This window comes from Labrus bergylta, chromosome 5 (genome assembly GCF_963930695.1).
Source record: "Labrus bergylta chromosome 5, fLabBer1.1, whole genome shotgun sequence".
Taxonomy (NCBI): Eukaryota; Metazoa; Chordata; class Actinopteri; order Labriformes; family Labridae; genus Labrus; species Labrus bergylta.
This window is the reverse complement of record NC_089199.1, coordinates 13605100-13865546: the sequence shown is the minus strand read 5'-3', so window position 1 is coordinate 13865546 and position 260447 is coordinate 13605100. Positions and strand designations below refer to the sequence as shown.

Here is a 260447-nt window from a genome sequence, read left to right as displayed (position 1 = left end):
AACAGATGACACATTAGACAACTAGCTTATATCCTTAGCGACTAATTATACCCAACTAAGTCTCATTATAATTGAAATGGGTGACACAAAGAAATCCTCTGTAAAGTTGTTGTAAATTAGGTTTGAAGACCCAAAAAAAGTTTATTTTCTGTATTTATCCTAAAAGTTACAATATACGATTTACAGCAGTATGTCCAGTAGATGTTGCACTTAGCACCAGTCCCTCAGACAAAACAACATTTAAAATTCCTCTGTCCCACCTACGCAGCTGTTAGTAGGACTGATCTACATTCTGATATGGAGCCCAAATATGATTTGGTTCTTATTTTGGACCAAGCAAAATCCTTTAATTGGTTATAAAAGTCTGTTGTTTCTCATTCAGTTGTACTTTTGCAATGACTCTCCATTGTGCCTCAACAAACAACATCCCTGAGTGGGCGGTGACATCTTTCTTCCTCCATGTGGTGGCAAGGCTAACGGTTGGAGAATGAGTGGTTCACAAGAGAGAAAAAAACATGTATGAAGCATGTTTGAGCCTCTGAGTGAAACAAGCTGAAGAGTGTGCCATCCCGTTAGTGTGGACACAGAGCGGGGAACAACAAACTCAGAGGGAATATGACTTGACTTTGAGGTATACTATACTGTATCAATGTTTAAAATGTTGCACATTATACCATATGCATGTTTAATTTAACTGTAGAGTTGGACATTTTGCTATGGGCCTCCAAGGGAATGTACCCCCTTTTGGAGTAGGTCCAAGAGGCCATTCGAGAAACTGCAGTTTTGGGCTTTTTCATTTTGGAACTTTTTTTTGAAAGATTACTTTTGGGCTTTCGCATTAAGTTGGATAGGAAAGTTATAAAGTGGCAGAAGATCTAAGGAACCACGAGTCAAACCTACAACAAGTTTGGCGCCTGCTCTACCAACTGAGCTAAACCTAAAGCTTCTGCACCATTTTTTAGCCCCAGAGGTTGCTGCTTGTTGATAACATGTCACAGTTTCGTTCAACAGTTTTGGGCAATAACTGTGCTAACGATTAGTAATTAGAAATTTGACTACATTTTATCTCCTATCTCTTACGTATTTGTGTCCTTACATGTATAAGTCAAATGTATCAATTTTTGAGAATTTTATCTTGAGTGTGCTTTTAAACACATCGTCCCCTATCCCTAGAAGTGGTTTCAGGCATGAAAAAAAATTATCTTTATGCTGATGGTCCTGTATGCCTTGTAATTTTATTGAAATAAAGCTTACTAAATCTATAACGTATATCACAAGGAAAATGTATAAGGTAAAAATGAAGAAATCAGAAGACAAAAATGAATTTGAGAAAGCAATTTTAAAAAGAAAAATACACAAATTGAAAATTCATAAATAAAAAAAAATAAAAGCAAATAAACAGATAATTACGACCCAAACAATAATGAAACACATTTGTCAATACAAAGGGAGGAAGAGTATACAAAAAAAAACAATGTTGAAGAAAAAGCAAGCCAATAAAAGTGAGTTTTAAGAAGTGATTTAAAAGAGGACTATGAGTTTTCCTGTCTGAGATCTGCAGGCATATTGTTCCACAGCTGTGGGGCGTGAACTGCAAAGGCTTGGTCACCTTTTGACCAGTCCAGTTTTGGGAACCGCCCGTAAGGCCCTCCTGGAAGATCTGAGGCTGCGGTCTGGCACACAGGGAGTTAGTAGATCACAGGAGGAAACTTTCCATTTCATTCTTTGAAAACAAGCAATAAGTTCTTAAAATCAATTCTTAAACTCACAGGTAGCCAGTGAAGGGCAACAAGGACAGGTGTAATGTGGTCACTTCTCTTGATACACGTTCAAATCCTGGCAGCAGCATTTTGAATCAATTCCAGACTTTGGAAGTTACTCTTGCTGATGCCAGAATAATGTACATTACAATAGTCGACTCTGGAAGAAATAAATGTATGGATGACTTTTTTTAAGTCAGCAGGAGAAAGGAATTACCTGGTTTTGTTTAATTGTCTCATTTGAGCAAAGCAGGTCTGCAAAACTTTCATAGTAGGCCTCTTTGCAAACACTTAGATGCAAATATACGTCTTTGCAATGTTTCTATATGTATTATTATATACCAAGACCCTTCTAGCACCTCCCCAAGGATTTTATAACACCTTGAAAATTCCCCCCCCCCCCACACACACACACACACACAGATAAACACACACACACAGATAAACACACACACACACGCACACACACACGTCATAAGAATGATTCTTGGAAAACAGTAAGAGCAGCAAAGGTGACAAGAAGCAGATTCACGGCGAGGCTAATTGGTGACAGAGAGCGTCCAGAGGACAAAGGTTTAGTGTTGGAGTTTGGGTTGCCATTATTTGGATGTCATATAAGATCCAGCCTGACCCAATTAATATGCCACCTGATAGGAGGGCCTCTCATCAACCTAATTTAGGGAATCAATAGGGAACAAATGAGAGTGAACACGAAGCTCTTTACGGACACAAACAGACAAAGACCACCCAGTACAAGCTCCAGGAGACTGATGCCAGGAATGACATAAACCTTTTGACAAATCCTCACTTGACATAAACAAACATTCACACAGTCCCCTGCCCCTAAAGTGCATCAATGTGCCGTACCCCTCGTCAGTCATCCCAGCCCTGCATAGACAAGGGAGGACATTGATGGATGTTTTTATTGTTTGCCCCATAAGGAGTAGTTGTACAAGTTTGGCATAAAGTGTTAAAGGCTGAATGCTGCACCCAAAGCCTTAAAACTACTAACATGATGAACTCTGACCCAGCTTCATTAAATAAAGACTTAACTACTCCACAGAGGCACTCGTGGAAGAGAAAAAAGTTACATTACAATGGGAATATTTAACATTTTAAAAAGGCCCCCAGAAGGGCCAATGGGGGCTGGGAGGTTTTGGGAGGAGCTTTATGGCAATTATGGCCATAAAGTTAAGAAAGAAGGGGAATTGGGGGCAGCTTTAATAGCTTCAATTGCTGGACGCAGTCTTCAGTAACACCTTTTTGTCTGGCTCACTGGCTGCCCAGTGTTTAGAGAGGATGAATTGTTGAGAGAAGATCACACATGCACTTGTATGGGATGAAAGAATCTCACATGACAATGAAATAAACTGTGGAGACACAAGATTTGAGTCCCAATAAGTACACCAGACAAAGCTGATGAAGTGTAAACACAGTGTAGAAATAAACCTAGGCATGTGTGGTTTTAAATTACTTTTACACACTGAATATGAGTTGGACTCTATAGTACCATGCAGATATATATTTTTTTATATTTTGGAGAGATAATCTAACCCCAACTCCAGATATCTAATCATTTGGAAAATAAAACACGTACTTAACATTTTGAAAATGATATCTCATTTGTTTGAGTGTGGACATTCTGTCACAGTTTTTTTTTTGGATAAGTTTTAAAGTCACTGAGCTCACAATATGTGATCAATGAACATGTTGTTTTTATTTCAAAATAATCCCTAACTCATATAACTAATAACTTACAAAACCTGTTTTTCTTTTGACGTAGTGTTTTGGATGTACACTTCTCTTTGATTTTGAAATCAGTACTTTTTAATGCTTTTTGCCTGTAACGATGTGGTAGCTCTACTATCTTAAACTCTAGAAGTAGGGTTTACTTTGTTATATTTGCAGAATGTGCTTTTAATTGATATTACTATTGATTTCAAATTAAGTAGCAGAAAATAGTTTAAAATATGCAACACTCTTGAAGAGACTTTTTTTGATTCTGTGAAACTTTTGGCCATAACATCAGTTTCAATCCCCTGTGCTGCAGAGTTTCCGAGTCTCAGAATGACACCAGACCCTGTTACGTGCTCCCAGCAAACCATTTGGTTTGAAGCTGAGGACTACCAGCTCTGACATAACGGTAGCTGGAGGTGAGGTGCAGGCCGGTGGGCCTGACTGAAACACTACATGGCTTGCTGAGGCATGTAACTTAACCGTCCCCAAGAGTCCTGGGGACAAGATCACCAGCCCTACCCTAGAGGATTTCCTCTCTAACAGTAGGCATAAAAGAGAAGACACAAAGGTCTAAAATATCCCAACATTTGTACATCCTTTTTTCAAATTCATAATTCCTTTATGCTGTGTGGCATTTGAATCTGAATAATGCCAAGTAATAAAGATGGAACAGTATTTTAACCTATGTCATGCTAGATGGACAATAATCTCAAGGGTCAGTGACATATCCTCTTCTAAGTTCTATTTTAATGTGAGATTTATGTCTAAAAACAGATAATAATGCAAATATGCATATCATGGCATACGCTTCTGTTTCATTGCCACATGGGAGAACGATTCATTTAAAAAGTCAGTCTTACTAAACATGTGTATACACAGTACATCCCAATAAAAACAGTTTTAAAAAACTCCTAAAAATAACAACTATGAGCAAAGCATAAAGAGTGTAAGAGAGTCAAAAACTGTTTAATGTTTTTTCTGATGCACACAGGTACACCTTCCCAATGAAAAACTTCTCCTCTGCTAATATACAGCAATCTAAATATTCCTCCACTTATTTTGAATGCTTCTCACAGCGGTGTGTGATTACTTGAAAGTCAGTCAGACATCTCTCTTTTGGCAACAACAGGAACCACTCCAGAGCTAAAAACAAAACGTTTTGTCCCATTCTGTCGTCCTGTACTCCTCGCTGCTAATTCTCCTACATCTGACTTGTGTTTTTGAAAACATTTTTAAACTGTATGTCAACTATAACGGTATAATAAAACGCAGAATGATCTCATGGGATGTTTCTATATAATTGATGCTGTATAGTAAACTATGGCATGAGGGAAAAACAAACAAATGCAAAGAAAGGTAACGGAAACAAGCACTAAAATGCATTTTATCTGTAACAAACAAAGCTGTTTGTCAAGTTCTTTAGTTGTTTCAGGTTAGATATAATAAAGAATGGGAAGGTTATATAAGGACACAGCTGCACTCTCTCTCTCTGATGTGGAAGAGCTGAAAAATTCCAGGTCACTGATCAAACCTCCAAAAACACAACCCTTGATCAAGTCTGTCTCAACCCTCTTTCAACATACGTCCCCATTTAAAGTGAACGGAAATAACCAAACAAACATGAAAAACTATGTTCTGTTTGTTATAATATTCATACACTCTCCCCCACACATATAATACGACGTGGTGATCTAATATCACACTGAAAATACATTCTGTAACTGTATTAGATTCATACAAGTTCTTATTGTTGTTCTTATCCTTTTTTTTTTTCAATACTCGAGACCCAAAAGCTTGTAATATTTACATTATCAGTCCATTCTGCAAAAGCCACTCACAAATGAAAATATTTTCATGTAAACACTAAATTTAATTTCACTTAAGTATATATTTTTCTTCCGTTTACCCAAAAAAGTCCTTTTGAAATTGCTAAATCATGGCATGAAGGCATATTTGCATTTATACAAGTGTCATGGGTCAGTAGTTATGAGGATGAAGAGGATATGAGTTTAAAGCAGAAAGGAAGTAATACTCACCGCACATTAATTAACTTTATATTTTGTTCACTAATCACTGTAGATTTAAATTTCATCATTGCATGTTTAGAAAATGAATGAAAAATTTCATTAAAAAAAAGCAAAAAGGAGATGCCAAAACATAGAGAAACTTAGGGCAGAGATGCAGTGGGTTACAGTGCTGGCCAATAAAAAGGGGGCTGTGGACTTCTTTGAGGCCTGTGCAGTCAGTGAAAGGCACTGTGGGGTCTCCATAGTTCACATGGCAAACTCTCAAACACCCACGGGGGGTTGCCCTCCCTCCCTCTCCTGTCATGCCTTAACTGTGGCTAGTGTTGACACAGTGCTGGCCAATCTAATTTTGATTGTCAGGAGCAAGGAATGGTGATCCTCCCCCCGCCCCCCTGAGATCATCAAGTTCATTTCTCCGGCTGCATAAGGATTTTTTTTCCTTTCGGCCCCCCCTCCACCTCCCCATCTCCCCACCACTAGAACAATATTCAGCCGTTCCTGGGCCTCTCAGAGTGAGCTCACTGGAGTTAATCTCTCAGGCCTCTCTCTTCTCAATTGCTGCCTCTCTCTCCCTTGCACTCCCTCGCTCTCTCTCTATTCAAAAAGCCATTGGAGAACAGCTTGAATTAGTGACAGTTATTATTCAGACTAATGAGTAAAATCTCAAAGGCAACAAAAGTGGACTGTGACATCAGCTATAACAGCATTCATAAATCATTCATTCTTGGCAAGAGGGATTTATTAATACGTGGGTAAAAAATTGTTTCTGCCACTTATTAAAAATTGTAATTATTGAAGACGACAGTGTTGACAAAAAAAAGCACCCCACGATTTAGAGAAAAATATGCTTAATATCACGAGGCTTTCATTGTATTCCCAGATCTGTACAATCAGAGAAGACAGATGGCCCTCTGCACCTTTGTTTGTGTGCGTGTGTGTGTGCATTTGTGTGTGTGCGTGTGTGTGTGTGTGTGTGTGTGTGTGTGTGTGTGTGTGTGTGTGTGTGTGTGTGTGTGTGTCTGTGTGTCTGTGTGTGTGTGCACACATGTGCCTACACTTCTCACAGGCCAGGGGAGTGCAGAAGGTCAGGTTTATTGACAGAATTATTAATATCCAAATTATTTTCTATTTTAATAACAACTTTGTGTTTAAATAATACAATCCTAAACCATTGCCACCCCCCCCCCACAAACACACACACACACACACACAACAAAGTTTGCTTATTGAATGATAACTGACCATATCTGTTAATTAAGAGACAATCATTATTCATGCATTTAATAACCCAGTAATTTAGTTCAATGCTTTTTTGACGTATGCATGAAGAGTTTTTGCAGTGGGGTGACTTATTGTCTTTTGTTTGGTGCAGAGGGGGGCGGGGGGGGGGGGGGGGGGGGGGGGGTTGCACAGTGACAAACTATGACATTTGGTGAACGCCTTGGTGAGACAGTGTTTTTTTTTAATTCAAGCAGATGCACACATTAAGACAGACATTCATTTTCTCAGCCAATAAGACACAGTGGCGGTCAGGCAGTAATTAAAACTAAGAATTAGGAATTAGCAAATCAGGGCACCAGTCAATTAAAGATTAAAGGAGAATATTAATTTAACGCTCTGTAACTATTGTCTATGTTGTCTTTATTTTAAAAGTGATGTGAAAATAATGTCCTCATTAGCTATTTAAAAAAAAACACTTCAAGATAACACTACATTGACGTTTGTCTTGTTTTACCACAACTGTATCCTGCATCCTGAAAAATGTTGCACATAGCAGAGATTAAACTTTGAATATTGCATGAACAAGTTAAACAGTTTGCCAGCAGGACATGCAGTGTAACAAGATGGCCAGATGGGGGCACTTTAACTAAAGGTCAAAGTTTGAAAGAGTCTCAAACATTCTTCAGTTTTCCATCCTGCCATAACTCTGCCTCTGATAGTTTAACTTAAACAAAAAACAAACAGACTTTATTGTTGATGCATGCTATACAGCTAGAAAACCTCTACAAACACCATGGAAGCCCAACTGTCTGATCATCTGTGCAATGTGTGCACTGTTTTTTCCTGCTTTGCTCTGCGTCATTGTTTCTTTTGCTGCCATTAACACTGATAATTGGCCCGCTGTGGGATCAATAAAGGTTTATCTTACCTTATGTCAAGTAAGAAATTCACACTTTAATGTCTGAATAGTTATTATTTTACAAATGTTTTTATACATTATGTATAGGTGTCACTATTCACAGTGACAAGAGTATAGTACAGTTTAAATAATGTTAACTTTATTCAAATCTATTGCCTTTCGATCTTAAAAATGAATTCCAATGAAACATATCACCTGAAATAATGTCAGTCTGTTCTTGAATGTTAAATGAAAACCATCTATAAAATTAATAAATGTTACTTATCTAACTGGAAATCATTTCTAAGAGAAAAAGTAATATTAATGAGTAATGACAGCTTGACACTGACTTAAAAAAAACTGTCATTTGTAATGTGTCGTTATTAATCAACATTTTTTTATCCAAAGTTCATCAGACAGAATACTCAGAAATAAACCATAATCTCATTCTAAACGTAATGAAAGGCAGTTTGCACTTGAGCTGAGGCACAACTGCAGCTTGTCAGATGTAATCTTGACATTACAGAAAACATTTTCAAATCGAAAGATCAAAGGTCAAAGGTCAAAATTATTCTGTCAGGGGTGTTGGGTTCACTGAGGGGGAGAACTGACCAAAGCAGAGACCCCACCTTTTAAAGAAAAACTAAATTAAGTAGCACATTTATATTTCCTGGAAACAGTTATACACAACTCTTTGTGGTTAAAGAAATGCATTTATACAAATACGATAGACATGGTGACACTTAAAATTAAAGGTGGGTAGGCTGGTGGGTCTTTGGCATAGGTGCATGATTTGCAAGCTGTCAGATGACTGCCTTGCCGATGAAGAGCAGTAGGGCCCCCATTCTCTGTCCGGTGCTCCCCACCCCCCTGACCCAAACGCCTCTCCATACCCCATGGGAGGAGGTCTGTTGCGCTGTGGCCACACTAAATCAACATCGTCCTAATGAGGTGTCACACTTGACCCCCAGCAGCCTAAGCCCCTCACATGGGTGTCAGAGCCACAATGAGCGGCTCTCCATCTCCAGCGCCTGCCTGACACATTTTGATTCATGAGAGAGCCTGGGCCCTGTCAGGTCAAAATTACCCCTATCAAAATGCCACCGTCAACACATTCATCAAGTATAACTCCAAATGTATCTTCTTCGAAATAATAATCCAAATATCAACTATATTTCCTCACTTGTTCTCCAAGTGTGCTCTCCCCATGACTTCATAAAAACAGTTCACATTTGCACACAATCACACCTCTGAACACCTTTCACAGAATTTCATGTTCTCACTGATTGTCTCTTATTGCAGTTGTCTGTCAGTGGTCAGGGTCCAGCCTCCTGCTCTTAATGGCTCTTTGAGCGATGAACTCAGTGTCCCCCAGGTGTGGGGGAGCCTGTCCTCTGACCTACTGACCCAAAACACTCCCAATGTGAACAGGTCCACAGCTAATTACAAACCTGGGAATGAAATCTGATTGACCAATTCAATCTGCTTGTCAGTGACAGGTTCAAACTTTAATATTGTGTGCAAAGTGACGTAAAAAAAAGAGAAAAACACATCCAGCCATTACACACATAAAACGATGAAGAGAAGGACTTTAGAGGGAGCCTGCTCTGTCCTTTTCCCCTGGAGATGATCTCCTTTATTTGGAACACTGCTGAGACTTTCCCCTTCTGGGACAAGATCCTTTTTACAAAAACTGAGACCTGATTTTAGTGAAAAACTAAACAATTCAGGTAATTCCTTCTTCCTGGCGACTCAGAAAAAGTCATCCAGCATTTGTTTTTCCCAGACTCAGTTTTAGTATTTCGCTTAATCCCATCATCAGCAAACACAAAATCCAAAGACTGGAATCAATTCAAAACACTGCTATCTGGCTTTTAACCCATAGCAAGAGAAGTGTCATATTACACCTGTCCTTGCTACCCTTCACTGGCTATTTGTGAGTTTTAGAATAGATTTTAAGATCTTATTTATGTTTTTTAAGGGCCCCACTATATATCTGTGATTTGCAAACGTCCTATGAGCCGTACCGCTGCCTGAGATCCTCCTGCTGGGCCAAGAGGTTCCTAAAACTCGACTGGTCACAAAATGTGACCGAGCCTTTGCAGTACAAGCCCCCCCAGCTGTGGAACTCCCTGCCTGCAGATCACAGGCGAACACAATATCCTCTTTTAAATCACTCCTTAAAACTGTTTTTAATTGTTGGCTTCATTCTGTACGTCTTTGCTGTTAATTCATTTATATTATTATTGGTTGATTTATGTATTTGTTTATACTCTCTAGCCTTTCAACTTTTTAAAGCACTTCGTAATGTGTTTTTGAAAAGTGCTATATAAAAAAAGTTATTGTTATACATATGATCTCCTTAATAACTCAGCCCAGCAGCAACAGCAGCAGAGGCATTGCTTAAATCATATGAGAAGATTCAATGTCATCAAACCATCTTCACCCACTTTTGTGGATCAATAATAAAAAGAACAGTCACATCCTCCGCTACAGTTTGATACAACCTTGTTCTCAGCTTTAGAAGGACATGCGATACAGACGTGGTGGCCTCTCGCTGAGATCATTTACTGTCAGCTGACACTAAACTCTGCCCACTGAGGCAGCCATCTGCTCCCAAAACTTTCCCCTGGGAGTCAAGGGCAGCCCAGTATGTCCAGTACAACCATCAACTGACTGGTCTAGCCTTCAGCCCTACAAATGTCTATGATTATCATCCAAGATGAGAAACTGTCACTATGTATTACCTAAACTATCATCTATACACATGCAGTCTTGCCATGATGTCCTCGTTAAATTTCTATGATTTGTATAGCCATAAGCCACATTTCAGTTCACATGATCTTTATGACTCATGAACGGAAACTGCTTCATCTCTACGATATAAAACAAAAAGATAAATGTATGTTGACCCCTTAAACAAAACACAACAACAGTAGTTTTTGGATGAAACATATGCAATGAAGCTTGTTGTGAATGGGTCATAAACTGGAATTCAGAGAAAATATGAATGAAAGTCATAAACTGTACACGAGAGAACACTAATCATTTTAACGTAGCAAAGCAAACATCTGCCTCAATTGTGTCCAGATTTAAGTATATAATTGTACTGACCTGACATTAAAGTATGTAGGCTATTACACTATTGAATGTAAAATAAATTTTAAAAAAATCACAAGTGTGTTTTTGTGTGTTTTATGTGAACATATGTTTGATACCTGTAGCTGACTATTCTCCAAGCAAAAATAATGGAAGAAAAACAGTTTCAAACAGTGTCCAGCACATTTCTAAGAAATGAATCCATTAATTTGATAAAGATAAAAGACTGTGATAATTGATCACTAATGTCTGCATTGAGGCCAAATAATCTCAGAAACTTTATCAAGAGGAAGTACGCACATTGACATCAACAAAGGCCTGCAAGACAGTTCTGTTCAAATGTATGAGGACTTATTTTGAAAGTCTCTAAGATTGCTATATAAACCATAAAAGCTGTAATAAAGTTGTAACTTTGAAAATGTAATATATCAACTCATAAGGTCAAGCTGTCTTTAATGTGTTTTATTCTTTCTTAGATCTTTGCTTTGCAGGATTCATACAATGTGTTTTCAACTTCTTCTCTGTAAAAAACTCTTTCATGAGTTTGTTTTTCCCACATGTGCCCTGCCCAGTAACAGCACCAGGGAATTGTGAGGGCATACAGCAGGTGCTTATGATGTATAACAACAATTAATATAAACTAAAGAAGAAAAAACATTCCTTTTTCACAGATATATACACTACTTCAAAATGATTGTGTGCAATTCTAGTGAACAAAAAAGAATATAGGCCTACATGATATAAATCAACAACCACATACATCAAAATCATGGTCGTTGAAAAAATGTGGCTATCTGTTTATGAAATCCATTGTGAGCAATAAAGACTTTAGAATGAAACACTTGAGAGTTAGTCAGATTTTTCTGTGATATAAAGAAACAGCGCTGCAAATGTCCAGATAGCTAGCAGCTACATATCAACTGTAGCTAACATTAGCCGGAAATGCAGCACACAACAGAAGTCGCTTAACTTCTTTAGATAGCTAACTGACGGTATTTACGCCGTTCTTCAGACATCACTCTTCACAAACGTCATCTTTAAGGTCCTCATCATTATTAGATGTCTGCAATCGATGTTTTCCACCTTCATTTGCAATAGCATCCTAATTTATCTAATTAGCAGCTTGTGGTTGTTGCCATCGAAATGATACACTGCCCCTCATTCCCAAGCGATAAGTAAAGAAGTATTGTCCATTATAGTTGATAAGACTTAACACAATTGAACACACACACTTATAATTTTAACTGAATAGATTCAACTCTCATAGGAACTCCAAGCGACTTCAACGCTATGAACAAACCAATCAAATAGCAGAACAAAGCAAAGCGTCTTCATCACTTGTGTTACTGAAGCATCAATACTGAAATGAAAAATAAAAGTTAATTGTTTTTTAATTTGAAGGCTAAAAATGAGCCAATCAGATCCCTCTTTATGCTCAAATTCTATATTCTAATAATTAGGCTATATAACCATTGTTACAATAATGACTGGGATAGGGCATTATTGGGTGGGCTCAACCTTTCTTATGGGTTTTTAAGAGCCTAGCTCCCCCACCCCACATTTGTTCTTCCTGCCACCAGCTGCCAGTCGCTTCAGCAATAATGAATTTCCTTTTAAATCAATTAATCATCAACTCCCACCACAAACACCTGCAGGGTAAGAATGAACTTGCTTCTTTGTATTTTCTCAGAGCTGCTCATGAAGTACTGATGTGGATTCAGCAGCAGATGAAACATAACTCCTCTCTAAGCAGTTAGGGCTTTTGTTTATTACATTTTACGAGCTGGGAAGATAACCCGCACTCGGAAAAGAAATAAATGGAACCCAGAATCAATAAGTCAGTAAAGCATTAGAAAGCAATAATGCTTTGCAATAAAAATGCATTATACTTTCCAAATTAAGCTCATGCTGGACTAGCAAAAGGACCTCAGATAAGCATGGCTGGTTTCAATGTTATCACTGTTCCATGAACATGACATAGAATAGGCTGTAGTCCTAGATTACTGTGCATTCTTCTTCTATAATAAGTTATAGTGATCAAGGTTTTGCATACATATATTGAGTTATTCAGGTAATATGTCAATGATGCAAAAATATGAACGTGCATTATAGTCATGAAGATTTTTTTTTCCTTAACAAAAGGATAAAGTTAAAAGCCCCTGACCACTTTAAATGACACAGACTGGAGGGCTGAGTCTGTGCAGTCCTTTGTGTTAAAGGAACTTCTGATTTAGTTAAACAGCTAACCTTCACACCCAAACAAAGGAGTCCTTTTCTGAAAGTTAGCACTTGACAAGTGAGGAGCAAATTGTACGTGTGTGTGTGTGTGTGTGTGTGTGTGTGTGTGTGTGTGTGTGTGTGTGTGTGTGTGTGTGTGTGTGTGTGTGTGTGTGTGTGTGTGTGTGTGCACGTGACCTATGTCTAACAATCACCCTGACGCGTACCACCCTTTCTCCCTTCAAATAAAAACGGAGTAAAAGGAAGAGAAATCATCCACTGTTGAAGTACTTTACGAGATCCTCCTCTTAACAGAAAACGACTGAGTATCCATGGGAATCTTAGCACGTTAGGGAGGCCTTTCTCTTTTCCTCTCATCCGCTCTCCCCCGCTGCACCCATGGACCAATGCAATTGTTTATTTTCTCCCATTGAGGCTGCTCCATTCAGTGGCTCTCACATTTACTCTGCTCAATTGGAGTGAGACAGCACTTATTTGAGGAGAGGAATGTAGCGTTCCACTGACAGGGCAGCAAGAATGCAGAAGAAATAATTAGAAATTTTTAAAGGAAAAGGTACAGCTGAGCATGAAGTAGAAACATCAAATCCAACAATGCATGCTGACAGGATTTTCTGCTGTGATGAGTACATCCACACATCACCTTGACACAAAGTAAAGGAGTGTTTAAAAAAAAGACCGATGCTAGAAAGTGGAGCAGGGATCCTAGAAGGAGGTCATTCATTCGCTGAGCTTTCTTAGCAAAACTCCATGCGGAACAATGAGGCGTCCTCCAACCTCTCTCCTTGAGGCCCCAGCACAATCGACCAATTTCACACAGCCACCATTTTCCTCTGACGTCACTATCTTGTTGGGAAGCTGAAATGCTGTGATAATGTCCAACTTTTGTGTTCCAGGTTATATATCGTATCAATTTAAGAAATCAGACAAATCATTGCAATTCTGCTGCTTCGCGATTGAGCTGAAGAGACAAAGGACAGTGATATAGCCATATTTCTTTTAAACTAACATATTTGATAACTCATCAGCAAGAAAACAGTTCATTGTTAGCATTGAACCATTTCTTGGCCGTGTCATATAACACTATAAAACTGTAACATTTATATTCAGCCACTCCTAGCTAAAGTAAATACCAGCTAGTGAGTGGCTTAGCGAATATATTAGCAGGTGTGTACTGGTAGCTTGTGGTTTATTTAATATGTTGTTTTGGGTTGAAATAAGGCTCCATGCTCTCCAGATTTTCCCTACCAATAGTTGCCATACCTTAAAAATTAGCTAGAACCACCAGGACAAAATTATTGCATTTGAGCTTTCCACCCTGAGTGTGATATCAGAGATATCAAAAAATATGGTCAGAAACTGCTAGCTGGAGCACAGAGATCTTTTCTTCGAAAGGCCTGCTGTAGTCATGATGACAGTTCCCTTCTCTGAATCAGTCAGTGCTGCAAAATCCTCTTCTGTCCTGTCTCTGGTAATTATGACAGGAAATCGTCTTGAGGCAATGTGTTGACATCTAAGGTGTTGGTGTAGAGCTGAGGAAATGAGTCAAATCAAACCCAGCAGACAGTTCAACTTCAAGCAGACAGTTTCACTTGATTTGTGGTAAAGATTAGCTGATGATGCACACTGTAGCAGTGTCAGACAGTTTCACGTTGCTTCGAGCCGTTTACACAATGCATTTAAGACACTTTATAAAGAAATTCAGCTTTATCGCGTCACATTTGCATTTATATGGTCTGCTTCCCTTACAAAGATATTTAATGTGGACTATTTCTACTTGGTAGAAAGTTATGTTTGTCTATTGTTCTTTTTAGTTTCAGCTCTCCCATTTTAGTAAAGCTTTAAGTAGTTTGTACTCAAGCTAGGTCAGCTTTTTTCTTGGATATTAAGTCACTAAATGACTAAAATGTACTTATGTTGCACTTTCACAGGCATTGTTCTACAAAACCTTTTTCAAGGTTAATTATGGAACTATTTTAAAAGCAAAAAGAAATGTTGACCACCCGAATGGTGCGTTTAAAAACATGTAAAAAAAAAGACATGTAAAAAAAAAAAAACAGAAAATATAATCAAACAATACAAGCATGTGATGCTGGTTGAGTGGTTAGTTCGCATTCCCAATGAGCAGCGGCTGAAGTCCTCCAGGCGGACAGCCAGAGTTAAAATCGAACCTGTGGCTACTTTTCCATCTGGCATTCCCCTCTCTTTCTCTCTTGCCCCATCTGTCTGCTGTCCTGTTGCTACAGTAAAGGCCCCAAAAGCCCCACAATAAATCTTTAAAAAATAAATAAACAATACGATAAGAAGAATAAGAAAAAGTACAAAACAAGAAAAAAATATTTTCACCTGACCTCTTTAACATTTTGATCAAGTCCACAAAGTAGGAGGCTATGGATCCATGAGTTAGGGCTGGGAGCGTTTCATTATTTTGGTGGAAAAGCTTTAAAACCAGAAATCACATACTGTTGCTTTAGAGCAGTGCTTCCCAACCTTTTTTTCCTGCACACTGCCCCCCCCCCCCCCACACACACACACACGCGCGCGCGCACACACACACACACACACACACACACACACACACACACACACACACACACACACACACACACACACACCACCGCCTCTTGATTGCTGAGCCCCTCCAGGATAGCTGTCAAAAACATATTTGTTGGTTTTTCATTGATATCCCAACAGAGTAGACACACCACACTCTTTAATTTACCCAAAGACATGAAAGAGAAATTAAGAAAGAAAAAGTTCACATTTGATGTTTGAAATCTTTTCTGCTTTGCTTTTAGGTTCTTCAGTGTTCTGTCACTGTGTGTTTGTTTGTATTGTGAGTTGCCATGGGGCAGCAGGTGAATATTTGTTGAATATTTGTACTACAACACATCAACCTGAATATATTTAAATAATATAATATTGACATTAAAGAAAAAGAAAACTCACTTTGTAATTTGCATTTCTATCGGTACATCCTTGAGATGAGAACGTTTCTTTAATGAGGATAAATATTATAAAATGAACCAACAAAATAATGAATTATTAAGGACAAAACTCACTTTTCCAGCAAATACTTCTGTATGGGAAAGTGCTAAAAGAGTTAGAGACTGCACCTTAAAATGTGTTTAGAATTTAGAGCTTTTTAAGAACTGTACAAACTTGATTTGACTAAAGAATGGGCAAACAGAAAAATAAGGGAAGATTTAATGGTTTTGATGAACAAAAATGTGATTGGATGAAACGGTGAAACTGACATGTTTCCACTTATGTTTGGGAAACCCACAGCAGTTATCTTAAACTTACATTTACTCTTCTATACATTTTAGTGTTTCTGAGTATACAGGTGAGATACTAGGTACTTTCATTGCATGAATTAAAGGAAAGCATTTCAACAATCACACACTATTGACCTGCTAAAAGTTCCTCTGACACTCCAACACTCTGTCTGGTGTCTCCTTTGTCATATCTGTCATTTTCATTTAGGTATGTTTACGCAGCCTAGAAAAAATACCATATGGGCCAAAGTGATTTATTTACTATCTGCTTTCTTTTGCAGATCGAGATAAGTGAGATTTGCTCCAGAGCCTCAGTTAGCATGATTTCAGGCAAGAAGTCGCTACATGTAAAACTCAAGTGAATCGTATCTGCCCCCTACTGGTCATACTGATACAATACACGTTTACACCCTATTCAAGGTAAGAATCTGTCTCCTTTTTTAACTGTTTATTGTGACAATTTCTGTGAGCAAATATGTATCTATCTTTCTCAAACCTGTCCTTTTAAAAGAATAGGTGACATAGTTTAGTCTTTAAATGTTCTTTCTTTTTTAGTTGTGTGTGTGTTTATTTGATAGGAAAGATATAGTCACAGTAAATGTGGTGAGGAAAGAGTGGGGTGACATACACCATAAACCTACAAGTGACATGCAGTAATATGATGTGAATGAGAGAGAGAGAAAGAGAGAGAGGGAGAGATAGGAGCTCAAGGTGCCAGTAGTCTAGGCCTATAGCAGCATAACTAGGAGCTGGTCTATACCTGCGCCAGCCTTAACGATAAGGTTTATAAAAACAGAATGTTTTAAATCTATTCTTAAAAGTACAGAGTGTGTCTGCCTCCTGGAACATGACAGGTAGATGATTCAAAAAGAGAGGGGCTTGATACCTGAAGGGTCTACCTCCCATAGTACGTTTAGAGACTGTACCACGAGCAGGCCTGCATTCTAGGAGCGTGATACTCACCAAGGGTAATACGGCACTATAAGCTCTTTAAGATAACATGGTGCCTGATCATTAAGAGCTTTGTAAGTGAGAAGAAGGATTTGAAATTCTATTCTAAATTTTAAAGGGAGCCAGTTCAGAGCAGTACAGGAATAATGTGATCCCTTTTCTTTGTCAGTACATGAGCTGCAGCATTTTGGACTAGTTGAAGAGTCTTTAGAGACTTACTTCACTTGATTATTTCCATTGATATAACTTTCTGCTTTAACCACAATTCAGAAGAGATATAACTTATAGATGAGTTACATTCTACTAAACATATAGTTAATACATGTATTAAGTACCTTTAATAATACATATTTAGATTAAATCAGATGAATAATACAAAAATGTAATGTAATCAACGAATCCATTATGAATCATTATCATTTCTTAGGATCAGACATTAATAACTGCTTTTGTTAGTATCACATGCCACCAAAGAGTACATTTCTTTAAAACAGTAACAATAAATTCTAGCTTTTATTGTGCCATATTAGAGTAGAGAACAAATGATTGCATTTAAACTTAGAATTCAATACAGCTTACTATATTTGCCATTCTACATAACAACATCTTCTTGTTTTTCTTACCATGTTCTTTTAATGATTTCGGATACCTGAGTGCCTCTTAACTGCTTATCTGTAAATGTTTTCAAACAGTGCAAAAGTTTGTCTTGACTCCATCTTATACAGCCTGCTGTGCCAATAATGTTTTCTATTGATAATTAACCTTTAAAATCATTAAATAATGTCAAACCGATGAAGAAATACATTTTGTGTCTCTGCCTGACTTAAATCAGACCTGAAAGGACAACAAGAGACCAAGAAAGACAGTGGTGCTGCAGAGTGAGAAACAGAGGGCAGAAGAAGGACCTATTTTTCTGTGGTTTCATGTGTAACATCAAGTTCTTAACCACCCTGCCTAACCACCAACAGCACTGCAGAGCCTTTCTGTGATCTATCAGCATGGATGCCTACACTGATTATACACAATATGACTACTTTTACAATGAGAACTTTACAGACAATGGATCATTTCCTTACAGTGTCACCTTGGACTGTCCAGGCTCTCCCCTCCATGGCGCCAACATCTTTCTGCCTGTGCTCTATTGCCTCATATTTTTCACAGGCTTTTTTGGCAACCTCTTTGTGATCTCCGTTGTGGGCAGAAAAAGTCAGAGAGGAGGGCGTCTGGTGGACACGTTTGTTGTCAACCTGGCCCTGGCTGATCTGGTCTTCGTCCTCACGCTGCCCCTATGGGCTGTCTCTGCCAGTCAGAATGGTTACTGGAATTTTGGAGCAATTGGGAAGCTGCTGTGCAAACTGAGCAGCTATATCATCGCCGTGAACCGCTTCTCTAACATCCTCTTTCTCACCTGCATGAGTTTTGACCGCTACCTGGCTGTGGTGAAACTGATAGATTCCAGGTCCCTGAGGAGCAGCAGTTGCATTCGGGCCACCTGTGCTACAGTCTGGGTGAGCTCACTGGTGCTTGGCATCCCATCATGGGTCTACAGAAGCGTGCAGGACCTCAGTGATGGTCCTTCATGTGTGGAAGACAACAGCTCATACTTTTTCCTGAGCATAAGTCTTATGATGGCTTTACTCACCTTTGTATTTCCCGTGTTGATCATTCTGATCTGCTACGGCACCATCATCATGCACCTCAACAAGCACTTTGCTACTGCCAATCATCGAGCCAAAGCCCGCCGCAGACACTCCCTAAAGATGGTCCTCGCCATCATCGTGGCCTTTATGGTGTCTTGGCTCCCTTTCAACTTCTTTAAAGTCATTATCATTATCTCACAGCTTTCAAATGCTGAACTCAGTTGTGATTCACAGACATGGCAAAGAAACGGACTCCAGGTCTCGTGCTGCATGGCCTTCCTCAACAGCTGCATCAATCCAGCCATCTATTTTTTCCTGGACCATCACTTCAGAAGACAGGCTGAGATCCTGTTCAACACCTGCAGAGGAAAGCCTCTGCAGAGCTTCAACTCCTCCGCTTCATTTGTCAATTCTGGCACTACTGAGAGCTTTGGAACAACTGGAGGGAGATCTCAGATTCAGATATCCGAGTGAGACTCAAATCTTATATTTAAATATGAAGTGGGTGAAGTTATTGTTCTGTTATTGTTCCCAACCGTGGGTTAACATCTCAAAGGGGGTTCTTCTGCTTGAAGATGTCATAATAAGATTTGTTTCCATGAAGTAAAATCATGATAAACCACTTACTTGATAGTTCTATCAATAGTATTTTGGTGAGAACAAGTGTGTATAGGCGTATTCTGTTGGGATTCTACCAATTAAAACAATGTGACAACATTTCCTGTTCACCTTAAAAGACTTCCTACACAATTCTCTATATGTTTAAAATTGAAGATTAGATTGTTGTAATGACAATGTAACTGAGAATGATCTAATGTTTTGTTTATAAGAAAAACCTTCACAGTTGTCCAGGATAAATCAAGTGACAGAGAATAATTTTACTGGTGTAAATACCATTTTACAAAATAATCGATACACCTGAAAAGTTGCATTTTTTTTCCCTTTCAAAATATTCTATTATGTTGTTTTTAGAAAATGTTTGTTACATTAATTATGTTTCAGAGAATGTGTGTATTGCTTTGATAAAATTGTATTTCAAGTATAAAAATGTTAAAAAAAAAAATAAAAAAAAAAAAAATGTTTAAGCATTTTTCTCATTTCAGTCAGGTTTTTAAAAATTTCAAATTTGAATTGTACAAATGTTAAACAGCAGCAATGTTGGACTTGTTTTACTGTGACTTCTTAACACTGACATTCCTGGGCTTAAAAAAACATGTTCATTTTTTACTGTCAGGTGTTGTTTTTGAAATGTCAAATATTACAGTAGATTGTCTTGCAAAAATTCATAAAGTTTCCTAATGTATAGCTGCTCAGTGTTGATCTGTAAGTATTGTGTTTAAAATGTAAATGTGAGTTTTAGAGCAATGATTTACAGAATAAGCAATAACAAGTGTTTGTGTGATAGTGTTACAATATATATTTTTAAATCTGCATTAGCTATCCAAAGTTAATTGGTTTACTTCAAAAATGTGATAATACAGAATTATACAGTTACATGACATCTGAGTATTTCTTAAGGAGTTAACTGGATATGTCTGCTCTCTTATGGTACACATACAGTACATCTAATAAGTGGACAGGATAAGGCTTTTTACCATTTATACAGTCAAATGTTTAGTTGCTGTTGTTTTTTAATCTGCACCAAACCAAGTTTGCCAGTTGATGTTTTTATACACAACGCCCATGTGACTTTTGACCCACACCTTTACCATCTTCTGTCAAGTCAAAGTCATTCTCACGTGTTATGTGAAAGTTCAAATGTTCATGTGTGCCCACTTGTTTTTCAGTTCTCTCATGTAGTCATGTAGTCCCATGTGAGAAACTTTCAGTTCACATGCTTCTTCATAGTAAAACATACTGATGTTAGGGGCAGTGTGATGCCTGCTGCAGGTTGAGCTTCAGTAAATTGCTCAAAGACACTGAGTCATGGTCAAGCCTGGGTTCAAACCACAGAAGCTGCCATTACAGCAATGGACAAAAGCTGCTCATTTTTGAGAATTGATCAAATGAAATAGTGTTTCCACAGAAATATGTACAGTATGACATTGACATTAGTGTTTGATTGCAAAATGTTCAGCTTATAGTTCAGAAGTTAACTCTTCAGTGTCCTCTGTCACTTATGTTCTTCAGTGTTGATGTGACTGTAATGTATAGGACAATAGGTGTTTGCAAATGTTGACAGTGCATGTTTTTCTAAGAAGAAATTCAAGTTTTTATGTTAAACTGTATCAGCCTTGTATTCTTGATGTATTAATAAAAGTGCTGTTGATCTAGGCTGACTGGTTGAATTGTTTTAAACTCTTAAGCAAATAAAGGGAATCTATACACATTTAAGCATATTTATGACATAAGCATGATTGTTGCTTCAGTCAAAATAGCTTGGATCACAACTACACTATCTTCAAAGACAAGGTAGAAGAGCAAATGTGGTGTAGTCAATGTCAACATCACTGTTTACCCTGTAAGATTCAAAACGTTAACACAGAAGTACTGCTCACGCTGCATCTCTCAAATCAGATGATAGGCTGTGGTTTCCTGAAGTCTACATAAGGTCCATTTGATTTTTTCAAAGGCAATAAAAAGCGTATGTTATTTCTTGTTGTCCTGTGAGCAAACATTTACATATACCTTCCATAACATGTCAAACAAATGACATTTATCCCCCCTAAAAGTTGCATTGTCTCATTTACCCTTGCGCAGGATTATAATACAATATGCATACCCCACACACAAACACACACACACACACACACACACACACACACACACACACACACACACACACACACACACACACACACACACATAACGTTGCACCCTACATTTAGAAAGTCATAAAAGATGTTAATTTTTGTGCCAGATTAGTTTACTGACTGCAAAAAGTAAACATTGAGACTGATGTGATGATCTTTTTCAAAAGGGGACTTTTCAATCAAAGAAAAAAGGAAGTTGGTTAAGTAATGAATACTAGGATATGTTTCACCTAAAGAAGTAGATGAGAACATTTTCCTGAGCATGAGTCTTATGATGGCTTTACTCACCTTTGTATTTCCCGTGTTGATCATTCTGATCTGCTACGGCACCATCACCATGTATTGTATTTTTTATTTTTGAATTGTACAAATGTTCAATAGCAGCAATATTGGGCTTGTTTTACTGTGACTTCTTAACACTGACATTCCTGGGCTTAAAAAACATGTTCATTTTTTACTGTCAGGTGTTGTTTTTGAAATGTCAAATATTACAGTAGAGGGTCTTGCAAAAATTCATAAAGTTTCCTAATGTATAGCTGCTCAGTGTTGATCTGTAAGTATTGTGTTTAAAATGTAAATGTGAGTTTTAGAGCAATGATTTACAGAATAAGCAATAACAAGTGTTTGTGTGATAGTGTTACAATATATATTTTTAAATCTGCATTAGCTATCCAAAGTTAATTGGTTTACTTCAAAAATGTGATAATACAGAATTATACAGTTACATGACATCTGAGTATTTCTTAAGGAGTTAACTGGATATGTCTGCTCTCTTATGGCACACATACAGTACATCTAATAAGTGGACAGGATAAGGCTTTTTACCATTTATACAGTCAAACGTTTAGTTGCTGTTGTTTTTTAATCTGCACCAAACCAGGTTTGCCAGTTGATGTTTTTATACACAACGCCCATGTGACTTTTGTCTGACCCACACCTTTACCATCTTCTGTCAAGTCAAAGTCATTCTCATGTGTTATGTGAAAGTTCAAATGTTCATGTGTGCCCACTTGTTTTTCAGTTCTCTCTGTGTTAAGAATTGGGTGGATTCAAAGTTGAAAAGTAGGTCAGAGTGCCAGTGTCAGGGGGTAAGGAGTTTCCAAACAGTCATTTCAGAGACACACTGCACAATCGTCACCAGTCCACATTTTTTACAAACAGTGAGTTGTTTTTTGGTTTCACGTGTAAAATAAACAGGTGTAAGTGAACAGCATTTCCACGTCTGTAAACATCTTGCATGCGCAATAAGCAGAGATAAGATGTTCTTCGTATTTTAACTTTATTCCAACTCATATAAGTTAACATTACAGGTAAAAAAGAAGGTGAAATCAATATATTCCAGATATGCATGAATGAGTTTCCTTTTTTACCTTAAGGTTTACAAATTAGATCACTTTAGAAAATTACATTTTTATTTGTTACATTTTCATATTCATGCAAAGTTTGCCATAATCTTGCCTTTTTTTGTGTTGTAGTTTACGCTGTCATGTAGTCCCATGTGAGAAACCTTCAGTTCACATGCTTCTTCATAGTAAAACATACTGATGTTAGGGGCAGTGTGATGCCTGCTGCAGGTTGAGCTTCAGTAAATTGCTCAAAGACACTGAGTCATGGTCAAGCCTGGGTTCAAACCACAGAAGCTGCCATTACAGCAACGGACAAAAGCTGCTCGTTTTAGAGAATAGATCAAATGAAATAGTGTTTCCACAGAAATATGTACAGTATGACATTGACATTAGTGTTTGATTGCAAAATGTTCAGCTTATAGTTCAGAAGTTAACTCTTCAGTGTCCTCTGTCACTTATGTTCTTCAGTGTTGATGTGACGGTAATGTATAGGACAATAGGTGTTTGCAAATGTTGACAGTGCATGTTTTTCTAAGAAGAAATTCAAGTCTTTATGTTAAACTGTATCAGCCTTGTATTCTTGATGTATTAATAAAAGTGCTGTTGATCTAGGCTGACTGGTTGAATTGTTTTAAACTCTTAAGCAAATAAAGGGAACCCATACACATTTAAGCATATTTATGACATAAGCATGATTGTTGCTTCAGTCAAAATAGCTTGGATCACAACTACACTATCTTCAAAGACAAGGTAGAAGAGCAAATGTGGTGTAGTCAATGTTAACATCACTGTTTACCAGATTCAACATCACAGATTCAAAACGTTAACACAGAAGTACTGCTCACGCTGCAACTCTCAAATCAGGTGATATGCTGTGGTTTCCTGAAGTATACATAAGGTTCATTTGATTTTTTCAAAGGCAATAAAAAGCTAATTGTTATTTCTTGTTGTCCTGTGAGCAAACATTTACATAGACCTTCCATAACATGTCAAACAAATGACATTTATCCCCCCTAAAAGTTGCATTGTCTCGTTTACCCTTGCGCAGGATTATAATACAATATGCATACCCCACACACAAACACCCACAAACACACACACACACACACACACACACACACACACACACACACACACACACACATAACGTTGCACCCTACATTTAGAAAGTCATAAAAGATGTTAATTTTTGTGCCAGATTAGTTTACTGACTGCAAAAAGTAAACATTGAGACTGATGTGATGATCTTTTTCAAAAGGGGACTTTTCAATCAAAGAAAAAAGGAAGTTGGTTAAGTAATGAATACTAGGATATGTTTCACCTAAAGAAGTAGATGAGAACATTTTCCTGAGCATGAGTCTTATGATGGCTTTACTCACCTTTGTATTTCCCGTGTTGATCATTCTGATCTGCTACGGCACCATCACCATGTATTGTATTTTTTATTTTTGAATTGTACAAATGTTCAATAGCAGCAATATTGGGCTTGTTTTACTGTGACTTCTTAACACTGACATTCCTGGGCTTAAAAAACATGTTCATTTTTTACTGTCAGGTGTTGTTTTTGAAATGTCAAATATTACAGTAGAGGGTCTTGCAAAAATTCATAAAGTTTCCTAATGTATAGCTGCTCAGTGTTGATCTGTAAGTATTGTGTTTAAAATGTAAATGTGAGTTTTAGAGCAATGATTTACAGAATAAGCAATAACAAGTGTTTGTGTGATAGTGTTACAATATATATTTTTAAATCTGCATTAGCTATCCAAAGTTAATTGGTTTACTTCAAAAATGTGATAATACAGAATTATACAGTTACATGACATCTGAGTATTTCTTAAGGAGTTAACTGGATATGTCTGCTCTCTTATGGTACACATACAGTACATCTAATAAGTGGACAGGATAAGGCTTTTTACCATTTATACAGTCAAACGTTTAGTTGCTGTTGTTTTTTAATCTGCACCAAACCAAGTTTGCCAGTTGATGTTTTTATACACAACGCCCATGTGACTTTTGACCCACACCTTTACCATCTTCTGTCAAGTCAAAGTCATTCTCACGTGTTATGTGAAACTTCAAATGTTCATGTGTGCCCACTTGTTTTTCAGTTCTCTCATGTAGTCATGTAGTCCCATGTGAGAAACCTTCAGTTCACATGCTTCTTCATAGTAAAACATACTGATGTTAGGGGCAGTGTGATGCCTGCTGCAGGTTGAGCTTCAGTAAATTGCTCAAAGACACTGAGTCATGGTCAAGCCTGGGTTCAAACCACAGAAGCTGCCATTACAGCAACGGACAAAAGCTGCTCATTTTTGAGAATTGATCAAATGAAATAGTGTTTCCACAGAAATATGTACAGTATGACATTGACATTAGTGTTTGATTGCAAAATGTTCGGCTTATAGTTCAGAAGTTAACTCTTCAGTGTCCTCTGTCACTTATGTTCTTCAGTGTTGATGTGACTGTAATGTATAGGACAATAGGTGTTTGCAAATGTTGACAATGCATGTTTTTCTAAGAAGAAATTCAAGTCTTTATGTTAAACTGTATCAGCCTTGTATTCTTGATGTATTAATAAAAGTGCTGTTGATCTAGGCTGACTGGTTGAATTGTTTAAAACTCTTAAGCAAATAAAGGGAACCCATACACATTTAAGCATATTTATGACATAAGCATGATTGTTGCTTCAGTCAAAATAGCTTGGATCACAACTACACTATCTTCAAAGACAAGGTAGAAGAGCAAATGTGGTGTAGTCAATGTTAACATCACTGTTTACCAGATTCAACATCACAGATTCAAAACGTTAACACAGAAGTACTGCTCACGCTGCAACTCTCAAATCAGGTGATATGCTGTGGTTTCCTTGTTCCTTAGAGACTGAAGTCTACATAAGGTTCATTTGATTTTTTCAAAGGCAATAAAAAGCGTATGTTATTTCTTGTTGTCCTGTGAGCAAACATTTACATATACCTTCCATAAGATGTCAAACAAATGACATTTATCCCCCCTAAAAGTTGCATTGTCTCATTTACCCTTGCGCAGGATTATAATACAATATGCATACCCCACACACAAACACCCACAAACACACACACACACACACACACAACATTGAGACTGATGTGGAGATCTTTTTTTCAAAAGGGGACTTTTCAATCAAAGAAAAAAGTAAGTTGGTTAAGTGATGAATACTAGGATATGTTTCACCTAAAGAAGTAGATGAGAAAATGTTAATTAGAGGAAAGTTTAAAATATGTATAAATATATATATAATATATATATAAAGTTCTAACAGCCACATTTTGAAATAAGGAGGCTAAACACCAATGTGTTTTTTGTATATTTCAGCTCATCATTGCAAATGTATTAAAAATTCTGATCTTCTGAGTTAATGCGTCGTACCTTTTCAAAAACAATCAATTTAATATCACCAGATACATATTCTAAAACAATACGGAGAGCATACCATTGAGCACAGAACATAACCTCATTTGGCCTATTAGGTTATTGTTGTTTTATTCTAATCAGGATGGATATCATTTAAATGATTAATAATTTCATTTATTTAACATTACGTTTATTTATCTGTTGCCAGGGCTACCCAATTAACCTGTCAGTCATTGAAAAACAAGTCTTTGGTCACCTCAAGAGAGAAATCGGCAAGTTTTAAAAGTTAGTGCGAATGGGAGAAGATCACGTCACGTGGTTTGAAGGATGTAAAGATCTCACGCAGCGCACTGCTGCCGCCTAGTGGGTGAAACAACCTGAACATAACCCAGACACCAGGGACGTTTCAAGAAATGTTGTCATGTCTGATTGTAAAAACACAAACAATTTTGGCGAGGGCAAGGAATAAAACAAAGTGGTTAAATATTGGACTGGGTTGGGTTAAATGACCGGAGATCAAGGCCCGTAAACCGCCCACCCAGCGTAGTCACCGTAAATCACAGTCTATGGTAGTCACACAGCAGCGGAAAGGTGGGTGATCTGTGCGGCGTTCACAAGCACCTCGTATTCGCTACTTCTGTACCTATTGCGATATACCTAAATATACCACGGAAATAATTTAGAGCCATTTTAAGTTTTACAAGATGAAAAATAATGGTAAGAAGCACGCCAGATGATTACGCTGCACACTGGTAGTTATTCCATTTTAGCAATCAAGTAAAACACATGCGGCAGCCGTGACAGGGTAGACATGCAAGACCGATCTTAGCCATCGATAATTCCTCGTTTATATCTCTAAATGAGATAAACTGAACAATAGTAGCTTGGTGTTATCGACTCTGACTACCTCACTTAACGTATACGCCACGTGTCGGAAACGCGGTTACCATGGTAAAGACTCGATGTTTGTTAGTTTCCTCATGTTATCGACCGCACGTGAACGCAACACTGAATTGCTTTACTTTTACTGGGCTGAAAATACACCCTCTGTAAAAAAATACAACATTTGGGGAGTTGTTCCTTATTTTGATGTGCTGTGATTTTACACTCCTCTGGACCACATAGACGTGACTTATGGACTTTGTTTTGTTTTCGTCAGCTCGTCAACTTAAGTAAGGACAAACTTTCAGCTCGGATCTGGGAGGCTGCGGTGAGCCACTGGAAAACAGATTGTATGGATGCAGATGAGGCACGATGCTAACTGGCTAACTAGCGAGTAAGGTTAGTTTTTAAGCATTTGTATACAAGTTTTGTTGGACTTACTGTGTGTGCATGTAAAGAATGGGTTTGTTTTAGTGCTACTAAAGTAGTTTTTCCTTTGGGTTTGGGAGCGCATCGTTTAAGGTTTGGGGAAAGCATTCAACTGGAAAGAGTTTTTTTTTTAGTTTGTGAAACTCTTCACTGCTGAGGCCCAACAGCAGCTCTGCAAAGCTGAGAGGGTTTCATGCAATGCATTCAAAAATACTAATAAAATATGTATTATTTAGTAGATATGCGTTTTCCAACAGTTAATTTTGACGTTATTTGACTTGAATCTTGAGCCACTTTTTGTAGATTCCTTGTGTAGTTCTCACTTTGATGCAGAGGTAAACTACTGACTACTTTTGTTTTAATTTGTTTTGCTACTAGGACGCTAAAGTCTGACTCATATCCCATCTTTTAAAGTTTTTCTGTGCTTCATGCAAAGTCCCTTGCTTTTTCATAGACAATGTTACTGGATTGCAAAAGAGAACCAACGTTGAAAGGTGTATCATAAACTACACATATATGTGAAGTTATGAGCTTGCAACATCCTATTTCATCTTATTCACAACACTTTTTTTCAACTGTATCTCTTACTGTTTTCTGCAGTGCAATAGTACCATCAGTTAGTTTGTGATTTCCGTGCATTGAAATATTTCTGCAGTCTACACATTCCTCACCATTGACCCAGAGGGCAAAAGGACAGAAGCAGCTTAACCCCTGAAACCCCCCCTGACATGCCAGCAGGACAGTAATTACAAAAAATGCCCTGCAGCCAAAATGTATTCAAACACACAAACTTTAATTTGACATTCTAGTAGAGACTTCCTGAAGGGAAAATAATTCAGCGTACATTTTGGAGTAATAGACAATCTTGAAAGGATGTATGTTACATCTGAAAAATGTGAATATGATTTCATTTACAACCTTAAAAAACATAAACTCAATGGCATCACAAGACAAGCTTTAAATGTGTCCCAGTGATATGACATGGGTGGGTGAAGGCTTGATTTGTATTGTGGTGCGCACACACTTCTAATTAGGTGATCCACATAAAATAAAACCAGTAGCCTATGTTTTTCTTTTATCATCCTCAGTTGACCTAATCGCAGCTTTAAGGCAAAACGATGCTTAAAACTGCTTGACTGCAGGCACATAGGAGGGAACTCAGCGCCCCAAGACTTGCTTTGTTTGCCTTTTAGTATTTGTAACACATTAGTGGAATTTTATTGCCCCTATTTATGACACCAGCTTGAGTTAAGCATCATTCAAGCTACATGATATGATTGGACCTGGTGGAAGAACTCAGCTGCCACAAATTTAGGGGGAAATGGGTGATCCCCTGGCAGCTGATGTCTCTTCACAAGGCGGCAGCAGTAGTCTAGCCGTACAGCATAAGAGACTCGAGAATATTTAAAGAATTTGTTTAACCAGCTGCTGTGTCGCCTACACAAAGCTGTCTCTCTGTCCCTTTGGGACCGCTGGTTTATAAAAACTATCCATGACATCCACCAACTGTCTTCTTAGATACTGGAAGAGTGTTTGTGTCTGTTGCAGATATGTTTTGTGGGCAGTTGTTTCCGTCCTCTTTACATCAAGCATTTATCTGCACTGTAGTTGAAGCTGCTAATATACTGTCGCTATCGGTGTTTGTTTAACCTCTTAACTGTTTCCCCAGAAGAGAGTGCAGTTCATCGGCATGACTGCACTTTCCTTCTATCTGATTTAAGTTATCAAAATGATTGGTATGCTTCTTTCTTTACTTTGCTTTGTTATTCTTTTAACATAGGGGAACTGGAAGTGACACACCTCTGGTCACCAACACTCAGTTTATCAGCTACAGGTAGCTAAACCTAATTTACCAGTCCTGCAATAAATCCTGTTTTCATGATGAACATCAGTGTGTTCAGTTGTTGTGAGCCATGTGACTGAGATGTGTTAATTCAGGTCTATAACAATTGTGTAGCTGTTTAGTTTAAAGTGCTGTTTAAATTCTGTTGCATTTTATTGAGAGCAGTTTCTATTATCTAGCGTATCCTGGTTTTTACGTCATGGTTTCAGTGAAAAATATCAGAAACACCAGTCAGAATTAAGAATTACTAAAGCACTACAAACTAAATCGCCCACAATCACTTTACAATTGACTCAATACCAAGCTGCTTGTTATATATTACACCACACTAGGTTTCCCTCCAAGAGTCAACAATTCCAAATAATCAGTCACTGAATTAGGCAGTTAAAGAAAAATAAATTGTTTCTCAAGCTCTTCAGAAAACACAGGACGTCAAGAGGGTCAGTGAACCGAGCTGCTGCTATCTTGTTCTTAGCATTCTTGGAGTATTCGTTGTTTATTAGGGATTGAAATATCCATGGAGGTCACATTCACTTCATGATGTTATACAATGAGATTTAAAAAAAAAAATCAGAATACACAATACAGCATCATTTTTACTTTGAAAACTACTTTCGATGTGACTTTGGGAGCTGCACCTCAAGGTACCTCTCGTTTAAACTGACTAGCCGGTTAAAGTCCATCCAGCTGAATGGTTCCGTTCAAAATGACAGGGATGTGACTAAAAAATCACAGATAGTTGTCAGCTGGAAGTAAGTAAAAGATGTCTCGAGTCTTTAAGTAAAACATGACACTTGTGTCGGCTGATATAGTCATTTGTTGTGGAATTGAACTGAAGTCTAAACTACGGCCCGGCCGATATGGGACTTTAGGGGCCGATACAGATATTGATATTATGGAGGGAAAAAAACTCTGATACCAATGTATCAACCGATATCGCTTTTAGATCTGTAGAGATAGATATAGATATACACATTTACCGATATACACTTGAAATGCTAATATCAATCGATATTATCGGCTGCCCGATTAATCGGTCGGGCTCTAATTTAAACTCCATATTATACAGCCAAAAAGTTCACTTGACAAATCAGAACCAGGACCGGCCCCAGGGCCAAATCAGTTAAAGCAAAAGTGGAATCTGTACTGAATATTTTTTATGCAGTTTGAGTGATTCTGTCTGTCATTTTAATGATTTTTTTCTATAAACACTTGTTTATGTTTTACTATAGCATAATGACACAATTTCAAAATGCATGATTTGGTTTTCTGTACATTTGGAGTCAGTTATTAGCTCAAATGTACGCTGAAACTGATCAGTGTATCAGTCGGCTGGTTCACTGGTCAAACTTTAATGTTGGCAGCAGCTGGTATTTTAAGGTGGGCTGCGAGTGCCTACAAATATGTTATTAACTTGTCTAATGTCAACTAAACAGCATATGAGACAATATATTTGACAGTATTTGAATGCCAAACCTAAAGGAATGAAACCTAAATGTGGAGGTTACTTCACCAAATATCTGCTGCCCTGTTTATCACTATAGCTGCTGCTGCTTTCTCGGTGCCATGTCATCTGAGATCTGATTCTTGAGTGTCTGGGAATTGCTGGACCGTTTTCTTTCTCAGAGTGCTGGAGCACCAACATTCCTGGAAAGCCAAAATGAATATTGGGATTCAGAGTGAATGTGAGTCATGCAGTCACAGAGCAGGTGTTGCTACCAAGTCTCTGTAAATCAAGTGGACGATCCCACCACTGAATGTTTGCCTTTTTTTTTCTTTTAATTTTTTCTTTACTGGTGGCATTAATGGAGTTCTGGCTTTGGTATTCTCTAAGAAGACAGAAACAAGATTAAGTTAAGAAAGGTATTAGGAAATCCAAGCTAATACTTTAGTGTGTGCATGATTGCTTGTTCAGTTTTACTTTTGACGAACGACCAGAAGATGGCAGCAGGAATGCAGTGGCCAGATATTTGATCTTTGCACTCTCGGAGCTGAAGTGTCTCACTCAGTTTACTGTTTTCATTGTAATCACAGGAGGCCATGGAGATCATGAGAAAGTCATCATCAGGCAGATATATAGTGTGATGAACGCATGGTGTTAAATTAAGCTTTGTATATTTATAAGTTAAAGCTTCTCTGAGGAGTTTTTTACTTTTTACTGAAACAAAGTAAAAAAATATATATAAATGTTTCTTATATGACCCACAAAAGCAAACAAGACCTTTCTATGAAGTTACCATGCTGAGTTAAACTGCTGCTGTGGGGTAGGGGTCAGATGAAGTGAAAGATTCAAGAATCTGTAAAGATTCACAGTGAGTGATACAGTTGACTGTGGAAATACAGTAGGGTGTCATCTTTTGTTAAAAAATAAACACCACTAACCCATATAAAAGACATCATCAGCAAGGCCTAAGACATGCTGCTTAATTCACAGGGGGCACAGAAAATGACACAAACCAGAAGTTACTCACTGGAGCTTTAACACACAAACCCAAGCCCAGAAATGATTGATAAAGCCAAACAATAAAATAGCCACTTTGACTGCTTGAATGACCAAATAACTTTGTGTGAATAAATGACTCCGGTAATATCTAATGTGTATTTTCTTTTTGATCCATCTGTCAAAAATCTTGGCAAACCAATTGTTTCGTCAATAAAATCCAGGCCCTTTTTTTACGAGGAAATGTCTAAAATAAAGTATCCACATTCGATGAGACTGTTAATTTGATCTGTTTTGTCCAAAAATATTTTCACTTTACTTTTTAAAAAAAATCATGAACTCTTCATATTAGAGAACCTTGGATCCATTCAAATGTCTTCTATGCCTAAAAATGCCCAAAATATGCTAAATGAATCCAAATTGCTGCCAGTAATTGTTCTGACAATCTACTCGTCAGAACTCGTCGTTTTAGTACTCAAATGATGATGATGGTGATTTAACCTGTTGCACACATCTCTTTGTCATACATCTCAGTCTAGTTTGGCAGCTCCTATCTATCACAACAGATAAAGGATGAAGTGAAGCCTCATTTTCAGTATCTTTTGTTGATGATGACAGTTTCACAGACAGACGGTGACACAGAGTTTTATGATCCTGACTCAAGTGTTCAGCTCTCTGTTTGTGGCCACTCCTCTTGAGCAGGCAGCACTTTGTCAGAGCGATTCTCTCATTCCTGTCCACACTCTTCACAGCCACGCTTTCTGACGGAGCTCAGTGGCTCATTGGATTTTGACACTTTGTAGAATTCTCTTGAAGTAAGTCATTTTATTTAGACTTCCATCCTGCAGTGTTTTATTGTTTTCATTAATCTGGTTTTCGTCTGGGTGTGTTTGGATTAATGTGGAATGATGGTTTTTGTGTTTTGCTTGTGATTTGAATGTCTTCGGTCAGTGTGTTTCAAAGGTCAGTATAGTTTCTCAGCACCTTCAAGGGAGGGCACAACTCCTCGCCCGGCTTTGTATGAATGTTTTGTATCTCTGAACCCAAACAAGTGCCCTTAACAATGTTTTTTTTGTTGTTGTAAGAAGCTCCCCAAACCTACAACGCTTTTAACCACATCACTAGTTTTGATTCCTTCACTTAAAAGCTCTGCCTTGATCAATATTTGTTGAGGGTGGTTGAAAGAATTCTCCTGCAGTGTTTTGAAGCACTGTTGTTGGGTTTTAGTCTTGAAAAAGGTTGGTTGTTTGATCAGTAAGGTAATCAACATGGCCGAAATGAACAGAATACTGAAACCAGCGACCACTTTTATATTTGTTCAGAAAAATATCAAGCAAAACTGGCAAACATATTTAGTTCCATCCTCTGAGATATTTACTTTTGCTGCCACTGTACTAGTTCGTATTGTTTCAACTGCAAACAGTTGTGGTTTTTGCCTGATGGTCTGTTAAAAAAAAAAAAAGCTCTTTTAGGTCGTCTCCCTATCACAACATGGGGATATTATTCAAATGGATTAGTGATGGGATTAATCAACACTTTATTTTATTTTGTAGACTTACTGAAAAAGGTTTCTCTTAGTTGGATATGTTAGCTTAGCCATCTGACCATCATGTATATCTGCCTAATTAATTAAGGTCATTTAATCGTTTTAGTATTAATGGCTGTAAAACTAGTTGTCTAACTTGTGTTTTAGTTTGTTTTTCAGCACTGCAGCTTGTTGTTTGACTGTGCTGCACAGAGGCTTTTTTCACCTTAATTTTGCAAACACAGCAGCCAATTATCAGTGAGTTAGGGGTGTGAATGCACCAGTCACTGTCATATGAGCTGTGTGGAGGATGTGTCATGTTAGGGATGGTGATGTGGTATTTGTTGTTGATCCCTGTACTCCTTCAAATTTGGCAACAACAACAAGCAACTCTTGCTAGTTGCTACGGATAACTGCAGCTCATTTAGTCGTGTTCCCAAACAACGGCTGCTGGGAAGCTTTCTACTAACAACTGAGAAAAACTTCCCTCAATGTCTTCGTGCAATCACTGCGACCTCCTAGTTAATAATCAAGCCAACAAGTTTCACAGTTTTTATTTGACACCAGCACATACACATGTACATATACCTATATGGCAGCTCATAAACATACTGACAATAAGGGCTCAGCTCCTGCAGCCTGAGCCTATTATCTGAAGGAACACGATAATGACGATCATGACATCAGAGGCAAACAAACAGGCAGGCACAGGAAACACTCCAGACATGGCAACGTGTGTGTACTCATTCTGTGAGAGGCTATGACTACACCTTACTGTAGGTCACACCTGAATCACTACAGCAACAAGATGTGGTAATTGGCCGGCTTTGGAAAGCTTTTGCTAATGCTGTTTCAACTAAGATTTAGTTTTGGAATTAGACTTATCATCAGCTGTAACATAAGTACTTGTTTGTAATCCAGAATTAACAGTTGTTTTTTAAGTTTCACAAACCCTGAGTTGACTCATGGAAGCTTCAGGCTTCACCCCAGTGTTTTGATTTTTTTTTACCGACAGATGGAGAATTATTACTGCCTTAGTGTGGTGTCAAAGGCTGCTCAGTTTGGAGCATGAGCTGGTGAAATGTATATTTTTAACTTGGGTGGGAATTGCGGGGTAACTCGAGATACTATACGGTACGCAATACATGGCCCAGGATACATCACAATATCTGATTAACTAAAGAATACAAAATGTCCGTAAAAAGGTCAAGTGCATGATTAATTAATTAATTAATAATTGTATCACGTTAATTAGGGCAACAACATATGACATTATCAATATTTTGTCAAGCTCCTAATGATCAATGTTTTGTATTCTTTAGAATTTTGCACTGTATTAATAATATGACCAAATTTGCAACATTCAGCCCTGGAACTTAAACCATTTGTTAGATGTCCCAAAACTATATTCTTATGTTGATTTCATAAATTTACAGCTGGTCGGCTAATAACTCAAACTTACAACAACTTATTGACAAGGCATCTCAGTTGAGTCCAGACTTAAACATTTATTGTATTCAAATATTTGTAAGCTTTTCACAAACAGGACAAAATGGAAAGTTTAACCTTTGTTTTATGAAATAAATGCCCTTGTTTGGGGTTTGTTTTACAAACAGGTGTTTAGATATGTATTCTGTTTTAAGAGTGCCACAGATGACAGATGCTTTTGCTAACACTTACATTATACTTTCCAGGAAATGGTGAGAGTCGACACTGCCCTCTAAAGAACAGAAACACAAAGTCGATTAATTTACATGGAGTTCAACGGAGAGATCAGTGACACTGACAGCGGCATTATCCTTCATTCAGGTAAGCATTTTTGTGTAGTACATTTTAGTATCTTGTAGAAGGAGAGCTGTCCCAGTCACAGTCGTCTTTGTGTTGAATCAGTGTTTCCCAAACTATTTTTGCCGGTCTCCCTTGACACCCTCAAATAAAATTACATTTTCCAAATGCCAAACCAAATACCAGCATTTGTCAAAACTTCTCCTCCATTCATTTAGTGTCAGGAATCACAGCTTGTAGGAGGGCACATGCATCAATGCTATCATTTATAATCCACACAGTTCATCAAAAGTTTGTTGTTCACAGTTTTTAAATCTTGATTCTTTGAAATCTACATCAGCCACGATGGCCAGCATCATGAGACTTGAAGTTACCAGAAAACAAGCTGGACTGCAGATGGTCTGGGTTGGTAACCCAAATGTTTCAAAAGCACAATGAGCAGTTTCAGTGAACTACTTTGATTATGAGAAACAAAGTACATTTACAGGAATGAAGTTATGAACAATTGATTAAAAAAATATTCTTTGATTTTTAAGAATCTGAATAGTTTAAAATTCAGATTCTTACATTCATTACATTTTTCCCTTGGTGAAAAATGTAATTTTGGTTTAAGGGCCAAGTATCAAGCTCAACATTGTTCAGTCAACCTTCCACTTCTCCACATGAACTAGTCCTGCCATGTTGTATGTGTTTGGGGAAGTAGTTGAAAACAAACACACATACAATGCATGTGCTTCATCGTGACTTGTTTGCCAGTCATTATGATGTCAACTGTTGGTTTTTGGCCTAGAGTTTTGTATCTTTGCCAAAATCCATCTTGGTTATTAGCAGTAGTAAGAAGTGACCATATGGATGAGAGATTCAAGCTGCTTCTTTATTCAGGTTGGGAGGGGTCTGTTGTAGCACTTTGTCTGTGACAGGAAGTTGTGCCATAAAGCCTTCTACTGTTTTTTCTCCTATATTACCCTAAACAGCACCTGCATTTATATAAAAAGAGAGTAGATAGAATGCATTTTAAAAGCCCTTCAGTATTGGCTTTGAAAAAAGAGGTTTTACACTTCTTTTTTACAGTCTGTGGATTTATCATCACTCTTTCTTGAGAGGATTTAAAAAAAAAAAATGAAGCTCTTGTGATGGTTTAACATATTTATTGAACAAAAGGGCTGATACATAATGTATTTAAAGTGATAAGTTTATAACTACATAAATATTAGCAATTATTTACATCATCTTAGGTTCTGAATTAAATATTTTATGGAAAGTGTTCTCTCTTTTCTGGCATGTTATCGATAAAATCATACATTTAATTGATATAATCATTAATGAATTAAGGATGTGAAACTTAAGTGAATTTTTTGCTTTTTGTATTTTAGATGTTAGTTCCGATTTTGTTAAAGTAAAGTCAATAAATGTTGGTCCTAAATATTGTTTCCTCCGTCCTACATGCTAATAGTAGTTGTTCTGATAGATGTGTTTTCTCTTCACTCAGCAGTGTCTACTGATTCGTTCTGCTCTTTCTGACATTCTTTGCGCCCTAATTGAGCCACGTGATGTCTTCTTCATACAATGAAAAGTTAAGGTCCTGAATGAATGGGGGGATTGTCACTCTTGGAAGGTGAATTCTTTATTCTATTATAGTGCTGTCACACTTCTTCCTGTCGCACCTCAGCTGTTTGTAAATACCTGCAGGAGTTCAGTTAATAATCTCTGAAGGTATGTGGCGGTCAATGCATGTCGCCTGAAGCCACTCCCACTGGCCTAATCTTAATGTCATTAGTCACCACGGCTACAGACTGCGCCAGTCCAACACTCACATAGTTATGAAGATCCTCACACTCATTTTTGAATGCCAGTAATGAAAACAAAGGTAGCAACAACAGGTAGGTTCTTTTAAATGCAGTCATTGTGTTTGCTATAGAGGCTATGAGAGTTAATCTGAAGTAATGTAGTGCAGATGTACTTTCTGAATAAAATAATGGATGTGCTCCAGTAGTGGAAAAATACTTCGGAAATGTATTTCACTGTCAAGTTGTATTAAGTACTTCACACTTTGTTCTCACATGTTTAGGACTGAATAAAAAAGTGTAACTGTAGAAGTCACATAATCGTAAAGGCCTGTGTTTTGTTCTGTTTTGTAGGCTCGGACAGCCCAACAACACACACAAAGGATGTGACCACGCACACGCGAGCCATGAAGCTCAAACATCGAGATCTCCAAGACAGCCTGGAGATCTGCATACTGGAGCTGAAGAAACTCTGCATCAGAGAAGCTGTGAGTAGAAGGAATCAACAAGCCAACAGTTAAAAAAAATCCACTGAGTGTGCATATTAAAATTAAATCACATCAAAAAGAAATGAGTCACATAATTGTTATAATCTAAGTTCATTAAAGGCTTATTTAGTACACTTGGACAAAATCTAACTTAAAAACAACTGTTACATAATCAGACAAGCTGCAACTAAATGCTCCCAATACTGCGTGTGATTCAGCAGCTTTTTTGTTAGATGAAGTAGGTGGGGTAGTTTAGGACAGGATGTTCGATGACGCATTTTCCGCAGGTTAATGCAGTACGCTAAACCAGGAGACTTTACTAAGTTGATGAGCTTAAAAGACGTAGGTATTTCACAAAATGTTTGCATTTTTAGTTTGTTTAAATTGGCTTCAAAATGGATTTATTGTTGCATTGTTTTTTCTCTGCCCACTAACTCCACTGAGAGGAAAGGATAGGTGTCTGTCCCTCTGTGTTGATAACCATGGGGCCAACATACAAATATTCTCCCTTTTCTATAAGACCCACATTGTTGTGAAATCAGATCAAGTAATGTTGCTGCAGTTGACTTTTATATGCATCATTGCTTTGGGAGAAGTTCAGTCAGTCAATGTGTTTTTTATGTTCCAGTAACAGCTTGGATTTGAATCCAGCATGAGACCTTCTATCAAATATCAACCCTTCATTTCTAATCTTTTCTGCTTCTTTTTGTGACGCGTATAATCAAAATGAAACCTAAAAATTCCCACAGTCATTTCAAAACTGGACACACTTCTGAGAATCTCATGCGTCAGTGCTCCTGGGTTAAAATCCCAGGACTGATCATTCTTTCCTGTTGACACTTGGGCAGGGCACTCCTGTTGGGACACGCTCAGGTGAACTGCTAGGAGGCATAATACCTCTCCCTGCTCTTAGTGTCAAAAGAACAAGTTATCTGATTGGTAATACTTACATTCACTCTGTCTGTAAAGGTGGCTGGACAGGAGTGACTCAAAGTAACAGTGTTCTTATGATGGTTTAGTGAAGCCAGTAACCGTGCACAGTCATGCTTTGGGTCTTTTTCTGACATGGATACTCGATACAGTGATAGTGATACCCAAAGAATGTGTTCAGAAAGGAAATATCTGCAAAAGCAAAATTATGCAACAAATTCCTTAGTCGTATTTGCCTCAACATGTAAGAAGTGCAGGAAAAGATATTGGTATACTGCCTCAGACAAAGCTGTTCATTTTAACATCAAAACTGTTTTTTTTGTGATATCTTTATTTAGTCTGTGTCACAAAACCCAGAATCTGACTTCAGCAATTAGACTTTTGAGAATGTTCACATGTTTCTTTGTGCATGGTTTGATTTGTGTGTTTTTTAATACATTTTGTAGGAGTTGACAGGCCGGCTGTCAGATGATTACCCTCTGCTGCCAGGAGAGAAGCCTCCGCAGATCCGCAGACGTATAGGAGCTGCGTTTAAACTGGATGAGCAAAGCATCCCTCAAGGAGCAGAGGTAAAAGCAGCATCTCCAGATTTAGACGCTCAATTGAAACATTGTTTCAGAAGTCACACTGTTGTCTGTTTCTTTTTTCAGGAGTCAGAGCTGAGTTTAGTGGATGCTGAATTGGCGCTTCAGATGAAGATATATGAAGCGGCACGAAAGATCTGTGATCAACATCACATAAGTAAAGCTGTCAGAAAAAGCCGCTTACAGCAATGCAAGAGAGAGGAGAAAAAACTCAAACGCCTACAAGAGATGGCTTTTCAGCTGCGAATGGAGCACGGACGATCATCACCACTTCCTGCTTTTAATATTGCACAACATGGTAAGAGGCGTCCAGACAGTAGAGGTGATAGCGTCATGTCAAATCCTTTACGATCTTCCTGCTTTTTTTGCTTCATAAATTAGTTGATCTTAACCAAAGAGTCCAAAGCTTTTTATAGATTCTTATAAATGTATTATTTAATAATCAAAGCGTTTGGTCTGTTTCCATTTCTCAGATCTGGGTACATCTGATGACAGCTCACTGTCTGATTCTGTAGTTCAAGATGAAGGTAAGAGTTACCTTGACATTATTACCACAAAGTTAAAATGTGTTGTCTTCTAGTAATTGATGAGTTCTACATTCAAAAGCAGTTTAAAAGCAGAAAAATGTTGTCATGCAACCTTTTGACTTTGAAACATGTGGAGATGTGAGCCAGTAAGAACAGAGTTCTCTATTGTCTCGAATAATGCAGTACTCTTGGTCTTCTTGATCAAATATTTCTTCTCAAATGATACCCGGAGAGTCTATAAACAATTTACCAACTTTTTCAAATGACTTATTTTTCTCTAGAAGTGACAAGCCAGTCATCACAGCAGTCCACAGGACCAGGAGACATGGAACCCCCCCAGCCTCTCCCTGTGTCCTCACACTCCTTTGTAGACAGCTCCTACATACCTCCATCTACACCTCCGCAGTCAGTGCCGCTGACCCCGAACCAGTCTCCCCATCCGAACGTTGAGTCTATGCAAAGTTTGAACTCAAGCCCTGCGTATGACCTTCCTCCCATCCAGCATAGTCCGTGGACGGAGTCGAGTCTTGACCAACCATACCAGAAGAGCAAGAAATCACGCTCATCCAGCAGGACAAGGTATCAGAGCATTTATCATGACTCCTTTCCTGCTCAGCCAGTTTTCAGTTTTGTTTTTAAGTGTAAGATCGTTAAGTTTGAGTCACTTTGTGAATGCTGAAAAACAAATCTAAACGGAATCATATCTGTGTGCACTCCTTCAAAGATTATTTTACCTGTCAAGATGTTGTAGAAACATGGGTTTTTTTGTACATTAGCTGCTTTTTTTTCATAGTTGTGTGATCATGGAGCAGGATGAAAACACATTTGCTTTGAAGTTATGTTGGGGAAAAAAGATCAGAAGAAGATCAGCTTAGAGAAAAGTCATTTCCAGTTAAAATCCTGTTTCTGCCCCGTGTTATAGTTAAGTTGATTTCAGAGATGTTCATGAATGTGCAACAGTGCCATCTGGATTTACAACTGTGTTCCCACAGTTAAAGAGCCAGCACAGAGCTGTTAATCATGCTCAAAGTCATATTATGACTTAAAGGTTAGACACAGGTATATTTATTGCTCAGTAGTCAGTAGCTGCAATAAAAACTGTAATAATTTGTTTCTTTTTGTCAGATGAGGTTGAGTTTACATAAATCCCTTGCACTAAGTATGTCAGTTATTCTAACTAGGCAAGCACAAACTGTAAACTAAATGTAATATGTATGTTTGTTTTCAGTACTCCAACCAAAACTGAGTTGCTGCCACCCTTGGAGGCCTGCTTAGCACAATCATCTCTGCCCATGCAACTCTCCCATCTAAAGCTGAACCGCACCCAGTCCAACAGCACACCCTCAACACCGGAGATGCGTGTGCACAGACAGCTCTCCCTCAGGTAGCCACACCTAAAAAAAAACACTCTTACTACTGTATGTGCAATTCCCAGTGATATCATTTACCTGCACATATTGGGTTTTTAAAAGAAGAGAGATATATATTTCAAAATGAAGATAGTCTGCTATGTAGCCATACTAATGTGTTTGGTATGTGACAGAATGTCTTGTGATTTGCACAGGTTATCCAACCCTCAATCTCCTCTAGAAAAAGACCGTGGTCGCATCAGAGGTCCAAGGCGGCGACTTACAGAATACACGATAACTTTACCAGAGACTATGCCCCCTGCAGTGAACTATGGGAACCTTGCCAGCTCTGAGGACAGCAATTCTGAACACTCATTTACGTCTTACACCAGCTCACCGTGTCAGGACTTTCCCTGCAATTCACCCCGTCAATATCAGCCTGCAGTCATGCACTCTAGCCCAGTTAGCAGCTATGGACCCCAAGTCTACCAACGCGCTGTCTTTTACAATAATCCCAGGCACCAATCCAGTCCCAGTTTTCCGAAAGCCTATTACAATGAAGAAATGGTCTACCCTCCTGATCTGGACTTGGCACAGAGTTATTACACCAAGCCAGCTCCCTCTCCTCCCAACAGATACGAGTATCGGTATAAAGACGCTGCCTTAGCCCAACAGAGAGCACAGAGGCCTACCGATATAAGACTGTCCCCCTCCCCGACACAATGGGACCATCCACAGTACCGTTCTGCCGGTCTCCCACAACAAGTAGTCAACGAGCAGCTCAAGTCCTGGCACCGCCGCAGTCGGCTGAAAGACCCCAGGTCCCGTTCTCTTGACAGACAGGGAGCAGTCAGAGTAAAAACCATGGCTACTCGGGAGTCAGCCGGCTACATAAATCAGAGGTACCATGAGCAGGTAAGCAGAGAAAAAAAAATTGTTGCTTGAATCTATTCAGACCCATCTCACTTCATAATTTGTCAATGCATTGAGTAAGTTAAATGTACGCAGCAGGACTGCTTTTGTCTTTTTTATATACAATCCGAGCAAACTGCTAAAGATAAATATGAATTCAAAGACTTTTGTATGTAAGTTGTTATTTACTTCGTTAATAATATAACAGGGTAAGGTATTTAACCCGCTCTTCTTGTATAGTGTCTTGAGATAACATTTGTTATGAATTGGTCACATACAAATGAAGACAGATTGATACTTACATCAAGAAAAGGTCTGGTAGATTTTAGCATTGGAGTCCTGACGTGTTTGTCTTGCAGCAGAATAGGACAAAGATATATGTATAAAAAGAGACATATACTAAGTCTTCCTGTAATTAAGAGAATAAGTAGCAGAGTCATTTACATCCAACCGAATAAAGTGCATGTGTGTCATCACACACCTTCACCTCTTATCATGATTCTAAAATGACAGTTGCTTTTTCTGTTTTTAACTTTAAGCTTATCCCGAGACGACCTCTCCAGAGATCTGCAGATGACTCTCAAGCACACTGGGTTGTAGATGACAGCTCTCACTACATGAGTCAACTGTGAACCAACGCCACATGGACTTTTTTCAACATGCCATCCTTAAAAAAAGAAGACATTCTAACAATATAGTGCAGTCTAGGAAAAACCAGTACACAAACTGCAGCCTCTGGGGTTACTGTAAAGCTCTATCTAACACCTCTGACTCTGTCACAGTAAAGTTGAGTGCAGAGTGGTTGTATTGGATTTTGGGGTACAACTGCTGTTTAGTTTGTTTTGTACTAAGAGTGGCAAATTAGGTGTCACAGGTAAAACTTGTTTAATGAATTAAGTGAATTTGAAGAGATAAAATACTTGCTATAACTTAGCACTGTTTGAGTTATGACTGTTTTTTGAGAACAAGATGTCTAAGTCTGACACGATATATCAGTTGTCAGCTCTGCACTGGTTGAAAAAGTCATTAATACAGAGAGTCTTCGTCATTAATAACATGTTCATTTTGATATGTAGACCTGTTAAACAAATATTAACATGAGCAGTGGTTGGAGACAGCTGCAGCTCTCGAGGCAGATGTGCACAATGTAGGAAGATGGAAAGAAATGTGAATGTTTATTAAATATGTTTTATTCTTTGAATTAACTTTTAGGTTATTGTTTATGAAATTCTAGACGTATAAGGATATCATTATTATCATTTCCAAAAGCTAACATCTAAGGCTGTTTGGTAAACTGCTTTCGGTACCTAACTTGACAACATGTTCTACATTAGACACTCTTTTATGTAGCCAGAAAATCACTGCCAAACTATTTGTTTGAGGATGGGCTTTAACTTTTTGTATTTTGTTTAGGGATGATCATAGTCTTCTTCTCTTTTCTCACCAAGCTGTTTGGAGAATAGAAAATCATTGTAATATGATGTAAACATGCAATGTGTCCTCTTTTTTTTAAAACCTACATTTTTGTTTATTATGTTGATTTTTGTTACCACTATTATGAAATTGAGCTGCTTAAATTTAAGATTTGTCAAACTTGTCTCGTTTCCATACATGTGTATGGCTGTGCCGATTAACTTGAATTAATAATCAACGTAATCAACTAGTTGAAACTAGATATGAACTAATCACCGGATGTAAAGTGTAGCAAATTAAAACAAAAGCAGAGTCTTGATGCTTGGCAGCTATTAAGGTGTTAAATTGAGATGAAAATGTATTGAGCTTTAACACAATCTTTAACACTGTCTGTGTGCACAGGTGTTTGATACAGCGGATCACCAAACATGAACCTTTTTATTAGAACCACTACAAGTCGTCATGACCCTGAGTTTATTTAAACCAGCATTGTGAAAGACTGCCTAGTCGAACAATCATGTATCCTTGCGTGCCTCTTTTTTACTGTCTTTTTAAAAATATTTATATTGTAGTTTAGGTGGACCTGATTATGTGTTCTGTTACTGAAAAAAATCTGTGAATACATTTTTCTTTGTGGAAGAAAATAAAGAGTAATTTTTGCATCGTGCTGAGTTTCCTTTACTTACAATGAAGGTTTTTTTTTAATCGGATATTCTGACATGATCTGTGAAAAATCAAGAAGGGTATATAATTAAATTAATGATAGCTAAATGTCATCAAGCACTTCAGGGTTCTGGTACACTTAAATTATTGATCTGTCTTTAATCTTATAAATAAAATGTGCTTTATCTTCAATGAAAATATACCTGCTGTGAAAAAGGCCTGTTTAAGCACTCTGTTTACATTTAAATCTACCTAGTGTTTCTGTGAACACACCTGACAGGTAACTATCTCATGAAGTGGATTATGAACTTTAGAAAGTGCTTGATGTTGATGTTAACATAACAGCTTGTTATATAACAAATACGCTTTTTAGCTGACCCGGTTAAAGTCCTAAGAAAGTGTTTGATGTGGATGTTTTTTATTTTATCAAAGCATTAATCAATAATTATTAGCTGTGAGAATGAAGACTTTTATCCACTCGCTCAGTCACAGTTCATCAATGTATCTCAAATTAAAACTTGGATTATTTAATAATCAATACCCTGGAAACAGGAGTTGTTAATTATATATTTTTTTAATGAAATCTGTGAATTTTAGAATCTTCACCAAAACGCAGTACGGCAATATAATTTATACAACTCTTCCTCGTGTTTGTTTTTGCGTATTTTCCAAATATAAATAAATTAATCAAAAGTATATTTATTTTTTTACTTTATTTTGAAAGAGGGTGTGGATCAGGTTTACAGTCTGGCAGAGATCTCAACTTCCGGACGGGATTGTGTTGGTTTTCGCATAACGATAAATAATTCACCTTCCTGGTTTCAAGTCTTCCTTGTAAGGTAACTTATTTCTGTTTGATAAGACTGTTTAAGTAAACGTCAGCTCAGTAAGTTAGCTACATAATGTTATATGTCGTGGAAAAGAGCTTTGTCTTGCTTTTGGTGGATTAATTCACAAACCAGTCTCCTGCTCTACTGGTTCTTGTTAGCGATAGCTCAGCTAGCTTAAAGGTAACATTAAAGCTAGCAAGCAGATGTGCGAGCGATCCGTGACCAGCTAACTAAAACATACATTTTCTAGTTGCATTTTAATTCATCTTTGGACTCTTAATGGTAATAAGCCGCACAGACACGATGAATCCACGTTATATCATCGGTATCTTGCGGTTGTTTACATGTTGTACTCCATGTTCCCTCTGGCGCTGTTCTAGTCAACATCCGTCTGCTTTGGCTTTGCTGAACAATAACTTGGTTAAACGTTTTGTTTGTGTTGTCAGTCATCCATGTAACGAATCTTTCTCTACTATGTCTTTATTATATTGACCCGGGATGATTGTCGTCTAATAATAATGGCTGGTGACATAAATCTCAACAAGTTCAGCCGCTTCTTTGTTCTCTTGTTGTGAATCGATGTAACAGATTTCATACGAGACACAACAAAACAAAGGCGATTTAGATTTGAGTGTTAGTAATCTGAAATAATAGTGCAACTATATACTCCCCTCCTGTGCGATATGAAACCTTATCATTGTTCAATTGCATGTTAATATCCTTTACATTTTATGTGCAATGTAATGATTGTACCGTATCTTCACCGCGACTAACACAATATGCCACAAAACATCCCTGTCACGATGCACTGCTGCATTGGTTATCATTGATGCATTAACATGAATTGTCCGGACTTAAATAAATATTGTGTGTATCATTTGTCTAAATTCCAAATTTTTGTACTTAAGAATCAGCTGACGTTTCATTATCGAGATATGTTTTATTGTATTTCTTTCATATCGTCTGTAAACTATCTAAGGATATACTATTAATTAAAATAATATCAAAACAGCAAAAAGCCAAATTGTAAAAATCAAATTAAAGAAGCTGTAATTGTTTGATAAAGTTCAAATGTATGACAAAACAGCATTGCACTGGAGGACTGTGGTCCAGATGTAAGAAGACACGCTTGTTTGGTAGTGAGCTCAACAAATGACACATTTTCATGATTTTTATGATTTTCCATGAAAAACTAAAATGTTTCAAGCATAGCTTGTCATTCGCACTAAGTGTGAGTTGTACTGTATTTGTATTATCTTTTCATATAATCCCAATATTATCATGGTCATTTTTATGATTATTTATCTTTGTTTGGTTGATGTCTTTGTTACGCTCTATGTGTATAATTGCGTCTTCATTTCAATTTGTTCTCAGCAGCGTAATGTTTATTGAGATTAACTGCAATCTGGTGTACATTATCTGAGGTTAACCATTAAAGTTGTTTGTGATATTTGTTGCTCAGGAGGAAATTGAAGTGTACCACCCAGAGCCGAATACAAGGACTGTGAGTGGGTCATCAGGCATACTCCCTATGTCAGGCAGAAACGGGTCTGCAAGTGATGCAGACTGCCGGATCTCTGAGGACTGCCGTGTCCCAGATGCTGAGCTGATGGAGCTGGGGCCGCTGCTGAAGGAGGGAGGGGGGCGACAGGCAGCGTCTAAAGGCTTGCATTCAGAGGTACAGCTGTTTCAGAAAATGTACGTACATAGCTCTTATGGCTCAGAAGCTTCAGTTTTTTTTTTCTTGTGATCTCTTTCAAGGGAGCGGCAGTGCTTGCTGATGAGGAAGAGGAGGATGAGGAGGTGGGAGAGGTGCTGACTTTACCACTTCAAGCTCACCATGCCATGGAGAAGATGGAGGAGTTTGTACACAAAGTAAATCTCTCATCCTAACTTAATTAAAAGACACAAAACTTGCATTTGTAACAATAGGGGATGTAATTATCCATATATATGGATTCATCCAATGACCATTAAATCACTAACATTGATTCAGATTACTTTTTTTTACGTTAAGATCTTTATTTGAGATTTCCCAGGCATATCTGTGTCATAGTTTCTATACAAATGCAACCTCACACACCAGGTAATTATTGGCAAACAGCGGAGAAAAAAAAGAGTCAAATGAACTGAACCAAATAGTATTTTGTTTAGTAGATTTAGCCTTTAGTGGTTTATTAAGTGGGCCCCTACATTGTCTCATATCCTGAATTTAATTAAATCAAAATCAAATCAAATTTAACTTGTTTGAGTTAAGTGTGAGAAGGTCAGTGCACAATATCCAATCTGACTTCTCTTTGCTGCTTTCAGATCCAGTGTGCAAGGATGAGCACGTTTCCATGGCAATAACACATAGTAGTAATGTCTGGTTCTCTCAACGACAAACTCAGTCATCCTCAGTCCCTCAAAGTAGATCTTGATTGTTGAAAATCAGTTGGGAAACATTCTGTTGGGGCGTGTCGTGGAAAATAAAAGGCCTTTACACAGCACATGCATAAATGTTGCATCAGCAGGTTAACTGAGCTGAAACTCAACACTCTGCTCATCTCAAAGGTGTTACCTGCTCCAGTAGAGCTCTGGTTAAATGACGTACAGCTGCAGTTTTGTGTGAACAACAACAACAAGGGGTCAACTTAGTATTGATGAGTAGTTTGACTGATTTATTCATGTTTCATTTTTCAGGCAGGCAACTGATGAATGTATGCTGTATTAAATAAGCAAAGCACAATGTGAGACAAATATCAGCTAACAGAGGAACCAGTTGTCAGTGAAGTAGCATCAGAACACATAGATACAGAGAAGAACCTTGAGCAGAAAATCCGGCTTAAAGACTTTATTTACTGTATACTTTATGTGGTTATTGAGATCTACCATAAGGACAATGTAAACAATAAATAAATGCAGACACAAACATTTCTGATGTCACATGTGCCCCCTTCCGATTTATTACAAAATCAAATTAGTAGTTCCTTCTTCGCTGCTGTGACATTCACAGAATTACTGTAAAGGTTCTTTAAAAAGTCTGACTGGCAGATTTGGTATTACCAGTGTTTAACCCTTCTACTTTCAAACTGCATGTAGAGTAGTTCTCTGTTGCAAATGTAAGTATTTTCATCAGCTGCATAGGTTACATGTTTGAGAGACAGCTACTGTACTTCATATGACTGTATGCATCTTGTAATTCAAGCTATTCTTGTGATTCAGGTTTGGGAGGGCCGCTGGAGGGTCATTCCTTTTCATGTCCTGCCAGAGTGGCTGAAGGATAACGATTACCTCCTGCATGGACATCGCCCTCCTATGCCCTCATTCAGGGCCTGTTTTGGAAGCATCTTTAGAATTCACACTGAGACAGGAAACATCTGGACTCACCTGTTAGGTAAGGATGATACCCTTACACATCATTTCAAACATTTCTTAGACTTCAGTTTCAGTCGCGTATTTTTCTCTTGTTTGTTGGATAGTGAAACTGGTCTCTCCCCCCCCCCCCCCCCCCCAGGGCTGATTCTATTCATCTGCCTGGGCACGTTAACCATGCTGCGGCCCAACATGTACTTTATGGCTCCTCTGCAAGAGAAAGTGGTGTTCGGGATGTTCTTCCTGGGAGCTGTACTCTGCCTCAGCTTCTCCTGGCTTTTTCATACCGTCTACTGCCACTCTGAGAAAGTGTCTCGCACCTTCTCCAAGTAAGCCCTCCTACTGACAAACACTGTTTCTCAACTACATGCAGCTCACACTGCACTCTAGAGTTCAGTGCAATTAAAGAGGGATACGCCCAGAATGATTATCCAAGGACAAAATGATCCATAGTGCAGCCAAAACGAACCTAAAATCAGCATGTCATTTTCCAATATGAGGTGCCGTCTCTCCTTTCTCTCTCAACATTTGACTCTTTCAGTGTATTCCATTTCATGATTGTTCATTAATAAAATGTCAGTTAAAGTTAAAAGTTCTACATTTTTAATATATAAATTGTTTGTGGCTTCAGGTAGTAGGGCACTGTGTTTCTTCAACCACAGGGTTTGGGGTTTGACCCCTTAATCTTTTGTGTCAAATGTCCTTGAGCTAGAAACTGACCCCTGGCCTTCTACTGTTGAGCCTGACAGGCCTTTGCAGAGTTAATTACTGGGAGTGAACTTTATGCTACTGTGTCCCCCTGTAATATATGTTGTGTTACTCAAATGCATCTTCATTGTATTAAAACCCATCATTGACAGTGAGTGTTAAATATGGAAAGTGTTTAGAATCATGAGAAGGCATACCTGTTTCAGCTTTTCATCCCCCTGTGGTCTCTCTGTCACTCCCTCTCTTCAGGCTTGACTACTCGGGCATTGCCCTCCTGATCATGGGCTCCTTCGTGCCCTGGCTGTACTACTCCTTCTACTGCTCCCCTCAGCCTCGACTTATCTACCTCACCATTGTATGTGTCCTCGGCATTGCTGCCATCATAGTGGCTCAATGGGACCGGTTCTCTACACCTCGTCACAGACCTACAAGAGCAGGTACATTTTGATACCATCTTTTCAGTGTTACTTTATGCAACTGTTTGCTTTGGTTTATAACTGTAGCGTAATCACAAAGCTGTTGTTTTTTTTCCAACCATTTTTTTTCTTGAAATGTGCAACTGAGGTCTCTGCTTTTCTTAGGTGTTTTCATGGGACTTGGTCTGAGCGGCATTGTTCCTACCATGCACTTCACCATTGAGGAAGGCTTTGTGAAGGCCACCACAGTCGGACAAATGGGTTGGTTCTACCTGATGGGGGCCATGTATATCACTGGTGCTGGTCTATATGCAGCCAGGATCCCTGAGCGGTATTTTCCTGGCAAGTGTGACATCTGGGTAAGTACTTGATGTATTTACATGACATAAAAGAACTTAAGAAAGTCAGGTGGTTTCTTTAGGACATCATTTATGTTTTCAAATCAGAGAAGCTTTATTTATAGAGCACTTTTTAAACACGGAAGCCGCTCAAAGTATTCTACATAGGCAACCAAAGGGATAAAACTGCCAATGGGATAGGCCTGCTATGTTTGGGCATATTTCCTGATTAAATGCTTCATAATTGCCTCTTAGACAACAAATGTGTATCTTACTGTTGTTTGAGATACTTCTACTCTGGTATATATAGTATTATCCAAGTATAATAAAAAACATAAACTTAATGAAAAAGGCCGAATTTCACAAATGTTACAAGCTGCCTAAATCTATGAAGAATCAGATTAGGTTCAAAAAATAAATTAATATCAATCCTTTATGAACCAAACATGATTCAGAATTAGGGAAAACATTGAGTGCTATCATTGCTAAGAAGAAAATCATGTTGAATGGGCTTTGTTTTGAATAGTTACACTTATAAAAATGATGAGGGTAATAAAATGATAATGATAATTCATAAGAGACTGACGTCTAAAGTTATAGCTCACTATAGACAACAGATGCTTTTTACCATGTAGGAAATAACAGAAAGGTAGAGACAGCAATAGAGAAAGAATTTATCATTACTTCACAGGCAAATTACTTTCTTGAATGGATTGATATATGAAATTTGACGATGGTAACTTTTTTCTCCCTCTAGTTCCATTCTCATCAGATTTTTCACGTGCTAGTCGTGGCAGCAGCGTTCATCCACTTCTACGGGGTTTCCAATCTGCAGGAGTTCCGCTATGGCCTCGAGGGAGGATGCACAGATGACACTCTACTCTGAGAGGCCTGACTGTGACTTACTCATACTTTTCTTTGTTACTCCCCCTTGTTACCTCCCCCACCCCCCACCCCCCACATACACACACCGAAACACACCAAACACACACTTAAAATGCTGCTAGAATTAAATATAGTCACTTATTGCTCCTTCTGTACTTCTGATTTGATAATTTGGTGTTATTTCTGTTTGGCTCTGTTTTGCTCCAATAGAGTAGCACTAACTAGCCATTGAACTATGGAGGGAAATCAACAACAATCACTACTTGTTCAATAATTATGAAACTTGAAGTCTGCATTTCCAAGTTTGATCAAAATTAGGTTTAAACCAATATCACAGATTCAGTCAACTGATGGTCACTTATGAGTAGCTAGCTCTTCTAGTTCCCCGACCTCTCCATTGTGTGTTTCCATTACATAAAGGATACAGAGAGTTTTATCTGTGCTGTAGCAGAGGGCCAATGCTGTAAACCATTCCTTTCTTCCCCGCAGTATCCATGCAGGTTAGAGGATGAATGTACTATTGTCCAGGAGTGAGATGTAGAGGGATCCAGGACTTTATAGGTAGCTTGAGGGCCTGCACACAAATTTGTACAAGAAAGACACATGTATACACATATAACCTGAATAAATGATTGTTTGATTGAAATCTTAAAAAAAACACAGGGCAACCAGGCCCATGACTGCTCTGCAATAAATATGAAATTGACTCTGAAGGCCAACCCTAAAAACCCAATGGCACATTATCATTAAAGAACACAGGATTTTAATACAAAAATATGATCTATAGATTTATCTAAGAAAACAATTTGTGTTGATCATCAAAAATCCCTCCCTAAACAAAGAGGTTGAATACCTCATGTAAATCCCTGTAAACTTTTATACTGTTTTTTTTGTTGTTCCTATTTTGTTAAATGATTTGTTAAACTGAAAAAACTCTCAAACCTTGTCGAAGTGGCAGAGAAAACTGAAACTATTTGGGTTAAACTAAGATGCTTAAAATGATGAATTAGAAAGAACTCTCTTTAGTGATTTTTTTCAGTTAAACAACACATTGATTATTCCTTTAGTAACAGTTCCTGGGCTATGCACAATGCACAGGTCTGGATAGGTCAAAATGTGCTTTCCTTTTGTGGAAAACTTTCTTTTGTGCTAGATTTCAGATGCAATGAGAAGTGTAAATTTCAGATGCACCTTAGTGTATACTATAAAATTCTAAACTTTAAATCACCATATAGGGTTTCAAAGGTGTTATGTATGATTGATATAAACTTTTAGTATTCCTGTGCCTTAGGCCAACGGAAGTGTTTTTAAATAAAACGGCCTATCTTCACAGTCAAGGGAGCTTCAAGGATTTCCAGATCTTGACTTTTCTTGTTTTCCTTGCCATATATACAATCAAATCATTATTGAACTTTCAACTCCATTGATAGGTTGTATCAACTGCTGTTTAAGACTCCTTTTTCTAGATCAACTTATTCAAGCTTTATTACAAAGACTAAAACAATGTGTATTCTTGACTTTGTGTAATGTCCTGTGTGGAAAGTGATAAATCATACATTTCACTGAAATGTAAACATAAATATTTATTAATGGTAATCTTGGAAAATTATTGTAATAAATTTTTTTCCACATGTCAAAACACAGTGTCTAGTTGTCTCTGATGTGTTTTCAAGATCCTGGCGAACCCGGGTAGACCTGCTTTCTACCGTTTAGTACCATGTCACCCATTCTAAACCCTCATCACTATAAACATCAGAGATGCACCATAGACTGTGTCAAATTTACAAGATTAGCACACCATGTCCAAGACCAAGAGAAACCAAAATGAAGGCAGAAGGACAATGAGGACTGTGGTTGGTTAGTTGATATCATACGCTCTTTGACAGAACATACATCAACGGTAAAACAGTCTCTCTAAGTGCAGGGAGGAATGGCTGTTTCAGACAGTAATTGCAGATGGTGATAACTCTGTGATAGGAGCCGTCCCATGCATTATCGAGGCTGACTTTGAAAAGCAAGAAGACATAACTGAAATTCTTAAACTGCATTGCAACAAATTATATACATTGAAACTAAATAAATAAATAAATTATCAAACTTAAAGTGAAACTTCACCCGTTGAAACATGAATCTGTGTTGACATTGGGTCATATATATAGTAGATATGTGAAATACATTTTGAAGTTGGTGCCTTCTTGTCCAAAAAAGGCAGAAAGTGTCCTTTTGGCTCACAGCACTGCAGGCTACTCCCACTAAGGTCAGGTTTACAAACATATTTAGCCTACTTCAACACATAAGGCCGTTTCCTCAACTGATTCTGAGATTTCTTCCAGAAGGAATTAGCATCTTGGAAATTCCTGGCAGAAAACAGACTCTATGTCTGTGTCCATAAGCAAACAGTGAGAGCACAGACACTACCAGCCCGCCCCAGATAGAGCCGACCCGGGCTCCTCGTCCTCACCGCCGCTGACAGGCAGGCCTTATGTCTCGGCCGCAGCAGCCAAAAGACAAGACCGACCTGTCGGCAGCAGCCATCTCGACGCTATATTTATATTGTTTCGCCATTATCAGCTTTGTCCATAGAGCATGTTAGCATAGCTACCAAGCAATATGGCGGACGTTAAGTTTCGATTCTGGGAGAGAGTTTCCACCTACTGATCTGTGGTAGATCTGTAGCTTCAGTGGTCGAAAATATGAGGAACTGGAGTTGTAGTTTCACCCGGCTAACCGCAACAGCTTCCAGTGATGCAAAATGATGATTTTTGCGTCACTGGAAGCTCCTTTAAAGACTTAGAAATACAAAGATTTCCCATCTCAGGGGAAAATGAGGGTGGGATGCACGACCATTCAAAAAATACTACCAGGTTTCTAATGATACAAAGCTTAATGCAAATAGGTGAAGTATCCCTTTAATTTTACATGAATGGTTTTGGGTGATTCTGCACACTTTAATCACAGACACTGACACTATATGTGCCACACTGTCTCCAAACACAGTAATGTTGTATTCAACATTTTGCTTGTATAGAAAAGCTGTTTTTCAGACATTTCATTACAGATTTAATGTCAGTATACGACTCATATTATACCTAGATAGACGAATGCCAAATCCAGTGGATTTATTTTTCGATAAGAATGCTGCATCACCCAGGAAAAAAGATGCTGGCTTGAAATAATACTATTAATGTGATAGACAGAAGAGCAGTAAGTACTTTTCTGCTGTCGTTTACAGTCTGAGGCTGTTACCAAGGTAACGGATTAAAGACGGACTTTTACTCGTGACATGTTTTTATATTAAGGTTATACGTCAAAAAAAAAAAAACATTAGGGGGGAAAAAAATCTGAATCTTTCGTCCAAATATTCTTTTTATACCTGAAAAATATTTTAGTGATAATGAGGAACAAAATATCAGCCATGTCGTGTTTCTCATCGAGAGCATTTGTAGGCTGGTAAACGTCAGGAGCAGCAAGTATGTTAGCATAGCTTACAGGGCCATCTTCCGAATTCTTGTCCTGTTCATCCTTGCTTTTTCTTCCACATTTCGGTACGTTGTATTTTACCTCATTTCAAAAGTGTGTTTCAAATTATTTCAATTTTCGGGATGTAGGTATTTGTCGTATCTTCTGTCAAGTTGAATCCGTGTTAGCATAGATGCTAGCATGTATGCATTGGACAGGGCTTGCGTTTTGATTGATTAACCATAGTTTTATTTTTAAATAGACGTTGTCATTAGTTTGGCTTAAACAATACACTCAAGTTATGGCCTGTTGTAGTGATTGACACAATTTATGGTTAATGAAAAATATAAACTTGAGTGATTTTCTTTGTCACTGACTTCCGGACTACAAATATTCGGAAGACTCGTAGTTCCGTTCCACTCTCTGTGCGCCACATCTTTCTTTTCGTTGTAATGTCGCTTCAATATTTAGCATATAGTGTTTGACACTATAATATAACGTAGTGGTGAATCGCTCTGTCCGGTTGGACTCGTGAAGGATATTGTGTCACACGTCTTCTCTGCATGTACTTCAGAGTAAATCTGTGGTTCGCCAGGAGTAGAAATGGACAACGATCAGCAGTCAAAAGACTTCATAGTTGAGCCCGGCCTGGTTTCTGAGGATGGTAAGAACATCAAGACTGTCGTGTGCCAACGCTGCGGATCCAAGGTGCTGTGCCCTGGGATGGCTGTGTTTGCAGAGAAGGAGGTATGATATTTAACAAGAATATCAAGGGAGTGATATGTCAGAGTCCTGCCTTCACATTGTAAATAGTGGTTGAGATACTTTAAGTGCATTTTGCTCATGCTGTCTTGCTTCAGTACAATGTTTATTCTTTGTGATCTCGTGCGTGATTTTACGTGCAGAAATGTCACTACTATTAAAGGATCTTAAATCTTACTTTTACACTAATTAATACAATTTATAGAAAGGATCATCACAGACATTACTAGTACACATTTCAACAAAGCTATGGTTAGTATAAGTTAGGTCTTTAAAGTTTTTGATTTATTTAATGAGCATTAAATATCGGCAGGAAAACTCACTTTTATTTGTGCATATGAGAGCTAAATGCAAATGTCAAGAAACTTTTGGAAAGTTGAAAGAATATTGCTCAATTATATAACCTTAAAAATATGCCACTTCATAAAATATGCAAATTATAAACAAAGGAAAGAAGCCATTTGGATATCTCTATCACGCGGGCAGGATTATGAAGTGCCTTCAGAAAGCAACAGGTAGCCAGGGGAGGTTTCTGTAAGTGTTGCATTCAGACTTTTTTTTATGTCTTTTCTAAGATGGTATTAATATATGTAGAGAAAGTACACAATATTAGAGTTGGGTAGATTGCAACCCCTCCATTCACATACTGAGTACAAATCTGATGAGTTCTTCTGTTTTTATGTCATCTGAGGCTTTGTTTTCTCCCACTAGCTGTTCCTACCATCCATGCGGAAAAAGAGTGGCCTCAGCAGCACGGCAGAAGGCTCAGTGGATGGGGACACTCTGACTGCTCACTGGTTCGTGGACGACATGTACACTTTTGAGAACGTGGGCTTCACAAAGGACGTTGGGAGAATCAAATATCTCATCTGTGCAGATTGTGAAATTGGACCAATCGGCTGGCACTGTTTGGATGACAAGAAAAGTTTCTACGTAGCAGTGGAAAGGGTAAAACATGATTAGCTTGAATGCAAAAGTTAGTCCCCAAGAACTTAAAAAATGTGTTGGCAGGATTTTCATCTTTTGTTCCCAGAGTTGACCCCAGCTTAAAGGGCAGCACATCCTGTCTGAAAGGCCCTTAATCCACCACACTCAATTTTACATTAACTGTTATGTGTACAATGTTTATGATAATTAGACTGCGTCTCTTTCATCCTGACAGCAGTGTGACCATCCTGTTCTAATAAAGATGTTTTTTGGAAGATGATTTTCAAATTCATCCTTCAGCTTTTTAATGGGTCATTTCGGTCATTTCCTATTAAGTTCCTTCATCCCAGTGTATCTTAACCTTCAAAAAATCTAGTCACATTAGTAATTTGAAAATGTCTGTTTTTAAACCATGAGTGGAAGAAATAATTACACAAGTACTATTTTTTTTATCTGAAATAGTTAAGTACTAAAATGATCAGACAATTTTAACAAGCTTTAAATAAGTGTTGTGTTGAGAAAATGAAAAACAAAGCTTTGTTTTTTTTTCAGCATCGCAAATATTTGCTGTTTTATTTTTCATCTCAAAAACCTGAAAAGTTTTGTACTTTGGTCAAACTGGTTGGAAGATCATTCAGTCAGGGTCTATGTACTTGTGATAGCATTTGTCACATTTCTTTAAACATTTGCACATTCAGCTCTAGTGTCTGCATGTATAGGCTGTACAACCTTATTCAAGACAGTTTTATTTTTCCTGGTAGGCTTCTCAAAACGATATAATCTATGGAGACACATTTTAAAGCTTGTTAAAAACAGGAATTAACTTTTTGTTGCAGCCCTCAAAAAACAATTCAATATTGAAAAGTGTTTGCCCTTCACATAGAAATGCACTTCCTTTATTTGTTGAAATGAGCAATATAGCCTGACATTCAGCCTGTTATGTTTATATAGGTCTAATGATGGAAAGTATTAATTGTATTTGTGTTTTTTTACATTTTCAGTTCTGAAATTGTCATGAAGTCACACACATGTTTACACAAGTCTAAAATAGGCCTAGAGTATGAAGAAAATCCAAATCATATGAAAACATAAATAACAGACAAATATACTTCAAATGTTCATGGGACTTATTTAATTAAATTAATGGTGCTTGGTTAGGTTAAAGATGGCAATTCACATTTGAATAGAAATTAGATTGCCTTTTTCCTTTTTATTTTTAAATATTCTTTGAGATAAATAAAATACAACAGCTTCTTTAAGATGGTGTTCCTTATACCCTATCTAACCTACAGACATCACAGGAACAGGTTACAGGATGATCTGTGAATTCTTCAGGAAAGAAAATGTCAGGGTTGTTTTCGAAGATGAGTGGACCAGTCCATAAACCCAAATAATTCATTATATCAGGGTGTAGTTCTACTGTCTGCCACTAGACGTCATGGTTTCAGTATTTTAACTTATTATTTGAGGCTTCCCTTAAATGTAATGTGCACCTGTCAGCTACAGACACTTCCCCCACACTTAAATAAACCCAATAAATAATTGCTTTTTGTTTGCCTTTCAGTGTTCTTAAATATAGAGAACATTATGGATGCAGAGTGATTTATTCATATTTTTAAAGGTCTTTTGAAAATAAATGTTTTACAGAAGTTATACATTTGGAGGCCAATGCTATATAAGCGTTTAGGCATTTAACTGATGTTATCTATTATTAAAATGCTAAGAATATAGCCCAGTGTTTCTCAAACTTTTTCTTCCCGGCCTCTGTTTGGCAGACAGACACACACACTAATACACTAATCACACGGCTAGTCCTTCAGTCCTTTGCTAACAAATAATATATATATATTTTTTAATGTTTTTTTATTTTACTCTAACAACTGTCTGCCAAAACTGAACAATAACAACTACAGTGGGACAGCAAACTAACAAGCGCTTATCATATTTCGTACTTTTTACCTTTTTATAGGGGTATATCTGTTGCCGAGTCGGAACTAAGGAACTGTGTAGGCCTAATTTTAAAACCAGATATGAATAGATAAAAATGAAATTGTGAACATATGACTTCAGTCTCTACCAATCAACGAGCTCCTCTCTTGACCATTTAAAAAAGAAGTCCCGGTCAGCGCGCATAGATCTAGTAGGTGTGTTCGATTACAAAGCCCAACGTTCCGTCTGATACGTCTATTATTTCGGTCGGGCCGGGCGGGGCGAATGAAGAGCCGTGTCCAACTAATCCCGTCATTTCAAAGCGAATTTCGCAAATACGCGTGTCAAGAAGGTGAGAAAATCGAACTCATCCAGTAAGGGGAGAGATCATCTGAGATAAAACCATACAGCCAATAATCGGTTTTATTTAACTAGTGAGCATTGTTCCAAAAAAGCCTTGACTGTTAGAGGGAAAATTGTATTGTGGGATAAAAGCACATGATTGTAAAGGCTGTTACTCAGCTACAATACACTTCTACATGCATATAACTCCTGGCAAGAGGCCTACAACGTGAAAGTATCTGTGTAGTAAATAGAAAAATAATAAACACGCCATAATTACTTGTAAAACGAGCATGTAACTGTGTTTTGTCGCATAATGACGCCACAAATAGGATGTAAAATGCCCCTTTCATGAAAACATAGCTAGTGTCTACTTTTTGAAGCGGAGGCACACGGTCTCTGACTGTCCTCCCCCCCCCCCCTCTCGTCTCCAACTAGATAATTCGTCTTTGAGTTCAATGAGTGAAGAGTGGACATGAACTGAACGGATACAAGTTGAAATAGCTTACTGAGCATATTCCGCTCGAGGAAGCCCCTCAGAAACATTTCCAGCTGCAGTCATACCGAAGATGAAACGATGACTCAACCACAACTGAATGAGTTCATTCCCCCACCGGAGTGCCCTGTTTTTGAGCCCAGCTGGGAGGAATTTGCCGACCCCTTTGCGTACATCAACAAAATAAGACCCATAGCAGAGAGAACTGGCATCTGCAAAGTCCGTCCGCCACCGGTAAGTGTTTCTTAAATCAACACCGTTGTTAAATGACACATAAATGCGGGGTTTGCTTCAGCCGCTGCTCGATATTTAGCTTGCAAAGTTGTGTTTGTAGACAGATTTCAACATGGCGGATTGCGGCTGCTGCTCGTAGTCAAGGCTCGGAGAGTGTTGTGTTTGCATCAACGTTAGTAAAGCTAAAGAGGAAATCTGTCAAGTTTAAGGACTACCATGTCTTTTATTACAGAAACTGTTTTAAAAGACCGACATTTATAGAAAATAACCCAAACGAAGAAGTTAGCCTCTACAGAAATAAAAAATAAAAAGAAATAAAAAAAAGAAATTGTTTACGTTTGCGCAGAATTAAATGCTTCCTGGACTTTGAGGACGGAAATAGCACACAGAGATTTAAACTAGTCATTAGACCACGACTTTTAAGACATTTTGTCAACAACATATAAGATTAACTTTCCGAGCAGGATTTGACGGATTTAGCTTTTGTGAGGTAGCCAAACTAATGTAAATTATGTGATGTAAATTAGGCCTCTTTTTTTATTTTTTGAATCTTTATGGCTGCAGAGTTCTGACATCTTTTTGAACGCTGGCTGTGGTTACGTACGTGCTCGGTGACCGACTGTTTATGGAGACATCGGACTCGGTTTCTGTTTTATATCTGCTTTTGTTATTTATTTCTGTTTTAATTAATTAATTCGACGATACTGAGTCCAACGTTTGTTAACTGTATAAATTAATTCGTTTAAAAATAAATAAATAAAAACTCATCCTTGTATTATGAGACACTCTCGGGACAGTGTCATGTCTTATATAATATATATATATTTTTTTAATGTATTTTTTAATTGGAGCATTTTTTGTCCCTAGAGAAACGTGCCTTTAAATATACAATATTTTAGAGCGAAAAGATAGGAAAAAGTTAGTGAATTTCTATCTAAAATGAATCTCACCTTTTTAATGATTCATTGTGAAGACAGAGGGCTGATAACCTTATTCAAGGGTGTGTCCAAGCATCCATACAAAGTCCATGAACCCCATTTTCTACTCAGTTAAACTATTTTAATGTTTTATTCCGTAAAGTAGCTAGTCAGTGCGTCAGTATATGTACAGTCTGTGGTATAAACACATTAAGCTACCGCATGGAAATTGTTTTCAGCAGACAACGAGGCAAACCTGAAGTAGCAATGAGGAAGCTGTAAAAGTCCATTTTGCTAGGTTAAACAGGGCGAGCAGGGTGGGTTGTAATATTACCAATTTGGCGTCTGGTTGGTGCTTGGTACTCCAAAAGGAAAACCTCATTTAAAGGCAAGACTAAAAAATGTGCAACCATTGTAAGCAAAAGAAAGTCATACATCTAAAATGTTTTTATCAATGATTTTTATTTTTTTATTTTTTTAAAGTTCTTCATGCCCCTAAACAGCTACGATATCTCATTACAAGGTTGTTCATGTTTAGCATGGCCATGACAAGTTTTAAGACAAACCAAACGCCATATACCAAGAAGTAGCATGTGAAAGTCTTCACAAGCAATTTTTGGGTCAAATTCCATCATTTGTTCTGAATTCTGTAAGCACCATTGTTTGGCGGCCTGTGATATTCACCAGCCGTTTCTGAAATTCAGACCAAAATTTTGCATTTGAGGTTCGTGTGTGGGCCAAACAAGCCACTAAAATAAAATCCTAAATCCTTCAGCAATGTTTATCTAAGCTCTTGTGGGTGTATTTATGGTGGTAACTGTGTGTAACTGTTGTGTTTGGTATTCTTTGTACTAATAGGACAGCATTGAGCCACACAGGCTTATATCTATCAGGCGACCTTTTTGATTTTGTTTGTTTTTCTCCTCTCTTCTTTTTTGTTAACAGAAAGGAAAAAGTCATTGCACCAAAACCTGTTTTTGTTCAGTGATTTCTAGGTGCACAGCTTGTGGTCAGAGTTTCCTCAGAGGTTTTGTGTAGGTCGTACTTTGACTGTGTTGGCAACAAATGCAAATAATTTTCAACGATATCTTGAGACTGTTTTTGGTTGACTCCTCTCTGTTAGTAATGTCATCTACAGTACTTGTTGTAAGGCTAGTAGTGTTCAGACCAAACTTTCTGTTTTAATCCCACTGCTGTGGTCACACTGGTCAGACTTGTTGTGGAAGGATGTTATATTTCCATATGTTTCAGAGTGATTTGTTTTAATTTGTGTGAAGACATGTGTGGTTGTTCTAGTCTGGCTTTGTGAACAGATGATACAGCTACTATTGTTATCCCTACTCTGACAGCATTTCCGTCATTCTAAAACAATAAAAGCACATCCAGCCTCAGCTTTAGCCTTATTTCCAGACCGCACTGAGGCAGTTCACATGATCAGTAACATATTTTGGCACATTCCCTTTTTATTGCAAAGTGCTATCAGTTAAAGTCTGGTGGATTTCAAACAAAACTTAGACCCTGTATAAATACATACAAACAATACACAAAATAATGTTTCTCCCTGAATCCCTCTATGCTATGAGTGAAAGTTGAAATAAGTAAAATTCATGAAATTTAAATATTTTAAAGCCTGAAGATCTGGGTTGTAGTTTTGGCCTTGGAGCAGTAATCCAGTTTGGTATAAAAACATGTTTATATACGTTTATGATTATGAATTTGTAAATAAGTAAAGGCATGTTCATGTTTTCTGAGAACATTTAATTGTGTGATGTTTGAAAAGCAAAGTTGTAACTCTCTCTCTCTCTCTCTCTGTTTGAAATGAATGTATGAATTCATAAACTTGGAAGAAATAGCTAGAATAGCTCAACTCCACTTGTTCAGAGTTGGCTCCATCACCAGCATGACAGTTTAACCAAGTGTTATCAGTTCATGAATATAAGGATTAGGCACACTAAAGGACACAAACATACACGTTCTTTGTCTCTCATTTGTAAACAGGCACACTCATGATGACAAACCAGTAGGAGTGTGGTTTTGCTTTGTTAATTATGTTAAACAGAGATCTTTTTACTGACTCTCACCACACTGATATAATATTCTTCAGTGTTGCAGGGAGTAGTGTAGTCTGTTGTGAATTTGTTTGTTTTAATGCACAGCCTGCACATTTGTATCAGACAGTTGGTGTGTTTGATCAATCTGTAACTCGGCTTGTTTGGTTACTCCCAGGACAGGCAGGACTCTGATGTTTTTGTGTTTGCTGAATGTTATTTGATCAAATGTAAGGTTATTTTGTTTACAGGCGATTGCAAACAAATGTTTTAGAACTGAACTAGTTTCACATTCTCATTTAGATTTATTTTATTTTTCTTAGGAATTGACACTCATAGTGTGGTTTGACATTCGTTCCATGATGCAGTTTATTTGAAGGCTAATCTCTGATGCTAAGCCTGTTCAGAAAATAACATACAGTAGTTTAAAAAGTAGTATATAGTCATTGCCTGTTTTTGTTTATCATCTAATTCTTCAGTAATAACCTTTGGAGCTTAATAAAACAACTTGTCTCATTTTTTGGCATTAATTGTGATTTGTCAACAAAAACAAACAAACCCTAACACCAGTCACGGAAGGGAGATAGTTGTTGTTGTTTGACTAAAGTTGTGCATCTTTCACAGGGGGCCTCATCTGCACCATGTACGCTTTGTTAAAGATTAACTAATGTGCAAAAACAATATTCTGTGTAAAAGATTTGGTTTCAGTGTGAGCATCAAAGATCTGCCGTCAATTTGTTGATACAAATGTTTTTGTTTTGTTTTTTCTCTCAGGACTGGCAGCCCCCGTTTGCCTGTGATGTTGACAGACTGAAGTTCACACCACGGATACAAAGACTTAATGAGCTAGAGGTACATTCTGTTATGTGTTTATTCCTTTTGATTTAAAACAGTGTCACTGATGTATTACTAAGAAAAAGATCCTGTCTCTTAAAGATTTAATGCTGGTATTACTTTTTTTATATATATTGCAATGGTCTTGTCTTTTTTTCACTTGGAAAATAAAAACATTGTATAGATTAAAAAATGTAAATCTGATTACTTTACTCAGTCATATTTATACATATATAAACACATTGCTAATAGTTTGGCCTGAGTAGTACAGTCTTTGTCATTAAAACTAACATTAGCCATGTTAGAAGATTGCAAGATCCATTTAAGTTTTTTTTCTTCTAAAATGGTCTTAGAGCAGTTTATGATAGGATAGTGGTTACTGATCCTTTTTAGTTTTCATACTTTTTGCCATTTCAAAACTATTATGTTGAATGTTCAAAATGAACTTTGTCCCTTTTTATGTTCAGGCTCAGACCAGAGTGAAGCTCAACTTTTTGGATCAAATTGCAAAATTCTGGGAGCTTCAAGGATGCACTCTGAAAATTCCTCACATGGAGAGAAAGATTTTGGACCTCTACCAGCTGAATAAGGTAAAAGATGCAAATCCTGGCAGTTTTCATATCAGGACCCAGATTTTATTTTTTAATAGTAAATCAACACATTCAAACCTAATGCATACTTCCTCTATTTGTCAGCTGGTGAATGAAGAGGGAGGTTTCGATGCAGTGTGCAGAGAGAGGCGCTGGACAAAGATATCAGTTAAGATGGGCTTTGCTCCTGGCAAAGCCATTGGCTCACATCTGAGGGCGCACTATGAAAGGATCCTCTACCCATACAACGTGTTCCAGACTGGAGACAATCTGCCAGTACATCCTGAAGCTCACTTTAAGTCTTCAACAGGAGAGGTGCACAAACTAGACTTTTTGTAAACAGAGGAGTTGATGTTTATCACAGACACAGTTATCAAAGAGCTTATTAGTTTCAGTTGTTATTGACACTTTCATCAGGGGGGGGTTCATTGCTGTCTGAAGAGAGAGGACAAACACTAACATGTTTGTTCCACCAAGGAACAACTAAGCATTTGATTATTCGTCAAATTCAAAGACTTTGGTATTTGTTTATATTTAACCACATAAATGTTTATAATATTCTTAGATGTCCTCTTACTGTGACATTTATGAGGCGAATAATAATAATCTTGTTTTTATATAACGATGGTTAGTGTTTCTGCCTCAAATTGATTAAAATGTGACCTTGCTGCCCCCACTGTCAGAAAATATGTAATTAACATCTATTGGCACCGTGTTGAAATGTAAGGAACAAATCTTTTTGTGAAATGGTCATGATGGTGGAAAGCTCTACACTCTCACTGATATCCCACATGGTGTCTTTTAAAAAAAAATGTGTGTCATAAAGCAGACAGTTGTTTGTTTTGCATTGTCTTACTCTATATACATTGGAGCATTGCATTGATTCTTTTACTTTTACGTTAATGCTGTAAATAAAATGGAAAATGTTTTGGATTTTTGTTGACCTTTCTATCACAGGTTATTCTGTGCCTTGTCATTTTTCATCACATTAACTTGCTTCTCTTTGCAGAGAGCCACCTTGACCAATGACACTAAAGATAGGGAGTACACCCCTCATGACCTGCCGCAGAGACAGTCTGTCCAACCTCAGGAGACCTGCAGTATCGCTCGCAGAGCAAAGCGGATGAGATCAGAAGTGAGAATTATCATTCCCTCTGTTTAATGCATTCTGGGTTTGATTTGCGAATGTATATTCTTATAGTTAGATGTGCGTATCAAAAAAAATGTTGTACTCATATGGTAGATAAGCTGAATCTTAATACATATTATGTAAAAATACAACTTGTGTTCCCTTTCTGACTTTCACTGTGCCTCTGACAGAGAGGGTGTGTTAAAACTGAGCCTGGGGAAGTCCGTGAGAATCGTCCCAATCTCAGGAGGAGGATGGGAACATATGCTGCCAAACATGAACCAGGTAAAACAAAGCAAGCTATTCTGTTTGTGAATGTTTTGGTTAAAATGACTTGTACTTGCAGAAAATCTTCACTTTGTCCTTACTTTTCAGTGAGGATGGCGATCACTGAGGTGAAAAAGGAGCCAATAGAGCAGGTGGATTGCACAGATCACGAAGAAACTGTGTTAAATAAAATAAACAAACCCACTAGTAAAGTAAGTATAATTTTTGGTACTGAAATTTTTGTTCATTTAGTTTCATTGTGCTAACAAAGATCGTTCAGCCATGTTATATACAGCACAGTACGACACTATAACACATATCACAGAAGGACAGCAGCATTTAAATCTGTTGTCTGCTCAGGTGGACCAGTATATGTGCCTTGTGTGCGGCTGTGGGACTGCAGAGGACCGCCTGCTGCTGTGTGATGGCTGTGACGACAGCTATCACATCTTCTGTTTGATCCCCCCCCTCCATGATGTTCCCAAAGGAGACTGGAGGTGTCCCAAGTGCCTGGCTCAGGTGAGCTGCACAGTCTCTGCTTGTAGTGATCTACATCCTGGCAGAATTATAGTGGGGGAGAACAATTATAATCACATAAGTTAGAAGTATTTTAAATTATATATTTCATGTTTGATTTGTTACAGGAATGTGGCAAACCTCCTGTCGCTTTTGGCTTCGAGCAGGCGAGCAGGAGCTATAACCTCCAATCTTTTGGCGACATGGCCGATTCCTTCAAGTCTGATTATTTCAACATGCCAGTTCATGTAAGTTTACATCACCTGTAATATGTGTGTTTCCACTTCAGTTAGTCACTACACTTTACCCGAGTCACTGGTTAAGGTCTGATGTGTTGACATCAGTTTAAACGGATGTTTTAAGGTCATTGCGTTGGAAATATATGGATATAAGTTTCTCTTTCTCTCATGTGAATTGATAAAAGAACAGTTATAACAGAAATAAATACAGAGATTTGTATAAAGATACATTTGGCACATCGTATGCAGAAGTTGTTTGTTGTTGTTGTTTCTGGTGTAATAAAGGGTTGTCGTTTCAAGCCCTGACCCCTAAAGCTTTTCAATGAATTAAATGATTCTTTTTGTTTTTGTTGTGTTTTGGAAAAATATGTTGAGAATAACAAAGCTGGTCTGTGTGTGCTATCAGTTTTTATGACTGGTCTCTAACAAAAAAAATGCTTTGATAAAACACTGGCAGAGAGGGTTCTGTTTGTCTTATCAAAACTGTTCACGCCCTCTTTAGCATAAATGCTGATTCCCAGAAAAACCACACAATGTGCTTGTTGTGTTGCAGTTATGCCAAAAATACTGAAGTTTATTTGTCTCAATTTGTAACAAAACTATCTTTGGTTCCTAGATGCATGTTAATGCAGCACAAAATCACAACATGCCTTTTCTTTCTTTTGTGCATTTTAGATGGTTCCTACTGAGCTGGTGGAGAAGGAGTTCTGGCGTCTAGTCAGCACCATCGAGGAAGACGTCACTGTGGAGTACGGAGCAGACATCGCCTCCAAGGAGTTTGGGAGTGGTTTCCCTGTAAAGAACAGTCATTTTGAAGTCGCTCCTGAGGACGAGGTACTATCTGTCAGATGTTAATTTGAGTTTTGAACTTCAATTACTGAACTTGAATGTTACTTGAAACTACATAAACCCTTATCTCTCACTAACACTGTATGTAAACACAAGTGGCTACAGGATTATAAAAGGGTGTTTTGTCGTATCACATATCTAAAAACATACCCAGTCTTAATATAAAAGTAAACAACTTTCAGTATTTCATAAACCATTATAGATGTGCTGGTACTTTGTAAAAATATTTCTAGATACTGCTCAGGTGTCCTCCTGGATAACTTAAGATATGCCAGAGCGACAGGGATGTATTTTAGTGAAAAGTTTGGTGGAGTTTTGAGACCTGTCTCTGACCTGCAGCATTACCTGAGCAGCGGCTGGAACCTGAACAACATGCCGGTGCTCGATTCTTCAGTGCTGACTCACATTACAGCTGACATCTGTGGGATGAAGTTACCCTGGCTCTATGTGGGCATGTGCTTTTCCTCCTTCTGCTGGCATATCGAGGACCACTGGAGCTACTCCATTAACTACCTTCACTGGTAGAGTGTACTCTCCAAATGCTCTTGTGTATCTGTCTATAATAGGACATTTAAATGTACACCTTTACACACTAGAATCAATCTGGTATATTTACAACAAATGCAGTGAAGTATTATGTTTTTTTTTTTTACTGAGAGTTTTGACCTCATGTGCAGGGGGGAGCCAAAGACGTGGTACGGTGTTCCTGGTTATGCTGCAGAGCATCTTGAGTCTGTCATGAAGAATCTGGCACCTGAGCTGTTTGAGTCCCAGCCAGACCTCCTTCACCAGCTGGTCACCATCATGAACCCCAACACACTGATGAACAATGGCGTCCCGGTAAGCTGCTGCTGCACTCATTCATAAATCATCACATTAAAATGTCTAAAACAAAGCGGGAGCTTTATCCACTTAGTGAATATGAAGTGCAATACGAAGATGTGGAGCATCCACTTACTGCAGAGAGCACACCAGTAAATTTAAATCAAATTCATTGCTCAGCTGGCCTAAACAAACTAGATTTCTATTTGAAATGTTGCATTTTTAAAAATGAAAATAAATATAAATCCAGACTACAGATGACTTTCTAACTAGCAAACAGTTATGGTAAAACTGAGGCATTTTAATACACGCAACTTGTAACTTTTCTGTCGTATTTCTGATTTATAACTAGATCTATCGGACCAACCAGTGTGCAGGCGAGTTTGTCATCACTTTCCCTAGAGCTTACCACAGTGGATTTAACCAGGGTTTCAACTTTGCTGAAGCAGTCAACTTTTGCACCATGGACTGGGTAAGAACATCTGTTTGCGTCTGTTTTCCTTGACATGTTTTTTTTTTTACTCAGAATGTTGTGCTTTCACACCAGCCCCTAAAATAATTTTTGTATAATCAGAAAAAAAAGAGTGAAATATTGTATGATTGCTTTTAATAGCTTTTAAAAGCTTATTTGTAAAGCAATAGCAACAGTCTGACATACAGCTAGTCTGCCTCGTAAGTTCATACCAAGCGACAACCTCCGTTTCATAACTCACCCAATTAAATTTGATAATGGATACAGCTTATGCATAATTAGGGATTTGACTGAAATGACTGCAAGCAGCCGCCTTGTAGCGCTTTGTCAGGAGACTTGAACACGCCTCAGCTCCAGCTCTTGGCCTGTTAGGTTGACTGAAAGTTCCCTCCAGAAACCAATGGCTGACTTCATTCAGGCTTTGTCCATGTTTATTGACAGTCTATGGTTCCTTCTGGCCCATCTCTTCTTAAAAGTCTAACTCCAAATATTTTCCGACAGATGCCCATTGGCCGAAACTGTATAAGCCATTATCGCCAGCTGAGCAGGTACTGTGTCTTCTCCCATGATGAGATGGTTTGTAACATGGCCTACAAAGCTGACACGATGGACGTGGAATTGGCGTCTGCAGTACAGAAGGAGATGATAGTCATGGTCCAAGAGGAGGAAGAACTAAGAGAGAAGATTAAGAAGATGGTGAGATGGTCTTATCTTAATGTTACATTGTGTCGTTTTGTAAAAGATTAGTGGATAAAGCTCAGAAACAGCAGGGTAAATGTTTAATTTTATTGGCACTCAAGATTTATTTGCCACAAAATATGCAGCTGGCTGAAAATCCGGTCACATGCCGATCTATCAGTGCACCTTTAATCATGATAGATGCTTTAGAGTAGTAGACTATTTGTGTCTGGTGCACATCTGTCTCATTAAGGTCCTCTGTGGCACCCGAGCTTCTAATAACTGTGAATGTTTATCCCAAGGGTGTGGTGCAATCTCGACAAGTTGATTATGAAGTGCTCCCAGACGAGGAGCGGCAGTGCTGCAAGTGTCGGACCACCTGCTACCTGTCTGGCATCACCTGTGCCTGCAGTCCTGGCAAGACAGTTTGTCTGTACCACACCCAGAACCTCTGTTCCTGTCCTTATAGCAACCTTACACTCCAGTGAGTCTTCAGTAACCACAACAACTAAACACAATCCCACCTTCACTGTTATTATGAATCACCTGCAAGTGTGGATAATGTTCCTTTTTTGGATGTGCAATGCTACCTACAGTATATCACGTTTTTTTCCCCCAAAGTAATTAAAATGAAAAATGTTCTTCTTTTTTTTTGAATAGCTAGAATCAAACATGCAGAATTGTCATTCTTCTTAAGTTTGGAAAATGCTCTAGGCCTTCCTTCCCATCCAGAGTATTTTGAAATGGAAATGTTTTTTTTTTAATTACCGGTTTATGACATTCGGAAGGAATAAAAATACTTTTCTCTGAGCCTTGTCAAATGCCTTGTTGTGTCTGTTCCTGCAGTTATAAGTTTACACTGGATGAGCTGTATCCCATGAGGGCAGCGGTGAAGCTGCGCGCAGAGTCCTATAAAGACTGGGTCTTTAATGTGAAGGAAATCCTGGAGAACAAAGGAAGCAAGAAAAGAGGTCAGGATATTAAAAGGAAAAATTCTGTACTGCAAAACTGAGTGATTCCAAAAATTCCCTTTACCTATGCTGTTTTATAATCTTATATCTAATGATTTGTACTGTAATTTGTCAGGTTTGGATGAGCTGCACAGTCTGGTGGAGCAGGGAGAAACAAAGGCCTTTCCACAGACCAGCCTCCTGGATCAGCTACGTGTAGTTACCTCTGAGGCTGATAAAGTTGCTGTGATGGCACAACAGCTTCTCAATGGAAAGAGGCAGACAAGGTACAGTACTACAAAAAGAGATTTCAAGTTCATCTCTTAGTGTGGTAATATTGTGCCACATGACTTCTTCATTTTATTATGAATAAAAAACACACCGTAGCACAGTCAATATCCATTTACATAAGTACATGTTTAGATGCGCAGATGGCCTAACGGTAAGGTTGCACCCCATGTATGGAAGCTATTGTTCTTCAATCAGAACAATCCGGTTCAAATCCGGCCTGTGGCTCCTTTCCTGCATGTCATTACCCACTCTCTCTCTCCCTGGTTTCCTGTTATATCCACTGTCCAATCAAATAAAGGCAAAAAGTCCCAAAATAAATAATTCAAAATACATTAATAATTACATGTCTGCTTACATTCAACATTATATAATTGTATAATGATGGATCAGTCAAGTTGTATTTGCTTTTTTTAGATCATTTGAGGAGTTTTTGTGTTTATTTTAGGTATCGTTCTGGTGGAGGAAAATCTCAAAACCAGAATGAGTTGACTGTGGAGGAGCTGAGGTCGTTTGTACGACAGTTTGACAGCCTGCCGTGTAACATAAGACAGGCTCCTTTACTAAAGGTTAGTTTTGATAAGATGCACCATCTTTGATTGTTCTACTTTTCTATATTCCTTAATCTTTAAATTCAAGTAATATAATTAATAAGTGTTATTCATTTGAGTGAACCTGACTTTGGTTTTGAATGAAATCCCTAAATTCTGGTTTGATTTGATCTCCAGGACCTGTTGACCCGTGTCGATGACTTCAAGCAGCGCAGCGAACGTCTCCTCTCTGACGAGTCTCCCAGCCCACAGGAGCTGCAGGAGCTGCTGGACGTGAGTCTTGGTCTGGACGTGGAGCTGCCCCAGCTGCCACTGCTTAGAGAGAGACTGGAGCAGGCTCGCTGGCTGGAGGCTGTGCAGCAGGCCAACAGCCGTCCAGAGAGCCTCTGTCTGGACACCATGAGGAGGCTGATAGACCAGGGCGTAGGCCTGGCCCCACATAGCTCTGTGGAAAGAGCCATGGCTCGCCTGCAGGAGCTGCTGACTGTATCAGAGCAGTGGGAGGAGCGGGTACTTGGCCTCATGGAATCCAGGTGAGGACGTAGACCACTGGTTTAACATTTCAAAATGTTTTTCACTACTTTGATGTCTTCATGTAACAACCTGACTAAGATGGAGAAAAAGAGTAGACAATCCCTCTGGGTTCCTGCAGATCCTTAACGTCTTTAATTAGGTTAAAAAATAAGACATTTAAGACCTTATATTTCAAAAACCTATGAGAGGTCTGAGACATTTCTGAATACATTATCAAATCTTCACTGTCTATATTACATGAATGGATTTTTCAATATCCCTTAATTACAGCCAGCTACATTCTATTGTGTTTTCTAATGAAATAGTTGTTACATACAAGTTGCTACTCGCTGCCCTTTGGAAGAACTTGCCTCTGCTTCAAACCAGTATGTGCGTGAGAATAAATATCTGTTTGACTGTGTCAACCATCACCTGCAGGCTGTGTGAGTGTGGAGAGGCGGGCGTGCTCACCTGAGAGAAGCCTTCAGTGTTTGATAGATATGAGCAACATAGTTAAAGACTAGAAGAAGTAGTCTCCTAGTAGACTAGAAGTGATTATTCAGCACCCTGATGCGTTAGGTAGGCCTATCAATAAATCAACGTACTCTCTTAAACAGATCAGCATTTTAGTCTGTGATACACAACCCCAACGTACTGTGAGGTAATCACCTTATTGTGGTGAAATCTGCAAACACATATTTCATGTTTGTTATTTAAAGAAAGTGAGTTCACTTTAATGCTCTCCAGTTTTAAACTGGGTTGTTTTATGTTAAAGACAAATCTCATTAAAGGATTGATTGAGTTTACTGCTTTAACATTAAACTACCCAGTTTTAGATAGTAAATATTGATGTGATTTCCTTTTTCATAATTGGTGAATACTTCTGCAACAATTTGTGATGAATATTCAGACTGCAAGTATAGAAGTGTAGTGAAATTTCTCTAGACCCGGCTGGCTAGTTTTTAACATTTTATCCCCTATTAGGTCATAATCATGCAACAGTGCTATTTTGTTAAGTAAATAAACCTTGTGGATTGCTCTATTGGTTGAAAAACTTTTTTATTAAAGTCAACGAGTAGCAAGTGGCGGTGGGCAGCGTTAGAAGACAAACCTTCATTTTTAATCATTTTATTGAGAAAAAAATGGCTTAGATTTTCTTGGTTTGGGTCCCTTCACAGGCCACATCACAGCATAGAGACACTAGAAGCTGCTCTACTGGAAGTAGAAAATATCCCTGCCTATCTGCCCAACTGTCTGCAGCTGAAGGACGTCGTCACCAAGGCCAGGGAGTGGCTGCATGAAGCCGAAGCACTCCAGGTGAAAAATTATTCAACTTAGGACACACTGAATGTTTTCAGCCTTTAACTCAGCCGCACCCTTCCACCACCTCAAACCAAGTGTTAAGTGTTATGTGTGTATGCTTGCAGCTCGGGGGGCGTATTCCTGTGCTGGACAGCCTCTCTGAGCTGGTTCTCGGAGCAGAAAGTATCCCAGTGAGACTCGACCCACTGAATAGACTGGAGGCACTCGTGAGTGATATCCAGACTTGGAAGGAGACCGCGGCAAAGACATTCCTACTGAAAAACTCTCCTTTCTCTCTCCTTGAGGTAAACAAATATTAGTAAGGTTGCTCATTTCAAAGCTGTGTTCCAAATATTTTAGGGCAAATAACTATAAATGTTTTCTTTTGGATTTACAGGTGCTGTGTCCGAGATGTGACGTAGGAGCTGGATATCAGAAGTCAAGATCTAAGAAATCAAAAGAAGCTGCACAAATCTGTAAAAAATCTTCAACAAAGCTTGATTCTCTGATTGACGTGGAGAGAGCTCTGTCTGAGAGCAAGGACTCTGCCTCTGCAGTGAGTGTTGCAGAACAATTTCACTTTTTACTACACAAACAAGGATAATTTGCTGCAGTATTCAGGGCAGTAAAATTGTCATTATTGTCATTTTCATAACTGAAAACTGTTCACCTTTTTTCAACGGGTAAAGCTTTTTTTTTTTGCACTCAGCCAGACTATCTTTAAATCTAGCTCTGAGTCAACGTTTAACACTATGGTTTAATTTCTGCCAAACAACAACTTCTAACTTCAATAAGTGTAGGCTACCTTGAGTCTGCTTTTTGAAATGCACTTTGCAGTGTATTAAGATCATAACACGTAATGCAGAGACTCAACATGTAAGAAAATGTCCCTAAATAATATAAATTCCCTCATTACATGACACCTTCACTACATGGCAGGTTTCTCCCACAGTGTTTATGGATACAACATTCCAGGTTATCCTTGGAACTCCTGTCTCTTTGTACTGTCACACAACCAACGGCAAATGTGATTTTTAACCATCATTAAAGGAGAAAACACAATTTAATCAACATTGACTTGTAAACATCTGACAGAAATATTTTAGAAATGCAAAGTCTAATTTTGAAATGAATAATGAAAAGATTGATCTTGTTTTTACTGCGCTGTGCTGTGCTGCTGTTCTGTCTGAGAGACGGATGTATTCTCACTTTAAATCATTTTATTTTTCTCCTTCACAGATGGCCACTCTCGCTGAGGTCCACCAGAGGGAGATGGAAATCTTGATGGCTCTTCGGGTTTCAAATGAGTCCAAGCTTCTTTCTGCTGAGAACTGTTGTGCACATAGTGTTTGTGTTTGCCAAAAGGCCCCTTTGGGTGCCATGGTCCAGTGTGAGCTCTGTCGAGAAGTTTTCCACAGCAGCTGCATTACGACAACCACAGAGCTTGAATACAGCCAAGCCTGGCTCTGCCCGCTTTGCCAGCGGTCGAGGAAACCTCCTCTAGACAAGGTTCTTCCCCTGTTGGCTTCGCTACAAAGGATTCGGGTTCGACTGCCAGAAGGAGATGCGCTGCGGTTCCTCATCGAGAGGACAGTGCAATGGCAGCACAGAGTTCAGCAGGCCTGCTCAGAGGGAGTGCTGGAGAAAGTTTCAAAGACGGTTAGTGGAAAACATGATGAATAAAATGACTCTCAAATTGTCTGATAGCTTTGTTTGTGACGGTATTTAAATGCTGTTTTAGAAATGCTGATCTTTAAAAGAATGCTGAAGCTGACTATTCTTTATTTCAGGGGAAAGTCCGGTCATCTTCTCATCTGCCTCAGGAAAGAAATGGTTCCATTTTTTACACGGAGCAGCAGTGTGTTCCTCTCCAGGGTCTGTTTGAAACCTTAAAACAATTCATATTTATGAATACCTTTTATTTTATTTTTTATTTATCCTCTGAACTTTTTATATATTTTTTTGTCTACCATATTTGTCATAGGCCTCGGTCCTGAGCTGGAGGAGCTGCTTGTGGAGGGTTTCCTCCTGCAGGTCACTTTGCCTGAAACCGAGCAGCTGTACAGATACCTGCTGTACAAACTGGCCCCCCTGCCATCACAAAGCCCCCCCTGTGAGAACGACACAGACGAAGAGCGACAGTCGAATAAAGGGAGCCCCAACCACAAAAAGGTTTCAACAACTCATGTCTTATTTTCTTTCTTGAGGATCATATGCTCAATAACACTTGATATATGGAATCACTGCTCTTCGGTATATTAACTGTTTCTTCCACACAGAATGGAGTCTCAAGTCTTAAAAAAGAGTTGGTGAACGGACAAAGCAAAAGAACCAAGCGGCGAAAGGACAGCTCAGACTCTCAGCACAGCGAGAAGGCCAAGAAGAGCCGCAAGAAGAAGTCAAAGAAAAGCAAAGAGAGGAGTGAAGAAACCAAGAGGACTTGTTCTCCCACACACACAGTGTCAGACCACACTCCTTCAGACTCAGAGGAGGACTTCTCACTGTGTGCTGCACCATGGTGCAGAGAGCCAGAGGGTGACGAGGTGGGTTTTTCTATCACTGCACTATAATCGGGGTTATAATGATTCATTGATGTCTATGTTTAGATTTACAATGTACAGATTATGATGCTGTGAGAGAAATGAAAAAGATTTTTTAGAAAAGTGTCTCCTCTTACTTCCTTTTAGGTAAACTGGGTCCAATGCGACGGCAGCTGCAATCAGTGGTTCCACCAGGTCTGTGTAGGACTATCTGCTGAGCGAGCAGAGAAGGAGGACTATATCTGTATAAGCTGCACACAGCCGGACTATGACCGAGGAGAATGAAGACCAAAAAAGGGACTTTGAAGGACCAGCAGTTTTTGCTGCAGGCCACAGCACTTAAGCCCACACCTGAACTCTGTGGCTCCTCCCCTTTACCTTCTGGCTTGCCCCTAGTGAACATGGTGCTATTTACTGTTATTTCCAGTCTTACAGAAGACTTCTGTCACTGTTTTTCCTAATGGCTGGTTTTCTCAGCCAATCAACTAATCCTGAAACTTTCCAAGACTTGCTGCAGGTGTAAAATATGGCAAACTGTTTAAAGAACAGTGCAGGGATTTTTCAACCAAAAAAAAAAAAAAAAAAGTCAATTTGACATCACATTTTAGAACTGCTTTTTTTACATGCATCTGAACAATGTGAAACTTATCTTTCTCTTGTAGAGTAAAATGTATTTATCGAAGCAATAACTGAACTGATTAATTGAGGTTCAGTTTTCACCTGAGCTATATTTGTGTTTAGAAATTCTTTGATAGAAGCAAAAAACTCAGAATTAACTTTATGAATCCTTTGGCATTACACAGTTCAATTAAATATTTGTGAACAGAAATAACTTAATATCGAGAAAGCAACAACTGAACTCTGAATTTAGCTTGACATAACTCATATCCTTTAACACATCACTGACTTTGAAATCAATCATCTGCACTTTCTGCAAACGGTCCTGAAACCGTTATTACTGGCATTGGGTGTGGATAAGGTTTTGTTCACAAACTAAGTTTGAACTGTCTGACATCAAAGGAATGTACATTTTGAGTGGATTTTCCCTTTATGGTTTAGGATGAGAATATCGTGTTGGACTTAGATTTAACACATGCCGTGTGAATTTTGCCTCTGGTATATATGACTTTTTCTGCTCCTTTGGGTAAATAATATAATTCATATGTTGCGGTTTGCATTATAAAATAAAAAAAGTCTCTTCCCATTTGTGTTTGGGATTTGTTTTTGAATTACTTTTCAAATAATTTAACATTTCATCCCCAACATAGAGGGCTGCACGGTTGAAGCTGTCACTGTGGACCGTCACTAACCATGAGCATTTTTTCTTTAATTCTTTTGCTAAAAATCAAAGCATCTCGGACCTGAAGTTTACTCAATAGTTTTCTTCTAACTGGCTGATTTTTTTATATATATATATATATATATATATATATATATAGCAAGTTGACCGCTCCAAAGATACCGTTGTTTACTGAAGATATGGCAGCAATGTACATCCCTGAATGTAACTGCCTCACATTGTTACTTCGTACAACCCTTAATTATTTAAATGTTGGCTTCTATAATGGTGTTTAGAAACAAATATTCCAAAGCTAGGTTACATTTGCTGTTCAGTTTGTGTTGGCAGGATCATTGCAGAAGTCACTCAGCTGTGCATAAGTGAAAGAGTCTCACTTGTGCACACAATGAGTCAGGTTGTGATTTTATTGGTGAAAGGGGAACTGTGAAATTCAAATTGACTTAAGATTAAAAGAAAACCGTGGCAGTTAAAAGTCCTAAGACTGTGTTGGTTAACAATTTAGTATGTATCAGTAAGTACAATTGTTAACATACATTTAAACTAAGAAATACTTTCAGATATATTTCTTTCTTCAAGGGGAGAATAAAGGTTACGAGTATATAATTGACTATATTACAAAATGTAAGGTCCCTGAGGTTTTCAACAAACAAATGATGTGTTTTGTGTTACAACCAACCAAAGTGCAGCGTTTGTAAGAAAGTGTTGATGCAAAATGATTCAGAAACTCATTTGGAGTTTCTGAATCATTTTGCATAATGAGTTTTGCATTAGATGTATTAATCAGCCATAAAAATTGTCATGTCTTCAACACGCCGCTACACGAGTCTAGATATCGTTAAAAATGCCTTTAGAAATATTGACGGTGCATCTCTTTTACCCACATGGATTTTAACCGTGATTGGTTAATAACTTAGCTTAAATTATCCTGCTGGAACAGATTTGAATGCAAAATGTCTTAGTTGTCCCAAAATAGACTCACTTTCTTTTAACATGAGTAGCTTTAAATGTAGACCTACTCATAGAAGCAAATAGAAATGAAGCAATTTCACACCCTGAACAGCCTCACCATTCACCAGCTGCAGCTTCTGTCAAGTTGTAACTTAGATTCAACAAGTTGTCTACTCTACATTATCTGTTATCTTTTATGAATACATGATAGTGAGAACATATGAAATACATTTTTGGTCAACACTGCCAAATCTTTATTAGTTTTGTATTTGTTAGTTTAATTGATTGTGTGTAAATAATGTATTGAGAAAGTAAAGCTCTAAATGGATTTATTCTTGATTTTGATGAGACTCCATGTGAGTACGACGCACTACAAATTCAACCTAAACTTATTAAACTGTGTTCAGGCTGGTGTGCCTTACAGACTGAACACTGGGGGGGGGAACACTACGTCATGTATTGGGGGCGTGGTCTGTTGTTGGGGGGGCGTGGTCTGCTGTTCACAGTCTCGCCATTTTCCGCCACTTGACGGTAGCTTGCTAGCTAAACAAGCTAGCTGCATCCCAACTCAGCATCACTAGCGTTAAAATAAGTCATATTTAGAATTAAAACTCACATTTAGGACATTGCAGATAATTTAATGTCAATTCCCTCCCGTCATCATGGACGAGGAATATTACAGCACCGCGGGAGACTGGGAAGGCACGGACGGTAACTTGGTGAGACCTCGACTTGTTGCTGTTTGTCTTCTGCACACACAGAGTTAGCTGTGCTGCTTTACCTCAGCTACATGAGCTGCTCCTTTTCATCTGACAACACACTTTGAACGCGTAGCTAAGACGGGTGTGAAGTGCAGAGATAGATGTGTCTGCAAAGCTGTAATTAGAGAGATGTGTGTTGCTTTGTAGCCATTAGCCAGCTACATGCTAATAGGTAGACGTCCAGGTAAAAGCGGCACAATGACAGTAACTTGGCTCACCTTAATTTACTAATGAAGGTTTTATTCTCAGTCATCACCTTTTATTTTGGTTTTATTTATTACATTGAATGCTTAAAAAAGTGCAGTAGACTGTTCACATTCAAAACATATATCCAAATGTAATGTTGTTTTTATTTTTATTTTATATTTCTGCAATATTTTACATTTCATACTGTGCAATATTTATTTTATATTTCTACAATATTTTACATTTCATACTGTGCAATATTTATTTTATATTTCTACAATATTTTACATTTCATACTGTGCAATATTTATTTTATATTTCTACAATATTTTACATTTCATACTGTGCAATATTTATTTTATATTTCTGCAATATTTTACATTTCATACTGTGCAATATTTATTTTATATCATTTTGTTGTACAATGACAATAAAGACATGCTCACACTGTTTTAATTTTTAACAACAAAAAGGCAGAAAAGTATTTTTAATTGTCTACTTATGTAATGTCTCTACAGACGTTTGGTTAATTAAAACTCAGGCAAAAATCTTTCATCTACATTTAATATACTTAAATTTACTGATGAAGACTGTTGAAGATTTAATGACATACTTTAACCTAAACATGCAGGTTTCAGGTTTAAAGAGCTCATTAACATAAAGAATGACTACTTTACTGTGGCAGTAGTTACTATTCCTAATGCAAACATAAATCAAAGGCATTATAAATATTTGTCTCTCAGGAGGATTATGTGGAAGGGGAAAATGACGGAAAAACACAGGAAGATTGTCTGCAGAAATTCTCCAGCCGGGATTACATCATGGAGCCAGCCATCTTTAACACCCTCAAAACGTAAGCAGCTGTTGTTTCAATCAAAATTAATATTAAAATTAATACACACAAGTGAGAACAATATTTTCCCGCAGGTATTTCCAGGCAGGTGGCTCTCCAGAACACGTCATCCAGCTTCTCTCAGAAAACTATTCTGCTGTGGCTCAGACTGTCAATCTGCTGGCAGAGTGGCTGATCCAGATGGGTATGTAAAATAATGTATATTATAACAGCTGTCTTTTGTGGGATCCATTCTAACTACTCATTCAAAAAAAACATCTTGATTGCAGGTGTAGAGCCTGCTCAGGTCCAAGAAAGAGTAGAGAATCATCTCAAGAGTCTCCTCATAAAGCATTTTGACCCTCAGAAAGCAGACTCCATCTTTACAGTTGAGGGAGAGGTGAGAGCTCTGAACACTGAGTTGTAATTTTACCTTTTTTTTTTTTTTTTTTTACGGAATCACAGTGATCCAGTCTCTTCTGTGTGTTTTCAGACTCCTGCCTGGCTGGAGCAGATGATAGCACACACTACGTGGAGAGATCTTTTCTATAAGCTGGCAGAGGCTCACCCAGACTGCCTGATGCTCAACTTCACTGTAAAGGTACACAGCAGCACTAGTAATTGTACTAGCACTTGTAATTCAGTTCCTAACCCAGGATTAAGACATGTTATTATGATTGAGCCTGGAGAGAGTCAATTTGAAGTATTTGAAGTCATCAGAACATGATTTCTTGTTTGTATTGATGTTAAAGTCAACAGCAATACAATATGAATCATTATCCATCAATCCTGTTCTGGCCCTGGGTCACAGTGAATAATAATTATTAACATAATGACTATAATTGTGATTGTTTTTATTGGGAATTTCTTATAGTTTGTGTAAAGGGAGTTTTTGATTTTATTTACCTTCCTAACCACATACATGAAACAAACTTCAGGGCTGAAACAACAAACAGCAAATTTATTATAATCTTTTATTTTTTTATTTTTTTATGATACAAATTCATGACATGGTTTTGGTTATTCATTTTAACATCTTCTTGACAAGAAATGATTAATTAATTAATTAAAATCAAATGTAATTCAATTCAATAACAGACTGATATGAAGACCTTTCAATGTCCCTTTTTGTGTTTTGTGAAGTTGAGCATGTCTTTGTGTTATTTTTCACATTATAGTGCCTGAAAGACAGAAAGTTATTATTTATGTCTTTACGTTATTTATGGGCCCATCTATATACTCTGTGTGTGTTGTTTTTAGCTCATTTCAGATGCAGGTTATCAGGGTGAGATCACCAGTGTGTCTACAGCGTGTCAGCAGCTGGAGGTTTTCTCTCGGGTGCTGAGGACGTCTTTGGCCACGCTGCTGGATGGAGGAGAAGAGAACCTGGAGAAGAATCTGCCAGAATTTGCTGTGAGCTTTTCTTTTCCATAAACCATAGTCCTTTGATAGTCCTGCTTTAATCACATTCTGCCAGGACCAGTACTTCGTTGTTTTTTTTTAGCAGGTTTGATGATGTACCTTTGTACTCTGATGCTCCTTTAATACATGGTTGACAATTTCAAAACATTACAGTAGTGCTGACGAATCAATTGAAGGGTAAGTCTCTTGGAAAAGAAATCTATTTTGGTAATAAATTCATCTTATTGTAATTGATTTTGAAGCAACACTTGCAGTCAGTGATTGATCCTGACATTTGGTGAATTGCATATTGTCCTTGTTTTCAATAGCAAGCTGTGTTATATTTCTGTCCCTCTGTTTGCTGATTGTTGAGTTCTTTAGCTGAGTGGTTTTCTTCTGTCTCCTGCAGAAGATGGTGTGTCACGGTGAGCATACATACCTCTTTGCCCAGGCAATGATGTCCATCCTCGCTCAGGAGGAACAGGGCGGATCAGCAGTTCGGAGGATCGGCCAGGAGGTGCAGAAGTCAGCGCATCAGAGGTAACTTTTGTCTCTATGTAATACAATTCAACCACAACACCCCCCTAGCCTTTTAGGGGCAAGGTTAAAAGAGTGGTTAGACTTTTAACAGGCCGCAGGACTTAAAGTTAGCTTTTCTGTATGAAAAACAAACTACTGATTTTTTTCCTCTGTGGTTGGGATTCATAACACAGAGGCCATGATGCCAGTCAGATAACATTAGCCCTCGGCACTGCAGCCGCCTACCCTCGAGCCTGCCAGGCACTGGGTGCCATGTTGTCCAAAGGAGCCCTGAACCCTGCAGATATCACCGTTCTGTTCAAGATGTTCAGCAGCATGGACCCGCCTCCTGTAGAGCTGGTGAGGAAATAATATCATCAACCCTGTTAAGTTTCTACACATGCAAGTTAAGATGCAGTCAACTGAAATATTTTCTTCTTTTTTTTTTGTCTTAAGATCCGAGTGCCAGCATTTCTGGATCTGTTCATGCAGTCACTGTTTAAACCGGGATCAAAGATCAACCAAGACCATAAACACAAATACATCCACATCCTGGCCTATGCAGCGAGTGTGGTTGAGACCTGGAAAAAGGTACACAGGAGAAAGGGAAACACTTTACTGATGATGTAATAACATCTGGAAAACTGATTAAATTGTGACATAAGCTAGAGTATATTAATAACATCGCATCATTTATGTTTGATTTGTGTTAATTGCTGCTTCCTAAACTCTTTTAACACGTTATTTTTCTTACTGTTTCCAGAATAAGCGAGTAAACATCAATAAAGATGAGCTGAAGTCGACCTCCAAAGCCATAGAGACAGTTCACAATCTGTGCTGCAACGAGAACAAAGGAGCCACAGAGCTGGTGGCCGAACTCGGCACTCTGTACCAGTGCATCAGGTGAATGATTAAGTTTTTTCATTGTTGTCAAATGGAAAACATTTAATCATGTAATTAAATGTCACTTAAAGATCGTCCAAGCCCTGTGCATACTATTTCAAATTTTCTGATACCCAGACTGATATGATAGAGCTTAGATTCCAATACTGAAACTTTCCTTTTACAATTCTTTACTCTAAGTATTTACATGTTTGCTTTAATTCATTTTCCAGACATAATACTTAATCAATGAGAAAAATGTAAACATACAGTATCTAGAAATCAATCCGCTGTACAGACCTAAATAAAAGTCTGAAGTTGATTCATGAGAGGGACAGAAACATGGTTCAAATCAGGATACACATTCTCTTTTTAAAGATTGAAAACTAAACTTCATGTGAGGAGTTGTTCTACCTGGTGTTGACACTTTTTTTTCGGTTGTTCTCAAAAAGAACTGAGGCGTCCAGCCACTTGAAATGATCCCTCCTTGCTGCCTTCTTGTTTGTGTTCAGGTTCCCGGTCGTTGCGATGGGCGTTTTGAAATGGGTGGACTGGACAGTGTCTGAACCGCGGTATTTCCAGCTGCAGACTGACCACACTCCTGTACATTTAGCTCTACTGGATGAGGTATGGCATGATTATCTGGGGCGGGGGGGGGAATATTTTATTGTTTTATGAACCAGCAGCTAAAATCAAAAATAATTTCTGCACACAGATCTGTACGTGTCACCAGCTGCTGCACCCGCAGGTCCTCCAGCTGCTCATCAAGCTGTTTGAGACGGAGCACTCTCAGCTGGACGTTATGGAACAGGTCTGTGTGTTTGTGTGTTTGTGTGTGTCCTTCTAAGTTGTGTTTGTTGTAAGTGTGTGACCTCTCAGCTGACAGAGTGGTGGTTTTTCTTCCCTCTTAGCTGGAGCTGAAAAAGACTCTGCTTGACAGGATGGTTCATCTGCTGAGTCGTGGCTACGTGCTGCCAGTAGTCGGTTACATTCGCAGATGTCTGGAGAAACTCAACACAGACATCTCCCTCATCAGATATTTTGTCACTGAGGTAACAGAAGAGTCTTATCTTAAGTGGTGAAGCGATAAATCATGAAAAAGGAAGTGACTCTGGTTGGACTGTGTCTTTCTCAGTCACTGAAGACAGTCTGTAGGCCTAAAAACACTGCTTCAGTAGGAATCTTAAAATGTAACATGAATACATTTAGGGATATTCATAAAGTGGAACAAGGTTTTTTTATTGTTCACAAAAACTAGTAAAATAAAAAGAAACATGACTGTCAAAAACATTTTCATTAACTGAAATAAAATGGTTTAAAGTGAATTAACTCTAATATTTGTCTTTCTAGGTGCTGGATGTGATTGCACCGCCCTACACATCAGACTTTGTTCAGCTCTTCCTGCCCATCCTAGAGAACGACAGCATCGCAGGAACCATCCGCACAGAGGGGGAGCACGATCCAGTCGCAGAGTTCATTGGTAAGGGATGTACTTATATCTTAGGCCTGAACCCTTTTCTACACTGATGGAGAACAAAAATCAAGTTTCAGGTTAATGGAAATCCATGTACATGTAAGAGCTTTGAAAAAAAACAACAAAGGGAGAGATTTAGGGGTGTGAACAAACACAGGAAGAGTTTGTCCCATCATCTCTTCATTACACTAATATGTTGGTCTTTATTTCTCTCTCTTCCAGCTCATTGCAAGTCAAACTTCATCATGATAAACTAAAGTGGAGAGACCACTGAAATGTTGTTGGGGATTGTACCAAGAAGACCCAAGAGCGACAGCAGATACGTTATCTCCATGGTAACTTGATTGTTCTGCACCATGTTGGAGCACACAGCTCTAAGACTTGACTCTTAAGTTTGACAAAGTGAACGATTAGTTTCAAGGAAAAGGAAAATGTCAGCGAGCTGAAGGAAGAAAACTGAGGCTGGAGCCTCTGAAGAAGCAGCTAAATGTTTCCCTTTTTTTCACCTGTATATTTAATTTTTCTATATTCTATGTTGGTTTAAACTGTTTTAAAGCAACTTTTGATGTATTTTTTATTCTTGATGGCATTAAAAAAATACAGAAATAAAAGAGAGAAGACATCAAGTTCCAGTTCCAGGACTGCAAGCAGCCAGATGAACAAATTCATGTTAACTTATAAACTAGTTTTTTAAGTTAACATTAAGAGCAGATAAACTCTCTGATTTGTCCTCAAGACTTCACACATGGAATCAAAACATTCAGAGTCATTTAATTTCAGTTGTATCAAGTGTGGACAGTTAAATGCTACATGTATCAGTGAATAATGAAGACAGACCTCACATTAAGGGTATTTTTTGCATGAGAGATTGCGAAGAATCATAACAAACATTTCACGAGGGGCAGGTTGAGAGATTTCTAGAGGCTGTGTAACACAGCAATTCCAAACATCATTTTTCCTCAAGGTTGCATGTGAGAATGAAAAGGTCTGACTCGGTTGATTACCCAGAATTTTGCAGCGCTGTGGTCCAGAGTCTGTGTAATATCTAATCGAGCCAACATGACTGGTGTAGAGAATTCACAGTGAGAAGTTTCTTAGACACAAGTTTTAAAAACAGAAGAACACAGAGGGTGAAGAAGTGTCATTAACATAAATACACTTACTATAATGAGAAACTGTCACCATAGGAACATATGAGCCAGAAAATTAACTTTTACTGCCAATTAGTAGAACAGAGTGACATCAGGGGGCGATTTTGTGAGGAGAAACACTTCGTGTTTTTATTAAAGTTTGAAAACAGATGAACATTTTTGCACAGTGAATGATGTGTAGATTGTTCATTTTAAAAACAGTAAATTGATAAAAGATATGCTCGAGTGAAAGTCATATAAGGCACACTTAAAGTCGATTATTTTCAAATCCTTGATCCCAGCGTAGCGCAAAACTTAAAACATTTGCATAATGCACTGAAAACATCCAGTCTCCTTCAGTGCAGAAAAAATGATAGTATCATCTAAACACTGTTCTTTGGATGAGTCTATTCATTGAAAAATAAACTATACAAACTACTAAAACCTCTTTACTCTCTCAATCATATAAAATGAAGCTTTTGCGTTACTCTGTAATTTCTCTTCAGTGCTTGAATAACTGCCACACACAAACTGCTTGATGTGTTTCTCAAACTAAATCATGACGTTCACCAGCCTTCAATGTGATACAAATCAGACAACCTGCATTTAATCAAGCAGGTCTAGTATCCAGCTTGAGTGTCCTAAAACCACTCACAAGATCTCTAAAAAAACATCCCATTCCCTTTTTATCATTGTGCATAAAGTTCTCCCTGACAGATATAGGACGACACATGAAGGTGAGCAGCAACACTGTGGGGTGCTGGTCCCTACACGTAGGATTTGGGGACAATTGGGTCTCCGTACATGCAGTCCTCCTCCAACGCCAGGTTGTATTTGCTGCCACTTCCTCCCTTGTAGGCGCTGGTCACGATCCTCAGCCAGCCTTTCTCACCCTGAGAAGAGGGAAATTGGTCATTGATTAATTGTCAAAAAAAAAATCCTTTTAATACTATTTCCACTTTCTCACTGTGGATGATTTTCTAGTTTTCTTTTTTAATACACAGTAAATTAAACCCTTGGTTGACTTCAATCATGGAACCCCTAAAAGGCCTCAATTAGCAAATACAAAAAAATAAAACAAAGAAGGAAAATAAGAACCAAATGACAGGTATATAAATATTGAAAGGCTTAAAACATTTTTTAATACCTTAAAACAAAAAAAATTGAATGAACCCATCCTTAAAAACAGGTACAGACTAAGGTAATACCAGAATAAGGTAAAATAAACACCAAGGAAATGGTGACTAATCGTTGACTAGGCAATCTTTCAGATGACAAATCGTGATTAATATGTTCAACGCAAAATTCAAGATATGCAAAAACTGAATTTTGGAAATGATAATGAAATCTTGTAACATGACAACTAACTTTCACAGGGCTTTAATAAATGTACCAGGGACGTGCAGAGGATTTAAGGGACAGGGGCCCAAATTCACAAAAGGGCATTTTTGTCCAAAATAATAAAAAATGTACATATATATGTCTGAAATTACAACTTTTTGACACTTCAGACATAGAGGTATGTAAAAACAAACCATGACAAAGGGTAGGCTCAAAAGGGGGACAATGTTGTATCATTTAGGGCTTTTGCCCAAATGAGAAAGGAGAGCCAGCTAATTTGGGTGAGGCAATTTGTAAAAATCTGCCAAAAAGATCCCTGTGAAACGAAGAAATGCATCGAATTTAAGGTCTCACCTAGCAAACAGTATCTGGACCGCAAGATTATTTAGAGTGTGACTGTGGTGGAAAAGTTTGTGTCTGACACTGGTTGTCATGGTGTTGTTAAGAAAATAAGAAAATAAATAAAAAGGCACTATAAAAATCATCTTGTGGTTCCAGATAATATTGCTTGCTAGCCAGTTGCCGACACCTAACCGAATAACTGCGGTGGGATTTCCTTTACTGTGTCACGTGCTGATCCCTTTCTCTTTCTTTCTCTCTTCTGTTCATCATCGGCATTACTCTGTCTGTCCGTCTTAATGGTGTGCATTAAAGCACGCCTTGTGATCTCACAGTAATGACACTCTAATTAAGCAGTAGCGCCTGCAATCAGTACTTTCTCTTTAGAGGGCAAAACGAGAGGTGCTCATGCCCCTTTTTTTTGTCTGTGTGCATGTGTCTGAAACTTACCCATGGTTCTCCCCAAGAGTTACGTACAATCCAGTACTCAACGCCGCCCTCGACTCCCCACCCCGCCACTGACACGATGTGGTTGATGCCAGGATCTTCCTGATATTCAGAGTAGATACCTCCAGTGTAGGCATCGAGTTTATCTGTGGCCATGATCCCACAGCTGGAGGAAACAAACACCACATCATGTTAAAAATAATAATAAATACAATTTGGGCCTTAATAATAATAATAATAATAATAATAATAATAATAATAATAACAAAAGCCTAAATGAAGAATGCAGAAAGCATAAAACTGAAGCAGCTGAGAGGAACTCAATAATCAAATATATTTTTATCATATTATTTTTAAAATGTTATCATGATATGATTATCTGATCCTGTGTTTTCTTCAGTCACATCTTAAAATGTTTTTTTAAGGATTCATATTTCACAGGCTTGTTTAAGTTACGCTGAACCATCGCTGGGGTTCATTTATTTAATGTGCAATTGTCCCAGTATTTTCATCTTAATGCAAAGAACAGTAATGTAACTTAAATCAAATTGTCAGTCTAACATTTGGTTAATGCTTCCTAAGTATATATTTTTTTAAAGGAACTGAGTGGACTGCTTAATGCAGCTGCTCATAAATATGATGCTGACCTGATTGGCCCTCCTTTGTAGAGCTCTGCCATCATCTTCTCCCTCCCACTGATGGAGCCAAAATCTCCCACTTTCCACAAGGTGTAGTTCTTAACAATGTTGCACACTCCAAAGGTGGTGCAGGTGCCACATTCATTGAAAGGCTTGCAGTCTTTAGAGAGAGACACAGAACATGCACAGCTCAAACTCAGACAGTGTGAGTTATTACAACAAATATGCTCTTCCCTGAAGGACACACTTACCCTGGTCTTTAGCCTGGTAGTTGTTGCAGGTCTCGTCAGGAATCCCATGTGTATTAGCGTACTGCCAAACTCCACTGTGATCCCCTCCATGGCAACTGCCGGCGTCACCACAGTCGATCACGTGCTGGACGGAGAGATAAGCAGACGGCCATGCTCCTTTGCGCTTAATGTTGATGCGGTCTGATGAGAAAGGGAACGTAAAAAACTATAAATCACAAGACCAGTTGCTGTTATTGCTGTGTAAAGAGGAAGTGAAGTTTTAAAACAAAAGTCTGAGTGGTCATGTGAGGCACTACTGTTCCACTCCTCATCAAACCTCAGTGACTCAGCAGGTTAAGTTCCCCACTTGTTAACCATTTCTTCATTCATACCTGCCATGGCACTGGTGCTGCCGTGGGCCCAGCAGGAGCCACAGTACTGTGGAATGTGCTGGTTGCGGGTCGTGCTCACATAATTTGCACCATTGATGTTCCTCCAGTCCCAGGATTTTGGCAGATCAGAAATGTTTAGATACTCATGAGGTCGAGGAGCAGTCCTGAAGTCAGACAAGACATCATATGTATTAGTTCTGCTGCAGCAAAAAAACTCAATAACACAAGAAAAGTGTGAAGAAGACATCAGCAATGATTAAAAATGGATATTACATTTTTAGCAAAAAATGTCTTAAGATACCAGCTTCTAAAAATAGACATAAAAGATAAAGATAAACTTTATTTATCCCCCATGGGGAGAATTTGTCACAACAGCTCAAGAAACAGGAATATAATTATCAAAAATAAAAATAAGTTAAAAATCGAACATATGTACATCAGTTAAATAAAGGGAGGAAAAATACAAGAATAATATAGAATAATACTAGTTATGTACACTTCCACTTGTGGAAAGAGTTATTATTATTAGAATCACACACAGTGTGTAGCATTATGAGCGAGGTGGTGATGCTAAAGAGTCTAATTTTATATATATATTTTTTTCTAATATTAACAGTTAGTGTATTATAAGACTATTTTAAGACAACCTCTCTTATGGTTTTGACTTATGTCCCCCGATTTAAAAATCTTTAAAAATACAAGATAAAAACAACAAAGGAAGATCACACAAATACACATTCAAACACCTTAAGGAACATTTTTGGAGGCCAAATGAAAATAAAAACCAACAACAACCTCATATGTTCCTTTTTTTAAAGGTAAGAGCACTGAGATCATGTAATGTATTTTACTTTAGAGAAATGGAGGAGTTAATATTTCCAGGAGGGCAACTTTACTATTTGTGACATTGTTAATGTGTTTCTTTCTTTCTCCAAAGCTAAACTAAAACTTATCAAACGGATGCATAAGCTAATGTAAACTTATTGCATAAATAATTGTCAGTATGTCTCCAGAAACGCATATGTTTGACATAATTTAATTCACAAGTGGAGTTGTTGTTCCAAAGTTGACAAGAGCATTTGGATATCTGTTAACTGTCCAACACAAGATTTATAAACATTGGAATTGCCTTTACACATTTATTAAAGGTCATAAATATTCATATGACATTTGTATTTATATTGAAAACATTCAACATCCAAAATAAACCCTTACACAGCACTGAAGGAATAATTCAGCATTAGATGATGATTAAACACCAAACGTAGCCAGAAGCCTGTGGCATTGGTCACAATACTTTAATATACTTTATACTCTTTTTGTTTTGTTTTTACAGTTTTTATGACAGAAACTTTTCTGATTTGAAACCTGACCTGTGGAGAAGTTAAAGAGCTGATAACTTCCTCAACCACAACAGAACTCGTGATTTAAAGCGATGACGAGCAGATTCAGAGGACACAAGTTTAGCCTAGTTTCGTTTTGTTTGGTAACAAGTATTTTAAAACCAAGTTATACTAAGAAAACAGCGAAACTAAAGCATTGATCTTCTTTGAAAGATAAAATACGGTTGCATATAATTTCCACATTTTCTTTCATGCAGAATAAAAACAATGTATTTCACATAAGGGTTTATTTTCTACACATTCAGATAAACTCTGCTGCACCTCCTCCTAAAAACAAACATCAGCTAACGTTGGCTAGCTAGTTAGCTCAAATGTAAAATTCATCCAGTTCTTCCAGACAGTCTCCGTCAGAACTTTATTTAATAAAAAATATATATATATATATTCAACTTACTTCAGCCCAACCTCGTTTCTCGTCGGTGAGCGGACATAGCACGGCTGCTTCTGGTTAAAAAACACTCCGGCAAACACACCGGCAAACACACCGGACAACACAGCAAGGACCAAAGCTGACCGAGCCATGTTATCACCCAGCTCAAGACAGTCTGTGGATTTAACAAAAAAGCAGCTTTGACGAGGAAAGACGAGGAGAAATTGAAGGCTGGTGTGGTTTGTATGGACTGCCTTCCCACTGGTATGTCTTTGAGTGAACCAAGTGCTGATAAACCTGGACGTAAACTCCAGTCATGTGACCTGTGTATCACATCCGAGCACACAGACATGTGTACTTCAAGAAGGTCACAAGACCTGATCATTACATCTAAACACAGCGCGCCTAACAAAGACAATCAATTATACAAGGGTTTGAGCTTTACAAGGTTACACATTTACATCTATAACCACCAAACCCTTTTTTTTTTACATCAAATGTAACAAAACACATACATAAAGTCTCTCGTAATGCAAATCAAAGCACCATTGTTGCAGTTAATCACTATATTCTGTTTAGTTTGCCTGTTTGCCACTGTAGTACCTGCTCAAAAGGGGAAAAATATCCCTTTACTATCTAATAAATGTTGTTTTTTTTTAACCCTGGCTGTAAAAAGCTGAGCCAACTTTTAACCCCATCGTCACGAGGTGCAATGCAGCTCTGAAAAACTTTGTCTAACATGTCCAAAGTTGCTTTAAGAAAATAAAGATTGAAAATCTACAAATGTCATCTTTGCTGTAAAGTATCAGTAACCCTTTTTTGATGTTGTGTATGACTGAACATGCACAGAGAGATCTAATGGAACTGCCTTTACTGAGACAAAATGATTGTCACGAGGTTGGAAAAATCATCGTTCTTGAGCTGTCCAATACTTACCACCGGGCTTTGTCCTGACAAAACTGTATGGCGCTGCTTGTCAATGATTCATCTGACAACATTGTGAAACTGTTAAAAACTGCTGTTAACTCTCATTCTTCAGTTTGATCCAGATGTCACACGATCCAACCATACACAGTGACTACAAATTGCAGTGGTTTACAAAAAAGACACCTCTACTCCTGCTGATCCAGTATATTCTTGAATGGCAGAATACTTGATTTGCAATAATTGTACAACAGCAGCAGCTGATGTAAAATATAAACAATTAAAACTATCACCCATTTTATTTGTGTATCTGTTAATAAGATATATGTTTTAGATAGAATAATGCCTCTATAGCAAAAACATCTAAATATGAAAGGAAATTGACAGCCTTTGTTAAATCATAATCACGTACAACATCTGGTTTACTGATGATTATCCATTTTTATTCACTGAAGTCAAACTTGAACACAGAGGTCACAATTACAATTTCAAATGTTTGGAGCTCTTGCCTCAACAGTGTGGATGTGTGGGGGCAGCGGAGCGTTCAGGGTAAGTAACTGGGCATGTTTTAAGCTCTACACCAGCCTTCGTCTCTTGCAGTCACGCTCCATCTGATCTTCAGGTACGTTTGTGGATGCACCCAGAGGAGACACCTGGTTCAGCATGGAGTCATCTGATGCCTGGCCGAACAGGGCCATTAGCAGAGCAACACCAAATCCTGTGGCACGCTCCCCCTGCAGAGACAGTAAAACACAACAAGGGTCAGATTCCAGCATTGTTACTGTAGAGTTAGCCTGCTGTTATCTTTTTATGGCTACCTGTACAGTTCATTTGGAGTGAATGTTACTGAAATACAAGACTTTGTTTGGTCTATAAAACCTAACAAATGTTATTGGGAGTATCATGTGACTAACAGAACGAGGAACAGCTAGCTCTAACCTCCATCACTCTCCACCCTGCCATAGCTGTTGGAGATGGAGAACATTAAATGGAACAGATTAATGTCCATCAATCCATGTCTACTAAAGCTCGTCACAATTGAAACATGAATTTGGGACAATTTCCATACTTTCAGGTCCAGACATTTAGCAGACGTGTCCTTTTTTTTTACAAATAATTCAGAGTCTGACACTTGGCCTCATTCAACAACCGCTCTTAAAACACACTTTTTCAAAAATATTCTGATATTGGTTATTCTGTTTTTCTTAACTTTGTCATCATAACTGACATTAATCTAAGATATGATTTACATGTAGTAAACTTTCATTTTAACCATGAAATGTTCCGTCTAAACTGCAAAATGTTACATTGTGAATATAAACTAAGCACTGACCCTGAGCACTTTTCTAAGATATATTGTGTACCATCAAATCATACAAATATTGAATATAAAGAGATATTGTGCATGTCTCAAAAATTCTCTCTCTCTGATTTAAGATCAATTTATTTTATTTCATTTCAGTTAGTGTGCCTCCTTTAACAATGATAGAGTTCTCTTACATTTGGGGTAATTACCCATCTTTTTAATAATCTAATTTAATCATTCCCAAATCCCAACATCTAACTACTTTTCTTTTCAATATTGTGTGGCTTCTGCATATAACCATTTCCCTGCTGTCTCATGCCCTTATATGGGCATTAGGAGTTATTTTTTTAATGCTAAGTCAGAAAAACAGGCATTAGATTTGATCGTAGGAGGACATGGTATTCTTCAATTTAGGAACACCTGTGCAAACAATTGAGCTGTGTGAGAACAGCTTCATGAATCTGCTGCGGGCTTTTCTTAGGATCTTCATAACAACAAATTTCAGAGAAAACTTTGGAAGATACCGGTAAATGAGTCCCAGTGGGTTTGTCAGACTCATCCTCACAATTCAAAATGCCCCCTGTGGTTTAGTTGCAGTGGTGGGGAAAGACTCCCCCTCCTCCTGACTAGAAGAAGTCTGCTTAAACTCTGGGTTAAGGGAGTTTGGTTCACACATTGCAACCCACCCTGACAACCTCAGGAAGTTTTCAGGATTGCAGTGCATGTGTGAAAGAGGATAGAGTGTGGTATCAGTCACAGCATGCTTAACATGATTTTAATGAGAGAAATTACTTTTTTTTAGACTTTTATACAGTACCTCTCCATAAAACTTTTTTTCCCCGATACGTTTATTTTGATATACTATTTGGATCTTGAATCTGTAATAAAATGGAATTTTCACTTTACCCTTGTATCCTCTCACGGTCTCGCTCTGTCATCCTAACTCAGTGTTTATGCAGATAAAACTTTACATCCTGATACTCAAACAGTTACTTTAAAATGATAAAATAACTTTGATTATTATTTATTTATGTATTTTGCAATTTCTTACTACTAGTCTGTCATAAAACACGTCAGGGGTCAACATTAACTCTCAAACAGGTTTCTGTGAATGATTCCTGTTGTCTCCATACTGGCCTGAAGAAATCCCTGTATTTTCTTGTGAATACAATTATCTGGTAAAACAACACAAATCAAGTGACACAATTTAAAATCTTGAAGTAATAATTGAAGTCCCAGCAGAATAAACTATTTCAGAAAATGAACAAGCAAGGAATTTAGACTGAAAAAACAAACAAACAATGAATCCAGGAATATACCATCTTTGGGGTATTTTACCAACAGTTAACTGGAGCTACAAAAGTTAGTTTTTAGTATATTATACGTGCACAGAACAATGACTGTGGAAGGATATTCCCTTGGGGATCTACATCGTTTTTTGGTCAAACCATGATGATATGTTAGGTTTCACAACCTGTTTTTACCAACTTCGTTAAATAAAATCTGCTGACTATCTCTTTTTCATGTTCCTGACTCTCAGAATAGCAAAAATACCGTCAGAAAATGATTTTCATCAAAGCAGAAATACATGTTCCTCAGCTGAACAGGTTAAAAATCAGTATTTAGATACAAATATTTTGTAATTTATGATAATGTAGTCATCATTTACACAGCAGTACACAGGAAGTTCAAATTAAATATGGTGCAAACATCAATCATTTCTTACACCACACTTTCCCTGCACAATCTAATGTGTGAAGACAAGTTCTGCTAGTGGCATTTCTTATCAAGCTAGCTGTGGCAGCATTCAAAAAACAAACAAATGCACCTGTGAAAAAAATATTAACCAAGTGATTTTTATCAGCTTATCTACTCCAGGGTAAAATCAGAACATGAACAGATTGCAGAGTATCTGTACTCACAGCATGGACAGGGGAGGCAATGTCAACATGGACCCACACACCAGGCCAATCGAAGCCCAAGTGGGAACCAATAAACAGGCCGGCACAGGAGCTTTGGGCGTTCTCGCGGTCCTGTTAGAACACACACACAGAAAAAAAGACAATACTAAATAACGCCACAGAATTGCCAGACATTCATACTTAAGATTTCATTTTTATCTAAATCAACACTTTGACAACTTGTGGTTTGACAAGAGAAAAGGAATAACCTACAAGAGCCACCAAATCCATACAATATCATCGTACACATAATGTGTACACTAGTTAATGGTATGTTATTGAAATGTCTGGATAACAACTGATTCTTGTATAAACACAGTTAATGTCAAGATGTAATGTTATACTGATGTGTAAAAGTAGAAGTGTATGAAAGTCTCATGTTTGATTCATCTTCACTCACAGTGTCAATCAGGGTTAACAAGAATCTGCAGGCTTCTGGCCAGTATAGTGTGCAGATGCCCAACAGATACAAAAATGACAGTGATTAGAGAGAGTGAGTCACACGTCAGGCAGAGTGGGGCTGTACACAGAGGCCTACTGAGAGGACTTTTTAGACATTCAACTCTTGTTTTGGTGCCTTTTATTGCTGTTAAATTAAATGTATTCAAAGCATACGACCAGTGATCAGAATTTGGGGATTTTATGTCAAATTGGCCGTCAAAAATAGAGAGTTGGCTGTTTGAGGAGCCTCCAATAGGCTCCTATGTGAACATAGAAACATACCTTAAGGGATACAATCAGCTCATGCTTCCTACAAGCATAAAACACAAAACTTTGCCTCCACATTTTACATTTATTTACAAATGTTTGTTTGTCTACTCACAAATGTGCCACATTCCCCTGATCTTTATTTCTCTTTAAAAAAGATTTTATTGAACATGTGGTTCTTCACTTACTGCCACAGAGTTCTTCATGTCAGCCATGGCAGAGGTAAACTCGCTGAAGTGCAACTCGGGGCAGTAGACCAAAGGATGAGCGAGATCTCCGCTGCTGCGGCCGGCGTGCACACACGCAACCTCCCACTGCTCGTTGTTAGTCATCACAGCTGCGTGGTACTTTCCTGTAGAGATCCCCTGACCATAAAGAAACAAAAAAAGGTATTTAGAGACACATAATACCTGTTGGAGGGCCATAGTCATAGTTGGCTGTGGTCTCTTTAGTGGATGGTTTGATAATCAGAAGAAGATAACATTGCTGAAAGTCCTCCAGGTCAACAGTTTAACAACAGTTTGTTAAGAGGCTTTCACCCACCTGTGCCCCAGTCAGAGTGGCCATGTCCAGAATAATATCAGCTGACAGGTCTTTGCTGGCATACACCACTCCATCAGCCAGCACCAGCCTGCCCTCTGCATCAGTGTTGTTGATCTCCACTGTTCTTAAATTAAATGAAAACACACGAGGAAGATGAAATTCTTCAACCTAAGGCAGTGTTTATCCCTTTTGATTTGGTTTGTAAAATCATATCAGAGAGCAAAAATACAATTAAAGAAAGGACAAAACAAATGAGGTTATTTGAAACTCTCTATCTCTCGACCTTCTACAAGTCAAATGAAATATAGATTCTAAAGACAAAGAGTCTTACTTTCCAGAGTAGAGAGTGTGGATGTCATCAGGCCGTGTGGCCAAAGGTCCAACTGCATTCTCTGCTAGGCAAAACACTGCATGGAGGTTATCCTTAAAGCCCTGAAGCAAAGAGAGGAAACAGTCAGATTTAAGCAGGAACATAAGGAGCAAGCTGACAACTGCTGTGGGACCTCACCTGCTTGACAGTGGCTTTGAAAGCTCCCAAAATGGCAGCAGCTCCACCACAATCTCTCTTCATGCCTGGCATTGTAGTCTATAAAAAATAAAAAAAAGATAGTTAAATATGATGAAACCTGATGAAGCTCTAATGCTGCACCTCTAGCAGGTGACCAAGTAGACTCCTAACAAAAGCTTTACCAGCTAATCTATACACCTAAGTGAAGTGAGACATTATTAAATGGTACATATACCATGATGGGACAGAGTACTTAGACATGGCTTGAAACTTAAAAGATCAGAAGTGTCAGGGATGACTGCAGACTTCCATTAAATACTGCATGTACAGTAAGATTCACTAGCGATGACACAGACTGTGATCTCCATGAAATACAATAGTTACTATCACTGCTCCAGAGGACAAATAGTACCTTTCCCTTGATGCTGAGTCCTCCAGTGTCATACACGATGCCCTTGCCCACCCATGCAATGGTTTGGGTTGCACCCTCTGGTTTGTGGCTCAACACGGCTAATGCAGGAAAATGCTCCGCAGCTTTTCCAACTCCATAAATACCTGACGGATGAGGGGAAGGGTAAAGTTAAACATGATTACACTTTATAGAGCCAAGTAGTTTCCAGGTATATTGGGAGTTAATTATTTGAAGTATTGATCAATTGGCAAAGTAAAAGAGAAATGAAAGGAATTCTTTTTACATAGTCATTGAAAGCAAAGATCATTCATTTCCTATTTTTCAATTATTGCTCACAAATTATTCCAAACTATTCACTGAATTAACCAGAAATGTGGACTTATTTTAAGTTTAAATTACTGTCGGGGTTTTCAACAAAAAGGTACTCATACAATGAATACGTTTTTCTGTTAGGCTATTAAACGTTTTGAATGCGTTTAACACACCGCCAAATCCTCTTTGTTTTAGCTCCTCTCCACGAATGATCACTGGAGTAATTCCGAGTTCAGTTCCCACAGACTTGATTTCCTGCAACAGAAATGTTTAGAAACCACATCCGGGTTAACATAAATAGAATGTAGAATGACATTTATAACACCAACTACATTTCCCAGGGAGAAAGTTTCACCTACATCCAAGAAGTGATCTGTATTCATCTCATTGCATGGTGTGTCCACAATGCGAGCTGCCAGCCTCACGCCATCAGCAGCGTTGGAGAGGCACTGAACAGAAAAGTTAAACTGAAGTTAAGAAGCACCACGTGCATGGATATTCTGGTACTATCATCCTAAATAGACTGAATTAAAAGGATGAATGAAAGAGCATAAAAATACTCTACCTTGAGTTCTGGGGCTTCCAGATGACTGCTGTCTTGCCCAATAATCACAAACTCTACAGTGACGTGCTTCTTCTCAGCCCTGCGGGACGATGTTGAGCGTCGAGAGAAGATGGGGAAGGCCCTGGCGATGGCACAGGAAGACGCAAACACATCTGAACGCTCACAAACCATCTGAAGAGGAAACAGTGACTTTGTCAGAAAAGACTGCAGCAAGGACAAGCCTAATAATCTCACCGTGCCACATCCCGTAATTACTGGAACTTACATGAATTTAATTGAAAGCCTTTAATGTCCCCTTGGGGAAATTTGGGTCCAAGACAAAATTCCCCACGGAGACAATAAAGTGTATCGAATAACAAGATACAAAGAGAAGCCACCCCTGGTTGGTGCATAGAAGTTTAAAAGTCACATGTTTATATGGTGTTAAAAACTTTTAAACAGACAAAGTGCTGGAGAAGTAATAAGTGGTAGATCTAAAGAGCAGAGGTCATGAAAAATCACAGTCCATAGTTACCGAATTTCCCTCTGGGTATAATAAAGTATTTCAGATTCTGATAAGAGCACAGTCCCAGGTAGTTATTGTTGAGTAGAAATGATGTCAAGAAGGTTTTGCGTGAGACAGTAATACAGCTGCATTTATGCTGATAAGGAGTGTGATTGGCCTCTGGGAAAAAACTTGTTCAAGAGTCTGGTAGTCCGTGTTCTAGTGACCTGTGGCGCCTGCCTGAGAGCAGGGGGTCAAACAGGTGGTATCCAGGGTGAGGGAAATCTTTAATCTTTGTAGCTCTGGAGAGTAAGCGGGTATTTATATTGTCTTGGAGTGAGGGAAGGGGGCAGCCGATGATTTTTTGTGCTGTGTCAATGACCTTCTGTAAAGGTTTTTTTTTTTTTTTTTTTTTTTTTTTTAAATCAGCTGATGAGCAGCCTGCATACCACACAGTAAGGCTGTATATGTCAGCACACCCTCTATAGTGAAGCAGTTAAAGGTCACAAAGAGCTTTTAATTGAGGTTGTTTCTCCTGAGGACACTCAGGAAGTTCAATGCTGCTGTGCCTTTTTGAGTTTTGGTAGTCACGGCAGGTACAGACACCTGCTGTGGCAACTCAGGTAACCATCACTAGTTTTATAGTTAGCCATTGATCATTTTTTAAATATTTCTTATTGTTGCATCTCCATTGATAACCTGCTTTGTGTTAGTGACCAGGAAACACTTAAAGTAAGGTTGTTAACTGGTAGCTGCAGATAGTTACGGGATGTGTCACAGAAAGCTACCGCTGCCATTACTGAGCTTACCCTCTTTTAAAACTGTCTCTCCACTGGATGAGCCAGATTTAAATGCAAAAGGACTCTTAGAAGTAGTCACACAATTATCAATTATCAAATAGCTGGTCTGTTCTGTCACTAAAGAAGTCTCTGAACTGTGAGAGAGAAAATGACCCCATGAGAGGATGCTTAACTTCAATGTGAAATAAAAGAACACACTAAATTCTGAAGGGGACACTGACCACAATGCAGCGGTTGTTTCCTCCAGGCAGGCAGGAACGGACCAGTCGGGACACAAAGTGGGCAGAAGACGGGCTGTTGTGCCGGCTAACCCGAGAAGGAAGTGCGGCCACTGCAGCATGGTTGAGGTACAGAGGGCAGCTGTCTGTGGGGTTTGGGTTCAAAGCAGCGAGAGCCGCCTGCCAGACCTGAGAAAACACGAGAGCCATTAGTGGATGGATTAGTTTATTTGACCAAAAAAAAAAGTTTATCAGATTCTGTTAGAATAAAAGTCATTTATCAAGCAAAATTGCCATTACAAGCAAGATGAAGTTGTTACCTAGAGTTTTCAAAAGTTTGAGGGCCATTTATTTTATTTTTACCAATTGTTTGACATCTTGTAGATTAAACAAATAATTTTATGTTATATTAAAAGATGATCAAATAATCCTAAATTCAAATCCTAGTATTATCGACAGTGTTTGCATACCTGAATATTAGCGAGTTTTTCTCATCTGCTGCCCATACTCCAGGAACATCTTTCAAACTACATTATCATTACACACAGACTTCTGACTACCAAATGCAGGGTGAATGTTGAAGTTACATTTAAATTAATATATAAAAAAAAAACAATCATGTTGGGTAATAATTGCCAGAGAATATTGAGGACCTGTTGAAACCATTTCCTTCACTCTCTTAATATAAAGGCTGACACCATTGCACAATTATTAAGGAGGACTTTGCACGACAGTCCAGCACACTGCTACCATCTGAGAGCATGTTCGGCTGGGCGTGACCACTGAAGCAAAGGACCCTACATTCATGAACAACATAAAACACAGTTTGACTTTAAGTACTTCCACGGAAAACACATTATTTATTTCTAATTATTTTATTTTTAATTAAAAAAAATAATAATAAAATAAAAATTAACCTACTTTTAGAACCAGGAAATCAACCACAGTGACTGAATTCAAACATATTTTATTGCTTTGTGTTGATTAATTTAACAACAGCCTGAAGAGAACAGCTTGTTCCAGACAGCTTTTTAAACTTGGCGCATGAGAAAATGTTATTTCATCCAACAAAATCGGCCTTATAATTCACCTTTCTTACCGACTGATACAACCAAAAACACCTCTTCATTTACATGCGCGTAGATTAAATGTAAAACTATCTGATGTACCTCATCGCTCGGCGCTTGAGAGCTTATCCTTAGTGTTGTGAACACTGATTCAGCTAGCAGTGTTAGCTTACCGAGGCTGACGTAGCGGAGACCTTACATTCATCCAACTCTCATTTTCATTCATAATTTTACCTCTTTGCTCACGGCTGGCTGCAGTTTTCCTTTGATTTGGCTCCAGTTGACTTGCTGTAGGCTAGTCTGCTGTCCAATAATCAGAACAGGGCGACTCTGTGGGTCGGAGTCCCCGGCAGAAGCCTTGTACTCCAGCACCACGTTCGCCATTTTTCACTACACAGATAATAACTCTGCACAGTTATGTTGAAGGCAGCGATTCACCGGTGTAGCCTGGACCAGATACAGCAACCGAGAGAGGACAAAAAGGCTTTTTCGTCGCAGAACGTAATCTTACATCTTTATCAGCCTCTACAGGCTACCTGCAGATACTCCATGAACATAAGAAGAGAAGAAGAACTGGAGGCCTTCCTCATGTCTGGTAACTGGGTTTGCTCTTGATGTAAACTAATCTATTAAAAGGAAAACATTCAAATATATGCAGAATTACTTTCATCATGTATTAATGTGTGTCATTGTTGAATTGTGACATTTTATAGAGAGTCTTATAGTATCAAACTTTGCTTCAAAAATAAAATCCCATCTACCTATATCCGGATCTTGTATCTATCTTGCAGAGACTTGTGCCTTTTAACCTTTTTAAGGTCATTTCTTATCATGGAACACAACTCTTGATTTTCTCCGCAGTTGTCTCCTGTTTGTTTGTTTGTTTGTTTGTTTGTTGTGGTTGTTGTTTTACTGTTGCCCTAAACAGGTCAAATTTCTGCGGATTGATACAATCATCTTTTCTCCTCAAGATATTTAAACAACGGAACACCCATTGAACGCATCATTTAATTCCCCCCCCCCAAAAAAAAAAAAATTGTAATTGACAAATGTAAATGTATTGAGAAACAATTACTATTGACGTTTTTATGAAAAGTAGAACTTTATTGTAAAACCCTTTAAAAATATAGGCTCCTATTGAAAAGAGACCGAATAACATTATTGAAGGTTTTATAATTATTAGAAGAATCATTTTAACCCGTGGTCTCTTTTCATGTTTTTCCCTGTTGTTGTTTTGTTATGTACATTTTATACACAAATGAGAACAGAGTTGCTCCTCTTGAGTCAGTGATCTTTGTCCTTTCATCATGAAAAGAAGATATAGGTAAAGACGCAAGGTGAGACTGTTTTTTTCAGACAATTGCATTTTTTTTGGCAACATTTTATTCAGCATCGAGTTTTAACAGAAGCCATATTACTATTTTACTTCTTGAATTTTGGTCTGAATATGTTTGTCTAAACAAAATAATCGATTTCGTAATCAGGGAATTCATTTAGCCTCCGAATTGTTTGAATTAATCTGTCAAAAATTAATTCTTCTTTTGGATGTTCAAAAAGTCAGCAATAGGCCAATATATAGTCAAAATATAACAGACTTAATTATTAGTGAAGTGATTAAAGTATATTCAATAGTTAAAACTGAGGATGGATAGAGGTTGGAAATAAACTTTGTACCCTTACTCAAGTGTTGTATTGAAGTACAATGACAGTTCTTTGTAGAGTGTCATGTTATGCTGTCTACACCACTAGGCTACTTATATTCAATAAATAACACTGGACTTAATTACCAATAGTTCATAAGGTATTTATAAAGTCACCTAAAATGCCAGTTCCTAAATATCAGTAGCTTTTCTGTCAATGTGATATATTTGACTTACTGTATAACCCTTCGATAAATTCCATAAAAATCTATTTTGAATACAGGATTTTGATTGGAATATTGTGACAATTTGGTGTTGCTGCTTAGAAAATCTGAATGTTTTACAGATGAGGTTACGACTTGTTTCAGGACTTTAGGTTTTAGCTAAAATGTATATTTTTTTCTTAAAGGTGTTGAGTCCGGCTCAAACTAACAGAACCAAGAGTACTAATGGAGTACATAGAAGAGAGCCTTACAGCGTGGATAAGGAATCTCTCATAAAAGCTCTTTTTGCTGCTGATGAAGATAATCTGAGTCTATCATCTGAAAATAGCCACCTGGTGCAGCAGATGAATAAACTGAAAAAAGAAAACATAAAACTGGTGACAAAAACCAGCATTTTAAATATGATTCGGGACGGGAAGATTCATCTGGCTAATAAAATCTTTGAAGATTTGAAAACAGCTCTAAAGGCTACAGAGACAGAGGCAAGCCAGGATGAGAACAACATGAGAAAGGAAAATATCCTGCAGATGGATAACAAATTTTCTTCACTCAGAAAATCTTAATGCACAGAAGTTGGAGAGAAAAAGAAATTGGATTCTGGATGAAAGAACTGGAAAAGACAAAAACTGCCTTCGATAACCAACTGAAAATGTTCAGGACAGAGTCCAAACCCCAGCAAGATTTTTGACTTAAAGAAAATTCATGCCGAGTGTTGGAGGAAGGTGTCCCTTAAAGTAAGGCACACTCATTTGTTTTTTTTTATTTGTAAGTTTGTTTTTGAACTATTCCTTACTTTTTAAGGAGCTTCGACAGAAAATGGAGAAGCAAGGCTTCTGGGGCAAAAAGATGCAAAAATGCAGCATTGAGGTGGAAGAGGCTGCAGGACACTCAGCTCTGGCCGGACAGGGAGAGAAAAAGGAGGAGGAGGCTGCAGGGAGTTCAGGGAGAGGAGAAAGAGAGGGAGAAAAGGGAGACGGGGGGCTTCTGGAACTGGATTCACAAGAAAATAAGCAGCAACTGTGACAGAAGACAGGAGGAGGGTGCAGCTTGTCAAGAGGCTGGGCAGTGGTAAACCTTTCATTCACATCTATCTACACCACTCCACCATGTCGCGTCCACTTGTCGTCTCCTTTCTTAAAAATATTGTAAATGCCTCATTAATAATAAAACAGTTGAATTCAACATTTTTATGCTTACTCTCTATGAGATGGAAAGTTTACACAACAGGAGATGGAAAGAAAGAAACAAATGAAAGGACTCTTTAAATGGAGATCATTTATTTATCTTCTGTCGTACAGAATATTCAAGTTGTGAGTATCATCCTGAAATCTGAGTTAAGACGAACAGAAGATCCTCAGTTAGTTCACATGAAAATCTTCAGAGCGAATTCTGCAAACATTGTTTCAAGGATTTCACGTCTAATCGTGTTCAGAAATGAAAAACCTCACTTTAAAACTTGATTCATCAAAAGGAACCGTTGAAATGCTTAAAATTAAATGGTGTCTTTCACTTGTCTGAAAGTTGCATTCTTTGAATGGACTAGAAGGTTTATCATTTATTTGCATAAGCCAAAGGAGATCCTACCGTAAAATGTAAACTTCAATGTCAGAGTGCAAATCTTTAAAGCCACTTTAGGAAATACAACAGGTATTACTGGGAGAACACATTAAAGTCTGTGTGTATACAGCTCGAAGATAAAACACTTAATGTACAATTCCATTTATAAAAGCTTTATATTAAAAGAGAGAGAGAGAGAGTGACAGCTTTGTACCAAGAAAGGCATATTGTGCTTATTTTGATAACAAGTAAAACAACGATTAAAGGAAACCTTATTTTGCAGGCACTGCCAACTTTTTCACCATCTGAAAAAGCAAAGATATTATCTGGTTACAGCTTCTTAAATATTAGAGATTTGAGGATTTCATTAGTCTTGTATCTGTATACATTAAAAATGGTTTGGTTTTGAACTGCTAAAAAAACAGCTTCTTAAAGACATCACTTTGGGCTATCATGACAAGACAAAGAATCAAGCAGTCAGACATTAAATGAATCTGTAGTTGCAGACTTACAGAAAAGTAACATGTACCAAGAACAGAGCTCAAAGCTGGGGAGATTTTCCCTTTGCATCTTCACTGTTCATTTATTTAAACCCCTTTCCTCATTTCTGGTTTATTTCACTCAAACATAACTTTCATTTGTAGCATAATGTCAAGCTCAAATTGTGCTTGTTATTGCATCCACAGTGGCCTGAGGTAAGTTCTCAATCATTTGGGAGTCAAGATAATACAAGTAAAAGAACAACTTCATTTGAAAAACAATTTACACTAGACTCTGTTTCTTCTCTTACTTCAAATATACCCAGGCTTGTAACTGCTCCTTTAGCTGAACTGAAATGCGACCAAGGTAAAAGGTGATAATGTAAGTAAAATAAGGTTATTTATATCTTTGTAGTGTCTGCTACTCTCAGAACGGGATAATCAGAGTCTCATTATTGCATAAAAGGTTTACAGCACCTGTTAAGAGTACGTAAATACATTAAGAAGCTTCGTCTATAATGCACAGCAGCACTTGCAGACACACTCATAAACGTATTAAACATGCCATCATCTGAGTATATTTGCACTCGTCATGTTCAAGTGTAGAGAGGCTTTTTGTAGTGTGCCTATAATAAAACTTTCACATCTCATGGTTAGTACTTCATTTAGATAACAAATATATGTGCTAAACTAAACTCACATGAAAAATAGGATAATCTTAGAGGTATGCTACTATTTATGACGTGTAAGACTAGGTTTAAAGAAGCAATCAATGCTACTGGTGCAAGAGTATATTGAGTACATGCAGACACACATGTACAAATGCCATAGTGCTATGCATGTCCACACGTGTCCCTGGAGACTTCTACTTGTGTGTGGTAAATGTGTGAGGGTTTAAGGTACACTAGGATGAAATTTCACCCCGTCAAACACCCCATCAGCCAGCAGTGCCCGCTTGGCACTCGACTCAGGCATGACACATGTTACCATTGGACCCACAGGTGGCAGTGATGCCGCAGTTCTTCAGGATGGAGTTGTAGTGGGAGACTGCACCCGCGCTGGCCTCTTTTGGGGGGAAAGGCTTCATGGTGGAGAGGATCAGGGCCAGGCAGTCTGCCACGTTCTTGTTCGGGGCACAGGCCAACGCCGGTGTGTGGCCTGCAGAGGGTCAAAAGGCAAACAGTTACCTTTAAGGTGTTGTTCAGAAACAGTTTTTTCCTTTTGGCAATAATACTCTTTTGTATCATATTGAACAATCATGATTTACCTTCCTCATCGACAGCCATGACTGCTGCTCCTCTGCTCAGTAACACCTGCACTACAGTTGCCAGGCCTTTCCTCGCTGCAATGTGAAGGGGCCTGTATGACGGAGACAGACATGATCTATTCCAGAACACTCAGGGGGAATACAATCATATTAAATATCCATATGCAGGTTTACTGGGGCCGATGATGACAGAGCCAATTATGAAATGTGTTCATGTCAGGGAGGCTTGTTGAGGTACAAAACATACAGCTGATCCACTCTTAGTAAATAAATATTCACCTGCATTTTCAGAATGCATTTCCTTTTTATACTCCATTTTTGAAAATAAACTAGAAAACACAGGACTAAGACTCAGTGGCATCTTGGATGGCCTGCAGCTCCACAATCACAACGACCTTAAAAGAGATGCTCCACAGTCCCACTAAACAATGAGAGTCGGGAGTTCAATGAAAGAATAATGACTTTTTCCTTAAGAATAATTATTTTATTTTTCAAAATTTTACAATATTTACTGGATATCTTATGACTGACTGTTATGACTGTTCAAAATCTGTCATGTCCATTATATCCTTCTTCCAGGTTAAATTTTAATGTAGCCAGCAGATCTAACTAACCTTTCAAATAGGTTCTTTAATTACACACTGCATAATTAACTAGAGTTTAAATACCAAACTACAGAATCTGTACGGTCCTTTCATTTAATTGTCTTATTTTCCAACTCAATGCTCATTATTTCATATTTTAAGCATTTTAATCTTGTGTTTTTCCCCCCAATGGACAGCATCAATGTAGCAGCCAAGGCTGAAGAGAAAACTCACATTTGAAGAGTGCTGTTTGTTGCATTAATGAGGGAAGAGTCGCTGATCTCCCCCAGGATCAACAGGGCACACATCTCATGACCCTGCAGAGTCAAACACATTGTTATAAGTGAAGAGGTGTACTATTTCTATAATCTTACTTAAGATGACACATGTTCTCAATGGACTGTTTCGAGACTACAAATGTAATCAAATCTGCCCTTTTAATCTGAATTAATAAAGTGAATTCCACAAGGACTCAGTGTAATAACACCAAATTATCACATTTTAACTGGTAAAATGATTGCATAGTTAGTAACTGTTGATAATATTACAGGTTCAATCACATATTTTTAAGTAAACATGACTGATGTCATTTTGAACCACATTATCAATTATGATGTTAGCATACTTCGGTAGGTTATCACATTATTTGGCAGCTGTCACATTGCTGCTGCTACACACATGCTACAGTTGTTGTACTCTTGCATGCATGCAGCACATGCATGTGTGTAAGTGTATGTGACCTTGATGCAGGCTAAGTGAAGGGCAGTGTTATGATTGACATCCACCAGGGTCAGGTCTGGCTTTGCTTTGTGCAGCAGGAACTCTGAAATGCAGAAAATAATACATTCATAGCAAACACAGGCCTTTAGAGATTTGAAACATTTAAGTTGTGTTTTCAGTTGGAGTAACTTCAAGTCAATGCAATAGAGGAACAGAAAAGTGAGGAGTGTGAGGGTCAGAACAACAATACCCACCTGTAGGAAGAAGACATTTAAAAAAGAAATAACTTAATGTTCAGTCTCATATTTGTTTTCCTCTTCTTGAGCTAACGTATCCAACGTTGTCATCAATCAAAGAAACACATTTTAAGACAAAGAGCACAGTAGTTACAGCAACTTACCGACAGCCCTCGTCTGTCCACAGTCTGCAGCAACCATCAGAGCAGAGCATCCGCTATGGTCCACAACATTGACATCTACTGTCTGGGCCAGGACCAGCTCAAGCCCAGCGACATTTCCTGAATAAGCAGCTGCATGCAACGGCGTCCTGAATCCATACAACAAACAAAACAGATATACAGAATGTGCAGGACATCTCAACATTAAAAAATACTGTTCTGTCAGAATCATTCTTCCAGCTATGAAAGGTGTATACATTTGTATTCCTGCAACATGTTACTGTCATTATGGTTTCTTGTATTATTCAAGACATCAAAAATTACAGTTAAGTAAAAAAAAGTTAGCAACAATTCAATCCAATTAAAAAAAAAAGTCATTACCTTATCTAGACTTAAGTGTGAATGAAGATACAAAAAACAGTCACATGACATAAAGCTTTTATGAAAAACTATTAAGTGCTTAACCCACCTTCCTTTGGCATCACTAACATGGACAATTTGGGGACCAATCGTCTTCAATAGATGTCCAACAGCGACGTCATGTCCATTAACTCTGTGCAGGAGGAACAGGGTTGTTACATTTTGAAAAGCTAAAATGATGTTACTTGATTAACATATACAAAATGAGCATTTCAATCTACTCACAGAGCACAGTGCAAGGGAGTGAAAAGGTTTCCTTCCTGGGTGCTTAAAAGTTTGTGTTCAAGTAAAATGTGTAAACATCCCTCATGTCCTGCAAGAACAATCCAGTGGACAAATGGTTAATCTGAAACCTTTGGAAAATGATGGTTACAGTATTTTTTTCCGTCACAAAGTGTTTAACAGAGAGAAAGTTCTCAATTGCTAAAATGATGCGGAGGATAAAAGACGGTGACGACAGACTGAGCTGCTGTCACTCTACGAGTACACTCTACACAACCACTCATACAAGTTTAGGGCGCGGTCACACTGGCCATCCGTACCTTGCCCAAGCACGCTTCAACCCTAAAGTCCAGTTCGTTTTGGCCAATGTGACCACGCCCTTAGACAACTCGTCTTAATTTATTTCCATGTGTGCTTCATTCAACAAAAAAAAACAACTTTGTGGTTGACTTGAACTCTTGCAGTGATTCCTCACCATGGTATGCAGCCCAATGTGTGGGCATGAAGCCTCTGAAGTCCAACATGGAGTCCAGCGGGTCAGCTTTAATAGCAGCTTTTAGCAACGTTTTGAGAAGCTCTGTGTGGCCGAGTGAAGCTGCGAGGTGCAGCGGGGTCCTTCCCTGAGAGTCTCTACAGAGCGCTGAGGCCCCGTGTTCCAGCAGAGCAGAAACACAGTCCTCACTCCCCAACATGGCCTGCACAGGGGAGGACACATGATATGATATGAGAGGGAAACACACATATAGACACACATCCATCCAGCACTGTGCTAAATTGACATCAGGTCATGTTTAACCATAAGAAGAGCAAATACACTTACAGCTCTGTGTAATGCTGTGAAGCCCTTTTTGTCTGCAGCATCAGCCTTTGCTTCTTTCTCCAACAGGATGTGGACGCAGTCAGTGTGGCGTCCCAGAGCTGCCAGCATGAGAGCGGTCCTTCAAATGACAGAGAACAAACTTGTGTTACCACTCAGAGAAGGATTTTATGTTCATGTCAGACTTTCATGGGGTAACTTGACTGCATTCGACATTTATGAAAGTAATTTTAAATTTGCGATCACATCTCTACAATATGTTGACTTAAAGATACAATGTATGGATTCCTCCACCAGGGGGCTCTCAATCAATACTACAATAACGTCAAGGCTAGCGGGGAATCATAGGAGTTCTCTCTGCTTAACAAATCAAATAATACAAAATATGACTCACTGTCCCTGAGTATCTGGACTACTGATGATGTCAGCACTAAGTTCTCTGTTGACCAATAAAAGCAGACAGTCCATTTGGCCCTCAGCAGCTGCACATGAGGAAGGGAAAAGGAGAAACATCAAAATAAAAATATCAGTTACACAGACATTGGATCAACATCTCATTAAAGCACCCTTCCAAAGCATCCATCAGCCATCAGCCAAAACTAAAACCAAATATTTACTGTATATTTTAACGTTCTTACTTAAGTTGGTTCCTCAAACCTATCGGGCTTCAACACACACCTGCAGCATGGAGAGCAGTCCACTTGTGCCTGCGCTCCTTCAGCGTGTAGGAGGCTTGATGCTCCAGCAGCACCTCCACACAGGTGGCATAACCTCGCTGAGCAGCCAGGTGAAGGGCGGTTCTTCCTTCAATGTCCCGCACATCCAGACTAACTAAGGTCTCAGACAGCAAACGTAGCGCCTCACAGTGGCCATAATATGCCTGGAAGAGCAGAATTCATCACAATAGAAGAATCAACCGTCTGCAAAACATGTTGTTATCTTAATGAAGTCATGCCTTTACTGAGCATTAATTGTGACCACATGCTACTCACAGCTAAGTGCAAAGGACTGACTGGAATATTACTTTCAACCTCTTCCAGGCAGTTGAAGGAAATCTCCAGGAGCTGCAAAAGTGAGAGAATAAAACACCTCAAAATCGGAACATGAAAAGGTCTTTCTTTTTACTGCATATAAAAAAAATAAAATAAAAAAAGTCTGACCAGTTCCAGGTGCTGTTTGTTCCCATAAGCAGCTGCATAGTGGACGGCACTGTAACCCTTACTGTTCTTCAGAGTCGGGTTCGCCCCATTATCAAGCAAGTAGTCCAAACACCTGAACACAGAGAAGAGGACCAATAATTCTGTCAGGGTTTTATTTATCTTCTAGCAACCAAGGGTTGTCAAAGTAGTATTTTTTTTTCTAATTTACTCCCAATTTTTTCTGGGAAATAAACTTCAAGGTCTGTTCGTTCATTTGTCTGTGTAATGTCCTTATAAGTACCAAATAATTTACCATATTGGTATGAATAAAAGACAGGGTTTCCCTTGAAAGAAATTGTAAGTGTGAAACAGCAGGATAGAGTTGAGAGAGAGAGAGAGAGAGAGAGAGAGAGAGAGAGAGAGAGTGTCAGGTGACAACAAAAATGTAATGCAAAGGCTACTTCCGTTTCCCCACATTTATTGCAGTCGAATCCACAATGATTTTACTAAAGAAAGGTGTATTAATTAGCTTTTTATTGAATGTGGATTCTCCCCAGACAGAAAAGAGGAGGAAGAGAGGAGGATGGAGAGAGAAGACAGAACCAGAGAAAAATAGGAGAAAGAAAGTAAGCGAATTAAAGTCATTGGTGAGCAAACAAAACATTAAGTTAGAGAATAAAAAAGAATAACTTGATTTACAGTAGAACCTAACCTAATATCAACACTTTCACAGGTATACCTTCATTCTGTGGGAAATACAGAAATGTGACAACTTAAAGAGCACATATTCTGCCCTTTTTGGGGTTCGTATATTTAATCTATGTATCTACTTTTGTACGTTCACAATAGCTAAAGTCCAAAAAAAGTGTCTGTTTTCATGTACTGCTCCTCCTTGCTCCCTCTCCGCTCTGAGTCCGTCAGCTGCACTCTGCTGAGCCCACACTGTTAGACCCCACGTGGGCCAAGTCTGCTCTGATTGGTCTTCTGATCAGCTCTGTCGTTATTGGTCAGTTGGTCAGCACGCGTCTCGGAAATTTCAACATGAGCTGCTGGGCTTGCCACAACGAGCCAATGGGCTTAGATCAGTGATCTCACAGTGACAATGACGCCGCACTGACAAATTTTTATCGAGGGGGGCTAGAACTGAGCGTTACATGCGGCTAATGCTGCAGCTAACAGGAGGACGTAGGAGAAGCCGCGTTACCGCGGACTTTGAATTTTTGCGCATAGATGTGCCTAAACATGCACAGGACATTTGGAAAACACACTAAAGAGCATATAAAACCAGAAATCTAAAGACACTGAAAACATGACTTTATTTAACAAGATTTAGAAACAGGAACATCAATATGTTTGTGTTATCATTATTTTCAAATAAAATAGTTTTTTTTAATAAAAAACAAGATTTGCTCTTTAAAAAAGTATTTTAAAAAAAAAAAGTCTTGAAAAGGGGGTCGTCCTAGAATTAGGGTCGTCTTACATTCAGACTGATGCGGTAATTGTAAAGTATTTCATGTAAATATTTTATTCTAAACTATTAACAAACAGTCTTAAATATTTTGTTATCTTCTAAAGTAATGAAAGTATACATTTTACCTTTCTTGTTAGGTCTGATAGTTGCACAGATTTCAATGATGTCGTCTTTTGTGGTCTCTGATTTCACTTTTAATAACGCTGCAGTTTTACCAACACATATTCCAACATGACCTCTACGTGTTGATAACTACTGATTACAGTGGATCTTATAACTAAAATATAAAGATACAGTTGATCCTAAATAAAATGATAAAATTTTTCACATGATGAATATGGGACTTACAGAGAGGCTTCGTGATCACTTTCCTTGCTGTAATCAGGCCCTGAGTTTGTTTCCCCTCTGTGAAAGAAAGAAATTAAACGTATAAAACTCCCTGGAATCAGTTAAGAAATGTCCTCTGGATGCCACCCTTTTAAACTGATAGTAAAAAGAGTCAAAGGCAAATACTCACCCACAAAAAGTGTGTGAAGCAGCAGCGTAGTGTAGAGCGCTGCAGCCCGTCAGGTCCAGCTCATTGACCTCAGCACCGGCTCTCACCAGAGAGATTGTGCACTGGCTGTTCCTGTTAGCTGCAGCGTAGTGCAAAGGAGATCTACCAGGTGCAACAGGAGACAGAAAGCTGTGATATCAGGTACAAAAGCAGAGAGGAATTCCACATATTCACCACTGCTTACCTTCCCAAATTATCTTTGACATCCAGGTCAGCTGCACTACTCAACAGCAAGTTCAGACACTCAACGTTCCTATTGCACATAAAGACATGGAGAAGTACAGATTTTAGGGCTGCAACAAACAGTTATTTTCATTTTCAATAAATGTGTTCAACATTTTTCCATTAATTTATTTCTGTTGATTAGTTTTCTCAAACACAAACGTCATTCTTAAATCTCGTTTGATCAACCCTATGTCATAGGGGAGTAAGTAAGATACAAATATATATATATATATATATATATATATATATATATATTAAAGGTTTCAAACCCACTAGGCATTGCTTGTTGTAGAGTAAGCTTTAAATAAGCAGCTGATTGATTTACATCTGTAACAGCAGGATTATGAACAGTGGGGATTTTACATGTTAGATTCAGACTTCTGTGTAAATTTTCACCTTTCTTAACAGGGCAAAAAACAGTGATACATAATGAATTATACCAGACATGAAGTGGAGTTTAACAAGATTAAACATTTTAACAATTTGAAATTATAAAGCTGTTGTAATATCAGCTATTGCAGAACTTTATAGAATACAATTATTCTTTATTGTTCATGTTTAATAAATAACTTAAAAGGATATAGGCTATTAAATATTAGTCTATATTAAATATAAATAATTACATATATCAGTTTACTGATAAAAATGTTTTTTTAATATGTTTTCTCTATGTAAAGTGAAGCAATGAAGCTCACTGGTTGAGTTCGCAGTGAGGACCAAATATGGAAATTGAAATATGTGTGTTTGTGTTTAAACTCACCCTCCAGAAGCAGCAGCATGCAGGCAGGTCCTCCCATGTTCGTCCACCGTATTAATATCAAAGCCAGCCGATGATGTCTGAGAAGGCATGATGTAAAACTGGCCTGAAGGATCAGAACAATAATACTTTTAAAATCGGAACACCTTGCTTTGTGTCAGTTACCAAAGTGTAAAAAAAGAAAGAACAGATCGAGGGTTCTCACCATTGGACAGTAACTTCCGACAACAGTCTGGAAACCCGTAGAGTGCTGCCAAATGTAGTGGTAGCATCCCATTAACTCCCTGTCTTTAGAGAGCATAACAAGAACATTTAACTTTCAGAGTTGAGGGGGAAAAAAATCAGTATTTAGTTGGACATTAAGTGTGAAAACAAAAAAAAGAAATTTTCTTGATGCATTTTGACAATCAAGGGACTTCCTTGGTGTTTTAAAGTTTCTATGTACAGCTAATATTCTATATTAATGTAGAATGAACATTCAGCAAGGAAACTTCACATCTTTGGCAGATGGTGCAAAATGAAAACCTGTCGCAAGAAAAACATTTTGACTTTAAATATGAAACAGTTTCAGGTTTAGACAGACATACCTGGTCTTGTCAGCACCATTTGTCAGCAGAGTGCTTATCAGTAACTCCTGGCCGTATCTGGCAGCCAAATGAAGAGGAGTGTTTCCAAATATATCAGAACAGTCAATCTCCCCCCCTGTGTAAAGAGGGTAAAAATAGATGCAATGTTATTGAGAGCATGCTCTGATGTAAACAGTCAGAGTCTTATGAGCAAGAAATAGCATGTTCAAGAAGATTCTGTGGATAGTTTAAACTTGTTTTGTAATTTATCTTACCGTTTTGGATTACAATCTGGGAGCCTGTGAAGCGCCCATGCATAGCAGCCATATGCAAAGGGCTCTTCCCTTCTTTATTCTGTAAACAAAGAAAATGGAAACAAATTAGGTTAAAAAGCAGGCCAAGTTGTCATGTGTAGATAACACCATTGAGGCTTCACTCTTTAAATACAGGTTTCTTTTATTTGCTTTTATTTGAACCACTCAATAAGAAACAAGCTCATAACCTGCACGTTCACGTCAGCACCGTTGTTGATCAGCAGCTCTAGACACAGCACCCCGCTGGCAGAGGCGGCAGCCAGATGCAGTGGCGTGCTGCCGTAGTGGTTCGGTTGGTTGATGTCGGAGCCGGAATTCACCAGCTCAGTGGCCACAGCATCTTGCCCCGTGTGACAGGCCATGTGGAGCGCTGTGTTCCCAAACACGTTGGGTTCATCAGTCTGAGACAGAGGAGGGAAAAAAAACAACAGGTGAAAATAAAATCAAGCATGTCTGCAAATTTGAAAGCATGGGGAGCCTCATTGATCAGCTAACGATAATAACGATGTTAAGAGATGAGTGACGTTGCTGATGACACGGGCAGGAAAGGAGAAGCAGTTAGGCTTGTAAGTTTTGGCTTTCTCAAAAGCAAGAGAAAGGTATATGATGTGTTTTTGAGACTGTGCATAAGAAGTGGATAGAACTCAACTCAATAGTGCCTTTAACTTGCATTCTTTCTTATGACCAACAGAAGGTGACTCCACCTTTTGCAAAAAATGAGTCTGATTGTACAGAAGGAGAGGAGAAAATGTCCCTATTTCTCTTATAGCCTAGATAGTTAGTTTCAAGGCTGTGGTAATGCAGCATTATGTTCACTTTGTAAATCATGGTTCCATTACGAGTCAAATCAGTAGATAAGGACAGGGTATCTTGGACATCGATCTTCTTTGATACATTCTCTGACCAACCCTCTGCAGCAGGAGCAAGCACATTTAATACAATAGCCCCAAATGGAAGGCACACTGCATTAAAAACAATGCAGCTATAATCATTAATTATAATGATATTATTATTTTAGCCACATTACCTCCACCATCAGCTTCAACAGATATTTGACCACATCCAACTGTCCACCAGCAGCTGCAGCATGGAGTGGAGTGTAACCTTGTTTGTCCTTGCACATCACATCCGCGCTATGTGACAACAACAGCTTCACGACTCCAACATGTCCTGAAAGAAAAGAAATGTCCTTTAACCATCTTCTAGCCACAACATATCCAATGAGACCAGTCTCTCTTGCTGGCCTGTATGCAAAGTGTTCAGTGTTCAGGCTTTTCGTGGCAGTGACCTGTTTAATAAAACATCAAATTATGTGATGTGATTTCTACACCTAAAAGATTGTTTTTAGTCCACAAAAAGTATAAACGGCCCCAGCAATATACGTACATATATCGTTGTTCTATCCCTTGAACAGTATCCCCCAAAAAAGAGTCAACTTGTATGTTCTGACATTAATGACCACCTATACTTTTCAGAGTCCGTTTTCTCTTGGTTGTATCTTGTTAGCCTTTTGCTGATGTTATATATTTATGCTTTATGACGTCTGCTCGTTGTATCATTCATCAAAAAGACTGACAACATAAAACACCCCTTACCAAGGTATGCAGCCCAGTGGATGGCCTGCCTTTCCTTCTTGTCTTTGGCATTCACATTGGCACCTTTGCTCAGGAGCAAGCCCACCATCTGCACAAAACATTAGTGGAAAGCAACATTTTGTGTAAAAATCTGTCAAGAAAACATATTTACTTTTATCATTGGAGGACAACATATTGTTTAAAACTATCAATTCATAATAAGACCCAATCCTTTCTCCATGCTGCCGCAACAACTGTGAAAGCCCCAAAATATCCCCGTCATCATCAATTTCTAAAGCAAATTTAATTTCATATTTTCTTATGTAAGAAATGTTGTGTTGTAAAAAATATCATTAGCTTGTTTTAATAGAAAATAAGAAGATATTTACCTCTGCGTGGCCGCTGTGGGCTGCATGATGCAGTGGTGTCCTTCCTGATCTGTCGGCAACATCCAGGCTGCACACGTGTGGTATCAGAGCTGAGGCGCAGCCTGTAGCCCAGTTAGCAGCTGCCATGTGTAAAGGTGTGTGCCAAAACTTGTCCCGAATGTTGACCTCTGCTCCGTGCTTTAGTAGCAGCTCCACAGCTCTCTGAAGGAAATGACAAAATTCAAAGGGTTGACGTTAATTCTGGAGGTCAAGCCCTAAAAGATCAAAGTCTATCTTTGTTATTTTCAAAGGGTAAATACTTCATTTCTTGAGGCAGCAGCCCGATGTAAAGGAGTCAGCAATCCCTGATCCTTAGCGTTGAGATATGCACCTGTAGAAGTAAGCAAACATAGGCTTTACTTATTCAGTGTCTTCGGTAAATTTCAGTTTCTCTATCTATGTAGCCCTCTTTTATGTATTGTACTTATTAAGCTGAGCGTACACTGTGTGATTTCAGTCCAATTTAGACCCATCAATTTTTGACTTGTAAGACGAATTTTGAAGTTGGGTCAAATTTCAGTCCGATCGTCCGGCGTCAGTGCAGTGTACACTGAGGCATGACAACCGATCACGGCTCGATCTGCTGCTCACGACCGATTGGATGAATTCTGACACAACTGAATGACAACAAAATGACTTACAGCATCTGAAATCTCCATGGCAACAACAGGTATGCCTGTTAAATCTGTCTTACCCCCCTATAATGAAAGAAACTACGGCAGAAATCAGTGAGCTGACCTTCCGCTATGAATTTTAAACAATCGTATTTAAACAGTGTGTGCCAGGCTTTAGTAGAAAGTAGAAAGTGGATAATAGGCTTCATTCTTATTTTTGAAAAAAGGTTATTTCAAATGATTTTCTACCTGAAGTAATAAGTAAGTCCATAATGTGGACATCACCCAAATAAGCAGCAGCATGAAGTGGTGTGGTTTGTTCCTGGTCCTAAAAGTAAAAAAAATTGATGACAGTTATTACAGTTGTAGGTCGAAGTTAAAACATGGACAGGAGGGATTAATGGCTGAATCCTTTGTACAAGTACAATGTAAGTCTGCATTTACGTTTCCTCCACACATCCGCCAAAAAACAACATGATGACAGAATTATTAAGGGGTACTATTACCAGTGAATTGACATCTTCGTTATGGTTCAACAGAAATGTCACTTCTTCTGCATTTCGGCTGAATATAGCCTGGACCAATGGAGACTGAAAGACAGATTTGATGGCTTTAGTTCTATAACACATAATGACTCTAAAATCATCCATACTATAAACTCAAGTATTAAACCTAGTTGATGGTGCAACCTACTTCACTTAAGTTAAGGGCATCACGTTAAACTTAAACCTGAATGCACTGGCATTTATTTGACTTAAGAAATAAACTATCTTAGGAATACATCTCGTTTATGTATGCATGTATGTATGTTTGTATTGTGTGTTTGTGTTGTGTGTTTGTATGTATGCTGGCTGCTGGAACACCTACATTTCCCTGCTGGGATGAATAAAGTAGATCTTATCTTTATCTCATCTTATCTTCAAATTCAGAAAAGACAGGCCAAGGTTTACTCTTTTCTTTACTTCAGACCCATATGTTTATATTAGCATGAACAAGTTTAAGAAGTATACATATAAATACAACACAGTGACAAAAGGATATAAAACACTCCAGATCAGAACAATCAAAACACAAATAGACATTTAATCCAAAAGAGGAAAGTCTTGTCACTTAGTGTGGGCTGAGTAAACACCATTAAGATTTCAGAATCAATTTATCGACGCATTTATAACATTCACAGTACAGCATTACATTAGTACACTTGTAACTTGAGAAAGCCACATGCATGTAGAGATGATTGGTCGGATGCAAACAGCGTTCAGCAAACGCAGCTTTGCCACAGAGATGAGCTATTTAAATCTTAATGTTAAAAGTGTTTCTAAGTTAGGGTTTGGACTTGATCCAATACGCAGCACAATGTCCACTATAGCAGGGTCTACATGCATAACACAAATCATTTTTTTTAACATAAAGCTGAGTCTTTAGTCTGTTTTGTCATAACAAGTGATATGTATCATTAATTAGCCCTGTAGCAAACTTTGCACAACATTTTGCTAACACCATCTGGTGCTGGGACAAACAGTTAGTTTTATGAAGCTAAGTTGCACAGCTTTATTTATTACCTGGTCCTTGATATTCCTTAATTCCATGTTTGAATCACTCTGCAGTCGTCTTCATTTAAACTTGAGTGTAGAGTTGACTACATGACACTCTTCGCAGCTAGTTAGCTTAGCTCGTAGCTTAGTTGGCGACTGAGATGTGTGATGTGTAGTTAGGGTACTTATGCTGCATTCAAGTGCTCCTCGGATGTTCCCATTTTCCGAGTTGTGAAGTCTTTCTTCTGACTTCAGTGCGTTCACGTGATTTCAGTTCGGAAAGTTCGACTGTTGTAACAACTTAAAAAAAAAGTCGTGGATATTCCGAAGAAGATGTGTGAATATCTCTGTTGTCGGTTATATTTTTAGAAAATAGTTTATGTGCAATACGTAAATTAATAAAAAGTATCTTAACATTAACAACATATTTTGCCCCCCTATGTGATGACAAATATGACGTCAAGTCGGACACCTAGTGTTTTCCCGAGTTTACGAGGCGTTCATGTGCATTTTACATTCGGAAACTCGTTTTCCCGATGTGTCCGACACCACATGAATGCAATACACAGAGTGACCAGGATATCGCGAGAGAACGCACAGCAACGTGATTTAGTAGAACTTTTGTTTTTTATCGCATCAGAAATAAACTTGTCGGACTTTTTTTCTTTTCGTTTTTTTTTTCTCCTAAAGTAATATTATTATTATCTCAATAAAGGTTTTATGAATGCGATTAAAGTTAAAATATTAATTTATTGTGTTTCTTAATTGTGAATATTAAAAAAATGGCATCTTCATAAAGGTACATTTAAAAAAAAAATAATGTATAAAATTGTTCCCGGGGCTTCATTGGAAAAGAAAACAAGTTAAATTGTAAAAAGCCAGTGATAAAAGTGGTAAAGTACATACTGTACTTACTGTAAGTGCACTCTTGTGAATTGGGAATGAATTGTATCCTTCTAGTTACTTACTTTGCATTAGGAGAGGATGAAATATCATACATTTCTTGCTATAGATCAAATGAGAGTGGTTTAGTTTACAAAAAAAACCTGTCAACTACACGAGTAGACATCCATGCACCATTAATAATACTTGATGGTTCTACATAGTTTCACATTCAATGAGCTATGTCAATGAACCATATTTCTGCATTGAATATACTTTCTTTTGATGCCCTAACATCAAGGGGTTAACATTTGTTTAACACTACCTGACGAACAAAACCCAGGGCTTCAATAGCGTCATCACATAAACACGTGACATATCTCCACTACTGACCAATCAGGTCAGTTTTCATGCACATGCGCACTCGTAGTTGTACTTACCTTTGACATGGACAGACTTCACCGGAATATAACCGGATAACGTGTTATTAAGCTATTTTCTCAATGATACATGTCGACAGTTTCATAAGAGCTTTTATCATTTAACCCAAATCGTGTTTTGTCCTCCTGTAACATATTCGCAGGTAAGAGTGTTTTCACATTTTGTATGACTGACGCTAACGTATCCAGGCAGCAGACATCATGGAAACTTGTTAGCTTGATCACACATAGGAGCAGTAATGTTCAATGTTAGCCACGGCCCCCGGGTTTAAATGTTCCTTTTTGATCGAAGTCGTGTTAGTGTGTCTTTGGTAAACTCATTCACCGTGTTTATCGCTTGCTTGGTTTGTGTTTAAGTGGTTGAACAGCTGTAGCATCAGTAGCTCTATTACTGGGACGAGAGGTCAAAAGTTTAAAGTTGTAGTTTATTTCTTAAAATTTGCTTGGGGACCTTTTTACATTTTATTTACAGCATTCGTTATTCTTTTAAGAGTGTTTTTTATTTGTTTTACAAGGTTTGACTGTTGTCCAACATCATTCTGATATTACAACAATGTGTTGAACTTAAAAGCAAAATGTTGAACTGAGCAGAAATGACTCTCTTACTCAACTAATTGTGAAACGTGAAGTCAACTTGCGGATTCACGTGTCACAGCAGGAAATGTAATCAGTGCATCAACTCGCAAGGTGATTAAATGATCCTCATTAACCATTAAAAAAAAAAAACCGAGCTTTATAGTAATCGCACAACTAATATGTAAACTTAATGATGCAATATTACATATTTCCGGTTAGCAGACAGTCATGCAAAGACAATTTATCAGACATTCAGAAGTTACGTTGGTTCATTATCACTGTTGCTGTAAGATATGGCAAATGATTTGCAGAGTTGGTATGTTGAACTTCTGTCATGGTGAAAGTTAATCAGAATCACACAAAATAGAGCAAGAGTTAATCTGCATATTGTGCATAGGACACCAGCGATGAACATTGCCCTCCTTGAGTTCATACCTTGATATAAATTACAATCATTTTGACATTTGCAATAGGAATGGTTTTTTGACAAGTATGATCGATGCATTATGAATTAGGGATCAGAGTCTGTACTAGCTTTAAGTCACAGTAGGGATTCTAGTATTTTCTTTTTGACTTTTGAAATCACTTAAATCAGGCTGGGCAGCACAGCAAGCCCATGGCTATATGTAAAAAGACAGGTAGGCACTAAAGCATTGGTTATAAGATGATCTATTTGACATGTGCATGTGAGTTGTGCAATTGTTGATTGACCAGTTTTTTACGCTGGAGTATTTTATGATGGATTGCCTCACTGAACAGAGTGAGAGATTACTGTTCATTTTCGTTGTAGCTGCATGTTTGCGGGGTTGCTAAGAGCTGTGCTGGATTTTACAAGTCTGATGTCTTGCTGATGCTGCTGCTGAGTCCTCATGTGAAAGTAGTAACTCAAAGTAAATCAGGTTTTTTTTTATCATATAGGTTTTGTTACTAAAATAAAACATTATAAGCTAAGGCTGTGTATTTAAGTTTGCATGGCATTTAAAACATTTTTCTTTTGGCATGATTATGTTGAGATCTATTTACAGTCCTTGGTTCTGATGCTTTTTTTCAGTTAGGGAGTTGTCATAGATTGAATGATTGTAAAAGCTGTCCTGTTTAGATTAGGATGGAGGTTTATGTTGAGGCCAATGCTTTGGGGAAAGTCAGTAGATCGGTTGCTTCTGGTTTCTTCTTATTAGGCTTATAACTCTTTAATTTAAATCAAGTTGATTTACTTGAGTGAATGTTTTCCAAATCTTAATCATACTGGTATTTTTATCACAACGTGTTAAACATCCTTTGTGGACCAGATCACATTCGTAGCTAGTGGGAACCTTGGTCAGTCTAATTCTCTTTTATCAGCACATAAACTTTATTGCTCCTAAAATTTGACAAGATCAGTGCTGCTGATGCAATAAAGACAGTAAAATATTCTCAACTGGAACCAATGGTCACCATTAATACATTCTGACAAACCAGGTCAAAGCATACCCAAATCAGATTCAGTGATAATTCTAGTGATAGACTCTACCTGCTCAAATTGTTCCTTATCTATATGAGGTCAAAGTTGTATAGTGGATTGTGAATGTGTGGGGGTGAAGCGGTTCAACACCTAATTGAGACACCTGGTGGCTCAAAACAGAGGGACAGAGTATATTCAATATCATTAGACTTATCAAGAAGCAGAACAGACTTGAGAGTTATAAAGAAAGCATCAAAGTCTATAATCTCAAGTCACAGAAATAGTCTGACACATACTTTTGTGCTTTTTCAAGGAAAATTAATAAATCAAAATCGAGTTAAAATCTAAAGCGTCCTCTCGTAAGGCTCTCACCATACTCATTGTTTCTGTATTAGTTTAAAATGTATAATATGTACTTTATTCATATGCAGTTATGGTCAATTCCTTAAAGCTGCCGATAATTCATAGTATTTTAAAATGTATCTTGATGCTAGCAGCTGCTTAGTTTAGCCTGCAGTGTAAAAGCTGCCTAGTAACGGCCTTCGTCTGGAATACAGTGCCCAGTTGTAAGCAGACTGCTAACAGTAGAGAACAATTTGTTACATTCTAAGGAGAGGGAAATGGGCAACATTTGCTTCAACATCAGAGTATTTCACTTCAAGCCCCCTCCTTTAACAAAACACCAATCGTTGCCAAAAAGTCAAACTTATTTTATGTTGAACTTTAAATTCATTTTGACATTATGTTTAAAGTTATTCTTGGTTGTTTTGTTGCACAGGGAACATGTCACATTTTGCCAGTCAAATCTATTGTTGCTCAAATTCTTATGTTATTAAACCAATTGTTGCTACTCAGCAAAGTACCTTGAACCTTATCACTTTGATAATTCTTGTTACTCTGAGCGTGAGGAAGTGGCACTCTGATGGAAACCTTGACCTGTTGAAAACACATGACTGTGGGATCATGAGTCTGCAGACAAAGTGGGGGCCTCTCTCTGTGTCAGAGCACAGTGTGTACTTGAATGTTCCGCTAGTGTGATGTTTTTTTTATTTTTAAATCTTTTGGGTTAAGAGCTAAGGAGGCTAAGGTTGGTGAGACTTCGACTAGAGGAAGAGGAAGGATGCATATTGTTGAAGTGAAACTTCTGCGTCAGTAGTTGACTCAAGCTTTCTGTAAGATGTTCTCATCAAAGTAGTGACCTTGCCACATACTTATATGGACTATTCATTAGTATGACTAGTCAATATTAATGTAGTTGACCTTTTGTTAAAAGGAGAAAGTTGAACACAATTTTGCACAGTCATGCCTCAACTTACTGCAGAAAAAACCTGTTCCTTCTGAACTTGATACTTAGCCTTATAGTTTACATTTCACTCTCTTTCATGCTTTTTTAGATTGTATAACTGTTATTGTCTTATTCCAGGGGAGCTGATATTCATCCCTCAAGTTCCCAGGGATCCTTCAGCTTGCCCTGATGGAAGCTGAGCAAGACGGAGACCTCCTTGAAGGTAACTTCTTAAAATAATAGAAATATCCTGAAATGCCCCCTGATGGGTGTTTTTAGTAAAGGCTGGGGTTCACATTCTGTGACTGTGTTTAAAAAGTATTTGATAGCATATTTACAAAAATGTAGATTTGAGGAGAATCTGAATATTGTAATGCTTGTTGCTTCCTTTGTGATTTTATTACTGTGTGTGATGCTGTATAGTTAGTTCAAGTGTTAAGGCAGTCGGTTGTTGTGCTTTATTGTCAGCTCTAAGGTGTTAGTCAGTTGAGTAAGTGAGCAGTGGTGTGCATTCTTTACTTCTGCCTTGTCGGGATACATTTAGGTGACATGATGCCAGAATGTTGTTGTGACATCTGTCGACGGAAAAAAAAAAAAGAAAAGAGATTATAGAGTGCTGAGTCATATCAAAAGGAGAGTTGTTGTTAGGGAGCTGTGGACTTTAGGACCTGCAGTCAGTCTGAGATGAAGGGAGTAAAGAACGAGTGGTCCAAACTGAGTGAGTAGTGCACATTGTTTAATAGTAAACTTTCAATTCTTTCTAAAATAGTTCTAAGTGTTTAAACAGTTTTTTTTTGTCTTTTATTGACTGGTCTTTTATATGTTATCCTTTTCATGTCATTTTGTTAACTTAAAAATCTGTTAACGTAGACATCTGGTTTCAGATTTGAGAAAGGCACCTCTAATAACAGGTTATTATTTAAGGCTGATTAAAGAGATTTTATTAAAATTCTTGAATTTAATCACTTCTGCGGCACTTTTCCTAATTGAGGTTGAATTGCTTCTAGAATATCAGCATCAGGGTTTGTTTTCCTGTGTATTCAAATGGAAAATTGGCTTAATCTTTAAGTTTGTGCGGTTTTCTTAATAAAGCTCCTGTACCCTGAGTCTTAGAGACTCAGAATAAAAGATTTTCTTAAGGAAATAAACTAATAAAGATATGTTTTCTGTTATTTTGAAATAATAATCATTAAAAGTGTTGTTAAAGTTCTTTTATAAAGCAATGAACTAAAAAAGGTCTGAAAAAAACACACTTATCTGTTCAATCAGGTCTGAACCTGGACTGCTGTGTATGTCCCTGTGTGGCTTTAGTTGGAAGTGGACAGTTAGGTTTAGGACTTGTTTTCTAGAAATTAAATTTGAATTACCGGTAGATGAGTTCAAAGCATTATGTTTTATATATTTTTTTAGTTTTCTGCAACTCTTGTCAAGGGATCTCATTCAGCTGTCCATACATTCAATATGCAGTACTACAGAATAAACCACATCATGTTGAATGGCCTACAGCAACCTGTTATATTTATTATGTCCCATCCTGAAACTCAGTAGTCTTTAACAGATATATGAAAGGTTATCATAACCAATCAGAATGACAAGAAGATCATTTCCCTTATTGGCACCTCATGATACTATTTGTTCAGCAGGAGGGAAAGCAAACTTTTCAGACTCGTCTCCTGTCACTAATTACCACTTCCATTCTCTGTTGCTTTGTCAGAGGACTCCACTCAGGAGAATGTCCAGACAAACAAGTACAGCTCCATCACTCCTCCTGCCTCACCCGAGGACCATGGCGACAACTTAACCAGCACATACTTTGAAGAGAAGGTTCCCATTCCTGGGAACATTGACCAGGTACTCATCAGGTTTCGTAGAAAATAAGCAGCAAACCTGTAGATAATGCATCTTATTTCAAGTACAAAGCTATACTCTTGTTTGACACTAATCAGAATTGGTAAGATTTTTTGAAACGCAAAACATATTTTTGTTATAAATAAAGAATTCAACTTTCAATATAAAAAACACAACATTAGTTGTATTTATAAAGCTCTGGTTTTCTATTTAGGTGTTCAGTTTCCGTAAGCTCTGGGCCTTCACTGGACCAGGGTTTTTGATGAGCATTGCATACTTGGATCCAGGGAACATCGAGTCTGACCTTCAGTCAGGAGCTAAAGCTGGCTTTAAGGTGATCCATTAAAGTTTGTTCTGCAATGTCCTGGCCGTTTGTCTTGTTCGTCAAATATGAAGCACAATATTGTATCTTCTATTTTTTTGTATTTTCCCGTTTCACAATGAGGGATTCCAGAGGTTTTTTGTGGTTTTATTCACTCAGAGACATCTTGTCAATATATAGTTATAGAAAAACAAAGGTTTGTATTGACTGAAAGCTGTGAAATTTACCCTGTCTTGTCTGGCTTTTCTTTTCTAAGCTCCTATGGGTGCTCCTTGGAGCCACCATCATTGGGCTTCTGTTGCAGAGGTTAGCTGCACGCCTCGGCGTTGTCACGGGGATGCACTTGGCTGAAGTCTGCAACCGCCAATATCCAACAGTGAGCTTTCCCAACTGTCATCACTCACATTAGCTTTCTTTGTTTTGTTAAACATTAACCTTTGAAGCACAGCACTATATTAACAAAAAAACTCTTTTGATTCTATGGTTTAAATGTCCTCAACCTAAATATTGTACAGTAACAGTAAGTAGCAATGATAGAACTCTGATCACTGGTTTAATCTGCAGTCCTCTGAATTTTTCTTCTCTGTTTTTCTCTTTCAGGTTCCTCGTATCATTCTTTGGTTAATGGTGGAACTGGCGATTATTGGCTCAGACATGCAGGAGGTCATCGGCTGTGCCATAGCGTTCAACCTTCTCTCTCTGGGCCAGTACGTCTTTGCTTCCTGTCTCTGAAAAGTGATTGCAACACTTACATTTAAATAAAAATACTTAAAATTGTCGACATTTTCTCCTGTTTGTCTCCCAGTATCCCACTGTGGGCAGGAGTCCTCATCACTATCACAGACACATTTGTGTTCCTCTTTCTAGACAAATATGGTATGGATATACTTTTCATTACTGATCAGTCAGTTTCTAAAATGTGTGCACTCCCAGTGTTGATGCAGTTTGTATGTCAATCTAGGTCTAAGGAAACTTGAAGCTTTCTTTGGCATACTCATCACCATAATGGCTCTCAGCTTCGGTTACGAGGTAACGTCCTCCATAATTTCCTAATCAATTCAATTGTTTCTTTACACCTGAAGTTTTTTTTTTGAGGTATCATGATGACCTTGTGTTGCCTGTGTGTAGTACGTTTTAGTGAAGCCCGACCAGGGTGAGCTGCTGAAGGGGATGTTTGTGCCGTATTGCGCAGGCTGTGGGAAGGTGCAGTTGTTACAGGCTGTGGGAATCGTTGGCGCTGTCATCATGCCGCACAACATCTACTTACACTCTGCACTGGTCAAGGTAAGAAGCCTATTTATTTTCAGGAAAAGGAAAAAGTCTCAAATAAGCCACGTTTGATGGAGTTTTTTTCTAACAATATTTTTGTATTAGCTAAATAGTAATTTCATTTTGAGTCTTTCAGGTTAGTCACTAAGTTAAAACTTTGTTGCACTATGTTGATTGTTTTTCTTTTCAGGAGTTTCATGCAATCACATGACTCAAAATCCATTTTAATGTAGATACAAGAAAGGCCTGCAGAATGTTTCTGTGTTAATGTTACTACTTATTATCACAATCATCATTGAATTAATTAATTTATTTTCTCAGTCGAGTTCTTCAACTCTGGAAAGTGAAAGTCAGTTGTCGCTTATTTTTTATGAATTGACTCAGTGTAATAATTCAAGTGTAGCTGTGTTACAGCCATTCATCGCCAACCAATAACAGCTGTGTTAATGAAAGTTGGGTGTTATTCTGTTTGTTTCCTTATGTACCAGTCGCGGGATATTGATCGCAAAAATAAGAATGAAGTGAAGGAGGCCAACAAGTACTACTTCATCGAGTCAACCATAGCTCTCTTTGTGTCCTTCCTCATCAACGTCTTCGTGGTTGCAGTCTTTGCGCAGGCCTTCTACAATAAAACCAACATGCAAGTGGTGGGTTTGAAGTGTTCAAAATTCTCATTATAGTGTACTACTCTGTGATGAGTGCTGTTAGCAAACAGACAGCATGTAGCGCTCTAAGATGTGGGTCAATATGTGTTTGTGTCCCTGGTTGCAGAATGAAGAGTGCAATGCAACTGGCAGCCCTCACACGGATCTCTTCCCTTTAAACAACGGCACACTGGAGGTGGACATTTACAAAGGGGTACGTCTCAACACATTTACATCTTCAACATGTGTCACTGTGGAATCGTTAATCTGCTGATATACTTATGTATGTTTGGCTGAAAGGAGTACATTATTGTCAGATAACACAAGGTAGAAAAATAAAAATATAGTGAGTGACGATAGAAGAACCTTTTTTTGCATTTTTTGCTGGGCAACAATTGTTACAAACACAGTTTGCAACATAAAGTCTGTTTTCATAGATTCTGCACAACACACAGGTATTTAGTATTTTTAGGTTCTTCTAGCTGATTTCATTTGGTGTAAATTGAAGTTAGGCTACTAACTAAGTACTCAAATGTTGTGTACGTGGTGTGTGTTTGTGTAATTTGAACAACTCTTTGTCAAAAGTATAGCTCTTAATGCATAGATTAGTGGAAAGAGAGAGAGAGGCTAACTTTCTGATTATTTTTGATCAGGGGGTGGTCCTTGGCTGTTTCTTTGGACCTGCTGCCCTTTACATCTGGGCAATCGGGATCCTGGCAGCTGGACAGAGTTCCACCATGACGGGCACTTACGCTGGGCAGTTTGTAATGGAGGTGTGAATAAGTATTTGAAGTTATTATTTAAAAAAAATAATAATAATAAATGATGAGTGTGCTCAGATTTTTCCTTCATGCTTGATCAGGGTTTCCTGAACCTTCAGTGGTCCCGGTTTGCACGGGTGCTGCTTACGCGCTCCATCGCCATCACGCCTACTCTTCTGGTGGCCATTTTTCAGGATGTTCAGCACTTGACGGGGATGAACGACTTCCTCAATGTTCTACAAAGCATGCAGGTCAGGAAGAACCATTTTACCATGAAGTCACAATCTTAAGAAAAGTACTAATAAGCTCTTCTTAAACGAGCCATAAACTGACAGTTCTTGTTGTTGTGTAGTGAATTTCCTATTGAATAATTAGTGTGACTTCTTTGTGGTCAACAGCTTCCATTTGCTTTGATCCCAATCCTGACCTTCACCAGTATGACCTCCATAATGAGCGACTTTGCTAATGGATTGTGAGTGAACGTATACTTTTATCTCTACCCACCCCCCTCACCCCTTTTTTTATTATTATTTGATTTCTCATACTTGACTTTATCATGCCTCTGGAATACATGATCGGGTTGTTAGCTGTATTCTTCAGGTTGTTAGTATTACATTGTTCATTAAAATGATTCATTGTGAGATTTAGATCTTGCAGGTTAAAAAAAAAACATAAATATCTCAAAATGTCAAGCAGAGAGATATTTGTCATACTGATAATTTCATCTACTGCACATCTCTAAAAGCCGTAGCTTCTGCTTCAATTCCAAAAAATCACAACAGCTAGAGACTAGGGCTTATTGATTGGAGATCCTTCATCACAAACTATTCAAAGCCAAATATTGAAGCGCAAAGACAAAATCTAGTCTTTATGTTTTCAGGATATTTATTAGGATAAAAAGTCAAATCTACTGAAAAGAGAGAAGGGAAATGGCACGGTCTTTTTATGTGTCATTGTCAGCTGAGTGTACTGGATGTTCCTCCAACATGAAGACAGATAAAGTCTTGTGATGAGTTGTTAAAGGAAATAGACTTGATGCAGTTGATTTGCCAAAAATAAAATATGCAAACTAGGTACGTAAACAGTTGGGAAAAAACATTCTGTCTTAATATAATTTCTGTGTCTTTAGGGTGTGGAAGATTTCCGGGAGCGTCATCATCCTGGTGGTTTGTGCAATCAACACATACTTTGTGGTGATTTATGTCACAACACTGAACAGTACGCTGCTCTACGTTGTCGCTGCCCTCCTCTCAGTTGCCTATCTGTGTTTTGTCGTCTACCTGGTAAGTAAGAACATTTAAACATTATGTTATCTCCTATAAATGAATCATCTCAAGTACAGTTGTCTGTGAATATGATGAAGCTTTTTTCAATGAATACATAACTAATCTTCATACTTAAAGTTCATACTGGTCTGCAGTTTGCTGTGCATACAAGCATTAGCACAGAAATCATCACATTAAATATATCAAATCAAACAGATCACTTGGCTAATACATTAAATATACAGATGTATATATTTTTTTTTTTTAAAGATTTATTTTTGGGCTTTTTGATCTTTTAATGGAGAGATAGGACAGTGGATAGAGTCGGAAATCAGGGAGAGAGAGTGGGGAATGACATGCGGGAAAGGAGCCACAGGCTGGATTTGAACCTGGGCCGCCCGTTTGGATATTACAGCTGCCATACGCAGCGCGCGCACTAACCATTGCGCCACCAGCGCCCCACAGATATATTTCTATTTTAAAATAAATATGATATTTATGTGCATTGTTTCAGATTTCAGATTTTACTTTGAAAATAATTCCAAATATCTTCTGCACAAACACTGTTGTGTCTTGACTTTTCTCCCCTCTGTCATTGTCCGTAGGCTTGGTACTGTTTGATTGCCTTGGGGGTTTCCTGCCTGGACTTTGGCAGCCGGGTAAGCAAGAGACGTGCTGTGTTAATAGAGGAGCGGTCTGAGTCCTACTCCTAGAACTGAACAGGACACTACCAGGCAGCCTTCCTCTTTCCTCTCGGAGACTCTGAGCCATGTATTGAACAGGATTCTGCAAGATCATGTAGGATCTTGAGAGTACAATGCCTGCTTATGTCTGGTGTACTTTTTTGTAGGGCTGGGGGTCTCAATGTGGTGCTTTAAAGGTACCTAGTAGAGAGTCAGATAAAACCACACCAGCATAGAAGATTTAATGCCAGTGTTTGGTGTTTAAGACTCGAAACGTATCAGGAGATTTAAATACATCAGCCGACACATGAAAAACCATTAAGGCAACCCATAAATAATATCGCTATCTAGAATTAATGTTTGTCAGCTATACTATAAAAAGAACCTCAGCATCTTAGCAATTGCCAACAGTCTCTGTTTTGTCGCACACTTTGGTCATCTTTGGGAGAAAAAGGCAGGATATAAACTGAAGTTCATGCATAGAGTTTCAAATGATTATTGATAATGCATTAGCAATCCTGACTGTGGCAAATTCATTAAACAGGCAGAGTAGAACAAAGAACACATGTAAGCCACAGTAAAGTTCATATTCATCAGGATTTCAAAACTTCCAAATGTATTTTTTAAAATGTTCTGGCCAGCATTGAGATCAAGAGAAAAAAATATAAATGATATGAATGATCCGTTTCTGTAAAATGTTCATGGTTCATGCATTCCTGCTGAAAAACTAAACAAGGATACGTTTATATTCAGTAAAGGCCGATCTTAATATCTACCTAATCTTTTCAGTATTGATAAATTAACATGTATACATTCTAGCTGCAATACACCATCTTCAGTCTACCTCAACATCCTCTTATTATCTATTCTATAAAGCAGTTTGACTCACTGCATATTACCATCTGACAGTTATTCATTTTAAAAGAGTTAAGTTGTTATCAATTGACATGAAACTACTTTTCAGTCCAACTATCTTTACCAAAATCACCAAATAATGTTGAGCTTTCATCGTTTAAAAAAAACTTCTGGTCAGGGGTTTTGATGTTGCGACCTGATTCCTGTCTAAAGTTTCAAGAAGCAAAACTGAAAAGTTCAAGTATCACTTCACCAAGCTGCAGTCTTTTTACATCAGGCAAAGGCAAACAAGTAAATGAAAGAAGGTTTTTTTTAAAATCTGAGTTTGAATGACTGGCTTGAATAAATGATCATAGCTGTCGGAGAGCTGAATGTAAATATATCTATATATATATATAAATGATGAGGCTGCTCTGATGAAGACTGCTACTTTGATGTGATCGTGACCCTACTTCACTAGCTCGTTACATGAACTAACTTTAGCAAACAACCTCATACTCAGCTTCTGAGGGTGACTCAGGTTGAACTGCAGCAAGTGAGCAAAGGTGTTCACAGTGAACTTTTCAGTATAAAAGGAAAAAGAGAGAAAAGCGTGTTGCACTTTCTTGTTTCAGTTGTTGGATAAAAAAATAATCTGTATAAATGTTGATTTGTTTGTTTGCATTTCTTAAGTGAAAGAAGAAAAGTACTTCTTTCATTTAAGAAACCCTTTAAGCTAAAGGATGAAGGGATGACAGAAAGGAATTGTAATATTACAGAGTTGTTTCAAGAAAGCTTGTGATAGCTAGCTTATGAAGATAGCTATGCTGCTATGCAGAGAAGGAGAGGAGCTGCCTGTTGGACAATCCGGGTTTTAAAGGAGGACTGGAAACAAAAGTCAATAAAAGCTCAAATAATTCAAGTACCAAGGAAGTCAAGTAGAGCCCTAAATCTTAAGTTTTTCGCCATATTAAGAGGCCAGAATGCAGTCCTTTTTTAAATGAAAGCCCAAAAATACTACTGATCTGTGAAGAAACCCTGTTCAGATTAATTGAAATGAAGAAAATGTCTTTGCTATTTCTTGTATATTGCTTGTGTTAATGAAGCTGCAGCATGTCCAGCATTATGAAACGACTCTCTTTAGACCTAACAGGAATAGTTGTTCTCCCCTTTAACATTTTTACTCTACTTTACGATACATATATTTATTGTAGATACATTGTCTGTTTAACTTACACAACAAACATACATGTTTGTTAAGGGATTTTGTTTTTCATATTTATATTATAAGAAAAGCCAAGTGCCGATGTTTCCACACTCAGTGTGTTACCTCTGAGAATTAATTCTGCACCTTCAGCCCTCAAACAGCCTAGTCCAACTAACATGGTGTAACATGTGAGCAGCTGTAAGGCAGCAAAGCTATGTTGAAATGTGGAATCAAATCTCAGAATGATTAAATATTATCAAGCTTGTGAAATAAATTAAGATCAAAAATATTGGGAATAGACTGTGTTTACTGTACTTAAGCACCAAGTGTAGCAATATCCAAGCAAGATGTACATACAGTACCAACCAGCACACCCATATGTTCATACAGTCATCACTGCAAAGATCTCTGGTTCATTGTATTTAATGTTAACTGCATTGTTCGGTACAGCTGCAGGTCTTTGGTTCAGAGTTTTCAGAAACTCCTCCTCAACTTTTTCATACTGGTGATAGAAATGTAACTTGATGTTATTTGACTTACTGTGACTTCATGAAGGGTCCTAAGAATACCTCTCCAGCAGTAAATAAAATTAAAAAAAACATGGCTAAAGCACATTTGTACTGTTACAGAGGAAAGTGTATAGTGTGCACTGAAGTAATCACTCATTTCTGCTCTTCATGATCAAATGATTCATGTCTGTTGTTGCTACTGGATAAAGCACAAAATGTGTTCAAAATAAATGGGAAATAATGTGTGGACATTTTTTGGCGTCTGCTGTATGAATGTCTGTAGAAAGATTATGAGTTTGTAGTTGTGAAAATAGTATAGCATGAATGTGAAGGTGTTAAACAGACCTTCCATTTAGAAAAATTAAAATGAGAACTACAGAGCTAAATCTTTGGATGACTCATGTTTTGTAGCAAGATGTAAATCTAGTTAAAAAATGGGTTTCACACATTGTGTAATCTAGAAAATTACATAGAGTTAAAGGGTGAAATTTCATGGAATTTCATTTCACATGAATCTAACCAGGGATGATAGAAAACCATGGTAGGCAGTAGAATTCTCTTTTGCAGGACTTTCCTGGATTTAAATGAGGAAAGTTGAGTTTGGAAAATATCACTTTGACCCAAGGTGAGCACTTATAAAGCTATAATTACAGAAACAATCATACTTAAATTGTGAACATATTTCCCTCTGATTAAAATAGCATTCATTGTGCTTTTTCCTGCTTCACATGTTTTTATTTCAATTTCAATCAATCAATCAATCAATCAATCAATCATTTTTTATTTGTATAGCGTCAACTTTAGCACATTACCGTCTAACAAAAAAGAAAATGACCACTTACACTTGATACTCTGCTGTCTATGTGTACATATATTTCAATGAAAAAAAACATACAACACGGATAAAACAGCATTTTCTTAATTATGTCATTTTCATGATCAGTTTTCTATTGAAAATCTTAAATCAGTTGAAAAACTCAGAATTGTGGCAAAATCAAGCAAATGAATATTCTTTGACAAATCTAATTGTCCTGATGAACGTTAAAAACTCTCATTGATGACACATCTGTCTCTTCTCTCTGTTTCAAATGCAGTTGGGGCTGTCGCGGCACACAGACATTTACTTACTAAACGACATGGACGCTGACACAGTGGTTGAAAGATAGGAAGACTTGCAGTGATGAGCTGCCTCCAACGTGGGACCATCAGAGCTCGGCCAGTATGTGTCTGTCTCATAGACTGTAAATATTAGGTCTGTCTTCACCTCTCTGTGCCTTACATATGAAGTGTCCTTACAGCACAGATAATGCACACACTGATGTCTGGTATGCTAATTAAAACAATAAGGGTAGTTTGATCTCTGCAACCTAAGCTAAGTAAGAATCCTGCAAATAATGGGACATGTTTCACCGAATAATGTTTCTGTAACTTTGACACTTAACTTATTATGGTTCAGAAAAAGAAAAAAAAAACAAGCAGATCTTGAGGTTCAATGCGTCCTGTTTTCCTTTGATTGCATCTATAATCACATATCTTTAACGACACCATAACTTTGGTTAATAGGTGTCAACCAGGTTCTTACTTCTACTCTGCATTTAGAAGTTGCAAAATTATAAACACAAATTTCTACATCATCAAAAGACTGGAGTCTTGAGTTCAGAGAAACAGTCTGCTGTCTTTTTTTTTAGGCCAGTGTTGCACTTAAGCTGCTTTGGACCTCGAATATGGCCTCAGGGTTTCAGCATTGACAGACATGTGTTTAATTAAGTTGTTTTTAAACATTCAGTTGCTCCCTGGTTTAGCTTGTGACAAAGTAAATCCAATTTGTCACACATCATCTCAAAGTGAGAATGTGTTTTTGTGTTTGGTCGGTACCAAACCGCAGCCCTGGTTCTAAGATAAAATCTTAACTGTTTAAAACAATCATCTTAATGTTGAAATTTGACCAATTCATTGTGATAACGGACACTAGAATAACAATGTAAAAGTAGAAAACTATACCTAGTACTTAAATTGAATAATACACAGTTTTCCCTGTGTTTTGTAGATGACAGATTCATAATTTCTCCTCACTGATCAACCCACATGAAGAAGAGTATATTGTTTTCGAGCTGTGCCATAAATCTCATGAGCTGTGTGAGCTCCGGTGAGGTGCATGCAATTCTCAGCATGCTTTCCTTGGCAAAACACAAAAAAATAGGACAAATTAAATATTAAAATGGCCTGTTTTTTCATTTACTTTTTTAGATAGAACAAAAAATATGAAAATCAAACCATTACTTGTTTTTTGGTATTAGATTAAATTATAAATAATGAAATCTAGAATCTTTATTCCTATTTAATAATAATTGATTGATTTTGGATTCTCCCCAGTTGTAGTAGCAAATAAGACAGCAGCACATGTCTGTAAGCACACCAGTATGGATTACTATTTAAAGTAGATGAAACTAAATGTTAATACTTGAAGTATGTTCAGTCCAGTGTCTCTCAGCCTGTCTCCTATCAGTATTCTCCATGAGAATATAATCGTTTGGTAGCTCCAATTTTTTTAATTACATTTTTTATTATGTTCTTCACTGTTAAGCTTAGGTCTGTTCACTTCAAGATTTGTATATTCATGTGTAGTTTCTATTTTGTATTAAATGCTACTTTGACTTAAATGCAGTGTGAACATCTAGTTTAGTTTGTTTTTAATTGAATTTAGCTTCAGCTTTCTGTGAAATGTCTACCTTATAATGCCAAATTTGTGCAGATGTGTATTAAAGTGCACTCTGTTACAGAAAATTAGAGCTTTTAATATCTGAGATAAGTGTGTGTGTGTGTGGGGGGGGGGGGGGGGGGGGGGGGGGGACTGGGGGACTGGGGGGTGAGCTGAGCAGACCACCACAGTGCCTCCTGTGCTCACCCTGTGCCTATTCATTATTCAGTTAGAAACGGTAACAAGCTTTTTCAAATAGCTCATGTTGTGTTACGTCCAACAATTCCAACTTTCACTATCTTTATTGAAAGTCTATTACATTTTCTAATTGGCCTTCTTGGGCTTCACTGTGTTCTGCACTTGCCATCATACTTTCTGGAAGACCAAAATTTGTCATTGGGAAAAACTATTTTATTTTTGCCTAAAAGTATTTTCTCATGTGAAAAGCCACGTTTTTAAACAACAATTCTTTTTAGTAGCACTTTTTAATCATTACAAACCTGCATTGAATTACTAAAGAAATGGTTCAAGTTGTAATTTAAAGCAACAAAAATAAATGAAATGACTCAACAATCTTTTAACTTATTTTTCTGCAGGATAAAGGCATTTTGTTATTCACGAGTTCATCTACATATGAACCTCAGGTTGTGTTTCAAACTTGTTTCCAGTGAATTCTATGGAAAAAATACCTCAGATATATCTTCTTTTGATTACAACATAATTTGTTGTAAGCTCAAGTATTAGAAAGTGTCTGAGTTTGAAAACACTTGTTTGTACTGATTTCAAAGACCAGACAGGAACATGCCATACTGTATTGTAAGTGAGGTTCATATTAATCTGATGAAGTTGTATTTTATGATTAAGTGTTTCTAAAGACGAAGAGAGTAGTGATGTCATCAGATGTGTTGTTTTAAATTATGTCATAAATGTCATATTTTGACAATGTTTTTTTCTTGTGTAAAAAAAATGAATCATTAAAAAAGTATCTTTTAACCTTTTTGCCCTAAAAATCTTTATGGTTTTTGAATGTGTATAATCTGTTCTTTTAATTAATATTATTAGACAGTCAATTGTTCTCTGGTTGAATATTGAGTCTTATTCATTAATAGCAAAAAAAGGAGCACACTCGACAGTAAACCCAGTTTCAGGTGCTCGACTGCAACAAGACTAAAACGAGACACAAAGTCAGCAGCACACTAAATGTTTTTTAAGTTTCCTTTATCTGGGTAAGAGCAGCAAAACATGAACGCTGATGAAGGCCTAGTGCTGAAACGTGTCTGTTGTTGTGTTGCTGCTCTTCAGATAAAGGAAACTTAAAGAACATTTAGTGTCTCTTCTTATTCATAAATATATTTTAAAAAACAGTATATGTTTAATTATACATATTTTCTACTTTGTAATGGCTTCAGTGTTCTTAGAATATCTATTGAATTGCCTGCAACGTTTTATCATCACATTAAGTGTTTATTGTCATATCAGTATTTGTATAATACAGCAGTAGTTCAAACACATTGTCAACATATTTTAAAGATAATTGAGTTTGAATCAGCTGCTTCAGACAGTGTCTCACTGTCACACTATGATGGATAACAAGTTGAATTTGAATAGAGCAGAAGCATTGTTCATTTTATCTGTACCATCATGTGCTTTGAAATTCACCAGTGAAATAATCATTATGTAATACGGTAGCCCCAGAGTGATTGTTGAGGATGCCATGTTGCCCCCTGAACACATGATAAGCATGATACGATACAACAGCAGGAGGTCGTGGCACACTTCATGAGTAGTTCCTCTCTCACACACCAAACTCAGTTTTACTCACACATCACTGCGTTTGTATTCAGTTTGTTGTTCGTATTTGTGTAAATGTTTTTTTTTAATAGTTTCATACAAAATAGTTACTTAGGTTGAAGTTTCAAAAAGCAGCAGCCGCAGTAATGTCGACTTTACAGTAAAGTAAGATGTAGTTTAGCGAATTACATGTTGCTCTTTCTTTTACAATTTGGAGAACATTTGACATTTCCTTTCTCATGTCACTTTCTCAAGTTCTTCTTCAGATTGTATTTCTTAATGTCACTTGTTGAATCCCCCCCACCCCCCGTGGCTTCAATTTAAACAAAGCTTTTAAACAAGCAGCCCACTTTCAACAGGTTTGAGGGTTGCCATGGTAACGGCAAATCGGATGCAGCTTCCTGGTCACGCGAGGGCGCTGTCTCAAGCACGGCCCCATCCTGTCCAGCAGCTCCGTTACCTACGTCACCACATTTCACCGAATGCTATGGAACAGCGTGGAAAAGCGTGACGTCGAAAACACGGCAAGAAACTTGTAAGTAAAACGAAAAGTTTGCAAAATGGTGTCTTTTTTTTTTTCTGTGTCTGAATCATTCTCTTGCTCCATAGTAGTCGAGCATGAAGATTGTTTAAGCGAGAGGTGTACAAAGAGATATGTGATGACTGACACTTGATCGAGTCTGTGGCCGGTCGATGTGTCAGCTTGGATTGTGATGGAACCTGTGTTTCAGATGCAAGATGAGAGAAGTGGCTCTTGTGCTCGCGTCGTGTGTGTTTCTGTGTTTCCTCCCGAGCTGCAGCCAAGCAGCCAGACAAGGACAGGACATCAGATGTGGAGGTACTTGTTATTATCTCAGCCTCACTCTCTGTGTTCCGTTCTCAAAGACAGGAAAAACAAGCCCTAAGGTGTCTTCTTTGCTTCCCGCAGCGTGCAGGGCTCTCGTAGATGAGATGGAGTGGGCCATTTCCCAGATAGATCCAAAGAAAATGATTCAGACGGGGTCCTTCAGGATCAACCCCGACGGAAGCCAGTCGATCAGGGAGGTAATGCAGAAACACGGCCACGTAGTAATCTGTGTCCAACAACACACCCACTACTGTACACATGAATGTAGGCTCGTAAGGCTACTTCTGAAAACAAACACCCACATCCAACCAAGTTTGTTTTTTAAGATGAATGTTTCAAAGATAGGAGGTGTTGCTGCTGTTCTCTCTCTTATATTGTAGTAAACGAAAAAGATGTCTCAGTTTTGGACTGTTATTTTTTTGAAGAAACAAGACACTGAATAATTTGTTATGATCAATTATCAATGCTTTTTATGTTTATTAAATACATATAACATTAACAAAAATAATAATAGAGAAATAAGTCTGCAGATTAGATAGCATTCAACATTATCCAGAATAAGATCAGATCAGATGTACTTTATTTTCCCCAAAGGGAAATTTCTCTTGGACTCTGTCCTGCAGATAAATATAACAACCTGTTGCTAATATCTGATAGTGAGAGGACCACTATTTGGGCATTTTGTCTGGCTTAACCTCAATATATGTATATTGGTTTTGTAAGAAGCTACCTGGGTCAGACTGTGACATTCGTGTTATTATTCTTTGATCAGATACTGGCACATTAATTAATGAATTATTTGTTGCTTGCACTTATACAACTTTAAACTTGTTTGTTTATGAATTTAATACTTTACCCTCACGTCTTCTTTAATTCAGATTTTTTGTTATGCCACCAGATTCCTCTGGCTCGCTCAGAAAGAAACCTCCTTGAGCTGATGGAAAATGTCTGTGAGAGGATGGAAGACTATGGGGAGCACAAAGATTCTCTCACAAACAGACATTCCTACTTAAGGATAAAATCTCGAAGTGGTGAAGCCATGGACCTGTCGGAGGCCACGCTAGATTCAAGAGTTACATCCAGTCTAAAATTTGCAGTGAGTAGAATTTTTGCCCTCCAATAAATTCTGCTTGATTACTTTTTGAGGCATCATCTTATGTTTGGATTTCAATTACTCTGGTTCTATTGTTGCTGTGAAGGGAAATGAACAGGTTGTCTGAACTAGAATACTTTTTATGCTACCCACATACCTAGATCTTGTGGCTTCTTATGCGAGTTGTGCAGCCTCTTACATTGTTTTGTTTTTTAAAACTTATTTCTCCAGTGTGAAACGATTGTTGAGCAGAATGAGGATGAAATCATAGAATTCTTTGCTCATGAGACAGACAATGTCAAAGACAAACTCTGCAGCAAGAGGACAGGTATGTTTTTTTATGTTTAATGCAGTTTTACTGTCTTTTGTAAATTCATCTTACTGTTTTCCACTGCAACATCTGTATTTAAACTCACTGTGTTTCTTTCACTGTATTTCTGTCTTGTGTTCTCTACAGACCTCTGTGACCACGCTTTGAAAATACCCCACGACGAACTTTGATATTGTCTTATCATTCCTCCCGTCTCTCCTCTGCCCCTCAGATCTTAGGTGCTGTAATATTTTCAGTTATCCCTTCTCAGTTGTGAACACTAGTTGTGGAGAAAGATGTAAACATGTAAAATAATAAAAGATAGACCTGGAGATGTGAAAATGTGAGGACCAGTTCACCATTTATTACCTTTATCTCTTTGAATTTTTCTTGTCACGTGTTTACGTACTAAGTTATTTTACTTATGAATATTTTGCTTTATTTAAAGACTCTCGTTTAGAAGGGTTCTTCACAAGATCAACTCTTAACTGTGAATGGTGAAATCAGACTTAGAGGATTTCTTACAGGATGCATTGTGTATACATGGTTACTTTAATTTAAGACAAGAACTCAGAGATCAGGTAGCATTTGGTCAAATGGTCCTTCAGTCTTGATTTGTATCTCCAAATATACGTTTTATTCAAATAGCACATTTGGTTTAGACATGAACTTCAGTGCATAGTAAGACCGTGGTGGTTTCTGCTAATTATTTAATGATTGGGCATCTACACTGACTTTTTCACCAATGAAAGTGTCATTCGATAAAAAGATTATTTCTGGCTTCAGTTGAGAGTTTTGAATGCTGACTGATAAGTTGAAATGGTTTCAGCTCTGCCTTCTTGTTTAGATAAATATCCCTTGTTAAAAAAAGTAGTGGTAACCGTAACTACGGTAGTTACACATTTTCAGTTACTTGTCCATCAGTGAAAAGCACACTCTTAAAAATGATGCATCAAGTTTACCAATCAGCCTCCAATATTGTTACTGTTTAAGTGAAATGTATTAAAATTACAAGTAGATGAAATGTCGCTTCTGACGAGGCGTGTGGATGCTATATGCATATTTTTCATGAACAGTGATCCCACTTGAGAAATGCACAGCTGAAGATTCAGCAAGCAAAAAGGACAATCAAGAACAATTGTTAGACTTCAACCACTGTTTGGTGCAAAACTTTGAATACAACCTTAAATGTGTTGCCTCCAGTGGTACATGATTTTAAGCCAAATACAAATATATTAAGTTTGTAATAACCTGAAAAAAAGCTTAATAGTAGGCGTCAGTGTCAACACAAATTATGATTGGAAAAAAAATCAACTTTTTCCTCACGATAACCTTTAAATTGAGAGTAGAAAAATATACTTTTAGAAGAAATGTTACAAATCTTGTTTTCATTGAACACTTTGAAACCTAGCCGCAATACCCTTAAATTGTGAAATATAAAGGGTTATTTATTAGTTTGGTAAGAACTTCAACAGTTTTATATGGCAACACTAAAGACTGGTCAAACTATTCTAATGTAACTCCACTAGAGTGTGCCACCACACCACAACCACCCAATGAAATAACACCTACTTAGTTAAACACAGTGTTGTACTGTCAACGACAAAGGTCTGGAAGTGTTTTTGGTATCATTTATTTTTTTCAATGTGTGAAAAAAATGACCTTGCTGTCTCGTGAACATTCTCCTGTAATTCTTTTTTTATATATAAATTTTGTACGTTTTCTGCATCTGTCTTGTCTTTAATAGATCGTAGCATACTTTTCCCACGACAACACAACTTGACATTCTAATTGTAAACTGTTATTCACAGAGCCTCAATCATAAATCTGTTCACTCATTAATTGATGCCTTTGAATAATAAGGATCTGTGTATTCTGATGTTTATAAGTCCCAATTTATACTCACAGAAAGTCATAACCAAAAATGAGCTAACACATTTGCCTGAGGATATTTAGAGTTTCTGAAGTTAATTCAGTTATCATGAAATAATAAATTACCACTTTTTCGAAACCTTCAAAGCAAGTGAGTCAGATGACACAAACTAAATGACTCTGAAAGACATAATACACAGCTGCAATGATTATTTGTTAATCCACTTGTTTTTAGATTTTTGGAATGAGATATAACCCCATCGTGACATATTTTCAAAAAACCAAATGTTTTATTAAAACCACTTCCATAATTGCACACCAGCTATATTACCTTACATTCCTAGAAATAGCAGACACATAGAAATTAATGTTTTGAGAAAGGGTATGACTACATCTGCTCCAAAATAATCAATTTGTCACACAGAGTTGGTTTGGATTTGTTGGATTTCTCTTATCACCACTTATCCACCTGAAATGAAACGTCTAGTATAACACTGGAACTAAAACATGAATCTTTGTTAGAAAAGCACCTATGAATACGATAGAAAAAATAGCTGACACTCACCAGGCACAATAAAAAATGGAGATGGCACACAGTTGTTAGATGCCAAATTAAATAAGTTGGGTCAATGTTAATGCATTAAATTACAAATTCACAAATTCACTTTCAGTCATCCCTTCTGAAGCTGTGTCCATTGAAGGCACAGAAACCTCATCTTTTTGCATTGTTTCTATAATTTCCATTGCTTTGGTGGTTTTATTTTCCTCAACAAATGGACAGTCATCACTACATATAGATAGAGTTTTTACGCTCTCCTCTTCATCCTTATCCATCTCACTCTTGGCTGCAGTCGCGTCTTTTTCTTCACAGGAAAAACATTGCTCTTCCTCGGCATTCTGAAACTTTTCATATTCCTTTTGGTTGATTTCTGTCCCAGCATCAGGCTCTGATTCTTCAGCCTCATCCTCATCTGCTACTAAAACAGTGTCCCCAGAGCCATGGCTACTTGTGCTACTGCAGGACAGAGTGTCTTCTTCAGGATGTCCACATGTCTCGGGACTCTGCTTGATTTGTCCCTCCTTAACTTCATCAACACTTCCTTCTGTAAAAACCTGTTGCCCTGCATTATCAATGACTTTCTTCTTAGACGTCATGTTCTCTACCCCATCTGGATTACCTAAGGCTTCAGCCCTGCTTTCTGGATCCCACAGCTCACTGACATCCTCCTCCTCATTCTCAGAGTCGGGTGCTGTATGTTTCCTTATGCGATTTACTGCATCCCGCAGCAACCTAGGATACTGGGGCTGTTCTTTCAGGGTTATGTCAGGGGAATCCCGTCCAGATCCTTCTTTTGGTAAAGGGGGTGAAGAGCTGAGATGCAGGACTGTGGGTATGAAGGAGGAAGATGACGGCTGAAGATATTCTTCACACAACTCCTGATAAAGAGGAGGAGGGAAAGTTTCTAGGATGCCCTCAGCAGGATCAGCATCCAAATCAGAATCAAGAGCTGATGAACAGACTGAGTCCACTTCCGAAAGAGAAACTAACTCTTTGACAGGCTTGTTTGATTCATCTGATGAAAAGGTTGAGACCAACTCCAAATGTGATGGAGATAAAGAACGGGGTGAGAGAGGACAGGAGTCAGGGGCTTCAGACAGTGGTTCACTGTCCTGTACAGTTGAGGTCTCCATTGGAGTTTGAGTGTCTATTGCATTGCCTATGGATAATGTCTTTTGCAAAACACCTGTAAGATCCTCAGTGACTTCTTTAGGTTGTTGCTCTTCAGTCATGTAAGAATCTATGGCACAAGCAACATCCTCTGATTGGACACATTCAAATTGTGGAAAATTGAACTCAACATCATCTTCCATAATATGGCCTGTGAGATCTTTATCAGCTTGGTTTGTTTGTTGTTCATTGGTGACAATGCTCTCTTTTACACAAGAAGCATTATCTGATAGGCAAAAAGTCTTCTTTGTCACCCACTCATCTGTCATGTCTTTGGCAAGCGCATTGTTGATCTCATCATTTATTGGCTGTGATAATTCACCCCATTGATCTTGGTCCTCTGCTCCATTGGAAAATGCTTCCGCAGCTTGATCAATTAAATCAAGAGAAGGAATGGGACATTTGTCTGTTTGGGGAGTTGAGCTCTGGGAAAATACATTTGATTGAAGTGGAGGTGGCAGTTGCTCTGATGGGGTGTTAGTACAACATAAGATTTCTGGATGAGGAGCTTGGTTTTCTGTGGAATTGAGGTCAGGTAAGTCTGGATGTTGAGTAAAGGTATCAATTTCTAAAGGCAGATTTTTGTCATGACCCTGCTCAGTCGTATTGTCTTCCTCAGTGGATTCAAGCGGATGATCATCAGTCGTTTCATTTTCAAGTGAACATTTAATGTCATTTTTGAGGTGGGAGACAATTGTATTCTCTTCAGACCTATTAGACACATGCTCCTGTATTCCTGGAAAGTCCTGACTGTCTTTACATTCTTTCTCAATTTTGACATCATTATCCTCTTGCAAACAAACTGCATCCTCAGTTTGGCTAACAACCTCTGTTGGATTCTTTGACTGCGTCTCCTCTATTGTGTCCTCTTGGATTTGATCCACTGCATCAGAATTGTTGTCATCTTCAGTTGGAGAAGGGCAACCTTCTTGGTTTTCCATGAATGAGTCAAAACGTGACACAGGTTCTTCAGGTTTCTGTTCAGTGATGCAGTCTTTTAAAGGGATTCCTAGTATTCTTTCAGCGCGCTCCACCATGGTTTCCCCATCAGAAACTAAAGATGATAAAGTGCAGGGGAAGAGTTCAATTTCCCCCTCTGGTTCCTTTTTCACTCCAAGATCTGACTCTTGTTGAGTCTCAAGCCCTTCAATAAGGTTCAAGGGGGTTGAGTCTGAGTTTTGGTCTGATGCCACTTCTTGATTCAGCTGACTGTTTGATTGGTCAACTTCCGGAGAGACTGTGGAGAGAATATCAAGGGGACTCTCTTCTGTGTGTGGCGTGGAGTTTAAATAGTGAACATGCTCTTTCTTTGGTGATGGAATCAGCTCCATTTTGACAAGTACACAGGTTGTGTCTATAACCAGAAGGCCATTACTGTCCTCAGATTCAGTGTCTTCTGTGATATCCAGTCTCCTTACTTCAATGTCAATCGGATGAACTTTTACAGTGTCCATTTTGTTTTCCAAAATATCTGACTCCCCTTCCTTGCTGATTACCTTTGAGAATTCAGATGAACTGTCAGTTTCAGGTCTGCTTGTTGAACTAGGCTCCCTCCACAAAGGGTACTTGACTGACACAGGCTGCACCGACTGAGAAACCTGACTCCCAAATGAAGAATTGGCATAACTTTCTACACAACTTGGTATATCCTTGTGTGTGGCTTGGAGGCTTCTTGAATCTGAAGTATTCGACTGCTCTTTCATTGCTGGTGCTCTGAAGTCTACCTCATCTGCCAGTTTGTCACCATTGTCCCTGAGATTTTTAGAAAGTCCTGCGGATTCTGTGTTTTCAATGTTTGCTTGGGAGGTACAAAGTGGCAAAGAATTGGTTTCTGTTGTGCCCGCTATACGGGAGACCAAGCAGAATATGGTCATACCTCCCTTCTTTTTATTTAAGCTGAACTTCCTGCCTTCAATGACTTTTGAGGACGAGTCCTCATTTATCTTTTTATTCTGAACAGCTTGTAATACCTGTGGCTTTTGTAGAGACAACATAATCTTGTGCTGTATGTTTGTTGTCTGGATAATATCGTGACTGCTTTCCTGTAAAGCATCTATTTCCTGTTGTCTATGCTTAAGTCTGTCAAGCTCTAGAAAGGTTTCAAGGCTTCCGTCTGGTTGCGCAATATCCTCTTTTTCAATTTTTCTTTGACAAAGCAGATCTGTAGAGACATCCTGCTTTTGGAGTTTGGGCTGTGACCAGTAAGATTGTATATTACCTTCCTTCTCTAAACTAGCGTCACATTGTTTTAATGCAGGTGAACTTTTGTGTGGGCTGTTGTAGGGAGGAGGAGCAATATAGCCAGGAGGCTGGCTGAACGTCCTCCTTTGGTTGCTGGTGTTTTCTTTCATGTCCCACATGTGGCTTGTGTCCCCGGCTGAAGTTTGTGAAGCATAATGTGTTGGACCTTGCTGTCTCCCTCCTCTATCCCACTGTCCTGATTCTCTGATGTTTGCAGATTGTACAACTTGTTGCAGCATTGCTACTTGAGGATCTGTCGCTCTCCTGCTGTTGTCTCTCTCTGGTGCCCTTCTCTCTAACAGCCCCTGAGAGGCACCCCTCAACTCTGCTTCTATGCGTTTCCTTCTTGGAAGTGAATGGCTGTATCGTGCTGCCCAGGCCTCCAGCTCTCTGTAGCTGTTGTCGCTCCTCTTAGTTAAAACCTCCTGGTTGGGGCGGATGGGACTACAGGACTCCCACCTCCTGTGCCACCCTTCCCTTTGATATCCTCTATCGTATTCCCGCGCAGCTTGTTGAGCTGCTGGCCACTCTCTGTCTCTGGCTTCATGCAGCTGATATTCTCCAATGTCCGGGTGCTGCTGATGATAACTGTCAAGAATGAAAGGGAATTGAGATGAAGTAGAACTGGTCAAATCTTGGTCTGTCCAGTTAAAATACCCATGTGGAGCCCCTCCTGTTCTTGATCCTGGTGCAGTCCAGTAACTGGGCTCCCTGCCTTGATCTTGCTGTGCCCTGTAGTACAATGGAATTTGGGTTTCCTGATGTCTGTCATGGTAGCTGCAGGTAAAGTGGTTGAAAGATTGCTAAGTAAACAAAAATTATTTCAAAAAGCAATTATAAATGTCACATTTCATTATCTGATGTATTGATACTTAGTCTCAAGCTGGATAACAAATTAAGTTTTTCGTTCGTCAAACAAGCATAAATATTGTCAAAAAAGATAACTGATTGAAAATGTTTTCATAGCACTCAACTCACTTATGTGCACAGTTTCTCCCAGGAACTGTACCATATTTGGAGTAAAGAGGCAGTTGCCCTTGATTCTCAGTCCAGAACTCCATCCTTGAGTCCGATACACAGATCTAAAACAGTAAATTAAGGAAAATATCTAAGTGTTTCACTATGATGTAGAGGTGTATTAAATGAATTTTTTTTTTTTTTTTTTATGAGAAAACTTGAAAAACAACACATGATTTGTTAAATTAAAAAAGTTGATTTAAAAATTCCTCACATGCAGTTGAGACATCATATCATGTAAAAAGTGAATAAGGAAAGCACACATATTACATACCTTATTTCAGATTATAATCCTCGCTACCCATGAGATGATGTGAGGTCTAGTGAAATCCAAACAGGACAACTTGTTTTTAAAGGATGGTTGGTTTTCAGTCCCCCTCCCACTTCACACTCTGTAAGCCCATCCTCCTCTAATCAAACCATCATACCCAATTCAAATACCACTTACGAATTATTTAATCATGTTTTTAGAAATTCTATCTGAAGATGCATCATTGCTTACAACAGACATACAAAACTAAAATCAGGGCAACATAGGATACAACATAACACTAATTAAACAAAATATTAATGCACATGGATAACACAACTGTACCATATCTGCTACGATAAGAGATGTTATAGAATCAGCTAAAACATTATTTTTTTTTTTTACATTGTTGCCTAGGGATTTATGGAAAATTTGTTATCATGCTAGTACTATAAAAGAAAACTTCACACTGAAGTTGTAATTGGAACACTTCTCAAACAGATGCACTACTCCGTTTAACATTTAAAAAACTATTATTTATAAAACTTAGTTTTTGTTGTTTCCTTTTGGCTCAAATTGCACTTCAAGGCTTTGTAAAGTTTTCATAAATGTGTCCAATGATAAGGTATGACAACAAAGCCAATGATCCACGCTTTGACAGGCATGTGGTTGGTGCTCAGCTTGATGGTGAGCAGACTCTGCATGGAGATAGGATCTGTTGTTTTGTCGGCTCAATTGTTGCAGACAGAGAGACGGACAGCGGATGCGCTGTGTCCCTTTCTTTGTAACTCTCCAGCGTAACAAACAGGCTTTCCTTCTCTGAACAGAAAGGCTGTACATCAGCAGTGATCAGGAGAGAGGGGATGAAGTGCACACAGACAGCAGGCTGCGTGAGGGCAATCTGTTGATGTTGACAGAATAGATGGGGATGGGGTGTACCTTGTTTTGGTTTTTTTATATCGCAAAGATATACTACTGTATTGGATATCAACAGCTTATACCAACATATTATAAGCAATTATTTCCATACCAGCTTGGCTTTATATGTAGGAAAATATGTTTAATTGAAAGCAGGTTCCAGGTTAGAAAGCACTGTAAAAAATAAGTGAGGAACTAAAATATATCTCATCCAAAACCCAATGTCATTTTTTTATTGTTGAAGTAGAGTGAGTGCTTTGAAGTGTCAATTCATATTTTTTTCCCTTGTCAAAACATTGAAATAGGTAGGACTTATTTTTGTGAAATATAAACAAGATACTACAGATTACTTTCAAGACAAATAAGCATAAGAAAGACTTTATTTAAACAACTTTAATCATCTGAGTAAAAATCAAAGTAATTGTTCATCAGCATTCCACTTTTTAGTGCATCACAAATGTAAACTCAATTCTGACCTGAGTGGAAACCAAACCTTTAAAGGTAGAGTCATTAACGTCTCCTAAAAAAATAAATGACAGACTTATACAAAAGTAATGCTGCTCAATCATCACTTATGGGCATCCATAGATGTGTTGGGGTGACTTTGTCTGCAGAGACCCTGTCCTCTGCCTCGGTTTTCATATTTTGTTTTGTTTTGGTTGACTCGGGACGTTTCTGGGCGAGGAGCTGGTGTGTTTCCCCCAGCCAACGCCAGCCTGCAGGTGCGTTGATACAATTTAGCTATGAGATTCAAACCACCGAATATGCCAGATGTGGCATAGGGGGTAAAGAATGGAAAATATTATCATGTTAAGGTGAAAACCACGTGGATAAAGCTCTTCCCGAACAAGGGTGAATCTTTGGTAAGCTATAACCAGAGAACGTGGAGTTGGCCTGCTTACTTTTGGACAGGCAGGTGCCAATCAGCGTGCATGGAGTGTGTGATTCTGGTAGCGCTGATCCCAGGAGGAGGGGTGCAGTTTGAATGTTGTATTTACAAGGTGCATTGACAATGCTACTGACTCTACCTTTAGGTTCTAGACCAGCAATTAGTTGACTGAATCTCAATACAGGGGAAGCCATTTTTTTTGTTTGAAAATGTGTGCAAATGTTTGACAAGTTGTAATTACATTATAAAATATAAATGTTGATCTTCAATTTAAAAAAACAAATGAAACTGTAGTGTTCTTTGGAATCTAAGCCCCTTGATATATATGTCAAATAAACAGTTGTGCCTTTTGCAAATTGCAATAGCCTCTTAGGTTTGTTTAATTGTAGGCATTGAAATTAAAATAGTCATAACTTGTGTCAGTACAGAAATTCATTAAGTACAAGGTCTATAGCAGGTAGCCCCTGTGGTCACTGGTTTTACTTTAGAGATGCCCTGTATATGTTAATGTTTTGATTTTCCTCATGCTTCAAAAGCTCCACATTAAATCTTTCTGGCAGATAGTCCTCATAGAAATGTTGAGTCCCGTGCTCTTTACGCATTTTAGAAGATAGATATACCAGGCCTCTGCTCTTACACAAATGAGCTAATGTTTCTACAAGCAGTGGGTAAGTCTCTGGGAGGTAAATTATGTCTGCACAAAGCACCAGATCCCAGTCAGAGGGAAACTTCATTTGGTCCTCACCCCAGGAAAGAGGGAGGACGGTAGGAAGGGAGACCGGCCAACCACCGAGTGGAATGTTAGCAGACACGTTTGCCTGAAGTTGTGGCAGAGCCAAAGGAAGATCTGTGAGTGTCACTGCTGCACCTGAAAGGTAAATCAATCTGATTAGAAAGTGTTGATACGCTCTTATATCATTAAGTTTTAGATTTGGACATATCTTATTTCCAGATGGCAGCAACTCAGAAAAATCATCAAACTGATATTTTGGCATTGCTTAAAGGGGCTATATGTAACTTTCAAAAATACTGCGTTTGTAGAGATACCGCATGGCCTTTAGGTGAACTGCACCAGTAACCTGTTGCCAGCTCTCCCTCGCCTGCTCGTCAATACACAAACGAGCATCATCATCGGCCGCGAAACACTGGATATTTACCAATATAATGTTTACAGAGGAGGTAAGTGGTCATACACATGTGAAAGTCTGTGAAGAAGTCTGCGTGTCTGTATTCATTCTCCATCCTACAAACGACAGTCTCTGCAGGCACTGGCTGAGAGCAGGAGTGTGTGATGAGTTTGTCGGCCTTTGAGAGCTCTAAAGGCGGATTGAAGTGTGTGGAAAACGACCTCTGGCAGAAGTAGGAGAGTGTGATGAGTTTGTACTGTTGATCTAGTGAGATGTAATTAGTGAACATCTACTTTTTCACATCAGTTAACTGTTCGCTCATTAATGGGCGATTAAAAAAAACGATGTAAAAAGTTACATAGAGCCCCTTTAATGAGTTAGATATTAACAACACTGACACAGCAGGAACAACTCCTGCTCTGACAGCTGCAGTCATGGACTGAAAATAAACAGAATATTGACATGTGTGTATAAGAGGTTGGTTGACATGAGAACAACTTTTTAACTGATCAATAACATGAAAACATAGCCTACCCATGCGTGCGGCCAAAATACCAACCACACCGGTCCCTGCTCCCAGCTCAATGATGCGCTTTCCTCTCAAATCCACCGACTCATCCTCAAAGAAACAACACAGCTGTATCGCCTGTGCCAACATACAAATACAGTGTCAGACAAAAGTCACACTGGCAAAACGGATGTGATCACAACTTCAACACTGAACCGGGCTGGTTCTTACTGCCTCCCAGACCGGGGCAGCCACGCCGAGGTTCGCACCGAACACCTGTCTTATCTTCAGATCCTGCCCGCATAAAGTGTAAACAGTGTCTTGAGAAAAAGTATCGGCAAAAAGACAGTCGTCAACAGGAAACGGGTCGTCTTCATCCCCATCAGAAATCATGACTGGTAAAATTAAATTAGTTTCGTCGATTTAAAGTCAGTACCTACGTGTGTTAGTTAAAACCTAACATACACAACTAACATGCTGTGTGCAGGATGACGTTTAGACGCCTTCCAGGTCAGTCAATAGGAACATAAACAGAGTAATAAACACTAAGCTGCATGACAAAGATGTATAAACAATTACGAGTGAACATTCAAAAAATGTGTTTATACCTACTCCTTAATAATGTACAACGTTATTAGGCCGTATGCTTGTTCACAGCTGATGTCGTGCGCAGTTTCGACCACAGACTACACTGTATTAATTAGAGACTGTTAATATTTGAGACCGCATTTTTTCCAGCAGGGGAGAGACACGACCTTGACATTTTACCGATATGTATTACGTCTATTGACTGAAACTGCACTTTGAATTACACAAATACAGTGGTGTAAATAAATATACGGCTATACGATGCTTTTACTTTGAAAGAAAAACCCATAATTTCCGGGTTACTGGCCCTCTGGCTGCACTTCACTATCCATGCACTACCCTAAATATTTAGTGTGTGCGCACTACACTCGTGAACAGTGAGGTCAATTATTGTAGCCTTAAAATAATAATCAGGTGTGGAGATTGAAGTGAAAAGCTCCGGTCCAAGTTTATTCGAAGCCTTTGTACATTTAATCCCCTATTATATTTGAAACTCTGGTTTTGTTATTTAGGCATTGCTGTTAATTTGAAACTTCATGGACCTCCTGCGTTCACATTAAGGCAAAATCAGAGCAATTAACTGCACACGCTTTTTGCATCACTATCAATCACATTAGTGCGGTCTCGTTATTTATTGTATTTGTTTGATCTCATGATCACGCACTTGTGAGTATACATACTAAAATTAAGATTTCATTTTTGGTCAATTTACTAATTGTTTTCCAGTTAAATTCATTTCGTGTATTAATCATTTGCAGTGCTAAAAACTTTAATTGATTATTTTGTTATCAAAAGTAGAAAACTGGACTAATTTGATTAACGATGACAAAGAAAAGGAGCAAATCTAATTGTGAAGCAGAAAATAACTAGATGTTTGCTATTATTGCTGAATAGACTTAAAGGGATACTTCAGCCATTTGCATTAAGCTTTGTATCATTAGAAACCTGGTAGTATTTTTGAATGGTCGTGCATCCCGCCCTCATTTTCCCGAGATGGGAAATCTTTGTATTTCTGAGTCTTAAAAGGAGCTTCCAATGACGAAAAACTCGTCATTTTGTATCACTGGAAGCTGTTGCAGTTAGCGGGGTGAAACTACAACTCTAGTTCCTCATATTTTTGACCACTGAAGCTACAGACCAATCACAGATCAGTGGGTGGGAACTCACTCCCAGAATCGAAACTTAACGTCCGCCATAATGCTTAGAAACTATGCTAACATGCTCTATAGAGAAAGCTGATAATGGCGAAAAAATATAAATATAGCGGCGAGACAGACAGTCTTGTGTCTTGGCTGCTGCGTCCGCTGGCCGACGGGGCAGCCGCTGGTCGCAGCAGCTGAGAAACAAGACCAGCCTGTCTGCAGCAAATGTCTCGCAGCTATATTGCAAAATTGCTGGCCGCCACCGGCACATCAGCAGAGACATAAGGCCTGCCTATTGGCGGTGGTGAGGATGAGGAGCCCGGGTCGGCTCTAGCTGGGGTGGACTGGTAGTGTCTGTGCTCTCACTGTTTGCTTATGGACACAGACATAGAGTCTGTTTTCTGCCAGGAATTTCCAAGATACCAATTCCTTCTGGAAAAAACCTCAGAATCAGTTGAGGAAACGGCCTTATGTGTTGAAGTAAATTTGTCTGTAAACCTGACCTTAGTGGGAGTGGCTTGCAGTGCTGTGCATTGTGGGATTTGGTGTCTTTCATCCACATGAGCCAAAAAGACACTTTCTGCCTTTTCTCAGCCAAGTCACCAACTTCCTAATTTATTTCACATTTCTACTACATATATGACCCAATGTCAATACAGATTCATGTTTCAACGGGTGAAGTATCCCTTTAAATATCAAATACTTCATGTCATTTGTGGACAATCTTTTTTTTGTTTTCTTTCAGCTGTAATCATATGAGGTCTGAAACTCCAAACAAGAAACACCATCATGTTCAAGGTTTATTTAAAAAAACAAAAACAAGTTGTCTCCTCATTCATTTTGTTTTCAAAACAAAACTTAAGAGTACCACAAGGAAATGATTCGTTTTCACACGCACGACTTCACATCAGTGACAAAGATGATTGAACAACAGAAGATTTGAGAATGGATATGTTTAAGAAAGCTCTTCTTTATAGAACACAAGAACATGTCAATCATTTCTGACACAGCCGACTAAAACCTACTGTATCTGATTTGGAGAAGAAAAAAAATACATGTATATCATAATGCTGTCTTCATATGTCTGCTTGAGTTGGACTACATCACAATTTTCTATGTGGAAAGGACAATAACTGTTAAGTTTGTACTACAGACACTCTTTACTCATCATACAGCAATTCTGTCTGATGCAGGACATCTCTGCACCTCTTGATTATTTGACATTATTAAAAAATAAATAAATCTTTTCATCATACAGATGACAGTAGTATTACATCCATAACACAGCCACCTTCACCCTCAGGCCTTAATGTGCAAACTGCAAGAGTTTAAAAAGGTAGCACTTTATGCAAGGACCATGTGACACAAAACAACATAGTTTTTGTTTTTTAAAGGAGCACTTGATGAAAAGTGCAGCAGATGTGACATTATTTTAAATGAAGAATAAGATAAGTGTTTACATCCTCCCCAGGCCAACAGTGGAGTTACAACAATCAATAAATACATTTGGGGGAGTTAAATCATAAAAAAAAAGAAATATGTGGGCCTTTATCTGAAGGAATATATTTGGTACTGAATGACGGTTCTATTTCTATCTGGGACTGAAAGTTTTACTCTTTCAAGGTAAAATACTGAGCCAGGACATAAATGTAATGTTAAGATGCATATTTCTGTTCCACAAACATTTGTTCTTGTCACAGCTTCCTCACAATAAAAACAAGATGTTTGGGATGATAGGGGACAGAAACGAGGCATTTTCACACGATTAATGTTACAGTTAGTGCTTAGAGTTCAAGCAGATAGATCTCTGCTTTAGCATTTAAACATAGTGAGTGCATGTTTTATACACTACCAAGTTTTTTTTTCTCCTTTTGTTAAGACACCGTGTCAACATACTGTAAGTACAGTCCTACAAACTTCTGCCGCAGTCTCTTTGCAATATGGTGTTTCACTTTATAAAATAGCCAATAGATCAAACTGATTTTTTTTTTCATTTAAATAAACCACATAAGACCTCCACACAGACCAAAGTGCACCAGTAAAGAGATGTAGATTTCATATTATTCATTTCCAAGTGGGTATGAAAGGCAGATAGCTTCTTTTTTTTTCTCAGTAGAACAGAGAGCAAGTCCAAGTCCACACAGATGCACAACAAATACCCACACAGACAAACAAAAGCCAGAGGAATGCATCATTAAAACTTTGTTCCAAAAAGAATAATAATTAGAACAATGACTATGACAAAGAGAATCAAAATGACCAGCATCTTTCTGTTTTTCTTCTGATACTGTTCCGCCTGTAAAGGAACCAAAAAAAAAAGGTTATTTACTGCATTTGACTTGCTCTCAATTTCATGCACAAAACATTAAGTGTCTAATTAACTTGGATAGTAATTCTTTGATAACTAAGCATTTGTGGATCCTGTTTCTTGTCTTGTATGGGATCATAATTGTGTGTATTCAGCATGCTCAAAGTCACCTAGAAATTACACCACACATTTAATAATAATAATAAACAATCGGAACTGGAAATTGATTTTACTAAAAAGGTCCCCGTCACTGATTCAAAAAAGTCCAAATCTGAATGTGAACATGAGCAATGTGTGTTTACCTTTTGTAACTGTTTAAGTCCATCTTCTGTTTTAACACAAGCCTGCTCCACATTGAAGTCAATTCTGTCAAGAACGGTGCCCTTGATGAGAAAAAGAAGAAAGTTCAGTAAGCAGATAAAGCTTTAATATGTAGATTTTAAACAACAGTAACATTAACCTTTGTATGCAGCAGTTTGCTGAAGTGTGACTCGTGACAATCTTAGGCTTTTGAGACTTAAATTGTTCTTATTTGTGAAATGAACGAGTCAGAAATTGGGGATATGGAGACAAGTGTACTCTTGTAGGAGGAGGATAATTGGAGTCATACAATGATTAGGAATCTATTATTTAATTCAGTGTGTGAGCAGGTCAGGGCAGCTTTAGATACCTGCTCCACCACCATGGTGGCCAAGTCTCGGAAAATCTCATTCAGATCCGAGATAGACTGCACTATTTGTCGGATCTCCTTCTCTCTTTCTTCAACCATAACCGAGTTCTCCTCGACCAGCATCAGCTGATCATCTGTGAAGCCCTGAAGGGAAGAAATAAAAAGTAGTTACTTTATACTCACACAAGTATTACTCTAAATGCTAAACTAAATGCTAAAACAGACCTAATTTAGCAGACGCTGCTCAAATACTTTTTGCTGTTGATGAATTAAAAAACAGTCAAAGTGGATACATTAACCCTAACACAATCATAAAGACTCCAAGATATTTTTGACATCCTGTGTTGCTCTTAGAAAACCTAAGCACTGAAACCATTTGTAGAGTTTCTTGCACATACTATTTCAGTGGTAAAGTTTGAAATGAGCATCATGTTTACCACTATTTAAACCACAGTTATATATCCTAAAATGCTCTTACTACACATGCTGAATTTTTTATGGAAACAATCAGATACCTTGTCATATATAGCTAAATCTTCATCTTCTTCCATAAGGGGCCCAGAGTCAAAAAAGTGCTTTGATCTCTCTTCACGATTCTTCATACCTGGAATGTAAACATAATTCATGCTTAGATAACATGAAAAAACTGGAATAGAAGAGCGTTGTGAGCTACTATCTTGATGGTACAAACATGAGAATCAAAGGAAGTGACTTTTTAGGAGGTACCACTTTACTGTAGTTCTTACGTTTTAGGTAACCGGACTGTGTGTATCTGAAATTAGTGGACAGCTCCTGCAGACTTTGGGCTAGAGATGAGACCACGTTTCTCAAAAGCCTCTCCTCCTGCTCGGTGCAGTGACCACAACGAGACTGCAGACCCGTCACGGCTCTCTGGCATCGATGAAACATCTGCGAGAAAGAAAAAAAACAAAATGACATCATCAAGCAGAGACAAACCAAACGTTTCATTTCAAACTCTTCAACATGAAATATAGAGAGGTCCATAGATAGACAATCAGAGGATGAGAAAACAGATACTGTATAATGACATTTGGAATCTTTGCTCAAGCAGAAACATCTTTCTACACACTGTTTATTGTTCTGTCTGTACACTGACAAATAACTGTACCTGTGTGATCTCCTGAGTAGTTATTTCTATTGCATGCTCCTCTTCACTACTGTCATCAAGCGTAGGACGATTCATGTGCTTGTCATGAAGTATCGCCAGCTCCTTCATCTTCTGCCGAACCCGTGTGATTTCATATTGGATCTGGAGGGAAATATTGGCAATCAGAAGCTTCATGACATGACTGTGTACAGATCTTACCAGGGTCATATAAAAAAAATGGTACTAGTTAAAGAGTAGAGGAATTCAAATTGATACCCTTCTAAGGTTTCAGTCTGGTAAGCAGGAATAATACAAAACTGTATTCAAAGTGTTTGTTACCTCATCCACCCCCTCTATCCATTTTGGGGGCAGTTTCTTGGTGACTCCAATGGCAGCTTCAGGATCCAGACTGATCCCTGACACCAGGGCCATCCGATCATCAGCCAACTGAAAAACAAACGATTCTATTAAAACATTTTAAATGACGCTTTAATATGATGTTGAAAATATTGAATGCATCCCAAGTAACTGTACATCAAAAGGAAAGCGACAGTACCTCATCAAGCTCCTAATATGATTGGCAGATAGCAGAGTGGTCCCATCCAACAGAGAACAAAGAAAAGAAGAGAGAGACAAAAGTAGCAGGAAGTGAGCCCCAGAAAACCAGCAACTGATACCAACATAAAAGTGCTTGTGAATCCAGTCCCACCAATGATTACGGATTTTGAAGTGATAGTGGATATAAAATAAAGTATTGTTAAAAAAAACAAAAACATTCTCAGTTCATTTATCATTGTCCTATATTCACATTTGTACCTACCTACAACCTAATAATACTCATAAGATGTAAGAAGCCGTTAGAGTAAAGAGAGAGAGTAGATATAGTTGAGTCTCATGATCACCTATGACGTATAAGTTTAACAAAAGGAAATGACGGCGTTCAGAAAATGTAAAGACAGTGAAGTTGTCATGTCAGAGAATATTCAATATTGATCTATAATGTTTTTTTTTTAATCTGTCAATAATCTTTATGTTGTATCTGTATCCTGATTAGCACACAAATTATTTTAAACCTGAGTGTAGCAGCTTAAGTAAGCGGAATATTTTTCCTTCAAGTGGCAAACAAAATATATCTTTTTCATCCATTTTCTAACACTGCAGGTATATTACAGCTTGGTCATGTGTTTTTCATAGTGATTGCTCTGCTGTTGATTTAAATCAGAGTGATATCCTACGCTACAAAAAACCACGTTCATTATTTTAGTCTTCATTTTTTAGCTTGACTGCTCTGAAAATACTCCTTGAATTCAAATTCATACATCAATTTTCAACCAATAAGTGAACCAATTTCTTCTCAGGGATATTGGTGGAATGTGCACAGATGTTTACATCAGCAGTGAATCACAGCACTGATCGAGAAAGCTTGACACAAAGACAACAGTAACAAATATTCTCTGAACACAAACTGTGCAATACAGGTAAGACACTAAGACATCAATCATTTTGCATGTAACATTTTATAGTTATATTTAAACTGTATGACACACAATATGGTTTGTACTTGGAACGCTGTAAGAAATGTCCTGAAGGTGCTTTTTAGAATGCTGATTTATTCTGGTAAAAGGAGATTGTTTGCAAATGCTGATTTTTTTTCAAGGTATTTTTTTAAAATAACTTTTAAAGAAATGATTTTGGTAAGGCCACTGAGCTCTGAACAAACTCTGCAGTATGATGGAGGTCTATTAGGTAAACATCTCTAAATCTGTGCAGTTACAGATGATGAGGCGTGCGATATATACAGAGCTAAAATTGAAGACAAAAACCCGCAGGTTACTGAGTGATGAATGAGTCTTGTGTTTGCGCTCAGAAAGTCAATTAGCAGACATTGTTTGAGGAGTTCATCAGCTGAACACAGCAGCTGCTCTCTCAAAGCATGAGTCACTTGTTGAAAAAAAAAATAAAAAAAAAATGTTCTCAGCTCTGGAGTACCAGACCACAAAGCTGGCTTGTCTTAATCATACAGTGGATGCTGATACTCCGGATGTGAACAACAGCACTACCAATCTACAATGTGTCACTCACAGAGATAAACTAAAAGTTTGTGTTCCTCCAGGACTTAAGGTCGTTTAAAGGTCTACACCTGGTAAGTTATGGTTGTGATCTGTTAGTGGCATTTAAAGATCAGCGTTTCCTAAAGGGAAGTTTATTAGGAAAAAGATTTAGGACAAGTTTTTGTTCACTTCGCTCAGTTGAAGAAATCAATATTTGATTGATTCACCAGCCTTCACCTGCTTGCCCAGCTGTGTGTCCTGCACCTCGTCTGAAAACTTAAAAAGTGTCACAGAGTTGGAGGAATCTATTTTGACTGTCTTCTGCTTTAGGAGGCTAAAAAGGAAATCTCTAATGTGAATATTCATATAAGGGTGAATGCATCTTACTACTATCATACTAGAAATAAATGATTTTTTGGGGTACAATTAGATACCTTTACTCAGTCACAGAGGACAGTCTGCTCAGTTAGAGTTAAGATACTGACATGTGTATCAGGGAATTAAAAGTGACAGAAGAGGGGTATTTTTGTTAAAATTAGGTGTTTCACAGGAAAACTTGCAGATTTGCATTCTTGGTTTTCATGTCTTTATGAGACAAACCCCTTAAGGATCATACGTCTTTCTGAAAGGCAGGGAGACTTCTCGATGATCTACTCTCCTCTGTTTGTGACGAACAAATGAAACCATGTATTGGATGTCCTACAGTGCAAAACCAGCTGATGTTTATAGGAAGAATCAACTAGTGGTTTAAAACAAAAACCAGCTTGACTAGATCAACTTCCTCCATAAAGTTACTGCAAGGGAAAACAAACTGGAGTGTGAACACAAAACACCTGTGACTTTAATCTAATTAATTGTGTACAGTTATCTGAGAAAAGAGGAAGAGCAGACTATTTTGAAGAAATATTTAACTAACTACAATTATCTATTAAGAGTTAAAAATAATAATAATAATAACATGACAGCACATCCCCTTCTGACCCTCCTCCATCACCTCACTGAGTCACACGAACCAGTCCTGTGGTGTACATAGAAAACACTAAGAGAAATCTCCTGAGTCATGACTAACAGCTACTTAAATACACTTTTATCTAGCTAACACTGGCTATATGCAAACAAACACACAGTAAAATGTCAAAACGATGCAGACCACTCACCGCAGCATTGCTACGTGTACTCAGACGGGGGTCGTATGTACTCACTTGCTCAGCCAATATCTGCCGGTTTTGGATTGCATTGTTCCGCATTAACAAGAAGGCATCGGTCAGTCGCCTAGTGGCCATGACTGCCTTGTTAGAGATCTAAATTAGCGCTGGACTAAATGCGGATCAGGCAACGATTTATCAAATTATGTCCACTGCCACTGACCCGCAGCTAACACACCGCCAGCTTTAGCTTTAGCTTCGCCTGCGATGGTGACTGGTGAGGAAAACTCACGACACAGCGCCTACAGTGGACAGCAAACGACCTTACTGATATTTATCTGCCAATCATCTCTTATGCTTATGTTAGAAAAGTGAAACATGACCGAGTGTTTCTTCTCAAATTATTGGATTAAACTGTAGATGAGTGACGCTTTTTTTTTTTTTCGCTTTGGATAGCTACGGAAGTAGGAGAACGTAAACACCAGCGTAGCGCGCTTCTTCTTCTTCCTCTACCCATTTACTGCATCCGTCACCTGCAGCGGAAGCTCTTTATCGCCACCTACTGCCTCGGCATAAAGTCAGACCAATAAAGGATAGGATAATACTTTCTTGATTCGCAGAGGGGAAATTCGGGCGTTGCAGCAGCACAGACAAGTAGCTCAAAATACACATTAAACAGAATAGATAAGATAAATACAAATAAAAATAGGGGGTATATACAGGTACAAAATGAATGATGAAGTTAACTATGCATGGAATTGAGACAGTATTTGCAGAGAATGACAAGATAAAGGGACAAGTGATGATTAAAGTGACTTGGTATGATAAATAGCAGCAAGTAATGTAAAACAGCAGAGAAGAGAGGCAGTGTTGTACCACAGTAGTGCAGAGTGCAGTTATATAATATAATGTAGTATAATATAATATAATATAGTGCACAATATAGTGTAATATAATGAAATGTTATATAATATAGACTAATATAATAAAATATATATAATGTACAGCATATATGTATATATATATTGATGATAAATAATAATAATAATAATAATAATAATAATAATAATACAATGTTAGTAATGATAATAATGAAGCAGGTCATGTGGGTAGTGTTTTATGGGGGTGAAGTTTTGTGTCAAGGACGGACTGTTATTGTTGTCATAGGCTGCTGTTATACAGTCTTATGGCAGTGGGCACAAAGGAGTGCCTGAAGTGCTCTGTTTTGCACCTGGGGGGATGAGGTGTTGGCTGAAGGAGCTGCCCATCTGCCACAGCTCACCATGTAGAGGATGAGAGGAGTTATCCAGGATGGATAAGATTGTGTCCTTCATCCTCCTCTCAGCCACTGACTCCAAAGTGTCCAGATCAAGACCCACTACAGAGCGGGCCTTCCTCACCAGCTTGTTCAGATTAAAATAGATTAAGAAATAGATTGCATTAGATTCAAATATTGTCTCCAAATATACATGTAGAAATACACTTATGATGACGTATGTTATATGCTAGCATATAGCCTATGAAATGACTTATTACTTAACTAAATACAGTTTATTTTATTTACAAACCAAGTTGACGTTGGTGTTGTCAAGGACTCCAAGCGCTCTTGTAATCTCTTGCTATAGGCCTACTTAAATGCTGTCTTGTTTGTTATCATGTTTTTGTTTTTGTTCTTGTAAAGCCAAAGACAATTATCCAAGTTGTGGAAAAATAAAGTCATATTCTATTCTTTTCAATTATATGTTTTTTCCTCATTTGACATTTCAGGCAGTCCACAGTGAATGGTCATGCTCACAAACATTGTTGTACAAAATATTTTAACAATTTGCACTTTGATTAAACAAGCTTATTCAATACAGAATATAAAATAGTATGGCTGTGAACATGAACTGATAATGCATTTTTCAATAAAGAAGACTTTGAAGAATGATTACAATGCCTTGTATTCATCATTTGATTATTTACAAAATATTTATCCATTGCACAAGGGTCAATTGGTCTTTTATCTACTCAATAGCCCTGCATCTTCATGGTCAATATGTTTCTCTCTTAGTCTACATAAACTATGTATTGCCAATATTTTGTATTTTTATTTATTTATTTATTAGCACACATAAAAGAATACATCTAATAGGATTAACAAAAAATATAAAAGGTGTGTCAGGAGAGGTCAAGAAACCAACAGGCTTATACAAGGGACCTCACCTCTTAAGAGACAAATAAAACAACTAAGAAAATCGAATTACACAATTTCAAAACAAAATTAAATATACACACATACATACATACAATAGAAAGACTGAAAATTTAACCCGCTATCAACTAAATGAAACAGGCATTAATCTGTTGAAAAGGTATAGAGTGCATGAGTGAGTTGATAAATATATATATTCTTATGTTCTGTATATTTTTACTAATTTCCTTGGATTAAGAGGTGTTCATTATACTTTTGTTTTAGTTTACTGCTCAAGGGTTATTTCTAGTACTCTATGTAAATGCAGCCCAAAGGTGCTTGACACACATTAAAAGGTATCCAAAGCTTTCAACACATAATCTTGGCTTTTGATTATTGAACCTTTAATTATAGAGCAGACAGACAGGCACTCATGCCTGAATCATGGTATGAACTGTTCTTAATGTGTAAACATAGCTGCTATGTTTTCTGTGTTATTGATTGTCTGAATGTTTTACACTGTTTTATGTATCTGGAGAGCATGAGGCCAATTTCCACCACTGGTGGACAATTAAGATTTATTATAGTCTATCCTGTTACCTCCTCTGAATTAAACCTTTGAACTGCCAACCAGCCTACGATTTGCAGTTGGAATTTTATCTCCTGTATATTTACACTCATTACCCAAGCACCTCTTATCTATATTGATTTATACTTTATGGTTCTTCACACTCCCTTAAAGTAATACTTTACCCATTTGAATTAAGCTTTGTATCATTAGAAACCTGGTAGTATTTTTGAATGGTCGTGCATCCCGCCCTCATTTTCCCCTGAGACGGGAAATCTTTGTATTTCTGAGTCTGAAAAGGAGCCTCCGATGACGCAAATGACGATTTTTGCATCACTGGAAGCTGTTCCAGTTAGCCGGGTGAAACTACAACGCTAGTTCCTCATATTTTCGACCACTGAAGCTACAGACCAATCACAGATCAGTGGGTGGGAACTCTCTCCCAGAATCGAAACTTAACGTCCGCCATATTGCTTGGAAGCTATTTCTACTGCTATATTGTATATTTTGGAGAAACTGTAACGATCAAATTTACCTCTGTATTTCTGATTCTGATTCTGAATTAGAGGACCGTAGTGGGAGTGGCCTGCGGTGCTGTGCATTCTGGGATTTGGTGTCTTTCATCAACATGAGCCAAAAGCTCAAAGGCCAAGAAGGCACCAACTTCAAAATTTATTTCACATTTCTACTACATATTAGACCCAATGTCAACACAGATTCATGTTTCAACAGGTGAAGTAGCCTATCCCTTTAATTACATGTAATGGCCCCTGCTAGCTTGTTCAAGGTGTGTCAAACTATCCACCCTGTTGTGTACACTTTGCTAATCATACTAATGTCAATTTGCAAAAGTACTTTATTTTGAATTGAGAGCATCAGTGAAGACCGCCAAAAATGTTTTTTAAATAATGCTTTTCAGATCTTATAAACTCTTAAATAATGTAGCCTAAATCAGTCATCCATGTCTTCATTCACATCAAGACTGGGAACCAGGAAGTCTAAAAGTCATTGACGTTTGGGGGTTTAAAGTAGTATTTAGTAGTGCTGATTTGTTGCTATCATAAATCCCACAGGTTCGCGTGCATGTGTGTGTGTTTGAGTGTACACGCGCGAGGCAGTGCCACTTAAAGCTCCTCCTCCGCCCCCTCTTAATCCCTTCTATCCTCTAATGCCGCGCGACAGACATTTACCCACAACCTCCAGCTGCTGTCATACAACATCAAAAAGTTCCGTATTGCAGAGCTCCGTTTTGGGGACAGTTGAATGTTTACTCCCGCTGAGGTGTGAGAAGACAGAAAGGTAAGTAAGGGTTCATATACTTCCACCTGTCTGGACGAATGAACACCTATCAGGCAACTACAGAGATAATGGGAGTGCAGTTCAGTTCAGTTTTACAGCTTAGTCGCCCTTTTAAAAGGTTGTGACATAATTAATGATTTTTGATCAGCTTGAGCTAAACTAAACATTACTGATAATACTGATGGGAAATTACCATATTTAATTTGGGATTGCAGACTGGTAGAGCAAAGGTTTATTTTTTATCTTGTGTATTTCTCCACACAATCTATAGACCCATCTCTCCATGTATTTTATTATTTTTTATGATGGTGGCAGGTTATTTTCAATTATTTGATCATCAAACTCTGTAGTCTCTTATGTTATTACAAGCAGCTCTAGATTCATACTAGGCATTTCCATTTTAGGAACACACCACAACATTTCCATAAGTCTTTAAATGCAGCACACAAGGTGTAATTTCAACAGTGATTCCTAATTTCCTAGCATTTAACAGGTAAAGTGAAGTCCCAGACAGTCTAAAAACCTTGAAACAGACACTGTGCTTAATCAGTATCTATGGAGAGTAGAGTGTTTGACTTACTACTAGCATGTACAAGCCAAAGAATGAAGGCTAACCAGTTGTGAGTCACTGCCAAAAACAGTGGATGACCTGACACTCAATACACAAAGATGTCTCCTTGAAGAATCTCTGGAGGTGAGCATCTCATCGTGTGGTCTGCTCCTTCCTGACCTCTTGGTTATGTTTCCTCTTTTTTTTCCACTCAGCTGACCGGCATGGCCTCCTCTGATGACACTGAAGGGTCACTGACTGCTGTGGATTTCATCCAGCTGCAGCAGTACATGGAATGTAAGTTCCAGTTTTCACCCATTCACTTAATATAACAGTAGCTATCAGTGATATTACTGGCAGGTTGACAATGTGTGCAAATCATGAAAAGACCAGCTGATGAGATGTTTTATGAAGCTCATCCTTTCTCTAAGGGGTGCCTTTATATAAAATTAGGACTAAATAGCTTGACGATTTGTTGGAATGTAAATAAAGTTTTTTTATTAAGTACATATTACACTTGTTAGTAGAGCCTGACTGATTAATCGACCAGCCAATATTCGCACATCGAGCGACTATCGGTATCGGCTAATTTTATTGCAGATAAGCGCAGATATAGATTTATATTTATATTCACCAGTCAATAGCATTTCATTTGAGTTTAATTTTATTAAACTATGAGAGCTCTTTCACCAGCAGAGTGTGTTATATGGATTACAACAAGCAGTACTCTGTCAAGCGGTGATGCACTTACATGCGCAGTTACTTTCCACTTGATTGACCATCTTGTCTATGTCGTACTGTATATATTTTCCACAAGTGTTTGATAACTGCATTTGAGGGATCAACACAATAAATGTGTATATCTAAATCTATTTATCTCTACAGATCAAAGAAAGATATCGGCCGATATATCTGTATCAGATTTTTTTCTCTACCCAATATCATTATCGACCCAAAAACTCCATATCATTTGGGCCCTACATGTTACAATATTCTAATAATTTACTGGAATATAAAACAACCATGGTCAGGTCTAACTTCTTCTTCATTTTTTTTTAGAGGTACTGCACATTTTAAAAGCCATTAACTTGTTCATATTATTGCTCTGTGATTAAAAAAACATCAATACTAGTGTGAATATTGGCATTTCTTACCAGATTTTTATAAATCCACATTTAATGATTGAAAATGGCACAAAAGAGGAACAGTAGACAGCATCTCCTTTTTTTGAAAGTTACCTCTGAATGTAATCAATTTCTTATATCTGACTGACTTTTATGTGTTTCCTGTCACTCTCAAACTTTAAAATCTAACTTTCTGGAGATCATTCAAAATTCTCATAAAAGTGAAAGTAGTCACTAATCATTGTACACTGAGGCTGAGGGAGTATGAAACGAGTGTTTCTCTGGAGGATCATTCAGCGTCAACACGAAAACACAAACTCTCCTGATTGTAAGTGCATTTTTGCACCAGGGGATTTGAGCTGTGCAGTTTTTGATAGACCTGTTGACAGGAAACAAAAAGTACAGGGATCGGGCTAAAAATATTGCTGCGTACACTTAGAGGCTTTGAAAGGAATGAAATGGGTGTGTAAGCTTTTAGTGTTGGTGGGGGGAGAGACTTTGCACTGTTTGATAATGGACAGATGGATAATTACGCCTGCTTCTCTCCGGACCTGATGGACCTGAACATTGCTGTGTGTTTCATCTGAAAGCAGATCTAATACCCTTTACGTCCATTTCAACAATTAGTGTTTGTCTCCTGTTTTTAGCACTCAGAACACATGTAATAAATGATCAAAGAAAATACACAAAGAACTGAATGGGTTACTAAGTTTAGATATTATTCTTTATCCATGTGCCACTCACTGGCCTCTTCTTCTTTGCAGACAGCAGTTTGAGGGTGAAAGATGTGATCAAGGAGTTCCATCCTGGGGGTCGACTGGCACAGCACAGCTTTAAAGAGGTAAGTTTTCTGGACAGGGGACCATGAGGTAACATTTGATTTATGAGGAGAGTAATTTCCTATTTCTTATGGATGTAAAGTTTGATTATATGTCTCTCCTTTCCTGTAATTAGCTACAAATGACATAGTTTCTCTGGGAATCTGATTGTGATGATGTATTATCATTCAAAAAAATTGTCCAGAAATTACAGCTTCAGTGAAATAAAAGATCACCATAAATACAAATGTTACCTCTTTCACTTAACTGACCTTTAGTCTGCTCTGATAATAGGTTTTATTTTTTCTCCACAGTGCGTTGATGCAGTGGGCTTCTGTCTTTTTCTAAAGACCTACCTGGAAGTGGATGATTTACCTGCACATTTCTGCCAGCGCCTGTATCGGTATTTTCAACATGTAGATCTGGATGGGTCCTTAAAGACCCCCCCCCATAAAGGAAGTTCTTCAACTTTAAAAGGTCCAATATACAAGTTTGGAGATTGTTTAGGGGAAAAACCCAGAGTTCTGCAATCCCAATCATCTTTGGGTGGGAATATACAACAGAATTTGGAAAAGAATAAGTGACAAGAAGAATTCCACAGAGTATTCCCCTTTGGACACTTTGTTTTATTGTTGATGTTTAACCTCATAGTTCTATATAAAATGAAAGAGGGCCCTTCAAGAAGAGCGTTTAAGTTTAGTGCCCCTGTTGCAATAACCAATCTGTTGAAAAAAATATGAATTTAGGTTTTAATGTTTGACTTTAGAAGTGAAATAAAGTTTCCTGGTTTGCTCAGAGTTTCCATTTCTTTAGCTCCAGGTGGGGTCTTTCTTCGTGATGTGTCCTGTTACTTCTCAGTGCTGGAGGAGGGACAGCCCCGGGAGAAGCTTGAATGTTGGTGTCATTACTTTTGAATATTTGTTGACATGTTAAATACATTGAAATTCCATTTAATGAACATTCATTAATGATTTATCTTTGTAGTTACTTTCAAGCTTTACGACAAAGATTGCAACAAGCTCCTGGACAGCTCTGTAAGTGAATCTGCGTCATCGACAAGTTGTTCTTATTGATCTCTTTGTTTCTGTCAAATCTGGGTTAATGGACTTGTATAGCTATTTTAACTGAGTGGTTGGTTTTGAATGTATTTTAAATAGTCAGCATTCACACTATTTTGCACATTTATAAAGACAGATAAGGTCTTATCAAAATCCGCTGAGTGTGTAATCCATGTTGTCTCTCCTCTAGGAGGTGGATCGTATTATCACCCAGATGATGCGAGCCGCTAATTACCTGGGCTGGGATGTGACTGAACTCAGACCAGTATGAAAAGTCTCATTTGATATCTTTTTCAGATGGTTATGCGTGTGCATTTATTCGATTTTTTATTCTACCATGAAATTATTTGCTCCTGTAAAAACGAAAGTCTTGTGGTGTGTGATTTATCAATAGTTTGGAAAAGTATTGCAGCTTGTTTGAAATTGACAGATAGCTTCATAACAGCAGCTGAGAGTTATAAAAGAAGTAAGATGATTAAAGCTGAGTCAGTGTTTTTTGTAATTGGACAGGTGCTGAAAGACATGATGACAGCCATAGATGTGGATGACAGTGGGACTGTCACTCTGGAGGAGTGGGTGAAGGGGGGCATGAACAATGTACCTCTACTGGTTCTACTTGGACTGAAGGTGACACAGCAAACATTCAACACTAAACCACACTGCAATTTCTCTCATCATCTTCTGTTTTGTTTATGTTTTAACCCAACTGCAAATGTTACCTCAAAGTCAAAGTGTAGCATTTATAGTGTGATCATAATTTTTTCTTGTATTTAGTAATTATTTTAGTTGTGCCCTCACTCACAGATGACAGAGAGGGACGGGCAGCATATCTGGAGGATGAAGCACTTTAACAAGCCGACATACTGCAGTGTGTGTCAGAACATGCTGCTCGGCCTCGGGAAGCAGGGACTCTGCTGCACCTGTAAGAGCTCACAGCTGCCAGCAGGGGGCAGCCAAGCACCTCACACAGTACAAATATAGATGGAGGGCCTGTTTTACTGTCCATTATTTTCAGTGACACCACACAAATGATGAAGACATGTCTATGCATTGCAACAGAATAAAGTGACTTAGGGGAAAGAGGCTTTGTCTTGACCCTCCTGTTTTTTCTTTGCAGGTTGCAAGTACACCGTCCACAGTCGGTGTGCAAACAAAAATCCTGAACCCTGCGCGCGGACATTTGTCAAATCTAAACAAGAGATTAGTGTAAGGAGTACATCAACCCCTGTTTAATTTTCTTTTCTTTCATTTGTTGTTCTGATTTTCTTCAAACTAATAGTTACATTTATAAGGAGCCATTGAGTTTTATATTAATAATGGATGTCTGGTGATCTAATAAATCACAGAAAAAGTCCATAACAAACCATGCATAATTCCATACCATGCCTCACAATACCTAACTTTCCTTACTCTGTCCTAAGCAGCCTACTGGAGACCTCACTTATTGAAACTTAAGATTGTAACTTTTAAAATCATGCAACAGATATACATATAAATGTTTTGAAAAGGCTCAGGAATTTCCTGAAACAGTTAAGCCCAAAATTGTGTCTTTGTTTTTAAGTTAAGTGGATCACGGTCTGCTCTGTACATCTTCTGTATTTCCTAGATTTGCAGTAGTGTAAACAAGATAATGTTGCATCACACCTTTTCCTTCACCTCTTTGTGTCTGCTCTTCTGTTTCTCAGGTACCTTCTCATGACTGGATCCGAGCAGACTGCAACTCCACAAAGTGTGAGGTCTGCCACAAGAAGATCAAAACTTTAGCTGGGAGGCGTTGTGTGTGGTGCCATGATATGGTGAGGACTGTTTTTTTCTTAACTTTAATACAGAGAAGATCTTTTTCCTGTGCTCACAGAGTCTTGTCTTGTTTGAAGCGTCACGATGACTGTGTTTTCACTGGTACATCGTCCTGTGACTGTGGACCACTGAGAGATCACATACTGCCTCCATGGGCTATATACGCCGTCTCAAAAGTAAAAAATAAACAATATACAGCCAACACTATTTACACAAACAATATACATTTGGCTTTTTAAAGATTATAATTTGTTAATGGTCGGTTTGTTTTGTTTTTTATCCTGCAGGAGGAGGACAGCAACTTGTTGCACGTCACCCCTGACGGTCACGTCCTGCAGGTTTGTTTTCATCATATCCTCCAACACTTCCTTCTTCAGCTTCCCCATTCATGTTTTCTCTGCTATGTCCTGTCTGCTCCAGCTACCATATTCATACCATTAGAATCTTCAATTTGAGTGATTCTTCATGACTTTCATGCAATGACAATAAAACCTGTAGCTTATTGAATTTATACACAAGATGTACATTAAAGCGCTGCTGCTCGTTTCCTCTGTTACCTTATGAATGAATGAAGAAGAATATTTGATAAATATTCACTGCACTTATTTTTCAGTTATATATTCCTGAAATCTAGAAAATTCTTCAATAACTATTTGTTTTCTATCAGTGTTGAAATGAAAAAAAAAAATACATGTTGCAAGAAATGAAACACACCTGAATCTTTTATGGTAATGTGTAAACAAAGACTATTTTCTTTCAAATAAAACAGGGGTAAAAAGAAGCTAAATCTTCTCTGTTTTACGGCAGCAGATGTTTGTTCCTCATAAATGGTTGTCATTTAAACCTGCAGATTAGCTTGACTCACAGGTTGATCCATGTACTGTATCTTCACACATCTTTTTTTCTGATACATGACACATATCTCATCAGATCTTAATCTGTTTTTGAATCTTTCTTCAGATTCATCCAATTCCTGACACCCACCCACTGCTGGTGTTTGTAAACCCAAAAAGTGGAGGGAAGCAGGGTGAACGGTAGGAAACCAAAGCGCTAGATATGTTTGTGTCTTTATTACTACCACTATTGAAAGAGTACTCTATTTTAGAATTTGACTTTGGCTTGTTTCACTTGTTATCTGGATTTTTAACTGCCGTTTCTCTGTGTTTTTCACAGAGTACTCAGGAAGTTCCAGTACCTGCTGAATCCACGTCAGGTGTACAACCTGTCCAATGGAGGCCCTACACCAGGGTACAGTCTACTTAAAACACTTAGGGACATACTGTCTTGGTTTTGTTTGCGTTCTTCACATTAATGTTGTCTTTGTTTTTTCAGACTCCACTTCTTTCGCAATCTACACGAGTACAGGATCCTGGTGTGTGGAGGAGACGGCACGGTCGGGTGGCTGCTGGATGCTATAGGTGCTGTATGTCTCTCGAGGTGAGGAAAAGTAATTTGTGACAAATAATCTCTAAAGCTGTATTGTTGCTGTGGTTTCAGACAAAGCAGACCTGCAGGTGCATCCTCCTGTAGCCGTCCTGCCTTTGGGCACAGGGAATGATATGGCCCGCTGCCTACGCTGGGGAGGAGGTAATAACTTACCTCTACTAGAACTGAAGCATCAGAGCCGTATGTTTTACACATTTTCACCAACTTTTGTTATCCTATGAAAGGCTATGAGGGCTCAGACCTGAGAGAAATCCTGAAGGAGATCGAAGCCAGCCAGTTGATTCAAATGGACCGCTGGAGCATCCAGGTGATACCAGATGACCCCCAGGAGGCCGGAGACCCTGTGCCCTACGAGATCATCAACAACTACTTCTCTATTGGAGTGGTGAGTCACTGTCATATCAACAGGATTATGCACAATGCAACATTGTTTTTTAAAATCTTTACTAAATAACTTTATATGATTGTGTTTCTTTTGATGCGAGTAGGACGCCTCTATTGCTCATCGTTTCCACTCCATGAGAGAGAAACACCCCCAGAGGTTCAACAGCAGGTGAGGATTTGCAGAACTGTTTGAATGAAAGGTGAGAAAGTGAAACATCTATTTTTGTCTCCATTAAGCTTCTTGTTCTCTGATGTTTTTAAGAATGAAGAACAAACTTTGGTATTTTGAGTTTGCTACCTCTGAGACCCTCTCTTCCTCCTGCAAGAGGCTGAAGGACTGTCTCACAATTGAGGTAACAGATTCTAACGCGGTCCTGTAGCTGTGGTATCAAAACTAACCATATTTCATCAGTAAATTTGCTTTGGTCCAGTTCTTTACATGGCTTGTTTCTTATCCTCCACCAGTGCAGTGGGAGAAGTTTGGACCTGAGCAGCATGTCTCTGGAAGGCATAGCTGTCCTCAACATACCCAGCATGCATGGTGGCTCCAACCTGTGGGGTGAGTCCAAGAAGCCTGACAGTGGGACAGAGGTGGAGCACAGTGACGTCATCACTGACCGTGAACTTCTTAAAACTATCCCACAAGGTGAGACTGGATGGATGAGTTTTCATTTATACATTACAACACAATACAAAATATATTCTCTAGCTGCCATCATCCTGTTTGTTGTTATTATCTTTTAAAAAACTCTTTGACCTTGATCTACGTGTAAGTGCATGTTGTCACTCTGCAGATATGAGTGATAAGCGTCTGGAGGTGGTGGGGCTGGAAGGAGTAATCGAGATGGGACAGATCTACACTGGACTGAAAAGTGCTGGACACAGACTGGCACAGACTTCACAAATCACAATCAGGTGTTTATTCTCACCTGAAGAAATAACAACAGATGATATAATAGAGCTAAAGATAACAACATCACATAATACAAGATCAAACATGTTGGCTTAGCTAAAAAGTATCAAGTAAAATGTTTGGCTTTTGTTTTTTATTGATCCTCTTGTTAAGAGACCCTTTGTATTTGGTCTCCCTTCATGCTGTTGTGTTTAAACAAATACAATCCATACAAAACAGTATGATTAGTACTTTACAATTACATATCATTTACTCTCTTCCCTGTTTGCAGGACAATCAAAGCCCTGCCCATGCAAATCGATGGGGAGCCCTGGATGCAGCCTCCATGTACTGTAAGTGTTATTGACCAAACAAATTCAGTTCTAATAATCACGACATGACATATTAAAATAGAACATCCTATTACCTTTCGTTGAACAGACTGATTTTTTGATGTTTTTGGGTATCTTGTAAATGGCAGTTATAAATGTAGACATGCATTAATTTTCTATCTTTTTAACACATGAAAAAAATTCACTCGTTTTTTTTTTTTTTAAATCATAGATCCACATAACCCACAAGAACCAAGCTCAAATGCTGATGGCTGCACCAGCAAAATCGTCGGGCTTCTTTCACCTCAAATAGATTTACGTTTCCACTTCGTCCTTCAGTTTTTCTGAGCACCCCAACAGACCAGCCGGACTCTATTGTTAAAAATGCTGCAGTATTACAAACAGGAAGTCCATCATGCAGTGTTCAACTCTGTGTTTACACCATAACGTGTTTTTATGTATGTCTATTTTTTGCTCCTGTTCCCTTACAAAGTACAGACAGCTTGCACTTGGGCAGAGAACAAATTAAAAGTGCAACTGATCGCTGTGTGCCAATTTAAATGTGATTGATTCATTTTCTTCGTATACTAGTGTGAAGTGCTGAGCATGTTATTTTACCTTTAGCACAGGGAGAGTTATGTTGTGACTGCTTTTTATCCTCGGTTTATCTAATTACAGAATTGATTAGTTGAGTTTTGTGAATGTTTCCTGATGCAGTAAATAATGAACTGGCTTTGTTTAGCCTTTAGAAGCTCACTGTGTTCATCATCACTATCTTACCAGTCTTTCTCATGTCTTTTACTGTCACTGTTCATCAACCCAAAAAAATACTATATCATGTATTTGTATCATTGTTTCTAGGGACTCAGTATTGAAGAAATAATGTGAGAAACACTTGATTAAATGTGACAGTGTGCTAAAAGATTTTACTTTGAAAGTACTGAATAGCTTTCTTAAATTTATCAAGTTTAGTATAAAACAGCTTTCCATTGATTTTCATAAATTATGGTACTTTGGAAAGAAAAATGTAAGTTTCATTACGCCTGACTTACGATTTAAGTATTTACATCATGTATGTAACAGGACTCCCTCAGTCTTCAACCTTCTCAACATAGTTAGAACATACACAGAAACTTTATATATTCAAATAATACTAATTATGAAATCATCCAAAATATATTACACATACTTTGAGGCTGGAGAGGAAGCAAAGAAAAGGCTGAGGTTTACCTCAGTGACATCTATTATGTGATCTCAGTCTTCAGCAGCCTGTATTGTGTTGAATATTAATTGTACTTCCAGTGCATATACATAATGTAGGATAATGTATTATCTTTATGCTGATTTGTGTTGTTGTCATGTCTTGTTACGGGCGGATAATGGAGTTGTGTTTGAGTTTATTGTATTTTAAGAGCTTTTACTGTCTGCAGTACAATGGAATGAGACAGACATTTACCAGAAGGCATCTCAGTATTTATTATGCAGTTTATAGAAAACAAATCTTTAACTGTATAATTTAAATGAGATTGAGGCAATCTCAAAATATAATAAAGTTCATTCACAAATGTTTTAATGTACTCTATCTTGCATCAAAAAGTGTTCTACCATTCTTAGTTTTCATTAAGAGGTTAAACACTGATATAAAGAGGAGAGGAGAAATAGAAATATCTTTTCAAAGGAATACATTGCATGTAATATTTTAGATATTAACTCTAGATGGACATGTTCTGTTCAGTGTTGCCAAAGCAAGGATACATTCATTCTGTTAATTTTCTCTAAAATCTCATTTTACAAATAGGGTTTATTTTCATCTGAAAAAAAAATCTGCCACATGAAAACATAATGTATTGATGCAAATGTATACAAGAGGGAACTTTTGCTTTAGGTGCACAAGTGGCCAATATCACCAAATGGAGTTGCAGTGCAGTAAAAATAAACTAAACCTACAAAATTATGAACAACAAAATATGCTTTAATTAATAAAGTAACAGTGCTCATATACAAATATCTACATCAGAATACTAATTACTATTTTATGAGACAACACTTGTTATATGCTTCATTTGTAGATTAGATAATCTGAATCTGTAATGTTACACTTATTCTGTCAAATAAAAGTAACAGGTCAAAGAAAAATATGCATTAGAGATTTAATGGAGTAGCATAAAATGTTAATACTCAAGTTTTGTAAAAAGTACATTAAAAAAAGGGTAAGAGAGTATAATAAATAAGTGTTAAATTTGAGACTTTCAGCTGATATGGGATTCATAGGAATACAAAATTTCTTCCTCCAAAAAACAGAAAAACACAAATGTCATGATTTAACCAGTCAGATGTGCTTATTTTAACAATCAATGTATCTTCATATAGAGTATGTGTGTACTATGTGCCTTTGTGCTATTGCATGAGTGAAGGAGACAGAATGGAGATGTGCAGTCCAGTTTGTTATTTCATACAGTTATCAACACAACATGGTGCTTAAATACCTGTGATGAACTTCATCAGCTCCTGGCAGGCCTGCACCATCTCCCATCATCTAAAAAAAAACACAGCAGCCTCTCACCCTGCATGATCCCTCTTTCATTCTGCAAAAAATGAAACCAGATCTTTCCCAAAAACATCCCCAGAGAGGGTTCAAGTGTTACTGTGTTTTTTCTTTGCGGTAGTTGTGGAAAAGTTGTGACATAAGGGGTATTACTTGCGGCTAAAATTGATGCTGACAGATGGACACCTGCAGCTGTGACATTCATAGTGTAAATTTTCAGATGATGACATTACAATGTGACATGGTTTCTTATTCTAAGGCTCTTGAAATAAAAGATTAAGTTGTTGTTATTGTTGTCTTGTTTGTCGTTTTGGCAGTTCTTAGACTGTCCTTACTAGCAATAGTAAAGACAAAGGCTATATGGTGGTACAGCTTGTAGGACTTATTATGTAAAAATAAGTTAATGAGATGTGCCTATCTGGGTTAGAAGAACTTATGTAATGACAATTTTTTTTTTATTTTGATGAAGATACTATATATATATAAATGGAAATTTATCAAATTAAAATATTAGCCGAAAGACTAAAGGCCACAGAAGAAGCAGAGTATAGTTTTCTGGCACAGCTTCACCGACTGCAAAGGTGCATGGAGTCTAAGTATGAATATCAATTATATTAACTTGACCTAATAAAGTTAATAAAATGTATCTTCATATTAGATACATGTAGAGGATCCAAAGTGTTCAATATCAAACACATCATAAAATAATGTGAATGGATAATTAGATGAACCAAAACAGAAACAATAAAAAGACAATAATTTATCTTAATCATGAAACTTTAAGTTCAATAAAGTTTTGTTTTTAAACATCCCAAAACACAAACTTTAATATTAAACAACTTAGTTCTCCATAATGTATGAGTAAATGTATAAAATCACAGAATATTCACCATTTATAAGCTGAAAAGCAGTTCAGTTGAGAGATAGAGGATATTGGTTTCCACCTTAGCCTCCGTGAATTCAGTAGGTCTGTCTTTAAAAAAAAAAAACATGTTTGATTCCTGTTCTGTCTTACGGTTACACATCTTCCTGATGTGAACGTCTCTTAAATAAACATTTCCACAGACGTTAAATGTCTGCGCCTCCAAACTACTGCTATTTTTAGCATTTTTCATCTGGTAATAGCCCCACGTGAGCACGCTGTCGTTGTTTGGTTATAATTAGTACGCACGCTCCCCATACTCTTGCGTCAATGGAATCCCGTGCCTGCGTCACACAGAAGAACGTCTGTCTCGAATTTAATGCTGATTGGCTGTTGACCCGGAACGTTCCACCGCCCCGTTCACCATGTTTGGTCAAGGTCCCGCCTTTTTGTCGACGCATCCAAAATAAAGCAAGAGTGTATGGAGCCTCCTGCGTCGGGCTGACCCACTGTGTTTGTGTGAATGTGTTTGAATGAGTGCATGCGCTCACAGCAACTGGCAGAGGTGACAGTCATCAGTTTCACTCATTTGGAATAAATGAAAAGCTTCAAACTCTGGATACTTACATGAACCAGGTGAGTCAAAATGATTTTTTTTTTGTTGATATTTATTAATTAAGTGGGTCACATGAATTTTACGTCAGATGTTTATGCTTGTCTTCACACCATATCATTACTAGCCTACAGTCAGATGAGACGGAATACATACTTTTACAATAATTAACACTGTATAGTCACTTTATACGGAATACATAAAGTGCAATGAACTCCTCTGTAGGCTATCCTTTACAACAAAAAACTGAACACTAATTAAAGTTGCCTACATAAGCCTATAAACTGTTTTTAGATTAAGTAAGTCTTGCAAGTATTGATACTACTACTGCTGCAACTATACCATGAGTATCTAAAGGCTTATAAGCTATCTGGCTGACATTCTGACTTCAAGAAGTTTTTTAACATGTAGTTTGGTCTATCACTGTTATAGGGTATAAGAAGATTTACAAAGAACGATATTTAGATAAAATGCATAACTAAGTTGTACATTAAAAACAAAATAAATAAATAACTGGTTTAAATTTTAAGAATTTTCAAGTAATGCTCAAATGTTTTTTTCTGTGATGTGTTGACAAACCCCATAGAGTTGCACTTGTGAATACATGCCCATTCACCAAAAATGTCACGCACGCACGCACACGCGCGCACGCACGCACGCACACACACACACACACACACACACACACACACACACACACACACACACACACACACACACACACACACACACACACACACACACACACAGGCTTTACCACCTTTCCCATTTCACCTGGCATTCAGCCCACCCTGAAATACAATCTGCAAGACTCCCTGGCACAGCACCTGTGTGAGAGGGTTGCCCTCCACTGAAGGAGGTTTTCAGAGCATTAACAGCCTGTAACAGTATAGTTGACATTATCTGATTGCTCCACTGGACCACCCTTTGCATATTCCAACACAAACAGAAAGGCCCTGAAGCTAGTCAAATGGCATGAAGGGGAAATTAGACCGTTCCATGTGTTAATGTAGGCTACTGTTTGGAGGAGGGAGGATTAAAAATGCTGAGCTAGTTGATTTAAGACATTTCTATTTTACTGGGATGACCTTTATTACCTGTGATAAAACATACAAATGGGTAAACAGACAACTCCTGGTGAGACCCAGTCCCCAATGATATAAGTAACTGGCTTTTATTTTGAAAAAGTCACCACTTAAAGTCACCACTTATTTAAAAAATGTTTTGAAATTATAATTTAATTGTACTATTGAGTTATTTTCACTTTTAAGTGTAAATGAAAGGCGGTTTCATAAAGTAAACAAAACAAACTTTTGGGGGTTTATTTTACATAATAATAATTATGGACCTTTCCTTTTGTCCTATAGCAATGTCCTGTGTACAAACACAGTATGCATCCATGCCCCATGACAACTTCTTCAGCTCTGAGTTCTTGAATTCTGACCTCAGTGCCAAATTGGCAATGGACATCGGTGGCCAAAAGGATCAGCTGTCTACATCTTCGCTGCCCAGCATCAACACCTTGGTGGGAAATGGGTACATGGGGGAGTTTGATGGCTATTCTTGCAAGATCACCACCTCTCCTCCCAACTCTACAGTTTCATTCAGCCACACCGCTGTAACTGAAAGTCCTCAAATGCAGAGCCAAACCTTCAAGCTGGATGATCTCCAGGTGTATGGCTGTTACCCAGGTTCCTTTGCGTTCAGCTGCTATGATGAAACTCTTTCCTCATGTGGCTCTGACTACTATGGCAGCCCAGTCTATGCCACTGCTTCTTCTCCGACACCAGGCTTCCAGACGCAGTCTGTACATGTCTGGGATTCCCCTTTCAGCACCTACCCCTCAGCCCCCCAAGCCTCTGTGGCTGATAAAGCTGCCATGGCCCAGCAGCTCTCTTTTTTCTCCTTCAGCCCCACACCAGAGCAGCACTCTCCCTTGGGCCAGCATCAGGAGTCGAACCAGGATGACCCTTTCTTCCTGCCTCCTCAGCAGCATGTCTCCCCACTTCATTGTCCCCCTATTTCCCTGGACCACAGACCCCTCGAAAGTCCTAGGTCAGTGGATGGGGCCATGACGTCTCCCAAAAACCACAGCCCAGGGTCCAGTGAAGGTCGCTGTGCAGTTTGTGGTGACAATGCATCCTGTCAGCACTACGGAGTCCGCACCTGTGAGGGCTGTAAAGGATTCTTCAAGGTAAAGAGCTGAACAGTGTTTCCCTGGGCCAGTGATGGCTTATGTGTGATATATTAGTATTACCTTAAAAGATGGCTGTGAAGTCACATTGAAATGCAGTAGATGCATCAAATAGGTGGTTGAGCTTGTTAAAACACAGTGACACCATAAAAGGTTTGTCCACCAGAGAGCAGTAAAAAGTCAGTTTTTATTTTGTACAATTTAAGTACATTTGTTTTGTTTTAAAAATAATTATTAATACATGTTTGTACTTACATTTTAAAATAAGTTTTAGCCTGAAACAAATAATATTTGTTTGGCTGATGAGCATTCAGTTTACATAAGACATTGAGCCTTTATTAGTCATGCACCTTTGATTATTTGTTGATACAGATAAGATACTTATTTCAGTACTTTATATTGTAAAATCTGTGAGGCTTTATATAACTGTAGTGATGTACTTTTTTCTCTTTCTTACAGCGAACTGTACAAAAAAAAGCAAAGTATGTGTGTCTTGCCAATAAAGACTGCCCGGTGGACAAGAGGAGGAGGAACCGCTGCCAGTTCTGTCGTTTTCAGAAATGTCTCGCAGTTGGGATGGTTAAAGAAGGTAATGAAAGGATCTCCTACAGTTTTCAGTGACTAACATATGACGATCACAAACCAGCAAAGCTAGTGGGGAAACACATATAACAGAGCCTTATAGGGCCAGCTGCAGAAAAAAACGAAACTGAATCTGAGAGGCCAGTGTAAAGTGCAAAATGGGCATCACAAACTTGTTCTTGAACTGTTAATTTCATTTCCCTTTCTTAGTGGTTCGCACTGACAGCCTGAAAGGGCGCCGGGGCCGCCTGCCCTCTAAACCTAAGAATGTGACTGAGGCTTCATCCACGACCCCAAGTGTCAACATCATAGCCTCTCTTGTCAAGGCTGACATGGACTCAAACCCAAGCATTGGACAGCTTGATTACTCCAAGGTAAATCTCAAGACTTCAACATGTCCAGAACTCCTTGATCCGATCAGATTTTTAGACATAAAAGGTAGAACAAGAGGTGCAGGTTTTGTTGGAAGATCATGGCGCCTCATCTAATAAAGGCTTAAGTCCAAAAATGAATCTTTAAAAATAGAAAAGAAAGAGAGAAAGTTTACTAATCGCAATTTGTTTTGTAGCACTGACTGTTTTCTCTCGTTAACCACAGTACCAGGAGACAGTGGACAACCTGAAAGAAAAGGTGGACAGCGGTGACATCCAGCAGTTTTATGACCTTCTGACTGGTTCTTTGGATGTAATAAGATCTTGGGCTGAAAACATCCCAGGCTTCACAGATTTCTGCACAGAGGACCAGGAGCTACTCCTAGAATCTGCCTTTGTTGAGCTCTTCATTCTGCGACTCGCATACAGGTCTGCCTTTTTAATGTTTATTAAAATTGCCCATTTCTAGTATTTTACTTGATTACAGAGCACCAGTCCATATATTTATTGTACATTTGTTCCTAAACTGTGCAGGTCAAATCCAGGGAAGGATAAGCTAATCTTTTGTAATGGCTTGGTACTCCATCGACTGCAGTGCGTCCGCAGTTTTGGTGACTGGATCGATTCTATCATGGACTTCTCCCAGAACCTTCACCGCATGAACCTGGATGTGTCCCTGTTTGCCTGCCTTTCAGCACTCGTTATAATCACTGGTAAGAGTCTTGGTTTGATTTCCTTTTACATAAAATCAGGTGAAACCGTATTACAATCTAAATTAAACGGTTATGATTCCGTACTGTGTTTCTTATAAAACCATATTTTGCATCTAGATCGCCATGGGCTCAAAGAGCCAAAGCGGGTGGAGGACTTCCAGAATCATCTCATCACTTGTCTTAGGGAACATGTGAGTGGAAATGGCTCAGAAACGATTCGGACCCAGCCCAGCTATCTCTCAAGGCTTTTGGGCAAACTCCCTGAACTAAGGACTTTATGCACTCAGGGCCTACAGCGAATCTTCTACCTGAAACTGGAGGACCTAGTCACTCCTCCACCAATAGTGGAGAAAATCTTTATGGACATTCTGCCGTTCTGAAAAACATAAACACAAATGTGTTCATTTAAAGTTATACAGAAAGTTTTACAAAGGACTTAATGGGAGAACTTCCTTCTGTCGCACTGACTTACATGACAAATGTCTGATACTGTTCAAGAGACCATTATTTTTGTAACATTGGGTAAAAAAGATACATATGTTACCTGGTATTTACAGTTCATGAAACAGGTAAACTGTATATTTTCTGTGTGCATTTTAAAACAACTTTATTGCTGTGCTAGGTGTGTGGATGTTGTCCTGTTATGCAGCTAGTAAGACATGGTTATTCGGGTAGATGCAATGCAGTGTTACGTGCTCAGCTTTTCCTTGACACAAAATAAATACACTAATTTATTTTTTTTTTTTTTTAAGTATTTTTGCGGCGTAGCTCTTTTAGCCCACTTAAAACCTTAGGTAGTAGATTTTATACAAGTGCAGAAACACAAAACGTTTCTTCAAATTACTGTGGAGAGTCCTTCTTTTCCAAAGCAAAATAGTTACTTATAGATAGTTGATGTCAAAATGCGCACGTTGAAGGTCTAGGACCAAAGTTTACTCTTATTTTTTATAATACCACTTACAGACCTTATTGCCTTAAACTTAAACATAACACATAATATACTATGACTCATGTGCTGCCATTTTGCAACACATTTTAAAAGCTGATTACGGCGGTGTTCTTGTTAAACCACAATGTAAAAAAAAGTGGGCCTTTAAAGACACAAACATTTATTTGCTGAATGAAAACAGAAAATGCCTTATATAAAAGCCTCAGCCTTCAAACCATAATGAGTGACACTAAGTGAATTGTTATTGCATATATCACATACAGAGAGCCCCATGTAGTAATGATGGAAACTATCCTTGTTAATGCTGCAATTAGAATAGATCTCACATATGACTTCTGATTATGATTTCAGATTGTGTATCCGCTTTTGTAAAGTGCCTGAGGGACACAATTGTCAGTACAGTGAAAAAGAGCATCTAAGACTTTAAAGCACATTTCAAATAGAAGGGCTATCAAGTGATGACAGCTGGTTTAGGATCTACAAATAATGTCCTGTTGACATGTTCCTCAGGCAGTGAAATCCAGAACTACATTTGAGCTGTCCAGCTTATGATTGAGTTAAGTCAAAGCACATTTTAGAGTCTCCTTGAATCTACAATTAGACACAGCATCTCCTTTCTATGATTCGTTTTAACCAAACAGCACTGTAAAAATCCACTTGCATAAGCAGACCATGATGTTTAACATCAGTTAGTTTATTGTCTTTGCCAGCAAATACCTACCCAAGGGATCTAAACCCCAACTTTCTGTTTGTAAAACTCTCGTACTGTCTTCCACAATCTTCTGAATGGTGTCCTTTTTTTACACGTTGATTTCTTTTTTTAAATCTCAGAACGAGCTTAAGGAAAAACTTAAGGAATCACAGTGATGAGATGAGCAGCTAAAAGCACTTCAAATGTTGTTCCAACAAAAAGAAGAGCTTCTTTCTTCTACTTTGTGTTTTTTGACATGTGTGTTTGGAATTTAAAAAAAAAAGTACTGCCAGGATTTTCATAAAAGGGTGCAGGAATATGAAAAGAGAATATTTGATAATAAAATTTTAAATTACACCATTGTCTCTGCTTGTTTAAATGAAGGGAAAATATTATTTCCTTGGAATGATGTGGACTCTATCACATTAAAGTTTTTAACTGTCTATGCATTATAGTTTTTAAATTTCTAGGGTAGATTTGTAGTCAAGTAACAGTAGCTCTTGTTTCTCTGTAGTCTCCGCTTAAAGGGATACTTCATCCATTTGCATTAAGCTTTGTATCATTAGAAACCTGGTAGTATTTTTAAATGGTCGTGCAGCCCGCCATCATTTTCCCCTGAGATGGGAAATCTTTGTATTTCTGAGTCTGAAAAGGAGCTTCCAGTGACGCAAAAATCGTCATTTTGCATCATCGAAACTGTTGCGGTTAGCCGGGTGAAACTACAACTCTAGTTCCTCATATTTTAGACCACTGAAGCTACAGACCAATCACAGATCAGTGGGTGGGAACTCACTCCCAGAATCAAAACTTAACGTCCACCATATTGCTTGGTAGCTATGCTAACAGGCTCTATGGAGAAAGCTGATAATGGCGAAACAATATAAATAAAGCAGCGAGATGGCTGCTGCCGACAAGCCGGTCTTGTGTTTCGGCTTTTGCGGCCTCCTGCCGCTGGCCGCAGGGGCCACCGCTCGCCGCCGGGGCAACCGCTAGTCGCTGCCCACCGGGGCCGGCGCGACACAAGTCCGGCTTGTTGGCAGCAATCAGGACAGTTTCTGCCTTTTCTCGGCCAAGAAGGCACTAACTTCAAAATTTATTTCACATTTCTACAACATACATGACCCAATGTCAATACAGATTCATGTTTCAACGGGTGAAGTATCCCTTTAAGTCCTACCCTAGTGAAAAGTTTTATTGTTTTGTACTCTTTCCATGAGTATTAGGGGCCATAGTCTCTTGTTCTTAAAAGACAGAGTTCTCTGTGTTATGGTGATTACAATCTGATTAGTTTCATGAACGGTCGGATGCGCGAGTCGCTTTAAATGTTTCGGCCGCAAGTAATTGTGGGACGGCATTCTCTCATCTCCTTTCGTAAAGGATAGTCCAGTGTATCCTATGCTAAAGGAAGTCATAAAGGAAGCATTGATGCACCTTTCCTTAGCTTTTAGAGAATTCAAACTGCGCTTATCATGGCCGCCACTTACATGCTTCCGGGTCATTTCACTCAGTTAGGAACCTTCCTAAGCAAAAAAGACAATTCCAAACCACCCTGTGTTTTATTTTGTAGTTGCAGGTTTAAGGTGCCTCCTATTATCTTCCCTTTTTATGAAAAAGGCATAAGAGAGACATTTTTAGCCAATGATGTTTTATTCAACATGTTTTATTCACTTAAAAATGTTTTGTGCAGTTGTACATTTGTATGCCTAAAACATTATGTATATCTTGGATTTAAATGTAACAATTATTTCATACAAAAAAAGTCAAAAAGGCACGCACATCCGAGAAGGTTACAGTGCTGGGTGCTGGACCAAAAATTGAAAAAAGTACTCCGCACAAGAGTCCGCACACCAGAAGTATCTCCAATAAATGAAATTTAATGGACTCTCACATGTAACGTTTCAGGCCCTCGCCCTTCATCAGACAACATCATGTCTGATGAAGGGCGAGGACCCGAAATGTTACACGTGACATTGTAGACCACTGTAGACTCATTGTAGACCTGGAAGACAGAGTTAAGGTTTGGAGAAGCTATTTTTGCATTGTAAGCAAGCAACAGGTTTAGAATTTGGCAACTGGGAGCCAGTGGAGGGAAATAAACAGAAAAGGGACATGCTGTTTTGGGTTGGTTGAAGACCAGTCACTCTGCTGTGTGTTGAATCATCTGTAGAAGTTTGAGTGTGCATGCAGGGAGACAAGCCAGTAAGGAATTTCAATAGTCAATGCATGATATTACAAGAGGCTGTACCAAGAGCTGTGTCACATGCTCTGATAGGTTGTGTTTGATCCTTGTTGTAAAGGGCAAATCAGCATGCACACATTCATGGCAATGTTGACCTTAAAGGTTAGCTGGTATCACTCATGACACCCAGGTTCCTGGTGGACTCTGTTTTGTTGGTTCAAGCTGGATAGTGATCTGTGGATGCATAGAGGGACTGGCTGGGATGAAAAGGAGCTCAGTCTTAGATGGGCTGGGTTGAAGGTGGCATTCATTCATCCATTTAGAGATATCAGCAAGGTATGATGAAATCCTTGCCAAGACTGTAGTGTCATCTGCTGGGAATGACAGGAAAAGCTGGGCATCGTCATCATAGCAATGGTATGAGAAACCATGGTAGAAGATGATTGCACCACGTGTAGTGGTGTAGTGTAGTGTTGATGGGCCAAGAGTCCAGCAGAAGCTTGGTGACTTTATCCTTGGTCAGAGGGGAGAATGAGGTGAGTGGGGCATTACTCAGCTAGGTGGTGCCTGTAGGCCCACGATGATCAGACTAAGCAAAGTAGTTCCTGATGGTAGAAAGCTTATCAGTAAATTACGAGACACATATTTCATATGTGAGCAGAGTTGAGAATGGAGGATGATGTGGATGAGGCAAGGGTTAAATGCAGAAAATATTTGTGTGCATCTGTGGAACCAGAGATCTTAATTTGATAAGTGGTCTTTGCAGTTTTTTAACTGGGGAATGATGCGAGTCAAGGCTTACAATCGTTGACGTCAGTGGACTTTCTTTATCGACACCACTTTTTCGGTCCTGCCTTGCTTTCTGTTAGCTATATTTTCAGCGCACAATAGATATATCTCTATATAAAGTAAATTAAAATCCAATACACATACTTTAATACTAGCATTAGCATTTAGCTGTTAGCACTACACTGTCTTTGTATCTCTCTTTCAGTTCTTCCCAGTGCAGTGCAGGAAACAAAACTTGGGCTTTATTTAACACAACTCACAGAGTACTGGTAATATATTAACTGTGTGATGAAAAGTTAGAGAAAGAAGTCCTTCATCTCCTTTTCACTGAGTCTGTGTTGTTTTGTCAAACATGGTGTTAATGTTGGCATCTTCCCTGACCTAAAGGAAGATGACACCGTGCCACTCTCAGCCACTGCAAACTGCAGCATAGACAGCACGGCCAGCATTCAGCCACTCGACACATGATCCTACTGTACACCACGTTCCGGTCATCTGGATTTTGGTGTTGGCAGTCGTTGTGGAAAAAAGGGACAAGGGAAGAAAAGAGGAGGCGGCAAAATGAAAGCTAGCTAGCATTTAGATATTCATTATGTTACAAAATGGCAAGCGTGCCGCTCAAGTCAGATTTAATGAGGGCAGCAGACAAGAACTGTTTCATAAGAATGATTATGATGATGAATGAACTCTCTGGGTTTAACTAAAAGCATTCTGGTTACAGAAACTATCTACTGTGTTAATCCTTTTTGACTTTCAGTTTAAATTCTCATTCTTTCATTCACGTCAAACATGTTGCCCTTTAGACTTAGCCTACATAGTTAAACACATATCCCTGTCAAAAACATATCATGTTTGAACTTGCACTGTGTCTTGACACCATCTTTTTCCAAAAGTAGAAAGGTACCATCTGGGGCTACCGTTGACCCCTTAACTTTTGACCTGTGCCCTGTCACGCAACGCTGAATTCAGGAACAAGCTGTAGCCTTAAACCATGTCCAGAAGATTTCTGACCAGTAATATGCTGCTTACTTGTCACAGTGATTTGCAGCTCAAACATTCAAGCTCAGTGTCAAACACTTTGCTTCTTAGCTTCTCCAACCACACAGGGAAAGTTTGAGAACAGTTAACACCAGGGAATTTTCACTGTTACTTCACACTACAGAATTGTCTATCTACTTCATCCAGCTGTTGTCATGATTCACTTTGCAGTATAATATTTTGAGATGAAACCACTGACGGCCAATGAAAGTATTATGTGTTTTCATAGGTTTAATCATCCAACTGTACATGCAAAATGAGCCACAGCATGAACCACAACACTGAAGTGCTGCCTAAAATGAATCTTAATTCGCAAGGAACATGTGTATACTAGCTGCATGCAAGCAGCTGCGATGTGTTTCATTTACTGACATCAAGCTGATAGTCTCTACGGTACAGTACTAACACAATGACGGTTAATTACAGTAAACCAAAAAATCAATATATTTTACAGTATCATTTTAACACCCTTAGCTAAGTGTGTTAGCATGCTGCTAACCTTTCTGACTGGAAGAAAATACAAAGTGCAGATTAGGTTGATTTGTCTCAATGAGAGTGTTTACAGGATTTTTATGTTCACCCTTTCAATAACCTTTAAATATTAAGTCTTCAAAAGAAAGATATCTATATAAGTTTTTTCCTTGGTAAGAAGTTGAAATGACATCACAAGCCTGTAGACACCGACCAAACCCTCTGTACTGAGGGACAGAATTTCCTTCCAAGATCAGAGTGTCAATTTAAGAACTTGAAACTAATTTAAGCACTTAAGTACGGCACAACAAAAATTGATGACTGACAATTATAAATCATGGACCCTTCTACTGTAGGTCTCAGGTTGGGTGTTGGCAAATCATTACAATATTTTAGTCTTGACCAAAGCGGTCGAACAACAAACTGACTGAAATCAGTGTCTGCAGATCCTTTATGCAACAGTTGCAGAAATAATCTGATTTATCTTTTTGGTCTATTGTGTACACAGACAAGCAAGTTGACACCTGTTTTGAGGTCATTCTCAATGTTTTAACTCAAAGGTTATCATATTTATATAAATATTAAAACACAAAAATGGAAAGCAGAACTTAAAAAATAAAAATATAAAATAATCAAGTCTATCCAGTCAAGAACAACACCTGCAGGTGACCTTTTACACATTTCCACTGATGCTAACATGCTTTTGCTCAAGTAAAATTTGTAATATTGGATTCTTAATTAATTAATAGACAAATCATGTAAAATAATTTGATTTGCACTGATAAAATGAATCAGAACTGTCACTTTCTCTCTGTTTCTTTGAAATCATTCCAAATAATTCAGCAATTAAGTTATAAATCATGAGTGATACATATTTGTATGTCACTCAGAAGCTGGTGTGTGTATGTGTGTATGTGTGTATGTGTGTTTGTGTTTTTGTATGTGTTACAGCAGCTGATTGCTGGAGAGGATATTGTTCCCGCGGGAGGAAAGCTAATAGGCTTGTTTGTGAGGATGGTGCACCTGTCGTTTATTGATGGCTTGAGCTGTAAATAACTCTGAGAAGATGTTTAGTTCTCTGTGGAAGCTTCTGTGTTTCATTTTCCGGTCCTCTTGCTCTGAAAAATATTTTTATACACACACACCTACACACAGGTGCACATATCATTCTACAAGTATTCATCATATTATACTTTTGAGCATCTCGGCACCGTGCAGAAAATGAAGGCGTCTAAGTGAAGTAGGGACGATAATTTAATTCCACTGATGACCAGAGACCCTCACATGATTGTCCAATCACACATTCATTTGTTCACGTACATCATGTTTGTGCAACAGTTCTTGCATGTGTGTGGGTGTGTTGTTGAGTGTGGAAAACCCTCTGTGCATGTATTTATAGCAGGCCATTGTTGAGCCCATAGAAACCTCTGTAACTGGATCTGGACTCCCTCACTGAGAAAGTACGGAGATAAAAGAGTTGGCAGACGTCACTGCTCATGCTGTCCGTGTGATAACTGCACGCCCCACATCTCTGTCTTAAGCGCTTAGACTGGGCAGGATTAAATTCATAAGTGGACGGTGAGCCTGCTGAATTATTGTTCTGACGGGTGTGAGAGGAAGGGATGGAGGAAACCTGTTGGCTCCTTGGCCCTTTTAATGTCCGTCTTCATGGTGTCCTTGGGAACATTTTAGCTATTACGACACTCATAAGAAGGATATGATGCTCTAAATTATTGGTAACTGTGTGAAAGTACCTGTGTGTTATAAATTTGTATAAAGAAGATAAAACAATTTATATTTATATTTTGTCTAAAAGTATTATATATATTTTAATGGAAGCCATAAGTGGACATGCATCCATTTATTTGATTTACTATGTTTTCCTACATAACGAGTTATTTCCAGTTGTTTTAATAACCTGGGAGTTCAAGAAAACAAAAAAAATCGAGTGGTTATCACCAGAAAATCAATGATGTTATCTTGAGATAACGAGATGAATAAGATGAGATCTAGAGAACACCACCAGAAGCTGGAAGCCTGTAACTTAGGGCTTCAGTAGTTTTGTACACATTTTACTGAAATAGTTTATGTCCCTTTTATGATGTTTGAAGCCTTGGGTCTAAATTATAGGAAATAATTTTAGTAAAAAATGATTCAAGATTTGTGATTATAACCATATGTTTGCTTGCATATGCCAAAAAGAGCACTTACAATGCAACAATATGCCTTCAATAAAATTGTGTTAATTTCACGCCGTACTTTGTAACAGCAAAGCTGAATTTATTTTCCACAAACCTGTTTATTTTTATTTTTTTTAAAAGATACATTGGAAGAGAAAAGAAACACTGAAATAAAACAGATGGACAGACAACTGTCTTTTACAAAGTTTATAACTCTACAGCCTTAAAAACGTCCTGATACAATGTTAATGCTGCTTGACGATAGCAGTTAGCACAAAAAACACACCTTCATTTGCGTGGGTGTGTGTGCATGTGCATGTGTGACTATGTTGGAAATTTGTCTCAGCTCAGAGAGAATATGAGAATGTTACAATTATAAAACAAGATTGACAGGATGGATAGTGTTGCACTGGTGGATGACAGTTCCTGGCTACATGCCCGGAAGTTATTTACAGCAAAGCCCCCCCCCCCCCATCCAAATACACTCACACAGACATAGAGACACACATGCACACATACACACTTCAAAAAAGCCCCATCACAGGGATCAAGTGTAAAGGGATGGCAGTGCAGGAGGGAGGGCTGGGGGAGAGGGTGTGGCGCGTGTGTGTGTGTGTGTGTGTGTGTGTTTAGGGGTTCAAGGTCAGAACACACACATGGTACAAACTAGCAAACACACTAGCACATGTGTAGCTATAAGGTACAGGAAAGATCAAAATAACTGTATCAATTATCAGTTCACTATATGGATGGAGAGGAAGCATGTAACTTGAATATAAATCTACAACATTGCGTGAAGCAGCGTTTCTGTGGAGCTGTGGACGTGTTAAAAAGCATCACACATGTCCTTGGAAACATGAGGAGGGGTTAAGAATAGAAATTAACATATGGGCTTTAACACAGGGTTAAGACAGAGTTTGAGAGCTATTTAGTTTAATCAACTGTTTTGAACAAAATAAGATATTTTTTTTATCAAATTATGGAAAGAATAAAACGTGTGTTTTTTTAACACTTTCTTTTCCATTATCTTGTTACATCATTCAACTCTTTCTTTGATATGGGCTATAGGACTGCACTATTAAGTCAAGCGGCAACCCTCTGGTGTTGCAGTTCGTCAAGGGTCCGCTTGAGGCTGGCTCCAAGAGCCCCGGAATTTACATACACACCACAGCCAAAAAAGCCAGTTAATACAGTAACATGTTTACAGCCCGGTAAATGCCTGATGAGCCTCCGGAGCCCCCGGCGTTCACTCTCAGGCTTCGTCCATTAATATTTACAGCATGAATTAATTGCAATATAATCACTATCACGATATGAGCATATGCAGTAAACACATCTCAAAAGTCTAGATTTATAGTAATACGTGAGAAAATAAATGTTTTTTTAAAGGTTTATTTTGGGGCTTTTTGGGCCTTTATTTAAAGATAGGACAGTGCAGTCAGAAATCAGGGGGAGAGAGAGTGAGGAATGACATGTGGAACAGGATTACACTCAGGGTTACAGCAACACACTATAGTGTGTCAGTGTAAGTAAAACAAGTAAAGTAAAACAATATGTAATTAACAGGTTTATCTTGAAACATCAGCTGTGATTGAGCATTTCAATCTGTCTAACTTATCTAGTGGTTTTTTGTCTAGTTCACACTCTTCATACACACTACCTACTACCAATACTACATTTTTTTATTTTTTTTTATTTAAAGATTTATTTTGGGGCTTTTTTGTATCTTTAATGCAGAGAGAGGACAGTGTTGGAACAGAGTTGGAAACCAGGGAGAGAGAGCGGGGAATAACATGCAGAGGGGGGCCACGGGTGGAAGCGAACCTGGGCCTACCGCTCGAGACGAGAGTCTCAGCACATGGGACGTTCGCCCTGCCGCTGCGCCACCAGCGCGCCCCCCCCAATACTACATTTTTAAACAAACAACTGTTATAGCTATAAAGTGTTAACAGGTTAGGTATATGATACTAATTGTTAAATGAGTGAAATTTGGCATAACTTGGAACTATGATAGTTGGCAAATAAGAAAGGAAAAGTAAGATTACAAAAAGGACACAAACACTTATTTTTAACTGTCCTGACATAAATATGAGGAACTGACTTGATACATGAAACTCTTGGTATCAGTGAGATTAAGGCTGCACAGAGAGTTACATAAGCAGTCTGAAGAAGAGGGAGCTGGCACCCTACTTGAATCACAAGGTAATAAGTCAGCTGTCAGGGGTTGACACTGCTGCTCCTTAGGATGGTACTGTATGGAAGTCAATCTGCCACACAGGGGATACTGCCTCAATGTTGGTCTATTTTTAAATACATATCAGTCTGTGAAAACACATGACTGAACATTTAAGATGCCACACACACACACACACACACACACACACACACACACACACACACACACACACACACACACACACACACACACACACACACACACACACACACACACACACACAATAACATGCCTGAACATGACTGAAACACTCTTCTCTCTTTTCATAAGGACATTATGGCCAACCTCAGGCTTCTACTGAACATAAAAAATAGCCCTGTAGCATTGTCGGTGCTGCTTTTTAGCATGTTCCCTTTAGCTTAAGCATCAAGCAACACTACTGAACTAAACAAATGTATACAAAAAGTAACTTAACAATCACAAAGACCAATGCCAAACTGTGCACAATCCCAATCAATGTTGCAAGTACATGCCTGTGTTGATTAAAACAATATATAAAACTCCTGCTGGCTTCCTGCCTTTTGTTGCTAACATTAGCCCAAGGCACACACCACATGACAAGTAGGCCTATGGATTAGGCCTACTTGTAGCTCTAGCTCTTGACGCTTACTTACAATATTAATGCAGATTCTTCATCATCGTCCTTTTATCACCCAGATAGTCCTCCATGTTTGGCATATCCTCCCTTAGCAATTAAAACCCTACTTAGCAGTCTATGAACAGTGCCACCTAACTTGGTCCTCTCTCTCTTCTTCTTCATGGTTTTCTTGGTCTCTACATAAACTGCTTTCAGCGTGACAATTTTTAAGGACAAATGTTGAAAATAAATGATTCATAAAATGATCTCTTTCTGTCTCCTTTACTTTTAATATTGACTAGATGAAAAAAATATAAAAAGTAATATTCTATTTTCGAACTTTTATTTTGAAGGACTGTTAAAAAAAATGACGTGTAATTTCCAGGTGTGTCTGGTTGACCATAGGGTTTGAGCGGGTTTGACGCAGGTGAGCTAGCGCGGTCTGGTGACGTCATTTGAGGGAAACGCGGAACCAATCTGGCCGGAAGAAGAGGAGTGACTGATCTTCATCATAAACTTCGTGTGTAGATGTGTTTACTTTTTTTTTTTTTTTTGCTGCTGTGAATGACCGACCTCTTTTCTTGTAAGTAATCCCGTTTACTGTTTCTGATTCACAGAAGAAACATATCCTCGTGATTTGAGTAAGTAGCTGAGCCGGGGGGAAAAAAATCAGAAACGGAAATGAATTTGGACTTGAGTTTCTTATTTCTAGAGAAACTGAGCACGTTAGTTCAATAACACAGATGATTAATTTAAGGTCATTTAGAAACTAACACGTTGGAAGTTTCAAAGCTGTTCTTTTGCTTTTGTTCTCACTTGGAAACTTAACAGACATTTAAATACTGACCCATCTGTTTGGTTTAAGGTCTACCGTAGAAATAAAGACATGTATTTATTATTTTAGTCAGCGTCACCCCAGTGAGTTTCATGCAGTCATGTCCCCGTCTCTCACGCAACCAACACTTGACACACAGCAATACTGACTGTGGCGATTGTTACACGCGGTATGTGATGAGTGAAACTGGACATTATGAACCACTACACACTGAAATATAACATTATTACATTACCGAAAGTAAAGCACATATCATTTATTTTAAGGTGCTTGTCCTTAAGGGGTTTCCACTGATGGAACACTTTTAATATAATATATTGCAGAGGCTAGTTTATTTTTACCTTGCATCAATAATCACCTCTTTTGATTCCACAAGTCTGTCAAATGTAAGAGCTTTAATGATACTACAATAAAATCTAAAACTAAAACATTTGTTTTAGTACTGTAATGGATGTACATGCTTTTTCCTCTGCTGATGATGAGGCATTTTACATCTAATATACAATTAAAAAGTTACATTCCTTTTAATGTACCTTTAACAAGAAGGGTAACTAACTCAAACACCTGTCATGTCTTCTTCTATAGGAGTATGTTTTGTGTTGTTTTTATTGTGTTTCATATGTGCTTCTAGATGTTCAATATTGTTGTTCCGTTGTTAGTGTGTTTTACGTTTTGCTGTCCATGCTTTTGTTTGCCCTACTAAGAGTACAGTATTGCTGCTCTGTCATAACTTGTATGTCTATTGTCATTCACCTGCCCACAGACTAGTTGAAAATTAGCCATGATGGCTAAGCTGGTGCATTACAGAAATGTTATGGATGGGTATTGTCCCTGTAACTTTAAACTGTATAAATAAAGATACAGAGCGCTGTACTTTTATCTTCTGTCCTTTTCAACCTTTTCTGTCACACGTAGATCTCAATTCCTTGAAATTCCATGTTATCACATCAGTTCAAATGATCCTCATTCAGGAAGTTTTGAGAAAAGGGGGGCATAGTGTGAGTGAAAAAGTATTTACAGTCAAATATTTCTGAATGTTCAAAATAGGGTCTTTGACTTTAAAGATAGAGCCTGACTTTCTCGCTTTCAATTGGTGAAACACACTCTCATGTGAGTGTTGGCGTGGTTCCTTTTTATGCTAAAATATTTCACTTCCTCTTTTCAACAGCAACTTCCTTGAGTTGGACGTTTTCCAGGGCAGTTTTTCCGATCGTAAATCGAGCATTATTTCCATTGCTCTACCTGGAAACAAACAGGGGGACAGTAAATGTGTTTTGATTACAATTTACATTTTGAGATGGGATGCTTGATCAAGGTAGAGGAGACTGGACAGGAGAAAACCCTGCACCCTGCTGTGAAATGTGACATGGAGTCCTGAATTCTCCAAAGGGGTAAGTAAATGAGTTCCAAATACACATAACTCTGGACTTTGATCTACTCATTACTCATACATTTGAGTTTTATGTCAACAAAATAAGTCAGTAAATAAAGCCTTAAGCGTTTTTCATCTAGAATTCCCATCATTATGGATATGACTTTAAGAAAATGTTTAGACCTGTTTGAAAACTAAAAAATATATCTGGGCTGTAACTAAATAATTCAAATCTGAAATTGGAAAATGTTGTCTTATTAGTAGAGTTTATAGGGAGGCTCATGATATCAGTATATTAACATGTTTAAAAACTTGAACAGATATGTGCAGGAAATGCAAATGCTTCAATAAGGGGTATTAGAGATGGTTAAATGATATCTTGAACATAAAATGTGGTTACAAGCATTACAGCCACACTTCCTATGAGCAGCAGTATTGGCCTGTTAGTTGATCAGTCCACCACTTTGGTCATCTAAACGTTGATTTCTCAAGAATTATAGGATAGCTTGGAAGGACATTTTGCAAAGATATTAATGTTTTTAGTGCTTCGGAGTAGAAAATCTTCACATTGTTTGGATACATTTATATGAAATATTCAACAGAAAGTAAAAGTTCTACAAAAAAATAATATTGAATAACTTTGGTTTCCACCGCAACTTGTTTGGTTCTTATTGGCAAAGATGCTAGCTGAAAAATGAGGGCATGGAACCTTGTTTTGTCATTTTAAAGGAGTAAGTTAATGTAACTCTGACACATAGTGTTTAAAATGGGCATTGCAGTCGAAATTCAAAACCTAGGAGAGATCTGTCAACCCCCCCCCCCCCCCCAGCCCCCCGAACATCCCCTCCTCCCTAGAGTAGATGTGCACACTGGTTGCCATGTCCCGGACACTGAAGCTTCAGTGCTTAGCGAGCTCTACCTTGGTCGTGAAATCTTTCTGCGTTCTATCCTCCTTCCAATATATATCCTAGTTTTAGCACATTTCTTGGAGCTTATTAGAAATGAAGAGGCTTTTTAGGGTGGGTAGAACCAGTTATATCTGAACCATTTTACTTGCCCACTTCCGTCCCTGCAACACATGTCGGTTTGCCGTTTGCCTGGCAAACCGAAGGGAGTGCAAAACGGCATTGTGGGGGTGCCTTACCACCTACCTTCTCTGGTCAAAACAAATACAGAGCATTCCAGACCGGAATTAAAACTTGGAGGGGGGGGGGCAAACCGGCTGCTGCATTGTTGTCAGAGAAGCCAGCACTTCAACATAGCATGTTTCCAAAATGTCTAATGATATAGTAAAATAATTTTATGATTTAATTCAGTAGATATCTTACATCTGGCCTGTTCAACTGGTGGCCCAGGGGCCAACTCCGGCCCACGGATGACATCAGACTGGCCCGCGGGTCAGTTCTATTTACAATTAAAACATAAATAAATTATAAACAGGGGGAACACTTGTGAATGACTGTCATTGTTGCCACAGTGTTAATAACAGCAGAGCATTCCCGTTTAATAGAACATCTTTGGTCCTCTGCTCGCGAACGGCTTTGGCTGTGGTGTACTTGCTTGTCTGGCCGCCGGGTCCTTAGCTTTCTGAAAGTTTGGCCCCCTGAACAATGTAGTTGAATAGCCCTGTCTTACATATTTCTACTTTAAGCATGTTGATATTAGCATGTTGCTGAAACCATTGCTGCTACATCTTTGAAGAGCTTCTAGCATGACTTGTTGTCCTTCATAACATATCCACCTTTTGCATTTGATGTGTGTACCATACAGCTCATTGTGATTCCCTCAGTCGGCTGCAGATCTCCGAGCTGCTGAGATGGAGGAAGCGTACAGTGAGCTGTACCAGCAGTTTCTTCGCTTGAGGTCACTCTGCCTGAGACAGGCCGCTCTGTTACATCAACTCACAGCTTCTCAACAGAGTCCACAAGGTACATATTGTGAAATACTATCGTAATTCCAATTCCAATAAATATGCATCAGCTCATATTTCATAAACAATTACAAAACTATATCTCTGTAGGCGTCCCTGTTCCTCATAGAGAGAGTGATATGATGTCCATCCCTATCCAGTGCAGCCAAGAAATCCCTGTCTGTCTCCATGAAAAGCCTCAACAGCATGCAGTCACAGCACACAACTCTGCAGCTCAGTGCTACATCAATGAACCCTCTAGAAATGTGGAGAATTTCCCCGATCTTCTTGCTGGAGATATGTTCAAGCTCTGTTTGGATTTGCCTCCTCAAAGAAAGGAAGATGATAACTTCGAACAAAAGGTCTCACCCCTGTTAAGCGAGGACTCCACAAGGTGGCAGGGAGCCTCTTCATGTGTCTCAACAAATCTGAGTCAAACAGATGGTTTCGGTAGAGACATGACGATGCACACTGCAGCAGTAGGTGTCTTTGGTTACAAGCTCACCAGTCTGTCCTCGAATGATTTTCACCATATTTTTCTTAACAAAACTTCCCCACTTGTCTTCCATGATTGTCTCAGATGCCTGTGTCAGCAGGTCCTACCCTGGCTGGTGACTTCCTATGTCCGTCTAGCGGGATGCTGATGTCAGACGTAGCGCTTCAGTCTCATGTTTGCGAGTTCTGCCAGGCGGTTTTCCCCGGAGACACAACCACCAAAGGGGATTTTCTGAAACATCTTTACACCCATGTCACCTAAACCGATCTGAGCTTTTCCTCGACATGAGTTTTGTGTTCTTAAAGATATTTTGTGATGGATCAGGTACTACTGCTAACCTGATCTCTAAACAAAGCAAAGATGACCAGTACTTCATAAAGCTTCTGTTTGCCTTTGGTAGAACTGAGAAGATGCTGGCGACATTTTCATAATGACACATGTAAAATGAAAGTTGGAATTAGGCTTCATACAGTAGCTACCTCACAAAAAAACATGTTTTTACACTTACAGTTATGGAACTACATGTAGCCAAAATATTTTATTCTTATATCTTTTACTGTGATTTATGCCCAGTTTGGGTTAGCCAGATGTATGATATAATTAGGGATCACTGGATCACACTTTACAGTCCAAACACCTGTTGCTCTGTCAGTTTTTGTAGGGCTATTATATTTGTAGATAGTAATGTAAACCTAAATCAATCCAGACCTCGTAAAAACACACCGTTATTTCCTTGACACTACTGTCAGTCATGCTATGTATGTGTAGAACACCACATATTCCATCTTTACTTAATATCTACTGACCAGGATCCTCCCCAGATGTATAAATGTAACCCCTAACCACAGCCGAATACACAGCCTTGTCAAATGTACTGCTGTCTGCTTTGGTGACAAAAAAAAAAGGAGCTCTGCAACTTGAGATTTTTTTAAGAGCATCTCGATTATGATTTCTTCAGATTGAAATCCCTTAAAAAACTCTGTCAAAATCATCATCAACACCAGCTGCTCACAGCATGCAACTGAGAAGTTAGAGTTGAAATTTGAATGCTCAAGCTAATGATCCTTGAAGAATATTTTAATATTTAATTTTAGAAAATAAAGTTTCGGTTTTCAATGAATGGTCCTCCTGCTGCCATCTGATCATCTTGAAAGATACACAAAGAAGTAAATCACTGATGGTGTACTGCTGATTGATGATGTTGTCAAACTAACTGCAGATCAAAAAATCCCATTAGAGAAAAAAGACTTAGATGTATTGTTTCTACATATTAAAAAAGGTAAAAGCTACTTTAGTTAGCTACTAGTTTTACTTTAGGCTCAAACATGAATGTTAACTTAACTAGGACGTGGCTAAATGCTAAGGTTAGCAGTAGCTAAGGGGTTATTTGTTTTAACCCATAAGGTCCGTTGTGTCACCGGATTTTCAGTATCCAGTTTTACTTTGTCATCAATCGGGAAGCTCTGAAATGAAAACAATTGCTCAGATTTGTAAAAAAACAGACATCCATGTCACCTCTCGCACTCTTTAAGTGTAATTTAATGACAGCAATGTCTACAGTGTAGCCATGTTAGCAACATACAGACAGCAGTGCTTTGAGCTGAATCCTAATGTCAGCTAGCCCAGTCCCTAGGATAATATTAACATGCTGATGTACGTATAATGTTTACTAGCTTAGCTTATTTTAGCTTGTTAGCAATCGAATATTAGCTTATCAGTGATAAGCTGGTAAACAAAAACAAAACTGTGGCTGGTTTGAGTGTCATTAGCTTTGCAGGTAATTGTTAATTCATGAAACTGGGTCTGGTATTCAAACAGACTGTAGCCTATGTTAATTATGTGAACAAACTGAAACTGCTGTGAGATTAACTATGTTATTGATCGTTTTCAACTTTAAAACTGAATTCTGATTTTGTGTGTGTGTGTGTGTGTGTGTGTGTGTGTGTGTGTGTGTGTGTGTGTGTGTGTGTGTGTGTGTGTGTGTGTGTGTGTGTGTGTGTGTGTGTGTGTGTGTGTGTGTGTGTGTGTGTGTGTGTGTGTGTGTGTGTGTGTGTGTGTGTGTGTGTGTGTGTGTGTGTGTGTGTGTGTCAGCACTGGTACAGGTGAGTCATGCCTCTGTGCGGAGTGTCAGTGCTTATAAACAAGACGACAGCAGAGGTGTTGCTAGTTTTGTGACGCAGCTTCCACACATCAGAGAACATCCAAGAAAAAATAAATTCTTGTGGAAAATAAATGCAACACACAGTGACTTTAAGAAATAAAATAACATTTATTGAGATGTAACAAAATAAATAATCTTTTTTGCAACATAAACTGAGTAGGTTACTAATGCTCAAGTGACAGGCATGTGTGAGTGATGCACAGCAAGCTACCTCACTGATATACTTATTAAGTATACCAAAATCACAACATTTTTAACCATATTTAACAAGAAATGTGTCATTGGATGAAGTCAGTGTGCAACTTTTGAAACTATTCTGGCCCATGACTTAATTTTGTGAACCTTTGCATGTTTTTGTCTTCAATTTGAAAGATTATTCCCCCTAATTTGCCAGGTCAGAATAACTGTCTAATAATGTGATTCATAAAAGGGTTACCTATAGTTAATTATTAAAAATAAATCATCCCAGTGACAAACTACATTTTAAAAATCTATACTTACAGATTTTCAGAAGGTTTCTTTGAAAATCATTTCTTGAAATTTGGAAAGCATTTTCCCCTAATGCTGAATAATGGTGTTTCTTTGCAAAAAAAAAGAAGAAAATGTAAACATTGAGAGGGAAGAGCATGACCTCCTTGTCAAAGTGTCCTTGATTTAAACACTGCCACTGAGCCAGAAACCTGATGTCAATGCTGCAAGAGGCAACTGAGAAATAAACTCCACTAAGCATCACTTTTCTTATTTCATGCTGTTGAGTATCAAAAAGGTGTTCTCAATAGATTTTCACATCATTTAAGAAAATGAAAAGGCTCATCTCTTACAAACGCCACACCAGCTGCTTTTGAAAAACATGATAACAGAAAGATGTCAGAGAGGGGTTCAATAAGTCCCATGGCGTTATATCTCATAAACCTCAGCATGTCTCCTTAAATCTGCTTTACCAGTCCGCATTGACTTTAGTTTTCTTTAGCTTTGAACCATAATGAATATCAAACTCTTCAAGATCAGATCAGTTCATCCATTTGTTCCTGAGAGTGAGGAGCTGCTTCAGGATGTTATTACACTGCTTTTATCTGGGCACTGACTAAAAAAAAAGAATAGAAAAGGTTCCAACAAAACCAAACTTACTTTACATAACTACAGTAAGTAACTGAAGTGAGTTATGATAGTTAATTTCCGAAGTTGCAGTGCCCCCTGCTGTGTAGAGCCAAATTCACTTTCAACAAATGGCCCTTTGAAAAAAAAAAAAAATGTTTTTTCATTTTCTTCTGATAAAACCTTGGGTACATGTTGTCTGTGTATTTAGAAAAATGTAAAAAATATCTCCTCTAAATTTTTACTGGATAAATTGTCTAACCAAACATTATGAATCAGTGCTTGGTAATCACTAAAGTTTTATGAATTAACCAGTCAGCCATAAATTCTGAAATTTACCGTAATGATTTTTTAAATAAATAAGAGTCCAGATGTAAGTGATGCAGGTATACACGGAAAACCTGCCCAGTAACAGCCCAAATTGCGTACTGATGGTGTTCATTGGCATGAAGAGAGCACAAGTTTCTTGACGATTTCATTTCCCTCGGTGATTAGAGTCTTCTTTTGTGATGCAGGGACTACCGCTCCTACACGCTGTTATCGAGCTCCGCCTCTCCACTTTAACCTCAAGGTCTGTGGAGAAAAGTCACATTTAAGGATGATTGGACATTTTACTCAGTAGCTCCTTTAATAACAAATCCTAAAGAACCAGTGAAGCCTCAAGACTGTGGCATTTTAGGTCATGAATTAATCTAAATGTCTGTAACACCCAAAACATCTACCATGAGCTGTCAACTTTAAATGTAAAAGACACTTTGAGTTTAATTAATTTACTTAATATTATGAATGCAAAATGCACAGCTCTGGAAGATCAGACAGCAAAGCCAAAGGATGAATATGAGTTAAGTCACAGTAATCAAGAAAAAACAACAGTTTTGACCTTTGAAAAAATAGTTTGGGGAATTCAGCAAGAAACTCTCCCACATGGAGTGAAGTCATCATGACAAATCCAAGCTGTTTAATATCTGATTAAGTCAACCAAGCGAGTGAACAAGACACATCAAATAAATCAAATGTTGATATTCATTGTGTATTTTTACAAAGACAGTCACCTGTGATGAGGATTCATTTGCTTGCCAGACAGAATATAGATTCCCGTGTAAATAAGTAGTACTTAAAGAGTCAAAAAATATCAATTTGTTGAATTACTATTCATTTATTTATTGCTTATCAAGGAATCCTTGGTGTCCATTTGTGTTAACAGAGGCATACTGTAATAAAACATGATGTCTTTGTGTTAAAGAAAAATGTGATAGCGCATATTCAGCAACATACATGGAGAGATACAAGTGGTAAGATTTGTCACATGTGCTTTTTTATTAACCAGAGGAGGTTGAGATATGGCACAAAACGGTGACGTAGACAGGAAGTGAGAGAAAGTTCTGATTAATGAGACGAGGGAAACTTGGTTGAGTGAGAGAGAAAAAAAACAAAGTGATGGAGATCAACGTCAGAGATGAAACATATGTCATTTTTTGTTGTTTCCACAGTCCTTTCGACGGAGGGAGAAGATGTAGAAAAAAGACTGTGCCATTTCCCTGCCCACAGGTTTTTATTTTTGTACACTGTCGCTTGGTGAGTCAATGCAACACCCCTCCAATTACCTCCCACTCTCTCGCCCCCACGCCCCATCCATCCCGCCCTTCAGCCCACACACCTAACACACTCTGACGTCAGTCAGAGCTGAGAGGGGGGGCTCCGATTCTGCCGCCCACAGAGTACTTCCTATGCCCCCCCCCCCCCCTCCTCCCCGCCCCCTCATGTCTTTGCTGGCTTCCTTCTCGCTTCATCTCTCTGGCTTGCTATCACAGCCCAGAACGACTAACTTGCTCAGATGACTCCCTTTTTGTTCTTTCTTGTGAGAAGCTGTGATGAATAATAAAAAAATGCTACGCTAACAGGGCATTGAGGAAGTGCTGTAACAGTGTAACACCCCCCTCCTCCTCTTCTTCTCAACCCTCCCTCTTGCACTCCTTTCCTCTCCATATATCGCTCTCCACCTCCTTCTGCTTCCCCTGCTAACTTCTCTCGTCTCTAATTTGCAGTCTGGTGAAGTTCAGCTTTGCATGGTGGGCGGCGTCACTGAGTCTGACTCACTAGAGTTCAAACTCGAGAGCTATGAAGTTTTTATTGTTAGGAGAGGTTAGGGAGTCTCTGTCTGTCCCCAGACATCAACCTCATCTCTTTTGATTACCACCTATCATTTAAATGTTAATAATTTGTTAGATATTTTGGGACATATGGATATCTTCTTTGTTGGTAAGAAGGAGAGGAGGAGATTGACACCACTCTAATGTTTGTTTGTTGAAAAATCTTAACGTCAGCAGTTGGTTAGCTTAGCAGAAAGACTTGAAGCAGAGGGAAACTGCTAGCCTGTTTCCATCTGAAACTAAGACAATCACAACACCAGCACCTCTAAAGCTCCATGATTAACACATTATAACTTGTTTGTTGAATACTCACAGAAGTGAAAAGCAGCTTCCAGACAGAAAATAGTCCAGCACATACTCCTGTGCAAATAGTTTTTTCAATTTATTTTTTTTCACAAAGAAAAAAAAAAAAAAACATACAAAAAACCAACCCTAAATATGTGAGTTTACAGATGCTAATAAGAGTATTGTTTAACCATTGCACAGGCCACATTAGCAGGTGCTGGCTACGAGTCTATATCTACAGTTCAAAACGGAGACTGGTATCAGCATTTTCAGCTAACTCAGACAGAAAATTTAAATATTTTGGGGGAAAAAAATGAAATGTTCTTCTAACCAAAACAAAAATGTGCAACATTTTAAAATAGACTTTTATTTTGTGTCTATTATTGAGCACATATTATTAAGTCATTATTGGAAAAGTCACCTGTAGAGTGAGTTCCTTCTGATCCTATGATGAGCTTGCCAGCCCGATCATGTGACACCAACCGTGCCAATCGCAGCCCTTCATCCATTAGCGTTTGTTGTATGAGATGGCGACTCCAGTTGGCAGGGTTAGAGGTATCGGAGTGGGGCCTGGGGGACGGAGACTGGTTGCACTGGGAGCCGATGTCTGAAATGGACAGACAGAACTGGGTGTAAATGGTGTTTTGAAACGGTAAGGTCTTATAGACACAAAGATCTGAAGTGTTTTACCATGTGAGACACTGTCGAGGCTTTCTGTGGATAAGCTGTCATCATCTGCCCTCTGGGTCATGCCCTCTGAGCCGTCCACTCCGAGGAGAGATGACACACTCTCAGGCACAATGACCTAAAACACATCATTGTCATTTCAGTGATGAACCACTTCACATAACTTACAAGTGACCTGAACTTTAGCTATGTTTACACATAAGGTCAGGTGTTAGAATCACACATTCATCAATAAGAAGTCCCTGCTGGTGAGAGAAATCACCTCATGTTTCGCTCTCTTCAGGAGCAGGACGTTGTTCTCATCTGCATTTGTCCTGCAGGAGGAAAACAAACAGTCAATTTAACATCAGAGTCCATGTTTGAGCTTGCAAATAAGGAATTTTAAAATAATAAATCCTGGCTCAGGGTCTGCAAAAGTTTTTTTTAAGTAGTTAGAAATAATGGGCAATAATTTAAGATTTTAATTTATGATGTGTTGTATGTTTTTGTATTTATTGCAGTGACTGACAAGAATACAACTTTTATTTAGCCTAATTGATCTGTATTTTTTTTTTTTTTTACTATAGATGCCCAATAAACAATGGATTTCTTACAATTATTTATGTCCAAATATGTAATGTTTTCTGAATGCCATGTGGGAAATGTATGTATTTGGTCGGATTTATTTATGAATTATTTGACTTTGCGTTTTCTCATAATAATATATTTTTTTTTTTTTATGGCAGGAGTAACAGTCATACATTTTAGAAAAAAGTATTTTTGGCTTCAGTAAATATTTTTGATTGTGCTGTGTTTCTCTCATTTATTTTATTTTTACCATTGAATATATTTTGTTATATTTCATTCTGAGAAGTCAAACCTCATCTGGCAATGGGACTGCCAATGAAGCCTTGTACAGCCTTGTAAACTCTGGTAATTTAACATTTGTCTAAGTGTTGATTAATCTCAAAGACATTAATTAAAAAAATATATTTTAAAGGAACATTTTGATTAGAAACTGGTGACATTTACTCTATTAGTAATTACATGAAGATATTTTTAGTACCTTGACAAACATTCAGGCTATTTCTGAGTTGTGTGAGTCTGATGTTAGATCAGAATACTACGGCCACAGAGGAAAGAGCTTGATGCCAGCTGTGATCTGAGCCCGGTTCATTAAGAAAATAAAAGAGTTTGAGGCAAGAGGATTCATATAAAAGACTAGGTGTAGAATGTGATATATGCAACAAGCACTCTGAAATGATTGCATTTATCTTACATGTGGCTTATTATAACATGATGCTTCTCTATGGACAGATGTTTCTCATGAGATGGGAGAGCAATCAAGACACAGCAGGTGCTGGTTTCTGGTGATGCGATCACTCTGAGTTATGGATGGCTCCCCTACCTTGCATGCTTGAGTGTGGAGGTGTAAGCACATTTTCTTGCCACCTGCCGAGCCAAAGAAAAGAGCTCCACCCGTCTCAGCAGTAGGGCATTGTCGCGCATACAGAACTGGGCTGCAGCTTCATTGATGATTAACTGCGGAGGAAAAGCTCTGAGTAAAGGAGGGGTAATACAATAAAGACATTGCAGACTTTATGTAAATTATGTATACTCATGCCTGATCTTTGTTCTTGTCTTTGGTGCTTTTACCTCATGATGTGTAAGCTGCTTCCCTTCTCTCCTCTTGGAGTCAAAGCGTCCGTAGATGAGACTGTACTTCCTAATTTCTTCTTCTTTGTTGACATCCTGGGAGCCCATTTTGAAGATGTGACCCACAGTTTTTGCCATCTTCTTGTTCATCCGGAGCAGAGTCTTCACCTCTGTAGGATCTGACCTTGGCAGTGTCCTGAGAAGCCTATCCACACTCTCCACCACCGCCCTTGCAGTCTCTCCATCCAACTGTCCTCCGGGCCAGGCTGACAGGGCTGTCGAGTTGAAAGATGCAGAGGGGATTGGAGATATGCAGGGACCCAGGGGACACTGTGGGCTAGGCGGCTCCTCCTCTACTCCAGAGGCAGAAGCCAAGCTGTAGTTCCCATCAGGCTCTGGGCTGAGCCAGTGTGGATCCATGGGGGACAGTTTTTCTCTGTAGTGTGTGTCTGGTGGCTGTGGGGACGCCTGGGAGCAGGGGCTTCTTGGGCTGCCACTGTGCATTGGAGTAAGACAAGCCCGGTCCTCCCTCTCACACGGAGACCCGGGCTGCCCATTGCTCACAGACTTCCTGGGCCCGCCTGCTGGTCCACTTCCTGTCCCTTCCACTTTGAACAGTGGGATGCCCCCCAGAGGAACATTAGAGACGGGCTGGCTGAAGAGGGCAGGGTTGGCAGCCCAGTCTCTGAGGGCCTTTTGCAGCCTACGCACATGAAGTGGCTTGGTGGCCATGCCAACTAGTGCCATGATCTCCAGGAACTCCTCCTCTGCCGCCTCGCAGAGCTGCTGCACATCGTCACCGCCCTGTTGGATGAAGGTTTCATAATAGGCTAGCAGGTTGGCCCTCTGCAGCACCCGATACAGCTGCAGCTCCCCAAGTGTGCGTGGCAAAGACATGACACAAAGCTCTAGAAAGTTTAGGAGGGAGAAAGAAAACACATGAGATTGCAGGTGGGGAATCCTTCCCGATTATTAATACAAGGAAATATTTTTAAATCTGGACAACACCTAAGCCTGCTGTCTACACCTTGTCCACATTCTTCTATATTGATGAAGCACAATTAAACAAAGAGATGCATGTAGGAAATGTAGGCATGCCTTCAAGCAGAAAAGTTCCTCATATAGCATACTTAATATTTTGTCCCTTTTAAACATTCTTCCCATTGAAGCAATTTTGACTTTGATGTATGAGTATACAAAACCATGTCTTACCTTTTCGAGGTCAGGTAGGCGAATGGGTACAGAGGGGACCTGCGTAATCACTGAAAGGTGTCTCCAGCCACGCGATGTCACAGCATAGGTCGGTGCTCGCGGAGTGAAACTAATCAAGAAATAAAAACTAATGTCGGACAAAAAGACAAACAGACAAACGTACGTAACATCCAGACTCCACTAAAGTACAAACACTTTGATTATTGTTGTGTGTTCTTTCAGATAAAGGCATCGACTGAAGACGAGCACACATAATCCTGAGCCAGATGTGAGCAGAAAATCGCCCTCTAAAAACACATCACAGTGGGTTTCTTAATCGTTTCTTACCCTGTTGCCTTTTCCGAAAGCTTCCCCTGCTCAAAGTGGCGTAGTAGATCCCCTTTGCGTATCGTAGCTCGTCTGAAATCACTGGCAGAAATCCTCCTCCGGCGCACCGTATTGGTTGCTGGCTGCCCTGTCTGTGTGGGCTGGAGAATGACGGGGGCGGACTGCAGCACGCCATCTGACCGAAAAAGAGCCTTCCTCTCCCGGTAGAGAGGCGGCTTTCAAATTGGAGATGTGGGTGGTGGTGGTGGTATTGGTGGGGGCTTGAAGTTTACCCTCTGCGTCTCTAAGATTAGTCTTTTATGCAGAGGCTTTGGGGGGGGTTCCCACACTTTTGCCTTGTCAAAGACCACTTAAGAAATAGGCTAGTCTGCACACCGACAATATGTCTGAAACAGAGCTTAACAGATGTGACACAAGTGGAAATGATTGCTATGCCTTTTTAAATAGATAGGAGGTGGTCGGTCGTTCATTATAGCCTACATCTGCTTTTTTTTAGTGCTGATTTCACAGCATTTGTAAACTTAAAGGCACAGTTCAAAAAGCTCAAATCACCAAAAATCAGCCGATTTGGAGTTTTGTCTGGACATTAAATACTTTAAAATCTCAACATCTCTGCCCAAGCACATTCAATATCTGAGACCTTTTTTTTATAGCCTATACAATTTTTTTTTACATGGTGTGCACTTAAAGGCCTATATGAATCACACAATAGACATCCGTGTGCATCTTTAATTTGGGTTCCTGATGATATTTTCACTAGTGAACAAAACAATATTCAATACTTTTGTGTTTTAAAATAATCATTGTGCCATAGGCTTACGCCAACAACCACACTAATGACTGCATGCGTGGTATTTATATGCCACTTTTTCCTTATTTGAACTGATTATTAGACCCTGCTTGTTGAATGTAACCTATTATAAAATTAAGAATCATCATTACTCAAACTATGTGACTTTGACAAAATCACATGAAAAAAGGTTGATACAGACACTTTTGACAATAAAGAATCCTCTTGAGGGGTAGGGATTGGATAGAGAGCCCGAGTTGAAAAAAGGGGAATAATGCAGATTTGTATTGCATAGAGTTTCACACGATTATACAATTATTGCTGTATTAAGGGAAATACATTACCAATTGTTAGTCCTGCTTTACATTCAAATCAGTGGGTGGGAGTAGGGCTATTCAATGTTTTCTTTTGAACATTTCGCGAAAAACAAAGAAGAGGCATGTAGAGGCATTCCTTCTTTTCACTTTGACCTATGCAAATAACAATAATGTGCATTAAGAATTAAACAACTCATAAACCAGTCCTTTTTACAAGGAAAATAAAAATAAATAATATGAGTAAAAATTACAATATGGTAATGTACTTTGGTACTTAAATACATACAGTTACACATCCTTCTCATACTCCTGTAACAGAGAAAAGAGAAAGAAATTATACTGGGCAACTTTATATTAAAGTCGACTAATTAAAGCCAATCAACTAGAGCATGGTTCTTGTGATTTATAGCCTGCTTAGCAAATGTTTTCTTCACTTAAATAGATTTGAATTGTCGAATTTTTACAAAGCAATGTAAGGTTCTCTCTCAATTCAATAATTTTACTCCATACATTGAAACGTATCTTTGTTTTAGAATCTAAATATGTTATATTTGATATCAAGAAAAGGAGTACACTTTGATGAGGGAGTATTGGGAAAAAAACGAAAAATAATGTTGTATAAATGTAAGAAGGTGATACATATAGGTAATGTGTTCCCTCTCTGGGTGTACATATTATATATCAATAGGATTACTTTGTCTACAAATTGAAGCACTTTGAAGTACTACCAAGACTGGCCTGGGAGAGGCGCAATGCACTGCAAGGCATCTTGACTGCAGGAAAAACCCAAAGAGGAAGAAGAAGAAAAGAAGCAGCAGTAGAAGAAGAAGAAGACGAAGAAGAAGAAGAAGAAGTGGCTAAAAAAAACAACACGGGCACTTGGCTGTCTGTGAACAAATAAGGTTACACAATTATCTGAGAGGTATAAATGGCATCTAGTTTGTTTAAATGCAAAATGCAGATTAATTCTAATGCTTTACTTAAATCGTCGGCTGGTAAAAACATGCATTAGGTTAGTCGTGAAAGCCCACAGGAAGGAGAGACTGCCGTCTATACTAACCTTAGCATGACCAGCTAACTACAGCTTTCAGCTAACTTGACTACTCATTTGGTTGTTTGCAGTTGGAATATGTTTACAGTTGATGTGCTGTGTCATAGTTTTGGTGTAAGACCTTATTCAGTCGACTATTGCGAGGTGAGCTTTCTTTTGGAGAGCTAATTTTAGTCCCTGTAGCGCCTGTCTGTCATTCTGTTGGCTGCTTCCTCATGCTAACACACTTGCTGTCAGCTAGCATTAGCCGCCTTAAAACATCTGGTTTTGTCAGTGTTTACATCTCAAGTACTCTGTTTAGCTGTGAAACGGACAAGGATGGTGCTTTTCTGTGTTTGTGTTGGTCGCTTTTTGTTGGTGTCCTGAAGATCAGTCCGCGTTGAGATCCACTTTGTCCCTGTTTATCAGACTGAGCCATACAACAACAAAGCTATGTTATTGAATGTGAACTATGTTGCTGTACGTCCTTTATCAAAGTGAGTTTTGTAATCTCATTTAACTATTGCGTACTTTAAAAAGACTAGACACATAAGGACATGCATGTGCAGTAAATGTAAGTTAATCATTAATGAATTGCATTACTAATTTGTTCTCAGCCCATTCCTTTATTCAGCTTGTTTTGATATGCAGTCATGGTGGAACATATAGCTTCAGATGAACTCCTCTTGACAGTACAGGTAGCAGCATGTGAAAGGTAAAAATATGACATTTTCATGATCGCTAAATCCATTGTATTTTTTTTTTCTCTTAGAAATTCAGAACACGTGTAAATGTGTCTGTTATGAAAGGTATTGCTGTCTCATGTTGTCTAGATTAAAGTCCAGGCCTTTAGATAATCAGTTTATTAAGATCCAAAGACAAAAAAGAAAGAGACAATGTTTTTTTTTATTTATGGCAGTATTTATCAAATTTGTTCACTTGGCAATACTATATCTGTTGATTAACCGCTCAGTTAATTGGGTTGCACTTTCCAATCTTCTGCACTTTTGAGAGTAGCAGTATAGATTTATTAAGTTTTTTATTTTGGCATGTTTTATTTCACATCTATCCTTTAATCTGTACAGCTTTATATACACTGTATGCAAGAGACACTGTAAGTGTGTTGAAATGTTGCCACCATTGTGTAACAGATGTGAATATATTAAAAAGTAGCTGATTTAGTTCCTGTGACGTATTAATACAAGTTGTGTACTATAAATGGCTGCTGATAATGAAACATAAAACAACTTCCCTTTTAAATTCTAGCTACTTACTATGGGTGTTACCCTGGTATTTTAAACTCTATGTTTTACTTTTTCAGGTAACCCCCCGACACATGATGTAAGGAGAATAAAAACCTTTTGACACCTGGAAGCAGCTGCTGACATGATGGACCTGAGACTGGCCCTAAGGAATCCCCAGCCTCACATTTTTATAAGAGCCTGGGGAAAATGTTGCTGATTATGGATCTAGGATATTCTCTTCAATGAGATTGACATTTCACAAAACCTCAATCAAACAGCTGTAAGGAACATGGAAAAAGAGGCAGCTCTGCAGGAGGTGGGTGGAGTGATGGATGCTGAGGAGGAGATCCCTGATGGAGGATCCACTTCAGGGACAAACTCTAGCCAGTGTGAGGCCAGAGATGATGACCTTGAGCAGGAGGATAAAACAGCCTATCTCAAATCTCAGGACACCTCAAATGCAGCCACTCCCGATGACGCTGGAGTTGCAGAAGCAGAGTATTGTGGATCTACAGAGGCCAAAGAGGATACTGAGGAGGCCTCAGACGGGTTTGATCATGACAGCAGCGCAGATCACGAGAACTTGCATGTTATAAATCAAGAAGAGGATGAAGCTGCAAAGGAGCAACATATGAATGGGGAGTCTGGTTGGAGGACAGGATCTGGAAGGAGATTTAAACTAAGAAGCACCAGCTCATTTTCAGAGCAGAGCAGTCAAAGTGCTTTTTCCTCATTTCAGCGAGAGAGAGTCATGTCAGGTGGAGGAAGACACAAGCAGACCCGCAGGCGCAATCACCACCACCATCAGCAGAGCCGAGCTCGGCGACGAACAAGCAACCAACTCTTCTTGGCTTTCAAGGACATGCTGTCAGAGTTTGTGAGCTTCTGGTGTATCTCCTGCGTCCACATGATGATTGAGATTATTGTCACATTAACTCACAACTGTGGAGTCGGTGTGGAGACTGGAGGTATAAAACTTTACAACTTTGGGCAGCAGCTTGTTGGAAAGATGACGGATATAGCAGGAATGAAGGCGGATGCTAGTCGGTTTGTGAAATGGACAACAAGCACAGGAACAGACATGGCTGATAAAATTGTGAGGTCTGCAAATAGGGTAAAAACGGCTGCCTTATCTTGTATGAGACTTTTCTATGTTTTGTTTATTCTCAGTTCCCAGTGGGCAAAGGGTGTGTTTGTCCGGCTCACTGGAGAGAGGGGAAAGCGGTATTGGACAGCTTTACAGGAATCAAGGTTTTGGAAGAGGGTGTTATCCCTGCTGGAGAGGGTTCGCAGCAGGTTTAGAAGGGATGGACATGTACCGCTTTCGAGTCCTGAATCACCAGGCAGAGCGGGGAGAAGTCAGCCAGGCCAGGAGCTGGAGAGATTGTTGGCCTTAGCTGAGGTACCTGAAGACGAGCTAGACCCCTTTACAGTTTTAGGTGTGGAGGTGCATGCCACTGAAGCCGAGCTGAAGAAGGCATACAGACAGCTGGCTGTCCAGGTATGTGTAAAGCTCCTGTGGCTGAGGGAAAAATACAGCTGATAAATGCCTGAATTAATGACTAATGTACAACATCTGAGGCTGATTGTTTCTGGTTTACTCATGCAACCTTTTCCCTTGTCCTTTCTCTCTCAGGTGCATCCAGACAAGAATAAACACCCACGAGCTGGAGAGGCGTTCAAAGTACTGAGGGCTGCCTGGGATATTGTCAGTAACCCAGAGACACGACGAGAGTATGAGCTGTGAGTAGGGTCATACAATTTTTAAATTGTACAGCAAAGTCAACCTCAAATGAAGTAATTTCTTCTAAAATTTTAAATTGTAAAAAGTGATACAAAGAAATTGACTGAAAGTTTCTTCTGTTTTAGGGTTAACACCTTTTTCTTCTAAACATATTCTGTTAATCTTGGACGGTGTAGTGTAATTGTGCAGGGATTTGGAGTGTGTTTCATGCCATAGGCCTGTTTTGTTATATATATACATATCACTAACTAGTCTGCTCCTTCCCACTCAGGAAACGCATGGCAGCAACTGAGCTCTCCAAGTCCATGAATGAGTTTCTCACTAAACTGCAGGATGACCTGAAGGAAGCCATGAACACCATGATGTGCACAAAGTGTGAAGGCAAACACAAGTATGTCCTTACACAACCCGCATGACACACTGAACCAATGCACAACATCTGCTCAGACTGCAGTGAAACACGCAGCTGAATCCTGTTACGTAGCAGACCCTAACCACAGTCCCGATTTGGCTCATGTTTGTGTGCAGGCGGTTTGAGATGGATCGTGAACCTGCAGAGGCCCGTTTCTGTGCTGAATGCAACCATTGCCATAGCGCTGAGGAAGGGGACCTGTGGGCCGAGTCCAGCATGTTGGGCCTCCGTATCACATACTTCGCCTTTATGGATGGCAAGGTGTATGATATAACAGGTGAATGTCAGATTATATTCAGGTTGTTCATTCTGTAGTTTGCATGAGTTCATTTATCTCCAGTGTCCTCCTTCCTGCTCATGGAGTGTAATCGCAGGTCAAAGAAAAGCTCAGTCATGTACCTACTGTGATGATGTAATGTTTCAGAGTGGGCTGGCTGCCAAAGGATAAGCATCTCCCCTGACACACACCGTGTGCCCTACCACATCTCCTTTGGTTCAAAAAACAACAGCAGCTCTACACGAAACAGGTATGTCCCTTCAAGTGGAAACAGGTTGTTATGGCAACCAGATGACCTCCTGTTGTCATTCTTTTGTTCACATATTTGAAGTGTAAATGATTCCATCCTCCTCTGACTAAGTCAGTCCTATATTTGGCCTTGTTATATATTGAACCAAAAACAGATTGATAGTTTTAGAGTGAATATTGCAGTATGGAATTTTTCAATTACTGTCACAAAGCTAAGGACACAATACAAAAAAAAATTGAAGATACATTTTTTTATGAAATGTTATGTTCAGAAAAGTAAACATAAGCTGTTTGTATTTTATACCAAGATATACTTAATCTTAAGATAGAGTAATATTTTCCCCCCCTAATGCCTTTACAATGAGCCAGGATTGATTACACTTACATGCTGTTGCCACATTAACGTCTATAAAAGCAACATTTCACTGGTGACCCAGTACAACAGATGATTGCATTTTCCAACTATAACTTTCAGGGCACCTTCAGAGCCATCTCCAGGTCCCACCAACCCTGCAGATCTGCAGGACTTCTTCAACCGCATCTTCAAGGGAGCACCTCCTAATGACATGGCTGCCAACGGGGGCTTCTTCCCCTCAGGTCCACCCCATCACCAACCACCTGGTGCTGGAGCGCCTCCCTTCTCCCCTCCCTTCTCTCCTCCCCCAGGCCCAACCAATTTCTTCATGCCGGGGAGTCAACGGCCAGAGTCAAGTGAGACATGGGCTGAAAGTGGGAAACCCCCAAGGAGGAGGAAGAAGGTCCGCAAACCCTTCCAGAGGTGAAGTGTGTAGACTTCTCAGTGTGTCAACATCTCAACACAGGGACACAATGAATAATGGCCATGTTTGTCTCTTGCCTGCCTGTTGGCATGTCTAGACCTGAAGTAGAGAAGATTCATGTGCGTCAGGCTGCAGTCAGCCGGAGGAGAGAGGATCGTGAAGTGGAGCCTGGGGATTGAATACAAGTATTGAAGGAGGTTTTAAGACATGGAAGTCATGGTGCTTTATCTCTCACTCACCTTATATTTTTGTTGGTCTTAAAGACGACCGTAGCCTTGGCATTTAAGTCCTTTTCAGGATGCTCTAATGAAACATTTTCCTTTCATAATTTCCTGCCAAATCCTGCAATGCATGATTATTTCACAATGCATTTGAACACTTCATTTGTCTCACTTTTGTTTTTTTATGATTTGTCTCGGGTTAGTTTGGTTTCACTCAGAGGAATGCTTGAAGAGAGCAGGAGAATCAGTGTGACAGTGATTTATTGATCACTTCAATCCACATGAAGAAGATAAACATCCATGCAGCTTCACTGTGTCAGTGTAACTCATCTTAGTGGCATTTAGGTGTAGATTTGCACCTTGCCAACAATAAGTAACAAATAATCCAAACCAGCTCCACCCGACACATCTGAACTGCATGTATGGAGTATTGTATGCTGTGAATCTCTGGTTGTTGGCCTGCACACAGCACACAGTTTTAAATTCTTAAAAGTGACAATTTGACATTTTGAAATGTTGGTGTTATTCTTCAAGAAGGTTTCTTAGCTCTTTAATAACAAAAACTCTGTTGAGACTTCATTTAGCCAGACAAAACTTAAATGTTGGTCGTAGTCTGACGGATTTACAAAGGGAGTAAAACAGCACAGCATAGTACACTTATCAATGTGAGTCTTATTTGATATCAATTATTGTGCTTTGTACTATTACTAAAGAAAGCCGGACCTGTTTGTAAGCAAACAATGCTTTCAAAAGTTTATTTGTACTATCCGTGTCATTTGGTTCGGTTATTACTGCCTTCCCATTCAGCCTTGAATAATACATCACTTATGATCCATAAGTGAAGTCTTATTCATAATGAAATAGCAACATATGCAACGTGTCTTTTTCGGGTTAATACTTCTAAATCTTACAACATTTTCATTAGGGTCGAACTTGTAAAGTGCCATTTTATGCAAGCTATAATGTTTTGGGGTATGTTAAGCCATAACTTCTACAGCAGTGATTGATCATCATTCATGCAGCTCAGGAAAACAAAAAACACCATTAACCATCAGACAGAAAGTTCTTGAAATAAAATAATGCTGCTACTTCTGAGTGCGTCGAGCTAACATCAGATTTCTGTTCCGCCCTGGTTATTCCATTCAAATGAAGTTTTGCTCTTAACTGGTGTCTTCTTGTGTTCAATACTTCTCTCGGTGAGTTCAGCTTTCAAAATGTCAAAGTCACAGGTTCACAGAGAATTGGGGCTACATTTAGTGAACAGATTTTTCTTTTAATCTCTGCAGTATTACAGTTTATAACAACATGAAGGTGTCAGGAAAATGATAGAGGTTGTATTTTTGGGTTTGGTTTCTTGAAGGGTTCTTGAATAGAAATAACAGTTTAATTTTCTTCTTTTTAGGTTAATTTAAGAAAACAGAACCATCATTGTTTACACCTGATATGTGATGATAGTGAAATGGATTTTATGTGTGAAAAAGCGTTTGGTAAAAAGGTTATTTTTTAATATATTGCCAGTTAATGAGGAGAAAAAAAACATAATCATTGTATTTTAGTTGGTTTTTGTTGTTTGCACATCCATCCAGGTTGTAACACCAGAGGGATTTGAACCGTCATCAGAGTCCTCCAGCTGTAGCTGAGATGGAGTTGTAGCTTGTGAAGCTAATGGCTTATTTGCTAATTGAGACATTTTTTGGGGGGGGGGATGGGGGGGAATCTGAATGTTTACCAATAACAAAACAAACCACCAAGACTGTTCACATCTGGAGAAACCCCAGGTCACAGTTTTTTGATGCCTATTGAGGGTTTGGTAGCTCGAACACATGAAACTTTGTTGCATGAATCATTGAAGCAGGACATTGAGTTTGCCACGCGTTTTTCAAGTTTCACATTGTTTTTTCTTTCATACACATTTAACGCACTACCCAGACATGCATTGAGTAATTGTCCACTTAAATGGCTCTTCTTTCTAAATGAGATCGACTCCAAAGGTTTAAAAAAAAAAAAAAAAAAAAAGTAGTCCTGGATGATGGTTATTCTGGGGAAAACAAATTGATAGAATAAAGGATGGCTACAAAACAGAAGTATGAATGTTTTTTTTCTTAATTGGTTAGGGCTAAATCCTGATAAATACTATGGGATAATCAGAGAAATGACAATGCCTTAGATGTATATTTCCTTTTATAAATTAGGATCATTTGTTCCGGATCTTTTCTATTAAACCTCCTACTTTTCTTTTTACATCCTTGTTTTCTAATGTCAGCATTTTCAGACAAACTGTCTTTCTTTGTCTGAGTTCCAGTCAGATTCAGCCCCTTTCCAGGAAACTGGACTCACAGCTAAGCCCGTTAAGCAGTGTGCATTTACTTTCTACATGTTCACCTTGACTTGAGAATGTTCGGTGTTGTATGTGTTAAGGTAGCAGGTCGAAGTCCGAGAGGTCAAAGAAAGAGCCAACACTTTTTTTTTTTTTGTTCTTTTAAACAGAATATGCAGAAGTATTGCAAAAAAAAAAGAAAAATAATCTGACAATCATCAGGGTTTTTCGTAGGGAACCATGATAGGAGTTCCCTGACTGGCAAAACAGTTTGAAAATATCACTGTTGGGTTTCTTTTCCCCGCTTTCTCTGGTTTTCAAAATAAAGATGATTTACTCTATGGACATTTGTGTTATACTTTATGCTCAGTTTACTTGACATGATTTTGTTCAAACACATACAGTGACTGAAGAAGTTACACACTCGTCATCATTGCACACATTCTGATTAAGACTGTTTCTGTCCTCTAGAGGAGCCAGTTTGCCTGCATAGATCGAATCACTTAATATTAATATTTCATTTAACCGTAAACCAACACTGGAAAGAGCTCTGTGTGTCATTATTTTACCTCTTATGGCTTTCCCCGGCTCTGACCTCATTAACTGATGGAGCTGTAGCTGTGGAAAGAGGGCAGGCTAAGTCTACCCCTCTGCTCCTTATAAGGAGCTGTTTTTAGAGAGGTGAAGACTCCTGCACACGGCATCATTTCACTCTCATTCACTCCTTTGACTTATTATAGCCTTTAACAGGTTAGATAAGGCGTAATAATTATACTATCACTCTTTCATAACTGCTATTCAGACACTTAAAACCAAGAAGAAAATGTCCAATCAGTCAGAGGCAGTCTTGTGATTTCCCATAACCTTTTCTTTTCCATTTCCTCAGCTGTCCTGCAGTGAGCACTGTGCCTGCGTAACACATACAGAAACTGTAACAACGCTCTGCAATGTTTAATAACTGATTATCAGATCTGAGTTTAATAATGTTCACATTGATTAATTTAATAAATCTGAAGCTGACATAGTAGTGACTGAAAGGTAGAGGGAGATGGTCTTATCTTTGTTGCCCATCACATCACATGGAGTCACACTCATCCAGTTAGATATGGGATCAAGGGTTATCAACCTTTTATCAATCCACCCCTTGATGCACACCCACTTCAACATAAATACACTGATTTACAATGTTCACTATATTGGGGACATAAATATTGTTTCTTTTTTTTAAAAAGACGCAAAGCTTTCGATATTTTAAAACTAGATCAGCAAGACAGGCGTCTCTTTTTTTAAATTGAAAATCAGTACCAGTGATGGTCTTCTCTTGTTTCAAAAAATATTTCTAGTTACATCAGAGCACTCTTGTTTCTTTATTGTTCCTGAATAATTCATTTAATGCTGCTTTTCCATTGCGGGACCTTTTACCCAGGAACCAGGGAGTTTGGCTGGTTCTCAGTGCATTTCCACGGCAGGGACCGGGGTCTTTATAGAGGTCCATGGAATTCATTTGAGATGCTTAAAGGTCCCTGCTGGAAAGAGAATACTTCATAAAATAATGTGACTTTTTGTTTTAGAGCAAAGAACCTATTCTGATTGGTCCAGTACTCTGACAGCATTCAGAAGAGTCCTTCCTAAGTCAGCACACTAATTTTCTCGATCAGGTTTTCAGACCTCGGCTGGTACTTTCATACTGCCAATTCAAGGCGGGATATTTACGGCCCTGTTATGCCTTGTTTGCAACACCATAAAAACACGATGACAAACCTCACACTGGAACACCACTATTACACTGTTGGAGATGCAATGTGCAAGTAATAAGGCGTGATGGCTTTGTTATGGCACTATTGGGGGGGTCACAATGTGGAAATGTGTGGATATAAATATATCAGAGGTAAAGGATTACCCCATATACTGGGTAGAATGCTCTTAGTATGGCTGCATGATTTTGGGAAAAAATTTAATTGTAATATATTTTCTTTCTGCGATATATTTTGTGATATTACAAAAAATGTTGAACATTATACCAGATAAATAATTTGTGTGTTTCAGGGACATATATGCAATTAAAAATGAGCTTTTACAATTTTTATTATTTGGAACTTTAAAGTCTCTTTACTACTAACATATCCACTTTAACCACACTTAGACCTCTGAATAAAGCATGGACTTCTTGGTAGCAGTTGAGTTACTCGGATGTCGTCCACCATTTCTTATGTCGTTCAAAGTAACATTCAGACTGCATGTCCAGTCCTGTAAAAGAAACCATTTCAAAAGAGATGCACTAATGTGATATCAGACTGACATTATTATTTATAGAAAAGTTATAAAAGATGAGAAAATTGTCAGTTTTATGTTTTCTACATCAAGGCAAAAAAAAAAAGGAGCTGCATGACGTGCTTCAGGTAATCTGCTTGATGCTCCCGGTCCTCCTGCGATGTGACCATTGAACACGCACACATCACATTTAAAGTCATATCACGCAGCCCTAGCTCCTGGAACCACAAGTCCTGTGTACTTTTATTAGAAATGCTGTTTCAGCCACATTTAGCTCTATGTTTTTTCTTTTTTCAATATGCAACCCAACCATAACTTGTACTCTCCGCTGATAAAGAAGCCGTTTGAAGATATTTAACGAAGGCAGGACTTTTGTAATATACACAACTTTTAAATATATCAATTTAAAAAGTAGACAGGATTACTTGAAAGTAAAATATTTCATCTTGCACTGATTATATCCACCTCTCCCTGACTACAGCTTTCCTCTCAGAGCTCCTGTGACACTGCACAGTTGAGAACAGTCTCTATAAGCCACCAGGCCGCCATGGTTGGCCCAGCGGTTTGCTCCTTTACACTCAGTGTATGGCTGGTGATAGGTCAGTTCTATCTGCTGATCCTGTGCTTTGGAGCTCGACTGTAGACTCTTACGAAGGTCCACCACCCCTCCACCGAGGGCTCGGAGCAGGGCATGAGGGGCGCAGGAGTCCCACTTAAAGGTGCTCCCCTCTGACAGGACGTAAACATCAGCCAGGCCCTGAATCACACACAGGATCTTGTATCCGGCTCCAGAGGCGTACATCAGCCTGTCAGGGCCGCACAGCGACGTCAGAGCTTCCTTCACCACCTGCTTCTCACTGGAGCTCAGCACCACAGACAGACGCCCTCCTGATCCAGCTGCTGGCAGAGACTCCGAGCACACGTTTACGTTGCCATAGGACACCCCCCAGAAGTGCCTCCCCCTCCAGCTGTGGATGCAAATGATAAGTGGTGGCTTCACAATCTTTTACAAAAACATTTTGGTTAAAGCTGCTTTTACACGACAACATGGCCATGCAGTAACCTGGATAACAAAGCTCTTCTCAAGGTTCAGGAAGTTCATCTGGTAATAAGTCAAATCGTCACCTAAACACTTGCCACAGTTCTCTGATTTATCTCACATGAAGAGTAGCAGGTCTGACTCATACTGGGAAAAAAAACACACTCACACTTAGGAAAAGAAAAATGGGAGATTTGTAAAGGACGGATGAACAGAAGACATCGATGATTATGTAGAATTAATCTACAAACACTTCCTTTACACTTTGTAATGCATCTTATAGGAAGTTTGATCATTAAGGTCATAGTTTGTTATAATGATTTTTTGAACTGCATTATGTTGAAAGGTATTTAGATCAGGTACACTCACAAGATAGTAGAAACCATCTTGATTTAATTTTGTCCAATAAAACAAGCCATGAGTGTGTGACCTCAATAATAAACGTATAAAATGGTTTAGTTACACATCAGTGTAACTTAAATGTTTACTGGAAGAGCTCAGTAAAGGCAGAAGCTTGAACTGGATTGATTCAGATTTTCAAGTTAATGAATTAAAGTCATCAGGTTTCTATTTACATTTGATTATGATTTTAAAGAAAAGATTTGTGACTCCAAGACTAAATTAAAGATGCCTCAAATCTGTCTGTCTGTCTATTTCACTTGCATTGTTTAGAAAACAATAAAACTGTATATCAATAGATACATGGGCTGACTGTGGTCTGAGTGTTTAAACCGGCCTAAAGAGGTAATGTTTCTGTGTTTCTAAAAACCACACAACATTTTTCAACTCACCCTCCACCTTCTGGGATTTTATGGTTGAACGGCTGGTTGATGACACCCATGACAGGCTCACCAGTGTTCCGTAGAAAAACCCCGATGAGGACCAGAGCGCAGTGCAGACCTGAAGGGAAGAGGTGTCCCTCCTCCAGCACCTCCTCTCTGCCCTCTATGTACTGACTGGTGGCATCTTAATGATAAACACATAACAAACAGTCGTCAGAGAGGCTCTACTCTCTGCAGGGTGCTGAAACAAAGCCTCAGGATCACAGTTTCTCACCTATAGGGTCAATCCAGATGCCGAGCTCGGAGGGGCTAAGGGGCACCTTCAGACTGTCAGTGTTGGCGACGATGGTCGCTGGGTCCTGGTGGATCGCTCGAGCAAGCAGAGATGCTGCCACGTGATCGCCATCCAGCACTGTGGCGAGCAGCGTGGCGGTCTCCTGCTCTGTGCCACACACTGTGACCGTCACACTCTCTCCTGGTGTAACAGAGACTTCATTTCAATGCTTGACAACACAGGACTTTAAATATTTACACAGGGCAAAGATGTTTGGACAGTGACACATTAATGTGTTTGCTCTATGTTCGGATTATTTTATATGAAAGATGATTCACTCTCTATTAGGTACAAGTGCACATCATCACGTCAAGTTTACGTTCTGAACTACTATAAATGATATTCTTACTAAATTGTCTTCTTAATCTTACGAAGCCACGTTTGAACTAATATGAGATCTTATTCCGACAGTCTGCAACAACAACAATATTCTTTTGGATAGAGACGTAACGTTCCCATACCAAAATCTGGACCTCAGTAATAACCAACAAGTGGCAGAGTAGTTAACAGTTGCAGCTGTGTCCAGACTAAAGGTCTGGACACAACGGTTTGTTTGCACTTACTGACATTGTGCTTTGGATACAGGTCAGTGGATAAAGTAGGAAACCAGTATGAGTCCAATAACTTACAGCAGAGTGCCAAGTGCCGGAGCTGAACCCTAACCATCCGTCTCGACCATAGCTTCTGTAAATTCAGATTATCCAGGGCCCTCACAGTCATTCTTATCAATGTATTTTTCATCCAGATTGATTACTTTAACTCTGATACTAAAGTGTGTGATGGGAGAACTATGATGGCTAACATATTTTGGTAGTTCCTTCTCCACTAGCACCTCACGCTCATTTGCTGTTCTTAAACAATAGTGGTTATATTGGCGACCTTAGCATATGTTGTTGTCGTGTAGGCCTTTGTTTTAGTAGAGAATAAAGAAGTCAGTTTGAAGGAGCTGATAACAGGTACCACATTTTAGACCATTCCAAAGAGGTTCATTTCCTTTCCCTTTCCTTGTATGTAACTCTGTTTTCTTTTGTTTCTATTATCTGGTTCTTTATTTGAGTTTATCACTCTGAGGGCTCAGCTGACAGCTAGTGGAAAAATCCATGTGGACCAAGTAAAAGAGCAGCACTCGCCCTCCTTATCACCGCAATAAAGGCTTCAAAGTGCTTCAACCCAACTGTTCCAAATGAGTGACTCAGTGTTCAACAGATAAAAATTAGGTTATAATAGTCAGCTTCAAGGTGAGTGTGTGTGTTTAGAGGTTTTAACAAAGCTGGAGCAGTAAATGAGTCCAGTTTGCCAATGATGGTTAAGCTAAATTGAATACATAATCTGTTCGACCTCAATTGAACTAGAATGAGAATTTGGGATTTGTGTTTTGATCAAACTATCAATCTTCGGCAACATCTAGAATATCCAGAAGTAAACTAACAGAGCTTTCATTCAACATATTCTAACATACGTCTACAACTTACATCATATCCTACTGGCAACCTGACTGATTGGTTGGTGGGTTTTATTGTATAAAATGATGTCCTATGTCAGATGTATCTGCAGCAGCATTAAACAGAACATATAATATGGAAAATGATGCAGGAGATGATTCTGTTATTTTACTGTTATGTTTAACAAGGCAGCATTCTCAGTCTGCTGAACCATATCTGTGCCAAAGCTGTTCCCAATCTTTGTCATTTTCCTTTTTGACCAGAACCTGCTTTAGCTGTGAATTTCAATGTCAGCCTTTGTAGAAAACTGTTGCAATGTAGTGCAAGTCAATTATAAAGTTATTACCAAGGCCGTTCTCAAACTTGTTGGACTCCTCTCCGTGAATGAAATCAGCCATCTCAGGAAACTAAACAAAGAAATAGACAGGACATGATTAAAACCTAAACTAAACCAGCTTCAGGTCATAGCAGACATACCATACTGCTCTCTGACATCTCCGAACCTGTGCACCAACATCATGACGGATCATTTCCTGGATCACCACGTCTGCCAGTGTCTTGAAGTCCTGGACAAACTTCTTGTTCTTGTCATCTCCAGTCTTCTCTTGAACGAGGAGCTGAAAAAGCTGAGCCTCCTGCCTACAGACCCGGGCCACATTGGCCGCTTTCTCAGCCACCCGGAGCAGCAGCCTCAGCAGATCAGCCATGACTGAACAGAAGAGCAGAAACAGAGAAGTGTTTAGTCGACACACATATGGAAACAGTGTGTGTGTGAAAAAGAGGCGAGGTGGGTCACACTTGCACATACGGAGCTAATTATAGCCTCAAAATGAAAACAGGGCACTTCTGAAAAAGACAATCATATAAGGGAGGGATGTGGTTTTGGGTATTGCATGTGATCCAGCACAGTATCGCTATCTCTGCAAGTCAGATGCCAGACAGAAATAGACTCTAGTAATCCCAAATTCCGTGTATTAATCCAAAAGGTCTGCCATACTTTGTTTGATTGAAAGATTATTGTCTATTTGATTGATTAGCTGATGCTAGTGGGTTTAATTGTCACTCTTTTCGTTTTTATTGCATGTGTGTGTAGGTAGGTATGTATGTATGTGTATGTGTATATATTTCATTTTCTTTTGAAATTCTTATCGCTTTGTTGTTTTTATTTGTCTCTTAAAAAGTGAGTTCCCTTGTATAAGCCTGTTAGCTTCTTGGCCTCTCCTGACTCACCTGTGTGCTAAATTAATAAATAAAAAATACATTTTGTTTGACAAAATAGGTATGTTTAATCTTTTAGTGTGTTAATGTGTAATAAAAACACACCATAAATCACAGCATGGTGTGTGACTACTTATTTATAGTGTGTGCTACTGAGTGCCACCTACACACTCCTGAGTACTATTAGTAATTTTAGAGGAATCTTACATCATCTTTGTTTTCTGAGGATGGAAAAATATGCAAAGTAATTTTTACTCCAGGTATTTTGACCTCTAACTACACACAACATATGTATCTCTATGACATTTACGGCTATTAACATTCCTGTGAACAGGTTTACAAATGTTAGCTTAGCATTTATAGTGTGGCAAAGGAATTTAACTTGAGAGCACAATAACAACACTGTGGAAAGACTGAAACCTTACCAAACCCAGGTCAACGTTATCCACTGCTCTTTCTTCTCTCGTCTGTTCTTCTCGGCAGCTGTTTTTTTTTTTTTTTACTGTCCGCTTTAAAGCAACAAAAACTGGTTACGTTGTGGAACGAAAATGTAAAAAGACATGTAGTTTCAGTAAAAAAGTGGTGAAAACGCGCTTAATTTAAGCCCGAGATTCCTCTGCTCTGGTGCATTTACGTCAGTTTCCTATCGCAGGAAGGGCGGACACTCCTCTATCATCTAGGCCGCCAAACTCAAGGTATGGACAGGCACGTAAGCCGAGCCAGCAGAGAACACGGCTCCTCCCCTGCTCCTCCCACAAGTATAAGGTATAGACAACAGGAAATGTGGCCGCGGCGCGTTCAAGTGAAAATCTGAAATTTAAGCTTCAGATTCAGTTTGGACCTAAAGTTTGATTTAAACAAATGTGGAACACTGGAGGTGACATGATGTGTGTGGTTTTTTTTTTTTCAAACACACAGGTTTTGTGAACCTGTTTTCTAAATTAAAATACACGTTCTGATTATAACGCATGCATAAAATATTGTTGTCGTGTCAAGTTCAAGGTTTATGTAATGTTAACCTTGCAAATCTGAGCAACTGTCAGAGGAACATATGAGATAAGAGAGTTCAGGAACCCCAGGAAAATATATGGTTAGCAACTTAAATGACACTTGAATATTTACAGATGTGCAGTTATATGATGTGAATGCATACAGAGAGTGAGTGAGAGAGAGAGAGAGAGAGAGAGAGAAAGAGTGAGAGAGAGAGAGAGAGAAAGAGTGAGAGAAAGAGTGAGAGAAAGAGAGAAAGAGAGAGAGAAAGAGAGAGAGAAAGAGAGAAAGAGTGAGAGAAAGAGAGAGAGAAAGAGAGAGAGAAAGAGCGAAAGAGTGAGAGAAAGAGAGAAAGAGTGAGAGAAAGAGAGAAAGAGAGAGAGAAAGAGAGAAAGAGTGAGAGAAAGAGAGAAAGAGTGAGAGAAAGAGAGTGAGAGAAAGAGAGAGAGAAAGAGAGAAAGAGTGAGAGAAAGAGAGAAAGAGAGAAAGAGTGAGAGAAAGAGAGAGAGAAAGAGAGAAAGAGTGAGAGAAAGAGAGAAAGAGAGAGAGAAAGAGAGAGAGAAAGAGAGAAAGAGTGAGAGAAAGAGAGAAAGAGAGAAAGAGTGAGAGAAAGAGAGAAAGAGAGAGAGAAAGAGAGAGAGAAAGAGAGAAAGAGTGAGAGAAAGAGAGAAAGAGTGAGAGAAAGAGAGAAAGAGAGAGAGAAAGAGAAGCTCATTGGCAGTCTAAGCATATAGCAGCATAACCATGAGTGGGTCCATACTTGAGCCAGCCTTGATCAGCTTTATAAAAAGGAAAGCTTTAAGCCAACTCTTAAAAGTACAGAGTGTGTCTGCCTCTCATTTACCTGACAGGTAAATGATTCCAAAAGAGAGGGGCCCGATAACTGAAGGCTCTACCTCCAATAGTGTTTCAGAGACAGTGGATACCAAACACAGGCCTGCATTCTGGGAACTTAGTATTCTAGAGGGTTTATACAGCTGACCATTAAGAGCTTCGTCAGAGAGAAGACGGATTTAAATTATATATTCTACTCTAGATTTTATATGGAGTCAGTGCAGAGAAAATAATATAGGAGAAATGTAATCTCTTTTTCTAGTTACGTGCTGCAGCATGTTAGACCAACTGAAGAGTCTTACTTACTGGAGCAACCAGTTAAAGAGCCGCAGTAACAAATACATGAACTAGTTTTTCTACATCATTTTAGGGCGATGCAAAATGTTGGTAGGCATTTGACTATGGGTTAGGGTTAAACTTTGACCTATATATGGTAAAATCAACAGGAATTTTTGGGGGTTAAAAAGAGGGGAAATTACTCATTTCCATGGGTATTGGGGGTTTCCATGCGATTAACTCCCACTAAGGGGTGAGTCTGATTCAGATCAAATTTGTTGCATAGCTAGAAGCAACATTGAAGAAAAAAGGCGTCACCTTGTTTAGACCCAATTAGACCTGTAATGACATGTTTTGGAGAACATAACATTTACCTACAGTATGTGGTATAACTGGGTGTTCTGTCTACTCCACCTCACTGTCAGCTCAGAGCGGTTTAACCCGGATGTGTGCTTATGTGTGAGGGCCTATTTGGAAATGGTTCTAAAAAAACAGGTTGACAGTTTAGACGACGAAAAAAAACACTGTTTGGAAAGGTTTATTAGAGAAAAACTACGTGAAAATCAGGTTCTAGAGCTGTTTCTGGCAGAGTTTCTATAAAAGGCAGTGACTCATTGTCAGGAAACACATCTTCCCCAAACAACGACAAATGTAATAATTATAATTGTTTATTTCATTTACAGATCACAATGGGGGAAAAAGGCAGTCAGTCTTCTCTCCTGTCTTGTCTGTCTGCCTCTGTAGAGAACAAGTTTCATGGGATATTTCTGTTATGGGCCTTTATTGTAAGACTTACAATACATGTTTTAGTTAAGGTCTTCAAATAAGAGCTTTCCTCAATATTTACTTTAACTGATGTCTTCACACAAATGAAGTGCAAAAATCTGTGCAATCTGTGTATTTGTAGCACACGGTAATGAAATCTCTACAATTTCCTGCTACTTCTGGTCTTTTCATGCAACTTGTGTAACATGCAAACCCCAACACAAACGCACGCGCGCGCGCACACACACACACACACACACACGCACACACACGCACGCACGCACACACGCACACACGCACACACACACACACACACACACACACACACACACACACACGGTAATCACAGTCTAATGACACATTTTAAGAGCAAATGCATTTTGGTCAAGTCTCTGACCACTGACATCCATTAGTCGTCCATTAAGTAGCACATGAGAATCCTTCATGTGGTTCATCAATACAGTTTAGTGTCCTCAGTGAACAGGGCGAGGCAGTCATCACACTGCTGGGTGAGCCATCAGTCGCACTTAGGATCCTTACAAGACAGAGCAGTTTCTTCGGATGGAGGTAAGAAAGGGAAATGATGGAGGTTTATGTATACATTTCTAATCTATTTGTGGAAAATAATGTAATATGATGTACATGCATTAATTTACAGTGAATTGAATGTTAAATGTATCACACACTCATGTAGAAGACAAACATACGAGTGTGCATGTGAGACTGACTTAAACTCTCTGTTGCAGGCCTCAATGGGAAATATGTCAGAACTTGAGAGCGGCATGATCGCTATCATCCAAATTTTTCACAAATACTCGGGTCACAAGTGCAACCTGAAGAAAGCAGAACTGAAGGAGCTCATCAACAATGAGATGAATCATTTCATTATGGTAAGTTTTAGATATAAAAGCATAAGAACTGGCATGTTTACGGCAGAATTGTACAATTATTATACTGACTCAAGATTGTTACTCATGCCTACTTGAGGCATTAGTGCACCATAATACAAATGTGATTTGTGGTAAATTAGGTGTGAAACGGTGCATAACTCCATGGATTTTAAAGTTGGTAACTCCATCTATAAGCAAGTTGTCAGGTCAATACTGATCTCTGTTCATGTAACTCGTCTTACACATGCATGTGACCAATCTTACTCAGACTGAGCTTAAAGCGAATACAGAAAATGATTTGATGTATTGTGATTAAACACAGGTAAGGAAATGTTTTACATATAACTATCAATGTACATTCACAAACAAAGACACGTGTGCAGCTTACAAAAATGTCTAAAATACTCGACCAATTTGTATTTCCCTTCAATTGTCCTCCTCAACAGAAAATCCAAGAGAAAGAAACCCTTGACGAGCTCTTTGCCGATCTCGACCAGAACGGAGACCTGGAGATTGACTTCAAAGAGTTCATCACCCTCATTGCTATGGTGACCTCAGCGTGCCATGAACTCCATCCCAAAGCCACATAACTATTAGTTTGCATGTAGACACATTACATTATAAGAAAATGGAGGAATCACAGGAAGAAAATGTCCATCAAATAACTTTAGCAATGGATCTTTATTAGATTGTTGGTTCAGTAGACATGACATGTAAATGTGAAAAGAAACATATACTAGTAAAGATGATCCCAATAAAGTAACCATAGAGTGTTTTACAATGTTTCTGCATTAACTACAAGTACACAATGTCATTTAAACAAATGGAAACCGCAAGGACAGACACCCACAGAATACCTGCACCTCTGAATCAGCAGTTCAGCACAGTTAATTTAACACCTACGGACACGAGACAGATCTGATAGGTACAAGCAAGGGCAAATAATCATAGCACTTAAATCGTATTTAAAAGTTTTTTCTCAGATTACATCAATATTTTGATTGTCACAACTCAATATCTCTCTCTCTCCCTTTCTTTTCAATTTTACAGCTTATGTTTGGAAGGTATTTTGAGGTGTTATTAGAGTCTTAAAAGCTAGGAGACAAACAGGAAACAGGGGGAAGTGGTTAACCAGATCAAGAGTCTGTGTAAAAACCATTCAGCTGCCACAGTGCTACAGGGTAACAGAGAGCAAACAGCACCCCTATGTGAGACAAAAGAGTTAGTGTTTTTTTTTGCTGTTTTTTTCTGCATGTAAAGCTTGCTCATAGAAATGCAGAACTTCCAAGTAACATTTAGGGTGTTTTTCTATCTCAGATGTTTTTCCATAAAATCCAGAATCTTCTTCCAGGAATCTGCTTGTGCAGCAGCGTGTTGTGCATGGTGACCTCCCCACTGAACAAACACTGCAGAAGAAAGAAAACACATTTTCTATTGCTTTCCGTAATAGCACATATTTTGTCTTGCAACAAACAGCCTCACATTGAAAATGTTATGACAGGGGCTCACGTTTATTTGGCTTTACCCTCCACAGCGACATTCTTGTATTTGGTGCATAAGGAGGTTCAATCAGGTGACCAGCACCGGGGTATGACAGGTGGGTGAATAGATGGGATTTACCCACAGTGTCCAGGGTCTCCTTAATCTGATGAGGAATATAACAGAGTTATAAACCTTACTGGACAAGTCCTGGACCTTATAGTTTATAGTATAAACAGTAAGGTCCAGGACTACTTAATAAATGCTTTCTGCCTATGATAATTGGTTATGCTTTAAAATACAGCACAATAGGAAAATCTACCAGGTCCACGTTCTCTTTGCTTGAAAAGCTCAGGTCATCCATACCCTCTATGTACATCAAGGGACAGGCCACATCTTCTACCTGCAAAACAAAATTTCTCTCACTGACACCGAAATATGGATATGTATATAAATTTAATCTTTTTTAACATGTATATATGTGTGTGTGTGTGTGTGTGTGTGTGTGTGTGTTTGTGTGTACAGTCTTTGTGTTGTGGGGCCTTCAGTGGCGTAAGAGGCTGTCTTTCACATCACCTTAACTTTGCTCTCAGGGATCATGTTTTCGGGCGAGGAGAAGATTTTAAAACTGACATTGCCTTGATCATCACAAGTCCAATATTTCACTGAACTTAAAGGACAAGTCAACAAAGCAAAAACATTTTTTTTACAATAAAATCAATTGGTAGGATACATTATTAAGTTATTAAACAACATATTGCTAATCTTTAAGACAAGAAAATAGTAAAATATAATAATTATCATCTTTAATTACCACTTACCTGAGTACTCTTCCATCCATGCCATCTGAATCTGCTTCTTGGTGCCTGAAGCCATTTCCTACTGGGCCGTTGATACAAATCAAACAAGATGGCTGAAAAAGAAAACTTTAAGTGTTGAAAATGTACGTCTCTAATACAATTTTCTATTACTAGTCATGTTGCATATTTCATGTTACGTCTATTTAAATGCAGCAGTGATTTTAATCAATCTGTAGATTTGAAAATTGATGACAGAGAGGCTTTTCTGACATACTTTGACACCGGTCTGAGTAGCAAGTTGAAGAGTGAGATAGACTCCAAAGGAGGTGCCAATGATCCCAATCCTGTTGGCACAGACCTGATGGTGATCTTGAAGTAGTTGGAAAGCAGTCTATCAACACAAAAGTTTACATTTTTTTAGGTTCAAAATAATTAACTGATTTGTATGTGAACATTTTAAAGGTGAGAAGTACACAAATGCACTTAGCATGAGGTGAATAGTACCTTGAAATAAGAATCACCGACATTCATTTGGTTCTGAGGACCTGGCAAGTCTTTGTGCCCAAAGTAGGCGAGGGACAAGCTAGCATAGCCCCTGGATGCAAACAGGGCAGAGCGATACTCCACCAGTCCTCCGCCTATTCCCCAAAGGTCCAACATGGCGGGAAATGGTCCTCGCCCTGGAAATCAGTAAAATGGGTGCGGTTCAGTGGACACACCCTTCACACAACATCATTCAAATTTGTATGTGAATGTATTACATTTTTTACTCACCGGGCGGTAAAAACAATGTTCCTACTAGTCCATTCTGCCGAATCTCTATTCTCCTTACGCCCGGTGCCATATACCAGCGCTCAGTGGTTAATGCAGCCAGTTCTGTGCTCTGATCCTCACGGGGGGAAACGTGGCCCTCCATCAAGGATATACGCACCACGTACGGAGTCTCTACGCTTTTTTTCCTCAGCCTGTAGAAATAATAAACAGCACATTTTTACACAATCTAAATGAAATGTTCACCATTTAATGCACAATGTACAAGTGTTTGAGACAGCAGATAGTTTACTAACACACACTTTGTGGTCTTTGTCTCTCAGTTAGCTTGTTTTCATCACCTGCCTTAATCCTTCTCTTTCTCCGGGAGCTGGCTGCAGACCCCAGAACAGTCCCATTGGGTCACAGCCCAAATATGAACCCCCAACTGAATCATCCCTGGTCACTGTTCAGGAAACAAAGAGGGAAAAAGTTACCAACTGCTTTTGGTAAAATAAATCTAAACATGTCTGTGGCCCTGATCACACTCAGTATCAACATGCATTTTGGGTGATCATTACAAAGGGGTCAGTTTTACCCACATCTGCTTTTCATTGTCATTGAATTTAATACTTCTAAGCTATGCAGTTTTTAAATCTTTTTTTTTTTAAATTTCTTAAGTATGTGAACATGTAGTTCATACATTTTAGAACTGTCAGAGCTGTCTACTTGTGAATGGATCACCTAGCTCACATGTTGATACCAGTTGTAAACAGGACCCTTGTTCATGTAATCACACTATTGTGTTTTCTTCCAGTAAATTTGCAATAACACAAATAAAATATAACCGAGTGAGACTCACAGTGGAAGGTGCCATCTGCCTTTGTGTTAAAATGGGCAAATGACTCCCACAGGTCACCATCCTCAGAGTGCATTCGGGCACACAGGGTGACAGCACAGTGTGGGGGCAGGAAACTTCCTTTAATACTGATCTTTTCATCAATGAGGGCACGAACAGGCGACGCTGTCAATAGGGGGGCGAGTCCGTGGCTGCTTTTCCAACGAACTCCACCTATAAGTTTAAAAGTATATTTGTGCACATTAAAGTATAACAAAAGAAATTCAAATAACAGGTTCAAATAGGTTTCCAAAACATACCTTGACCAAGGCCATTACATTCCACAAATTATGAAAATGCATGCATTCACAGACAGTTATATACCTCATAACATACACGCCTATTGGGATCAAATTTGGATTCTTTTTATCGCTCAAGGAACATTTTAACCAAGTGGCCTTAACATCAAATCACTAACCCTCCAGTTTTGACCAATTGTTCTATTATCTGACCAAAAACAGTCCTTGTTTAAGATGATATATGTTTAATAATCAAAACACAATTAAAATAATTGAGAAGATATATTTGATTGTTTTAGGGATACTGTGCTATACATTGGTATCTAAAGTGCTTGTATAAATAAAGATGTAACTGTGACTGGCTTAAGAACTTTGACTTATTAACAACTAAGTGAATTCTAAAGACATCTCAAAACAGAGTTTTGAATGGTGCAGAAAACCAAACCTTATTGGTAGAGATGAGAGTCAATATGTAAGGGGAATATCTTTGTAGTAAATCATACTTTGAATCATTAATTTTATCTTAAGCCATGGTCTGTGCCTTGGTTTGGGACTTGAACCGGCAACCCTCCGGTTCCCAACTCAAGTCCCTACAGACTGAGCTACTGTCACCCGTAATCTTCCCATTGCATAGTGTCTTAATGACAACAGAAAGATCAACTGAATTAAAAGCTTTTTAAAAACTCTATCAAAAAAAAAAGTGGCACACTGCCTCTTGTTGTCCATAGAAACAATAGTGTTAAAAACTAAAGATATCTATTGACTAAATCTTTACCAAATTACAGGAGTGCATGAGTACAAGGGAGCAATCAAACAGTCTTCCATGATCATATAAGAAATGAAAAAACATAACAATCACACCTTGGAAAACGGTGGCTGTAGCCTGTGTGAGTATCATAAATTATATCTACCCAGAGTCAATAAGCAGATTACACTGCTCAACACAGGCAAAAACTCTCAATAACCCATTTAAGGAACCCAATAAAGAGCAAAGAATATTCTTACCCACAGCGCGGCGACAACATGCCAGGTTCTTGGATATTCTGACACATGGAACCATCCTTAATACTGCATTCTGTAGTACTGATATCACAACCGCATGTACTCTGAACATTGTGATGTTTTTCTGGACCCACCCTAAGAAATAGATATGTAAAGATCTAACACTTAAATACACAAAGAAATACTTTCTGTATCATAATTATGATTGTTGAGACAGCTATTTTGTCTCTTGTATTCCTATGTTTTTTTTATTTTTATCTTCAATGTAAAGCACTTACCTGTAATGAAATGTGCTTTATAAATCAACTTTCTATTCTATTCTATGAGTTATTCTAGTGAACAAAGGTGCCAAATATTAAACCTTATAACTGACCAAAGCATAAACTGCACTCTCTGCTGCCAGGCTTTGTCTAGTTAAGATTTGATGCTCTGTTAGACATTAACCCTAGACTTTGTCCAGCTTTAAGCCTACTTTCCAGGTAACTATTGAGTTTGATATTAAACACATTTAAGAAGCTGATTTAGTAGCTGTACAGTGCAAAGTACAGTTGATGTAAAGGTGCTAAGAGGGGGACTCAAATTAACAGATGACCACCACAATGAGCATCCGGCCATAATGTAACAGGAAAACTTTATTTATATGTGGGCTATTTTGAAAATATTATAGATGTATTTAAGAACGAACTAAATGATAGTCCTACGAGCTAATAAAATGTCTTCATATTTAAAGTCTCAGAAGAACATTTCTTGAGGTTTGCAAGTGGACCTTTATGATAAGCCTATTAAGCAGAACCCACACGGACCAAGCCTTTTTGAGGTTTTGATTTTTTTTGTCTAAGTTTAAGAGAGATATTATTTCTTATACATATTGCATCTGTATTCACAGTGAGAGTTATTTCCCTTCCTTTCACACACGATAATAGGCTATTACGATAGGACGTTTTCATTACAATTACTTTGCTAAAAGGTTATGTTTGACATATTGAACAAAGTACAGCTGTTGGAAACTACTGGCGCTCTTCACTGACAAACTTTATTTTCTTGTTTGTTCTTTAGCTCAAGGCTGACAGCGAGTCAGCTTAACTAGACTATGTTCTGTAAAGTAGACTAGTTGCAAAGTGTCCTTACCCCCTGGAGTCCTCGGCCACAGTAAAGATCCTGCTGAAGCGCTGCAACTTTAGTTTCGAAGCCAGAAACCTGGTTAAAGACAGAGGCGGGGTTTATGCTGTAAATACCCTAAACGTTTTACCTGTGTTTTACACGCTTGTACAGTAGGTGGCGGTATGCACCTTTCAGTCGTTTGCGAGCCGCCAAAATACTAAGAGACGAAGAAGACATTTTATTTCCGGGTGTTCCACCGCCACTTCCGTGTTGTTAATAAGGTTCAACTAGTCGATAATAAGGCCCAGTTCATGGCAGTTTTGAATACAGAAAGAAACCGAGTGGACAATCGTTTAGACGACAATCTGAAACATCTCTAAAGCAGTTTTTTCAGGTCGGTATTATCTGTCTCCACGTCTTGTTGACACTGCTCCTCTGTAGTAAACAGTGCTAGCAGCATGCTGTAACTTTCGGTCCTGCGGTGTTGTTGTGACTTTACCTGTAGATGTGAGACGGACTGCGGTGTTGTTGTGACTTTACCTGTAGATGTGAGACGGACTGCGGTGTTGTTGTGACTTTACCTGTAGATGTGAGACGGACTGCGGTGTTGTTGTGACTTTACCTGTAGATGTGAGACGGACTGCGGTGTTGTCTCACACGGTCAAATCTGAGTGTTAACATAGCTGTATATTGTGAATAAAGGCCATAGAGTGGTTTGAGTTGATGTTTGTTGAGTGTGGGTTGTAGACGGCTAATAACTCGTATTGGCTCGTAGATAAAATAATCACCGACAGGTTGATGTTTAAACCAACCTTCATGTGTTTTCTGTTCACTGTCAGGAACCTTCTCCTCTCTGTTATCATGTTACTGAGCTCTCTAGGTAATACAGATAACTTGTAGTTTACTGTGATAAATTACAGAGGGGTTAATATTTGTATTAAAACATTATTTTTCTTGGATTGAACAGTTACAGCTTTTTTCTTTTTTCTTTTTAAATTGTGTATCGTTGTTCATTTAACATCACTTCACATCCTTCTTTTTTTTTAAGGTATTGGAAAGGTGGTGCTCAGTGTCTTGAGATAACATTTGTTATGAATTGTTGCTATACAAATAAATAAAAAAAAGGTTAAATTAGCTGTGTGTTTCACAGTATCACAGGTTTCCAGATTCTTAGTCAATTGACAATGATTGTAAGCATCTGACTGGGGGAGAAGAAGCCCATAAATACTTTATATTCTAACTAAACTAATCACATGGTCTTTATACACAGCCTTTTTTAAAGCCTGTTGTGAGGTCAGGTCTGGAACTTTTCTGGGTTTTTCCAAAGACTACTTCCCCACGCAGCAGCAAAATTTGACCATTCATTTGAAATTGTTAAGACCAAGAGCGGTTTATAATGTACTTCACAGGAAGGTAGTTGCCTTCATTGTCAATGACGTAGTTGTTATTCGACTGATGATGAGCTTTACCAACACTAAAACTGAAAATAATAGGAAACACTTTTCATTAATTGTTACTTCTTGTGTCTCAGACTTTGTGATCAAGGTGGGTCACACTGGATGGACCAGCTGGTACTTGTCGGGGCCAGCTAATAACATCCCTTTGGCCTGTAGGTGTAACAATAGTCCACAATGGCCAGTAACTTCCGAAGCTACATCTGGGACCCGGTCCTTATTGTGTGTCAGATTGTGTTGATGCAGTGCATCTACTACAGTTTCCTGGGCCTGTGGTTGGCTGGAGTGGACAGTCTGGTGCAATCTAGTCGGTCACTGGCTCAGATCTTCAGTTATGAGGTAAGCTAAAGATCTCCTCGCCTCTGTAAACATGTAACCTATGTTTGTGGCACATTTTAACCCTCCTAAAATGGCATGTTTTTCATTTCTCTAATTTGACAGGTTCTTGGCTTTGCAACAATGCAGGGTAGGCTCTCAATGATGGCATTCATCTTGAACTCTCTCACCTGGTGAGTCTTTTGTTTCATATTTTCTCTGTATACCTAAAGAGATGAGAGCTCTTATTGGATTCTGATACTGAGGCTTTTGGTGTACACGACAAACAGAAGAACAATTCACATGATGGAAAACCTGACTCCTGTGTACAGATTCTACATTTCTATGTCAAATATGTAAAAAGAGTCTAGTCTACTGTTAAATGTGAGAACAGGTAGAAGTCAGAGCTCCAGGTATGTGGTAAGTGTTCTCATACCTTCTTGTAGGGGTCAGACAGAGCACGTCAGAAAAATTGTTTCAGTGATGATGGCAAACTGTACCGTAGTTCTAAGAGACATGACATGACAATGCCATAGTTGCTGCATGAAAAGCAAAGAACTGAACTATACGGATCAGCCCATTGTCAAAGATTCGATCTAGCTATGAGTAAGTGTCAGACTGATATGTGATAACCAGGATCGGGACGTTGCATCCCTAGCTCTAACCTCACTTGCTGAACGGCTGATTGTAAGCATTAGATGATGCAAACATTGAAGTACCTCATATTATCATTCACATCTAAAAAGTGTTATGACTTACATTAGAGTAAATAATATTAATAAGATATTTATTATATTTTAAGAACACAATTCCTCTAAATATGGTATGTTGCACTTATTTAACATTTCCCGCTTTGCATGGTCATCTTTGTATCCACTCAAATTTTAACTGACATGCATACCTTTTCTGTCTTAACTTTCTCACAGTGCACTTGGTCTGTGGTTCTTTGTCCGTCGAGGGAAACAATGCTTGGACTTCACTGTCACCGTGCACTTCTTCCACATGATCGGCTGCTGGATCTACAATGCTCACCTTCCAGCCGCCCTCTCCTGGTGGCTCATCAACGTAGCCTGCATGGCCTTAATGGCTGTCATTGGAGAGTACTTGTGTATGCGGAGCGAGCTCAGGGCCATTCCAGTCAATAGTGGACCCAAATCTAACCTATGAATATGAGTTGACATCACACTGAATTGAAAATCTGTGGACGGATGGAGGGTCCTGCCCAGAGGACAATTTTTTACTAGTTTCAGAAGAAGCGGAGCATGAATGTCGGTTGATGAAGACTTTGGATTGTGGTCGATCTCCACTTCAAGTGAAACACCGGACTGATCTATTTATTCAACGCTATCGTATTAATGTTAGATATAATTAACTCTGAAGCATATAAAAATATACGTTTTAATGCTTTGGAAAGTGGATGGCAGTTTAAAGCGGTCCTTGAACTTTTTTGTTTTAATTTTAGTTACATTAAAAAGCACCCCATTTCTTGATTTTAAGATGTATAATATGTTGACTTTTCAAGTTATGTGCACATTTCTACAAACAGTTAGTGACAAGACCAAATCTTCAACTCTCCTTTAAAGACACTGGAGAGTCACAGATTTCAGCAACTGACATTGTTTCCTTTATTTACAAGCTGGAGGGGTAGACAAACAAATATGACCATCATGTTATAGGATGCTTTGATTACATCTCTTTAACATTAAAAGGTAATCTCAGCAATGTAACCTTTCTCAGCTTTATCATTTTGTTTGAAAGCTGCATTTAAACTTAAATGTTTGTCAGTGTTCAGACAGTTCTAATTTAGGTTTCATTTCAAATCCGGCTTATTTGACCTCTTTAAACAGAATCTGTAGATTCTGTACATTCAGTCTCATAATGCTCATTGAGGGCTTCTTTGTCAAGGGTGTACAGCATTTTGCACAGCAAGCGTTGTTTTCTTCTGTCTCTTCATGTCATGATGTATTATTTAGACAAGGTGGCCCACTTGGGGGACCATTTGTCAGCCACCAGCTGTGTTCTGACAGCAGGCTGCGTCTTTGTTTCTGAAACACTGGCTGTTTGTGGAGATGTGATGTGAAAGATCTGAGATGGGCACCTCTGATGGTTTCAGGAACAGTTTCAGTTTTCTGGTGTAGGAATGGCTTTCTAAACCTTGTATAAATCGACTGCTTATTATTCTACAATCTTTTTATACTGTGTGGTGACTGGTAAATCAAACTGTTACAGCTTCAATAGTGTGGACTTTGCTGTGTCTTTAAAAACAACATCAGGCTTCTTCTTCTGTAATTGAAGTACATCATTATTTGTTATGTGTGTTGGGAATGAAAAGGTTACACAATGGTTGGACATTACTGGGAATACAAGGATTTGTTTCCTGAGAGTTTTATTTGAGTATCCACACCATTATTTCTTTTTAAAATATATATATCCTTTTTTTAAATCTTGATGGAAATTCAAGTTTTCACTCTGTTATTAGCACAAACAGGATCTACGGACATGCATTTAATGAATGCCTTTTATGGAGAGATATCAGAGTGAGGTGGCCGCTCAGGGACCCCGAGCAGTTGGCGGTTCAGTGCCTTGCTAAAGGGTAATTTTGGCAGTTCCAGTTCCAATTCCATACTTGATATATACCGCGACTTAAACCAGTGACCCTCCGGTTCCCAAACCAAGTCCCTGAAGTCTGAGCTACAGAACATCTTTCAAATGCACTACAGCATTATTACTTATTAACTTATCAACACACATTATATCTCATTCAATTAAGACCAAACTGTAAGAACAAAAAGTTTTTAGAGGAATTGTGTTCCAGGAAGTAATTTTCTTGGCGGGTGCAGTTACTTCCTAGTTTCTTAGCAACTTCATTTAATTTTATTCGCACTTCACTTTATTACCAGTCAAACCAGGTTTACTGTGTTAACAGTTAGCTGTATTGATGCTGGAGTTTTTTTTCTGTTATCTTTGTAGGGTGTCACTGGTGGTATATTTAATAAACAGGCAAGAGAGTTGCATTGATCCTCTCATCTAACTCTTTATAGGGAAACCAATAAGCATACTGTTTATCACTAATAACATCGAGCTTTTCCTTCATGTTATATTCAAAGTAATGACTATTGTGTTCAACTAATGTCTCCTCTCATTTGGTCATTTCTACCAATGACTGCTTTTGAAGTTTAGACCTGCGATGCCATCTAAGTATTCTTTAACGTTAACTTTGTTTTTTTTTAATTCATTTCAATTCAGAGAACTCTTGAGATGGACCTATTCATGTGAATAAATACTCTGACTTTGTATAATGTGGAAAACATCACAAACACAGTGTAAATATTTTGTCCCCCTTAAGATTTAAATGTGTCCGCACCATCAGAGGGGAATTATACTATATAATTCAGGTATTTTGTGACTATGTTCCTCAATAAAACACGAGAAATAATTATAGATTGGAAGGGAAACGTGTGTGATAAACTCAGTCTGGAAACTGTAGGTATAAAAATAATTGGCCATTATGCTTTAGACGTCAAAGATGGGTCCTCTAATGAGGGAAACATTACAGGAATGTCTTCGGATCTTTGAAACTTTTCCACCCTGGGCCCTGATCCCTCATTTTCTCCCACCACGGCCTCTGCTTATGTGTCCAGGTGGAGAGGAGCAGATGGGAGAGTACTAACGAGTAAAGAAAAAAGTGCTGGTTGCAATCCTCATTACCAACACTTTGCTTCAGGGGTGGCTAAAAAAAGGAAACTGTAGTAAATGAGAGAAACGGCATGATGTCTTACTGCATTGATTAAATGCTTTTCTATTTTAAAACTTTGTGATCCACAACCCTGTTAGCCATTAGTTTGTTCAAACACACACACACGTTATGTTTTAACATAGTGCTTTATTATTACAAACACATTACTCTGCTATATATTGCTTTATACAGTCGTGTAAATAGAGTGCTCTGCCGTCAGGAAACTGAAGAAAGACATGGGTACTGGACCTTTTTACATTCAGAGGTTCTCTCCATGTGTTAACTGTCTTTAGGATTCAATTCTTGTGCTGTAATAATACTTATGATAACACAATCATTTTCATGCTTTCTTAACAGCATAAAAAGGGATGAGTCCTCTCGTAAGAAGTGATCCAATATATTGCTCATGCTTTGAGGACATCGTTGTATTCTCACCACCAGACACACAATGGATGACTTAATGCAACCACTCCTGATACAGAAAAATAAATAGATACCACTGGAACAAACATGCTAATGGGGGTAAAGTAGGAGAGTGGGTGGGTAATAAATCTGCATATATTGAGGAGCTTGCCTAACTTCATGCACAGATCAATATCATTGTACACTTTGTCCAAGGAAAAAATCAACAGACTGATATTCTGAAGCCACTAACATGAGCATGCATTTGTGGTGAAATAGAGGAAAGGGAAATATTCAGGACCACAAACTTATCCACATTTTTAGAACACATTTTAGCATCAGTAATGAAAAAAAAAAAGGTACAAAAAGTGACAAAACAATGCTATTGCTCAATAGTTGATAATTTGCTCCTAGTTAAAGGTGAATATTGCAGAAAAGGTAAATGATTTTTATAAAGTGAATTTAACCTACACGAGAGTTTCATATGAAATAAAAGTCTATTACAAATAGTGATATCTCAAATGTTTTCTTGGCGTAATGTGAGGAAGAGTGAGAATTATTAAAACTGTAGCTCCCATTCAATTGTTTTCTCTCATTGAGATTCACAACATTTGCTCATTGCTGCTTTGGAAGCTTAACGTTTGTCAAATTTGAGTAAATTAGAGCAAAAGATTCCCCTAATGAATCAGAATGAACAGAATGAAACAGATGAGTGGAGCAGCACAGCTTGGAATCTATTTAGTTTGACATCATATTTATGCAGTCCATTAATGAATGGCTTTATATCTGACATTGCTCGATACAAAATCAGTTGTATGTATATGTTACAAAATAAGCTATTGTTTAGTGTTTTATGGCAGCTGTTATGTTTGCTGTTGCATATCATTTGACTTCACTAGAGAGATAAACTATAGATGTTTAAGTTTGAATAAATACTGTGTTAGAAGACCTATATGCAGGCATTAAAATATAATTATTCTGGAGATTTTTTCATACACTTTGAGCTGTATTTTTATCTCTGGATAAAAATCCACACTGAGTAGTCTGTCTGAATATGACATAGTGGGACATGACACTAAACATACACACTTTCAACACAAAGGTTTACAGGTCAAAGTTTGATTAAGAATGAAATTGAACCAATGCGTGGGGCTCTGTGGGAGAAGTGATCATGTGATGCAGAGTTAAATGTGAGTTTTTGGTGTCTTTATAGCAGCTGAGCAACATCAACCACAGCGGGCTGAAGTGTTGGGGTTAAAAAGGGGTCAAATGTGTACATGGGCTTTGATTGTCACTTACACAAATATTTACTAGACTCTGAAACAAATGTAAGGGGCATCTCACCTATAATTAAAATTGTATTTTTGTTTAGACACTGGATTCAGTGTGTTTAAGTCTTTCAGATAAATGTTGTTACTTCTGTCTCATCGTTTGGTCCTTACCATGATGAATAAGTTAACATATTTAAGCAGTTTTGTAATGACTGAGAGCTGAGATTTGCTTAGATCTATGCTGATGTTTTTTTCTTGTGCTGTCTTCTACTTGATAGCACGATGGCTTAGCCTAGCCTAGTTCAAATGCATTACTTTAAAGCTCCCTTAAGTGTAAAATTGACTATTTGTGTGTTGTTGTTTTTTTGGTTCTTTTTTTTAATTGGTGAAATATTGATTGGCTAGGTTGCAGCTTTGTGAGCTATGTGCAAGGCTAAACTAACTGACTGATTTTAGCATACACATTTTTGAATATTGGACAGATATCCTCAGCAAACTCCTAAAAAGTTGAACTCTACGGTCAACTATCATCACAAAACCATACACAATAAAGTGTGGGCACAAAAACATAAACACCTGCTGTATTAAAATATAAGAAGAATATGAATTACTCCACAAATACACAGCTCTTAAACGTCAGGTCTGAATCCTGCAGAACATGATAATGACAATAAATTCTCTTAGCATGGCTATTTCATTAGATTGCATTGAATTGTGCAGGTGTTGATGGTATTGTGCCCAATCCCTGTGACCTACTTTATACTGGTATCCCAGAGCCACAGGTGTCGAACTACTGTCTGATTGGACTCTGCTAAGAGATTGTCTCAAATCTTTGGAGTATTTGCAATATTTACTCATAAGTTATATTACGGAAATGTATTTTCCTTTACTATACACTGTCAATTTCTCGACATGTGGGAGGATCAAGCTGAGGGATATGAGAAGATTTCAAACATTATTCATCACAGCAAATATTGATTGGCTGAACCACAAACCTCCATGGCTCTCTGTCAAAATAATCCTTATTAAAACATTTGTTCTATTTAAATCCTTGGCTTTAAGTTTGATATCTGAAGGACTGAACCCAGGGGATATCCCTCCTCACCTCAGCCCTCATCTATACAGAGGACCCAGTCATGATCAGCATGCCTATAAGGGACAGGATGAGGGTACTGAGGGGTGAACTTATACTGGGAGAGGAGCTGGGGCTGCACAAGTCGAATAGACTCCCCTGGAAGCGCATCTTCCTCGAGTCCTGCCTCAGAGTCTCCCAGATAGAGCTGACTTCTTGCTCACAGTCGGACAGCGCTGTGAGGGCACATGTGTGGAAAGCTTCCCAGTGGCTGTGGCAAACAAAAGATCATCCGATTATTGATTTGTCTGCCCTACACTCTAAAGTTGAACCAGATGTGCACTGGTTGTTAGCTGCCAACATTGTATCACTCAGATGGCTTTAAGTAAGTCAAACTGAACTTTAATTACCATGGCAACGGTATCAGATAGTAAAACAATATCACAGATTATACTGTAACAAGTCAATTTGTCTAACAGAAGGCTGTGTGTAAATCTTAGTCTTAAATATACAGAGCTGGGGTTGTGGGGTGCGTGCAGTAACAATGACAAAAAAGTCCCTGGAATTTCATTACTGCTGCAGCAAAGTCATAAATTATTTAGCACAATGGCTCAGTGTCTCAGCACCATTCATTTCTCTGTTCTTCCTCAGAGATTATGGCATCTGCTCTTTTTTCTCTCCAGTATTTTGTCAGGAGATGCATATTTCATGCTGTATCTGTCTAAATTATTGTTTACATTCAATTATTTGCACAATTCTGCTGATCAGTAGTTTTTTACTATTATTCCAGCCCATCACAACCCGTTTGTCTCTAAGCTCTGTTCTTATCTGCTCAGGTTAAAATCAGCAGGGTGCCGGGTAAAGAAAAACATACAGATTCTCCAGATGATGGCTAATGTGTAAAAATGGTTACTGCTCACACACACACACACACACACACACACACACATTCAAAATTAGGTTCTTTTTTCACCTGCAGACTGCTGCCACTCCGCTCTCACTGGTTACGTTCTCCTGCGAGTTGTCCATACTGTCTCCCAGCTCCAACACACAGTCAGAGAAGTCTTTATAAATGTTCTCACACTTAACATCTGTCAGAGGGTCTCCTGACACTGTCAGCGAGAGGAATACTGCAAATAGAAAAAGGGTATGAAGTCTTTACAATAAGAACTGATGTTTGGCCCTCTGAATTGCATTACATTGTCCCAAACAAAAGAACAAGCATTTAAATGTTTGTTTTGTTATATTTGACCAATTCCAGTAATAGCTCAAAGCAGTGTTCATGCAACTTTTCACACACACAAGACTGCAATTATTTTTTTATTAGTTGTGTTCTTTCATTAAATCAAGAACATTAACGAGGGAATTTTTTAACATTTCTGGTAACCTGTGAAGTTCAATCTGAACTTGACTTCAGATAAACATCATGGGAGAAGGGCAGTGAAGCAGATGTTTCCCAGGGGAATAGCCCTGACTGCTGACGCCAGTACAATCCTTCCACATGGGGTGCAATGCTCTGGTCAGAGCTAATTGCAATGTTAATGCCAAAAATACTTAAATGACAGGCCTAACATAATATAAGAGGACTATAAAAAAAAAGTGGTATTCAATAAACATGTAGCTTAAAAGCTTGTGTGTTTTTTCTTTTTGTGTATTTTGCACACACAATAGCTTGCACACTATCACCTAAGTATAGACACCCTGTATGTGTCGTGCATGGGTGTACTTCAAGCAGTTGGCCACGGTACAGCACTCCCATAACCACCATGCAACGCCGATAGAGATAAATAAAGATGACAATCCAAGCAGTGACATTTCAGATGCAGAGATAAAGAGATTTCGGATTTTAAAAAAAGCTGCAAGGCAGTTTTCTCCACCAAAGCAGCCAAAGTGGCTCGTAGCCTAAATAAAACCCACGGAGGTGCTCGTGTTGTCTTACCCAAGGCAAAAGCAAGAATCCCTCCGATCTTCGTCGACATGAAAAAGCCCATATCATCCCATTTCAAGCCAAGCGGAGGGCGCGGGATGCTGCCGAGGCGCGCAGGAATCGGAAGAAAATCGGCGCTGAGTCACACGGAGCTGATTAGCTGCCCATTATTCATGTGTGTCGATGTGTATCAGTGATTAAGCGCAGATAAACACTTGGTGGGTGTGTGTATGGAGTCTTTTCCTGCTCCGGCCGACTGCTGACGTTACCTGCCCCCCGGCGCGCGCTGAGCTCATCTTCCCCCTTCAGCACCGGACAGCTCTCACCTCCCCAAAGAGGAACCGCAGCGCAACCAGCCTGCAACACCTAAACAACACGAAAAGCCTCATATAGTGACTTTATCGTATTTTATTGATTTAAATCTCAAATATGTTACGCATATAGATGCATCCCTTGTTTGTACAGCACAGAAGAGGTTACACATGGATTATAACAATGCTTTGTTGTCTATTTGAAATCTCATTTAGTCCCGTTTACATTATAGGGCTCAGACTAGTCGTGGGGTACATTTTACAATCTGTTTAACGGTTGCTTTATTTATTAACATAAAGTATATCTATGATAAAGTTAGAAATTAAGCTCATTTTTTACAGTAAGAGCCAAAGTGACAATGTTAAAATATATTGATGCCTAAATCCCTGCCATGTAAGAACAAAAAATAAATGGTAATGGGGAAATTAAGAATTGAAGATAAAAGGTTCAATGTATGAAAAGACAAAAGGATAAGCTGAGGTAATATATAAAGTCCTTTTGCATTAAGCTTTGAAAAATAATAATACAGGAGGGTCAATTAATAAAGTCAAATTAAACTTATCAAACTGATTGGAGGTTTAGAAAAACATGTTTACTGTTATTTTCAACCCCATCACAGCTGTAATAATGTGAACTTATTTCTAATAACTTAGATTTAAGTATCCTAATTTGTATACATTTTTCACATATTGCAGGTTGGGCACTAGCCTATAATTAACCCTGTATTTTTAATAAATTAAATGTATCAATTGAACATTTTCTATTTTTTTGTGTAACTTTAAACCAAAAGCCAAGCTCTGTTCAGATGTGTTTCTAAAAAAATGATTTAAAATCTTTAAAGTGAGAATTTTAATCCACTCCTTGTCTTAAATATACAATAAATTTGGTGTCTTTGGGTTGCATTACTAGTTCGATTAAATCAGACATCTGATGACATCACCATGGGAACTGTGTTGGTGAGCAGCCGGGTAACCGTGGACAGGCCAGGTTAATAAACGGGTATAATTATTAGTTTTGGCAGTAGTTAAAAATATTAATGCACAAAGTTCTTAGAATGTCAAAGACAACAACATTATGTTTGATCCCATAATAATAAAAGTGTAATAACTTAAGAATAGAGAGCAAACAAAAGGAAGCAATACACTTTGTTCACTCTTTTATTGCATTTTAAAAGTGTTTTTTCTCAAACAATACTATGCAACCAGAAATATTGCATCAATGACACTTAGTGACTGAAATTCTCCCCTGAGACTCTCACAACAGTCAGGTGATAAAGCAGGTGTACTGACCTGTAGAAAACCTCCTAAGAATACTGTTTGAATGTTCATTGTATTTGCAGCTGCCATTGCCCCGTTAACAAACAACATTTAAATACAAAACTCAGACCATATATGACCAGATGTTGAAACAGGAGCGTCACCAGTTGGAAAGATTTTTTTTATCAATTGCGTCTATTTGTTCTTGACATCAAGTCTTTTCAGGGCATCGCAAAAAAAGAGTTTAAACAAGGAACGTGATAGAGGGGAGGGGTATTTATCAAAATTTAAGATATGAAATGTAAATCATCAGAAGTTATAAAATCCTCAACACTGGGGAGAAGTGTTTACCCTATTATATCCCTTTAAATTTCCATTAAAAGAACGTTTGAGTTTTAGGCTTATCGTTTTTCACATAGACACACTGATAGAAATGTTCCCTTATGAAGAACTATAGTTTAGTCCTGTTAGTGTCTGATGCTCTGATCAGAGCAGCAGAGTTCAGGATGCTCTCTGGTCGTCGTACCAGCAGAGCAGCAGACAGAACAAACGTCTCTGCTCGGAACAGAAATTGCATTCCAGAAATGTTGTTCCTTTGTGGAAGGCAATTAGGTTAGTGTGGCGAGGAAATGAGCGTTGAAAGCCTGATGGACAGTATGATGATGGATGGAAATGAGCAGTTTTTATTGATCTGCTCCGGCAGCCCTGTTGGTTCGTTTCCGTGGAGATGCTTTAGGGGAAGCCTTGTCTGTGAGAGAGCACATAAAGATCAGATGGGTTTTTGCTTAATAATCATGAAAAGACATATTAAAATGAACAAAGACTACCTTTTAAACAACAGTTTAGTTTAGTCTGATCAACTATAAAAAATGAACATACTCATGACATTGAGAGTCTCCTGAGGAATCCAGCTGATGTCAACATCGCTTATCCCACCAGTTCCCTTCTCTATTTTCACTGAGAGTCTCTTTTTCTGAAAAAGAAAGAAAGACAACAAGACGTTATGACCTATTTTTAAACCCTTTGCTTGCTTAGTTTTAAATGTAATGACGTAAGGTTTTGGCAGAATGATGTATTGACAGGGTTGATGCCACATCCCTTTGAAAAGGGAACTTTATTCAGTAACGGCTGTTGTGTTTACTGGTAAAAACAGGCAATGTTAAGAAATTCCCTCAAAGTGTTCCTGGGATGTCAAGTTCACAGAATGGGACGAAAATGATATCCAGAAAATAGCTTTTACTAGACATTCTGATTTCCCAGTGAATCTGACCTTTGAGGTGAAATATGTCATCACTTAATTATTTTGCCCTTATATTGAAATGTCTAATCTTTTGTGGTACTGTCTCAAAGCAAGTGTGTGAGTTAAGGCCAAAACCATTTCTTTCTTTTTTTTTAGATGTCACAGTGACATTCAACCACCACATTCTATCAGACCATCGTTGGGCCTAAGTCGACATTTGTACCATATTCGAAGATATTTCCTCAATGGGACAGATATAGACAAGCTGATAGAGGACATACATACCGTCCGTGTCTCCAGGACCTGGTACATCCCAAACAGCATCAGGACCACCAGTCCAACCAAGAAGATGTACATGAACATCCTGCAGGAAAACAAAATCAATTCATCAACTGAGCTGAAATCACTAAAAGAGTCCCAAATACCGCTGTGGCTTAACATACCAAACTCTATAAGTGACCTAGGACTTCTGGATGACTGAAGACAATTAAAAAATTAAATTTTAAGATGACTCAAGTTATACTAAATACAGTACATTCAGACCATTTGATGCTATCTGTGCTCTATGCTGTTGCACTCAAATAACTAAAATATTGGCAGCAACCGAGATGTTTGATTTAATACAAAATAACTGATCCATAAAGCGACCCTCAATTATCTGCAGCTTTAACATGATCTTATCTCATGATAAAAGATTTCTCGATGGAAAACATTTTCTCATTCTTGTTCAATTTGTTGGTGACAGAATCTGCATCTTGCACCAGCCACACAATTCTGACGAGTGATTTCTTTGTGCCAATTTCACACCTTTTTTTTACAGGTTCCTACATGTGCTGAAAGCAACAGGGAGAGCTGCAATTGTGAAGCAGGCTTGTTGTACCCTCAAGGGACAAGGCAAGTGAGCAGTAGGAGGGCTAAATTATTCAGTCAAAACATAAAAGTGAAACTCAAAAACTGGTTTAATACACAACCAAAATGCCTACTGTGCCACACTAAAGCTTACAGTTTTCCTTGATTTTATTTGAGTTGCATAAAAAGTGTTGGCTTGAAACGTTGAAGTATTGTGCATAATAGGACAGAACAACAAAAGGAAATTGGAGTGAATAGAAGCGAGTCTTACGTTTCTCCGTCCAGTCCCTCTTCGCGCTCAATGATGGTGACAGTCTGGTTGTAAATCGCAGTCTGGAACACGGCACCCTGAAGAAAGACACAAAACACAATGAAGAAAATGTGCTCAGTTTAATGTTAATGGAAATGATAACAGTCAGAAAAAGAGCTTGGTGCCACCAATAGAGCCATTACACAAGAATGAACGAGGAAAGCTGACTGACGCAAGATATATGTATGCCATCAGTTTCATTTGTAAAAATGAGCAGGCCAAAGAGGTCCGAGTCCAGTCAAGAAACTGTAGGGAAAAATCCCACTGGTTTCTGGAAGGAAGTTAGAGTTCTTATCAACTGTAAAACGTTTCTACAATGAACTGTAAAAGGTGTTTCTGGAACAGAAAATATTGAGTAATGACCACAGCATTATAGTTTATTATTTAAGTATCAAAAGTTGGGCATATAAAGCAGGGAATGTGGAGAGTGATGCTTCAATTTGGTTACATTTACATGAAGTGATTTAAGATATAAAGAAGCTGTCAAATTCAAAGCAAGTGGCTTATACCATATTACTGCTGAACACCTTAAATATACAGTTCAGATGTTAGCTCCTCTTCTTTCAATTTGTTTTACCTCTGTCATGATTCATGAGCTATTACCTGACTCAATGTTGTCTGTTAAATGCAGTCATCAAAGACAAGGCTGGTAAATCTGAAGCGTAGATAACTAAAGGCCCATAGCTTTAGCCAGCATACTAACAAAAGTCTTAGAAGGACTCTGCTTTAACGATTAAATAAATAAATGAACTCTTCAGACAACCTGTTTGGGTTTAAAGCTAATCAAGGCACAGACTTGTGCTTATACACCCTAAAGGAAATTGTAAACAGGTAAAGAGGTCAGAACTTGTCAGTTCCTATATGTTTTATTATATTATTATTTTATGAATATGCACATTTCCCATTAATGAACATAAATATGTAAATATGTAAAATGTAAATATTCCAGATTGTAGCCATTGGCTAATTTCCATCTGTAGTCCCTTGGCAGGTTGGTGGTACACACATATACATATTTATGTGTAACCATAATGACAAGCAAAAATCAAACAACAAATATTGCCTAGACAACAACATTAACTGTACATTAGTTTACAGGGACTCATTCATACAGCCATAATAAAATGGCTTTTTTTTTTAGAACAAACCTAGATAAAGTGACCTTCAGAGTATTGCACATGATTATAGGGGAGTGATGTAAATTGCAAATTTGCCCTTGAGCCAGTAACTTTAAAGTGCTAGTGTAAATGCACATAGCATTATTGCATATAATTTGCATATACAGACATGTATATGTACATACATAACTGTATGTATGTGCACTAAATTAGAAATAGATTATGTCCTGTGTTTATATTTCTTGTGCTTTTTTATGATTACTTGGATTTATGGGTCTGAAATACAGTTTAAAGTAAAGTGTAAGATGGCTAGACATGGTCACAGGTCTGGTTTGTGATGACCCTTGACAGTGGCAAAGCTGAAGCATTTTCTGACTGAGAGTGGTAAGCTGTTCTATAATGTGCTCCTTGGAACAACAAGACATTTTTGATCAAACGTGGATTGTCTGAGGAGAACCTCACAGTCACCTCTAACAGTGGGTCTAGTTGAAGAGTCACTGATAGCTTTCTGTTTGATGTAATCATTTAGTGGAAGTGGAGCCAGCCCATGTAGGACTGGCAGTTTTTAAATTCGGGAAGTTGTCCAAGCTTAATAGCCTGTACTTAAGGATTTGACAATGGTGATACGAGAAGGGTTTTTTGTCTAATATTCAGATGCATCCAAAGCTTTTAATCATAAGAAGCTGTTTGTTAGAATGACTGAAAGAGGAGTGCCCAACACACTTTGAGAATCTTGGCTTACTAGTTCACCCACCAGACAATGCAGGTTAAATCAGACCATGGTGTGTCAGCCCTGTTTGGTGTAACTAATGGTGTTAGACTATGGGGAATTGTGCCCCCTGTTCTTTTTAATTTGTATACTGATGATCTGTCCAAGCAGGTGAAAGCCTGTAATACTGTTAGCAGGATTGGTAACAGTCAAGTGAACCATCTAATGTATGCAGATGACCTGGCTGTTTTCAGTCCAAGAAGGGCTGTGCTCCAGCAGCTGCTGACTGTATGATCTGTTCATTGTGCGCACCATGATATAATATATAACGTCAGTAAGAGTGCTGTATGATATGTCGCATTAAAGAGGAACAGACACTGAACTTTCCTGCTGTTAAACTGGTGAACCATGATTTTGACTGTCAAGATAAATTCAAATATCTTGGTAATTTCATCACTGAAAAAAATGACTGATGATGATGATGTATAAATGAAATGCTGCAAGATGTTTGAAAAAGCAAACATCCTTGATTGCAGCCTTAGTTTGTGGCCGGATGTTTTAAAGATGTCTCTATTTACAGCGTATTGTAAACCTCTGTATACGGCACACTTACAGGATGGACAAACTATAAGAAAGCAAGAATGTAGAGACTTCAAGTAGCCTATAATGATGCTTTGAATATAATATTACTAAAGCTAGATGGTGCAGTGCAAGTGAGATGTGTGTGACTGCGCGAGTCAATACTCTCCATGCTACTTTGAATATTAGTTATTTGTATATTAGTTATAAATAAGGAACTTTTATTGTGCTTTTGTAAATGTGTATGTATTGTGGTGTCTTTAATCTGGACCTTGAGTCTGTAATGGATGCAGCTGGTATATGAAGAGATAGAAAAACAGAATTGCTTCACCAGGTATTCATCTTCAGAATCTGAGGTGGCAGTGACAAACCTTCCTGTTTTACATCTTCTCAGTTAGCAGCTAACATTGTCCCTGTCCTTTTTCTAATAACCCCATTCTGACTAAACCTCAAACACTAGTCACCACCACAAACAACCGTTTTATAATGACATCTTTTCTTTACCTCTGTGTCAAGATAGTTGAGGAGGATGACGAGACCGAATGGACGACCTGCCATTGGCTGGGCTGGGATGAAGGAGTACTCGAAGGAGGCCTGAGACTCTGGCTTGACTACAGTGTTCAGAGGCAAAGCTGTGAACTATACAAAACAAACAACATGCATCATTAAAGTACATCAGCTTGTTTACTGTGACAACAAAAAGAATGGGAAAAAAGTGAATAGGAAAATATAGAAGTATAAACAAAGGAAATCTTCAAAGTTTAGCACGAGTAACAAATAAGGCCTTCAAAGTTGATAGTTTCTATGGACACAGTTTCGACTGTAGAATGTAAGGGAGAATTGTTTTAGCCGAAGAAATAAAACAACTTTTTGATCAAAAAACATTTCTAAGCAGTATCAGATCAAGCTTACATTCTGAATGTAGAACTGGAAGTCTTGGGGGTAGCGGAAGGAGGCCTCCAGCGACTGAACGGAGAAGTCCTGACTTCCCTTGTTGGTGAAACCCACCAGGAACCTCACAATTTCATTGGCAGGAAACTCTAAATGTATTAAAAGAACAAATAAATGACAAAATAATGTGATTAAGTATAAGCCATGAGATCTAATGAAAAGACATAACGACAAATATTGCTGAGCGACAATGCTGTGAATCTCTCTGAAAGAAACAGACCTTCTCCTGTCATGAACATGATGGTTGTGTCAGCATCAGGGTGGGACATTATCTGTTTATCTGCTCCTTCCTCAGTGTCATCTTCTTCTCCCTCCTGACAAGGAGCACAAGATAACATTGTTACTTGATCATCTGCATATGAATCTATGGTTTTATAAGCTGCTGTGCGATTCAAACATACATACCGTGGGTTGCATCTGATCTTCCTCAACAAGCACCTCTTCTTCATCATCTTCCTCCTCATCCACTGCAGCATCTGTGTCCTCGGCAACGTCCTCGGCAGAGTCCGAGTCTGCTGAGACCTGGCCTGTGTGGGACAAGAGACACAGAGGTGTATACCACATATTGTTGTACATTTCAGTGTTAAAAGGATGATGGAATATAATATGGCTGATGTTGTATTGAAAAAAAAGATTATACCATACAGTACTTTGGTTTGGACATTATATTACTGATTTAGTTTAATAAAAAACTATCATTTAGAAACATTGGATCTTTTTTAATGAGCGAAATATCCGATGGATGCTTATCCACAATACTTAAGGGTACACAAACAATAAGTTATCAAAGTGTTGAGAAGAAATGAAACACTTATTTTGTTAGAAGTATTAATACTACACACCTATTGGGCACAATATTGTTTAGCAAACTCTTAAAGCAAAGATCCATAAGGTAACAATGTCTTTGAGTTATGTGTAAGATAATTATTTGGTAGAAGCAATAATGCAGTTTGAAATGAATGGTTAGGCCATTTTTCACATATGATGACACTTTCTTTTATTGCCAGGTATTTCCACTGTGTGCAGACTAACCGACCACTTTGTTTCCAGGACAAAATTAAAAAGAGCAAAACAACATCAGTCCATGTTTAAAATAAGTGTCCTGTTTGCGGTAAATATAACACAAATATAGCCTAACTAAGACAAACAAACACAAGGTAACATCTTATCTATGGTGACGTGTCCCAGTAGCTGTTACCTGTTGCTACATCACAGTGATTTAACTTTCTTTAAGATGATGTTTAAAGCTCATAAAGTGACACTTTACTTCATTTTAATGATCAAAATTCATATTTTTTAGTAACGAGCGAAGCTGACGGTGGACGGTTTCATTCATTTTACGAGAGAAAGAGAAAATAGATACAAACTAGCCTACTTTCAAAACCATGAGTCAAATCATTCTTTGAACTTCCATATGTTGAAGTTATCAAAGTGTTGTTACAGACTAACATCTGCTGGAGGAGCTCTGAGACTGTGCCACGTCAATAAGTTCGTCTGTGTGTAAAAACTGTTTTATCAGCCCAAGTGAGACGAGGAGAAAAACGTCCTCCAACAAAGAAAGAAATGCACTCACCGATGGATACTAATCCACAGGGGAAAGCCAGGAGGAAAAGCAGCAACAATTTTGGTCCGAAATTGAACATTTTGTCAGAGTTAACACTGGAGTTAGTAACACATCAGCGTTCAGGAGAAAAGAGGGCAGAAGCGGAGCAAGGGGCGGGAGAAGAGGGACAAGGACCGCCCCGTAGTAGGTAGCCTATGTCTGGGCAGGTCCGACGGATTTAAAGTCCCAGGAGGTGTTACCGGGGAGTGGGGGGGGGGTTACACTTAGTCGTTACACTTACTACACATTATAGACGTATGATAGCTGGTAAAGGTTCCCATTTAGACTTATTATTTAGTGCTAACGAATACTTTTAGGCGAATACCCGGAGGACAAAGTCTGCTGCTTTTGCTCACAGGTGGAGGACTGAAGCTCTCTCGTCACGCCCCCTCGGCTCATGCAAAGATTAAGATTTACCTTTATTTCAGTTTTTACACTCTGTAAGTCATGCAACACACACATAGGCTGAAATATACACACACATGCACAAACAGGATCCTATGGACATGCACTAACGCAGAGCTGTCAGAGTGACGTCACAGCGGGCGCTCCTGAGCTGGTGGAGGGGAGCGGGCTCAGGAGGTGATCTGGCACCTCTCCAGCTACCAGACCAACTTCCATATTTGGTCCGCACCAGGACTTGAGCCAGTGACCCTCCGGTTCCCAACCCAAGTCCCTACAGACTGAGATACTGCCACCCAGACATTTACAAAGGTAAGTAGCCTACAGTAGGCTACCATAGACTGTAAATTGGCCTACATACAGGGTGTCAAAAAAAATACGAAATCGCAAATTATTTTAAAATGGAGTAAATAGTAGGCTAAGTGAGTCAGTTTGTTCCAAATAACTACGAATTTATTTAGCCATCCATGTAGTGTAGTATGAATATTATTTCTTAAAAGTGATTGTTGTGTCCTTTGCTTTAAGTTTGTTTATTTAAGGAAACATGCAAGGACATTATCATTTGAAACTGCGTCAGAGATACGTTTTAGCGAATATTATCTAGGTAGAGAAATGTATGGTTTGCAGACTTTGTTTGTTTCTATTAATTTTGTAAAGAAAGGTGACAGCTGATCAAGAATATGCTTTTGTTTTGTTTTTGCTATGCAAAGGATATGATGAAGAGGGAGGCGGTTTGAGTTGCAGGGGATCCCCACCCTGGATTCTTCAGCCAATTCTGCCAGCTGGATCATTCTCACAAAACCAGTGATCTACTTTTCTTTATTTTTAATTAAAAACATTTTTTAAAGCCAACTTTTAAAATAAATTAAACTTAGACAATGAGTAGGATTATGTTTTGGTCTTTTCTGAACAGTGTGTAATTTATTAATTTTCAAATCCCACACAGGTGTTCAAAGAATCAATAAGTATGATAACAGGTCAAGAAGTCACCCTACCCAAATGTGTTCTACAAATTTAACAGAGTAGTGAAGCTGTCAATCAAAGAAACTTGTCCACACCCACATATTCCTGAGAACAGGTCTAATCATGGTAATCACTGTGTGTGTGTGTGTGTGTGTGTGTGTGTGTGTGTGTGTGTGTGTGTGTGTGTGTGTGTGTGTGTGTGTGGGGGGGGGTGTCTTGACAGAGCCTTCTATACATTTTTTAGCTGAAATTCTTATAACTGCAATGCTTACAATCATTTAAATTGATCTCTCTTTTGCATTTCAGATTTAGTTAACTAAAACTTTGTTACTAAAACAAAATGCATATCGTCATACCTGTAAGTATATGCCCTGTGCACACTCACAGCACTGTTAATCCTTATAAATTGGTGCAGGCAATGGCAGGAAACATAATTCGCTTGACAGAAAATGGATTCACCGCACGAGAAGGCTGACATTTCTTCTTTTTATGACACAGACATATTAGAGATTTGATGGACTGATGCGCCAAAGTTAGGCTGATGAAAAAAATTAGGTATACAAAGAGGTTAAGAACTAGGTTTTAGGCACAACTTGTGAAAATTAGTAATTTGGTCATTGTTGGCTCTATTATTCCTGAGGAAGTCTGCATTTTTAAGCTCTCAATTTTAAAAGCAAGTATCCAAAGTTCCAGGCTGAAGCTGAGGTTTACCATGTCTAGCCATGCAGAGAGAGAGACAAAGACAGAAACAGAGAGATAGGTACTTTCCAATCCATGATGTCGTCAAGATAAAGAAAAAGTTAATCAACACTATCCTTCATTGAACGTTAGAGGAGCTACCATGATTTTTTTTTTACCTCACACTGAAGAAAGGTCATTGTCACTGTTTCACCAAGCAGCTCACAGCCAAAGTTAAAGTTGTATAACAAGATCTGTAAACCAGGGATAACATAAAATGTATTATTGAATTGAAGTGATCAGTTTGGACGTCATTTTCAATTTGACACACAAATTCCTGACAGTGAAAAGGGAACGTCACCGTTTACCTTTGTTTTGTCTATTGATAATATCTGACATTGAAACACATCTTGGTTTTTCAATTTGAAATGTTCCTTTTTTTGTATTCTTAAAGCTACTGAAAGGAAATATCTTCATGATCTCAGTGAAAACTGGTCGCATTAATTCAACAAAATGTGTGATCTTTGCCAATACTGCCTAATCTTGTCACTTTAGTGTCAGAGAAATTCACACTGCCTGCTTCCTTGTTGCTGTTTCTGAAAAGGTTTGTGGTTTTCTGCATGAAGGCACATCCTGTAGGGTGTAAGCAATTCTTAAAGAACAACAGCCTTGTCTCTTTGCATCACAAAGTATGAGCAGAAACGTGTAACAGGCTGTGTTCTGGTTTATCATATCAACTGTATAGAAAGAGAAAGAGCTTCACTGACATGGCAGACTGTTGTAATGCTACAACCAGTGGTAAGTCACTGCAGATATAGGATCTAAATGTGAGGGTTGATGATTATGAATGTGATTATTGTTGACGTGTGGGGTTGATGTGAGATGGAAAAGGCATTCATGAAATTCGCTTTTAAGAGATATCACATGCTCAGTAATTATGATTAAGAGTAACCCTTTAATCACTGACAGGATGAAAGAGTCTGACTTATCACAGCTGCTCAAATATAACGCTGAGCAAATTTATAATCCAAGTACTATTTCGACACAGGTTTAAAAGATGATTGAAGAGCTGAGTCCACAAACTAAAACTGAGTCAAGAGTTAATGTAAGTTAATATACTCAGATTCTTGGTCAGTTAATCGTCTACTTTTGTAACTAACTCTGTTAAAACAACAGAGTACAGTTAGGATATCAGAAACCAATGGTAATTTAGTGATTTGTTGTAAAAACTAGCTATTGGATATTTTTGATTATTCGTTTAAGATCACTGTTGGAAAATGGAGCCTCTTATAGTGAGCTCTACGGTTATTTTTTTATGGTGTTTAGATTTTGAAGTTTATACAATTTTATTTTCAAACTCAGTTAACAGCAGTTTTGACCAAAAGGAGGAATGAAAAGCATTTATTAACCCCTTCTGTCTTCACTAATTATATCCACTTTGGCTACTAACATTAATGTAACTTATTGATGCAATATTTGTTTTAGTCTTTTTTACTTGCATAATCTTCGAAGCTTAATTCTTCATGAACTCAAACATAAGATGTATGTTCAAGGTCACAATTTTAAGTACTAACAAAGGAAATGTACTTGATTATGAGAGCAAGAGTACCAGCAACTTGTTAAAACTCTGTGTAAATAAATGTAGTTGAATATAATAAATTATTGCAATCAGATTTATTTTCTTTATTTTATTGAATGAGTGAGTGAGTGAGTAAGGGTCTGAATTCATCAGTAGATTCGATGGTACAACATAAATAATAATCATGGTTTCATAAGAAACATTTAATTGATAGACACAACTACCACCTTCATGCAATCAGATTTCAATGGGGACCCATGCCACCCCTGGCCACAACTCGGGGTCACAGCCCTGTGTACAGAATAAATGTAGGAATACATTTATACATTTAATTATAATGCTTAAAAACATGTGTGAACGAGGCCAAAAGACAAATATATCCATGGGCCAAATTTGTCCAACTAGTTTGTGTGGACAGCGAACTGATTTAAAAAATAAATAAATAAACAGGACTGCGCAAGAGTGTGACTTTTCCATTTTCTTTTGAGGAACATACAAATTAAGGAAGTGCAAAGGTCCAATTTAATCCTGAAGAATTCTTAATTACTATTATTTTATTTTTTTAACAAGTAAACATCTGCAGCTGAATTCTTATTCTCCATGCATTGTTGCAATCGTCATGTAATGTTTACAATCTGTGACAACTCTTGAACCTTTGTAACTGATACAAAAGTCATTACTAACCACAACTATTAAAACTCGTTTGTAATGCTGCCATGGTAACAATGAGATATAATTTATTCCTTTCCCAAACTCTCAGATGAAACTGCCACTAAATAATTACAGTGAGTGAAGCACACTTACTGTAGAGGCATGTTTGGCATCATGTTGTGTGTATTTTAAGGTGCTGCTACTTCCTGAAGGTGATCTGCAATTTCTCAGACAGAAGGCGTTTCACATTGTGATGACCACTACTACTGTGGATGTATTTTATTATCTTGGTGGTAGTCATAATGAATTGGAGATGCTTCTCACTCTGGTATAGCATATACAAAATAGTCATTCCTAAACCTTTGTGCTGTATATATACTCTGTTTTTTTCTTGTAAACAAGACACAAACAAGTGAAATGTTGATATTTGTACAAGCGGTGCAAGAGCACTGAATTCTGCTGAAAATGTATTGAATGCCAAACTATAAGATATATTTTTTTCCATTTGATGTCTTGTAGTAAACTCTGACTGGGTAGATTGAGTGTTGTACTGTAATGCAGTGAAGTCAGGGTAGCCCACACTTATTTGGTCTCAATTAGGCTTTGTATACATTTTAAAAGAGGAAATGCATCCAATGGTTTGCTGATGAATTTTTGTTTGCAACATAAATAGACTCTACTGTGCACAGAGTGAGTTTGCATGTGCATGACTGCAGTAAAACCACATCTTGTTCTGCAGAAAACTGAGCAAAGCAGCAGAGCAAATCTGTTTGTCCGATTTACTTTCTTCACAAACTTTTCACTTAGCTTAGTATTTTAAGATGTATCAGGGTCTTTTATGTAGTGTAATTACTATTCATTTAAACAGGCTCTATGTATGAAATGTGCTCTAAAAATAAACTGCCCCTTGTTCTTGTTTCTAAATTGAACTTGGTTTTAATGTGAGAGTTGGTGGTTAGCCTTAACCTCACTGTGTAGGTGACAAACATTTCCTATTAGACTAAATCTTTCACTCCTATGCCTGGAGATCTGCATTGTGTTTTTAAAGATTGTCTCTTAGGTATCTGTAATTTCTTTAATGAACAGTATAAACATGTTCTCTCTTTCTTTAGGATGGGGCTTTTTCTGTGTGCAGCATCATCTGATATGGCTGCTCGGGACCATCAGCATATGTCTGCTCCTCTCACTCTGTTTGAATATATTTTGCTGTGTATCAAAATGTTGTTCAGGTAAATAAATAATTTACTCTAAAAGAAGAGAAAACCTAATCATATACTGTAACTTTTGATGGATATTCTTTTGATTAATTTTACAACAGGAAAATGGAGATGCCAACCAATGAAGAGACAGAGGTATGTAGAAATGTATTTTCTGTATTCACTGTCTTTAAAATAACATCATCTGTGATGTTCTACACTTTTAGGAGTCATTGCCAAACTGAAAATTATATATCTTCTCCATTTAATTTTAGAAGGGGGGCAAGGCAGATGGAAGACAATCCTATTTATGGAAACTTAGGCCACATGCAGACAAGTTAGTGCTGTGTTCTTTTTATTTACACCTTTGTGTATCTCTCTGTGCGTTTCTCTGTGTCTGCTGACAGTGTTATGTTGTTTTCCACAGACACGGCTTTGTTCACCGAGACTGATCCTCTACGGAGAGTCAACTCTGACTCACAGGTAGGGTCTTTAAACCCCTGAACACAGACTTACATGTTACCTGTAAAAGTTAACTTACATGCCTAACCGTTTTGAAAGATTCAGGAAAAGAAGCAGTTGTGAGTGAATGCAAATACTGATGTGTTTTTTGGTTAGACCTACTTTTGATTATTTTGCAAAAATTATTTACAACAACCAATTCTCTATAAATTGTGTAAAGAGCTTACATAATTGTTTTTTGTCTCTCCTGCCAATCCAAAATTCAGGACTGCTATGCCAACCTGACCCTGAAGCCTCCCAGGCTGCAGTCTGGCCGCAGCTCTCCTCAGATTCAGTTCTCAGACATGGTTCACTTAGAGGAGCACCTGGAGTCAGAGAAAGAGGATGAGCCCAGCACAGATGTTGTGTCCACCTTGTCTGATCTGTATGCTTCTGTACAAACTCAGCGCACCAAAACTGTCCACCTTGCAGACAGTGGGGAGGAATACGCCAACCATCTCTGAGAGAAGCGTGACTGTTGATGGTGGGAGGCCAAAAATAGTTTTTGTGCAACTTGACCTGCAGCCACAAGATGGCACTGTTTGTGCTTTGTCTCTGCATTAAAAATCACAATCATCACGTGATAACGATAAAGAGCATGTTGTACATACTGTTTACTTGAGACTTGAACTTACAGGTGTTATAAAATTCAGATAATATATTTCTAGAATCACTCTGGGATTATTTTTTTATGATCTCCACTGAAGTAATACCCATGAATAATTCGAAATCCATCCCACACATTTTGATATATCAAGAATAATCTGCTTTAAATTATATTTTGTGGCTGACAGGGTTTTCTTAGCAAAACATTTAGTTTCAAGTTTCAGGTTGTTGCATCCCAATTTTTCCACTTTAGCAGGTGAACTCTGCAATCACAGTCATTCTGAAATCATACATCAAAGCTGAAGTAAATATGTGAAGCAATCTATGTAATTCTTTAGATAACGTCATTGTTACACATGCCAGCTCTTCTTCTCACCATGAACAATTATTGAGTTTTGATTTATGTTTTTTAAGGGTTGAGCCTGTAAATCTTTGATCAGACTATACCTGTTTTACATGTGAACTGCAGCTTTTCTCATCGCTTTAACACATTAAATCTAAATGTCCCCTAATATCAGTGAGCTGGACTTCTTGGAAGACAGGTCATTAGGTCTGTACTTCTATTACATAACAGTATTTACGGTGACAGAGGAACCAGTTAAGTAAGCTTTAATCAGTGTGGAAGATAATACAATTTTATAATGATTGATGGCTTGTTCAGGACACCTGCAAAATCACTAACAGGGCTGTTAAAATGATTAGGGTTTGTATAGCAACAGAACTGAGAAGCAACAAAACAATCAACTACATATCTATAAAGAATAAAGACAGCCACGTATCTTCTTTTTTTTAAATCAAATTTGATAAAAGTTTCAAGGTTGTCGGGGTCACTGTCTCAAAGGCAATGATAATAAATCAGAAAAAGGTCATCCTTTGTGTCCGATGAAAATTTGGAAAATTTCTTACAACACAGTGTTTCAGAAATGATGATCAAATCAACATGTTATCAGCACTCTGTCAGTTATACTCTTTATACAGAATACAATGAACCTGGACACTAAATAGACCTTGACTCTCCTATCATCATGATAAAATGATGCTAACCTATCTGTAAATACAAGACAAAGTGTGGACAAGTCTTCAACCTTTGTAATCAACCAAGAGCCTTTTAAAGCAGGGTATCAGCACCCTGACTGGACAACCCAACACTCGTTATCTAATCATCTCTTTCCTTAATGACACAATAAACTTTAATGAAGGCAAAACTTGATGTTTATTTAGTAGAAGTATCAATCTTGTTTGAAGTTTGATCACCAATTTTAATTGAAAAACTTAGACTGACTAAAAATGTAAGACAAATATATTATACAATTTAACAGCCTGTCTAACTGAAGAAACACAGAGTAGTTTAAGCCCTGCCTTGACCTCCAGAAAAGGCTGCAGGAGATTTAGAGAATAAGGAAAGGGTTTCAAGATGCTTGATGTTTTACACTCTTTGATTTTCAAAGGCAGTAGAGAATGTATTATTGGGGTTGGGAACCAACATCACTAAATATTAACCTGCCAAAATAACTTCAACAGGTAGTCAGATTCTTAACCTTGTTGGCTTGTCATCTGATCAGATGTTGATGACCAGCCAGCATCTTGCTGATAATGTCAGTTTACATAACTGCACATTAGGTTTGGCACCAAGACCAGGTTATGTAACTGAAGGACAAATACAAATGACTAATTCTAAAATAAGTTTCAAATCACGGTTTATGCATTCCTTAACATTACAAAGTAATTAATTCACTTAATCTAAAAGATCCAATCCGCATTGTTCAGGATTATCAATTAACAAGGAGATGGTTTTGTACTTCCCTGTACACAAGGTGCTACAGAATGTGGAGTTTAAGTTCTTGTATTGTTGTGGGTTGCCTTGTCCTTAGGATGTTGATTGAAAAAATATTAATGTTTTTGAGCCATAAGAAATTGGATGTTTTACTGATTTGTAAGTGCTCATGTTCATTATTTCTGTTAGTGGAGAAAACATGCAGAAATATATTTAATAATAATAGAAAGAGCAATAAAAAGGTCCCATCAGTATAATTTAAAGTGATTTATTTCAAATTGAATGTAAAAAATACAACACCATACATTGCTTTACATGTCATATTTTACACTTTTACCTGTCAATTGCAATTTTGAGTTCAAAACTTGAAATGCAACAGTAAACCTTTGGCTTATGTTTCAGACACAAACTCTTCAACACATGTAATAATCAACCAACATTTACAACACTATCAAACAACTATCAAAACTGTCTACATTTTGGAAATAGTAGCAATGACAATAATTACAAACAGGAACAACTCAGAATAACTGGCTCTGTATGACAGCTTAACTTTTGGTATCGGAGCTCACTTTTTCTTTTTCATCATTGTCTATAGTGATCTTAAGATCCTTTGATCTCTCAAAGTCAGAGGGCATGTCAAAGAAAAGTTCATCATCAAAGCAGTCCTCATCAGACGGGGACGCCATGAAGGGTAGCTTCATGACAAAGCCAGTGATCAACCCGCCTACTGTTGACGCTGCAATGGTGGAGAAGATAGCTGCTAGCTGATATAGAGCTTGTATCTGCGCTGTACGACCAAGGCCAGGTTTCAATCCTGGGATCAGATCCTGCAGCTCCAGCAGCTTTGGATCTCCCAAAGGTGGAGCACGGTGGGAGAAGATCTGGTACATGCTGGGCCCGTAGGTTTCTTCCGTGGCTAGAAGGATGGCACAGATCCCTGCGGTAGATGATATAAGGCCGGTGAGCCCATGGAGGTTATGAATACCACACTGGTCTTGGATCTTCAGCTTGTGGGCCATGAAAGGGGTCAGGTATTTGTAGCCAAAGAAACAGGCAGTGCAGCCCATGATGCCCAGAGCATATGCAGCTGCGGGAGAAATCATCATGTCCACAGAAGCTCCAACTGTCACACCACCCGCCAAAGTCACGTTCTGAATATCGGCCATTGTGAGCTTGCCTCTCTTGTTGAACACTGCAGAGAGTGCAAAGGCAGTCATAGTGGATGAGCTTAGACCGATAAAGGTGTGGAGGACTGCTCTGTGTTGATCATCACCCTTTAAGGTCAGTGCAGAGTTGAACGAAGGCCAGAACACCCAAAGGAACAGTGTCCCCAAAACACAGAGGATGTCAGACTGGTAACTAGTAATCTCATTAGGATGTCCCTTGTTCAGGCTGGGACGGTACAGGACAAACGTGACCCCTAGTCCAAAATAGCAGGCAAACAAGTGAATGAGAATAGACCCCCCTGCATCATTGATCCTGATGTATTTTAACACAGCCCACTCTGTCACAGCAAAGAACGGTACCTCTAGCAGAGCCATGACGAGCAGCTGAACTGGACTGGTCTTCCCGATCACAGCTCCAAAAGAGATGAGGACCACAGCGCAGGCAAACTCTGCATTCAGCAGGTTAACCACTCCCAGATGGATTTTACCACCACTGTAGAACTGGAAGAATCCTTGAATCAGGATGGCCCACTGGATTGCAAATGTAGCAGTGAGAAAGTTGAAGACCATCCCACTGAAACCATAGAATCGAAAGAATGCCAGCAAGCAGCCGAAACCCACGAAGATCATCACCTGCACATCTGCAAAGAAGGGATAGTCTCTATACAGGGAGTTCTCCATTGGGTTGGTCTGGTTGTTTTGGAACTTGGCATTTGCATTGTCATCATAAGTGACAAACAAAGCAAAAAGAGTTAAAATGACAACCTCCAGCACCAGAACCAGCACTGGCAGGCGCACTCTCAGACTTGTTGACGCTCTCATGGTGATCACAGCTCAAGTTTGCTCCCTTGCTGCAGCAACACCATCTTTTATACCTCCATTTCATCAGATAAGAGCCACTAATGGCATTGGGTAAGGCGCATAACCCGGCACAGGTCAGAACACTGTTATTTAACACCTCATCACACAAGTACTGACTGTACTTTTATTCTTCAGGTTCCTCAAAATATATGGATTTCATACACAAAGATGTCAACGTTGTCCATCTCGACTCATCAAAAGTGAGACCTTCATAAAAATATACTTGTTACATGCTAGTCAATATTATTCATTGATTATACACAAGGGGAACAGTGGACAGTTATGATCTTTATTGCCATGCATTAACCTTCAATCATTTACCTGAAATAAGAGAGAGCCATCTCCGTCCACTTGGCCTTATCATTAATACATTTCTACAACCCTTACTGATAAGGAATAGGCATATGATAGCAGTTTTTATATCATGGGTTAAATCAGAACAGTTGACAAGTTTATGTGTCTGAAGACAATATTTCCAGAGGCTGGAAGCATTTATACTCACACTGGATTTCCTGAGGTAAGACGTGACATAAATAAACAACGCAAAAGTAGCGGCCGTAGCAACAGAGTCCGCTACACGACGTTATAATGAGAATATTTTCTTTTATATCAATGCTATGTGTAATCCAATGGAATGACAACATCCACAAAAGAGAGGAGAACAACATACTGACGAACAGAAAACATAATGCAGCCGTGTAATGACGTGCACGGAGATCGTAGTGGTCGCTTGCAGACACTTTAGGCAGTCACTATATAAACGTCACTCTCTTTCTATTGGCTCGAGTTGAAATCTCCGGAGTCTATGCTGCCGCGTTCAGACATCAGCTCACTCGGATTTTCTGCGGATAAAATACTAGGGGTCTGGCCGGAGAAACTCCGGGTAAAGTCTACGTGACAAATGCGGCTGTTTCTGTTCACATCCGGAGATCACAAATCTCCGGAGTTTTTCAGGAGATTTCTATATGTGTGAAAAGGGTTTTAGAGAGTTCACATGTTTTGTTTTCAGGAGGGGACCTGATTTTCTTCTTTTCTTTTTTCAAGGAGTGAAATAAGCACAAAATCATATTCACTGCTTAGACTGCTTGGTGAGTACGAGGCATTTTGTCTCATGATCATCAAGCGAATTTTCGCAAGTAACAGAAAAATAAAGGCATCTGACTCAGTGTGCAAGGTTTCTGTGTGTAACGTTTTTTCAGACACAGTGTTATGATGTGTTCAAGGTCTGTCTGCTACATGACTATTAGACAAAGGTAAATAAAAAACATCATGATGTGTTCAAACTGCATGACTTCCCTACAATTTGTGTAATTTGAAAAAAAAAGAAGTCAATAACCTAATGTTGAATAATAGTGGGATACGCACTCTACCTTGAGGTGTCCCATTCTCAACTTCATATACACTGAAGTATTCTGTACCTACTCTTACTTGATTTTTTCTGCAAACTGAAAAACACATAATTCAATTATAAGTTTTCCCACTTGTCCTCAAAGATGTCAATTTAATGAGTAGTCGATCTTTCCACAGCACATAATAAACCTTCTCTACATCAAAAAAGACAAGTTCCTTATTTGTTTGTGCTTTTCTTATGTTTAATACTAAACATAGGCCTTACACTGATATAGCACTCCTTTCTCTACGGAATCTACTTTGCTATGGAGATAAAATAAAAATAAAAAATCTAAATAATAAGTAAATCTATCTGTAATTCTTTTCATGATTTGACATAAGTGAGAAGTTTAGGTAATGGATCTAGCTTGACAGATCTGAAGCGCCTTTCCCTGGGTAAAAAAAACAGGTCTTTCCATGCCGCCCGGGACCTAGGTTTCATCATTGATGACCAGCTACATTTAAGATTCAAGTGGCCATGAAAGCCTGGTCATGTCCATTTGCGCTGTACAACATCAGGAAAATCAGACCTTACCTGTCAGAGCATGCTACACAGCTCCTGCATGGTACCAGCTCTTGTGATATCATGCATTGACTATTGGAACTCCTTACTAACAGGTCTTTCTTCAAGCACACATAAAACCCTGCAGATGATCCTAAGCGCAGCAGCTCAACTGGTCTTTAACCTACCCAAAACAGCATGTCACTCCGCTGTTCATATCCCCACGAGCTCCCAGTTACTGCTCGGATCTAGTTTAAAACCCTGATGCTTGCTTACAGTGACTTAAACGGCTCCTCTTTACCTAAACTCTTGTCCAGGTCCACACTCCCAACCTTCACTCTGTCACCCCCGTGGTGGAACGAACAACTAAACTCCACTCGATCTGCAGAGTCCCTTTGCACCTTTAAGAAAAAGTTCAAGACCCAGCTCTTTTATGAACACCTACACACTATTAGATAAGAAAGCTGCAGGGAAACTTGTTTACCACCTGGTCACTTTATACATACAAAAAACAATGTTGACAGTTCAATTACAATACACAACAAATAAATAAATAAATAACAAGGCCAGCTGGCAGAGTCATATGGGGGCGGCGCCTCGATTAAATTCATTAGAACTCTCAAGAACAGCTGTCGACAGTTCGATTGGACTATTATTATGGAAATGTACACAGTTACACCAGGTGTTTAAGATGGCATTCAAGATATCAGTGGCATGCTACGATTTTAAAAATGCATT

General features: G+C 38.4%; 25 protein-coding genes and 1 pseudogene across 45 annotated transcripts; 15 read left to right on the top strand and 11 right to left on the bottom strand.

Annotated features, from left to right (window-relative positions):
• Positions 1 to 18049: 18049 nt before the first annotated feature.
• On the top strand, positions 18050 to 21072 carry gpr25 (G protein-coupled receptor 25). The gene has a single exon (XM_020642335.3). It carries the CDS (start codon positions 18205 to 18207, stop codon positions 19318 to 19320), a length of 1116 nt encoding a protein of 371 aa, XP_020497991.1. The 5' UTR covers positions 18050 to 18204; the 3' UTR covers positions 19321 to 21072.
• Positions 21073 to 27347: 6275 nt separating this feature from the next.
• On the top strand, positions 27348 to 43886 carry inavab (innate immunity activator b). 6 transcript variants are annotated; one of them, XM_065954892.1, is made up of 11 exons: positions 27348 to 27616; positions 29427 to 29480; positions 35149 to 35263; positions 37378 to 37511; positions 38888 to 39010; positions 39092 to 39323; positions 39499 to 39552; positions 39834 to 40131; positions 40781 to 40936; positions 41117 to 41816; positions 42353 to 43886. In XM_065954892.1, exons 3-11 carry the CDS (start codon positions 35209 to 35211, stop codon positions 42443 to 42445), a joined length of 1845 nt encoding a protein of 614 aa, XP_065810964.1. In that variant the 5' UTR covers positions 27348 to 27616; positions 29427 to 29480; positions 35149 to 35208; the 3' UTR covers positions 42446 to 43886. The 6 variants fall into 6 exon arrangements, with proteins under 6 accessions (XP_065810964.1, XP_065810965.1, XP_065810963.1 ...); XM_065954893.1 differs by lacking the exon at positions 29427 to 29480 and having other exon boundaries at positions 27348 to 27611; XM_065954891.1 differs by lacking the exon at positions 29427 to 29480.
• A 717-nt stretch (positions 43887 to 44603) lies between these two features.
• On the top strand, positions 44604 to 52059 carry adipor1a (adiponectin receptor 1a). Its single transcript, XM_020642431.3, has 8 exons — positions 44604 to 44728; positions 46182 to 46397; positions 46481 to 46594; positions 47924 to 48095; positions 48216 to 48402; positions 49031 to 49218; positions 49363 to 49556; positions 50293 to 52059. The coding sequence occupies exons 2-8, from the start codon at positions 46251 to 46253 to the stop codon at positions 50419 to 50421; spliced, it is 1131 nt and encodes a 376-aa protein (XP_020498087.1). The 5' UTR covers positions 44604 to 44728; positions 46182 to 46250; the 3' UTR covers positions 50422 to 52059.
• A 1746-nt stretch (positions 52060 to 53805) lies between these two features.
• Positions 53806 to 55848, top strand: rabif (RAB interacting factor). Its single transcript, XM_020642409.3, has 3 exons — positions 53806 to 53965; positions 54454 to 54626; positions 55353 to 55848. The coding sequence occupies exons 2-3, from the start codon at positions 54483 to 54485 to the stop codon at positions 55602 to 55604; spliced, it is 396 nt and encodes a 131-aa protein (XP_020498065.1). The 5' UTR covers positions 53806 to 53965; positions 54454 to 54482; the 3' UTR covers positions 55605 to 55848.
• A 2429-nt stretch (positions 55849 to 58277) lies between these two features.
• kdm5ba (lysine demethylase 5Ba) lies at positions 58278 to 75278 on the top strand. Its single transcript, XM_020642381.3, has 27 exons — positions 58278 to 58569; positions 62309 to 62386; positions 62836 to 62958; positions 63064 to 63273; positions 63968 to 64093; positions 64279 to 64372; positions 64463 to 64566; positions 64715 to 64873; positions 64999 to 65118; positions 65785 to 65943; positions 66298 to 66479; positions 66636 to 66798; positions 67133 to 67252; positions 67754 to 67948; positions 68233 to 68414; positions 68777 to 68901; positions 69017 to 69167; positions 69617 to 69737; positions 69897 to 70252; positions 71411 to 71549; positions 71660 to 71839; positions 71932 to 72090; positions 72774 to 73193; positions 73325 to 73409; positions 73519 to 73706; positions 73814 to 74077; positions 74222 to 75278. The coding sequence occupies exons 1-27, from the start codon at positions 58417 to 58419 to the stop codon at positions 74357 to 74359; spliced, it is 4494 nt and encodes a 1497-aa protein (XP_020498037.1). The 5' UTR covers positions 58278 to 58416; the 3' UTR covers positions 74360 to 75278.
• Positions 75279 to 76824: 1546 nt separating this feature from the next.
• nelfcd (negative elongation factor complex member C/D) lies at positions 76825 to 83003 on the top strand. The gene is made up of 15 exons (XM_020642400.3): positions 76825 to 77041; positions 78013 to 78122; positions 78197 to 78306; positions 78392 to 78501; positions 78595 to 78702; positions 79362 to 79514; positions 79912 to 80042; positions 80216 to 80381; positions 80478 to 80612; positions 80785 to 80924; positions 81416 to 81530; positions 81619 to 81714; positions 81815 to 81955; positions 82254 to 82383; positions 82600 to 83003. Exons 1-15 carry the CDS (start codon positions 76985 to 76987, stop codon positions 82632 to 82634), a joined length of 1737 nt encoding a protein of 578 aa, XP_020498056.1. The 5' UTR covers positions 76825 to 76984; the 3' UTR covers positions 82635 to 83003.
• A 129-nt stretch (positions 83004 to 83132) lies between these two features.
• ctsz (cathepsin Z) lies at positions 83133 to 88964 on the bottom strand. The gene is made up of 6 exons (XM_020642402.3): positions 88692 to 88964; positions 86895 to 87058; positions 86524 to 86703; positions 86282 to 86432; positions 85638 to 85800; positions 83133 to 84400 (listed from the first exon to the last, which is right to left on the bottom strand). The coding sequence occupies exons 1-6, from the start codon at positions 88817 to 88819 to the stop codon at positions 84275 to 84277; spliced, it is 912 nt and encodes a 303-aa protein (XP_020498058.1). The 5' UTR covers positions 88820 to 88964; the 3' UTR covers positions 83133 to 84274.
• Positions 88965 to 90009: 1045 nt separating this feature from the next.
• npepl1 (aminopeptidase like 1) lies at positions 90010 to 98929 on the bottom strand. The gene is made up of 12 exons (XM_020642420.3): positions 98710 to 98929; positions 97412 to 97597; positions 95907 to 96077; positions 95701 to 95790; positions 95515 to 95596; positions 95030 to 95172; positions 94618 to 94695; positions 94441 to 94541; positions 94110 to 94233; positions 93755 to 93931; positions 92820 to 92930; positions 90010 to 90325 (listed from the first exon to the last, which is right to left on the bottom strand). Exons 1-12 carry the CDS (start codon positions 98857 to 98859, stop codon positions 90167 to 90169), a joined length of 1572 nt encoding a protein of 523 aa, XP_020498076.1. The 5' UTR covers positions 98860 to 98929; the 3' UTR covers positions 90010 to 90166.
• Positions 98930 to 101594: 2665 nt separating this feature from the next.
• On the bottom strand, positions 101595 to 116407 carry ankrd52b (ankyrin repeat domain 52b). The gene is made up of 28 exons (XM_020642417.3): positions 116009 to 116407; positions 114953 to 115036; positions 114696 to 114774; positions 114093 to 114163; positions 113794 to 113994; positions 113426 to 113513; positions 112858 to 113000; positions 112019 to 112231; positions 111792 to 111870; positions 111538 to 111652; positions 111156 to 111238; positions 110954 to 111056; positions 110153 to 110221; positions 109930 to 110070; positions 109761 to 109817; positions 107963 to 108074; positions 107795 to 107866; positions 107481 to 107682; positions 107197 to 107284; positions 106806 to 106923; positions 106461 to 106680; positions 105989 to 106076; positions 105813 to 105896; positions 105347 to 105492; positions 104967 to 105049; positions 104461 to 104543; positions 103643 to 103734; positions 101595 to 103533 (listed from the first exon to the last, which is right to left on the bottom strand). The coding sequence occupies exons 1-28, from the start codon at positions 116033 to 116035 to the stop codon at positions 103343 to 103345; spliced, it is 3132 nt and encodes a 1043-aa protein (XP_020498073.1). The 5' UTR covers positions 116036 to 116407; the 3' UTR covers positions 101595 to 103342.
• An 881-nt stretch (positions 116408 to 117288) lies between these two features.
• Positions 117289 to 132607, top strand: slc11a2 (solute carrier family 11 member 2). 2 transcript variants are annotated; one of them, XM_020642363.3, is made up of 17 exons: positions 117289 to 117446; positions 120744 to 120828; positions 122320 to 122456; positions 122668 to 122787; positions 123032 to 123151; positions 123376 to 123482; positions 123581 to 123651; positions 123737 to 123804; positions 123904 to 124059; positions 124533 to 124691; positions 124816 to 124902; positions 125342 to 125461; positions 125551 to 125700; positions 125848 to 125921; positions 126579 to 126732; positions 127320 to 127373; positions 131042 to 132607. In XM_020642363.3, exons 2-17 carry the CDS (start codon positions 120795 to 120797, stop codon positions 131111 to 131113), a joined length of 1683 nt encoding a protein of 560 aa, XP_020498019.1. In that variant the 5' UTR covers positions 117289 to 117446; positions 120744 to 120794; the 3' UTR covers positions 131114 to 132607. The 2 variants fall into 2 exon arrangements, with proteins under 2 accessions (XP_020498019.1, XP_020498020.1); XM_020642364.3 differs by lacking the exons at positions 117289 to 117446; positions 120744 to 120828 and adding an exon at positions 121202 to 121323.
• A 2197-nt stretch (positions 132608 to 134804) lies between these two features.
• On the top strand, positions 134805 to 138414 carry cnpy2 (canopy FGF signaling regulator 2). The gene is made up of 6 exons (XM_020642416.3): positions 134805 to 134971; positions 135168 to 135274; positions 135365 to 135480; positions 136182 to 136379; positions 136608 to 136704; positions 136834 to 138414. The coding sequence occupies exons 1-6, from the start codon at positions 134919 to 134921 to the stop codon at positions 136875 to 136877; spliced, it is 615 nt and encodes a 204-aa protein (XP_020498072.1). The 5' UTR covers positions 134805 to 134918; the 3' UTR covers positions 136878 to 138414.
• A 6661-nt stretch (positions 138415 to 145075) lies between these two features.
• LOC109990285 (EEF1A lysine methyltransferase 3) lies at positions 145076 to 147804 on the bottom strand. Its single transcript, XM_020642351.3, has 3 exons — positions 147469 to 147804; positions 147264 to 147375; positions 145076 to 146470 (listed from the first exon to the last, which is right to left on the bottom strand). The coding sequence occupies exons 1-3, from the start codon at positions 147628 to 147630 to the stop codon at positions 146082 to 146084; spliced, it is 663 nt and encodes a 220-aa protein (XP_020498007.1). The 5' UTR covers positions 147631 to 147804; the 3' UTR covers positions 145076 to 146081.
• Positions 147805 to 149754: 1950 nt separating this feature from the next.
• On the bottom strand, positions 149755 to 156751 carry stx16 (syntaxin 16). Of its 4 annotated transcripts, none has more exons than XM_020626043.3 (9): positions 156262 to 156751; positions 153610 to 153621; positions 153393 to 153500; positions 153075 to 153215; positions 152692 to 152854; positions 152461 to 152549; positions 151946 to 152089; positions 151578 to 151658; positions 149755 to 151263 (listed from the first exon to the last, which is right to left on the bottom strand). In XM_020626043.3, the coding sequence occupies exons 1-9, from the start codon at positions 156385 to 156387 to the stop codon at positions 151162 to 151164; spliced, it is 966 nt and encodes a 321-aa protein (XP_020481699.1). In that variant the 5' UTR covers positions 156388 to 156751; the 3' UTR covers positions 149755 to 151161. The 4 variants fall into 4 exon arrangements, with proteins under 4 accessions (XP_020481699.1, XP_020481700.1, XP_029131575.1 ...); XM_020626044.3 differs by having other exon boundaries at positions 156307 to 156751; XM_029275742.2 differs by lacking the exon at positions 153610 to 153621.
• A 3378-nt stretch (positions 156752 to 160129) lies between these two features.
• dgkab (diacylglycerol kinase, alpha b) lies at positions 160130 to 170272 on the top strand. 3 transcript variants are annotated; one of them, XM_020642396.3, is made up of 24 exons: positions 160130 to 160289; positions 161055 to 161136; positions 162728 to 162804; positions 163096 to 163240; positions 163595 to 163675; positions 163766 to 163815; positions 164030 to 164104; positions 164350 to 164466; positions 164644 to 164761; positions 164957 to 165045; positions 165525 to 165635; positions 165714 to 165812; positions 165924 to 165974; positions 166597 to 166670; positions 166810 to 166884; positions 166969 to 167054; positions 167134 to 167223; positions 167307 to 167467; positions 167571 to 167635; positions 167729 to 167819; positions 167932 to 168112; positions 168261 to 168381; positions 168651 to 168711; positions 168923 to 170272. In XM_020642396.3, exons 2-24 carry the CDS (start codon positions 161064 to 161066, stop codon positions 169001 to 169003), a joined length of 2172 nt encoding a protein of 723 aa, XP_020498052.2. In that variant the 5' UTR covers positions 160130 to 160289; positions 161055 to 161063; the 3' UTR covers positions 169004 to 170272. The 3 variants fall into 3 exon arrangements, 2 of the variants coding, with proteins under 2 accessions (XP_020498052.2, XP_065810959.1); XM_065954887.1 differs by having other exon boundaries at positions 163096 to 163258; XR_010666425.1 differs by lacking the exons at positions 168651 to 168711; positions 168923 to 170272 and having other exon boundaries at positions 163096 to 163258; positions 167937 to 168112.
• Positions 170273 to 172592: 2320 nt separating this feature from the next.
• Positions 172593 to 178567, top strand: LOC109990324 (probable nuclear hormone receptor HR38). Its single transcript, XM_020642418.3, has 7 exons — positions 172593 to 172733; positions 174078 to 174904; positions 175364 to 175493; positions 175697 to 175860; positions 176084 to 176286; positions 176392 to 176570; positions 176688 to 178567. The coding sequence occupies exons 2-7, from the start codon at positions 174080 to 174082 to the stop codon at positions 176948 to 176950; spliced, it is 1764 nt and encodes a 587-aa protein (XP_020498074.2). The 5' UTR covers positions 172593 to 172733; positions 174078 to 174079; the 3' UTR covers positions 176951 to 178567.
• A 9547-nt stretch (positions 178568 to 188114) lies between these two features.
• Positions 188115 to 193412, top strand: zgc:113184 (uncharacterized protein LOC553745 homolog). 4 transcript variants are annotated; one of them, XM_020642341.3, is made up of 6 exons: positions 188115 to 188263; positions 189684 to 189906; positions 191207 to 191284; positions 191658 to 191815; positions 191908 to 192275; positions 192377 to 193412. In XM_020642341.3, the coding sequence occupies exons 4-6, from the start codon at positions 191704 to 191706 to the stop codon at positions 192551 to 192553; spliced, it is 657 nt and encodes a 218-aa protein (XP_020497997.1). In that variant the 5' UTR covers positions 188115 to 188263; positions 189684 to 189906; positions 191207 to 191284; positions 191658 to 191703; the 3' UTR covers positions 192554 to 193412. The 4 variants fall into 4 exon arrangements, with proteins under 4 accessions (XP_020497997.1, XP_020497996.1, XP_020497999.1 ...); XM_020642340.3 differs by having other exon boundaries at positions 191204 to 191284; XM_020642343.3 differs by lacking the exon at positions 191207 to 191284 and having other exon boundaries at positions 191677 to 191815.
• Positions 193413 to 194541: 1129 nt separating this feature from the next.
• On the bottom strand, positions 194542 to 202096 carry nab2 (NGFI-A binding protein 2 (EGR1 binding protein 2)). 3 transcript variants are annotated; one of them, XM_065954886.1, is made up of 8 exons: positions 201845 to 202096; positions 201518 to 201644; positions 200306 to 201213; positions 200058 to 200191; positions 198933 to 198984; positions 198674 to 198788; positions 198405 to 198590; positions 194542 to 196121 (listed from the first exon to the last, which is right to left on the bottom strand). In XM_065954886.1, the coding sequence occupies exons 3-8, from the start codon at positions 201200 to 201202 to the stop codon at positions 196024 to 196026; spliced, it is 1482 nt and encodes a 493-aa protein (XP_065810958.1). In that variant the 5' UTR covers positions 201203 to 201213; positions 201518 to 201644; positions 201845 to 202096; the 3' UTR covers positions 194542 to 196023. The 3 variants fall into 3 exon arrangements, with proteins under 3 accessions (XP_065810958.1, XP_020498128.1, XP_065810957.1); XM_020642472.3 differs by having other exon boundaries at positions 201518 to 201626; XM_065954885.1 differs by lacking the exon at positions 201845 to 202096 and having other exon boundaries at positions 201518 to 201837.
• A 1648-nt stretch (positions 202097 to 203744) lies between these two features.
• dnajc14 (DnaJ (Hsp40) homolog, subfamily C, member 14) lies at positions 203745 to 211569 on the top strand. Of its 4 annotated transcripts, none has more exons than XM_020642476.3 (8): positions 203764 to 203873; positions 204599 to 204696; positions 205303 to 206726; positions 206862 to 206968; positions 207241 to 207360; positions 207498 to 207658; positions 207806 to 207908; positions 208383 to 211569. In XM_020642476.3, the coding sequence occupies exons 3-8, from the start codon at positions 205515 to 205517 to the stop codon at positions 208687 to 208689; spliced, it is 2010 nt and encodes a 669-aa protein (XP_020498132.2). In that variant the 5' UTR covers positions 203764 to 203873; positions 204599 to 204696; positions 205303 to 205514; the 3' UTR covers positions 208690 to 211569. The 4 variants fall into 4 exon arrangements, with proteins under 4 accessions (XP_020498134.2, XP_020498132.2, XP_065810953.1 ...); XM_020642479.3 differs by having other exon boundaries at positions 203837 to 203873; positions 204633 to 204696; XM_020642478.3 differs by lacking the exon at positions 204599 to 204696 and having other exon boundaries at positions 203745 to 203873.
• Positions 211570 to 213291: 1722 nt separating this feature from the next.
• inpp1 (inositol polyphosphate-1-phosphatase) lies at positions 213292 to 219010 on the bottom strand. The gene is made up of 6 exons (XM_020642481.3): positions 218736 to 219010; positions 217596 to 217801; positions 217439 to 217499; positions 215591 to 215791; positions 215326 to 215500; positions 213292 to 214463 (listed from the first exon to the last, which is right to left on the bottom strand). Exons 2-6 carry the CDS (start codon positions 217797 to 217799, stop codon positions 213971 to 213973), a joined length of 1134 nt encoding a protein of 377 aa, XP_020498137.1. The 5' UTR covers positions 217800 to 217801; positions 218736 to 219010; the 3' UTR covers positions 213292 to 213970.
• A 2581-nt stretch (positions 219011 to 221591) lies between these two features.
• Positions 221592 to 222840, top strand: LOC109990270 (protein S100-B). The gene is made up of 3 exons (XM_020642326.3): positions 221592 to 221742; positions 221922 to 222065; positions 222512 to 222840. Exons 1-3 carry the CDS (start codon positions 221737 to 221739, stop codon positions 222653 to 222655), a joined length of 294 nt encoding a protein of 97 aa, XP_020497982.1. The 5' UTR covers positions 221592 to 221736; the 3' UTR covers positions 222656 to 222840.
• Positions 222728 to 228480, bottom strand: LOC109990269 (peroxisomal succinyl-coenzyme A thioesterase). Its single transcript, XM_020642325.3, has 12 exons — positions 228362 to 228480; positions 227237 to 227368; positions 225957 to 226166; positions 225461 to 225560; positions 225119 to 225309; positions 224849 to 225024; positions 224619 to 224735; positions 224366 to 224457; positions 224121 to 224214; positions 223867 to 223947; positions 223575 to 223710; positions 222728 to 223471 (listed from the first exon to the last, which is right to left on the bottom strand). Exons 2-12 carry the CDS (start codon positions 227343 to 227345, stop codon positions 223374 to 223376), a joined length of 1404 nt encoding a protein of 467 aa, XP_020497981.2. The 5' UTR covers positions 227346 to 227368; positions 228362 to 228480; the 3' UTR covers positions 222728 to 223373.
• Positions 228481 to 228576: 96 nt separating this feature from the next.
• sys1 (SYS1 golgi trafficking protein) lies at positions 228577 to 233544 on the top strand. Its single transcript, XM_020642394.3, has 4 exons — positions 228577 to 228728; positions 229866 to 230127; positions 230230 to 230297; positions 231030 to 233544. The coding sequence occupies exons 2-4, from the start codon at positions 229966 to 229968 to the stop codon at positions 231268 to 231270; spliced, it is 471 nt and encodes a 156-aa protein (XP_020498050.1). The 5' UTR covers positions 228577 to 228728; positions 229866 to 229965; the 3' UTR covers positions 231271 to 233544.
• Positions 233545 to 233966: 422 nt separating this feature from the next.
• On the bottom strand, positions 233967 to 238859 carry LOC109990306 (neuritin-like). The gene is made up of 3 exons (XM_020642395.3): positions 238524 to 238859; positions 237558 to 237714; positions 233967 to 236855 (listed from the first exon to the last, which is right to left on the bottom strand). The coding sequence occupies exons 1-3, from the start codon at positions 238573 to 238575 to the stop codon at positions 236630 to 236632; spliced, it is 435 nt and encodes a 144-aa protein (XP_020498051.1). The 5' UTR covers positions 238576 to 238859; the 3' UTR covers positions 233967 to 236629.
• Positions 238860 to 239966: 1107 nt separating this feature from the next.
• LOC109990315 (translocon-associated protein subunit alpha) lies at positions 239967 to 247567 on the bottom strand. Its single transcript, XM_020642407.3, has 9 exons — positions 247409 to 247567; positions 246241 to 246362; positions 246056 to 246149; positions 245797 to 245924; positions 245389 to 245523; positions 242440 to 242516; positions 241605 to 241683; positions 240959 to 241052; positions 239967 to 240827 (listed from the first exon to the last, which is right to left on the bottom strand). Exons 1-9 carry the CDS (start codon positions 247476 to 247478, stop codon positions 240763 to 240765), a joined length of 864 nt encoding a protein of 287 aa, XP_020498063.2. The 5' UTR covers positions 247479 to 247567; the 3' UTR covers positions 239967 to 240762.
• Positions 247568 to 247689: 122 nt separating this feature from the next.
• LOC136179230 (signaling threshold-regulating transmembrane adapter 1-like) lies at positions 247690 to 254526 on the top strand. 2 transcript variants are annotated; one of them, XM_065954884.1, is made up of 7 exons: positions 247690 to 248152; positions 248551 to 248644; positions 252824 to 252940; positions 253030 to 253063; positions 253183 to 253244; positions 253335 to 253390; positions 253636 to 254526. In XM_065954884.1, the coding sequence occupies exons 4-7, from the start codon at positions 253050 to 253052 to the stop codon at positions 253870 to 253872; spliced, it is 369 nt and encodes a 122-aa protein (XP_065810956.1). In that variant the 5' UTR covers positions 247690 to 248152; positions 248551 to 248644; positions 252824 to 252940; positions 253030 to 253049; the 3' UTR covers positions 253873 to 254526. The 2 variants fall into 2 exon arrangements, with proteins under 2 accessions (XP_065810956.1, XP_065810955.1); XM_065954883.1 differs by lacking the exons at positions 247690 to 248152; positions 248551 to 248644 and adding an exon at positions 249035 to 250279.
• Positions 254527 to 256040: 1514 nt separating this feature from the next.
• Positions 256041 to 257811, bottom strand: LOC109990341 (ammonium transporter Rh type B pseudogene; annotated as a pseudogene).
• Between the last annotated feature and the right edge of the window lie 2636 nt (positions 257812 to 260447).

Bases quoted from the DNA above. Each gene is read 5' to 3' on its own strand.
- gpr25 (XM_020642335.3), top strand. From the start codon at position 18,205: ATGGATGCCTACACTGATTATACACAATATGACTACTTTTACAATGAG.
- inavab (XM_065954893.1), top strand. From the start codon at position 35,209: ATGGAGTTCAACGGAGAGATCAGTGACACTGACAGCGGCATTATCCTT. The intron at 40,132-40,780 runs GTATCAGAGCAT...GTTTGTTTTCAG, and splicing joins CGCTCATCCAGCAGGACAAG to TACTCCAACCAAAACTGAGT. The intron at 41,817-42,352 runs GTAAGCAGAGAA...TTTAACTTTAAG, and splicing joins ATCAGAGGTACCATGAGCAG to CTTATCCCGAGACGACCTCT.
- adipor1a (XM_020642431.3), top strand. From the start codon at position 46,251: ATGTCAGGCAGAAACGGGTCTGCAAGTGATGCAGACTGCCGGATCTCT. The intron at 46,398-46,480 runs GTACAGCTGTTT...ATCTCTTTCAAG, and splicing joins CTAAAGGCTTGCATTCAGAG to GGAGCGGCAGTGCTTGCTGA. The intron at 49,219-49,362 runs GTACATTTTGAT...TGCTTTTCTTAG, and splicing joins TCACAGACCTACAAGAGCAG to GTGTTTTCATGGGACTTGGT.
- rabif (XM_020642409.3), top strand. From the start codon at position 54,483: ATGGACAACGATCAGCAGTCAAAAGACTTCATAGTTGAGCCCGGCCTG. The intron at 54,627-55,352 runs GTATGATATTTA...TTCTCCCACTAG, and splicing joins CTGTGTTTGCAGAGAAGGAG to CTGTTCCTACCATCCATGCG.
- kdm5ba (XM_020642381.3), top strand. From the start codon at position 58,417: ATGACTCAACCACAACTGAATGAGTTCATTCCCCCACCGGAGTGCCCT. The intron at 62,387-62,835 runs GTACATTCTGTT...TTTTATGTTCAG, and splicing joins AAAGACTTAATGAGCTAGAG to GCTCAGACCAGAGTGAAGCT. The intron at 71,840-71,931 runs GTAAACAAATAT...TTGGATTTACAG, and splicing joins CTCCTTTCTCTCTCCTTGAG to GTGCTGTGTCCGAGATGTGA.
- nelfcd (XM_020642400.3), top strand. From the start codon at position 76,985: ATGGACGAGGAATATTACAGCACCGCGGGAGACTGGGAAGGCACGGAC. The intron at 78,307-78,391 runs GTATGTAAAATA...TCTTGATTGCAG, and splicing joins AGAGTGGCTGATCCAGATGG to GTGTAGAGCCTGCTCAGGTC. The intron at 78,703-79,361 runs GTACACAGCAGC...TGTTGTTTTTAG, and splicing joins TGCTCAACTTCACTGTAAAG to CTCATTTCAGATGCAGGTTA.
- ctsz (XM_020642402.3), bottom strand. From the start codon at position 88,819: ATGGCTCGGTCAGCTTTGGTCCTTGCTGTGTTGTCCGGTGTGTTTGCC. The intron at 86,433-86,523 runs GTAAGTGTGTCC...CTCTCTCTAAAG, and splicing joins CTACCAGGCTAAAGACCAGG to ACTGCAAGCCTTTCAATGAA. The intron at 85,801-86,281 runs GTCAGCATCATA...TGTTTCCTCCAG, and splicing joins TACAAAGGAGGGCCAATCAG to CTGTGGGATCATGGCCACAG.
- npepl1 (XM_020642420.3), bottom strand. From the start codon at position 98,859: ATGGCGAACGTGGTGCTGGAGTACAAGGCTTCTGCCGGGGACTCCGAC. The intron at 96,078-97,411 runs GTCAGTGTCCCC...TTTCCTCTTCAG, and splicing joins GAAACAACCGCTGCATTGTG to ATGGTTTGTGAGCGTTCAGA. The intron at 95,791-95,906 runs GTAGAGTATTTT...TTTTCTGTTCAG, and splicing joins TGGAAGCCCCAGAACTCAAG to TGCCTCTCCAACGCTGCTGA.
- ankrd52b (XM_020642417.3), bottom strand. From the start codon at position 116,035: ATGGAATTAAGGAATATCAAGGACCAG. The intron at 115,037-116,008 runs GTAATAAATAAA...TCTGTCTTTCAG, and splicing joins TAAGGAATATCAAGGACCAG to TCTCCATTGGTCCAGGCTAT. The intron at 106,681-106,805 runs GTAAGTGTATTT...TCCCCTGTGCAG, and splicing joins TCACAGCATTACACAGAGCT to GCCATGTTGGGGAGTGAGGA.
- slc11a2 (XM_020642363.3), top strand. From the start codon at position 120,795: ATGGAAGCTGAGCAAGACGGAGACCTCCTTGAAG. The intron at 120,829-122,319 runs GTAACTTCTTAA...TTGCTTTGTCAG, and splicing joins AGACGGAGACCTCCTTGAAG to AGGACTCCACTCAGGAGAAT. The intron at 127,374-131,041 runs GTAAGCAAGAGA...TTTCAAATGCAG, and splicing joins GCCTGGACTTTGGCAGCCGG to TTGGGGCTGTCGCGGCACAC.
- cnpy2 (XM_020642416.3), top strand. From the start codon at position 134,919: ATGCTATGGAACAGCGTGGAAAAGCGTGACGTCGAAAACACGGCAAGA. The intron at 135,481-136,181 runs GTAATGCAGAAA...TTATGCCACCAG, and splicing joins GAAGCCAGTCGATCAGGGAG to ATTCCTCTGGCTCGCTCAGA. The intron at 136,380-136,607 runs GTGAGTAGAATT...TTATTTCTCCAG, and splicing joins CATCCAGTCTAAAATTTGCA to TGTGAAACGATTGTTGAGCA.
- LOC109990285 (XM_020642351.3), bottom strand. From the start codon at position 147,630: ATGATTTCTGATGGGGATGAAGACGACCCGTTTCCTGTTGACGACTGT. The intron at 147,376-147,468 runs GTAAGAACCAGC...ATGTTGGCACAG, and splicing joins CTGCCCCGGTCTGGGAGGCA to GCGATACAGCTGTGTTGTTT. The intron at 146,471-147,263 runs GTAGGCTATGTT...TTTACCTTTCAG, and splicing joins TATTTTGGCCGCACGCATGG to GTGCAGCAGTGACACTCACA.
- stx16 (XM_020626043.3), bottom strand. From the start codon at position 156,387: ATGGCCACTAGGCGACTGACCGATGCCTTCTTGTTAATGCGGAACAAT. The intron at 151,659-151,945 runs GTATCTAAAGCT...TTTCTCATCAAG, and splicing joins CCACCATGGTGGTGGAGCAG to GGCACCGTTCTTGACAGAAT. The intron at 151,264-151,577 runs GTAAACACACAT...GTTCCTTTACAG, and splicing joins GACTTAAACAGTTACAAAAG to GCGGAACAGTATCAGAAGAA.
- dgkab (XM_065954887.1), top strand. From the start codon at position 161,064: ATGGCCTCCTCTGATGACACTGAAGGGTCACTGACTGCTGTGGATTTC. The intron at 167,820-167,931 runs GTAACAGATTCT...ATCCTCCACCAG, and splicing joins AGGACTGTCTCACAATTGAG to TGCAGTGGGAGAAGTTTGGA. The intron at 168,712-168,922 runs GTAAGTGTTATT...TTTAAATCATAG, and splicing joins GGATGCAGCCTCCATGTACT to ATCCACATAACCCACAAGAA.
- LOC109990324 (XM_020642418.3), top strand. From the start codon at position 174,080: ATGTCCTGTGTACAAACACAGTATGCATCCATGCCCCATGACAACTTC. The intron at 174,905-175,363 runs GTAAAGAGCTGA...TCTTTCTTACAG, and splicing joins GCTGTAAAGGATTCTTCAAG to CGAACTGTACAAAAAAAAGC. The intron at 176,287-176,391 runs GTCTGCCTTTTT...TAAACTGTGCAG, and splicing joins ATTCTGCGACTCGCATACAG to GTCAAATCCAGGGAAGGATA.
- zgc:113184 (XM_020642343.3), top strand. From the start codon at position 191,704: ATGGAGGAAGCGTACAGTGAGCTGTACCAGCAGTTTCTTCGCTTGAGG. The intron at 191,816-191,907 runs GTACATATTGTG...ATATCTCTGTAG, and splicing joins TTCTCAACAGAGTCCACAAG to GCGTCCCTGTTCCTCATAGA. The intron at 192,276-192,376 runs GTAGGTGTCTTT...TGATTGTCTCAG, and splicing joins TGACGATGCACACTGCAGCA to ATGCCTGTGTCAGCAGGTCC.
- nab2 (XM_065954886.1), bottom strand. From the start codon at position 201,202: ATGTCTTTGCCACGCACACTTGGGGAGCTGCAGCTGTATCGGGTGCTG. The intron at 198,591-198,673 runs GTAAAACACTTC...TGTCCATTTCAG, and splicing joins CCTCGACAGTGTCTCACATG to ACATCGGCTCCCAGTGCAAC. The intron at 196,122-198,404 runs GTGACTTTTCCA...TTTTCTCCACAG, and splicing joins AGAAGGAACTCACTCTACAG to ACCTTGAGGTTAAAGTGGAG.
- dnajc14 (XM_020642478.3), top strand. From the start codon at position 205,515: ATGGAAAAAGAGGCAGCTCTGCAGGAGGTGGGTGGAGTGATGGATGCT. The intron at 207,361-207,497 runs GTATGTCCTTAC...GTTTGTGTGCAG, and splicing joins AAGTGTGAAGGCAAACACAA to GCGGTTTGAGATGGATCGTG. The intron at 207,909-208,382 runs GTATGTCCCTTC...TATAACTTTCAG, and splicing joins AGCAGCTCTACACGAAACAG to GGCACCTTCAGAGCCATCTC.
- inpp1 (XM_020642481.3), bottom strand. From the start codon at position 217,799: ATGGCTGATCTGCTGAGGCTGCTGCTCCGGGTGGCTGAGAAAGCGGCC. The intron at 215,792-217,438 runs GTAATAACTTTA...CTGTTACACCAG, and splicing joins CAAGTTTGAGAACGGCCTTG to GAGAGAGTGTGACGGTCACA. The intron at 215,501-215,590 runs GTGAGAAACTGT...TTTATCATTAAG, and splicing joins CATCTGGATTGACCCTATAG to ATGCCACCAGTCAGTACATA.
- LOC109990270 (XM_020642326.3), top strand. The intron at 222,066-222,511 runs GTAAGTTTTAGA...CCTCCTCAACAG, and splicing joins AGATGAATCATTTCATTATG to AAAATCCAAGAGAAAGAAAC.
- LOC109990269 (XM_020642325.3), bottom strand. From the start codon at position 227,345: ATGTTCAGAGTACATGCGGTTGTGATATCAGTACTACAGAATGCAGTA. The intron at 224,215-224,365 runs GTAAGTGGTAAT...TTGTCCTTTAAG, and splicing joins ATGGATGGAAGAGTACTCAG to TTCAGTGAAATATTGGACTT. The intron at 223,948-224,120 runs GTGATGTGAAAG...TTTGTTTTGCAG, and splicing joins TCCCTGAGAGCAAAGTTAAG to GTAGAAGATGTGGCCTGTCC.
- sys1 (XM_020642394.3), top strand. From the start codon at position 229,966: ATGGCCAGTAACTTCCGAAGCTACATCTGGGACCCGGTCCTTATTGTG. The intron at 230,128-230,229 runs GTAAGCTAAAGA...CTAATTTGACAG, and splicing joins CTCAGATCTTCAGTTATGAG to GTTCTTGGCTTTGCAACAAT. The intron at 230,298-231,029 runs GTGAGTCTTTTG...ACTTTCTCACAG, and splicing joins ATCTTGAACTCTCTCACCTG to TGCACTTGGTCTGTGGTTCT.
- LOC109990306 (XM_020642395.3), bottom strand. From the start codon at position 238,575: ATGGGCTTTTTCATGTCGACGAAGATCGGAGGGATTCTTGCTTTTGCC. The intron at 237,715-238,523 runs GTAAGACAACAC...TTCTATTTGCAG, and splicing joins GATTCTTGCTTTTGCCTTGG to TATTCCTCTCGCTGACAGTG. The intron at 236,856-237,557 runs GTGAAAAAAGAA...TGTTTGCCACAG, and splicing joins GGAGTGGCAGCAGTCTGCAG to CCACTGGGAAGCTTTCCACA.
- LOC109990315 (XM_020642407.3), bottom strand. From the start codon at position 247,478: ATGTTCAATTTCGGACCAAAATTGTTGCTGCTTTTCCTCCTGGCTTTC. The intron at 245,524-245,796 runs GTAAGCTTGATC...TGTTTTGTATAG, and splicing joins TCCAGTTCTACATTCAGAAT to TTCACAGCTTTGCCTCTGAA. The intron at 240,828-240,958 runs GTATGTTCATTT...GCTCTCTCACAG, and splicing joins GGAGACTCTCAATGTCATGA to ACAAGGCTTCCCCTAAAGCA.
- LOC136179230 (XM_065954883.1), top strand. From the start codon at position 250,249: ATGGCAGACTGTTGTAATGCTACAACCAGTG. The intron at 250,280-252,823 runs GTAAGTCACTGC...CTCTTTCTTTAG, and splicing joins TTGTAATGCTACAACCAGTG to GATGGGGCTTTTTCTGTGTG. The intron at 252,941-253,029 runs GTAAATAAATAA...ATTTTACAACAG, and splicing joins TGTATCAAAATGTTGTTCAG to GAAAATGGAGATGCCAACCA.